The 217,187-nt window shown below is 38.3% G+C and overlaps 6 protein-coding genes across 14 annotated transcripts in view; 3 read left to right on the forward strand and 3 right to left on the reverse strand.

The window, feature by feature from the left end:
* Positions 1-41, forward strand: part of adhfe1 (alcohol dehydrogenase iron containing 1) — an 11,157-nt gene extending 11,116 nt beyond the window's left edge. Inside the window, exon 14 of the mRNA XM_030143557.1 lies at positions 1-41. This exon is cut by the window's left edge and continues 895 nt beyond it. The gene's annotated coding sequence lies outside the window, so the exon portion shown is untranslated.
* A 13,413-nt stretch (positions 42-13,454) lies between these two features.
* pnpla7b (patatin-like phospholipase domain containing 7b) lies at positions 13,455-55,547 on the reverse strand. Of its 3 annotated transcripts, none has more exons than XM_030143555.1 (35): positions 55,485-55,547; positions 50,108-50,171; positions 49,844-49,924; positions 48,030-48,117; positions 46,735-46,814; positions 45,812-45,906; positions 43,771-43,911; positions 41,874-42,033; positions 40,088-40,168; positions 39,804-39,932; positions 39,576-39,656; positions 37,865-37,985; positions 37,697-37,774; positions 37,340-37,422; positions 35,556-35,705; positions 35,305-35,382; positions 33,475-33,680; positions 33,252-33,383; positions 32,480-32,603; positions 32,184-32,373; positions 31,897-32,046; positions 30,977-31,040; positions 30,516-30,684; positions 28,815-28,997; positions 28,564-28,682; positions 24,450-24,606; positions 23,215-23,331; positions 22,911-22,980; positions 22,636-22,752; positions 19,138-19,286; positions 18,155-18,307; positions 17,947-18,063; positions 15,990-16,074; positions 14,963-15,093; positions 13,455-14,840 (listed from the first exon to the last, which is right to left on the reverse strand). In XM_030143555.1, exons 2-35 carry the CDS (start codon positions 50,147-50,149, stop codon positions 14,793-14,795), a joined length of 3,969 nt encoding a protein of 1,322 aa, XP_029999415.1. In that variant the 5' UTR covers positions 50,150-50,171; positions 55,485-55,547; the 3' UTR covers positions 13,455-14,792. The 3 variants fall into 3 exon arrangements, with proteins under 3 accessions (XP_029999415.1, XP_029999416.1, XP_029999414.1); XM_030143556.1 differs by having other exon boundaries at positions 46,735-46,811; positions 55,446-55,542; XM_030143554.1 differs by having other exon boundaries at positions 55,446-55,542.
* Positions 55,548-55,840: 293 nt separating this feature from the next.
* mrpl41 (mitochondrial ribosomal protein L41) lies at positions 55,841-57,352 on the forward strand. The gene is made up of 2 exons (XM_030143875.1): positions 55,841-55,941; positions 56,759-57,352. Exon 2 carries the CDS (start codon positions 56,795-56,797, stop codon positions 57,200-57,202), a length of 408 nt encoding a protein of 135 aa, XP_029999735.1. The 5' UTR covers positions 55,841-55,941; positions 56,759-56,794; the 3' UTR covers positions 57,203-57,352.
* A 498-nt stretch (positions 57,353-57,850) lies between these two features.
* dph7 (diphthamide biosynthesis 7) lies at positions 57,851-64,709 on the reverse strand. Of its 4 annotated transcripts, none has more exons than XM_030143872.1 (10): positions 64,669-64,709; positions 64,199-64,376; positions 62,322-62,455; positions 62,118-62,205; positions 61,275-61,366; positions 61,015-61,175; positions 60,477-60,549; positions 60,329-60,394; positions 60,041-60,213; positions 57,851-59,182 (listed from the first exon to the last, which is right to left on the reverse strand). In XM_030143872.1, the coding sequence occupies exons 2-10, from the start codon at positions 64,328-64,330 to the stop codon at positions 58,776-58,778; spliced, it is 1,326 nt and encodes a 441-aa protein (XP_029999732.1). In that variant the 5' UTR covers positions 64,331-64,376; positions 64,669-64,709; the 3' UTR covers positions 57,851-58,775. The 4 variants fall into 4 exon arrangements, with proteins under 4 accessions (XP_029999732.1, XP_029999730.1, XP_029999733.1 ...); XM_030143870.1 differs by having other exon boundaries at positions 61,015-61,178; XM_030143873.1 differs by having other exon boundaries at positions 61,015-61,172; positions 61,272-61,366.
* Positions 64,710-72,568: 7,859 nt separating this feature from the next.
* LOC115425989 (endophilin-B2-like) lies at positions 72,569-129,214 on the forward strand. Of its 4 annotated transcripts, XM_030143895.1 has the most exons (13): positions 72,569-72,703; positions 75,375-75,516; positions 76,939-76,950; positions 83,102-83,230; positions 87,474-87,607; positions 88,516-88,608; positions 88,732-88,743; positions 93,344-93,406; positions 100,073-100,096; positions 104,402-104,491; positions 104,655-104,755; positions 112,213-112,414; positions 127,845-129,214. In XM_030143895.1, the coding sequence occupies exons 1-13, from the start codon at positions 72,641-72,643 to the stop codon at positions 127,950-127,952; spliced, it is 1,173 nt and encodes a 390-aa protein (XP_029999755.1). In that variant the 5' UTR covers positions 72,569-72,640; the 3' UTR covers positions 127,953-129,214. The 4 variants fall into 4 exon arrangements, with proteins under 4 accessions (XP_029999755.1, XP_029999756.1, XP_029999757.1 ...); XM_030143896.1 differs by lacking the exon at positions 88,732-88,743; XM_030143897.1 differs by lacking the exon at positions 76,939-76,950.
* Positions 129,215-198,257: 69,043 nt separating this feature from the next.
* LOC115425486 (tumor necrosis factor ligand superfamily member 14) lies at positions 198,258-209,878 on the reverse strand. Its single transcript, XM_030143097.1, has 4 exons — positions 209,499-209,878; positions 206,932-206,959; positions 206,787-206,834; positions 198,258-199,677 (listed from the first exon to the last, which is right to left on the reverse strand). Exons 1-4 carry the CDS (start codon positions 209,874-209,876, stop codon positions 199,268-199,270), a joined length of 864 nt encoding a protein of 287 aa, XP_029998957.1. The 5' UTR covers positions 209,877-209,878; the 3' UTR covers positions 198,258-199,267.
* Positions 209,879-217,187: the final 7,309 nt, after the last annotated feature.

The raw sequence follows: 217,187 nt of genomic DNA on the forward strand, positions 1-217,187 counted from the left end.
ATGTGTTGAATCGGCATTAAACATCTTCATTATTTTCACCATTTCATTGAATCTGTTGGTTTATTTCTGTGAGTTTTCACCACAGCTTCAGTTCAGTTTGTTTTGATTGAAATACCAATAATTGGAAACTGAATAAATGCCAAACAAAGTGGAGGACGGAGACGAGATGGAGATGTTTGAGAACATTTGTCACTGAAGTGACTGAGGAGTCATGACCCTGAACTGAGTACAAAACACGGAATAAACCCAGACCTTCAACTGAGGTTTATTCACAGTTCACACTGAAATAAGTGGTTTCATGTTCATGTCTCATTCACTTAGTCCATTTAATTTACATTTAGGATCAAGTTCAAAACACACAAAATCACAGCTTCACCTCAAATAAAACCACATGAAAACAACTTCATCGTTCAATAAAATGTGGCTTCAGGTTCAGCCTGAAACATTCAAGACAAATATGAGATCATTCTAATTATCTGCATGTGTAAGAGTAAGTCAAGAAAATCAAGCATATTCTGAAAAACTCTTCAGTCTGACAATAAATAAACATAAACTGTCAGAGAGACAGTGTGGTCTTTAGAGAGTACAGTGTTATGTGTTAACAGTATTAAGTGTTCAATTCATGATTTTATTTTGTTTAAAAATGACTTATAATTTGTGCTTTAAAAATGAGATATTACCTCATGTGCCTTTTAAAAAAGAATTTCCATTTTATTTAAGTTTGTTACGTAACGGTCATAAAAGGGTCTTGACAAGAGGATTCTGGGAAGAGCACATGAAGAGATGCAGAGCAGTTACAGACTCTTTGAAGAAGAAACGGGACTTTGCATTCGGTTTATGGTGCTAACGTTGTCACGGTGTTTTTTGGATTTTTACGTTGGAGTTTGTTTGATGTTGAGTTAAAATAAATCTTCATAGAAACATCAGTATGAAACGTGGCCGATTATTAAACCAATGCAGCTACACATACAGTAACACAGTCACACATGAAGACATTAATAAATCAATATTTTCTTTGATGGCAAATTTACACACATCTTTAAAATCCAGAAATCAGTAAAAATACAAGAAAAAGATCAAATATGTAAAATAATGAGTTAAATATTCTACTGAAATGAGTGGAACTGACAGTCCTATTTACTGATAACAGTTGAAGCCATTTACTGCCAAATAAAACAAGCTGTTGGACGGCGTTGGCCTGCCATACTGTTTCAGAAAGAAAATGCCATCACTTCGTCTCCAAGTTCACTTTAAAACAAACTGAGAAGATGAGTTGCCAGGTCAGGGCCGGCCCTCCCCAATGTGGTGCCCAAGGCAGGATTTTATATGGCGCCCCCTCCTTTGGCATTTTACAGACACTTACAAAAGAAACTGAATAGCATTGTTTTTGCTATTGTCTTTCATTTATAAGATAACATGTCACCCAATTTACATGTTTAACAAATTACAAATAAATACCAAAAAATCTGAAATACAATATCAATACCCTAACCACAATAATATTACCACAAAAATATTCCTGTTGTTGCCTTCGTCCCTCCTTTTATTTTGGAAATGTGCAGCTGTTTTGAACTTCAAATGGACTTCTGTGAACTAACTCTCTTTGTACTTGATCACTTAGAGAAGATGGCTGGTCAGCAGGGTCCAGTGGTCCAGTGGTGCAGCCTTTGTTCTGAAGCTGCACCCCTGGGCTCCTCTGGGGGGGGGTTGAGGCTGCTGAAGTTGTGATATTCACTGATGCCCAAGATTTGCAGAGGCTGGACTTAAATACATCAAATGTGCATCTGAAGAGAGAAGAGGAGTGTTACAGCTATTATAGAAAAATGATGATGAAAAACCTAAAAGATACATGTTGTCTACTGTGGATGGATATACACAATGTGTTTGTTTTCTGATATGCATATTAGATTAGATACAACTTTATTGTCATTGCAGTGAAATGTCGATTAGCAGATGCAACGAAGCAGTAAACTGCAGTTTAATATGGCATGTGGGAATGCTAAGTTATGGAGTATTAATAATAATAATACAAATGTGTACTTTAATACTGATGCAAAGTTTAAAACAATTAACATGCTTCAGACAATTTGCAGCTTATTTTGTAATATCATTTATAGTAATATTAACTGAGCATGGCTTTCCATTTTAAGACTTATAACTAGTAATAAGGTTTAGACTCTAAACCTGCTCCAGACTAAACCTAGACCACACAAAACCCAGTCCAGTCTAAATTGGCTCCAGACTAAACCCAGTCCAGTCTTGACCTGGTCTAGACTAAGCCTGGTCCAAGTTTTGATGTGGTCTTGGTTTAGCAGCTGAAGTTTCAACATGTTCTGAGGCCTCTGCTCCATTGTGACGCTGAGGCTCATGGGTAATGTAGTATTTAGAGCTGCTGTTGATGTATTTTGCTCTTGAGACATTGAAGATAAGACATAAAAACGGAGGGAAGTGACTGTTTAGTTTCAGTCTTCTTTCAGACTGTCTTTAACACTAAATCATAATGAGATACTGAACCAAATGCATTGTGGGTCGCTGGTGTCGACATCCATCTACTGACTGTTGTTTGCATTGTTTTGATTGTGTGTTCTGACATCGCCATCCTTTGTTTTTTTCAGTTTAACTCTGTCGTTTTTGACTGAAGTAAATTCATATGTTCATATAATTGTTGGTTTATCAGACGACGACTCAGTGAAAATAGGCAGTATCTGGGAAAATACACTTTGCCACTTCTACTTTCAAGACTTGACAGTAGTTTTATTTTAATGTGTGTTTTAGGGGTCATACCAGGGTGGATTTGTATATGTTTTTACTGAATAAGGTATTATGTACATCAATAAAAGATGTAGGATGTTCACCATGAACTGTGAACTGTAACATACTGAACAACAAGTGTTTGAATTTGGGCCCAGGATTTTTTGTTTTGGGTCTCTTTTTTCTAAATCAGTCCTAAAGCACTTCCTCTCCAGCTGTAAACTAAGGCCTCCATTGCACTGCTGACACTTCCAAGGAGTGCTTCTCTTGCACCCAGTGCCCTGTTACCATCCCATGCTGGCCTTGTGCCTCTTCTCCATCTCTACAGTGCTTGTATTCTTGCAGACTTGCCATCCAAGTGGACAAACAAACATGCATAACTGTCAATGACCCTTCATCTGCAGACATCCTAAAAATGAAAGATCAGATTAGATTCATCCCAAAGAATTCTTGACAACAGCAGAAGAATAGAAAATATAATGCAAATCAATCATCAATATAACACTGGTGTCTAGAATCACAATATAAGCAATACTACCTCAGTAAAAAATAAATAAATAAATAGATAAATAAATAAATAAACAAACAAATAAATAAATAAATGCATACATACATACATACATACATAAGAATAAGAATAACAAGGGTAAAATTCCACATAATATTGTTTGAAATCAGCAGGACAATATTCATTTGAAACAGCCACTAAGAAGATCATGTTTAGTAGTAGTGTAGTAATAGTAGTAGTAGTAGCGGTAGTATGTATATAGTAGTAGTAGTGACGTAGCAAAATAAAGAGTGAAACAGTGACAGTTAATATTTGATTTAGGTGAATTTCCTCCGTCCTTGAATCTGTTGGGTAGTGTTTTCTTCAACACTAGTCCTTCTTAGTGTTTCAATTCGAAAAACAAATAAACTGGTTTTCTTAACTCATTTACCTTTAAGATGAAATGATCTGTGCGTGAGGAAGATGGTGGATGTGGAGGAGGAGGAGGAGGAGGAGGAGGAGGAGGAGGAGGAGGAGGAGGAGGAGGAGGAGGAGGAGGAGGAGGAGGAGGAGGGTTATTCTCCTTCCTGTAAAACATCAGATAGAAGTATTTCTGTCGTTTTCTCTCTTTATTTAATTTGGCCTTCCTGGCCTCACTTTCACTGCTGTCCACTCTTCAAGGTCGTTTCATTAAAAACGTATCCAGAGAAATCAGCTTTGTCCTCCTTTTTAAAATGCTCCAGACCATTGTTATTAACTAACGGAGCTGCACCACCTCAACTTAATTTGTCTGGATGATTTTTCTTGAGACCTCTTGTCAATTTGCCAACACTTCTTTTACTTTACTGGTAGAGATAGCCTCCTCCACTACACTGTCCTGGTTTGAGAATTTTGGACTCTCCCCCTTTGTCTGAACACTGGTGCTCCTGAACATGAGGGGAGCCTGCGGAGGCTGGACCTGCTGGACGAACACCTGCTCCTACTGTGGATGTCCACTCGTATTTTGAGACAAAAATTCTCACGCTCATAAAGCGAATTTCTGGTTCTGTGGTGCACTCGTACTGTGAGGTTCCCCTGTATCCAATGTGCCTGAATGCAATATGGATGGGGTTTTTTGTGATAAATTATTATAATACAAAAGGAAATGTATTGCATTTTGCATTCATGCAATAAAATGTGTTAGATTATTACTGAGGATTTAGTATATTTTCCATTTTTACAGAATAAGGTGTTTATTCATAATTCATTCTTACAGTTTACCTATAGTACTGTGAATTTCTGCAAATTAATACAAGGATGTGAAATTAACATTATTACATATATTACACACACACACACACACACACACACACACACACACACACACACACACACACACACACACACTGCACACACTGTTTATTTATCAACATTGTTCATTCCACGACATGGAGTCACAGCAGGAAGAGGTGAGACTGAGATCAGATTGTATTTTGACTATAGTTACATTCAATTTGCAGCTAATTCCTGCTTGTAAATAAAAAATAATAAGTTTCTTAAAAAATAATAATAATAAAGAGAAATATTATCAACATTTTAAAAATATCAAACTCTCAAAGTTTGTCATTATACTAGGCTGTAGTATACATTTGAACTTCATGTTGTAATTACATTAAAGGGAAACGTATTGCATTTTACATGGCTGATAATTATTGAAGATTTAGTGTATTTTTTTGTTATTACATGATGACATGTTTATTCATAATCTTACTAAGTTCACTTGTGTGATTGTGAATTTCTGCAGATTAATATGAGGATGTAAAATGAACATTATTACATATACACATGCCTTATAGTACTTGATAATCTTTGATGTTTGATTAAATCAATGATTGTATAATCATTCATTGGTAAAAGAAGGAGAACATTCAATAATACAAGAGGATGTTATGAATATTATCTGTACAACCGTTTAATTTTCTGACATGTAAGAATTTATGAAGGTAACATGTAACAACAAAGATAATAAAGACAACTGAATGAGTTACAACACAATTGAATAACATTTTCATAGTTTGATTATTCATCTACTACTAAACATGTTTTTATCTGAAATAAGATGGAATTACATTTGTAACTGATGCATGTACATTTGTGTTTCTCAGTCTGTCCTGATTGGAGTCCAGCAGGTTGAGCCAAACCAGGACATGGCACCAGGACCAGAGACTGTGGAGGCCATTCAGGAGGAGGTGAAGCAAGTTCAGTCCGATAAGACTCCCTTCACCAAATGGTCCAGATGGAGGCTCAGCTGAAGCTCCTGAGTGATGAGAACACTCAGCTTAAGGTACCATATATGATCATTTTAATTTGGAGTGATATGTTAAATAATATGTGCACATTAATGTTCAGATTTAGTCTTTATTACATAAAATACTGCATTCATTTTTGTCTTTCTTTACGTGAACTGGCTGAAACATCTGATAAAGAAAAAAACTAAGATCAAAATACAAGAGGAAAAGATCGAGAAGGAAGATGAAAAGACACGTAGGAAGGAAGTGAAAGTAAAGGATGGAATGAAGAGATGAAGGAGACAAAAGAGTAGGAGAAGAATGAAGAGAAAGAATGTGAGGAAAAAGAAAAGGAGAGGAAATAAGAGGAGAAGAAAGAAAAGCGTCCTTCTCCTTCTTTCCTCATATGAGGTGTATGTGGAAAGAAAGTTTTAGGTTTAGGATTAGGAGTCTGAGAAAGTGAGACTCTGCCTCTGAGTAACAGACAGTGACTGGGATGGATCTGGAACAAAGAACAGAAGAAAACACACCTGGCACCAACGCTGGGATCAGGGGTGATTATGTTTCTTCTTCGATGCAATGAAGAGGACATGATCATCACTTGTGTAGAAATGTTCAGTGACAGATCCAAAGGCTCTGACACACACATGGAATAGACGCTCTTGCACTCAAGTTTGTTCTCTGTCAGTGTTTTACTTCCTGTTTACAGTGGGAGACACCCACAGCTGTCTCCTAGGATTTGACATTTTCATTGATTTTCTCCATAGAAAAGGAATCGAATCTTCATCTTCTCAAATTCCCCCATGGTCTTTCTGCACTGGTTGAACACCTCTGTGATGCAGTCTGCAGACACTGAAGCTCTGAGGCCGTCGATGAGCAGGAACAGCTCCAGGATGCTGATTTCTACTCTCATTAGATTTGCTGTTTCATATCCACGGGTTTCTCTGCGCAGGTCTTCACACGACTGCATTACTTTTTCCAACTTTCTTTTCAGAAATAAAGCCGTTTGTCTGAATTCGTTGACTGTTATGTCCACCTTCTTCACACATTGTGTCTCTTCTGATAGCAGACTCATGATGATAGAACCAGCACTGGCAAAAAAGCAAAGTGCCATTGCAGCTCCAACTTCAGGATAAGGTCCGAACAGTGACATGACAGTCATGAACAACGTCCACAGTCCAATAATGGGTCCTCTGACTCGGAGAAGCTCATATTCTTTGTGTATCATTTTTATTTTATCTGAGGTCCTCTGAAGTTCATGCACATTCATTTGCAGTGTGAGGTAGTTGTCATCAAATAATCTGTTGAATAAAGCTGCATTTAGATTAACCTTGTTCTTTAGTTCAGAATAATTCTGGAAAAATACCTCATTTCTTCCTCTGTATGGGGTTAAAAAGTCCATTTTCTTCACGTGTCTCCAGTATGATCGTGTTCAGTGGTTTGTCTCTGCAGAAACTCCAGAACAGGTTTTTCAGGGTGTTCCCAGAAGCACAGCAGATCCAGCTGCTCTCAGATTAGTACTGGAAGACTTACCTGCATTAATGTGACTGTGATTGGCTGTCTCAGATCTGGATCACCTCATGGGGTGACTTCTGAGTTTAGAGGCAGGACAGAACAAGAGAGAGAAGAAAATAAACAGCAGAACACCAGGCACTAACACTGGATTTAAGCAGTGTTTCAGTGACTATTAGTTTTGCAGAATCACCACTGACATATTCAGAGATTTTTGACAATAAATTTGAGACTGAGTTCAGGACGTGACATCTTCTAAAACAGGCGTGTCAAACTCATTTTCTTTCAGGTTCCACATTCAGCCCAATTTGATCTCAAGTGGTCTGGACCAGAAAAATAATAGCACAATAGCCTATAAATCAGTGGTTCCCAACCTTTTTTTGGCTCGTGACCCCATTTTAACATCACAAAGTTGTGGCAACCCCAGACATTCAAAACAGAGATATTTACTTTTGCTAAAATTAATTTGTTTTTGATCATGTAATAGTTTGCTATACTGTGTTGCAAATAAATATTAATTTTAGACGACATTTAGTCTATATAATGTATATTATTATGGACAGAGGCAGTAAAGCCAGGTGTAGATTACTGCACAAAGGGAGAATTTTATTTTCCTTGGTCAGGATATGTACAGTCAGTCCAGCTTGGATTTACAAGGCTGACAATTAATACTGAACAAACAAGAACTCAAACTATGAATTATGAAAGAGCTGCAGCATCTGAAACCGACCACAATGAACATTTGACAGATAAACAGAACCACAGTGCTTCAGTTTCAGACTCACAGTTTGTCATGTCTTTTATGGATTGTGATTGTCTCTGTCAACTCACCATATATTTTTTTTTATTAGTAAGTTATTTATTTTTATCAATTACTAGAAATTTCAGACAACCCCATTTGAATTCCAGGCGACCCCACATGGGATCCTGACCCCTAGTTTGAAATATACTGCTAGAAATAATGACAGCTCCAAATTTTTTACCTCCGCCAAAGAGGTTATGTTTTTGCCAGCGTTAGTTTGTCTGTCTGTCTGTCTGTCCGTGTACTAGATAAGTCAAAAAGTTATGGACAGATTTGGATGAAAATTTCAGGAAATGTTGATACTGGCACAAGGAACAAATGATTAAATTTTGGTGGTGATCAAGGGATGTGTGTGACTGATCTGCCTTGGTGGAGGTCTGTGCTCTCTGAGTGCTTTTCTAGTTCTCTTTGGTTTAGTGCAAAAAATCTCCATTAAATAATGAAAATATTTACATTTGCAAATTATCCAAACAAAAAAGATGTGAATAGCCTGAGAAAAATCACATTTCATAAGAAAAAAAAGTGCAATTTTAACAATATTATGCCTCAACTTATTTATACACATGTATTACAGATCAGATCTACAAAAACTTTTAGCATTATATTGTTTAAATTGCACTTCATTTTCTTTACACATGTCAGGTTGATATTTGAACAGGTTATTCACGTTTTATTGTTAAAGGATAGTTTGTTAATGTAAGTATTCTCACAAATAAATCTTATGAACTAAAACAAAGAGACAAATTTGGAGTTGTCATTATTTATAGGCATAATTTAATATTATCCGTTTCACATTAAACTGAATAAATTTGGAGTCATCATTTATAGATTACTATGCTATTATTTTACTTTAGTTCACATTTGGTCTGTATTTGGCCCCTGAACTAAAACAAGTTCGACACCCTTGAGTTTTAACAGCTTTAGTGAAATTTTTGTACTTTGCAAATTCATCCCACATGTTTGACACCCCTGTTCTAAAGTGTTCCATCTGTAAAAGAGCAGCAGAACTATCGAAATAGAGAAGACATGGAGCTATGTGTGCACTGTGGAGGAATGGGTAAAGCTAAAATTATTCTGTTGTTCCTCATTATTTAGACATTCTTTCAGGCCTTTATTTGTTAAAATTAATATTCCAAACTCTCACAAGTTGGAGAATGTCTTGCACCACAACACACTGAGGACTAACAAAACCTCCAAACAAATCAATGCTATGTATCTACAACTTTATGACTCACTTAATAAAGTTTAAGGCTCATTTTTTACACACATCTATATTATGATATCATCAAGTTTCTTCTTCAAACCTCAAATGGATTCCAGACATGTCAAAACAATGAACAGTGGACTAGAAATGTAAAATGTAAGATAAGATAAGATAAGATAACATAAGATAAGCCTTTATTTGTCCCACAAGGGGAAATTCCAGGTTACAGCAGCGAAGCACAAAAAGCACACAAGAGCAGAAGAAGTGCAAAATCAAAAATAAAGACAAATTGAAAAGTTACATATACTATTTACAGTTGTGCGTATGTTGATCATGCTACAGGTTGAACAGGGGTAGAGTTTATTGCACAGTTATTTGGAGCAGTTTCTGTTGTGGAGTCTGACCTCTGCAGGAAGGACAGAGCTGTGATACCTCTCCTTCACACACTTGGAGTGTCTCATCCTGTCACTGATGGAGCTCCTTAGTGCAGTGAGTGTGTGTTGGAGGGGGTGGGAGTGTTTGTCCATCATGGAGGACAGCTTGCCTGTCCACCTCCTCTCCCCCACCTCCTCCACCTGTTCCAGAGGACTTCCCAGGACAGAGCTGACCTTCTTTATCAGTTTGTCCAGCCTCTTCCTGTCAGCTGCTGTGGTGTTGCTCCCCCAGCAGACCACACAGTAGAAGATGGCAGAGGTCACAACAGAGTCATAGAAGGTAAGGCAGATAATCAGGTAAAAATAAAGAAATCCCCCCAAAAATATGCAAATGTCCCATACAGATCAATACAGTTCTGACGAAGAAGGAAACAAATCCACAAAACTGCCTGTTGTGTTTTCTGGTGTCTCTCTGTTTCTGTAGAGTTTTACTTTCTCATTGATTTTCTCCATAGAAACTGAGTCGAATCTTCATCCTCTCAAACTCATCCGTGGTCTTTCTGTACTGATCGCAGACCTCTGCGATGCATTGTTCATTTACTGTAACTCTGAGGCTGTCGATGAGGAGGAACAGCTCCAGGATGCTGATTTCCACTCTCATCAGATTGGCTGTGTCAGGACCACTGGATTTCCTGCGCAGGTCTTCACAGGACTGCATTACTGTTTCCAACTTCCTCCTCAGAAATAAAGCTGCTTCCTTTAAATCTTTCACTATTATGTCCGCTTTCTTCACAGATACTGCTGCTTTTGTTAGCAGACCCAGGATGGAAGAAACAGCACCAGCTGCGAATAAAAATGCAATTGCTAATCCAACTACTGCAAAGGGTCCAAATAATAAAACTAAAACCAACAGCAATACTAACACACCAATAATCAGACCTCCAGCTAAGATAAGGGTCGATTGTACCTTTAACTGTTTTACTTCATCTGAAACGCTCTGAAGTTTTTGTGCATTCTCCTGCATCTTTTGTTGTTTGTCTTCAAGTGATTTGATGAATGAAGCTGCATTTACCTTAAACCTGTTCTCTAAATCAGAAACATCAGACAGAAGTGCCATCTTATGAAGCAGTTTTTCAATCGTTTTTCTGACAGGATGGAAGTAGAAATGAAAAGTGTAACTCATTCAACTCAGATCAGCCGTGTTTTGATTCATGTGCTTTCTTTTTTCGCCTGTTTGATTTGGTTGTCTTGGATCTGGATCAGCTGATGAAGTGAGGTCTGAGGTGGGTCTCATGGGTGGAAACTGTTACCTGGAACAGAACAGAGACAGAGCAGAGAGGGTAAGAGCGTATATGATGTTATTAGGACAATAGCCTATTAGGACTGTGTTCAAAAGACTGTTCCACAGAGATCACCAAGAAACAAACACAGTGTTTTTCTTTGTTACCCCAGTTCCCATGGTCATATACAGTATGTGTGTGTATCTATGAATGCATAGTTTTTCTTCCTTTTGTTATATATACACAACACTACATGCAACATGAAGTGTAAGAGTGACTCAGTTCAGTTATGTAGTGTATATGTTCAAGACTTTCAGGCCTGTTTATCCACCACTGTTATGTTCACTCCTGTTGAAAAGCAGACTGTTAACCGACAGGTTAGAGACACTAGTGTTACTCTGATAAAGAACATTCCTGTTGACCAACAGCAGTAAGCAGTAGTTTAATCTGATGTCATGTTTCTAGCAGCTTTAACTTTTCAGAGCTTTTTGATTTTTACATGTTATAGATGCTCAGGGTGATGTACAAGCACTTCTTGTACCCACTAGTGGCATGACAGGGTACAGGACATGCACGGTGCACACAGGAAAAGTCTTGCAAAATTGTAGTTTTAAAAACATTGGTACAAACACTGATATTGCAAGCTAAAATGTTGTTTACATATTGGCGAGGGGCCAAAATGTAGAGAAAAATATCCATTTTGTGTGAAGGGCTAGGTAAGGAAAAATCTACTCAAAGGAGTTCCACCAGGATCTACACTTGAGCCTTGTCAGTTTATATATACACAGCTCTGGAGAAAGGAGGAAACCAGTCCAAGGGTGCGTTCAAATATCTACTTTTACTTGGCCTTGATGGAAAACATCATGAAGCTACAGAAAGATGGAAAGGACATTTCAAAAGGTTTTGAGTGACGAGAGACTCGGACTGCATTTACACAAGACAGATGTTAGTTTACAGAAATATTTATGGATATTTCACCCAGTGTTGAATGTGGATGTTTGATACGTACTGTGAACAAAGAAACCCAGCAAGAAATAATGATTCATTTCTATGTTTGCAATAGACACAAAAAAAGGAAAAGGCCAACAGTCACCCACACTCGATCTCCAGTTCCATCATTTTTATTCCATCATCACTTCTTTTTGTGAAGTCAACCACAATTGAATTGTGGGATAGTAGTCTCTCCTTTGCTTATCTTGGCCGTCACTTTAAATACTTCTGGGTCATTTCAGTCGATTCAGAACCTTCCTAAACAAAAAGGTCAACTCTGACACACCTCAAATATCCAAATTACCAACCCTGAACTACTGTCAGTACTTTGTAGAATAAACAATAAATATAAAATTAGTACTAAAAGCAGTTACTTACTCTGTGATTGCGATCGTCTTGTGTTCTTCGGACTTTGCCCTTTGACACTCCCTTTTGTTTTATTGCCATTTCCTAGACTCTGACGTCATGCAAGTCTTCATCTTAGAACATCACACCCAAGAAATTATGTAATGAGGTAGTAATAATAGTCTGTGGAGGAAAATAAAAGGGCTAGTCTCAAAAAATGGCTGAATGTGATGATTATTTGGATGAATTAAATTACTCCGATTTGACTTAGCATTGTAGGGATAGGGTTAAAATTGAGCCATATTTTAATTGATTTAGCTCCGGTTATGTTTTTGCCACGTTAAATACTTGAATTAAATGATGTTCTATTAAAAATCAAGTGTTAACATGTGCATCTTCATAAAGCCCCTCTTAGGGTTTGGGTTCCATAAAAAGAATGTCCATATATTCTTTTGTAACCTTTTACGATCCAGAGAAAGGAAGAGTCAGCAGAGGAGAAAATAGATGAGAAAACCATGGGCAGAAGATATAATAAGCTACACTGAATTTACATAACAGAACATTCTACACATACACATTATATTCTCCTTTATCAGGATGTTATGTACTTTCACTTCATAATATTTTAATATTTTAGTTTTATTTTCCCCTTGAATGCTCCGTTTATTTATGTAAAGCACAGTGAATAGTCTTTTTCCCTAAAATGTGCTGTAAAAATAAACTTAACTTGCATTAATACATAAATAAATGGCCATATTGTAAAGATTAAAACATTTAATGCTCAAAGACCCAAACAGCTTCCAGTCATCAAATGCATCTGCTGATGGAAAATGTTTGATAAATTCTGAATCCCTAATCCTATCAATATGTGTAAATAATTGGTGTAAAATGCAGTTTGTCCTCTTTTCATGGTCATCAGTTATGACCCATTTGGATGTTCAGAGGCTGCGTAGTTACCATGGAAACACCATCATCTTCTACACCACTGATTCACCAGTAAAATCCATGGAGTTAGACAGATGACTGGTCGTAGATGCTTGTTTTTATGTTCAGTTCAGTATGAAAAATTTGACTGAAAACGACAATTTTTTCATTTTTATCCATTTTGATATAATCACCTTTTAGCTTTAAAAAAATCTACAAAATTAATAAATCAAACATAAGAAAATACCTGAATTTCACTAAAAAATGCAATGTAAATTTTTATAAATGGTGATAAATCATTTTGGAAAGATTCAATGTAAAAAAAAAGAAAAATTTTACTTTGAAGCTGCCGCAAAAATAGTTCTAGGTGTGTAAGCATTGTGTTGCAGGTGCTGTGAGTTAAACTGGTAAAAAAAAAAAAAAAAAACCTTTAGCAACAAGATAATAAAATGGTTGCAGTGTGTTGGCCTAAAAGCCTCCATGCGTCATATGATGTATAAACTGACATAATAACACACTGACAGTCACACTGTTTATTTTACTGCAGCATCAACAGTTTCAGATTCCACAAAACACTGAATTACACGGACGTGTCTAGAAATAATCTGCTTTTACATCATCACAGGTTGAAGAAAAAAAACAATAACAACAAAAAAAAAACAGTACATAATCGCTGTTACGTAAGGTCAATGAAAACTGTAATTAAACAACCGAACAAAGCAGCATCTATAGAAACTGTTTTAACACAGCGGTACATACTCTGTCAAATCACAAACGACGACACTTATAACACACTGTATAAAAGCACTAAACTCTTACCGTTCTAGTAAAAACACAGTGAATCAGTCACCACAGGGGCTCTGTAACCACGGTAACACAGACATAAATGGCACATATAAAAGGTATAATCTCACAGTAATTGCCGGGGTTTTTTTTCTCCTACTCGAGCTCATTGAAATACTACAAACAGGTTTCCCACATTCCAACACAAAAACACAGCGAGGCTTTAGTTTTAGGCACAGGTCATGTCTTCTGTTAGGCTGTTGACGGTATTTGTTCCTACAATGATGTGAAGATTATAAAGCTGCCACTTCAAACAGAAAAAGACGACGGAAAAGTAAAGTTCTGTGATGTCAAGGACAAGTGAAGAGCTCGATCACATCCAGTCACACCCGTTGTTTTGTCTCATTAAGGCTTTAATGGCTAAAGCACTGGATGAAGTGGGACATAATCTTCATTCTGTAGGTTGTCTCATCAGGTTTTCTCACCAAAAGGAGAAATACAGTATTTGCGCTGGTCTATTTACCAATCGATTAGTGATACACTAGTGATCTTCTGTGTGAAATAGCTTATTATCCTTAGTCTTCATAGTAAGAGGTGTGCAAATATCCCTGCTCCTTCATGCACAGAAATGAGGATAACACTGTGCATACAGCGTCTATGTTTAGTGTTTTAAAAGTGTGATGCTACAAAAAGGTTAAATATAAACTTTATCAAACTACAAAGTGGCTCTGCATGTCCAATTAGTGGTTCATTTGTGCGTGATGTGCATATGAAAAAGAAAAAAAAAGTTCAAGGCTTATATTTTGGAAAATCCTGCACATTTTCAAGAACTAAAACAAAATGAGTGCTCATCATACAAACATGTGATTTTACCCTTTTTAACCCTTTTATGCCCTTCCAAAACCCTGAATTCCTTTCATTCAGGGTTTCAGACAAAAATTATGATGCTACTGGAATTCTACAGACTGATTTAATTACTTTGAAGTTTCCAGGCCTAAACCGACCATTTTGCTCACTTGGTTGACACATCTGCATTTCGCAAGGAGGCACTAGAACGCTAAATGCACTGGGCATCACAGCCGGGAATTCCTGTTCCTGTGTCGGATTTGGATTTCTTCATCCTGTAAATAAAACAAGAAGTCAGAAGTTCCATGAAGGTTTGACTTGATTTTGTGCTAAGTGATGAAATGTCATTCTAAAGGGAGTAAATGATGCTGTCGTTTTTGTTTTTTTTTAAACCTACAGTCTCTGCAGTGTCTGCTGTTTCCTCTCCCTCTGTGTGTTCACTTCCTGGCGTGAACGCCTCAAAGTCAGACAGAGCGCTCTCCACCGCCTCCTCGTCGTAGTCCGTCTGGTATTCATCAGACAGCTCCTCTGAAGGAACACCAAGGACAGACACTAGGGCTGACACGTGTCTATTCCAGGAACATTTATACAACTATTAACCCATAAAGACCCACACATCCATCACCAACCAAAACCATCTACTGATCTAAACTGTTGAATACCTGTTGATCCACTAATTCTATCAATACATGTCAGTAATTGGTGTAAAATACAGTTTGTCATCTTTTCATGGTCATCAGATATGACCCATTTGGACGTTCAGAGATTCTGTAGTTACCGTGGAAACAGCGTCATCTTCTACAACACTGATTCACCAGTAAAACTCCTGGAGTTGGATCAATGACAGTGGATAGAAATGCTTGTTTTATGTTCAGTTAATGATAGATTTTACTTAAAAAGTCATTTTTTCTGCAGTTTTCTGTTTTTGATATAATGTCCCCAACTTTAATCTGATCTTTTATGAACATCTTCATGATCAGTGAATGAAATATAGGAAAATACCCAATTTATACTGATAAAATACAAAGTACAGGAGATAATATTATAGTAGATGGAGATAAATCACTTAAGAAAGGTTAGACAGAGAAAATTAATTTGGGAAGCAGCACTGGGCCTTTATGGGTTAAGCAGAGTTTCCCCTAGTTTGATGAGTTCTTTAATTATCATATTGACAACATATTGTCTAATACATAAGGTACAAATTGCTGCTCTGATTGAGTCTTAATATGTATTTGGTATTTATTTATTTATTTATTTATTCATTCATTCTTCATTTTTGTTGCATTGATAATTTCTTTCCTGCTACTTGTTATTATATTATACTTGCATGGAGCATCTGTGACACACAATAATTTCCCCCTGGCATTAATAAAGTATTCTGATTTTGATTGATTGATCAGTGTGTGAGGTTGCTGAGAACCTACCATCGACCACAGCGTTCTTGACAGGTTCGATTCTTGATACAATCTCCGCCAGGTCAGTGAAGGAGGCGTTCGGGCATGTGAGCACCTGGATTAAACAAACTGTGTTATAGCAACGGCTGTGGATCACCTTCAGTTTCAGTTTAATCTCCACTAACACAAGGTGTATGTATGAGAAACAGTATCTATTATGAAATAATTTGCCTTTGAAGGATTAATGTTAGATCAGTGAAACGTATATTTAATTCAAGTGTTGGATAACTTTGGAACCCTGGAGATGACTTTAAACAAAGGCAGGGGAAGTGGATTTTGGATTTATGCTGCGGCTGATTTGTGTTTGACTTGTCGTCTATATGCTACCAAATAAAACCCTTCCTCAAGTTTAAGACATAAAACATAACCCTTGTGGACCCGTACCCTCTAGGGAGCCAAAAATGTACAATATAAAATCATCATATATCAAAATTCTTCTGCTTTCATCCACATAAATCTCTTAAACCACTTCAGCTCTGCCCAAAACTACCAAATGTTCAATAATTTTCAGGATTTTAACCCTTTAAATTCTAGTTTGAATACTTGATGTCACTTGTTTTTATTAGACAAACAACACAAGAATGAGGTATTTTTCCATATTTTCCATATAATACATGGTGGAAGGATGTGACATGGTGTTATATCAGAGTGTTGGACATGTCAGAGATTAGCAATAACACTGATTTGATTGAATTAGTAGTTTTTGTGCAGTGCAGGACCTTCATAGAAAAAAAATCCCTTACTGACTTACAGTGAAATCACACTTTTTAATCTCACATAAAAAGTACTAACATAATCAAACCAGTTTTATAGCAGTTTTCTTTGCACATATTTGGCTCGAGGGTCCTAGAAGATACAAAAAGTGTCAGTATTGTATAATTGACCTGTAAGAGTAACTGACATTAGATTCAAAAATATTTAAAAAAAAAAAAAAAATTCTTGCAGAAATTCATGTCACAAGCTGTAACACAGCCATAATGATCACCAAATCAAAAAACAAAAATGGACAAAAGTAGTGTGTAGGGTTCCTAATGGTCGATGATGATACTTGAAGTGTGCTTAAACCTTTTATCCTATATTATAAAAGGGAAGTGGACTCACACAAAATCCGTACAGAGCTGACTGCTGCAGTTTGTCATACTTATGTATTTTTGGTCAAGGAACAGACTAGCAAAAACAGCAAGCTGATAGGACCAATATTTTGGGAGATATGAGTAATTTTGGAATACAATGGCCTTACAATAGCCTTGCCCAGATTTATAGAATCACACATTTGAAGTGGGTTACCTAGCAACAGATGAACAATAGGACCACGTTGCCATAGTGTCAGATTTCATGTGCAGAAACAGACATGCCAGCTGAGAGGTTATTCAACTGAAAACGGAATTTACCAAGAAAGTAAAGAAAGTAAAGGAATAAACTGGATCAGAGGTAAGTTTAGTATCTACCACATCTAGAACCTGTGGTTCCCCACGGGACAACGCTCTAATCATATTATAAGACAATAATCTGCTCTGAATATTAATAAATTTAATACGGTTCTCCAAAAAAAGTTAAACAAAAATCATTAAATTAACATCTCCCCCCTCAATGAAAAACATTTAGATTCTCCTTATTTTGCAGATATCTGTCATTTCCACAGTTTATGCACATGTTACTAGATATTTCCTGCTTTCTTAAGGATCCACTTTCAGCCTTTTTGCACCAACTGCTTCAGGTTTTCACACAAACTTAAGATTTTATGGTGAGAATAGAGGAACTTTCTCCCTTCTGAGGATGAAAGTAAAAAAAAACCTTCTAAAGACACCATCAAAGATCAAGTCGAATGAACTTGAATGAGAAGTACTGGGTGTATTTGAGTGGAGTGGAAGTATAATGGAACCTGCCACCTCCCTGCTCTGGAGTACAGTTTGACATTTACACTCACATGACCAGTTTTGGTCTTGTGGAACTCCTCCTGATGTCTGTCTTTCATCATGCTGTCCACCACGCCACTGCGCTGCCACACGTCGAACAGCGTCTTTCCGTGTTGGTATCCCACCTCCTACAGCCACAGTGAACAAGAGGTGAATGAAAAGTGTGAGAACTCAAATCTGGTAGAAGGAAGAGAAGTGAGGACTGAAGGAAAGACTCACAGCGATCTCGTCGAACTTGCCGAACTCTAGCGTCCCGTAGTGGTCGATGGGCGGACGGATGTACTCGCAGTATTCGCTGTCTTTTACCAGCTCCAGCTGACGGACACAGCAGACGTACGCAAGTCTGGTTTGGATCTCTGCCATGTTCAGGACCTGGAAATCCAGTACAGATGAACAAAAAAAATCAGACTAGGCTCTACTGTTCACTCTTCCATTATCCTTTAACTCAAATACACTATATGGACAAAAGTATATGGACATGTTGAATTCAGGTGTTTCTTTTCTAACAGGGGTCTGGGATACAAAACAATAATGACTAATGTCAGAATATAGTTTTATACTAGGATAAAGATCATTACATTGGTTAGTTTGGTTTAAATTGTTATCTTTGCTTCCAAAATGCCCCAGCGATGGTTTTTATTTAATTTCTTTCAACATTATTATCATTTTTTTTATCCATGACTATGATTTTAAATGTTCTACCTCGAAATTTCTAAAATATTTTTCATGCTCTGACTGTAAATAATGATTTTCTACCACAACTAACCATCTACTTTCTTCACATCTCACTGAGGAAGAAAAATCTCCCATTAAACTTTAAGGAAATATCGATGTTTATAAACTATATGGACATAAATATTGGGACATATCATGTCTATAGATATAAGATGTCCTGTTCATGAGGATTTGAGATAGAAGTATCAATATTTTCTTTAAGTTGTATAGAAATTTAGAGGTAGAAAATTTTAAATCATAGTCATGGATAAAAAAACAAAACCAAATCAATGCTGAGAGAAATTAAGTGAAATCCATCTCTGAGGCATTTTGGAAGCAAAAATAAGAATTTAAACAAAACTGACCAAAAAAAAAGACCCCTGTTAGAAAAGAAACGCCTGAATTCAACGTGTTCACATACTTTTGTCCATATAGTGGATGTTCCACAGCTTTACGTAGGTTTAAGATGAATCCAAAGCTTGGCAGACCTTGACTCTCTCAGCCAGCGGGTTAAATCTCTTCCACAAAAGCCACCAGCCATTCAGAGAGTCGCCGTAGTTGGTCAGGTCGGTTTCGTCCCGGCTTCCAACATCAATGGCGATCACAACCTTCGCCCCCATGGAGCGAGCAACATCAGCTGCAAAAAAACACATTCAGATCACATGTCTGGTCAAAATACCATGAGGTCGTGTCTCCTGTTTGTAAAGATGCTTCACTAAGACTACGTTCAGACAGCAGGTCTTAATGCACAATTCAGATTTTTTGGTGGAATCCGATTTTTTTGTCTGCTCATTCATATTACACACTAAATGCAACTTCTACCAGTTCTGAGTATGAACTGAAGGCGACCCTGAAGTGACCCACATGTGCAAAAGCGGTTCTGACGTAATACGTGACCAGGCAGGCACACACTGTGTTTATGGAACAAAATGTGTTTTTCCCAACACTCCTCCTCCTGGGACGCAGAACTGCAGAATTTCAGTGATGTTAAGGTTGGACAAATGCGACCTGGCTGTTCAGACTGAGGTCACACTGTAATATATCAGATACATAACAGATTTATGACCACATATGAAAGTGGCCTGGGTCAGATTAGAAAAAATTGGATTTGTGCTGTTCAAAGTGTCTTTAACAGATTGGATACAGGTCACATATGGGCAAAAACACTCTGATTTGAGCCACATTTGTCTGCAGTCTGAACATAGCCTAAAGGACTTTGGATTAAGGACAAATGTTGGCTGAAAGCACTGAATAGTAACAAAATTAAGTCATTAAACCCACATTTGTTGATAACTCACTGCATTTGTACTTGAATGCAATACATAATACATTCCCTGACATTATGAAACAAAGTACTACACACTTCTATATATGAATGTAAATTTCTATTATTGCTTCATTTTGCATAATGGTCCAATCAAGTGGTAACATGTGGACACATTTCATGTTCAACAGTCTCTGTCATATAAGCAGAATAACTTATATACATGTATTATACATATTTGAGTAGGTATTTATAAGCACTTTAACATTATGTATAACTAAATTTGGGGAGATAAAAGTTTTAGGTAAAACATGTCAATTTACTGCTCGATAACACGTGGACTTGAAACGGACATATTTTTTAAGCTTTACGCAAACATTCAAAACATGTGGTTCTCGACAGAAATTGATATCAAGTAGGACAAAACCTTTTAGATATTATCTTCAACTATGCTGACAATAAATTTTGGACTAAAATATTGAAGAGTCTCTCTTTTATTGACATGAGAATGTGATCAGATGTGGACAGGCTGCCATAGTAACACGTGGACGACTCTTTACCATTGTATGCATCACCCAAAATGTACCAAAAGACCATAACTTTCTGAAAGTTTCATTAAAATATCTGAATTACCAGTAACTTGAAAATTAAAAATGGGTATTTTTGTGGTAACACGTGGACAGGGCCTTTTAAGCAAATCACAAATGTTCAAACTCATAAATATCAATAATATTCACAAAATAATGAGAATCTAATACTTGAAACATAACAATCATCTATATAATCAACAGACTGAACACATTTTCAGATTTTTTAGATATAATTTTTTGCGTCATATTCGAGCTATGGCTATGGTGTAAAAAGTACAATCAATAAAATTGGTTGGAACTTTTTTTCTACAAGTGGTATTTTAAAAAGGATAACAGTTCCATAAAATAGAGATCTTTAGCTAAAAAATGAGTCCACTTGATAAATGATGTGTGTAAATTTACTTTTTCATGCTGATATTCACTTTCGCTTGATCAGCCCCAGAAGCTTTTTTGGGAAGCTCTGTCAAAAGAAAACTGCAACCGTTAACTCTGCGAAAAATAAAACTGTGATGGTGTTTTTTTCAGATTGGCATTTGACAAGTCCCGGAATTTAGCTGTACGATAGATAAGAGAAATAGCTGATCTTGTTGCTCATTTTATTTGGTTATTTACGCATTACAAGATAATGCTCATAAAAAGTGCACCTCTTATGTTTTGTATGAACCACTGTAATATTTACTATCTACAGGTGTGCCATAGAGTGTGCTAACAAGCAGCATCTCTCTGTGGTATCAGAGCAGCGATGCCTCTGATGAAAAGGCACAAAGAAGAGTGGTGAGGACAGCTGAAAAGATTATTGGGGTCACACTACCACCCCTTGGAGACCTGGCAGAACAATACTGCCTGTCCAATGCACTGAGGATCACCAAGGACCCCACTCATTCCTGTCATCAACTGTTCTCTCTTTTGCCATTAAATGCAAAACAGTGAGATTCCAGAACAGTTTGTACCCAACTGTTGTCAGACTGTTAAACACACATAAATGTCACAGATAAACAGCGCGATATACTGAGGGGATCTCAACCACACTGCAATATTGACTCTTCCTGTCAACTTGAGCCATATTCAGTGCAATACTTTTTTAACATTGAACTAGTATAGTTTTGTTCATTTTTTTTTCAATCACAGATTTGCATTACTTATTTATGGATTTGTATATATTTTTATACTGACTATTGCATTCTATCTATAAGTTTATTTTATTCTGTCAACCTATCTGTGTGTTTTTTGAGACCAATGGATTGTCATTTAATGTTTACATGACATGAATGATGGAAATGTTTAAATGACAAATAAAGAATTTGAATTTAATAATTTATTACAAAATGTAGGTAACTTTTTTTCCCCATTCTTTGTTTTTTCAGAAAAGCATGTCATTCAAAACTTCCCTTTCGGGTACAAATTCAGTATCCACGCATCAAATTTGAACTAAGATGCTAATCCAAGATTTTTAGTCAAATATAGAACAAATAAAAAAAAAGAAAGAAAAGTGGGCGAGAGGAGAGGGCTTACTCCACAACTTCATCAACAAGATAAAACACACTAAGGTGTGTATGTTTACATTAACCTAAACAGAAATGTATATCATGTAAATGATTTCACATAACCGATATATTCAATTCACATCAATAACAGGTTTTACATAATTTGTCCATTTTGACCAAATAGTGAAAAAAGATTCCCTTTGATTCTAAACACAAAAGGTCATTTTCTCCAGAATGTAAATGTCCTGCACGATATCGATCCATTCAGGCTTCAGGCTTGAACCATTTTTAGTGACAGTCTTTTAACTTGCTGCCAAAAGCATTAACAACAGTTTTTTTTTTTATCTTTCAGAGTCTAGATATCACATGAAATATCTCCTAAGTACAGGGCTTCACATTTACAAGGAATTTTTTTTTTAGTAAAAATGTTATTTAAATGTTCACATAGCTGCTCCCAGAATGGTTTGATCACTGGACAACTCCAGAAGATATGATAGTGATTGGCGTTATTTGTCCCACAGAAAAATGTAGGTAACTTTAGTACATATTTCCTTGGAGCTGGTATAAGTTATTGGAATATGGGGGGGTTACACTTTGCTGAATTATTATGTAATCTATTTTCCACATGAAATACTTGTCGTTGCTCACCAGGCAGGTTGTTGATGTATCCTCCATCCATGAGTAAGTGTCCATCTTTGGGATCACAGAGCGGTGGCAGGTAACCTGATAAAGACATACTGGCCCGGACATAGCGCCACAGGGACCCTGAGGAAAAACACAAACACAGAAAGGCAAAGAATAACACCAATATACACATATATTTTTCTTTTATTGTTGTCTTTCTTATTTTTGAAAGCTGAGTTTTAGAAAAGTCTCTCTAATGTCGATCTATGTTCAAATACAGACAAAGATGGAAAACACACCATCGGTGTGAACCCTCATGGCTGAAGCTGTGATATCAGTCGTGATGTTGAAGTACGGCAGCCACAGATCCTAAACCAGAAGAGGTGATGAAGGTAGGGAAAGAAGAAAGCATTAATACCAACAAGAACCTCACAGCCAGTCTGGTTTTATTGAATTAACCCATGTGCAACCAGTTACACCTTCTAAAAAGATAATTAGTCGAAGCTGCTTATCACAGAAAAGTGAATAGATTCTGTGGTTACTTCACTGATGCATGAACTGCATGTCAAATTCTGGACATTCTGGAGAAGATCCCTCACTTACCTCGATCTGTTTGTCCTTGAAAACAGAACTAATGCCAGAGTTAAAGGAAGCTCCAGAAAACATGGATGTAACAGGGTAGGTCAGGTCCAAGACCTTCTTAAATAAAGATGTCATATCCTAAAGAGAGAAGAAAATTAGAAAAACAAAACTGATAGGCACGTTGATGTACAAGGTATAGAACTGACTTTGCACAAACTCTTCCTCCATTTTCTTCTGAACTCAGTCTGAACTTTACCTACACTCTAATACAGAACTACTTGAATCTTAGGGGGCACATAAAGTGGACTTACTGTAATCTGAAATAAACTGGAAGCATGGTAAAGTGGTTGTAGATGTCATTCATATTTATACTGGTAATTTACACTGAATATTTGTTGAATACTTTACATTTTTATGATATATTTTATTTTTCCTCAGTAGTAATGAATTGATTTTATTTTAGTGTTAATTATTGTCTGTCTGCAGTCTTTGTAATTCTGCTGTTGCCTGTCTTAGCCAGAATAATACCTAGTTACCCCTTTAAGCGCCAAAGTCACAATACTGCGACAAACAACATAACTGAATGAAACAGACCATAGATTCAGATAGAGTTGCCAAAGCTTGTTACCACCTCCCACCAATAAATGGTGGACATGTGCCCCTTCAATCCTAACACCATTTCATGGCATGTTTTTATTTAAAGTAAAGAAAAAAAATCTAGTATAAAAGCATGATTCTGAGCTGGTTTGGTAAGTAAGTAAAGTTTATTAAGTTTTAGTTTGGATAGATACGGACAGATATGGCTACTCTGCTGCTTGGTGAAAAAGATATTAAAACTGACTGCGTTTTACTTTCTACTAATGTTTAAGTTCATTTACCTGAAGGATAAGATGACAAAAAAACAAAAACACAAAGAAAACTTCCATGTAAATATGTTTAAAGATCAATTTTACTAAGTTACACAATCCAATATGGCCGCCCCCCTGTGACATCACAATATGCAAATTAGATGAGTAAATTTACTCCCATCATAAACTTTGGCTCTTACTCAATATTTTTCTCATTTACAGTATACCTTTATCTCTAAACACTTCCAAGCTGCAGCTGTTTTGAAATCTTGATATAAAAATGGAATATTATTTTTTAAAAAGTCCAGCGCCTAAAGGGTTAAATATGTAAATGTCTCCTACTACCTCTAGTACTATTACATCTGCAACTACTTCACTTTCATAATCTTCAGTAAAATGTCAACAGACCATGGCCCACTCGCGAGCCCGGACCCTCATCCGGCTGTTGCTCTTCTCCTCAGCATACAACGCCCCCATGAAGGAGCCGATGGAGGTCCCGCCCACCATGTCGACGGGGATCCCCGCCTCGTTCAGAGCGCGCAGGATGCCGACCTGAGAGCAGCCCCTAAAAAGAGCCATCCATCCACTTACATTAGACTTACTAGTTTGTCTACAAATATTATGTCACATCCTTCACACATACAGTGTTTGACGTACACACAGCAAAATGACAGGTCGCTCCAGTGAAGACAGTTACTGGATGAATAAAAATGTACTTTCAGTGAAGAACACCGAACAGAACCAGAGGACCACACAAGCCAAACAAACCCAACTCGACTACAGGAGGCTAGAGCTCAGTCTACATGACTATCCATAAGAAACAGACATGTGCAGAAGCTTTGTGTTATCACAGGGATGGGAACTGATCAATGCCAATGCAGCTGATTAACTCAGAGGCTTATGGTTCTCATGGACTGACAGTTTGAGGCTGATTCTCATCTGGAATCAGTAGTTCATTCCCATCCCTACCCACATCTGGACCAGGTGTCTCAGGTCAGAGCTGGGGGGGGGGGTGTTGGAGTCAGTCCATACCTTGTCAGGGCTCCAGGACAAGCCAGAGCAGTGAAGAAAAAGGACAAACCAGTCAAAACAGATGTGATTAGCATGGGCCTGTACATGGAACATAGTGTGCACACTTCTTAAATCATGTGGTTTATGTAAAGCTGATATCTGAATGTTCTGTCAAATACAGCACAGAAAAGACAGAATAATTAAGTGGTTCATGTGGTAAAACAGTGCAAATAATCACTGTGACAGACGCTCAACTCTTTCTGAGCCTTTTATTAACCCATAAAGACCCAGTGCTACTTTTGTGGCAGTTCCAAAATATTTTTTTTCTCTATATTTAACTTTTCTTAAGTGATTTATCACCATTTATCCTATCAACATTATCCTATGTATTTAATATTTTTTCAGTGAAAATCAGGTGTTTTCCTCCATTTAATTTACTGATTGTGTGGATGGTCATAAAATCTCACATTAAAGTTGAGGAGTATTACATCAAAAACAGAGAAAACTGAAGAAAAAATGACTTTTTCGGCAAAAAAAAAAAAAATCAATAACTGAACATAAATAAAGTGTCTCCATCCACTGTCATTGATCCAACTCCATGGGTTTTACCAGTGAATCAATTTTGTAGTAGATGATAGTGTTTCTACGGTAACTACAGAGCCTCTGAACATCCAAATGGGTCATATCTGATGAACATGAAAAGATGAAAAACTAAATTTTACACCAGTTATTTCAAAGTATTGATAGCTTAAGTGGTTCAGAGGTTATTAAACATTTTAGATCAGTAGATGGTCTTGGTCGTCAGTGGCTGTTTGGGTCTTTATGGGTTAAATGAACATTAATATCATTGACTCTCCAATGTAATATGTTTATTGTGCAATAGCTGTTTTATTTGATAAAAACTATCATTAGTGTACTATATACAGTACAGGCCAAAAGTTTGGACACACCTTCTCATTCTTCGCATTTTCTTTATTTTCATGACTATTTACATTGTAGAGCCTCACTGAAGGCATCAAAACTATGAATGAACACATGTGGAATTATGTACTTAACAAAAAAGTGTGAAATAACTGAAAACATCTCTTATATTCTAGTTTCTTCAAAGTAGCCACCCTTTGCTCTGATGACTGCCTTGCACACCCTTGGCATTCTCTTGATGAGCTTCCAGAGGTAGTCACCTGAAATGGTTTTCACTTCATAGCTGTGCCTTGTCAGGGTTACTTAGTGGAATTTCTTGCCTTATTGATGGGGTTGGGACCATCAGTTGTGTTGTGCAGAAGTCAGGTTGATGCACAGCTGACAGCCCTATTGGACAACTGTTAGAATACATATTATGGCGAGAACCAATCAGCTAAGTAAAGACAAACGAGTGGCCATCATTACTTTAAGAAATGAAGGTCAGTCAGTCTAGAAAATTTCAAAAACTTTGAATGTGTCCCCAAGTGCAGTCACAAAAACCATCAAGCGCTCCAACGAAACTGGCTCACATGAGGACCGCCCCAGGAAGGGAAGACCAAGAGTCACCTCTGATGCTGAAGATAAGTTCATCTGAGTCACCAGCCTCAGAAATCGCAAATTAACAGCAGCTCAGATTAGAGACCAGATGAATACCACACAGAGCTCTAGCAGCAGACACATCTCTACAACAACTGTTAAGAGGAGACTGCGTGAATCAGGTCTTCATGGTCAAATAGCTGCTAGGAAACCACTGCTCAGGAGAGGCAACAAACACAAGAGATTTATTTGGGCCAAGAAACCCAAGGAATGGACATTAGACCAGTGGAAATCTGTGCTTTGGTCTGATGAGTCCAAATTTGAGATCTTTGGATCCAACCGCCGTGTCTTTGTGCGACGCAGAAAAGGTGAACGGATGGATGCTACATGCCTGGTTCCCACCGTGAAGCATGGAGGGGGAGGTGTGATGGTGTGGGGGTGCTTTGCTGGTGACGCTGTTGGGGATTTATTCAAGATTGAAGGCAACCTGAATCAGCATGGCTACCACAGCATCCTGAAGTGACATGCCATTCCATCTGGTTTGCGTTTAGTTGGACCATCATTTATGTTTCAACAGGACAATGACCCCAAACACACCTCCAGGCTGTGTGAGGGATATTTGACCAAGAAGGAGAGTGATGGAGTGCTGCGCCAGATGACCTGGCCTCCACAGTCACCGGACCTGAACCCAATCGAGATGGTTTGGGGTGAGCTGGACCGCAGAGTGAAGGCAAAAGGGCCAACAAGTGCTAAGCATCTCTGGGAACTTCTTCAAGACTGTTAGGAAACCATTTCAGGTGACTACCTCTTGAAGCTCATCAAGAGAATGCCAAGAGTGTGCAAAACAGTCATCAGAGCTAAGGGTGGCTACTTTGAAGAAACTGGAATATGAGATGTTTTCAGTTATTTCACACTTTTTTGTTAAGTACATAATTCCACATGTGTTCATTCATAGTTTTGATGCCTTCAGTGAGAATCTACAATGTAAATAGTCATGAAAATAAAGAAAATGCAAAGAATGAGAAGGTGTGTCCAAACTTTTGGCCTGTACTGTATGTTGTACATATCTTCTATTTCTGTTTAGCTCTGCTATTTTATTCTTCTTTGTAATCTTCTACTTTTCTAAAACTGTTTTGCTCGTCTTGCCTCTATCTTTTACCATTTTTAATAGAGATTTTTCTTTTTTATGGTTAACAAAGACCTAGAACTATTTTAGCGAGTTAATTTTTCCCTCTACATTTAACCTGATTTATCACCATTCGTTATAATATTATCATCTGTATTTGCATAAAAAAAAAAAATCTGGTGTTTTCCGATATTTAATTTACTGATCATGGAAATGTTTATAAAATCAGAGTAAATTCAGGGGTTACTATGTCAAAGGAAATAAAACTGAAATAAGTGGCTTTTTCAACAAATTATATCATAAACAAGTTTCTACATGGGTTTTACTGCTGAATCGATGTTGTAGAAGATGATGGTGTTTCCATGTTCACTACGGAGCCTCTGAACAACCAAATGGGTCATATCTGATGACCATGAAAAGATGACAAACTGTATTTTTCCTGAGTTATTTACATGGATTGAGCGGATTAATGGTTCAGGACTTATCAAATGTTTTAGAACAGTGGATGGTTTGTTTGTCTGTGATAGTTCAGGCCTTTGAGGGTTAATACTATTCATGTTTTGGTTGTTGTAATTGTTTATTGATGCTATAATTACTGTAAAGTTCCACAGTGACTAAGAATAGATTATCTTGTTTTAACTTATTTTATTAAAATGAAAAAAAAAAAAACTCTAATTTCACATTGCATTGTTACAGTGTATATATAGCACTATATTTGTCTTGTGTGAATACTTTGAGAACACAATAGACACCGGCTACAGTTCCAAGCACAGTCATTAGCCTCCATAGCTTTATCTTAACTGTCTGGATAGGTGGTTAATATTTGCTCCTTAAAACAAAGTCTTACGGTGATGCCAGATGCGATGTGTTGGTCAGAGTTATCAGTACCTGGCACCTCCTCCACCCAGAATGAGGGCGATGCTGTTTCCTGTCAGGATCCTGGCCAAGCGGGAGAAGTCGGAGTGACGGTCAGGACACTTCTCAAAAACACGCTGGTACAACTCTCTCTGAAAAACACACATAAAAAACACTGAAAAAAAAATCCCATGGTCAAGTGAAGATCACTAGGAATGCAAGATATAATTATGTAAAATATAGCTTTATGTGTATGTTGATGATCCGTGTGGTCCTGTAGGTACCAGTTTGGGTAAACTCCTCCTGGAGAACACCCTGCGTGGACAGGACAGGTGATGGTGTCTGGAGATCCAGCTCCGCATGTTGAGCCACTCGGCTGTCCCTTTGGGCGGAGGCCCGTCCTCTTTGTGCAGCAGCACCAGCTGCTTCTGAGCTCGGACGGCGCTGCCCTCCAACATCCGCTCCAACTACAGAAAGAGAAGAAAAAGAAGAAGCTGAAGTTCCCATAAACATGTGTAACCTCCAAATTTACTGCAGCCAGAGGAGATGCACCATAAGATATAGTAAAACTGTCTTTTTCTTTTTAATTTATGAATATATTAGGGCTATCAAAATTAACGCGTTAACGTGGATTAATCCATCATCATGATTAATCTGATTAAACATTTTAACACAATTAACCCATCTGCAGTGCAGAATGACTCTGAACGTCTCTGCCAATGCATTTTGGGGAAGTTTGTCCAAGTAGAGTTACCGTCGTGCATGCTGTCCAGTAGTGACAGGCAGCAGAACCAACATATAAAGATGGAGGACACTAAACAGCACACTGGCCCTCTGGATGGAAATATGAGAACAAAAAAAAAACCCCAAGATGGAACAGTTGTTTCAAGTTGATTTGTTGAAACTGTTGGTGTTTAACAAATACGCTAAGTGCATATACCATATATTCCTTTCTTTCTTGAGTTTGTTTGCTCATGCAAAATGAAACGTAACTAAAATAGATTAAAAAAAATTAATTATATTTAATTGTGATTAATCAAAATGAATCCACAGCAATCCTGTGATTAATCTGATTAAAAATTTCAATCATTTGACAGCACTAATTTATTTATTTATTAATTTTAATTTTAATTTTTTCCCCCCAAATATTTTTTATTTTCAATTCACTGGATGCACAGGACATACACTGAATTAAGACAAGGCTTCTCTCTCACCTTGTTATTAAATGCCATGCACTTAAAAAAAAGAAGTAGAATAGAACAAGAAGAAACAAATGGTATGAAGAATAAACTATAATAGAATATAAAGTGTATACATCAATTTGTTTCCAATGGCAGCGATCGTGCAATATAGTAACACACATACAACAGAGATATGCAGACCCATTAAATGACTCTTGACATATGGTCATCAAGTGTTGTTTTAAGTCTCTAAGTCAAATGTCTCTGAAATAGTCACAATAATTAACAGAAAGTGAGATTGGACAGCCTCTAGGTGGTGCACAAGACACAAAAATAATGTTGGAAATTGGAGGTAATTCTTCATATATTTATTATACATAAAAAATAAATAACCAGCTGTATTTATATAGAATATAAAACACAAAAAAATACACTTAATTTTTTTCCCATGTATTTTGTTCTTGTTTTATATTTTATTTAAATCCAGCTGGCTGTGAATTTCCTGATAACCCTGGTGATGACCAGTAGTCAAAACACGTTGGTCTAAATTTAGAATTATATGAAGTTCTTCTACTCGACAAGTGCTGCTGGACTAGTTCTTGACTTACAGACATGTATAATTCTTTTCAGTTTAATACTATGCATTGTTCAACTTGATGCAATCCTGATCTATTATGTTCTATTGCTGATGGACTGATGCCTTCATGCACCTATTAATGTGCTGTGTTACCTAATTTAGTTGGTATTTGAGCAGAACAGACCTGGAACTTGTGTTGCTAATCCTGTAGGTACTTGGACACTGACCTCGCCCACAGTGGGCTCCTGCTCGCCTAGTCCCACAATAACGATGCAGTCGGCCTGACGGATACAACGCTGTGTCCACGGCGTGAGGCCGGAGTCAGACTGGTAGAGGACGATGCGGTGGATGTCCTCCTGCTGTCCGAGCCAACTGGACAGACGATACTCATGGACACTTAACAAGAGAGGCATGAATGAAAAAACGTCATTGAATCAATCTTAGAGTATTCGGAAATCGAAATTAAGATTTACTGTCACAGACTGATATTATTTAACATTTATGAACAGTTCAGAATCAGAATCCTGTGTATTGCCATGTAAGTACACAGGGTTCACATGAGTAGGAATTTGCTTCAGTCTTCGGTGCATACATAGAACACGGAGTAGGTACGAAGCATGCAGCAAAAATTAAAATAAAATAGAATAGAATAAAATAAATAAACAAACAAGTAAGTTCAATCATCCACCTGTCCAATGCAGCAGAGCCAAGTCGCTGTTTGATGATGTCACTGGTGAGGAGAAGGGTGGGACCTGCAGAAAACCAACATAGGTTTTAATGTAGTTACTGTATCAGCCTAGATTCCTCCAGAAATCAATTTGTTGACAACGTGCGGCATGTCTTGATCTTTGTACATGATCTTGTGTGTTAATCTGCAGAAACTGTACATGTTGGATCTTCACAACTACAAATTTCCCTTGTATAAAGTAACAATTTGTAAAATGTTAAGTTTAAAACCAAAAATAAGTGGGTTAATCTTTGTGACATCTGAACATTTTTTGCAGTCTGGTGATTTCAGTAAAACAATGACTTTATGTAAAAAAGACATCAGTGAAGTCATTTTTTGCATTTATCATTTTATACTCTCCTTGTATTTTTATATGATGTCTGGGTTTATGTATGTCTCATTGCCTCCCTTACTGTAACTTGGTTAATTGTGCTGCTGTTTATCTTAAGAAGGACAGTCTTGTAAAAGATATTTTTAATCTGAGTGAGTCTTTGCTGGTCAAAGAAATGATAAACAAAAATAAAATTAAATAAAAAAGATATCACTGTAATGTGTAGGACAGAATTCTACTGAAGTTGCCTGTCAATCAATTAACCCCAAACACCTTTAGGAGGCATTTTCTTGTTCAGGTTGACACTAACATCATTTTCTGGTAAAATGCCCAGAGTTCATTTTTACACATAAATCTCATGAAACTGCCCCTTAAACATATTTTATGCCAACAACCAGCTACCACAACATCAAAGTTATTTGCTAAACCTTTTACAAAAACAGTATAACATCATATTCTCATAGCATGAAAACACCACGTTTGTGCAAATCAATACAGAACGCATTTGGTTAATTCTGATTAATTTTGTTCAGAACAACTGTGTATATACCGATGCCACTGAGAGCATGTTGCAGCTCCAGAGTGAATGCAGTCAGAGGAACGTCCTCGGACACGGGCAGGATGGCCACAGTGGACAGGTTGGACGCTGGATTCCCGGCATCCCATTTACTGGTTGGGGTGTGGAGAGCCAGACTTCGTGCTGCAGTGAGAAGAAAAGTTTCTATTAAAGGACGATTACTCATGAATATTTACTGATTACATTTTAAAAACAATAAGTACTGTAAACTAACTGTAAAGTGGTTCTGTTTCATCCAAACACAAACAGAGGAGGATTACCTGCCAGAGGACCGTTGACCTGCTGCATGTTTCCCAGGATCTTCTGCCCCAGCAGATGAATCAGCCGGGTGACGACCTGAGGATACCTCCTCTTGATAGAGTTCAGAGCTCCTTCTGGAAGCTTGGCCAGCTCTGAGTCTCTGACGGCGTGAACCGTGGTGGCTCGGTTCATGTGGGTCAGGGCCTCAACCTGAAAAATCAGCCAAATAGCAACAAAACACATGTATCTGAACCATGACTACATATCAAAAATGAGTTTCTCCCAGACAAAAATTCTGTCGTTGCCATCTACTCACCACACCAATTAGATCTCCACGACCATACTCTCCAGCCAGCTCCTTCTTCCCATCATCCTTTGCAATGACAGAGCGCAGACGGCCGCTGAGGACGATGAAGGTGCTATCCGACTTGTCTCCTTGTCTAAGAAAGCAGAAAATGTCAAAATCCAAATCTAAATCCAATGCCTATTATTTTCTTACTTTGACCCACCTCTCTTCATCTTGGACTTCATCTTGGACATCCCCCAGTAAACTGCCCCCATCCCCCCCACCCACACACACACCCACACACACACCCACACACACACACACACACACACACACACACACACACACACACACTGATCTCAGGGACTGTTTCAGCCACTACACTGAACTGTCACCTTAAATTGCATCTTGTCACTTTAAACTCTATAATTCATCTGACACTTTACTGATGCCACTATTGTTTCATTGAGTCTCTCCAACCCCTGCTGTTTACAGTCATATTGTATGTTTTTGGGTATAGCTATTTTCTATTTTATCTGTTTTTTCTATTTTCTACTATGTCTCTTATTGCTTCATGGGCCTTACAGGTTTTATCATTTCAGTTTTCAGTATGTGCTGTACATATGACAAATAAAGTTGACTCTGTTACATTGCTGTAATTCCACTGGTCACTCCCAGAATTATAGGCATAAAGTAGCCGAGCAACACGCTGTTACTATTTCCAAGTGTTGTTAAATATGTAGTTTAGTGATGCAGTGATTTGTTAGACCATCAGTGCCTACAGTGAATACATGACAGACACCTGTAGACAGCTCGTCCCGCCTCCACTGCCATCCAGTCCAACGCAAAGTCAATTTGTCTGACGAAAGGAGATACTCTCTTTACCACAGTGTGGGCTACGTTCAACACCACCCTGGGTTCTTCACGCATAATCCTGCAAAGTTAAAACCACAGTTGGATTTCTTTGAATGATGAGAAGAGATGATCAGAACCAAACTGTAAACTCCAAGGAAGTGGCTCCTTACTCGTAGAAATGGGCCTTGGATATGGACAGGAAGGTGCAGTCTCGGTGAGCTCGTACGCTGAAGATAAGGGGCTCTCCGGTGAGAACGGCCAGATGACCCACCATCTCTCCCGGATGGGTGACAAACAGAAGGGACTCCTCCTCACGGTCAATCATTCGCTGGTAGACGTGGAGCAATCCAGAGACAACGAAGGCCACGCTCACATCCTGTATGTGAAAAACTGAGGTTTAGAGAAAGGCTGGGTCTGTGGTTTGTTTCAGTCTCAGCGTTCGAATTGGCATCAGTTCCAGCAATAATAAACTCTAATAATCCCACTGAACGCTACCAGAGAGTCAAAATTAACACCTAGAACAGGGGTGTCAATCTCATTTTAGTTTAGGGGCCACATACAGACCACTCAAGTGGGCATAATGACCTAGAAATAATAATCTAGAGTTTTGGCTTTGTTTTTTTTTTTGTTCAGTGTTTTTATTACACAGAAAAGCATAATACAGTCATCATTTTTTATACCTAAACCTATGAACACTCCCACCCTGTTGCACCATAAAAAAAGATGATAATTAACAATAATAATAAAAAAAAAATAAAAAATTAGAAACTCAAATATTAGTCAGACTAGTATTAATAAGACTACTCTGGAATGAATGAGGGATCTACCTCTTTTATGTGATTCAGAACAGGATGCCAGGCACTGAAAAACTTATTGGCACATCCTCTTATAGAATATCACATTTTTTCCAATGTTAAATGATGTAAAAGATCCAGAAACCAAGATTTAAACGTTGGAGGTTGTTTATCTTTCCAAGTTTGGGCTTTGTTTTAGCGTGAAATTTAAAATTACATTATGAAATTGTGAATAACCTCAACAACCATGTACAAACTGAAATATCTTTAATGAAAAATAAGTGCAGTTTCAACAATATTATGTTGTAACTTATTATTAACACAGTTTACTGAGCAAAGTGGATCTAAAATGCAGAAAGGCATTTTGCATTTAGTAACAGGCATTATAATGTTAAAAATACACTTATTTTTCTTAAGAAATTTCATGCTGTTCATATTTAATCAGGTAGTTCACATTTTTTGTGAACGGATAGTTTTTAAATGTAAACATTTTCATGTATTCATGTTTACTTTTCACATAAAACCAAAGAGAAAATTTGGAGTTGTCATTATTTATAGGTTATTATGTTATCATTTTTACTCTGATATCACATACGTGACCCCTGAACACCCTTGACTGTTAATATTGTCAGTGTAATTTTTGCATTTGCATTTTTGCAAATTCATTCCACAGGCTGGATTGGACTCTTTTGCGGGCCTTTTTTTCCGACGGGCCAGATGTTTGACACCCCCTGACCTAGAACATTTGGCAGCTAAAGAAAAAAAACATTGACAGAGCGGGAGGTGATGAAAATAAAGCCAAAACAATGAAAGTCTACTGTACATGTGGTTAAAATCATTTTCATCTTCACTGGAATCAAGTTTTCTCTGTTTTTTGCTGCATGACCACCTGCCCATGCGCCAATGTCTCTCCAGGTATTTGTACTAATACTTAAAGGTTAACTGTATATACTGTATATGTGAACTAAAGCCATGTAATGTGTGGGTGTAGCCTTCATTTTAAAATGTTTCTAATTTCATAAATGCTGGCACTTTGCTTCTTACCCAGGGACAACAGTTGAAAAATGGCTTTTTGCTAATACTGGCACATTTACAGAAATGTTCATTAATGTGTACTATCCCTGCTAAATAAACAAACAAATAAATAAATAAATCCTTTGTTGAAAGATAAAACCCTTCAATTATGAATCTATTGGACAGACTGACCTGGTCGCCCTGGTTTGCAACAACAGAACCAGCTTTGACTTGACGGAGATTCACCCTCCCCTCCAGTAAGCTGAGGTCCTGAAGACAGAAACAAAACCACACAAACAAACCACTGTTTATGAAGATACCAACTACTGCTGAATTATTTAAAGACTTTCATAGACTTAAATGATTGTTTTCCCTTCCTGCTCCAATTTCACCTCCTGAACATTATGTTACAGTTCAGAGAGGTAGCTGTTGTTCTCCGTTACCTCTATTTGGATGACCTGCAGTAGATCCTTTTTGGCAGCCTGGAAAATGGCACTGATTTTATTATGGTGGACATTCCCACTTCCAGCATCACTGTAGTGGTAAACAGCAGAGGGAGCGTGCTGCATTGTCACACTCTTCTTAAGAATAGACTGAGGAGATAAAGGGACAGAGAAACATAATGATGAAATGCATAAAATCTCAACCTGAGTATAATTCAATATAATATATGGGTGCTTCTATGAAACTGGGTACATTTTGGTATCTGGGTAGTTTTTTAGACCACCAAAAAATATAAATTTAAACATATTTCTCCCCAGAATGTACCTAATGATGACCTCAGATAAATGCAAATTATTTTCTTGATCTGAGCCATCCCAACTTTATACATTTTTCATCAAATATTGGGGCCAAAAATAGGACCAAAATTAGGACATGAAAAGCTACCTATGTGTCAGTATATTTTATCTAGAAAACATGGCCTTAAATGGTTTTATATAGTGTGATAAATAAAGATGCTGTGTTAAATTTGATGATCCAAGTAGTTTTTCTAATCCAGACATGCAGGTTTTTCATGAATCTCAGTCTCATTCCAGGTTTTCTATGTTAGCCATCATGTCGTGTCCACTTGCGTTATATGCAGAACCTGCCAGGTAAACACATATAAATGATTTTGCAAAAGCGGTCATTTTTGTGAAACACTCTGCTTTGCATAATTACTTCAATTCCCAAAATGTACCTGTGAGAAAATAAAGAGATATTTTTAAAAAATAGTAGCGTGTAATTTTCGTGTACTTTTTACTGTGTTAGAGGCAGATTTTCGTAGTAAATATAATGTAAAATAATATAAAAATGTGTTTTATCTGAAAAATAGTTTCTCTTTTATCTCAGTAAATATTTCTTTTTAAAGGTGCGGGGGACTTTCGTGACCAATTTTTCATCAAATGTGTAAAACCTCAGTCATATCCTCAGTATCATGAATCTGTAAGTCTTTCTGTGATTACTCACCTGAATCTCTTACATTACGGTGCACAATTTCGCAGTGCCATCCACCATAAACAAACCATTTGTTTACAAACCGAGCCGGGAGGTAACTCGGGCATCTTCGGAATTTTGTTGTGACGTGCATTGTGGGAAGTGAAGGCTCGCGCAGCCACCTGACAGCGGCAGCTGGAACAGACACAACGCAGAAACGGCAGGAGCTCCCGTCCCTCTATGCACATTTCTCTAGCCGTTTCCGCATTACAGCCATTTCGGCATCGTGTTTGTTTCATCTATATAATACCATATGTTTGCGCTGCCGCTGCCGCTGCCGCTGCCACTGTCAGGTGGCTGCATGAACCTCCCTTTCCCACAATGCATGTCACAACAAAATTCCGAAGATGCCTGAGGTACCTCCTGGCTCAGTTTGTAAACAAATGGTTTGTTTATGGTGGATGGCACTAAGAAATTGTTCATCGTAATGCAAGAGATTCAGGTGAGTAATCACAGAAAGACTTACAGATTCATGATACTTAGGCTATGACTGAGGTTTGACAGATTTGATGAAAAATTGGTCATGAAAGTCTCCTGCAGCTTTAAAATAGATGCAAAGTGCTTCCAAACTTGCTTCATAACATTAGTTTACATCTGGTTTGAATTTTTAGCCCCTCTGTCCTGTTTTTTAGGTACCAGTTTTATAGAAGCACCCAAATATTAAATACATGGTAGAGGATAAACACCTGCTGCTAGACATGTATAATCCTCAACTATCACAGAATAAACACAAACATTTCTACATACACACCTTCACAGGACTCAGAGGAACCGTTTCCTCTTTGGCAAGTCGAGCCCGTTCATAAACTGCGTTGAGGCTTTTAGAAATATCACCTGTAAGACAGAAAAGGGTCATAATCATCATACTGATCATTAGCTTTATGTATGGATCAGCAAGATGACCAAACATACTGCACAGATGGATAAGTATGTACTTTTTTATGTAACTGTATCTACAAGATTTTAGATTTTTTTGTGAAGAAAAATGACTGAAAATTCTTGATGTGACTACATATGAAATCAACTCTTTTTTTTTTTTTTTTTTTTTTATAAAGCTACACATTTACAGAAAGGATTACGGTTTCAGTGTTACTGCATGTAAACACACCTGTGACAGCCATTGGGTTGGAGAGAGAACGTGATTTCTTGTATCTTGCTGCAGATGAATCAAACTGACCATACTTCTCTGTTTCAGTGAATACAGAAAACATGAGTCAAACATTTCTACACACACATTACAGCAGACTGGTGAATGAAACTGTCAGCCACTTCTGACCTCCATCAGCTTTTTCAGAGCCCAGATCATCAGTGTGAGAAGGCAGCCTGCGGATTCCTCTGTGTGGGTGAGTTTCACCCAGGACGTGAGCCACCGACACCAAGGAGATGGCCTGACTCTCCTACAACGCACACACAAAATTAAAGATGATAAAATGATATGATTGACTTACGAAAACCGTCAAACACCACCATAGAGATACAGATGAACTTTAATCCACTTCTGAACCATTTCTCTTACCAATGCATTGAAATTCAGTGAAAATTCAGTTTCTCAGCTTTTCGTGGTCATCAGATTCAGTTCAACTCAACTTTATTTATAGAGCGCATTTCATGTACATTGCAGACTTAATGTGCTTCACAACAGGTATATAAAATAAAACCTTTTTTTTTTTTTTTTAAATTTAGTTGTGTATGAAAACAAGCAACAGTCAAATAAACAGTAGAAGAAGGGAATGGATTAATGTCCTGAGCATCCCCCGTCCTTAGACCCTCCTTCTCGGCAAGGAAAATGGATAGGATAATGAACAAGGATAATGCATAATGAACGTACAGAGGGTCTGTAGTGAACGTGGTAACACCGTTATTTTCTGCAACACTGATTCAACAATAAAACCCATACAGTCTGACAAATGATACTGGTTGCTGATTCTTGTTTATACTTTAAGTTCATGATATATTTTGCTGAAAAAGTCACTTTTGTTAAATTTTTTTTCCTCTCAGTTTTCTCATATCAGTACATGATTAAATTAAATTTTTTTTCACAGACAAAATGTGAAATTCAGAGGATAATATCTTAATAAATGGTGACAAATCACTTAGGATAGGTTAAATGTAGAGAAAAAATAATGTGAAAGTTGCCACAAAGTAGTCACCCAGTGTAGCTTCTCGTCTTCTAGTTCGTCAGGATGAGATGAAGTAGATGATCTGGATTTTCTAAGATGCCCTCCCCCTAACTCAGTGATTCCAGCCTCTCTCCAAAAACAGAATCAGCTTTTTTTCACCAGTTTGTGCAGCTGAATTGCGTCCTTTCATCTGATATTGCCTCTCCATTAGACAACAGCATAGAAAAATGCACCGGCTACAACTGACCAGGAAATCATGTGCAGCATCAAAGGACCTGAGCTGATTCTGTCCATTTTTGATAGAATGCATGTGTGTCTCTGTGTGTATCTTGTGTTCAAATGCACGCGTCAAGATATTTCTATGTTGGCACCACCTCCCCATGTAATCTTATGTCTCTCTGCCAAGTCATAGAAAAAAAGGATAAGACTTTGGAACGGCGTGATGTGACAGGCCTGTCACAATTATTACACAATCGCTGCATCATAATTATTTGAAATATTTGTGAATGTTTGACAGATTGCCACTGTCTCCACACTTTTCATCATTAATTCAGCATCATTAAGAAAAGAAAAGAAAAAAAAAATCATTTAAAGGTGGGGTAGAAGATGTTTTCCTGGAGCATTTTTTTACTATATTGCTTAAAATCCCCTTCGCACCCCAATTGTAACCAATTAATTAAATTGTCTAACACAAAAATAATACATTTTAGTCACCTGTGGAATGGACAGGACTGAAAAAAACACTATCCAATCATTTTAGCCAGCCCATCGAAATGACTGAATGTTGATATGTTTATCAAACTCAACTGTCATTTGACCCCGAAACAGTACTAATAAATTAGACAAGTAAGAGTTTAAAAACTGTACCGGGTTGAAAAGCTCAGTGGTGAGGCCGAGGTAGTTGTGTAAGGCAAGAAAGGTCACTCTCTGGAGACGCACCATTATGATCTGCAGAGGACGGAGAAACAGTTGAACAGTTATAGAAGCAGGGTTAATGCAGATTTGTGTTTCTGAACTGTCTACTTGTTATCTGTCCACTCAGGTGCAGAATTACGCTCAGTGATGCAGATACTTATTTGTCTCAGGACATTTTACCTGGATTACGCGGACCAGAGTTTCTGGATATTTCTCAAAGACTGACTGGAAAGCTGCAGCTGGAAGACGAACGATGGTGGACGGAGCAGCAGCACGGGCAGATACTGTCTTATAAGGCGCCGGGTAGCCCTGAGATAAACATAAAACATTACGATTATGATGATAAAACCTTCTAAAAAAAACAAAGTTAAAATCTACAAAAATCAATAAAAAAGCTCAGTGTACTTTATGTGATAAGTATGATTCAAGGAAGAACTAGAACTTTGTGGAATTTGCAGACATACAGTGATGATGTCCAGGATACTGAGCAAACTGTGGACACTGTCCCCCGGTAAAACCTCCTTCACTACAGCATCTGTACCGTCCTGCAACAAAAAAGCAAGAAATGCTGAAATAAAAGCAGTGCAATGACCAAAGCATAAGATTTTATATTTTGTATTTATATTTATTTATTTAGTAACAGGACAGTGTGTATTGGCATTGGTTGCAAAGTATAAGATGCATGCACCAGATTTAGCAGAGAGGCTAATTTCCATCTGTCGTCCTGGACAAACGACCAACATAATAAAACATCACGTAGATTACAAAGTACTAATACACTGGAAGAAAACTGTTAAACATGACAGATATAGAAAAGTTTGTTCAGGCGGAACGGTTACAACCAAATACATAAAGAGAACAACATGAAAACTCTTAAATTAAATTGTAACTCTGGTGTTCTTCCTGTACAATCACTTCCATCAACGTATCGTCATGCAGTCACTTCCAAAAATGTCCAATAACCCTGTATAATGTGTATTATGTGCAATAAATTGTGCAATAATCTTCTGTTCCGGCAATGACAATGTAATATTTATTCAATATTGATCCGAACATAAATGCACAATTTTTATATCAACATGAGTTGATAGATATACACACCGTTTCTTACTGTTAATAGTGTCTATTCATATTTTATGTCTATTTTTATTTTTATTCTACTTTTAGTTCTATTCTTATTTAACTTTTTTGTAAAATTTTATATTCTACTTTCTTATCTTATTTTTAGTTTTTGTAATTTAAATTCACTCTATTCTTAGAGTCTGACGTATTGTTTGTTTTTATTATTAATATTGGTGCACTGACTAGAGTAGCACTCCTAAATTCATAGTACACACAATGACAAAAAAGGCTGTTCTATTCTATTCTATTCTCTTGGTGAGAGCCTTTCTTAGGGATTAAATCGTGGTTCCCAACCTGTTTTGGTTCGTGACCACATTTTAACATCACAAATTTCTGGTGACCCCAGACATTGACAACAGAGACTTTTTTTTTTTTTTGCTAAAATTAATTTGTTTTTAATCATGTAATAGTTTGCTGTACTATGTTGCAACTAAATGTTAATTTTAGACAACATTTAGTCTATATAATATATATAATGCCCCTTTTTAGTGTCTGCTTCTCAGTTTCTCTTGGAGATATCTTAGTGGGGCCAGGCAGGTGAAAAAATCATTTCATTCTCTGTTCGGTCCGGTTTTCTGACAGCGACTATGTTTGGGCAGGTTGAAGCGTAGTAACGCACACATGATTGGGTCAATCAAGATATGCCTCCTCAGATATTATATCCTGCATTTTATTTGAACTTGATTTTTATATGGAAAATGTGTAATGTTTTAATTATAATGAAATATATATTGAATCATTAAAAATATTTTCTATTAGTAATTTTTTTTTTATCAGTTACTACAAATTTCAGGTGACCCCACTGAATTCCCCGTGTTTGAAAAACACTGGGTTAAGTAGTGGGTTAACTTGTACCTGCTCAAAGTGAGTGGAGTACACAGAAACTGTGCTGGAACTAAATGTGTTTCTACACACTTTCAGGCATTTTTCAACAACCCTACACTGCACAGCACTATCACTATAACTGCTTTATATTCTGTTTTTTCTCCATCAGTTAAAGTCTATTGGTTCTAAATTGAGAATAAAGTTAAGTCATGTAAAAGAGGAGTTCTAGAAGTTTTGAGCTGTATCATACAAAACACCAAAGGTAATAGTATAAAGTGTGAATATTCCGCATGGTTGCCTTACACTCTCATGGATGCAGAGCTCCAGACGGCCGTCCTGCACCACGTAAATACTATCATCGGTGTCTCCCGGTCTGAAGAGAGCCTCCCCCTGGTGCAGCTGGATGAACACCATGTGACGGCACAGCTCCAGGAACAGAGGCTTCTCGAAGTGGCCAAGTACCCTGTAAGGAACCCATTATTTAGTAACTGCGTATATTAACCTTCATTGGCCTCAACAGCTGCTGGCAGACAAAAGTGTTTACTGATCTAAAGTATTGAACCACTAATCTTATCGAAATAATTCAGGTAAGATCCAGTTTCTCAGCTTTTGACCCATTTGTAAACACCATCATCTTCTGTAACACTGAGCCTGTTTACATGACCATAAAAGTCCAATATCTCGGAGTAATTAGATAATTATAATAATGTGATCTAACGCATTTACACGCACTTAGGGAATGCGATAATCGAAAAACCCTGGTTTAGACGCTCCAGTCCATTATCGGATTTCTTTCGGAGTACGTACATACATAGTGATGGTAGACTTAAACTTCCTGTTATTGTCTTCCACTCATGTTTGACTACATAACTCCCGTTCTCCACTATTTTTAATTGTGTTTACACATGCGCAGATGTAAAAGAATGAAATAAACAGATGAACCTGTATACGTGCAGGAAGACATCGGAGGATTGGGAAGAAATCTAGGTGCGTTAATCCAGTTTCTCATAATCAGATGACTGCTGTTATCAGATAAAGACTATCAGATTATCCTGTTTGCATGATCACTTGAATAATCTGATAACTCCAGAAATCAGATAATGATCAGAGTATTGGTGTGCATGTAAACGGGCTCATGGGTTCACTGATAAAACCTATGTAGTTTGATAAATGACAGTGGTTGTAGACACTTGTTTTTATGCTCAGTTAGTGGTAAACGTCAACAAATTCACACCTGCTGCACCAGTTTTTCTCAGTTTTTAGGTGCTGTGTTGAACGTACACTTCAATTGGACTAATCGCTGTATGCTTACAAGACTCAAAGTTCCTCTTGTGCTGATAAAGAAACTAAAAAAAACTTGAGTTTCTAAGAACTACAGTTGCCTTTTGTTCCTGTGGGTGGTCACCAAAAACAGGGGTGCTTCCTCCAAAAGTTCATAAAGTTCTGAAAAAGTTCCTCTGGTCTGAAAACATATAAAACATTGATAACATCTTTATTGCTTGTGTGGAGGAAGACATTTTTGGTAATAGTAATAATACAAATACTGATACTAAACAGAAAAACAAATTGTAGGCATATTCAACAATCATTTCACTGTTGAATCTATTGCCCGGTTGCTGTTCTATGAGTACTGACAGGTGAATGTGTATGTGGCTGTCATATGCTGCTATGAATGTTTTGCATTTGTTTGTTTCTTCCCTAATTGTTGGGACGTTCAATAAGGCAGGGTAACTGTGAACTGAATTGCCCTTCACGGATTAATAAAGTAGTCTGAATCTGAATCAGCTGATGTTATCCTTCAACAGCTCACTGTGACTGCAGCATCATTACAGGTTTTTGTATGTTTAGGGACTGATAACAGTTCAACATGGGAATGTTTGTCTTTGTTAAATTCACTAACTTCATTAACTAGAAAAACAAACAGCTCAACCAAAGTCCAAATGAAACCCTGTATGCAAACTTTGGTCACTGATGTTTTTTTTTTTTTTTTTTTTGTGTACGCATCATTTATATAAATAATCAAATCTTACAAATATGAACCTGCTGATGAACAGATCAAATTTTGTTTACCACACTGTACAGGTAAAGGAGTTTAATGAATCTGATGTTAAAAACACACTGAAAAAAAGTGAAAGATTTAAGACTGGAATACAGAAATCCCACAGATTTACACATTTTCATGCTATATCTATATACTTACCTGACATTTTTCAGCATGTACAGAACCTCAGAGGGTAGATGGGAGTTCTGCACATCAAACTCTGTCAGATCAGCCTCCAGCAGACAGGGAGGGGGCTCCTTAGGCTGCAGGGTCGGGGGCTCCCTTCGAATGCGTAGAATCCTTAAACACACATGTATAATTCTTTTGATATATTTTCAATACGGAGAACAAGTCCTGCCTCTTCCATTGTGCCTCATGGGATGTAACTTTGGAAAAATATGAATGGCGCTCAATGGCAAGAGACAAACAATATTTTGATCCTGTTTGAATTGTGTTTGCATTTACAAATATGATGTTTGTCAAATTAAAGGGGTCATATTTTGCTAAACCCACTTTTATTAGTCTTTGGTTCATTTATTTGTGTATTTGGACCCTAACAGTTCATAAAGTTTAAATTTGAAACCCCCTGGTCCTGCAAAGCTAACATTATATTCATTGTGGCAAAATTCGAGTGGATTTCTACAACACATTTCAATTCCTGCTTAATTTCTTATGTTTTATAACTAGTTACGTCACAACACTTGCACATCTGAGGTCAAGACTTCCGACTAACATTTCTCCGAGTACGCCATAATTGTTTGTCAGCAGCAGCGGTTGTAGTCCATACTGAAAATATGTCCAAACTTCGAGCCAATTACCTAAAATGTTCAGTTGTTGTATTAACGAACACAAGTGGCTGAACAGGACAGAGCGCACAGTCAACAACCTGGAGGGGGTGGGACGTGAAGTGGCTCATGTGCATTTAAAGGGCCAGCGCTCAAACCGACCTTTCTTGTGTCATTAGTCAGAAATACAGTTGAAGATGGACCTGTGGAGTTGAATTAATGAAGAATTCAGACCCGAGCATAGTATTTACAGTTTATGTAGACCACAAGGAAATGTTTTAAAATGCATAATTCCATTTAAAAAAGCAAAATATCCCTCCTTTATAAGATAATTTTCAAAGTCAAGAAAGTCACAGTTTGTTGTAAAGATGGTAAAAAAACATCTTATTATGTGTTAAACAGCTCAATGAACTGAATCTGCGTCACCAACACAGAAGCGGCTGCTGCCTTGGCACGTTTTACCTCAAGCTTCAAGAATGAAGTGAAAAAGAGTTAAAAGAGGGAAAAAAATCACCACACGTCTGGTCATGATCAGTCCACTAAGACATTTTTACCGACTCTGAACAGATCAGGGACAGAGACTGTTATGATGATGTCACCTCCACAAATTTCAGGTGTAAAGTCTTTATATATGGAATAAAATATTTTCACCTGGTTTCATGAAATGATTGTGAGAATGTAATATGTGAATATGTAACCACTCCACCTGGTCAAAGGTGATTACTGCTGATAGGACTACAAATAGGACTGTGTCTAAAACTTCCATCAGTGTATTTATATATTTTCACAGTTGGGTACTTCAACGGCTTTACAAAACCTCCAACTTTCTGGACTTGTAAAATGATCTTTTAAATTGACAAACATCATAAGTGTAAATGATGCATAATTCACATGTGACACAACAGGAAAGGGCATGTCTTTGGTTCTCTATTGATATCAAAATGAGATTGTTAGCCTTATAGCTAAATTGTAATATCTGCGTAACTTTACTCAACTAACACTACTGAATCATTTTTTCATCACTGGCTGTGACCTGAAAAAAATATGACTGGCAATTGTGCTATGAGGGTAACGATATAGTGGATGAATAGCATGGTAGTGTATTGTATTTATTCATGTTTTGCTTGAAGATTTTTAGTTTTACTTTTTAAAGATTATTCCATATGACACTAACTTAAAGCTGTTTTTAACATAAATCACATTGTTGCAACATATAGTCAGGTCGGGCTTTGCTCTTTTTCCGTCTCTCTACAACATCCGATCAAATATCTATCCTTATCTGTTTTGACAAAGCAATATTAACTTTGTACTGTTATTGTACCTTGAGTTCAGATTATCACTCAACTGTTCTCAAAGTGTAGAGTAAACCTCCACACCTTATCTGTTAACGCGAAACATTCAAAGAAAGGACCCACTTGCGAGCTATAGATAGGACTTTGGTCCTCTTCCTCACTCTCTGACGGGATGCTGAGTTTGAGTTGGAAGGTGGAACCGAGGACAATGTCTGAACCTGCAACACAAACAATGAAGAAAAACAGTAGGATGTGACATGTTTACATGGAAGGGGTGGTCAACAACAGGAACCACACACGGCTTCAGACAGAGCCTTGTGGAAACCGAGTCATGAATGGCCCTGATGACTTTAGACAGAACGACTATCTGATGTCGGAGAGGACTATGAATGTAAACGTATGGGAAAAAAATACAAAAAGGGCTGTTTCAACACATTTAAGCTTCACATTTCCATTGAAGAAAAACAAATCCCACTGGGTTTCTTTCAAACAAAAAACAAACAAAAGAACAAAGACTATCTACGTACTTCATGTATTACTTTATATGCTACTCTTTAACTTTATCTTTTTACTATCCAATAAACACACCTCATATGTATGTGTGTGTGTGTACATTTGTATGCGCATGTCCACTTGTCCTTGAAGGTTATAAGTTTTTATCAAGTATGTTCACTGTAATCTTTGCCCGTTTTTTCTATTTTGCACTTTATCTTTTATTTTATGTGTATATAGTACTTTGTAGCCATGTGCTTCAATAAGTGCTTTACTTATTTACTTTTCCACTGGTTTGCATTATTTCCTCTTCACTAAACTAAACAACATGAGCTAGTATGATTCTGATGTAGTATTTATTTTTATTCTTCTCCTTTAGATTCTAAAGGACAAATGTTAGAAAAAAAATCACATAAACCCAATGCAGTGGAGGATAGTTCACATAATTAGGAATAAATCTCTATAATTTTGTAGTGATGTGATTTTCAAGGGAGACAGGCTGTGTGTCATAATAGATCACATGTATATTGTAGAACAGAGGAGGATAGACTGACCTTTCTCATGATCTTTCGGCCGTAGAACATCACCTTGTCTCTCTTCCTGAATCGATAATGAGGAACTCCAGCCTCTTCTTCTGAAACAGACGCATAAAATCAACCATATGGCCATTTCTATGAACATCATTTTTGTGTTTTAAAAATACTGAAAACTCCCACTAATTCATGACAAGAATATTTCTCTGTTTACTAGGGGTGCAATGGTACAGGTAGCCCACATTACGGTCCATACCATGTCTTTTGGGGCACAGTTTTGGTTCAGTTTCTGTACATGTTTTGTGCTTAAAGAGAACAATTTTTTTTCTACCACAATTATATTTTTATTTTACTTGTCAGCAAAAAGTTAATTTCACAGCAGGAGCAAATTGTGTCATGGTATTGTATATGTGTAAGAGTCCTGCACTGGGTCGAGTACCCATGGGTACTTAAAAGTGAGTTACTGTGTAGACCAGGGGTGGCCAACCCCGGTCCTGGAGAGCCACTATCCTGCATGTTTCAGATTTTTCCCTCTTCTAGCACACCTGATGGTCATTATCAGGCTTCTGCAGAGCTTGATGGTAGGATTACAATTTCAATCAGGTGTTTTGGAAGAGGGATACATCTAAAACATGCAGGATAGTAGCTCTCCAGGACCAGGGTTGGCCATCCCTGGTGTAGACAATGTGTATATTCACGGGTCGGGTTGCGGGTGAAATGTACATATAGGTGGGTGCGGTTTGGACCAACAATAAATGCGGGTAGTGGGTCAGGTGGTGTGGGTATGGACAGGTGTGGGTTTGGAAAAGTGGACCCGTGCAGGACACAGATGTGTGTTGAGTCTAAAGCTGCTTCTCTGTCCGCTGTCTGTCACAGAGGGGTGGGGAGAGAGGGAGATAGAGAGAGAGAGAGAGAGACAGAGAGAGAGAGAGAGATACACATATACCGCATGTGTAGTTACTGCACAGATGAGACGTGACAGTGGAGCGACTTAAACCTTCGTGAGTTATAAAGCCAGATCCACCCAATCACTGTTGTAGAGGCACAATAGTGATTGGACATTACCTTATGGGGGCGGGCTTTCGCCTGCCTGAACAGACACATACACTCAGTGGCCTGTAAAGCAGTATATCAAGCGCCAATGCAAAGTCAATTGTAAAACCGAAAAACCGCGATCCATAAGGGCGGACCGAACAGTACACGGTTTTCACAGGTAACATTGCATCCCTAATGTTTACACAGTACACATTAAAGAACTCCTCAATGTAAAATGTACTCTACAGGTGAACATGGTGTACAGTGTGCAGGGCACTGACTTGATGACTTGTATCTTCTGTAAAGTAGGAAAACAATGGCACCGACGATGGAAACTACCGTCACAGCCCCAATCAGCACAGCGGTCCACTGCAAGAACAGACAAACCATTCAGAACATTTCATCAGCTGCAATGAAAATAGACCCATGTCATTTTCTCTCATCACTGACCTATTTATTTCATAACCAGTATGTACTTAAAAAACAGACTGTGACATCAGCTGACAGAGAAGTGTGCATCAAGATACTGCTCCCTTGTTTTGCAGATCAGCGGTCAGTTAAATTATGGGCTATAATGTTTGAAATGGGAAGCGGATTACAATATGCAATGTCTAATAGAGCTTTTACTCGTTAGTATAAACCTCAGTACTCAACAGGGATTACTGTCAAAGGATAGAACTTCACAAACGAGGTGAGAATGTTTTTAAGTAAGGATCAAAATCACAATCATCTAAGCATATAGAATCCTTTTGTAGACACCAATATTTTGATTTATAACTGTAATTGCAACTATGTTTAACTATGATCTGTCTCTTTTATGGAACAATCTCATTTATTATTTATTCATTTATTTCTGACTGAGTCTAAACAGAGGGAATGGTCATCACTGTTGGAAGGAAAGGGTGGAAACAGGACAACCACCTCTTTTTATGTTAGCTGGGAAACAGATGTGTAGATGAAACAGCACGTTTTTTTCTTGTGTTTATCCCTTGTGAAGTATTTAATAAAAATAAAAGACTGGACTCTAAAATGGACACCAGTGTTTGGATTTTGAGTGTTTGTCACTGAGTGGCGCCCCATAAGGATAGAACGATTAAAAAGATCAAAGCTCAATTGTGCTAATGCAGTGAATCCCAACCTTTTTTTAAGCTTGTGACCCCATTTTAACATTACACATTTCTGGTGACCCCAGACATTCAAAACAAAGACTTTTGGTTTTTTGCTCAAATTAATTTGTTTTTGATCATGTAATAGTTTATTATACTATGTTGCAAATAAATGTTAATTTTTGACGACATTTAGTCTATATAATGTATATTATTATGGACGGAGGCAGAAAAGCCAGGTGTAGATTACTGGACAAAGTGAGAATTTTATTTTCCTTGGTCAGGATATGTACAGTCAGTCCAGCTTGGATTTACAAGGCTGACAATTAATACTGAACAAACAATAACTCAAACTATGAATTATGAAAGAGCTGCAGCATCTGAAACCGACCACAATGAACATTTGACAGATAAACAGTACCACAGTGCTTCAGTTTCAGCTTCAGAGTTTGTCATGTCTTTTATGGATTGTGATCGTCTCTGTCAACTCACCATATATTATTTTTTCAGTAAGGTTTTTTTTTTTTTTTTATCAATTACTAGAAATTTCAGGTGACCCCATTTGAATTCCAGGCGACCCCACGTGGGGTCCCGACCCCAAGGTTGAAAAACACTGTGCTAATGGGTCTTTTTGTGCATAATCATACTTCTATTTTACAATGTTGTGCAAATATATATTGACTCATTTTACATTGAAGTTCAGCAAATAGTAAGATGAAGTGAATTAATAAATGTATTCCAATAAAAAAAACAAACGAAAAGTTAATGTGTACAAGTCAGCTACTAAAATCTCACACCAGCTGTCCCTGAGTGGCTTTAAAATTATTTCAACAGTTACAATACCAACCAAAGGCACCCACATATTAATGGTACATGCTGTGTATCCATGCAGTTAAATATGTACGAGTGTAAGTGAAGTGATGAAGTGTTTTAGCCCTAAATGTTAGTGTTCAAAGCTCCAGATTAAACTATAAGGGTGTGGTCGGTACCATATTGAGTTCTGTCTGTTCCTCTACCAACTCTTGCATCCTAGCCGTCAGCTCACCCCCAAGGGGAACTGGGAAAAGGCTCTGAAAACACCAAGAACAGAAACAATAATGAAGAATAAAAGCTTAATGGCGCACTGAGCAAGATACCAGCAATCTCAACAGAACAAAGATTAGGACAATGGCTGTCGTCTGAATTAAGACATTTGGTATGTGGTGTTCCATGAGCCTAAAAACAGGCTAATATCAAGGACAGGAATAATATACCGGGTATATGCTGCAGCTTTCCTCTTCATCACTGTCTTCCATGCCTGATAAGCAGGATCACACACTGGTGAAATAAAACAGAATCACAGATCACAGGTCACAGATGATGTAAAAGGCTATTTTCAGATTGTGGGTATAAATCGAATGAAAACTGATCTTTTCTCTCATATCGTTAGCCTTGTAGCATCATTGCATGTCATGTTTTTTTTTTTTATTTCAAATCATAGCAAATGAAGCAAAATGACACAACATTGTTAGGAGAGTAAAGTTATGCAGATATCACAATCTGGCCAAAAACATGACCTAGGCAATTATGCTATGAGGCTAACGACTCAGATCTGTTTTGCTGATGACTGTGTGAGCAGCACAAATCACATGGAACCTGGTATTTTTTATTCTGGTCTGGTCCATCTCGATATCTGATCCTAAATCAGATTTTGTCTTTTGGAAGGCAACTTTGGTCAAAGCATCCAGACTACACCAAAACCAGATCTGACTTTTATATCACTCTAGGTTGAGATTCATCATAACTCTGCACTTGACGCGTCACTCAAAAACAGTCCTGTAGTTATAATGAGTTCAACTTTGCAGAAAACTAGCACAAAGTTAAGACAAAAGTATCATTAGAACAGAGGCAGCAACCATTAACAATGACATATTTTGACTTTAAAGTAAGGCTATGGCTCAGCTATTTTATTTTAATTCCCACCTTAGTGTTAACAGGACTTAATACATCATGAATCACTGGGAGCCTTCCTGGGCAGAACAATTAAGAGAATGTATTACCAGAAGTTTTTTGAAATAGGGTTAGGATTAGGGGTTAGAATTAGGGTTAGTCTGCAGCTTGCCTCAGAGAGAGGGACAAGTATAGGTTCAGTTTTAGTTCTTGTTTCATTCATGTTTTCCATATGGGACAGAGTTAGGGAAGGGGACACTACCACAGTTTTGCAACATATGTCTGCTTTCGTTCACTTTACAGAAGAAACAAACAAAACAATGCACTTTATCACAATCATTGTTCCATTTTATTACCGTTTTTACTGTTTTTTTTTTTTTCAGTCTTTCTGGTTAAACATGGAGGATAGTATTGACATAACAAGGACTGCGATATGATTCATTAATTGTAAACGAACGTGTTAAAAGACCCAAAATACTCAATCATCTTAAATACTTAAAATGCGATATTGCATTTCTCCCACCTGTGGGATCAAACCAGACTTAGAAAAGGATGGGTGGGAAAAGTATTCCACTCTAATCTTGATTTTAAAATATGTGGAACTGCCATATTGATTCATAAAAAAATTAAGTTCATGGCAAAAACCGTCATCTCAGATCCACAAGGGAGGTTATTAATGGTTTCTGGCCTACTCTATCATAAGTCTGTGGTTTTGGTTAATATCTATGCCCAAAAATGGGATGATGATACGTTTATGGGGAAAGTAATCTCACTAATTCCAGATCTGAACTCACAACAATTGATTTTTGGTGGAGATTTAAACTGTGTCATAAATCCAACACTAGATTGTGCCAGTCTGAAATCTATGAACCTTTCCAAAAAGGCTAAGCTAATATCAGATTTCATGGAAGTGTTGTTCCTTGAGATTATAGCATATTCTGCTGAGATAAATAAATTGAAAAGAATTAAACAAGAGGACCTCTTTAAATCAATATCCATGGTGGATGATCACCACTCCATCTCTCCCTCCCCTGAACTTTATAAAAGAACACTGGACCTACAAACACAGTATAACTTATGATCAACTGAAAAGACAGAATGTCCTCTGTTAAAATCACAAGGTTATGTTTATGAGCGTAGCGGCAAAGCTGGCCGTTTGTTAGCCCACCAACTCAAATGCCGCTCAGTCTCTCAACTGATTCCTCAAATACTGAAAGAGAGTGGTGAACTAACTATTGACCCAGAAGAAATTAATGAAACATTAAATTTGTTTTATTCAAATCTATATATGCAAGTGACACCACAGACATGGAACATTTCCTTGATAATCTCCAGGCTCCCTTTATAAATAAATTACACAGAACTGAGACTGAGCTTCCACTAAAACGTATAGAAATATGATATGATAAAGGCAATGCAGAATGGTAAGGCGCCTGGCCCCGATGGGTACTCTATAGAGTTCTATAAAAAGTTCTCTAATAAACTATCTATTATTTTGCTCGATATGTTTAATGATTCTTTGCTCCATGAGTCACTCCCATTGAGACTGACTGAAGCATCACTTTTACATCCCCTGTGCAAAAAGCAGCAGTGACCCTCCATCACCCCCATATCACATCACGTATATGTGCAATCATGATGTAAATATGCAAATATTTTTAAACTTTATACTTAAATTTTTATACTTTAAGAACATTTATTTCTACTTGCCTTTTCTTTTGCACTGGTGTGATGCATATTGCTGCTGTAAACTGTTAAATTTCCCCATGATGGGATCAATAAAGTCTTATCTTATCTTACCCACCTGCTTAAACCAGGTAAAGATAACAGAATGAGGCTCATATCGACCCGTCTACCTCCTAAACAGTGATGTGAAGGTATTAGCCAAAGTCCCTGCTTTGGGCCTAGAAACCACAATGCAAGATGTGATCTCTGCTGACCAGACTGGTTTTATTTTGGGATGTCACTCATTTACGAACATTTGCACACTTCTTAATGTTATTCACTCTCCTGGGTCCAGTGCAGCACCTGAGATGGTTGTTTCACTGGACGCAGAAAAGGCTTTTGACAGGGTCAAGTGGGGATATTAATTTGCATGTTTAAAGACATTTGGTCACGGCCCTATCTTCATCTCAGATAAAACTCCTATATACCTCACCTAAAGTCTCTGGGGGGCATAGAGTATCTCTATACACAGATGATCTACTAATGTCTGTATCAGACCCTGTTTCAAGTGCTCCTCATATTATCCGTGCTTTGCATAGATTTGGCACTTTTTCTGGATACAAACTGAACTTTAGTAAAAGCAAATGTTACCCCATAAACTAGCTGGCTCTTCAAATACAAGACAATGCCCTGCCCTTCCAAATGTCTAGAAACCTGGACATTAATATTACAAAGGATATGCATGGGCTTTATGAGGCATATTATGTTTACTATTCGAGTAAGTCAAATTAGACTTGACAAAATGGAAGACACTTCACCTGTCCATAGCAGGGAAAGTGAATTGTATCAAAATGAATGTACATCCCAAATTTCTCTATTTGTTTCAGTGTATCCCACTCCATCTCCCTAAATATTTCATTAAATCAATTAATAAAGTTCTTATTTCATTTATATGGGTCAAGAAGAAATCTAGAGTATGGCTACAACTATTACAGAAGCTTAAAATGCAAGGTGGTTTAGCTCTTCCAAACTTTTGTCATTATTATTGGGCCTAAAACATCCAAAAATCCTGTACTGGCTCCACTCTCCTGATACAGATTGGTGCCTCTCTGAAACTGCATCTTACATTTCAACATCTCTGAGAGCCCTGGTTACCTCCAACCTCCCCCTCTCTATTTCATAATATACTAATAATCCTATTGTTATAAATACCCTTACAATATGGTTTCTAGAATTTTGGGTTCACAAATCTTCTTCATCTAAGCCCTATACACAATAACCCCCCCCCCAGCTAGAATAGACTCTGAATTTATTCTTTGGCAAAGACAAGGCATTTTTAAGTTTAAAGATATATAAATAAACAATGTTTTTGCAAGCTTTGATGACTTACTCACAAATCCAGCCTTCCTCACAAATCCAGCCTTCCTCGGTCCAGCTTATTTTGATATTTTCAAGTCTGCCACTTGCCACAATATCATGACGCCATATTTCCATATATATCATCAGTCTCTGGCCTGGATGATCTTATAGAGAATCCCTTTAACTCTAAGACTCATTTCAAGAATTAACAACTGTATAGCATCCTTTCTAAACACAATCATTGAAAAGATAAGGGCAAACTGGGTGGATGAATTGGGGGAAGACTTGGAGGAAATATGAGACAACGCTCTAGAAATAGTGAATGATAGTACTTCCTGTGCCAAACCAAGCATTATACAATTCAAGATCTTACATCGCATTCATTTCTCCAAAGCAAGACTGGCTAAAACATACCCCAACACAGATGCAAGCTGTGACAGGTGTGGAAACACTCTTGCTGACTTAACCCACATGTTTTGGTCATGCCCAGCCCTGACATCGTATTGGTCTGCGACCTTTAGAACACTGTCAGAGGCACTGAATATTGTTCTCCAACCCAGTGCAGCATTGGCTGTATTTGGTACCACAGATAGAAGACCATTAGGAAAAGACATATAAGGTAAGGCTTTGAATGCACAACACTTATTCATCGGGGTCTATTTTCACAATATGACATTAAGGAGATAATCTGGTACCTGGGACAGACTGTGAATAGTACATACTGAAACCTCATTTCTGTCAACATGTTACAAACAATGTCAACAACCAAACCAAATGTTAAAAACTCAGATATGGGCAACAAATCTTAACTGAGCAATGAGAATGTAGCTAAAGAAATCTTAAATAAAAGGCCTGACTATGACAAAAAAGCCCCTATAAATTAATTTTTAATCATGACTTCTTTAATGGTCTTGTCTCCTGATGAAACCTTCATTCATACTTCTGATACTAAGTAAATTTAGGGTCTGCCTCTACCCAACTGACTCAAGCCAAAGGGTTTCAGAGATCTGGGTTAAAGATCACCGACACAGCTAAACTAAAAGAGGTCAGTAGCTCGGTATAATGTAAGCCGACACTCTCTGCTGCTCCTCTAGTATCTCCCACATACAAATGGTTGTAAACAGTGAAAGTATATTGTTATAAGCGACATTATTATACTTCATAGTTTGGGTCACATTCTCAGTTCTGCTGCAGTTATTTTTTTTTTTGTCTAAGTTTGACTTTTTTTTGTCTTTTTATTTTGCAGCTGCTATTAAACAACAAAACTCGTGTCGGAGCAAATAAGAAAGCTATAAATCACAATAACCTGGTAACGTGACGAGTTTGACAACGAAACAGAACACAATATTGTTAACATGTGGTCAGATCTAAAGGCAGTAGGTGTTAGCAAGAAAGCAATCAACTTCTAACTGTAAACATTTGTCAACTAACAACAGTTAGCCTACTTATAGCTAAAACAGCAGTTAAATTTTATCGCTTAAGTAAGTTTAATAAATGCATAACGGTAGCGCTATTAGTGTCCGCTTTATGTGGCTGCATTCCGACGCAAACAGACCAATGCAAGCGAAGAAGCTATATATATTTAGCTTGTTTATAGTCAAATACAGATAGAAACGAAAAATTAATATGTTAACTAACCTCTTTCGACTTAACCAGCCCAACCGTTGCACCACATACCTTTATTTGTGTGAAAGTTTTTGTGTATACATGGCTCGTAGTAGCGTAAAGGCAGTAATAAACATATCACTGTCAATGCAGTCTTGTCAAAATAAATTTTTTGCTGACAAATATACGTGTTGCAAAGCTATTTATTGGCTCATGATGCACTTTTAATGCTAAAAAACATATAAAAATATTGAATTATTGGTCAAAATAAACGGCAGAAAGAAGAAGATGCCTTTTAACACATACAAAAAAGACTCGTTGTTGCTGTTGTGACGTTTGAACTTTTATTTTGAAGACTAACCCGTTACATTTCCGGTAAAACTGACGTACTTGATGCATTGCACTCAGTCACAGCTCGCAGGGAGTATGACGGCTTCTGATTGGTGGGCAGTTGTGTCCTTTAGCCAATCACTGAGCGTCTCATTTGACGGCCATTCGCATTGTCTATCGGACCAACAGTGTGCTCAAGGTGAGAGAGATTGAGTTTTGTAACTGCTAAAAATGTGGAAATTACAATATTTTTAAAAGAATGATAGTAGCTATTGCTAAATTCACAATAATTTTAAATTTACAGAGCCATAAAGGAAGTATTTCAACGCTGTCTAGTATTCTCTGTTTTTGTAGTCACCTTGCTAGCTACTTGATGAAGCTAACTTCATACAGTAGGAAACGCTTTTTAGCACCTTGAAAATATAGACATTCAACTCACGATTATCGGTTTAGAATTATAATTATAAAACACGTGGACAGTACTGAGTGGCAAGTGGACAAACACGATTCTTAGGGAAGTTACTGATTGCAATTTCAGACTTGACCAGAGATGTGGATTAATGTACTCGTTATGGAAGTATTCATAGCCTTCACTGACCTAAAAGTATTGATAATACCACATCTAAAATACTGAATTACAAGTGAAAGTCTTATATTCGAAACCTATAAATATAAGAGTCATCAACGTACATCACGTTCGTTTCCTACATATCACCAAAAGTTATTTTTTTCCATTTATTTCTTGAGGGTTTGGTAATAACGACGTATGATTTTTTTTTTCTCAAGCTATAAAGGACACGTTAATTCTGCAGTGTTTTACAAACACTCTAAAACCACCAAAATTAGGAGACATGTGATTAGTGATGGGGAATGTAATCTGAAAAATGTTGAAATCTGTTAGACAGATACCATGGAGTAAAACGTTGTGGAGTAGAAGTGCAAAATTGCATTAAAATAGAAATGTTATCTTTGCCCACATTCATAATAAATATTAAAATATCTTTTTCCTTTTGCAGGTTTTCTGTCCTGAAAGGAGAAAACTCTGTTGCACCATGGGTGTGTTGTCCACACTGATGAGGGGTCTGGTAAGGGGAGCGGACCGAATGTCAGAATTCACCAGCAAACGTGGATCAAGAACTCATAATAAAGGCAGAGGTGCAAGGCCCACTGGATTAAGGCTCTCCAGCGGAAAGTTCCTGTCCGTGTCAGCCATGATTCCCGAGTTTGTGGTCCCCAACTTGGAGGGATTTAACCTCAAGCCCTATGTATCGTATCGTGCCCCTAGAGGAACAGAGCCCCCACTCACAGCACAGAGTTTATTTGCTGAGGTTGTAGCTCCTCAGATCAAGAAAGACTTTGAAGAGGGCACTTTCAGCAAAGAACAGCTGGAGAAATATGGATTTGAACCAACGCAGGAGGGCAAACTATTCAAACTGTACCCCAAGAACTTTGTGCGTTAAAGACTTCATTAAGGAAAGTCACAGACTGATAAGACTTAGAGCCGCACACCAATATTTAAGCAACTCTTCTGTGTTGTCAAGAATTTGTGCTTGAATTTCCTATAACACAATCATTTGAATAAATAAGACTGAACATGTCTTTCTGTAAAAGTTGTATATTCATCATTGTACATGGTAGGAACATTACCCATCATATTTATCAGAAATCACTTACCTAATGTGACTTCTTTCACATGCCCTGCTGATAGTAACTAAAACGTGACATAACCCGAGTTGACTTAATTTTTCACATCTCCATATGTATCACAAAGATAAACACAACAGAACTTACTAATGGAACTTTATTGGTCAGATGGTTTAATGCATGTATTCAGAAATACAAATGTTTGTACACTACTGGGATAAGGTTTACTAATAATACATGAAGGCTCACAACCTCTGATGTCTAGTGAGCAGCATAGGTATAAAGAGAGGTTCATTTCAGTTTATGGCAGCAGCTTTCCACATGCCACAGGTCAGCAACATAAGACCTACCAGGCGGGCCCAATCACAATCTAAACACAAAACCCTTATTTTACCTGCCAAGTGATTGAGTGCAAGAGGCAGCAAGGAATTGAAATTGGTGGAAATAAGGCAGCACTTTGTGACTTATCAAATGACATTATGTTAGTGGTACCAAAACACTTTAGTACAACTTTGTGTTTGAGATTTTCAAGGTCTTTTTTTTTTTTTTTTTTTTTTACTTTCTTCACCCATCTGTCTGTTGTGAACATCTGGAAGGGTGTTGCCTTGCAGAATAGAGAAGTAACAGTCAGTAATTAACTCGTGTTGAAGCAGCTCACAAAAAATGTAATATTGGTCCTGCAAGTCAGGTAAGTAATGCCAAAAGGAACTTGGTCGCATTCTTGAAATTATGTTTAGAATGTTTTAGGGCTTCCTCTAGCAAAACTGTATTTGATTTGACAACCATAGACATGTATATGTAGAAACCAAAGTAGCTTCTGGGTTGCACATTAATGTTGCTACCACTACCAGACTGAATACAAATAAACAGGTAAGCTGAGGTGTTTCGTCTTTGTATCCAACAGTTTATCTATATGGGGAAACAAAAAATCTGAAAGGGCCAAAAAGTTGAGCCCTCATGCACTTGATTTGATGGACAGCCCCAAACACTCAAGGACTTGAACAGGAATGCACCTCAAAGTTAGTGAGTGTTGAGATTGTGATTGAGCCAATATCACTGAAAGCTGAGAAAATCTGGGAACACAGGGTCCCCTACACCGCGTAAGTGTATTTACATACAGTATTAACTTTTTCAGATGTTTAACTCCATATAAATCTGCATGTCTTTGTGAATGATTTCTTTGACAGTGCATAGAGAAAGCTATAATAAAGGAAAAGCAGGTAAGTGGGTACTACAGGATGTGCAAGCATTGTAAACATTCAAATACCAGTTTGTAAAAATCTGTGTACTTTTATGAAAATAAAGGGTTTTACAGTTTGCATATTCTGTGATAAGTTACTCCAAATGTGTGGCTAATCTGACAGAGGGTAGGTCTGTTGGATCACATCATCACTGGTCTGGTTCTTGTTGAGCTGCATTTGGAGTCCAGTCCCAGCGCCATGCATGAAGCATGTGGTCATAGAAGGAGCAGCTGGCGAGCAGACATGACAGTGAGGGGGAGTCGCTGTCAAGACTGAGGGTGGGGCCTGCAGCAACACTGGCTGCGGGTGCTGTAATGCCCTCTGGGATGTATCGTCCTGCATCATCCTCAAGAGAGGTGTCAAAGCTGGCGGTGGGAGATTCGTACTGAATCCTGACGTGTCCTCCCCCCTCTGCGAGGCTTTCCTTTGGTTCTGCAGTGAGGGGGGAGCAGGGGGCAGGCTCCTCCAGGGACAGACGGGACCAATCGGCTCCGTACGCCAGGGAATTATGGAGGATGTAAGAGGCTACAATGGGACAGGCTCCTCCACTGCCCTCTGTGGCGATAACACAAACACAACATGGCTTCAATGAAACCTGTGACTACTGATGTACAAAACATAAAGGCCCATTCGTGCTCGCTTTACCTACGTAAATAGGTATGTCCATTTCAAATGGTCAAATGGTGGTCACTGCCTTCATACTTAGATGTGTCTATTGCATTGGAATGAGCGTTTGTCAATCTATTCACCGGAGGGCACCGCTCTAAATTAACATACTGGCTGAATACCAGAAAGATGAGTAACATTTTTTGAGAAGAAGAAGACGATCACTAATAAACATGGCAGCAACAGAGGAGGTATTACTAATGTGGATACTAATGCTGATCTTGAGAAGGGTAGTTGTTACAAATATGTGGGTAGTTTTTCACTAACTCACACAAAGTTCCGCCATTGCAGGACATTATTCTCTTCAAATCTCAAAACTGCCTCCACACTTCCTACTGCTCTGTATTCTGTTAGGGTACGCATGCACAAGCTCCCATGGAACTAACAAAATTATGCATGCGATGAACGCAGAGGATGGAGAGAACACTTTGCCCGTATACGTATGTGTCTTTAACGTGGAGCTTTAATGGGCCTTAATGCTGTGGTAACAGTGTAATCCAGTACTACAGAAGTCTGATACAGTTATTTAGATTTTTTAGACTGTGGACTTCTGCTAAATAAGAGACAAATCTACATTTGACTGAACAAATTACTGTGAAATTGTGAAATTCTGTCTCATATTACTGTTTTGGATTGATTTTGTACCAGTACTCCTGTCTGCAAGCTCATACACGCCTTTCACGTTAATTTTTCAAAAAGTAATTAAAAAATGTCCTTGACCCCTTCCATTAACCCCATCATACTAACCTAAGGCTTGCTGGCAGTGAAGGATGTGGAAATCGTTGTGCATGCAAGCCGCCAGCAGCAGGTGCTGATGGGAGGGATGCCACTTGAGCCTCCACACCCCACCACCCATGGGAGTCTCACTGAGAGGCTGCCTCATGTTCCTGCCATCCCACAGCAAGACCTGCTCATCATAGCTGTGGAAGTACAAGCCCGAATCTCAGAAGAAAAAGACCCAAAACAGGAAACAACAACAAACACATACACAAAAAGTGCCATATTTCTAACAAGTAAGTTAATCTGAATTTTTACCTGCCTGTGGCCAGGATGTGTTCCCGATGTGGGCTGCTGTGAATACTACAGACGCCCATCGAGTGCCTTTAAGAGAACAGACTTGATACTGTCACTAACCTGTGCTCACAATGGAGCCTCAATGACTTCTGACTACTTCAATATGTACCTTTTACTAGTGAAAGTGGGACAAGATGGACCAACTCTGAGATCCCAGCCTTTAAGTTTGCAGTCATCCCCGCCTTAGAAACAAGCAAACACACAGAGAGCTTTAAATTCATCCACAAATGTCCATTAGAGTCAACACACTGGCTTTCTAATCATTATATTTTGTAAGTCACTGCACAAAGTGCATTTTGACAAGGGTTAATAATTCATGGATGACATGTTTGACAGACAAAGGAATGGGAAAATTCTAAGCAGGAAACAACTCCAACCAGCCAAGCCAAAACATACTACTTGTTTTTATTGTATAGATGTGGTTGGGTATGACAAGTCTGACACAGACCAGAAAACCAAACCTTGCACTTTATATATATAAAAGGACTTTAAAACTGTCTCTTCTTTGTTTTGCTGCTTTCATCTGTATGTCATGACAGACAGGGATCCAGAAAGCTCTAAAGTTAGTAACTCACACCATCATGTTGACAGACAGCAGGTCAGTCTGCCTACACTGTGCCTGACATTTCAATATGAACGAGTGTTACCAGAGTAAAGCAGCTGTGTGTCCCAGTAGGAGAAGGCCGAGATCCACGCCTCAAAGTCATGAGCCTTCCATTGTGACAAAACTGTCAGAGCTCCTTCGGCCAGTGACAACACACTGACGCAGCCTGCAGAGTCACTGCACACCAGTCGCACATCGCTACTGCTGACACAAACCCACACACAGGGAGAATCAAACATTTCCATTTAGCCACACAGGCTGAGTACAGTAAAAGTTACCTGCTGGTGTGTTAGATCATACCCATCCATTCTACCAGTGGACCAATCTAATGATAGAGCCAGACGATCCACTCCCACCTCCACACTGCTCAGGCTCTGCAGACTGCAGCCGCCTTCCTACTAGATACACATATTTGTGAGTGCAGTACAGCCACATCAAGACTAGTGGCCACATAAACAAACATTAGAGTAAACACACTTAAACTTCACTTTGAAGTTTACTCTGATGTAACTCCATTACCACTTTTTTAGGTTATTGCCACTTCTTTAAGTGATTTTTAAAAGTTCATGATAATAACAATAGATTGGAGCAAGAAAAAAATTAATCGGCAAATAAGAAACCCCTCTCCCTTTTTTAATTCAGTTTGAAATGACCATAAAATACTTGTTACTTGTTCTTTTATTCCTGTTTGTGAGAGCTTTGTTTTGTGCTGTTTAACACCTTTAGTACTACAGTAAGACCAAACTTGATGGATCGTAAGAACACATGTGTAAACTTAAGTACATGTTGGCCTGTTTGTACAGTTTTGTGAAAAATTATTCTTTATTCTATATTTTATACATATATCTATCCTACAATATCTAAGAGCAAAGGTTAAGCTGGAGTCAATTTCCTTGTTTGTGTGCACTAACTTGGCCAATAAATCTGATTCTGATTCTAAACCTATATGATATTTTCTGCCTGTTGTATCTTCATGCTGATATTATATCCAGTGTCTTACATTTTCTAGTTTTCATCATACTAAGAGGGAGAAAAGAAGCAGGAATTCATCTGGATTAAACAGCACAAGTTTAATGAGCTTTCAACATTACTTTCAGTTTGCACGTCTTCTAAATGTTCTAATTCCCCCATTACTGCAATCCTCACCTGACCATCTGAGAGTGTGTACAGCTGCAGCTCCCCAGTGGCAGCTGCCAATCCCAGCACCGCCTGCTCTGACAGAGGCACATGACACCTATGAACAGGCAAAACAACAAACAAGGAAGACATTGATGTGATATTTACAGGGTAATATATTAATTTGACAAATATAGCAACGCTGCTTCCAGTTGATTTTTTTTTTATTTGTACCATTTCAAATCTAGAATAGCAGCTGTGTCCATGCGCTGGAGCTCAGTCAGAGGTGGGCTCATTGGTCCCTCTCGCCGAAATTCAAAGAGGTACAAACGACCGGTTCTGCTCGGAGTAGCATCCTCTTCCCCTGTCTACAGCATGAAAAACACATGACACATGTCAGACGGACTCCTACAAGGAATATGGACTCTAGCTCTTAAATGAAGGCCTCACTGGGTCTCCAGTAGGGATGTAATGATTACCGGTATAATGATAAACTGCGGTAAAATTCCCCACAGTTATTATTACAGTTCCCAATACTAATGATCTTTAAAACCGTGTCTAATTACAGCACTTTGAAAAGCCCACAGTGATACTGCTCATTTCCTGGAGAAGCAGCAGCACTCCAGGCACTTGCACAGTTTGCAATGTTTGGCCTCTGAAAACATGGCAGAAGGCACCCACACGGACAGAGCTCCAGAGGATTTTCCCCACAATGAAAGGACAAAGTCAGAAGTCTGGACATATTTTGGATTTTTAAAGGATGCTGAGGGTAAACTAATTGAAGATAGTCTATCTGCAGAAAATTCAGAAGAAAAGTCTCCGCAAACGGGGGCAGCACTTAAAATTTGATGAGCCATCTCCGTGACCACCACCCACAACTATACAGCGAGAGTATTTGTATGCTTGATGTTTACATGTTAATATTTTAATATTATTATACTAACTGAAAGTACATTGTGCATGTTATATTTGGTTTTTTTCCAAAATAAAACTTGGTTAAATTATTTCAGTGTGTGCATAAGTAGTTTTTGAACATTTTGAGCACATTTCAACAATATTGCAATAATAATGATAACCATGATAATTTTGGCCACAATTATAGTGATATGAAATTTTCATATCGTTACATCTCTAGTCTCCAGTTAACATTCTCCTTACTCTCTGTCCAGCAAAACATTACACAACCCAAGGTTTAATGAAAAAATAACGTGACTGAACACAGGTTAATTTAGAAAGAAGCAGCTCAGAAGATTATCTATGAATACATTAAAAGATCAGTTTTTGACACAGTAATACATGTGTGGACTATTAGATGTGCATAACACGTATTTGAGCTGGGTTAGGTACCAGTGGTGAAAGAAAGGGTAAAATTAACTATTTCAAGTACTAATACTACACTGTAAAAATATTCTGCAGAATTCATAACCTTACATAAATAAACATAAACAAAAAGAATTTAGAGTATGAAAAGAAAAATATTTCATTGTGCAGTTTAAGTTCCCTTTTTTTTTTTTTAATCTTAGTGTCATATATGATGTTTAAGTGAACGTCCATCACATAACATTCAAAAGGGAACTATGTAACAGAAAAACAGGCATGTTTTCAGCTTTGTGACACTAGATTTTCCAGTAAATCCAACATTTTAGAGTTTATTTAGCTTAAGAAAGAGGCAAATTTTCTCAGATCATGAAGGGACAATTCATTCTTCAGCTTATCAATATTCAAAAATCAACACACTGGAGAGATGTTGTTTTTCCTGCACAAGAGGATGGAAATGTGTAATCTTCAAGAATGTCAAGGAAATGCAGTGGGGTAAAAAGTACATTGAGTGCTGTGATGTTGTGAGTTAAATATGCTGCATAAAATACGATGCAAAATAAAACTTGGAGTACAAATATGGCATGGGTATGGCATGTATACTTATGGAATGTGCTTAGTCACCACTGGTAAATGCGTACATCTATTGGAATAAGTCATTGATTAATGAAAAAAAATCAGTGGCTTTTCTGAATTGAATGTAGAGCTTCTCAGCTGGCCGTAACAACTACGGATGAACAAGAGCAGCGAATGGCAAGGTTACTGGGCAGTTGGTTGATCATTTGTGCTCTCACCCCTTTCTGTAGCTGATATGTTCCGCAGACCAGGATGTTGTGGTGTGGTGAAACAGGACACCACTCCACAGTGTCTGCACTCAGCTCAGTGTCAAACACCTGTAGACTGCGGGTCCTCGACTTCCAAGCCATGATAACCTGCTCCGCATACCGCCACCGTGCTACTATGATGTAACAGCTGCAAAACAAGATACTCCACACTTCTAACTAGTGCAAACAAAAGTAAATTCGTACAGATTTGTCAAATGGTACCATGCTAGGTCTCATATTATGCTATCTTAGCAGAGTAAATAAACAACCTCTAACAGCTAACTAGCAAGCCAAGTTAAACAGTTTCAAGTTGAGCAAACTGTCGATGGTTAGGCACTAAAGATATTTAACAGAAATGTAAGTAATGAGTTGAATTTAAAGAATAGTTTAACCTTTGTTTGATACTGAATCTCGAGTATCAAATTATCAACAAAACTCACATGTGAGCTAGCTCCGACACGACGGTCTTTGCGTGATGACGTCAACGTTTAACGTATGGGTGCCTTCACGGACTGCTGTAAATTGCAGTTTTTGTAACGAGTATAGAGGAGTGCTTGCGTTTGTTATTATTTGCCAGCATATGAAAGGGGAATTTTATTGCCTTGTACAGCACATCATTCATTCATTTATTCATAATCTGAACCCGCTTTATCCTCACTAGGGTCACGGGGGTCGCTTGGAGCCTATCCCAGCTACCTACGGGCGAAGGCGGGGTACACCCTGAACATTTCGCCAGTTCATCGCAGGGCACAGCACATCATAATGTACTTTATTGTTGTATTGTTTTGGTTTTCTTTTTCTTTTTTTTCTCCTTATTTTAAAATGTGTTTGTCTGACTGTCTTTTCATTCATTCATTCATTCATTTTTCTGCAAGAAAGGAAATACAATATATAATGCATTTTAGATACAAAATCTTGAGTTGTTTTTCTTTATTTAACCCATCGAATCCGTCCCACATACATACAAACTGCCATTAAACATGAACCAATAAGAAACAAACAAACAAAAAAATTAAAGCTGCAGGCAGCAATGGTTGGTACCTTGCACTCTGGTCCAGTTCCCGTCCATGTTTAGTTTTCACAGTTTTATATATATATTCATTATTTAGCATTTTGTGTGTGTGTGTAAATATCTTAACTATCTTCCTTTATTAATTCTCAATTTTCTCGTCCTAGTTTGTTACCAGTCCTGGCACAAAAAGTGTTATTTGAAACACAAGGTGAACATCACTGAACCTCTGCCAGAGGTAAGTGTTTTAGTAGAAATTATTCTCAGTGAAATGCTTTCCAACAGTGGCGATTTCTCATAGACTGCAAGGGAAGCCCGGCTTCCCCTAAAATTATGAAAATTAAGTGGTTAAATATGTTCGGTTGTGTTGACATTTTATTGACAACAAATGCGTTAGAACACGTTCATCTTAAAGATGAGTTCGTCCAGAATCAGCTTTATCACAAACCAGCGGATGCGATGTTGTTCACTTCTCCTCCATTTCCGTGTCTCTGTTTTCTCATACGACCTCTGCTCAGTGCATTTGTCCGTAGACTGTGGGCGTCTATGGGCTTCAATGGGACTGAATGGAACAGTTTTTTTCATTGCCTCAAAACTGGACGGTAATTGGATAAATGCCACGATGTTTTCCCGCCTCCGGACGCCGGGCATCTCTGGGGGTGAATGGAGCTGTGGGCGGTGTTTGGAACACGTTAGCTGTCATGAAAGATGATGAGATAACTGCTACTGTGCGAAGTGACTTCTCCATTCTTCAGCTGGCCCAGTCATTTTTTAACAAACATGGACAGGATCCCACCAAATATGACTACATTCGCCAGACACTCCAAGAAAGTGGAAGACTTCTGCTTAAGCTTTACAGTGTATTCTCAATTCATACTCTTGAGGATGCTGTGAGACAGTAAATTTTGATGTGGTTATCAAAGTGGTAAAGACCGTGTCTGGGTATGATGAAGAAAAGCACTGCTACCGTACTCCAAGCCTCGCTCTAAAGTTGGGTCACTCACTGCAGAAAGTCAGTAAGTAACATTTTACAATGCAGAGCACTGAAAGCACAAGACAGTAAGCTGATGAAGTCAACCCAGAGTTTCAAAACCCTCTATGCTACAAAGTGGTCTGAACTCATTTCCCACACGACTTTAACTACGCTGAGTGAGCAGTACTTTAACCAGCCTTCCACTCGTCCTCTCATGGAAGATGTTCAGCATTTTCATAGACATCTGGAGAAGACTACAGAACAAGCATTGAAGGACTTGGAAGACCACAATCACCCAAATCATTTAGTGAACTTTGTAAAACCACCATGGCAAATGTAATACTTTTTAATAGGAGAAGAGGGGGAGAAATTTCAAAGCTGATGCTGAATGGCTTTCTGGAGAGAGACGCAAGTGCCCTGCACAAGGATGCCGCTTTTGGACTGACACAATTTGAACTTCACCTTTGTCAACACTTCAGTCGTGTTGAATTAAGGGGTGAAAGAGGCCAGAAAGTTGCAGTGTTACTTTCCCCAGACATGGTGAAGACCATAACATGCCTAATACAGAAAAGAAAAGATTGTGGTGTTCTGGCAGAAAACCTGTTTCTGTTTGCTTGACCTCATTGTCTGACTCCCTACAAAGGACAGGACTGTTTGAGGCTGTATGCAAGTGAATGAAGGGCTAAAAACCCTGAACTCTTAACTCTTTCCCCGCCAGAGCATTTTCCAGTGAGTTGGTAGCCAGCGCCAGCCGTTTTGGTCATTTTCACTAATCTTTGGAGGCTCACTGAAAATGTTGTGTTAGGAGTATGTGAACACTGAATACATCAAAAGAAAGAACAGAACTTCAACTTTTAAACACAAAAAACTATTTTATTCTATCTTTATTCGTTCGTGAGATATAAACATTTGAATATTGGTCATTTTCAGGAAAAAAATGAATTTTGAGCAAAAAGCTGAGAAAATTGCATTTTTTTCAAAGATATTGATTTTCAAGAGAAAACTGATTTCCTATTTACATTTTTGACTCTTTCTTATTTACCAACAGTAACGCTGTCTTCAAAATCACAAAATAAAATAATAATAACAGCAATAATAGTAACAAACAGCTCTAAGATATCCCATCATTCCACAAAATGTTAGGGGAATCCACACCAAACTTTAGACCGAACATCTTCTAAAGCACCAGGTTCCTTCTAAACTTTGCACATTTACATACATCAGTTATAAGTCTAACACATAGTAGTTTAGCTTTTGGATATAAACACCTCAATATTCCTCATTTTCAAGAAAAAAAAGAAACAAATGCACTAAATACTGTAGATTTCTGGCCTTTGGCTGCACCAGGTCCTCCTGTTGGACCAGCTGCTGTGTTTGATCTGTAAATAATTCTATGGACATCTAGTTATTTATCTCTGTATGAATATATGTATTTATTTATTTCATACAAAAGCCAAATCCAAAAGTGTCTTCCATGTGTCCTGCTGACATTCTACAGCTGAATATGTTCTGTGTCCTCAGTCTGAATCTGAACTCACTCTAACAGATGCAGACTAGCTGTCCTTTGTCTTGTCCCATGTCTGTATGTCTGTCTTCTCCTTGAATGTCCACTAGAAATGTCTCTTTTCTCTTCCTCCTGTCTGTCAGTGTCTCCGTGTCGCTCTGTGCCCCCGCCCCCCCCCGCCCCCCCACCCGTACCTCCGTGTCGGACCTGAGCCGCTCCTTGTTTCCCGTGTTCCGTGTCCGTCTCCCTCACCTTCTATTTCTCCGTTCCTGTCTCTAAATGGTTCTTCTGTAGCTCCATCATATATTGAATTGTCAGACTCTGTCTCCATAATCATCTTTAAGGCTTTTGAAACTGCGCGCGGTTCCTGCACAGTCTGCACTTCCTCATTCAGTGACTGCCGCTGGATGCGTTGCCATGGGATACGGAGACTCCAGTGCAAAAACGTTAAACCCGGCCCGTCATTTTTCCGAAAAAGTTGCTTAATTGTTTGTTTTTGGACTAAGGAAAGTAATTCACATGATCCACAACACCTCCAACTACAGTATAACAGTGAAAACACGGATTGACGGAAAATCTCGTCATTGGCGGGGAAGCGTTGGGAAGCAATTGACGGAATATCTCGTCAATGGCGGGGAAAGAGTTAAAGTCAACACAATTATACAAACATGTCACAACTTTGTCACAGATCTTGAACCTCAAGAATCACAAGTTGGAGCAAGTTGCTGACTTTCTCGGCCATGATATTTGCATTCATCAGGAATATTACAGACTTCCAGAGGATACTACCCAAATGGCTAAAATATCCAAACTGCTGCTTGCCATGGAGAGAGGGTCTCAGAAGCCTTCGAGGTAAAAACACTTGAGGAGACATGGGTGTCCATGTTAAATTCACAATGGCTACATTCAGAAAGCAGGTCTTAATGCATAATTTGGATTTTTTGGTGAAATCCAATTTTTTGTGTGCTCGCTCCTTACACACATTTAATTCAACTTCTATCAGTCTTGAGTATGAACTGAATGCGACCCTGAAGTGACCCACATGCGCAAAAGAGGCCCTGACATAATTAGGAATGAGGCCATACGTCATATCTAGGGATGTCCGATAATATCGGCCCACCTATATTATCGGCCTGGTATTGGCATAAAAATGTAATATCAGTGAATATCGTTATCAGTTTTTTTGCCTATCATTAAAACCAATAAAATAATGCCTTGATTTCACCGGCATTTACCGACACGTAAATGAAGCATTATTTGTAGATGAAAGAAATGTGCAGTTTTCAAAACTGTACAGTAGAGTTGCCACACTGTAATAGACTCATGGAGGGAGGGAGAGAAAATAAATAAATATGGCATTTTTTCCACAACTTAAGTTGAAGTATGTATTCTTTGCACAGTGTTTACATTTTGAAAGACTTGTTGCATTTGAGAATGCATCCAATGGGGCATCACAATAAAATTAGGCATGATGTGTTAATTCCATGACAGGAGATATGTGATGTTGCCTAAAATTAGTTTAATATCCCACATATATCGGCAGCAGTATCGGTAGATATCGGAATCAGAAATTAAGCGTTGGACAATATCGGCATATCAGTTTTTGGCAAAAAAGCCAATATCGGACATCCCTAGTCATATCACATGAAATACCTGGAAGGCTGCGCCATTTTGAACTTACAAGCTATCGGTTGCTATGGGCAACAGCGTAGTACCAACATGCAGGAAAGAGCTGTATAAATCAAGATTTAAGATTTTATTTTTTGCTTCCATATCCTCCAGAGGAACTGTTACTGGGCATCTGTCTATCAGGCTGGATACCGTGTTCCAGGCAGTAAAGCTCTCAGCATGCATTGCTAATCTGTACACCTGCCTGGTCCACATGCAGATACACTCAACCTGGAGAAAAACATTGTCGTATTTAAGTTTTGTGGAGGAACATATACAGTAAGTATTCATACAAAAACATGAAAGATCTCAGCGTAACTGCAAACAGTGTTACTGTGTCCCATTAGGTTCATACTGTCTACTAGAACTTATAATTACTATACTACTATACTTATACTTATTCTGACAAAGGCTACAGGTTGTAGCCGAAACATGTCAAGGTAAAAGAATTAACTTTTTTTCCATCTGTCTGACAAAAAAGAAAACAGAAAAAGAAATCTTTACAAGTCTTACTGTGATTGCTATCTGGCATAAAAGCATATAGAGTATAAATTAGCAAAATATCTCTCCTCTGTCAGAGATATAAAACATAGATTTTGACCAAATACAGCCTCAGTGACTGTGTTTAAATACAGAGAAACAACCAGGAAAGACAACAGAGGAAAATCTCTGAGGCGATAGGTGTGGTAATGACAGACATGCACTTCCTCTTGAAGTGTGACAAATAGTACTGGAGTTAAATACTTTAAGAAACTTGATACTTTCGTCAAAAACCTCACAGATTGATGATGAGGAAAACAAATGCAACCGCACAATGTCACTGAATCGGCACTGTAAAATCACTGAATGTAGCACATACTATTTGTATAGCCTGTTCAGACCCCGAGTAGCTAATCGGGAAATTAGGGAGGATTCCTGATGGGCCGGCTCATGTCAGTGTCAAGTTTGGGCCGGTTGGATGGGAAAAATAATTTTGACACTTATCTGTCACTTATCTAATCTTCTTCTTGAATTCATTTCTCCATTCATCTGACAGCACAGTCCCTACATCGCAGTAGATTAAATGGTTTCTACCATCTGAGGGAATTCTTCCTTCCCAAATGATTCAGTTGGTTGGGCCCACAAGTTGTCTTTTCTGGAGTGGTAAAATTAAATATAGCAACAGAATAGCGCAAAGCATCAGTGGGTGGTGATGGAGGGCAGAAAGAGGCCAGGTGGAGCTCAAAAGGCCAAGTTAAAGAAAAGAAAGGTGCTGGAAGAAGATTCGGCCAAATGTGTGAAATGAACAGACCTGTTTTCCAGGGGATGGACCCCAGTTGCAGCCAGTAAAGAGAGATATGGAAATTATTTTATATTGTGAGTGTATAAGGGTATTACGCAACATTTGCAATGTCAGCTTAGGGTAGTTTATTTTGTAGAGCCCAATATACAACAGTAATCACAAATGTCCAGTTTCAAGCTGAAAATAATCAACATAATTTCGAAGTGTAATATATTTAATGAGTGTAAACCTAACAATAGAGCACCCCTCTGTTGGAAAGAAAAATGCAATTTTAATTTTAAATGATTTTAATTTAAATTTATTGCTCCTGTACAAAGGTAAATATGTTTTCACCTTTATCATATTTTTTACCTTATAAATCTTTATCTGATTTAAATTTGAAGTAACATATTGTTAAGTGAAGTGTTTTCTGTTAACTTACCTACATATACCTGAACTTATACCCAATAAAAAGGCATTGTAAGAGCTAGTTGCTGTTTCATTTATTCAAATTCCTCCTTCATGGAAAAAGTGGGCCGGTTTCAGCTTGAAACTCCCGGGCTAAAAAAGGGGCCCATTCCGGCCCTGAGCCTCTTATACATGTGAAATACATACTTGCATAATGTGTGTTTACAGTTTACAGGGAGGAATCCTCTGTTTTATCCACAATAATGCAATTTTTTCAACTCATTCAATTATATCATTTTTTAAGATTTTCCATAAGCTATAGCGCTAACTTAGCTAAGCTAAATCATCATCACCTTAGGCAGGAAGAAATTTTAAAAGTGTGTTTAAAAAAAAATTACTGTGGTTTTAAACAATTGTGAAAGCTTAAGAAAAAAAAATCTTAAATCAAAAGTCATCTAGAAAGTTTTAACTATAATTCACCAAAATTTCTGAATGTAGGGAGGAGGTGGGAGGAAAGAAAACATACTGTCACATATTATTGGCTTAGGGCCACTAAAAGACTTCTCCTATTGGCTGAATGCAAAATTGTCGACAGAATTTTCAGAAACAATGCTTTTATTAAAAAAAAAAAAAAAAAAAATAGCGTTTGATTTTTTAAAAACGTACCTGGAAAAATATTCTTAAGCTCCTGTACTTTTGTTTTGTTAGTGACACAACACGCAAAGATCTCTATGGTATGCAGAGCCAAAACCATGATAATAATTAAAATAATTTGAGATAACTGACAGTATACAGCAGATATAACAGAGCCCTGGCAACATTATAACTAAATGGAATGGGGTCGGTAAATATATCCTATTTTTGACAAGTTGAAATATAAATTAAGAGGTAATAGAAACATATGAAGACATGACATTGAGAAAGATATTCAAATTCTATTATTTTGTATCTTACAGTTTCACATTCTGATTTTATTAAACACAGGATTGAATCACACCTCCCATTTGACAGTGGGGTAACAGTAACGACCATAAAGACTGATACCTGTAATTGTCATTAGTAATCACAGTTTTTCGTTGGAAAACAAAGGTGAAAACACGTCATTTCGCCAGCAAACACTAAATTACAGTAGGTAAGTGTGTCAATTGACAGTTGTCACCACAAACAAAAATAGAATCCGGCCTGACAACATTTTTCAGAGCTCATGCAAACGTGACAGTGACGCTGCAAATATCTGATGAAAGTGTAAAACCACAGAAGAAAGATGGAATGAGCTAAAACACAAAACAATGACAAGGAATTGTTTTTTTCTTTTTCATACTTTGTATTTTGTTGATAATACTTACATTTTTAACTTAAGTTGTTATACTTTTACAGGAGTACTTTCACAGTGCGGTATTGGTGAGAAAAAAACGTAAATACTTCTTGCTCCATGCATATTTTATTCACAATAAAACACCTTTATTCAAAGTGCTGAGGCCTCGTTCGACGTGGTCACGTGACTGGTTCGTGCCGTAACGTCTACCAGCCCGGTGTCGAGTAGTCTGTTGCTCCGAGTGTAACATCACTAGCTAGCAGATACACACAACATGGATTTCAATGTAAAGAAATTAGCCTCCGGGGCTGGGGTGTTCTTCACACGAGCTGTCCAGGTAACTGATACTCATTTCGAGCGCTGAGCTTCGGCTGATACTCTCTTTAATTTTGACAGCCAGCTGGTAGCTACCTACTAACGTTACCGACTAACGTTACCGTACTGCCTCTGACTTTGCTGTACTTTCCAATGGCAAGCTAACACCAAGCTGGATGAAAACCCCAAAATAGAAAAGCAAGACAGATATTAAGCTAATGCTACGTTACGGTGATAATTTCGGCCTACATTATAATAAAAATGGGCTAGTCTATTTGCTGTGGTTAGCAGTGTTGTTAGCCGCTAATGTAATGTAATCTTTATTGCAAGTTAGCCGACCGCACGCTAGTTTGAATAAATCCTACGTTCAGATAACAGCTTTAACTTGCTGATAGCCAAAATGCATTTGCTGGCTATGACTGGAATAAGTTGCGGTTGATGCAGCCCCAGTGTTTGCTGTATCCTCTACTATCCAGGAGATGGATCTCATTGAAGAGCGTAGAGAAGCAGCTGTGTACTGCACTTTAATTTATGCTAGTGTATTAACCTTAACCATACGCAAAGTGTTCAACCTAACCAGCTAGTCCTCATCTTTAAATTCTTCTCTTGTGGACAAAAGAAGTAGACTCTCACAGAACACATGCATTAAATTATAAATCTTGCTTTTTTCCGCCTTGCCTAAGTTTGTTTTGCTAATGTGCTCATTGTCGCTACCAGTGGCAGGTGGTGGAAAGTGACAGTAAAGCTGTAGTGTAAGAGATAACAGCAGCACCATCTCCAGTAGGCTACAGAATAGCGTATATAACATGTACCCTTGAGGCTTGTGTCTTGAATTAAATAGTATTCTACCAATGTATGATCTAAACCAAATATTCCTACCTTCCATGTGTTCTAGCTTTTGAATGAATAGTTTTCCCATTGCATATCCGTAATACAAAAAGACATTAGCTTTACCCACAAGGACTCAGTGTGACTTCTGTGGCAGTTATCAAATGAATTTTTCTTTCTATTTAATCCATTCTTAGTGATTTATCACCATTTATAATAATATTATCCTCTGAATTTTGCATTTTTTCCAGTGGCAATTATCTATTTTTCTATGTTTAGCTAATTGACTGATCTTGTAGATGTTCATAAAAGCTCAGAGTCAAAGGTTATTGTATCAAAACAGAAAAAAAAACTGAAGAAATAGTGACTTTTTCAGTAAAATCTATCATTAACTGAACATAAACTCAGTGTCCATCCACTGTCATTAATCAAACTCTATGGGTTTTACTGGTGAATCCACATTGTAGAAGACGACTGTGTTTCTACATTCACGAGGGAGCCTCTGAACGTCCAAATGGGCCATATCTGATGACTATGAAAAGATGACAAACTGTGTTTTACATCAGTTATTTACATGTATTGCTAGAATTAGTGGATCAACAGTTTAGATCCGTAGATGCTTTTGATCGACGGTAGATATTTGGGTCTTCATGGGTTAGACTAGCCCTAATATAGTCAAGTCTTGTTTTGCAATAAGACACATGTAGACACTGATATGATATAGACATATTTTAATAATTCATATATGGTGGCAGAATAAATGAATAGTGTTTAAAGTAGTATTTCAAAGTTATTGAACTGATGTATGTTGCGACACAGAAAGATTTAACCATGTTCCCCTCTATGTCATCAGAAAAGGAAAAATCAATGATGCTCAGTTTAACAAATGAGTAGTTTTTGAGGTTCAGTGGGCATCCTCCACTAGGTCCTCTACACTGTTTTATTTTGTAGTATTGTGGCCTGCACAATTTTGTTTTGTGCGATAGGCACACCTTACTTGTCCAGAGAGTAGAATCAGCAGGAGAGATTTCTACCTAATAGAGGTCAAGAGCCAGACTGTCTCTAAACCAGAGTGGCTCAATGTGCAGAAGACCAGGATTTATGTTTTATCCAACTGGTTTCAAACAATGTGCTTGGGTTTACAAGAGAAAGGATTTACATGTTGGGTTTGTAAATGCACATCTGCTCTATATTCCCACTTTCAGTAAATGTTCAGTGTAGGGCTGCATGATTAATCGATTTTAAATCGAAATTGGATTATTTAATTAGGACGATGTTTAAAAAAAGGTAATCGTCAAATCGAATTTCATCTCTCTCATGTCTCAGGGCTGCGCACGTCCGGGCTACAGTAGGCTCCTCCTCCTAAATGTGAGAGCGGTCTCCACAGTCTTTGGTCTCCACATACCAGTACAAAAATACTGGTACTATGGAGAGTGGGAAGTTCATGGCTTGAAGTCACAAGAGCAAGTTGGTTGTGTAGAATTGGTATGGCTTTGAAGTTTCTGATGAAGTCCTAACCATTCCTCACTGCAAACTCTGCCTGAAGGCGGTACCAGTCAAACACAGCAGCACAACCAACTTATTTCAGCATCTCAAACATCATCACATGCCAGAGTGGGAGCAGTGCATTGCATTGCGGGCTGCACATGAAAATGATATGCCGGTGAAAACCACACTTTCACACTGGACCTTCAAAGTGCACACAGTCACACTACTTCTAATAACTTGTTTCAGTAGGCTGTCATTGGAAGCAGCTGTTTTGTTATAGTGTATCTGTGAGGGTTTCAATTCTGACTCTTTCTCGGTAAGAAAAGTTTAGAAGGGAATAGAGTTTAATGTTTCCCATTCTGTGTGTTCTGTTGCAGTTCACAGAGGAGAAGCTGGGTCAAGCTGAAAAGACTGAGTTGGATGCTCACTTTGAAAACCTGATGAGCCGTGCAGACTGCACCAAAAACTGGACTGAGAAAATATACAGACAGACTGAAGTCCTGCTGCAGCCCAACCCAAGTATGACATTAGTAACACACAAGTAACCTAGGGAGTGTGTAATCTTTAGGAAGAACTACTGCCAGCTCTAATTTCACTATTAGTTAAACAGTAACCACATCTTTTATAGTTTAAATATTTAAAATTTTGTATTTGCTATTAGAGAAAATCATGAAAATTCGTATTACATTGTAAAGCCAGTGTCAAAAAATACAATGATGCATTACACTGTTGCTTGTCAGGTGACTATTACAGGACCTTTAAATCAAAACCTAAGTAACTGTGGTACTACAGTCATGGTTCCCCTTCATCATAGAACCCAGAGCTATGTATAAGAACTCGGGAAACTATGTACTAGGAACTAAACCTGCAGTAAAAGTTATAGTTTTTCATTTATGGCTCCATAGTTGAAGTGCTTCTGCTCCTGTGGCTGAGCTTACTGACTGTAACTGAGTGGTCAAACACAAGACTTAAGCCTGCTAACATTTGGCCTGCAATGTAAATCTATGTCAAATGTATGTTAAAATTGCATGTGGAACTTCAAATCAGCTTAAATGAAACCAAAAATAAAATGCCTCAGGTGAAGATTTGGAGGCTTGTTAGTGTCAACAATATTCACTATGATAAAATCTATATGGCATTTTCCATCAGTGTACAGTTACACAGCATTCATTAGTCATATATGGAGTAATAATACTTCATGTGCATGTGTTAATCCGCTTACTACAATTTGTGTTGTATTATTAGGCTAACCATATTCAATACATACACTAGTATTAATGTTTTAGAATGGTTTCCTTCCATTCAGACAACCAGGATTCAGTCTGTGTCATGAAATCTATAAAAACACTTTTTATACCTGACAGTTGTTTGAGATGGGTTATAAACTGTAGCTACTTTAAGTTTTCTACTAAAGTTAAGTCCTAGACATGTGGTAATTCAGCTGTCTGTGGGTTAAATATGATTTCAGTTGTCCTCCTGCTGATTTACACTCCCATATCAGAGGTTGAGTCACCTGATGAACTGTAACCTCACTAAAAAAAAGTTTCTTCTGAGGATTTTCATTAAATTGTGTAGTGATGATGGGTTCAAAGAATGATGATTCAGGTACTTCCATTCATTTTGTAATACAAAATGAATTAAAACTAATTAAAAGAGGAATTTGTCCCAGGTAGGCAGAGAATGTAGCCAGCTTACAAGTGCATATGCAGATGATAAGAAACTCATTTGTAGTAAAGTAAAGGATAGTAAAGGACTGAAACATGCCAAGCCACCTATGTGTAGAAATAATAACTGTCACATTGAGTACAGTAAGTTGCCTATAACATAAAACTTAACTATTAACAATGATTATTTTTAGTTAGTCTTATAGAGCTGATATAAAATGCCGCATTGGAGAATAGGGAGCTCTAACTTGTGACTTTTTGATTCTCCATGCTACAGTTGATCACACTGGTGAGTATTCTGCCTCCCTACTTCAGTCGCTGCTGTGGAATCCTTTCATGCCTGTGAATTATAAGTAAAGAGAAGTATCTGATGGACCAATCAAAACAGCACACTATACTGTTGTATTAAGACTTAAGTTGGTTGTAAATAAATATGTTAGACATTTTTTAAAAGCAACAAATTTCAAGCATCAGTTTGACCTCAATGCTGACCTGCAACATTACATAACTGAGGGTAAATGCTATTTTGGCACAGCTGATTGTGACTCAGCACATGGATGAATGGTTAGCCTGTGCCAAATGACTATCCCGCTGGGTGTTTGTCTGTGACAGCTGAAGTCCTGCCTTTTTACGTCACCCGTGTAGGAGCCTGAACATGAGATCTAGTTGACACTGCTCTGTCCTTCCTCCTCCCAAGGTGACCAGCTCAGGGCAAACTTCAAGTTTAGAGTTGCACTGTGATTAGCACCATCACTCATTTAAAATTCAACGCACAGAAATGAAGATGTCTTTTGGAGAAATTAATGTCCCCTTTAGGCACTTCTAAATGTGACCTCCAGATTAAGTTGTGTAGTTTATTTGCATACAGTGAGTGCAGTTGACACTTGAGAATTAAATTATATCTGGGTGCTTCTATGAAACTGGTACCTATAAAGAGGACATGGGGGCTAAAAATTTAAACCAGTTGTAGACTAATGATATGAAGCAAGGTTGGGTCTATTTTAAAAAATAAATACTTACTTAGATAATAGAGAAACTATTTTTCAGATAAAATCCATTTTTATATTATTTTTACATTATATTTAATATAAAAATCTGCATGTATCAAGGTTAAAAGGACATGAAAATTACGCACTACTATATTTTTGAATATCTTTTTATTCTCTCACAGGTACATTTTGGGAATCAAACTAATTTTTATTTATTTATTTATTTTATTTATTAGGATCCCCATTAGCTGATGCAGGACATCAGCTACTCTTCCTGGGGTCCTCCCAATTATGCAAGACAGAGTATTTAACAAAAATGACCACTGTTGCAAAATCATTCGCGATTTATATGCGTTTAACTGGGCAGGTTCTGCATGTAACGCAAGTGGACATGATGGGTCACATACAAAACCTGGAATGAGACTAAGATTCATGAAAAACCTACATGTCTGGATTAGAAAAACCACAAGAATCATCAAATTTAACACAGTGTCTTTATTTATAGCATTATATAAGACCATTTACAGCCATGTTTTCTAGATCAAATGCACCGACACCTAGGTAGTTTTCCCTGTCCCAGTTCTGGTCCTGTTTTTGGCCCCAATATTTTATTAAAAAATCATTAATTTTGGGATGGCTCAGAGGAAGAGTATAATTTTTTTTGCGTTTATCTGAGGTTATCATTAGGTACATCCTGGGAGTAAAAATGTCTAAATTTCTCTTTTAGTATTTGGTCTAAAAAAGCTGGCAAAGTGCCAGAAACCAAAATGTACCCAGTTTCATACAAGCACCCATCTATTATTTGCCATCTACATATGACACAAAGCCATAGAAGTGCACCCAGAAGAGGGGGCAGGATTTCAGCTCTCCATACTTCAGAGAAATCACCTCCCCATCACTTTTACCATTCACACTGGTTCTGCTCATATCCATAGTTTTCTCCATCTTCTTGGACTATTTCTGCTTATTTTTCCCTCGACATAGATAGTAGATGCTGTGATAGTGTGTAGTGATGTCTGTGTGTGCATAGTATTTAATACTCATAGTAGGTTTTCTGAATAAAGGTTTCAGGATGGAGTCTTTATTGATGCATAAAGATTTCCACGAGTACAATATATTGTTCTTGAAATGTAACTGTTAACTCAATAATTCCTTAGAATGTATTCTAAATCTATGAGTGTCCTCTGTTCATTAATGGAAAAATATTGAATATGAGGTTGATATGGCCATATGGAGGAGATGCCCTACCTGTAAACCTTTATTTCTAACTTTGTTAGTCTGTGTATTGTCTTTTTCAGACATAACTTCATGGAAACGAAACTTAATCTGTGATATTTATGGGCCAGATCAAGCGGTGACACGGGGACACATTTCATGTTCAGTAAGCTCTGTGTTGAAAACTACATAACTTATCTCCATGTTTAATACATGTATGAATAAGTTTCAGTAAGTACTTTCACATGACACATGTTACAAGTTACAGAAATAACATTTTGGGGTAAAAATACTTAAATTACTGCTGTGTGACACTGGGATTCAAAATGAACTTTTTTTTTTTTTTTTTCACTTTACGCAAATGTACTAAACACGCTGTTCCCATAAGAAACTGATCCTAAATGAAACGTAGGGCTTTATCTGTGATGTTAAACTACAATTGTGATCAATATTGGATAAAATTGTTTAAATGATAATTTTTTTATGAACACAAATATGTTGTGACATGGGGACAGCAGTTTGTCACTCTTAGTAGTCTTTGCTGGAACTAAAACACTACAAATATGCAAATAAATTTTTATTTAATATACATATTACAGCTGAAGTGTAATATGCAGCAAATAGCAGAACATATTTGACAAATAATTGGATGGTACATAACCTTTCTATAATCTTGTACTGTTGAATAATTAGTTCCTACAGAGTCACAGACTTAAAATATCACTTCTACAGACAAGAAAAAATATTATCAAAGTTAATTGTGCATTTACTTATATGAGTCCTTCTTAGATTTCATTTTGTATTGGTTATATCTTTATATCTGTTTTTCTACAAGTGAAACTGAAATTTTGTAAATAGTTCCATAAAATAGAGTTGTTGAGCTAAAAAATGAGCCTATTTGAGAAATGATGGACTTTAATTTTTGACACTGATGTTCACTTTCACTTGATCTGGCCCATATCTTAATTTAAGGAGAATGGCTTCCCCTCATTGTTTTTCTCATTATCTCTGTAGTGCTTGTGGAAAATATCTTGACTTCATAAATAGCTTTGTAAGTCTATAGATGTAGCTTTTCCATGATGGTCATTTATCTGACATAGCCAACATTAGACTTGGGTGGTGTGTTGCTAATAAGCTGTAGAAATGTGTGTAATATATTGGCTGTGTGACTGACTTACTTTTTGTTTCTATTTATTTTTTATTTCATTTTTTTAATACTTTATTTTTATACAAATTTTACAGTATACAGAACAAACAAATAAACAAAAAATGACCACTACAGTTAGAGCATCTAGGTTCAACCTTTAGACAAGTAAAATACAAACAGGTTCCGGACACATTAGGCAAAAAAGTCAAAATAAACATATGTGAGTCTAAGATTATACAAGTTCAAGGATTTCTTTGATTAACATAAACATCCCATTTTTTCTAGTTTTTTTTTTTACATTTGTCAGCAGTCAGTCTTAATAAGAAGGTCAGCCTTTCCATGCCATAAATTTCGTTCCCAACATGTGTCCAGTCCAAAACTGTTGGAGGATCTTTGCACATCCATTTTTGGGTTATGGCTATTTTTGCCCCTGCTAATAATATTAACAAACTAGAAAACTCCTCGGAGAGCGCAGACGTCCGCCAAGGCAGATCAGTACTCCCCCCCCCCCCCCCCCCCCCGCCGATCACCACCAAAATTAATCATTTGTTCCTTGTGCCAGTATCAACATTTCCTGAAATTTTCATCCAAATCCATCCATAACTTTTTGAGTTATCTTGCACACACAGACAGACAGACAGACCAACGCTGGCAAAAACATAACCTCAGCGGAGGTAAAGGTATCGGCCAGATTTCCTCATCTCGTGTGGTAGGTTACCCAAGTAATTCACAATAAAATCAAATGGTAAGTCCATTCCTATTATATTGTTGATTTCCTTTATTACCAACAACCAGTAGGGTGCAATCTTAACACAGTCCCAAAAAATGTGAAATTGCCCTGCCTTCACAGAGCCACAATTCCTCCAAGCTTTACTCATATTCTTACATTGTTTACTTTTGACATAAGCTGTAACAAAAACACATACAATGTTTTTCCATATAAATTCCCTCCATTGGCCTAAAGAAGAAGCTTCTTTTTCCCATATTACTTTAATATATGTTGCGGAAAGGTTCTTACATTTTTGTAGACATAGGTAAACTCTTAATAGTTGTTTTTTGGTAGAATTTCCTTTACATGAATCAATAAGAATTTTAACCAGACCAATGTCCTTCCCCTCCTCACATGTTTGTCAAAATAGTGTCTCATCTGAAGGTATCTAAACAAATCATGTTTTCCCAAATTGTATGTTTCTGACAGGTGTTGGTAACTTTCCAGAATATTTCTGTTTGAAATATTCCAATAACCAGTTATACCCTTTTGTGACCATTGTTTTAATCCAAAATTTGTTTTTGCTGGTAAAAAATCTGTATCAAAGGCTGGCCACCATAACAATCTGGCATTCCTCTCAGTATTTTTGTTTTTCAGTATTTTATATCATATGTCTAGTGGCACTGTTATCCATGTAGGAAGTTTTTGTTTTTATTAAAGATAAAAGTAGAAAGAAATAGCTATGGAATAAATTAACTCAAATTCAATTTGCAGAATATTAAAAACTATGTTATCTGATAACTTTTTTTTTTTTTTTTTTTAACTTTCTCTAACAGTTTATTGGCTTAGTTAATTTCCAGAGGCTCCACTATTATAACCAGCAATTATCTAAATGATGTTTGGTTGTGCACAAGTTGTGTACTGTTTTTATTTGGACAGATCTGTCTTTGCAAATTCATGGCCAGATTTCAACACACAAGAATGAGACAATGAAACTGCTGATGGTAATCCTCATCACTTGACAAACACATTAAATAGTAAAGACCATGTCCTGAATTAGTAGCAGTTGAAATATATTAGTAAAGAAGGGAATCAGGTGGGAAAATGAAGACACCACTCGAGGCTAATGAACATCAGTGTTGCAGTTGGTGAGTTCTCTGTGAGCCATTGGATTAGATGATCTCATTCATTCCAGTAATGTCTTTTCTTTCTGAAGCTGATATTGTTTTTACTAAGTGGTCTATACCTGTAACCTGATGAGTTTACAGGAAATGGACAAAATAGCAGACACCTTACAATACATCTTTGTTGAGAAGTACATTTCAATTCCTTTGTCCCCTATGTTTTGTAAGGAATGTTATTTTGTCTCACTGTGTTTTTCCACATTTAAGTTACAGATGCTGCAGCTGAATAAAGAAGTGTCTCATAATCTGACTGAATAAATACTATACCCAAAAACAATTTTCTTTTCCTAATGTACTCTGTACTGCCTCATGCAGTGCCTTGTAACCGTGCCTATGGCTGGATATGTGTTGAAATGGAGTGTTTTATGCAGCTGCTCTATTTTTTTGTTTGTTTGCCATAGAACGTAAATTACAACCTTTTAAATTATGTATTTCAGACTGCACACAGTTTGCAGACATGGGAAATATTCATTTTTCCAACTACTGTTGTTGCTTTATAATCCTGAAAATTTTAAAAATATGTTCTTCATCATATTCAATATTGTGTATTTGGAGATAAAGACTTATTTTGCAAAACTACTCCAAATTATAGAGATGAGAAGTGATTTAGAATGCCCAGTAATTTAAGTCACTAATGTACCTCTGTGCAGCTTTTACTACATTTGACCACTAGAGGGCTGAAACAACACACAAACACAGCTGACCGAGACATAGATCAAGTATCCCCAGCCCATAATGTTGTCACTGCTGCCTAATTTTACACTTGGTAGACTGAACCACATTTCACTTCTATTATTCTTCTTATATATCTGTTTTTGTTTCCTGTTACTGCATATTTATCCAGATTGGATGTAGTTCTATCTTTACACCAGAATGAGCAAACACCATACACATAAGTTTACTGAAAAAAGGTTCAATGCTGAATGTGTTGAGCAATGACATGGGCTATGAAAGCAAAAAAAAAAAAAAAAGAAAAAAGCTGCAAATGGTTAAAGTAGTACTATATTACATTTGAGAATGCAGATTCCCATTAGTTTTAGTAAATTCACCATACAGACTTCTTATACTACTATGGTGCTTTATTATTATTTTTGGGTATAGTTTCTATTTAATCAGAGTGAGGACTTAAAAAGAACTGACGGCCTCAAGTGCATCTTGATTGCCACAAATGAAACTTTCCTTGACTTTCTCTGCAGGTGCCAGGATTGAGGAGTTTCTCTATGAGAAGTTGGACAGGAAGGCACCGTCCAGAATTACCAATGCAGAGCTGCTGGGTCAGTATATGCAGGATGCAGCGGTGGAGTTTGGGGCTGGGGGTCCTTATGGTGAGTACACAAACACCTGAAAATGAAAACCAGTGATAAATTCATTCTTAAAAAAAAAGTATTCTCTGTGTATCCATGAGCTGGTGGAGGTTAATATGTTTGATTCTGTAAAAAGCAATGGCTATTAAAACCTAGTTTTCTTTCTATCCTAATCTTTTTCTGCTGGTCATAACATACCTGATTGTTCTCATCTCAGCACTTGATTTTCCTGATGGATGCAAATTCCATCAAATACAGCTATTTTAAAAAAACATATTCATTATGTCTTTTCTGTGCATGAACTGGGCTTATATGCCATTTTTGGGAAGTCTTCCATAACCTGCTTTCTCCTGCACTCTTTAACGTGTACATGGACAATCTATCTAAACAACTGAATGGTCGCAAAACTGGTTGTGTGTTCGGTAACAGTATAATCAATCACCTCATGTATGCTGATGATTTGACAATTTTTCCCCTAGCAGTGCTGGGTTTCAGCAGCTGGTGAATATATTTTCTGATTATGGTCTAACATACAGTATGATGTGCAATACAATGCTACAAAGAGTACAGTTTTGATATGCAGAACAAAAGGGGACAAGGACCTGAACTTTCTTAATTTTTACCTGTCAGGGCAGGTGCTGAGTGTGAGCACCAAAATAAAGTATTTAGGTCACTTTATTATGGATCAAATGTCAGATGATGATGACATGTAAAGGCAATGTTGAATGTTATTTGCCCTGGCCCATATGTTGGTAAGAAAATTCTGAATGTGTTCAGAAACTGTTAAGAAAAATCTCTTCAGAGCATATTGTACTCCTCTTTATACTGCCCCCTAGTGGGCCAGGTTTAAAAAGGCAAGCTTACAAAAGCTCAAAGTTGCACATAATGGACTCCATGAGAATACTGTATAAAAAACCTCGATGGACTAGTGCAAGTGAGTTATTTTGTAATGCAGGAGTGAACACTTTTCAGGCTCTTATAAGAAACTTAATGTACAAATTTATCTGTCAATTGAAGGATTCTCAGAATTCCATCATTATGCTGTTGACAAATCCCAGTCATGGTTCGGTGTGATACCAGTCATCCTTATGGCGACACTGGTACAGTTGTCTTTCATAATATTGGTGATGCTTTGTCTGCCTGAATGTGTGTTTTTTCTTTTTACCCTGTGTTTTTTAAATTTATTTATTTATTTATTCGGCCCGAGCCGAGTAAAGCCGGCGCAGGGCCTATTGAGTCTGCAGTGGGCGCATGGGGACGAAATCGCCAGTGACGCGGTCGCCTTTCGCCACTGTCGCCACTCTCACACATATTCACATTCACAGCACTGAGACCTTTCCGACGATGTATATGACATGTGCACAAATCGCATATTTACACCTGCTCAGAATGAATGGGAGTCAATGGGACACGCCCACTCGGGGTCAGTCACGTGTGTGTAAGTGCACGACAGGTGACATCTGACCCCACAGACATGTGGGGGACCTCGAGAACTTGCTCAGATTATTATTATTTTTATTTTTATTTTTTTTTGTCTTATTTTTCTTTCTCCTGCGCTTTGAGCTCAATTTTGACCCTCTGAACATTTACGAAAACTCACCAAATTTTGCCTAAAATTCAGAAGTGTGAGAAATTGAATTTACATATAGGTTTCGTAGATGTCGGTAAAGAAATGTTGCGGCAGCGCCCCCTTGAAAAGTGGAAATGCATTGCGCCAATGGGAGCGCGTCCAACATAAAGTTTGTCATAGAGCCACGAAAATCGGTAGACAGATTCATCATGAGGAGACAAACAAAAAATATTATTATGGCCACGCCCCTAAACCAACCCTTAGTCGGCCATATTGGATTGAAATTACCAAAATGCGAGTCAGCATTTTCGCTGACATCGTATTTTAACTATCTCCTACTAAGCCGTTTGGCCGAATGAGCTCAAAATCGGTGTACAGTATCTAGAGAAGGGGGGCATCAAAAGTTAGCCGAATTTTTTGGATAGGTGTCACCGTTTTTGTGTGACAATGTCGCAAACTTTGCAAAGTTTCTCCGTGAATTTACCATTACAAAAATTGCTTCAGCTAAGACATACGAACACCGATTTGGCTGAAATTTGACTCAGACGTCTATCTCCCAGGCCTACATCCATTCATTAAAAGAAATTTAAATTTGGCACTATAGCGCCCCCTACAAATGTACATTTACAAAAATGACATCAGTTCGGACATACAAACACCGATTTGGCTCAAATTTGTCTCAGACATCTGTCTCAAAGGCCTACACCTATTTATCAAAAGAAACTGAAATTTTGCACTACAGCGCCCCCTACAAAAAATTTTAATATTTTTTATTAAAATTGCTTCAGTTCGGACATACAAACACCAATTTGGCTCAAATTTGACTCAGACGTCTATATCCCAGGCCTACACCCATTTATCAGAAAAATTTTAAATTCGGCGCCATAGCGCCCCCTACAATGTTACCTTTACGAAAATTACTTCACGTTAGACATGCGAACACCAATTTGGCTCAAATTTGAATCAGTTGTCAATCTCCCAGGCCTACACCCATTTATCAAAAGAAATTGCCACTTCGCTCAGTAGCGCCCCCTACAAATTTACCTTCACGAAAATTGCATCAGTTGAGACATACGAACACCAATTTGGCTCAAATTTGACTCAGTGGTACATCTCACAGGCCTACACCCATTCAATGGAACAAATTGAATTTTTGCTCATAGCGCCCCCTACAGATTTATATATACAAAATTTTGTTCAGTTCGGACATACGAACACTGATTTGTCTCAAATCAATTGTCAATGTCCCAGGCCTAAACCCATTCATTAGAAGACACAAAATTTGGGGCTACAGTGCCACCTGCTGAACGATGAGCATACTTCCACTGGACGTGCCCTTGGCGAGGGCCTTTAGATGCCGCTTGCGGCTTTAATTTTCATTTGTTGCTTGTTTGTTTTCAAATGGACTCCTTAGTCTGGCAATAAAGATGATGATGATGTTGATGATGATGAAACTAGGCGATGGTAGTGCTTTTGTTAGAGGTCTCAAAAATGATTTAAAATAAAAATGCACATGTGGTGTAGCAGTGCAGCCTCCTCACCAGTCATGGCTTTAGAATGGCAACACTAGATCACTTCTCACCCAGTTGTCCGATCTCCTTCATGTTTGGTATTTAGGTGCAATTAGAGAAGCTCCTGGATGAGTTTTGTGGGCGTCAACCTTGACCTTCATTGTCAAGGTCAAATTAGGGTTGCTGCGTCAAAGTTGGACAGATACTCCAGTTGGATAATTGATTGGCAATGAAAATGTTTCCCAACTTTTTATGTAAATAAAACAAGAGAGCTGTGTTACTCATCAGGTATCAGATTTCCAGAGCCTTCTCTCCCATCCTGTTTCTCACCACAGATGGGGGAAGGTCATGTGTGTGACAGGCCTTAGGGATTGGTAATGCTCGGAAAGGCTCCTTGTGTTCTCATTGCTGTGTAGCTGCCTCAGGATTCAGCACTCACGCCATCAAACTTCAGATTTATGTTTTTATGTGCTCCACATGGACAAGATTTGGGCCTTCTGCAGTGGGTGTATTCATTGATTCCATTGTTTGGTCGGGTTGGTTTCCATTAAATCTCTTGGTCAGTTCTTGAGAGATTTCTGCCTCTAATTTGAACAACTAAAAATGTGTTTTATCCAAATTTTCTCCTATTTCCCATATCAGCATTTGATGAATTTGGCACACAGACATTTGATTTAGACATGGCTTCCAAATTTTTCAGACTTTAGAGGATGTAGGTGCGGCCTGGATTTTATAGCAATAAGAAAAACCTCTCAACATTCTACAAAAGAGTGAAAGGAGGGAAAAGTACACTTTTTAAGGAAGTAGCTAAAAATACTGCAAATGCCTTGAGCTGTGAGCATTTAACTATATATTTTATTAAATTAGGAAGTAAATATATTGTAACATCTTGCATCATCAGAACAACTTAGGCTGGGCAATATGGACAGATGTCAAGAGTCTGGTTTGGACCAGCTCTATATGTAAAGAGTCATGAGATAACTTTTGATATGATTTGGCACAATATAAATAAAATTTGATTTGATTTGTCATGATGGTAAAAATGTTTATCAGTCCATATTGATAAATGTCAAATAATTATTTATTTGTAGCTTAAAGGCCCATTTTTGGCCCTGAAAGTTAACCGGTATAATGTTTGTGAACAGGGACAGGTTTGACTGCTAACCTGATGTGTTTCTTGCAGGGTGCACTTTGATCAAGGTTGGGGAATGTGAGAGAAGGTTAGGAGCAGCAGAGAGGGAGTTCCTCCAGACATCAGCCATCAGTTTTCTAACTCCACTCAGAAACTTTCTGGAAGGAGACTGGAGAACCATTTCAGTGAGTCTGAAACAGTAGAATAAGTAGGACCATTCACTTTTGACATCAGTAAACACTAGTCACAGCAGTGAGTTGTGACTGTCTGTGCATTACAATGGTGTATCACAAAATCACAAATCTCACTCTTAAAGCAACATTTGGGTGCTTCAGTTTCTTCCACACAGATACAAACAGGAAAAAACATGAAAGCAACACAAATCAACTTGGAGGAAAGTGAAGGTGGAACAGAATGGAGTCAGAAGATCCTGAGCAAATAAAGAAAATAATGAAGTGTGGATTAGGTACTAAAAATCTTACTTGAATATATTTATGAATTTTTGTCTTATAGAACCAGGCTGTGGTTCAGGGGCTACCTATTTCGACCGGCTGGAGTTAGTGGTCAGAGGAGAGAGAATAGAACGACATAGAAAAAGAACAACAAATAACACAACACTGGGCTAGAACCACACATCATGAATAAACAGAACCAGAACCAGAGATACTTGGAGAAAGGAAAAGTAAAAAAGCGTACAGAGAGGGAAAAGCACAAACTATGAGTAAGGGAAGACATGAAGATTGTGACCTACAGTTTATTTTAAGACATTTAAACTAATGTTCTCATCATGCATTCCATTCACTGCAGTGGCCCAGATCCAGGAGAGATCTCACCAGACGGTCTGGGTAGTGCTGGTCAATCGAATATTAGTTTTCTCAATGGGATTTCTGTCTTTGTTCACAAATAAATATGAAATTGAATTTAATATATTCGTTGACAGCCCTGCAAAGCATGTTAAAAGCTAGTAATGAGTTATTTTCTTGTAAATGGTGGAGTAAACCTCCAGAGGTTAGCATGGGTTCTTTCCTCATGTGTTACATGTCAGTGACAGGCTCAGCTAATTGCTTCTTCTGTCACTGTGTTCACTGTTTAGAAAGAGCGCCGTCTTCTGGAAAATCTTCGCTTGGATCTGGACGCCTGTAAAACACGTCTGAAGAAGGCCAAAGTGGCCGAGGCCAAGGCTGCAGTGAGTGTTCTTGTTTTCCTCCTCTGGTCGGGAACCACCCACCCCCATAAACACTCTAATATAATCAAAGTCATCATGGTGCTCACGTTAACCTAACTGTGTGTGTATTCATGATTTTTGCAGTGCGAGGGGGAAGTAAGTATTAAAAATGTTTTTAATGACTTGCAGTTGTTTTTTTTTTCTGTCACATCTGCTTTGAATTAATTTCCTGTAACTTACACTTGTTTGTGGCAGGAGGTTCCAAAATACTATTAAAAGAAAACGTACTTGAAATGAAACTGACCTAAACCATGTCAAATATTAAACTGTGTGATGGGAAATTAACGCCAAGCACTGAGCAAATTCCATAACCATGAGCAGCTGTTCATTCTACCAGCCACTTTTTGCAGGTGACAGCATTTTATTATGGTTATGTTCGTTAACCCTTGGTTTCCGTTTTAAAAAGGATTAAAGTTAGTCATGCTTTTTCACGCTCCCTGAATACCTGAAAACCTACCTGCCTAAGAGCTGCTATTTCTTTAAATGTGGCAGCTGTGGTAAACAAACTGTGGTTCATGCTACTAATATGTAAACAAAACCTTCCTGCATAAATGAGTAACAAAAAGGCCCACATGAAACCAGCATCGATCATTCAAAACTGGTTTTATTGCACATCTAAAAGAAATGTTTATCCACACAGCAGCTTTCAGTTTATAAACGGGACTATTACAGTGTATTTCAAGACTTGTGGATAGTTTTTTTTTTTGTTTTGTTTTTTTGCATTAAGAAGTTTCAGCATACAAATTAATGCTTATGTTTTTAATTAATACATACATATATACATACATACATACATACATACATGCATACCATATTTTCCGGACTATAGAGCACATTTGAATATAAGCCGCACCTGAATATAAGCCACAGCCACCAAATTTTAAAAGGCAAAAATTTTTTGTACATATAGGCCGCACCTGACTATAAGCCGCAGGTGTCCACGTTGTAACATTAGATATTTACGCAGAAAGATGGTAAACAGAAAGATTATTTAAATATTTATTTCCATACCTTAACTGCTTTTTTCCAAACAGTGCCTGTAACACGGCAGTAAAACGGCAGTAACACAGCTGGTTAAAAAACCCAGAAAAGTCATTGATTGCTATCTTCATCTTCCTTCTGCTCATTGAAACCACTGAAGTCGTCTTCTTCAGTGTCAGAGTTGGACAGCCTCAGAAAGGCTCCGTCACACACCTTCTCTTCTGTTGTCGTTCTCAATGGCACTTAGGTGCAGCAGCTCTATTTCCTTGTTAGACAGCTAGATCGATTGCTTTTAACTTAAAAGCTGCATCATATGCATTTCTTCGTGTGTTTTCCATGATGAGAGTTTGTGCATGACACGCAAGATGATTGTTAAAAGTTAAGCTTAAAACTTCTCCTGTTCGTATCACCTCTTCCACCTGCCTGTCTCACTTTTGCGCCTCCTACTAGAGCGCCCCCTGGAGGCCGTTAGCCCGTAAAAATCTATACTTGAGCTGCATCGTTGTATTAGCCGCAGGGTTCAGAGTGTGAGAAAAAAGTAACAGCTTATAGTCCGGAAAGTACGATACATACATACATGCATACAGAATTCTTCACAGAACGTTTTTTTTTGCAAATACAATGCATATCTAGTTGTAGTTGGCTGGTAGAATAATATAAATGTGTGCTTGATGCATTTTGATTGAAATGTAGCCTATAACTTATCTTAATTTACTGGTATATTTGTACACATCAATTAGGACTTTCTAATCTAGCCGCCCAAATCTGATGATCCAGGTTTTGGGCCATATCTAGATAGTACATGTTAAGAGACAGCCCCAAAACATCCAGCTTCAATTTTATGCTGCCATGTGGACGATGATCATTTCCATTTAGGTCTGCCTAATCCACCTTTCTGATTCATGTAAACACTATATCTCAGGAACGGCTTAATGGAATTTCTTCAAATGTGGCACAAATGTTTACTTGGACTCAGGGATGAAGTTATGATTTGAGTCATGATTTCATAGGTTCAGCAGTTCAAGGTCAACATCACTGTGGTGTAATAATAAACAGTCATTACACTGGTCTTCAAGCAAAACTGCTCCAGAATAAAAGTAGTGATTCTTAAAGAAATCTTCCTCACTAATAATGTTAAATTAGTTCAAAAGTGCTACATAGCTATAGTTTTCAAGATAAGGTATTGGGCTAAAATGTTAAATTCTGTGAATTAATGACAAAATGGGTTTTACTCAAATGTAATGTTTCTCTCTGAGCAACCACTTCTACTTCAAAACACTGCCTGAACATTAGAATAAAGTCACTTTTCAGATTCACTCTAGTGTGAGTTTTATAAACCTATGCCTCGCCAAAAAAAAAAGTCACCAACAAAAAAAAGGTCACACACACTAATATATCACTGAACCACCTTTAGCATTGATTACAGCACACATTCGCTGTGGCATTGTTTTGATAATCTTCTGCAATGTCACAAGATTTATTTCCATCCAGTGTTGCATGAATTTTTCACCAAGATCTTGTATTGATGATCAGAGAGTTTAACTACTGTGAAAAGCCTTCTCCAGCACATCCCAAAGATTCTCAGTGGGGTTCAGGTCTGGACACTGTGGTGGTTCATTCATGTGTAAAAATGATGTCTCATGCTCCCTGAATCACTCTCTCAATTTGAGCCCGATGAATCCTGGCATTGCCATCTTGGAATATGTCCGTGCCATCAGGGAAGGAAAAATCCATTGAAGGAATAACCTGGTCATTAAGTTTATCTAGATAATTAGCTCACCTCATTCTTAAGGCACATAATGTTACTGAACCTAGACCTGACCAACTGCAGCAACCCCAGATCATAGCACTACCCCCACAGGCTTGTAGAGTAGCCACTAGATATGATGGGTAATCACTGCCCCCACAGGTTTGTACAGTAGGCACTAGGCATGATGGGTGCATCACTTCATTTGCCTCTCTTTTTATCCTGATGTGCCCATCACTCTGGAACAGGGTCAATCTGGACTCAGACCACATGACCTTCTTCCATTGCTCCAGAGTCTGATCTTTATGCTCCCTAGCAAATTAAAGCCTTTTTTTGTGGTTAGCCTCACTGACTAGTGGTTTTCTTGAGGCTATGCAGCTGTTCAGTCCATTCCCTTGAGTTCCCTTCATATTGTGCATGTGGAAATACTCTTACCTTTCACTATTAAACAGGGCCCTGAGATCTACTGTTGTTTTTCTTAGATTTAATTTCACCAAACATGATCGCCATCAGTCAGGGTTTTTTTCCGACCACATTTCTTGCTTCCTTTTTGATAATGAGTTGTCAATTCTTAACCCAATTTTATCAGTTTCTGCATTCTCCTTAGATGTTTTCTCTGCTTAATGCCAATAATTTGACCCTTGTCAAACAGACTAACATCTTTTCCACGACCACGGGATGTGTCTTTGACATGGTTGTTTAAGAAATGAAAAGCTACTCATTGCATCAGTTGGGGTTAAATAACTTGTTGCTAGCTGAAAGCATGTAATTATCAGTAATTATCCAATTGGAGGCTCCTTCCTATTTGCTTTGTTAAATCCAGGTGCCGACTTCTTTCTTGGCCAGGCAGTGTATAATAAATGCTCATAATGCCATCATGTTTATAATAATAATAATAATAATAATAATAATAATAATGGATCAGATTTCTATAGCGCTTTTTAAGGCACCCAAAGTGCTTTACATTAGTGATCCTTTATTCATTCGCTCTCACATTCTCACTCTGGTGGTGGTAAACTACATACACTGCTCTGGGGCAGGCTTACGGAAGTGTGCCTGCCAATTCACTTCCCACCACCACTGAACATTCACATGCATTTATACACCAGTGTGATTGACACTATTATTATTAGTAACAATCTGGAGAACATGTTTTGTCACTAGGTAACTGTGTAGTATCACCCCAAACATACCTGCTGAGTCACCGACTGGTTTACAAGAGTATAGTAGAAATTATTATATTCATTGAGAGTTTTCAGTTTGCAATGTTATTCTAGTAAATGTTGATGTTTGAATTATAATCCAAGTTACAAGTTCTAATCCATGTCTACAACTGAAAGTCCTAATTGATATGGTTTTTGCCCTGATCTCTTCATTATTTTAGAAAGATTGTGCTTTGAAAAATCCTTCTGTTCCTCCTGCTTTCTGAAAATGTTTGGTTTCAGTCCAGAACAGAATAAAGTCTGATTCTAATCAGGAGTTTTATTCTCTAGAAAGTAATGAGAAATTACCACTGATGGTAACTGATTACATCAGACTTTGAAGTTTTTGCATGGTGGCATGTGCATGTTGAGCTACTGTTCACTTGACTCATTATTGTTATTGTTGACACTACTGTGTGTAATGGATTAGTCAGGTTAGAGTACAGAGTACAGTACAGGTAGAGTCATTGGTTTCTGTGGTCCAGTGGAGGATGTTTATATAATGTTACAGCATGGTGTTGCATCACATCCCTGCACCTTTCTTTTGACAGGTCAATAATTCAATCGTGCTCTGGCAGGTATTACATGCCAAATGCCTCTCTTATCATGCAAATAACAGGGAAAGTGTCAGTATATGACGTGACCTTAATCAAAAACTCATTGAAAAGTAAATCTGAAGGACTCTTTGTCTGTTCTATAGTAATCAGTATCATTAATTGTTTAATTTCTGCTTGGAAGCATGAATCATCTTGTGTTTTTTCTCCAGATGGCTCCAGACTTTCAGGAGACCAGACCTCGTAATTATGTACTTTCTGCCAGTGCTTCTGCGGTAAGAAAACCAGACATCCAAAATAATTCCTTAAATGTTTGTAAGTCTGTGTCTTTCAATTTACAAAATATGTAAATTTGAACATGGCGTTTTTCTTTTTGGCAATGTTTTCAGAAGCTTTCATTAAATCTCTAGATGCAGGCACTGTAGACAATGCTCCTTTTCTGGCAAGTCCCTATTTAGTTCATTAATGTTTACTCAGGAGGTGTGCCCATCCGGTAAGGTCGGTGAATGACCTGCATACCAGACTGATGTGTCATATCTAAAAAGATGTTATGATATTGTTTTCTGGCATATCAACAACCACAACAGCCCACGAGGATGTTGCTTATTAACAATCTGAGGCATTTTGTGTCTTTGCTTTAGGATTAGGCCCCAGTAATGCTTAACATTCTCATTTGTTTTGTTGTTTTTGACAGCTTTTGTTGAATTATGGATGATGAAGTACTGTGAGGCATACCTTTTGATGAGAGCTGTTCTGTTGTAACACTTGGGTGCAGCATGTAAACCAAATGAAAAATACAAACTCAGACTTCTTTACTGTATTTTGCTGAGTACCCTGACTATTGTTTAAGCAGTGGTATTTTGTGCTCATTATTTCATGGCCCAAAAACAAAATGTGTGGGATTTCTTCAGGTCACTTAAAGGTCCTGTACAGACTCTGCGTGATCTTAAAAAGTCTCCTTTTTAGATATATGCCCGATTGTAGTCTGCAGTTTAAAATGAGATTATCAGCACCAAAATAGGTTATTTCCAAATGCTATTTCCAGCTTCCCTGGTCGGGTCAGACAATACTGGATGGCAGAATTACGTCACTATGACAACACCACACCAACCGGCACAGTTTAGTAGTGAGAAGTAAGCTGAACGAGTGAGGAGTAAGATCTGTCCTTTTTCCTAAAGGAAGGGATTTATTGGATTTATTTTATTGTAATGGTGGACACTGGAACTAGAGCTGGACTGGCAGAAAGAAATAGAAAACTAAAAGGGAGAGTGATAAAGCACAGACTAAAACACCAGTAAACCTCTGCATTGAACGGATGGAGAGAACTAAGGGAGTTAAGAGGAATGAAAACAGACCTGGAGTTGGCCCTCTTCCTTCTACACAGGTATCGAATGCTTCTGTTCTTTATACATATGCATTGGAACATAGTATTTGACTCTAGTGTCTGTTGGTAGCTCATTCAAACACTTCATAAACACTTCTGTGTTAGTCACTCTGTGACATGGCTAATCTGTTTTATTTGGAGCATTGGTTCAGTCCCAAACTAAGGGCTTTGTAAGGTGAGACTGAAATGGTTCTGTGTGGAGTTGAATGTTCATACTGGGGCCTGGATACTAAACTGTCCTTCAGGAACAAGACAGTTCTAAAAGTAGAATACTGTGAATGCAGAAGGCTGAAGCAGCTAGAGCTGAACCGCTAATGCAATGAATGATGAAGATGTTGAATGACTGAAGTCATTTCTGAAAATGACTGAATACTTTGTGGAAAAGCTAGTGCAAATATATATTATTGGGAGATGTCTTTAACACCGGTCTGTGTGTAACACTAAGGAGCTCCGGAGTAAAAGAGACATAGAAGCAGGACTTGGACTTCCAGTTTGGTTTCACTTTTGTTTTCACGTCAGTTACTAAACTACACTACAAACGGACTTTATGAAGTTTGTTTGTTGTCTCGTTTCAAACGTCACTTTGCACCTGAAAGTTACTGTCTGGAAAAAACAAATGCAGAGTTGTGAAGAGGATCCACTCTTCGGTCATTAGCTTCAAACGCAGGCCTTGCTCGTAGTTATGCCCTTACAACAGTAGGCGCTAGTGCTCATGGGAAGTGGAGTCTTTGTCCCTTAAAAACACCACCATTCCAGCTGAAGGGGTCGCTGCAATCCACTTTAAACAAATTCTTTGTAAAGGACCTTTAACTTACTCAAACCTATTTTGTAAGAGCACATTTCAAAGTCCACAGAACAATAATATTAGCTGGCAACTGTGGAAAAAAGCAAACAATGAGCACATTTGTCTCATGCTTTTCTCACTTATATATGGTAATGCATTTTTTACAACCAGCATATTTTTTAAATATATATTGTAATAACAGCTGAAAAAAATGATACAAAAAAGCAGTATTTAGTCAAAAATATAAATTTTGACAAACCTCATGATCCCAGCATACCTAATCACCAGAGAAACTTAAAGTGTGCTTTGTAAAATTGTTAGCAATTTTGTTTTATTACTGCAAAGTAATGTATTAAATGGCGCATCGTGTTAAAAGGTAATAAAACAAAAGCCCATTAAAATAGTCAGTAATAAAAGGTTTGGTGTTGGTTTCTGTGAGATTATATGGGGGAGCAAATAAACAAAACAAAGTCAGGCATTTATCTGAAGGTGAGATAAACATTTATGTAATGGGATGCATCTAAGGCTGAGGAGAAAAAAAAATTCCCAAAAATCTTTCAAACTTGTCTTGCAACATGATTACTTTCACTGCTTGTCATTTCTATAATATTAAATCAAAATCAATATCAAAGACCTTTAAAGTAGGGATGCACCAATACTGATATCAGTATTGGGTATCGGTCTGATACTGAGCGTGTGTACTAACACTCGCGCTCGTAAAATTGTTCCGATACAAACACACTGATACCACTTGAGGGCAGCGTGATGTTCATTTCATAGTGCAGCAGGTACGCAGTCGAGGAGTAATGTCAGCAGTGTGGAGATTTTTCAAAATAAATGTTGGTGACAAAAGTGACAGTGGCTGCAAGTTATGTTAAAGACACAGACGGATATGGACGGAGCGTATTGTCTGTCCTCTGCATATGTTCCATATGTAATTCTGTCTGTTTTCAGGGAGCCTATGAATGCATACCCAGACCCATATAAAGATCATATTATCTTATATATGACGCTCTGTGCAAACCCAGATGGAGAAGCAGGACCACCGGGAACCGTGGAGGTAGTGGATCTTTTCAAAGAGTGGCTGTGTGAGGTAGTGAAAAACTACTGACATATTTATGACAACTACCCTCATCAATATCAACATTAGTATTACCTCCTCTGTCGTCTCCATGTTTGTCATTACTGATTTTCTTTTTCTTCTCAAAACACGTTACTATTCTTCATGGTATTTGTCCAGTATGGTTAATTAAGAGCGGCGCCCTCTGGTAGATTTATTGAGAAATGCTCATTCCAATGCATTAAATGCCAGTAGCAGCACTTTGTTACAGTCAGACTAATGACAATGACAATAAAGCACATTTTCAAAAGTAACCAAGAACTGTAATGGTATTATTAAGTACTCATATCGGTACTCGGTTTTGGCAAGTAATCAAATGTAAGTACTTGTACTTGGTCTGGAAAGAAGTGGTATCGATGCATCCCTACTTTAAAGCTGTGAGGACATTATGAGTAAACTGTGAGTTTAGATGTCTCAGCCAATAGTGTGTAGGTGGTGGCAATAAAATAAAACATCCCACAGAAAGTGACTCACACGGTGGCTTTGTATAATTAATATCAAGTTGTAATACATAGCTTTCACTGAAAGGTAGGTTTCCTCGTGATTTACTCCACCTTAACCACCAGGAATTCCTCATCAAACAAAAGGTGTTCTTTACACCTCCTACTAACCTGTAAGAAAATATGCACACTTTGTTATTACGACACACAGGGATATCCAAACTTTGTTTGAACTATTCATAATGGATAACTGATCGCCTCCTGGCCGCCAACAGAGCTAACAACAATATTGTACTGTATCCATGGACACATTTTGTAAAGATTATTAGAGTTACTTTTGAATGAGTTTTGGTTTGAAGAAGAAAACTTGATACTAAAGGTGTGTGTGAACAATGAGTTTTATACTTCATTCAGTGACTGATAAAGTCTGTGGATACATAATGTTGATTCATTGGTGTTTTTTTACAGCTGTTTGTGTTGTTTGTTGTGAGTATTGATACTGTAACCTCTATAACACACACGTTATTGTGTCTCCTTACCCCCTCACCAGGGGTGTCAAACATGTGGCCCATGGGCTCGAGCTGACCTGCCAAAAGGTCCAGTGTGGTCTGTGAGATGATTTTATGAAATGCAAAAATTCCACTGAAGATAATAATTAGTTAATAATTAGATAATAATTAGTGTTTGTTTGTTTTTTTCTAAGAAATTTCAGGTTGTTCATGGTTGCTCATGTACACATTTTTTAAAGGAGATTATTGAAGTTTAAGCCAGAGAAAAGTTGGAATTGTCATTAGTTATTGGTTATTGTGTTTTACTGGTCTGACCCATGTGACCTAAGACTGCGCGAGTTGTATTGATTATTAATTAGAGCACATATTTTGAGACCAAACAAGTCAGATGTCTGATTTGTGGAAGAATTGTGCCTTGATGTTTTGTTTTTAGTATAATGATGTTGAGTGATAACATTAGTCTTATTGTTTAGTAGAGGTGTAACAGTTCTACAAATCAACAGTTGAGCTGATACCTTAATTTTTGATGAGTTCAGTTTATACCTGCCTTTGTTGTTGTTGTTTTCTCCTGTGTGAGTGTTAAGAAGTGAAATAAGAGTTTTGTTTTGTTTTTTCAATTAAATGAAAATGGTTTAGAATAAGAAAAAAAATCTGTCATTGGCGTAACAAAATTTAATTTGGATTTCTAACCTCTGGAAAATTAAAAATAAGAAAAAAAAAACCCAAAGCCTAAATTTGAGCAATTACAAGCAAAGAAAAGTCATTTATTTGAACATTATTGCAATCAAGAAAAAAGCAGACCAGCAGCAGGAAATACAGATTTACAGTCTATTGTGTCATTGAAATTGAAAACAGATTAGTCATCCCTGTGCTGGAACTTCCCAGGCTTAAGAATAATATCAAACACACCTGTGTGGCATGTGTAAAATGAGCTTGTCATTTGTGATGATGTTGGTTGCTAGAGTCATAAATTACAGTTGACTGCTCACGACACAGCAGTGACAGGATGTGTTTATTCTCTGCAGGAGACAGTTGGTATGAGCACATTGGTACCATGGTATATACCTGGTGTGTCAATCTCATTTAAGTTCAGGGGCCACATATAGCCCAATGTGATCTCAAGTGGGCCAGACTAGTAAAATAATAGGCATAATCCTACTATAATGGACATTCTGTGTCTGGCGCGTTTGTCCGATCGATGTTGCAGCACAGGAGGGCGTTTGTACGGGTTTTCCTCAGCCTTCACAGGCCCGATTGCCTCCAAACTTGCCAAATGAATAGAAACATTACCTGACTATCTACTAAGCACACTTTTATATCCGTATTCAAATGTTGTGAGGTATGCTGGGTGATTTTAACACGGTCCCAGCTCACCTTGGACCGGGTCCCTGCTAACCTCGGAACGGCTCCCAGCTCACCTTGGACCAGGTCCGAGCTCACCACAGATCGGCTCCCAGCACACCACGGACCGGCTCCCAGTTCACCTTGGACCGAGTCCGAGCTCACCACAGACCGCATTCCAGCTCACCTCGGACCGCGTTCCAGCTCACCTCGGACCGCGTTCCAGCTCACCTCGGACCGCGTTCCAGCTCACCTCAGACCAAGTCCGACCTCACCACAGAGCTTCACACACCCGATTGCCACCCAACTCGCCAAATGAATATAAGCATGACCTGACTATCTACTAGGCACAATTTCATGTCCGTAGTAATCTATAAATAATAATCCAAATTTTTGTCTTTGTTTTAGTGTGAAAGTTAAATTACTACATGAAAATGTGAATAGCCTGAACAACCATGTGCACCCTGAAATACCTTTTAAGAAAGTAGTGCAATTTCAACAATATTATGTCTTGCAGCTTATTATTAACACAATTTGCAGATCACAGTTGATCTACAAATGCAGAAAACACTTGTAACACACATTATATTGTTAAAAATTACACTTATTTTTCTTGAAAAATTTCAGGTCTCATATTTGGTCAGGTTATTCACATTTTATTGTGACAGGATAGTTGGTAAATGTAAATAGTTTCACAGTGTAGTTTGACTTTTTCACATTAGATGAAGGAGAAAATTTGGAGTTGTCATTATTTATGGGTTATTATGTTATTATTTTACTTGATATCACATTGTGCTGTATGTGGCCCCTGAACACCCTTGACTATTAGGATTTTCAGTGAAAGTTTTGCACTTCTAAAATTTAGCCCGTGGGTTATTATTATTGTTTTTATTTAGTCAGTAGATATATAATAAGCGTTGTAATGTACAGCAAGACAGTCACCTTTTTTGGGGTTTATTTCACACTAATATCTCTACTGTTCATTATCCCTTACATAAAACAGCGCAAACTAACTTTATTAATAACAGTGTAAAAGTACTCCACACCTCCTAGATGCTAATATAGTGGCAGGATATAATATTCAGCACTTGACACAAGTATCATCACTCAATAAAATAAAGTTTGGAACAAAGTCACATATTCAGATGTATAAGATGAAAACAATCTGTCAAACAATCCATAACTAAGGATTGTTGTTTTGCCCATGGAGCTTCCATGCATTGGTTTTCCATGGCCATTTCAGAATTCAGTCTTGAATTTAATTTGGTGTAAAGGAACATCTTCTTGGGTGACTTTCTATGATGTTTTTGTAACTTGTATTTTGCTTTCTCTTCTGCTTTTCATACTGTCCTACGTCTCTCAGCTCTGGACTGAGGAAGTTGAAAAGGTGAGTGAGGAAATGCTACCATTGAATTTTGTTCCACTGTTTGATCTTGGTTTCATAGGATCTAAATACTAGATGGCTCATCCCCTCTTCCCTACATAATGTTACAACATCAGGCAAAAGTTCAACATGTTCCGAGGTCTGGAGATGAAACTTCAGTACTTCTGGAATCGATAGATGTTACTGAGTTTTGAAAAATGCTTGGTATCATTCTGTGTTCTTTGAAACCAAATTTCATTCAACTTAACAAATTTATTAGATCACTACCCAGTGTAAGGTTTATTCCATAACTGCCCTAAATTAACAGAATTGGTATTTACCAAAATCATTTTTTATATTTCTGTATTGGTTAATACACCAGAATGTAGAAGCTTTTTAACCAAAATTAGATTTTAAATGCTTTTTTAAATACATTTTTAATGTTATCCATGAAGTTTCAAATTTACTGTTGTTAAAAAACAATTGAAAAAATAGTAAAACTTATTATTATTTCTTGATTAAGATGTCATATTATTAGTTATTATATTAAAGCACTACATGATGCTGGATGGTCTGTGAGACAAATAGGGAAAGGTTGTCTAATAAATTTGTTAAGCACTGTATTTTTATTATGTTAACAAGAAACTTCAATTTGTGGTAAATTGGTTTACTATTTGGTATAAGACTTTATGTTGAATACATCAAGTTTCTGAAAAATACATGAGCTGCATTGTGGAACACTACGTGTTCTAAATCAAGAGAATGAATATAAGTACACTGTTGCCCAAAGTCGGAATAATTTTGCTTTCCGACACATTCCTCTTTTCATTTGTATTCATACACATCAGTAATCACCTTTGACCTGGTGGAATGATTACATACAGAGTCCCAGTTTCACTTTATCCAACAAGAATAAATCAGATGTTTATAATCATTTAATGAGAAAAAGTAAAAATATTTCATTCCAACTTAATGGGCACCGGTGTTTTTCTGCTGAAATGAGATGAATGTCTGACCCTCAGGATGGATGATCAGAGTGTGACACAGAAAACATGATGTAACTAGAAGCACTCGGAGAGCACAGACCTCCGCCAAGGCTGGTCAGTGGCCCCCCCCGTGGGCCCCCCCACGCCAAGGAGGTTATGTTTTTGCCAGGGTTTGTTTGTCTGTCTGTTTGTTTGTTTGTCTGTCCGTTAGTGTGCAACATAACTCAAAAAGTTATGGACAGATTTTGATGAAATTTTCTGGTCTGCCCCCCCCCCCCCCCCCCCCCCCCCCATGGGCCCCCCCCCCCAATCACCACCAAAATTTAATCATTTCTTCCTTATCCCATTTCCAACAAACCCTGAAAATTTCATCAAAATCTGTCCATAACTTTTTGAGTTATGTTGCACACTAACGGACAGACAAACAAACAAACAAACAGACAAACAAACCCTGGCAAAAACATAACCTCCTTGGCGGAGGTAATAAATGAAGCTTTACATCCTCTGCCCTCCCACTGCCTTCGGTGTCCCTGACCTGTCGCTGTCTTATCCTTAGCACAATAAATGATTCTGGTTTGAGTTTGGGTTCACATACACACATATTCTTCTTTGAAAGTATCCGGTCATGATAAGATGTGGAAAAAATGCAGAGTTGTGCAGTTATTCAGAGCAGATCATAGCTGAAGTAGGTTATTTCTAAGACCATGGTTGTGATACACTGACTTGATCAGATGAAACCGTATACTAATGTTAAATGTTGTAATATTTGATAAAACTGGTATTGAGCAGGTATTGAAGCCAAAGTATTGGCACGAGTATTGAAAACTGCTACATTACACATCGTCCAGTCATCCTTCTGTGCATATTTATATATTCCTGAGTTCACGTGCTAAGCGAATTATGGTAAATACTAGTTACAAACTCGAAAATAATCTTTGAACTTTTCAACATCGCTGAGAACCAGTCATTGATTGCAAATGATAAACAAGGCTTTTATTAATGTTCTGCTGCTGTTAGCTGATGATTTTTGACATTTTTACTGTGGTGGATTAAAAAAAAGAAGGCGGGGCCGCAGGAGAATGGTGGGGTCCAGGGTGGGAGTCCCGGTGGGGGTTCAAGGGGGCGAAGCAAAGAAAAATTAACATTATAAATGTTTAAAATCACATTAAACTGTTGTTTTGGTTTTTTTTTATTATCATACACTAATAAAATGAATACAATTTAACCTCACTAATGTGACCACTTTTGGAACCAAAAGAAAAGAATATAGACAGTAGAGGCATATGTGTATGTTTGACAACTTTGGTGATTCACTCAGTAACTGGCTGTATTTCACAGCAGCTCAAAGATATTTAATATTCAGTCCATGCAGTTCTATAGATCCCACTGTATAATAATACCGTCTGTGGCTGCCCATTTGTTTTTCATGCAGACCCAAACGCTGCTTGAATAGACAGTTGTCTCTTCATGATTAGACTTTAGTTTAGATTTAACTACCTTTACCATATAGACTCTTGTCATAAATGGTGCGTTTGCAGTAGACCCCCCCCCCCCAATACAAGAGATAGAAGAGCCTTGGGGTGCCTAAAGTTGCCCCTCAAGGCACATATGATGTGGACGGATAGCTCCGTGAGTAACGCTATGGTCAACGATGCAAGCTACCAGGGTTTGAAGAGTGCTTATATTATTTTCAGCGGGGGGGTAGGGGGTTAGGTAAAACTGCCATTTTTTTTAAAGTATACACAAATTGCAAAAAAATAAAATACAAATATTTTAGTAGATAAATTAACACATCCAAAACTGTTTTACCCAAGTAGCAAATCGTGATAAATTGTGTGTCAGCCATTTTTCATTTTGCTACAACAACAAAAGCACTTGAACACAATGCACTCATAATTTTGAATTCACAAGTGGAAAGGTTTGTCTTCCCAATAGCACGTGAAAGCAGCATAAAATAATATCCACATAACTCTCCTTATTCATTATGCCAGCAGTTTTACAAAGTGCATTAGTCCCTCTTGCAATAAAACAATCTTTAGTCTTATATTCTGATTTTGGAAGTTTCTTTCTGCTTGATGAAGCACCTTTCAGGTTTTGATGATGCAGCACTGCCTTTACTGTAGATGGAGATATTTATGTACCAGATACGTCCATCATCTTTACCAGTTCAAAGTTCGGTCATTTTGAGCGACTCGCATCAAAGTGGGTTTATTTCTGGAGAAGGAGTCAGTTAACATTTTCTTTCTGAACAACTCGATGGCTGTGTGGTCTTTGGGTGTTTATATTTGTATATTGTTATTTGTACAGATGAACATAACACCGTCAATCATTCTGAGACAACAAGAAAACTTACACTGTCTTGTAAGATTTTTTCTCCAAAGCACCTGTCACATACCCAGATGTGCAGAGATTTATTCAGCACCTTATTCAGTACTTGTAGAAGTAAATTTATTTATTTTTTAATCACAGCCAATGTTTCCCTCTGTGACAACCACTTATAACACTGAGCCAATGCTTTCTACAGTCATGCTATACGATGGCTGGTGGAAAAAAAAAGCTGGTTCTGTTTTTGGAGAGAAGTTGGACTCACTGGGGACTGTGGTGGGCATATTGGAAAATCCAGATCAGGGGTGTCAAACATAAAGCCCGAGGGCTAAAACCAGCCCTCCAAAGGGTTCAATCGAGTCCACAAGCTGAATTTGCAAAAATTACACAGAAGACATTGACAGTCAAGGGTGTCACTCATTCTTACAAGTTGTTTTTATCATAAGGTTAAATGCTATATTTTTCCTTTCCAGATTCCTGTTAATAAATATTTTGTACCTTTGTAGATCCACTGCAGTCTGTAAATAATACACGTGTAAATGATAAGCTGAGGCATAATGTTAATATTGCACTTATTTTTCTCAAGACATTTCAGGTTCATGGAAGTTTTTTAGAAAGGTTAATCTCATTTTTTGTGAAAGTGTAATTTGTAAATGTAAATGTTTTCATGTTGTAATTTAACTTTTATGCACTAAAGCAACAAGCAAGAATTGAAGTTGTTATTATTTATAAATTATAATGTTATTATTTTTACTATTCCGGCCCATTTGAGATCAGCTTAGGCTGTATGTGGCCCCTGAACTAAAATGAGTTTTACATTCCTAATCTAGATCATTCTCTTGATCCCATTCTAATAAACCAGAAGAGTGGGTCGACTAACTTCATTCAGACGACATGTTTATTTAGCCAAGTTCCAACCTAAATACACTGATAAGAGCCTCTGTTAGATGTTCTGCAAGGCCGTTGTAGCATGTCGGCAAATGGACGTTAATTTCTTATTGTTTTCTTTTCATTTCAGGCTGAACATGAACTCAGAGTTGCGCAAACTGAATTTGATCGCCAGGCTGAAGTTACACGGCTGCTTCTTGAAGGAATCAGCAGTACCCATGTATGCTTTACTGTTTTAGCTCTATTGTAGAGAAACATGTAAAAAAAAAAAAAAAAAAAAAAAGAGCAGGTTGAATTTAACAGCTCTGTATTACAGTATGACCTTCTCTCTTCTCTGGATTTGATTGTCAAGCAGAGAGTGATTGTCATGTTGTTGTCTGCAGGTAAATCACTTGCGTTGTCTGAATGAGTTCGTGGAGGCCCAGGCAGCTTACTATAAGCAGTGTCATCTCCACATGCAGGATTTACAGAAGGAGCTCGGAAGGTAAATGCTAGGCCTGTCACGGCCTGTAATACAAATACAACAAAATGTGATCGATGGAACTGTTTGACTTGTTTTTGTAGAAAAGCAGGAGTTTCCAGATTTTTTTCATCTTAAGACACAAGAGAACTTTGTTATCTTTCTAGGCTCTCAGTTAGCCCGTTTACATAGATAGATGGATGCTTTATTGATCCTTTGCAGGAAATTGTTTGGTTACAACAGCAGTAAAAAAAAAACCAAAAAAACACTGACCCATCCCAACAGACAACCAACATTAGAGACACAAAGTAAGAAGTAATTAAAAGAATAAAAGATGTATGAAATATATAGTATGTACAGTAAAAGTAAGGTTAAAAAATCATAACCATAAAAATTCATTAACTGAGAGTAATTAGATATTAATGAATGAATGAATGAATGAATGTTTTTTTTATTATTGTGCCTTGCATAAGAACATGCCCAGCCCTTACATGGGCTTATAAGACACCAAAAAAACAAACCAAAGATCAAATACCAGACAATAGGCACAATAGATATTAACAAGACAATATACTGACCTATTTAAACAAACACATCTGCTGCTTTTTCCAGGCTTTACAAACAAATAGTGCTAATTTATATACATTTGAGCAAAACAACCATTTCATCTCGTCATCATCAGTGCTCCAGAACATATCAGGATTTCGGATAAACATGTCATCAAACAGAGAGGCTCTCAGTTCATCATATAGAGGACAATACAAAAGAAAATGTGATTCATTTTTCACTTCCCCCAAATCACACAGTCCACAAAGTCTGTTTTCTTCTGGGATTTGGGTAAGTCTCCCAGTTTCTAAGGCCAAGGGAAGGATTCCTTTACGCAGCTGAGCAATTAGGGACCTTTGGTTCCTGGTCAAGTTTGCGCTGACGTAAAACTCTGTTTTATATGTTTTTTAATTGAATTTTTGTCTGCAGCTTCGGTTTAGTCAGGATCCTATTCACCCATTTTTCATCAAAAGCAGACATTAGGTTAGCTCTGATCTTGTTAATGCTACAAGAAAGGTTGTTGTGGAATATATATTGAAGTTGTGCTTCCACAAAGACAGCTCTGACCTCTGCCATTCAAGGGGACCTTGTCCTACTCCAGCCAAATACTTTTTTGGTTATTCGATTATCTGGCATATTAATAATTCGATTCCATAATCTAACCATTTCACATTTTCTTTGAATTGCACCAAGAACCCATGTCACCCTGCGCTGCCAAAACTGGAAAAAACTTATGAACCCCAAGAAAGCAGCGAATGGCTCTGTTTTCAACAGCGTCTAAAGCTGGACATTGGATAGATAATTGTAATGATAGGATCTGATGTGTTTACATGCACTTCAGAAATGCAATAATTGAAAAACCCTGGTTTAGATCAGTCAATTATCAGATTTCTTTCAGAGTACATATGTAAGTAGTGACCGTAGACTCAAACGTCATGTTACTGAGCCTGTTTACATGACCATAAAAGTCAGATAACTGGGAGTAATCAGATAATTGTAATAATCAGATCTGACGCATTTACATGCACGTCAGAAATGCGATAATTGAAAACACTGGTTTAGATGCTTCAGTCCATTATTGAATTTCTTTCAGAGTATGTACGTACATAGTGATGGTAGACTTACTTCCTGTTGTCTTCCATTCACATTTGACTACATAACTTCTGTTTTCTACAAGTGTAATTGCATTTACACATGCGCAGACGTAAAAGAACAAAATAAATGAGATTAACCTGTATACATGCAGTAAGACATCAGAGTGTTACGGAGAAATCCAAGTGTATTAATTAAATTTCTCATAATCAGATTACTGCTAAGTGGTAAAGCATATCAAATTATGCTGTTTACTTCATCACTTGAATAATTTCATAACTCCAGAAATCGGATAATAATCAGTTATTCGTGTTTGTAAACAGGCGCAATAATACATATATGAATTGTGGTCAATATTTATAAGCATTTATAAACTGTGAATCCAAGTTGATAAGTTTCTCACCACCACATATTATATTCTTAGATCAATAAACCCCTTTCTGTTTCTCACCAGTTTCTCAACTTTCCACCTCCTGACTCTTTCCAGAGGTTTGATTAGAAAGATGAATTGACATATCCTAGCATTGTCACACATTTACTCCATTTAACAACGTAATAAAAAAACATCCACAATTCATTTCAGGGCAGTGTTGAAGTAATATTCCAGACCGTGTCTTTCCTGGGTGCAGTGTCTTTGTCCAGTTTTAAGAAGACAGGTCTTTGGTTGGTTTTGTAGAGGTGTTTTAGGGCCATTGGACTTCACCAGTTTATTTTGTTTATGCAAGTTGGACAGTTTCACAAAAATAAAGCCTAAAAAGGTATCCATTCAAAGTTTAATAGTAAAAAGTATCAGATTGGTATTGGCAAACTAATGACAAAAAAAAAACCGGATCAGGAGCAAAAAAAATCCAGATTGGGACATCGCTAATCCATTATAGACCTATTTCCAGCTAAACTAACAAGTTACTGAAGAAAACAGGTAAATGTAACCAGTGAGCTGGGGTGTTTAATACATTTTCTTTTTTACATTTTTAAAAAAAAATTTTTTTATTGATTTGATGGTTTTGCATTTTTGCATTTACATCATTTTATATTAATGTGGTTAGTGGGTTTCATTTTGTGTGTGTGTGTGTGTTCATCATAAATGTTGGATTGTTAGGATGTGTGCCTAGTAGGGGTGAGAAGATTATCCGATACATATTGATACGCCGACACGTGCGTGCACGATCCAAGTGCACCGGTAGAGAAGCTGCAAGTGAATGAAAAGTTTGGAATGATATTGCGATGCATCGGTTACTGAATATTTGTATCGATAAAATTTGATCCGTTCAATAGAATATTTTTTCACTTGCATTTAAAAGTGTTACTCTTTGTTTGAGTAGGTTTTTATTTTCTCTAGACCCCTGTTAACATGCGCTGTGGATTTGTGGATGTGTACACTGCACACAACAGTCTGAACTCCGCGGATGCACTATGGCACGAGCACCTCCGATGAATACTGTAATGTCTGTATCTGAATCTTACAAGACTTAGAGGGGAGGTGACGACATGTGGTTTCTTAACGTGTACTTTTTACTATATCAACTGCATTGAATACTGCCATACATACCGGAGATACGTCCTTAAACAGTGACATACATATCTAACAGGACATCCCAGAATACCTTGGGCAACTGTCTCTTAAAGTGACAGAACCTTTTTCTGGATTACCTACATTTCCTGGATTTTTTTTTCTCATTTTGTCTCTCATAGTTGAAGTGTACCTCTGATAAAAATTACAGACCTCTCTCATCTTTCTAAGTAGGAGAACTTGCAAAATCAGTGGCTGACTAAATACTTTTTTGTCCCACTGTGTTTATCAGTGATCTGTAGAGGACAGCCTATTAGGTTTTTTCGTTTTGTCTGTTTAAACCAGGCTAACTGGTTTCTTCTCTCAGTCGTAAAACAGGTGACTTTTGGTTATAGCTTAAAGATCAGTTTCATGTTTGATTGTTTTATAGATGAGAAGCATTACTGTGGGTTCAAAGATATAAGTTGGTCAAAACTTTGCCCACATCTGACCACATCTAGCTGCATGCTGTGCAGGAGTCGGGTAGTACTATGAAACCTGATTACATCAGTGCTAGGCATGGTTGTGTATGACCACACTCAGCTGAGACATGGTAGGAGTCTACAGAAAGGGGTCAGACACTGGCCTTATGAGGCAGACAAACCATGATCACTGCCCCAGATGCTGTTTCTAAGAATTAATCAGGTCCTAGAGGTGCATAGAGAGTTGCATGATTCTGAATAACCATGTGGCAACTTTGACTTCAAATGATGATAGGGTTCCTCTCATCAGTAAAAACCATTACTAATCATTTTTGTCCTGTGCTTTTTTCCAGTGAAGGCGTGTAAGTATGACCACATGACCTACTAATTTTTGGCTGATGCTGTGAATCTTTCTCGCTTCTTTCTAATGTTCCCCAGTACAGACAGAGGACAAATTAGAGGGAAAACCCAACATATAGTGTCTTAATACGCTGTTGAGCCTCCATCAAAGCAGCTTCAATCATTCATTTTGATGCTAATGGACTAAAATAGGGGTGTCAAACATATGGCCCATTGGCCAAAACTGGCCCATTTGATGAATTTGTGAAATGCAAAAATCACACTGAAGATATTAACAATCAAGAATGTTAAATTCATATTGACCAATTTGATCTCAAATAGGTGAGACAAATAAAATATTATGATAATAACCTATAAATAATGACAACTCCAATTTTTCCATCTTATTGTGTAATAAAGTAAAATACAGGAACATTTTTACATTTATTAGCTATCATTTCATGCAAAAAAAGTGAATAACATAGGCAAATATCAACAACCTGAAATGTCTTAAGAGAAGTCAGTATAATTTTTCAAATATTATGCCTGTTACGAAATGTTTTATACCTTTGTAGATACACTGTATTCGATCATTTGTAATGCATATGTGTAAGTGAGACGCTGAGGCATAATATTGTTAAAATTGCACATGATTTACTTAGTAAATTTCTGGTTGTTCTTGGTTGTTCATGTTATTCACGTTTATTAAAGGATGATTTGTGGTTGTAAACAATTTCATGATGCAATTTGACTTTTTTCACACTAAAGAAGTTTGCAGTTGACATTATTCATATTTTTACGTCATTTATTACTTATATTATGTTAGAATGTTACTGGTCTGGCCCATTTGAGATCATTTTGGGCTGGAAGAGACCACTTCTATCAGGCTTTTTCTTTTAACATGTCACCTTTCTGTATGTATTGAAAATTAATTGATAAATGTCACAGATCTTACTTCAGGTAGTGTTTTTCCTCTTTCTACATGGACATGCATGTTTGTTTTGTGTCCACATAGAGTCAGCTTTGCAATGTGCAAAGAGGTGTGGTGATTAATTAATTTGCCGTGAATCATTCAAATGCCCACAGATGGAAAGCACTTGTATGTGCAGAGCAACATGCAGGATGTCGTACTTTATTACTTTTAATTCATCATTCTTATGTAAATGGCCAAATCATTTATTAATGATAATGACACAGGAGTTTGTGTTAGGGACCGATATTGGCATAAAAATGTAATATCGGTGAATATCGGTATCGGTTTTTTTGCCTATCATTAAAACCGATAAAATAATGCCTAGATCTCACTGGCATTTACCGACGCGTAAATGAACCATTGTTTGTCGCTGAAAGAAATGTGCAGTTTTCAAAACTGTACAGTAGAGTTGCCACACTGTAATAGACTCATGGAGGGAGGGAGAGAAAAGAAATAAATATGGCATTTTTACCACAACTTAACTCTTTCTCCGCCAATGACGAGATTTTCCATCACTCCGTGTTTTCACTGTTATACTGTAGTTGAAGCTGTTGCGGATCGTGTGAATTACTTTCCTTAGTCCAGAAACAAACAATTAAGCAGCTTTTTCGGAAAAATGACAGACCGGGTTTAATGTTTTCGCGCTGGAGTCTCCGTATCCCATGGCAACGCATCCAGCGGCAGTCACTGAATGAGGAAATGCAGACTGTGCAGGAACCGCACGCAGTTTCAAAAGCCTTAAAGATGATTATGGAGACAGAGCCTGACAAGTCAGTATATGATGGAGTTACAGAAGAACCATTTAGAGACGGGAACGGAGAAATGGAAGGTGAGGGAGACGGACACGGAACACAGGAAACACGGAGCGGCTCAGGTCCGACTCAGGTGCGCGGCGGCACGGAGCGACATGGGTATAATGACAGGAGGAAGAGAAAAGAGACATTTCTAGTGGACATTCAAGGAGAAGACAGACACACAGACATGGGACAAGACAAAGGACAGTGTTCATCTGTTAGTGAGTTCAGATTCAGACTGAGGACACAGAACAGATTCAGCTGTAGAATGTCAGCAGGGGCACAGGTAAGACACTGTTGGATTTGGCTTTAGTAGGAAATAAATAAATACATAAATTCATACATAGATAAATAACTAGATGTCCATATAATTATTTCCAGATCAAACACAGCAGGTGGTCCAACAGGAGGACCTGGTGCAGCCAAGCAAAGGCCAGAAATCTACAGTATTTAGTGCATTTGTTTCTTTTTTTCTTGAAAATGAGGAATATTTAAGTGTTTATGTCAAAAAACTAAACTACTATGTGGAAGACTTATAACTGATGTATGTAAATGTGATAAGTTTAGAAGGAACCTGGTGCTTTAGAAGATGTTTGGTCTAAAGTTTGGTGTAGATTCCTCTAATATTTTGTGGAATGATGGGATATCTTAGAGCTGTTTGTTATTATTATTGTTATTATTATTTAATTTTGTGATTTGGAATACAGTGTTACTGTTGGTAAATGAGAAAGAGTCAAAAATGTAAATAGGAAATCAATTTTATCTTGAAAATCAACATGTGATGTTACCTAAAATTAGTTTAATATCCCACATATATCGGCAGCGATGTCGGAATCGGAAATTAAGCGTTGGACAATATCGGCATATCGGTTTTTGGCAAAAAAGCCAATATCGGACATCCCTAGTTTGTGTTGTAGTTAATTTATACATTTAATTAAAGTTCAGAGGTCAAGCCCTATGCTCCTTTCAGGGTGATAATAATCATTTGTAATCAATAGACGTAATAGAAGTAATATTTGGAAATCATGAACATTAAAAAAAAAAGAAAAAAAAAGAAAGAAAAAAAAATATCTTGGTGTTAAATTTTCTAGTTTGACTATCAAAGTAAGTAATAATCAAAGTATAATCCAATAATCTTTCAAGAACATTTGTGGGAAGTTTTTACATTGAACTGAAGGGATCATAAGTCATATTCTGGTAAATAAATAGATGATTTTTTTTCCTCATTTCCATATTATATGCTAGAACATATGAGATGCTATGGGTGGGATATTACTCAAGCCTCCTAAAATCCATTGCTTTATTGCTGTTTTCTTTTCTTTTTAATCATTGTTTTTTTCAACAGTAATAATGAGCAAATGTAAAAATGCTCAGATCTGAAAATTGATGGATCCTTTGTAAGTAAAAAACAACAGTAGTCAAATGTTTTATGTACAAAAACACAAAATACAGCCTTTGGTGTTGTTTGATGTTGTATTAATCTGTATTATTATTGCAGTAAATTAGATATAGATTTATTGCAGATCTTTCCTTTAGTATTACTAAACTGAAGTATGTTTTTATTCAGTATTTTGTGGAAAGTTACTGAACTCGACATTATACAATAAGAAAATACTGCCTCAGTTTTGGGCATCTTTGTGTTCCGGGCATTCTTTCCAGATTTTCACTTTTCTGCTGGTGCTTTTTGTCTTTATTTTTCCCTTCAGTTTTTGTTTTGGTCGATCATATTCCTCTCTGATCATCACGTCTTGCCTCCCTTCCCACAGACTTCCAAATGCTTTCACACTGAACTCTGCCCACTCCATGGTAACCACCGCCTCTGCTCCAGAAGAAGCTACCAGTCCTGTGGAAACTGACACGCTGAAGATTGAGGAAGTACAGGCACCAGCTACGGGAACCCGCAAGGCCAAAGTCCTGTACGACTACGATGCTGCTGACTCCAGTGAGCTCTCCCTGCTCGCTGATGAGGTGAGCTTTCTATATGGGCAGGTGTTTGAAACAATATGCAAAGTCAAGTGAAACTCTGAATTACAGCCCAACATGAGGTGTGCACAGTTCTGTTTCTGTCCAACAATGTTTTTACTACACTAAAATCATATAGAAAAGAACTCAATATTATTGGCACCTAGATTAATTTTGATGACTATTTGTTTCCCATCACGTGAATCCTGACAACTGAAGAGACTGACTGTAATGTCACACAAAATACAAAATAATACGTTCATTTAGATAAGAAATGAAAATACATAAACAAACTGTGATACACTGGGATCTCTCAGTTGAGGGAGCACCATTGCATTTTTCATGTAAAGTAAACCCAAATTCAAAAGTTGACCTTCTTGTTGTACCTTAGACTGCACGGCTATGTTAGTAGCATGGTAATATGCTACTAATATAGCTGGCAAATAGTGAGGCACTTAGGGTGGCTACCCCAGAATCCATGCCAGTGCCTCAATATGTGTTCGCTGTCTCTTAGCTCATGCACAGTCTGATGAATCGATGTATCTTCTGCTCGATAAATAATGCCTGTGAAGTGATGATGTATTTTTGACGGTAGAATCACACTGATGAATTCATATTTGTGATGGAGAAAGCGTAATCATAAAGTTGCATTTCGTGTTTTTTAATTCTTGATGTCAAAACTTTTTCATTCTTATTCTGACAGATAAAATACACACAATACATATTATGTACGACTGAAGTCATTCAAGAGTTTACAAATTTATTTTTTGCACAACTATAGAATAATATGCATGCATTTCTGTCTTATGCACATGAATCTTTTTGACAGTTTCCTTACCCCGTAGAGTTAACCTTTTTAACCTTTAAAATTTCCCAGTGAACATACTGGATGGAAGGTGAAATATCCTGGCATAAACATAAACCCTGCACAGTTTACTAACCAATTTTATTATTTGATCATTTAGCTCTGAGGAGCAATATAAATGGGGACACATGAGACGGTCATTCACAGACATCTGTGACATACTGGACTGACACACCTCTTTACTGACTTTACTGTTACTGATTAAACACTACAGGTAATAACACTAATGTTAAATTACATTAGTATTGTAGTATTGTAGTCAAGACTGCACCATCTGAGACCAAGACATTTCTGAGACCAGAGGGTTCCAAGACCAAGACTTTTAAGGGTCGAGACCAAGTCAAGACAAAGACCAAGGCAGGTCGAGACCGAGACAAGACCAAGACCTTACAAACAATGAAAAATTATTAGAAGAGTGAACAAATATAACAATTCTGTATTTTAAGATTGATTTACAGTAACAGTAATTATGACTGTCTCTTCACTTTTTTCAAAGCAGCACAATGCAGGACATCTTTTTTTTTTTTCTTATCTTAACTTGTCTTGTCCAGCATCCTAACAGCAGAATGGTAGTGTGGCTGCCTCTTGGTGTTGAACAAATTTGCTTTGCCAAGGGTAACTTCATAAAGTATATGAAGCTCCCCTTGATATTCTACTGTCTTTATGATCAGTTTTGTTGAACCACATTTCAATGCCAGACCTGACATCGCGGGGGGGAGGAGGGCAAGAAAGAAGAAGTTGGTGATGACCCTCACAAGAAAGTATCAACAATACAAACAGTAACAACCATGGTGATAATTATGATGGTAACAATAACTACAACCAGAACTGAGTAAACTGGGCAGAAGAGAGAGAAAGAGAAAAAAAAAAAAACTATAATAAAAATAAAATAAATACATAAGACCTATTAAATGATGAATATATGAAACGAAAGCATGAACAGAATGTCATACACCACATCCGCCCAAATAATACCAGTAACAAATAATACCAGTAACAAATCCACTCAACATCAGTTGTTCACATTAGTCTGCAGTGACAGAGTGAACAAGGCAAAGAGAATGAGGTGAAGAACACAGACATGCAACTGCCCCCCCCCCCCCCCCCCCCAAGGACCAGGGCCCAACAAAGAGGGCCCCAAGGCCCGGCCAACCAGCAGACACCACAGAGAGCGGGGATCCAGCAGCACACACCCCCCCCCCCCCCCTCAAGAGGCAACAGTGTGCCCACCCTGAAGATGGTGAAGGGAGGCCCCAGCCAGAGGCCCCACAGCAGCCGAGCACAGGCCCCAGGGGGGGCCGCCACACCCCCACTTGGGGCCAGCCACCGGTCCCCAAGCCCCACGAGCACAGGAGCCACCCATCCCCCCGGGCAGGGGTCCCACTCAGCACACCAGGCGGCTGGGCCGGCCCAGACAACCACCCACTGTGGGCCAGTGGGCACCACAATGCCATGGCCAAACGCCCCAGGGGCCCAGAGGCCCACCCCCACATTCCTGCCCCCCGTCCCACCAAGCCCAACCCCCAAACCCCACACGCCCTCCAGTCCCCCACTCACCCACACAAGCATATGCACACACACCCACTGACACCCAGACACACACACCAACCATCCCACATGTTCGGCCATTCACACACACCCACACGCATAAGCACCTCCACCCATGCCCATACACCCACCTACCCACATGCACACACCTACATGTACACACACACCCACCCATGTACCCACAGCCAATGCAGGAAATCTCAATTCTTGGTTTATTTTGTGTCAAAAATCCAGCAACCATCAACCGAACAGCAGTTGTTTCATCCACAGAATTACTGCATTAAAATAATGGGAACATACCAAGCCTAAATAAAATGCAATGACAAAACACTTGAACGTCTTCACCATCCAAAACAAACCCATGAGTATATATATGTGAGTGTGTGTGTGTGTATATATGTATATATATATATATATATATATATATATATATATATATATATATATATATATATACATACATGCCATATTTTTTGTCACAGTTTTTGGTTCAGTTTGGTTTTGCATTTCGTTTGACAGATGTATTCTTTGTGTTTTTTTATTTTATCATTACTCACCGCTAGTGATGACCCGATCTGGATTTTTTTTGCTTCTGATCCAGTTGTTTTAGGATTTGCTTTACCGATACTGATCTGATCCAATAGTATTTACTATGAAATTTTGATTTAAATTTGGAGTCATTATTTATAGGTTATTATGCTATTATATTTTACTTGAGATCACAATTTGGCTGAATGTGGAACCTGAACTAAAACAAGTATGACACATTTGACTCTTAATAACTTCAGTATAATTTTTGCACTTTCCAAATTCATACTGTGGGATAAATTAGAACCTTTGGTGGGCCAGTTTTGGCCCACAGGCCACATGTTTGCCACCCCTGCTATAGCGCGTCTATGGACAGGTCCATCCAGGGATTGATTATATGGGGGAGATGTGTTCCGTTCCGTTCCGTGCTGTGCGTCGCTGGGGAAACCCTGGGAAACAAATCAAGCAACCAATAACTGGTTGCTTTGAAATAGATCCGTTTCCACTCTAATCATCAGTGGCATGAGCAAATAACTTAACAGCGGTGGTCCCGACCAGTCTTGTCTTAAAATCCTGAGTCCACACAGTTCAAGACTGAGAGGAGACCAAGACGAGACCAAGACATTAAAAAGCAGTCTTGAGACCAAGACCGATCTCGAGTACTACAACACTAAATCACATCACACCTATGTAGAAGTGGACAGACAATAGATGCAAACCAGATCTATGTTCTTGCTCATTTTCTAGGGTGGATCCGACTGGAAAAATAGAACCATGAAAACCTTCTTTTTTATTTATTCAATTAATTCTTGTGATGAAATTATTTCCTGACTGCAAAACATTATATGATGTAATCAGTGCCAGCTGCACTGCACTATTTAGATTCTGGATTTACTAGTATTATTAAATGTTGAATTTACGATCAGCTGCCACAATGCTGATGAAAATGACACTCAAAAACACAACGAAGGCATTACTGCCAGTAGAAATGGTTGATGTGTTGTATTGGATACAAATGAAGACCCTTCTTTAAATATAGAGTCAGACTTTGGAAGAATCAGTACTTTGTTACTAACAGTGTTTAGTGCTAAGTTCAAACCATAAAACCCACAAAGTTAATGTACAATCACAAATGATCACCGCTTAACCGAAGATGAAACAATCAATCAATCAACTCAAACAGACGATTCTTTAGATGAATTCTCAGTTGTCCAAAAGCAGATTTCCTTTCTCCCTGTTTTTTTTTTTTTTTTGCGTCTGTAGACATCGCTGACAAAGACAAAAGCATCTGGGAAAGACTCTGTGTCTGTGAATTGGCTTATTCAAATCAAATCAAATTTTATTTATATAGCATTAAATGATAACAAACGTTATCTCATGACACTTTTCATTTAGAGCTGGTCAAAAACAGACTCTCTTATTACTTATACTGCAAGTCTGGTTTCAAACTGCTTTAAATGTGTTTAAAAGTGTAATGAGATAACGTTTGTTATGATTTGGTGCTATATAAATAAAATTTCGGACAGACTTATGAATTGATAGATTTATTTATTGATTGATTGATTTTCTGCACTGGGGTGTTTTTTCCCTGCTCCATTTGTAGTCTGGAATACAAAGTGCTTTAACAAGCATGACTGCTGACCTCTAGTAGAAGTGATAGACTTCCTAGAAAAGACACTAGATATTTTTGCTCTCTTAGTCTCACTTCCTGTTAGATAGCTCCAGTATAATTAGAGAAACTGACAGAGGTGAAGGGTCCAAAAGCTGATCAGTGTCATATGTTCATATCTATAAATAAACATTCACAGACTTTCAAGAAACCTAAACTCATTTTGGACACAGTGCTCTGCAAAAGTCTTCAGCCACCTTTATCTTTGTTGTTTTGAAGGGTTGAAAATAGCATAAATATTTATTTCTCGTTCTGTTTTCTTCAGTTGTAGCAAGAAAATACAGAAAATATGTGCACAGCCTTAAAAGAGACACAAAAACCTGAACTAAATGCAATTTTAAAGGTTAATGTCACTATTTAGTGTGACCTCTGACCCCATGACAAGAAGCAGCACAAACAGTTAGAAACATCTGACATGTATTGAATGAAACCTGGTATAAAACATCAGAGAATGAATGCAGTAAATCTCATATTGTCTAATAGTCCATGGGCCCAGAGGTGTTACTGTGCACACCCCCCCCCCCCCCAGGATATCATTTTGTTTGGTTAATCATAATGATTACAAATCACAATGTTAACGCTTGATAGCGTGGGATAGACTCACATTACAGATGCTTTTTCAAAATGGCTGATGCAAAATCGGACAAATCAATTTTCCTCATAACTCAGCTCCCTGAGTACATGCGGACATGAATTAGGTATCAATTCCCATGTTTCTGAGGTTAAGACATTCACTGTTTAACATGTTATGCCAGACATTATAAACTCCCAAGTACCTCCTTACATATTTCAAAGATCAAAGAATCTAGAGAGTAGAACTATACAACAGTAGCTAATATTGAACAAACAATGTAAGATTCAAAGTGACAGCGTTTCTCGTTCTGTTTTTATTAGTCATCATTTGTGTCACTTTCATATAATTCCTGGGATGGATCAAGATCTCCCTCAGGTTTATCAGACTTTCTATCTGTTGAATCTATCAGATTTTGATATTCGACAAGAAGATCAGGGAAGCAGCTACCTTCAAACCAAAGAAGTTCAATCTGTCCATCTTCGTCCTCCCAGCCATGACCATCTGTTGCCTTTGGTATCTGTATCCTCAGAGTATCAGCACATATCCAAATAGCCATGTGATAGTTGGATCTTTGTAACCTTGTTCTTGAGCGTATTTTCAGTAGAGCACCACTCTGGTCTCTGTTTCTTTTTGATTTGAATAGAGTGCACCGATTTGTTGAACACTGGTTTGTGTATTTGATCATCAGATGTTCAGCTGTAGGCATGTCCCTCAGAGATAAGGGTGATCCTTCTTCTCTGGTATTTAGCAGCAAAATCATTTTGACTCCACACATATAGGAAGAGTCTGACCAACTGGATCTTGTTGGCATCATTTGTGAGGAATGCTTTCCAATCTGAGGGACACTTTGTTTTTTCACCCTGTACAATGAGTTTCTCGCCAGAACCATGTCCTCTTTTCTCCATGGATTTCAACAAATCTGGTTCATACATTTCAGTACTAAAGACTATAGAACTTCTCCTTGGCTTCCTTGTTGATCTTTTCAGCAGACATTGCATTCTGTTCTATCTCTGCTGGAGGTGCAGCGCCAGAAGACAAACAGTATAATTTGCTTGGATCATGCATGTCAAATGGGTTCATGACGCTCCTTATGGCATCAACTGTGCATTTGACCATCGCCTCACTTTTCTTCATTTTAGCAGGTCCTTGTGTTTCCTGGCACCACTAGAGTCTGACAGCAAGGTTTAACTTTATCACAGGCCAAAGCAACCTCAGATGAAACAGGCATGTGGTCAGGAAACACAGTATCCCCAATTTCTAGGTTATAAACAGGTAAGCCATATGATAAAACAAGATCCAGTGCGTGACCCGGTTCCTGAGTGGGGCCACTCACAGACTGTTTAAGGTTAAAAGAGTCCACAAGATCTAAAAAGTCTTTGATCAGCTTATCAGTACAACCTATATAAATATTAAAGTCCCCACTCCCCAACAATTAAAACTCTCTCATATTTAGGCATAAAGTCAGCCAGGAAATCAGAAAAGTCACATGTAAAGTTCTTATTGTATTGTATTATTCAAATATTATTCATTTTCAACAGAATTATGAAGATTTTTACATGGATGCAGCCATTTTGACAGAAAAGAGTCATAATTATTTAGCAGCCATCCTGCTTTTTTGTTCAGAAAGGATGAAATACTGGATTTAAGTGCTCAGTGGGGTCTTCAGTGAATGTCTTAACCTCAAAAATATGGGAATTGATACCTAATTCATGTCTGTATGTACTCAGGGAGCTGAGATAGGAAGAAAATTGATTCTCCGATTTCGCATCAGCCATTTTGAAAAAGCAGCTGAAATGTGAGTCCATTCCACGATATCAAGTGTTAACATCTTGATTTGTAATCATTATGATTCACCGAACAAAATAATACCACTCCTGGGGGGGTACACAGTAACCCCTCTGGGCCCATGGACTATTAATAAAAAGGGCTTTTCCCCTGAAACTTTATTTTTTCTTGCTGTACATTCTTCACATATATCAGAGTGGATCTAAATATAGAAACTGAGAAATGCCTGTGTGTGGACATTGGAACTTTACAAAACCAACAAACAAAATATTCCCCTAGGACATTTGTACACTATTGTATATTTTCAGTCCTGCATTGTTTGCCTTCAGTTTGGACATTTTGAGCCTTTATTTCATAGCGTACAGTAAAAAAAGATGAACAGCAACAGCAGTTTGATTCCAGGCCAACTCGTCTTGCACTGGATGTCACAATCATCATTGGACATTTTTAACCAATGTGCTTTATTTCCTCTGCCAAGGAATGGCGGGAGTTATGCTTTCATTGGGGTTTGTCGGTTTCTGTCTGTCTGTTAGCAAGATAACTCAAAAACTTACGGACAGATTTGGATGAAATTTTCAGGAAATGTTGATGCTGGCACAAGGAACAAAGGAACAAATTAAATGATAAAAATGTATTATAATGACTCATGTTTATTCACATGGACCAGCTGCGATTAATCAAAACCCATTCTAGTAACTTTAAACAGATATAGTAAAGGCAAACATTTGCCTGTATTCACTTAAATCAAACAAAGAGCATCAGTTCTCTGTTTTTTTTCTTCTGTCTACCAAGAATGTTTGACATGTTTGAAGTTTGTGACTCCCCCAGTGAAATGATGGTATGAATGTGCATCAATCAATCTTTATATAGCACTTTTCATACAGTGAGGACGTAGCACAAAATGCTTTACATAGAAGTTTAAAAATCTTGAATATTTTTTTTTGTTCAAATTAAAAATAACTTAAATTTTTGCTTGAACAATACCAATAAACTCAACAAGACTGCTCCCTGACACCATATTTTTCCAAATAAAAATAGGAAATGTGCAATTATCTTACAACTATGACAAGAAAGTTACTTTTTTTAGAACAACAAACAAATTTTGGTAACAAAGATGAACTTTTTAACTATATCAGTGGCTGCAGTGAGCCTGTTTACATTCCACATCTCAGAACATTAAAGTGCAAACTGTACAATTTGTGCAAAATCAGAAACATTGCACATTTTTCTTTTCCAGTCCAATCCTTGTCCATTCTCCAAACATAAACTCCTTGTCTTGTCTAATGACAGATCACCATGGCAGTAGATTTGTTTGGTGTACGTCCCTAAAATGAGTCCAGGGTGCTCCAACGCTAAAACATTAGCTCCACCTGCTACTTGTTCTAACCTGAAGAAGAAAAAAAACACCCAGGAGTGACCCCATCCCTCCCCTAGCAAGCCTTCACTCCTCCCCTAGGGGGCTAGACCCACAGTTTGAGAAACACTGCATTAGGTGGAGTTTTGTGGGAAAAATTGGTTCTCTGACCATTATTCAACCACTATCAGGTCGATGTAGCTCAAATTGAGTTCATGTTGATTGTCTAATGATTATCATGGATAGATTTATATATAGCAGAAGATTGAGGGGGTTTTGGGGATTCACCCTTGCTCTCGGCCCCCGACAGCATAAGCCTCGTTATTTGGACTCACTCTGGTCTCATCTGTTTTATTTAGAAGTTGGTCTTTGTTGGAATTTTCAGTTTTACAGAGTCATGCTTATTTAGCCAATATACTGACAACCAAATCGTGATCTACTGGTTTCACAACAGCAGTTCGGTTTGTGTTCTTAACATTTTTTTAAAGGACACTTTGTAGATATAAACATTTTTATTATGTAATTTTACTTTTTTCAGTCTAAAACACAGAGAAAGGTTTGGAGTTGACATTTTTTATAGGTTGTTTTGTTATCATTTGACTGGTTCGGCCCGTTTGAGATCATATTAGACTGAATATGTGAGATCATATTAGACTGAAATGAGTTTGACACCCCTGTTCTACAGCCTGAAAACAGGGATGAACAGGAATGTCTTCACTGTATACAGTCGCAGAAAAAATCATTAGACCATCAAAAGTCATCAAAATCAGTGGTTATGCAATCAAGTACTAACTCCTGTGTGTATCATGTGACTAAAACAGACAGAAAAGAAAACATGGAATGTCCAAAAGCACTGTTTTTGGCAGTACGATGCCAAATTAAAGCTGTTGATGTAAGAACTGAAGTGATTTTGGTTATTATCAAGAAAACATGGAAAATGGATAGATATCAGCTCTGAAATTAAACTCTTATGAGCTATTTTTGTTGTTTTCATTATATTTGTCCAAACAAATGTACCTTTAGTTGTACCGGGCATTAAAATGAACAAGAAATTGGAGAAAACAAGAGTGGTCTAATAATTTATTCAGCAACTGTATATTAAATGTGTGGCCAGATATGAATATGAAGCACAAGATGAGTGGTTGATGGGAACAGACATGCCCAACTGCAGGGCCAGTACCAGCGATGGTAAAGCGGGTGTAGTATTACATTATTTTCTATTGATCACTGAAAGAATGTCATTAATTTTGTTTCACTTTGAACTGTGTAACAAGAAAAATTTGATGGGCGGGTCATGAGAAAGTTATTGTAGCAGTTTTCCCTATGTAACTTCAGGTTGGGAACTCATAGGGGTGTGCGGGAGAAGTTGTTCAGTGCTTCTCATGTTTTCACACAAGATAGTGATCAGTAGGAAAGTGCATCTGCAGAGCTTGTTGTTCATTGCCTGAGAACTAGCATATTTTGGGACTTGTTTTATTTTTGTTGGAGTATACAGGACTGTTGGCATTTTCCATTAATTTTCCAAACCGTTAAATGCTCTGGAGGGTCATGAGGATGCTGGGGGTGGGGTATATCATGCACATATCGACAGTTCACCTCAGGGTTGATGTTTACAGATTCATTCTCACATTCACACCTACAGGCAATTTAGTTTAACCAATTAACATATGGTGGTGCATGTCTTTAGATGGTGACAGGAGAACCCACACATGCTGCTGACATTTGGAAATGTGAAATCAAAAAATCGTATAGCTGTCATTTAAAGAAAGAAAAAAACAGAGGTAAAAACAAAATAGTAGTTATTCAATATGTCCTCCTGAGACATAGGGAAGTAAATGTTTTAGTGTTTTTACATTAAATAATTATCTTGATTGTAAACTGCATATTGCAACAGTTCTTCTGGATACATTTTTTAATGGAATGTCCTTTGCAGGTTTTGTTTGTTTAAGTTAAGTTGTGAAATGCTTGCCTTCTACAGAGGACAAAAATGCATTGCTGGGCTTGATGATGATACCTGACTGTTTGCATGTGCATCAGTATCCTGGATACTGTTGGCTTTTTTTTATGTAAACCTTGGAGAAACCCTACTCTAGCTGAATGATAATTACTCGTTACATGTCAAGAGTCAATCATCTTTATTCTGTCAGTATATAGTTCACATTGGACGTGCACCACACACCGAAATTTGCCCTCTGCTTTTAACCCATCACTAGATGATGCAGGACATACATGGGCACACCACACACTGCATACTAGAAGCAGTGGCCTTACTATGTCAGGTGCTCGGGAAGCAAATGCCTTGCTCAAGGGCACATAAGCCAATAACTCTCCATCAGTCCAGAGAATTGAAGCAATCACAAGCCGACTCCCCAGTCCTCTAAGCCATGGCTGCCCGCATATACACACCTTGTCCCAGTTAAGGCGAAGACACATCAACCCGATTTTCGGCGGTCGGACGTCGTCGGGCAGTCTGGTGAGGTCGGTGACATGAGTCTGTTTGGCGCGTTCTGAGCGATCGGCCATTGTTAATGCCATCACCAGTTTTTTCAGCCAATTCAACATGTGTAATCAGCCACTACCTGTTGTTTAGTTGGACCAGTGTGATTGGTAGAGGGATGCCCTTGACTAGTGAATCAGTGAATGAGAAGTTTCCATGTGAATACAGCTATGCCAAGATACTTCACACTATTATTATCTTCTATAGTAAGCCATGAACTGCTCATATTGTATCTGAATGAGTGCCAGTCAGTGCTGCCTTTGGATTTCATTCATTCCATGAGGTGAACACTATTAGCATTGTTAGCATAGTGTGAATTCTCCTTAATGTTCACCTGCGACATCTTTCTTCTTCCACAAGAAGCCTGAGAGCTGACAACGCCAGTATCTTCCTATTACAACAACCCCTCTTGACTACTCAACACTCTCTGCTGACAACGACTGACAACAGTGAGCTCTGTGATTTGGTCTAAAGAGATGTTCCGTCATTTTCCGGTTTTACGTTTCACGCAAGCTCAGAATGTGCACTCAAGTTGGTAGTTGATTTGTTGTGTTCTTCACACTTTTTTGACTGTGTCTATGAGACCGGAGCCAACTGATCAGTTGGGCTACCTTTTCTGGCAACGATCAGCAGTCGGTTTGGTATGTCTCTGCCCTTATATGCAGCTGTGGATGACTGTGTAGTTGCAAAATGACATAATGACAAACATGGCAGCAGTAACAAAAGCATGTCACTACCATAGTGACACAGACAGAGTTTTGTCCATCAGTAATAAAAAAAAAAAAAAAGTATGAGTAAAAGTATACTTTTCAGATGAAATGAAAGACACATTGGAAAGATGACTGTTTCAAATCCCAAAGTGCAATAGGTCAGGTCACAGCAGGCAACACAACAGAAACATGACTATGTGGATAAAAAACAATCACTGAACTGTATCATGACAACCTTCTGAAGTCAGTCATGGCTGCAGAGCTTCATCCTCTTCCTCATCCTACAGAGTAACAGCTGGAGGACATGATTTCATCTGCCATGAACACCACTAAGAGAAATCTACAATGCATTTTTAGTATTTCTCAGAGTTAAGTCTGCTATAAACCAAAGTGGCCTCATTTTTTACAGTCACATAATAGGTGCCTGTACAAAGATAACATTGTAATGAGTAATCGGGATATTAGTATTTATCATGTAAACAGGAATATGAGTATCCAGATGTTTTTGTATGTTATGTAAATTGCATATTCTGAATACAATCAAAACCTTGATATGCCTCATAAAAGGGATACTGTGTTTATATACACCTTAAAGTATCCAAGCACAAGAAACTGACCTGATTGTATTCCTCAAAATGAACGTAATATACAGTGTACGTGAGTTAATTTTTTCAGTTTTTTGTTCCTGCATAGATTGTCCTAATCAATATAATTCACATCAACCAGTGATTCTGAAGAAGTTCAGTTCGTATGTCTTCATTACAACACACAGACACCTTTGGCTCCGAACTCTTTCCTTAAACACACTAATGATACTTTTTGAGATAATTTTTGAATATTGTAATATAGAAATACTGCATACAGCTCCATTTAATGATTTCAGTTTGATACGCATTTTTGATACATATTTTTGGTACTCTGTTTTCTATGGAAAATCTCCTTCTTGTCGTCTTTGTTTTTGGAAGGTGTTCAGTCTACATCTCTGCCCCACAAATAAATCAAAAGATCAAGTTTCTGATGAGTCACTTCTCTGGAGTATTTTTGGTTTTATTTAGCTTGGATCCTAAAACTCGACCCCCTGAAAGGAAGTGTGAGTGGGTAGAGACTTATGGAGGAGGAAATGCAACTGCAGGAATCTGCCCAGACATCACCCCGGTGACTCACATCCTTAACCATAGTGACGACCAGAAGGGAGTAATTACACACAAGATGAGAACGTGAACATTGTTCAAGTTGGTTTTCCCTTATAAACCTTTACTTATTTAGGCTTTTATATCATTGTGGGATTTTTCTGTGAACGACAATCCATCAGCCAGACTGATTGGCATCATCTAATACAGGGGGGCTCACACTTTGTTGGCTTGTGAGCTACTTTTAAAATGACCAAGACTTCACTAGATTTACCTTCACTATATATTGATAAATATATCAGCTGATTGCTCAGTAGGTAAAACTACATCTAATATTTAGTGTGTCCCCCCTTGGCAAAAATCTAAGGTAACTCTAAGGAAACTCTCTAGAATGAGCTTCTGAGAGTGTGGAATGACATGGGGTTGAAATTCTCAGAAAATACATCGACACAATGCCAGAAAGATATGCTGCTGTGATTGTTGCCACTAAATATTAGAGTAAAATGTAAAAAAAAAAGGACTGGACTGATACATTTGTAGGTGAAATATTCTCAGTACCTTTGCCTTTACCTTTTGTAATGGCAAAAAAATTGAAATTCAGGCTCTGGGAACAAATAAACCACTTGTTTCTTAAGATTTGACAAGTGTTCTAATATTTTTGCACACCACTGTATATATTTTTAAGTGTTGGTTGAAAACAATAGATTACTGACTACAGCACCATCATGTTGTTGAATCAGATTTTGTGTAATTTCCACCTACAGATGAGGAACACCACAATTGCCTCATCATGGTTTATCAAGAAATATCTATTAAAACTGTCCACATCAAACAAAATATACTCAGTGACTTTAAATGCACTAACTTGAAACAGTGGAGGTTTTGTGCAAATATAAATATCTAGCAGACTTCGTTCATTGTTTTCGATAGGTTGTCTTCCACACTTATTAACAACAAAATAATGTGTACTTAATTTATATGAAATCCAGTAATGCTTTCAAAACCGGCATGAAGTCAACTGGAATCACCAGTAAAACCACAAATCACCTTAATTTTCTGTACAGTTTGTTTGGAATCGAACAAACAAGGTCAAAACTGTCACAGTTAATTCTGAACTGTGGATCAACAAACTTAGCAAAGTTAATGATATCACATAATAACTTTATACCTTCATAAGCCTCATAATCCAACTCACCCGTGTAGAAGAAACACTGTTATTTCAGCATCGAACTCCATTCTTTTCACTTAGAGTCTGTGTCCAGTGGAGAAAACAACAGCTGTCTGTTTTCATCACTCCTATTCTTTGACTCTAAGGGCCTGATTTACTAAAGGTTTGCGCGTGTAAAAACGTGCACAAACTTGACTGCGCACACAAAAACATCTTGAAGCTTATCTACTAACAGGGAGCACCGAGGTTTCCGCCTCTCAAGTGGGCAAAATAGCTGGCACAACCCATTTAGCGTGTTTGTCCTGATGAATATGCAATATGGGCGTTTCTGCCAGAACGCGCAAAATTATTGGGAGGAGTAAATGCAAATATTTATTTAGCGTGTGTGATGTGATTTACCAAACCTGAACCTGATTGCAGTGGCTGATTTTGCATCTATATTTAGCGCGTCTGAAAGGCAGGTTTTAACTTCACACAAAACTGGCTGCAGTACTTGTGGCGAGGAGGAGGCATAGGCACAACGCAGAGAACCAATCTGTTCTGATCACATCAACATTTTTGGAATGACGGAAGAAAAAAAAAAAATTGAGACGTATGGCCTCCCACTTTTTGGGCCTGTCTCCCACGCCCGGTTCCACCAGTGGCACATCACCATTCGGCCAGGACCGACTCCTGAGAGACCTCTCTCTCTCTCTCTCTCTCTCTCCCTCCCTCCCTCTGTCTCTCCCTCTCTCTCTCATGCAGAGAGACATAAAGAGAGAATGTATTTCTTTCACTAATAATACACTTCACCACTGATAAACAACAACAGAGAAATGCCCATTCACCCCTCTGTGTGGAAAAACAGCAACTTCATATTTATGAGTGCTGGGATATCCCAGAGCAGTTTTTACAGCGTACTGTCTCCATGACAACAACCAGTAGCGCACACAAAATCCTCATTTAATTTGGGTGGTCTCCAAGACTTTGCACCTGTTGTCATTTGCGCAGGCAATCTTAGTTGATCACCCCTGACACGCAAATCAATAGCACGCGCATATTTTAGCGCGAGCAAGCACATTTGCGCCCGTTATTTGTGATCTTACTAAATCAGGCCCTAAGAGTTGTTTCTTAGTGGTTCTCATTCCATCTGGCCAGTTTCTGACGCTTTGGTCTAAGGCCCTGTGGTGTTTGTTTTCATCACCATGACAGACCGGCTGAGTGACTCACTACTCTCTCTAGTGGTCACATAAATCCCCGGCCTGTCACTGGAAATAAATTAACTTCATATCTCTACAAAGATACAAAGTTAATTTACCCTATTTGAAATGACCCTGTTCAAATAAAATAATGACAGATCATGTGCAGCTCCTCTTACACCAACAACAGCTTTTACCTCATTTAATTTGTTACAAGCTAGATATGGATGTTTAAAGTCAGTCTTGATGTTTTATTAAAGGATGGTCATAGTCTGGTGCACACAGCTTATTAACGAAATACTGCTTTCAGATCAGTGCATTCCTACATGGACACTTTATCACACTTCTAACAGAGAATATGAGAATTCATTGTAAGCATACGTCTGTGTTTTGGATACGTGTTCTGACGGCCGTGTCCTGTGCGTTGCAGCTCATCACAGTTTACACGATGCCAGGCATGGACTCCGACTGGCTGATCGGAGAGAGAGGAAACCAGAAAGGAAAAGTGCCTGTGACGTACCTGGAGCTCCTCAGCTAAAGGACATGCATGGACACGCATAGAAACGTGCATGTGTGTGAGTGGGCAAACTTAAAGCCATGAGGATACTTCCTTCACTTCAGCTGATTTCACACTCCTTCACTAACCCTTAACTCTCATTAGCCACCCCCCACAGTTAAGCTTTAGCACCATACTCTGAAGTATATTCATTATGGCTTTGAACGCAGCGATAATGGAGACATTATTACAACCAGTTCAGGAAAATTCACACTTAGGACATTCCTTTTGGTTTGTTTGATGATTGTTAACATGTTGCTTTTCCTATTTATTTTCTATTTATTGTTGTACATGTCAAAGCTTCCTTCATCCGAGGATGACAAACTGTGACTTCCACTTTACTGACGTTTGTTTTTTTTAGTTTTGTCAAGCTTTCTTTTGTTCATGAATTGAGTGCTGATGAGTGCAGACTCATTTTCTTTTTGCGTCGCACAGACGTGCATTTTAACAACACAAATCTGACCATACTCAAGTTTAACGTTTTGTTTTGACTGATTACGCAATAATAATACTAGTAATGCTGAAGTGATCATGATAAGTGTAATGTTTAACTTGAAAGTAGGCTGACACAGCAAGTGTACACGCAATCATTTATTCACATCTGACGAAAACACGGCCTCTCATAGAAGAAGTGAAAGCAAATATTGCCTAAAAGACAGCAATTCACTGGTCACAACATTATCAGGTTAAATTGAGTCACATTATCCAAACACGAATGAGGACAATTAAATTTGTTGCATCTTTGGTTATCCAGAAGTATAACTAGGAAAGACATTAACTGCTTCTTAGTTTTACAGCAGGCTGTTTTGTACATTTACACACTGCACACACACACACACACACACACACACACACACAGTATCACCATCCTGCTTTGCTTGTATGTTGTATCTGTTTTTTAAAATTAACACAAGCATTGAACAAGACAGTAAAGGAATAGTAACTCTGAAATCACAGTCATTATTGATTTGTGGGAAGCAGATTTGCCTTAACTCCTAATTGAACTGAATGTAATTGTACAGTGTGATAGAATATTCCACTGGTTTTAACTGAACAGATGTTTTTGACAGCAGACATGTTGACTGGTTAAAGAAAAAATACACATGTAAATATATTAACCCTGAAAAACCTTTGGTGACTAAATGCATCTACTGATCTAAAAATCTAATCCTATCAATACATGCAAATAATTGGTGTGAAATACAGTTTGTCATCTTTCATGGTCATCAGGTATGACCCATTTTGGATGTTCAAAGGCTCCATAGTGAACATGGAGACACCGTTATCTTCAACAACATTGATTCACCAGTAAAACCCATGGAGTTAACAAACAATGGTTGTAGATGCTTGTGTTTATGTGTAGTTAATAATATATTTTGCCCAAAAATCGTCCCGTTTTCTTCATTTTTCTGTTTTGATTTACTAACCTTTGAATTCACTCTGAGCTTTTATGAACAAGTACACGATCAGCTACTTCAATTTAGGATAAGTCAAAAATTAAACGAGTAAAATAATAAATGGTGCTGAAAAATTCATTTGGAAATTGCCACAAAAATAGTTGTAGGTCTTTAAGGGTTAAAAACTACAGCAACTTTCAGCTTTTTATAGACACTTGTGTTTGCATCATTCAGTTAATGATATATTTGAAGATATGCTGAAAAAGTCCCTTTTTCTTCAGTTTTCTGTGTTTTGATATAATAACATTTGAATGTACTCTGAGCTTTTATAAAAAATCTGGTTTAAATATATTAGGAAAATACCTGATTTCACTGAAAAATGCAGACTGTAAAATAAATGCTGATAAGTTAGATGTGGAGGAGCAACTCATTTGAAAACCACCACAGTAATCATTCTAGGTCATCCGAACAGGTTTTTACACTCTAGAGATGTGGAAAAGTTGGCAAATTGATACACAGTTAAAGCAATAAGTGCAATGGAAACAAATTTTGCTGATTATTTTGTGGGGACCATGAAGTGTCAGATGCTAGACCTGCAGAAACAAATTTTAGATAAATGCTTTTGACAGTTTGTAGAGGATCCAGACCAGCAGTTTGGTTCAGGAAGTAACAACAAGCAGCAAACCTCAAACCTTCAGTTCAATTTTGTGATACATTTTGAAAGTGAACCCACTCCATGGAGGTGCATTACCTCCAAATTCTTTAATGTTTTCAGGAAAGTCTGTGTTTAGTTCACCGGCCGATCAGTCCTGTCGTCTTCATTAGCAATTTCTTCAAACATCTTCTCTGACAAAACTACTGGTCAGATTAATTTAAAAGTTTATATGTAGCTTCCTTGAGACAATGTCTACAAAGTTTGTGCACAGTTCTGAGAAATTAAGATTTTTGAATTTTTGAAATATTCCAAATTTGCCTTTACTTATTAATGGGCCATATTTTGATGGTTTATAACATGGAAATGGTTACCGATATCAATATAGTTCCTATTGATCACTGATAGGAAGTTATATATGAACTTTTATTTGGGTCCATGAGTGACTTCAAAGGGTCAAAGGTCACCAGTGTGTAGACTTCAACAATCTACTTCTCTGGAACTACTGGTGGGATTCTTTTTTTTTTTTTTTTTTTTTCATTATATATCTTCCTTGGGACAGTGTCTACAAAGTTTGCTCACAGAGAAATTAAGATTTTTGCATTTTTGAAATATAAAAAAATTGCCTTTACTTATAATGGTCCATATTTTGATTGTTTATAAGATGGAAATGGTTACAAATACCAATCTAGTTTCTATTGATCACTGATAGAAGTCATATATGGACTTTGATTGAATTATTTGAGTTCTCCTCCAGTGAAAGTACCATCCACTTCCACTGGGAGATTAATCTCCTGCATCCAGACCACAGGACTCTAACATAGAGACAGAACCTGACAACCTCACAAATTCAACTTGGTATTGATTCTTGATAGAAAACGTTGATATACAGAGACATTAGTCCTATTTTTTTCCTGTTGCCATAAATCCCAATGTCTGCTGTTAAAAACATTTGCTCAGTCCTGTCATTCATTTACGATTAGACTTTTCCATTCAAGGTTTTATTGTGCTTCTCACGCCTGAAGATGTCCTTGAAACAAATCAAACACCTCCACATCAAAAGTAAACACTGACACGCCCATGTTACCTGCCTTAAAACGATGAGAAGGAACTGATACAGTTGCAAAACCCGGAGAATGTGCTCTTTCTCAACACGTCCGCAGACTCAATGTGCACCAAATACAGCATGCAAAACTGTTAACTCCTCCTTATCACGCGTGTGTTTGTGTGACTTTGCGTTGTCCTGTCGTGTTCTTTGAATTTAACGTTGCTGTTTTTGTCTGTTATGAAGCATTCAAGTGTCTTCAGTCCTATCGCTGCATGTGCTAGGACTTTTTATGTGTGTTACTAGACGTACCCAGGTCTATTTGTGTCCAGTCTGGGGAAAAAAAACCACAAATGTATGTGCATGCATTCAGACTCACTTCATTGGAAAATGCACACATATTTTTGGAACCAACTCAAGAACGGAGGCTAAATAAAGACTCTAATCACAAGTTTAACCAAATTGATGTCTAAGCATATAATCTGTCACGTATGCAGATGAATGTAACCTACTTCCTGGAATCTGCACTCTGTTCTTGTGATCTGTGGGTTTTTGTTCTTTTCAGAGAAAGTTTTTTTTGTACTCATGTGATTTCGATTCTGTTGTACCTCATCTTGTATTATTTATTATTTATATGTATTGCCTGTTCCTTAACCATGCTGAATGAATGAACTGTATGGAATTTAATAAAGACTAAGATTTATTTGACATTCATTGACTTTTGCCAGATCACAAAAAGGCCTTTGATGAGCTTCTTCTATGCTTATCTCTGTTCCAGAATTGCATGGATCATTAAGAATCGAGGATGTTTAGGAGATGCGAGTCATGATTCCCGCATGTTTTGAATTCCACCTAACACCCACCTTTGCATCAAAGTCAAAGATTTACTGCTATGTTTGTATGTATGTTAGAGGATTGGAGGAATAGGCACTGAGGGCAAGCACAGTCTGTACAAGAACTACCAACCAAAATCAAGAAAAGCTTTTGAGGAAAGATTAGTAGCAGCCAAACCCACACAAAAAAGCAAAACGCTCAAACATTAGTAACAACAACAGTCAATGGAAAAACATAAGTGCAATATTTAGTTCATGCACCCATTAATGCCACAAAACAAGACTGTTAAGGACTGTTGTGAGTGCTTTCATTCTTGTTTTCTTGATAATTTTCACTTCATACATGCTGTAAATTTTGGTGAGATTAAGCATTTATTTTAACTTGTCATTTCCAGCTCAATTCCTGCATTAACTCTAACATACACTATTTTTTATATATATATTACCCTCATGCTATTCAATGCAAAAAATTTACCCAAATGAAACCCATTCAAATCAGTGTATACATTAAAAGCATATTTTCTGCTTTCAGTAATATGAGTGAGTATTTCACACTCCACAAAAAATAAGAATGCATGAAATTCAGTGTTTACCGTTGCTGCTAATCATTGTCATATAACAGGCTGTAACAGTTCAACACAAAAAATTACTTTGCATGTAGTATACTGAAAATGATTAATTCATTTTTCTTAAAGGATTGAATCTTAAAAAATGTATTCAATAATTATGTCACACATAGATGAGAAATTGGCTCAATGAAAGCAGAATATGATATTAATATAGTATAGCGGTACGAGTATGAGTAACATTGGACCCAGCCTTAAAGCAGTGACTTTCATCACAATTTTTTCTTCAAATGCGGAAAACCCTATGACATCGTAATTATCACTAATCCATGAGTCTTTCCGTGCTTATGAACCTGAATCACTTCCCTCACGGTGAACAACTTTGAAGATGACTCCATCATAAACACAGTTCACTTTTTTTACATAACAAACCAAAACATCACTCCACTTTTATGGAAATTTTGTTTCAAAGTTCACTGTGGGAAGTTAAAGTGGTTTCTCACCGATTAGACGAGAAAATGACATAAAATTCTCCAGTCCACTAGGGTTGTTTTAAAGAATGAGTCTAGTCGGTGGATGGAGGCAAAGGCCACATTTGGGTTCAGCACTCACCAAGAGACAGAGAAAATGCTGCTGCATGGAATTCCCATTCCCATAATGCACTTCACCACAAGATTTCCAAAAAGGCCCGAGTGACATTTCGGTTTGTTATGTAAACAAGCGGACTGTGTTTATGATGGGGTCATGTTTGAAGTTGTGAAGTGATTCAGGTACGCAAGCACAGAAAGACTAATGGATTAGTGATAATTAGGATATTTGAAGAAAATCTGAAGAAAAATTTGTGATGAAAGTCACACGCCGCTTTAAGGGTTAATATAGTCAAGAACTACAGGGTGGGGAAGCAAAATTTACAATGAACATTTAGTTGTTTTTTCTCAGCAGGCACTACGTCAATTGTTTTGAAACCAAACATATATTGATGTCATAATCATACCTAACACTATTATCCATACCTTTTCAGAAACTTTTGCCCATATGAGTAATCAGGAAAGCAAACGTCAAAGAGTGTGTGATTTGCTGAACGCACTCGTCACACAAAAGGAGATTTCAAAAATAGTTGGAGTGTCCATAAAGACTGTTTATAATGGAAAGAAGAGAATGACTATGAGCAGAACTATTACGAGAAAGTCTGGAAGTGGAGGAAGCAACAAAAAACGTACCAAAGCTTTTATTAAAGCTCTCAAATCCAAAATCCTAAAGGATCCAACCAAATCCATGAGAAAAATGGCAATTGAACTTGAGGTAGACAACAAGACCGTTAGAAATGCAGTAAAATATGATTTGAAGTTAAAATCTTACACAAGAACACCAAAACACTTGTTGACAACAGCAACAAATCCAACTTTAGCAATTTTTGGGAATCATGTTTATGGCCGCCTTCTAGCCCAGATCTAAACCCTCTGGATTCTGCTATTTGGGGCGTTTTAGAACATGTTACCAATAGAACATCACACAGCAATGTCGACTTTCTTAAAGATACTATTAAAGAAGAATGGGAGAAGTTGTCATCTGAATATTTGAGGAACACTTGCGCAAGTTTCAGGAAGCGTGTGAAGGCAGTTATTGAGAAAGAAGGAGGACACATAGAATAAAAACATTTTCTATTATGTCAATTTTCTTGTGGCAAATAAATTCTCATGACTTTCAATAAACTAATTGGTCATACACTGTCTTTCAATCCCTGCCTCAAAATATTGTAAATTTTGCTTCCCCACCCTGTAATAATAATGAATTAACATAAGAGTGGAATATTTTGTTCATACATGACATGAAAAAGAGAAGTGTAATGAAAAGTGTAGTAAAATTATATAATGGATGAATAAAAACCAGAACATTTCTTGTATACTCTCTTGCTTCTGTAAACTACTGACTTTTGGGTTTTCCAACCTCAATCACTGTTGGCAGCTAAAAATAAAAACAGGAAGTAAACTCAGGACACAGCAACATACGATTTCTCCCCTAAACATAAAAAAAGAGGAATCACAAGCATTTGTCACTTTCAAAGGAACTAAAGTACAGTGAGCTGCAAAACAAAATCAGGAAAACGTTACTATAGCAGGTGTAATATAGACAAACATCACGCATTAGACGTGAATAGAGTAGAACTTTGTATTTATTTCTTTATTTGACAGACAGTTCTCCACAATATAAGAAACTGTACATGAGCCAGAGTTTGCCAATAGCCCTTATTTCCATCTGTCATGCAGATGTTAAAAATCAGTCTAAAAACTAGAAAAGCACTCGGAGAGCGCAGACCTCCAGCAAGGCAGATCAGTCAGTCACCCCCCCAATCACCACCAAAATTTTATGATTTGTTCCTTGTGCCAGTATCAGCATTTCCTGAAAATTTCATGAAAATCCGTCTATAACTTTTAGTTATCTTACTAACAGACAAACCCTGATGAGAACATAACCTTCCCTGTTACACTAGGCAGAGGTAAAAAGAAAGAATGAAGAACAGAAAAACAATGTCACAAATAATCAGACATGTTAATAAAATGAGAAAATAATACATTAAACTTTAGTACAATGTAACAAATGTCAGAGAATGTTAAATGACAGGTTTGATTTTTACAGAAAATATTCCAACTTTTCTGAAAAGGCTTTTTATATACACTATATGGACAAAAGAAATTGGGACACGTTGAATTCAGGTGTTTCTTTTCTAACAGGGGTCTGGGATACAAAACAATAATGACAAATGTCATAATATAGTTTTATATTGGGATAAATATTGATGTTTATAAACTATATGGAAAAAATATTGGGACACATCATGGCTACAGCTTGTCAGATGTCCTGTTCATGCTGATATGAGATGTAAACATTAAAGCAACACCATGGAACTTTTAGTACCTGGTGCTATTTTCTTGGCTGAGGTTCCAAAACGGGTGAAGAGATCCTAAAATGTGATGTGTAAACACTGCAGACAAGTGATTGGTTAGAGTTGTCATTGCGTCATCAATGCATGGCCCGTCATTTTTAACAAACCAGATTTGGAAGTTGACAGTTTATATACTGGTAGGCTAAATACGTCCATAATGACGACACCGTGGTAGGTTGAGGAGGTTCACACATTTCTGTCCTTGGTGGCCGATGAAAAGATTCAGTGTGAGCTTGATGGGGCAATACACAACAAATGAGTTTATCAGCAACGCTCAGAGCAGATGACAGCACACGCCATGGAAGTTACATGCAGCGTTGCTATGACGACCAGGAACTCTAAAATGGGTACTATCCTGTAATGAAAACGGCCTCCAGGAATAGTACCTGGTACCCGAGTTGAGCTGGTATCACGTAGTGGAAACACGGCTTTGTGCTCGCAGGGTCCCCCTAAATTAAAAAAAACTGTGTTGTCTGTAACAACTGTCGTATATCTGTATATTGGTAATACTCACACATTTGTTGACAAGCCATTGATGCTGGCAGACTTCCTGAGGCAAGACAATGTGCATTCAACCATGTCTTTAGGTCAGCTAAAGTAGCTTCCCAGCATTTTACACAAACATTATTCTTTTATTTTTAAAATGATCAGAAATGAAAAAACGTTTAGCACATTAGCTACTGACTTGAAAAAACTGCAGAGGGCTACTGCTTGAATAACTTGATGTGTGGGCATAAACAGGAGGCTATGATTTCAATAACACGACCTGAAACATAGTAAGCTTAAATGCAGAAGATTTTATAGAAGAATTTATCTTTACTAGTCCAACAGTTCCAGGTCTCCATGGGTGGGGCATCCCTCCTCCTCTTCCAGTGAAAGCTGGGCCAGTATTCACCCTAGTCCTGCCTCTTATTTGATCACTCTCATGCTTTCTTTTCTTTGTCTCTTGGGACAACACCCTTACCCCCTTTGCGTTTCTTGCTGCTTCAGCCATGACCGTTAGCCTATTTGTAGCTTTCCTTCACTCATAACTTCATTTACCTGCCCCGTCTTCTGGAGGTGGAGGGGGGATGGGACGCATGCCGTAAAGCAGTCACATTTTGTAGTTCTTTTTGTGTCAGGGTTCCAACCTGAAACCAGAAGTTGCATCATGCCAGTGCAGGCAAACAGACACTCTGGAGCAGGGGTGTCAAACTCAGTTTAGTTCAGGGGCCACATACAACCTAATATGATCTAAAGCGGGCCGGAGCAGTAAAATCATATAAATAAGAACTTATAAATAATGTCAACTCCAAAGTATTCTCTGTTTTTGAGTAAAAAAAAAAAAAAAAGTCAGATTCCATAATGAAAATGTTTACATCTATGAACTGTACTCAAACATAACATGAACAAATATGAAAAACCTGAAAATTCTAAAGAAAATATAAGTGCAATTTCAACAATATTCTGCCTCAGCTTATCATTTACACATGTACATTATAACTTACAGATCATAGTGGATCTATAAATGCACCAAACATTTAATAACAAGTAGAATAGTACTAAAATTCCACATACTTCTCTTAAGACATTTCAGGTTGTTCATATTTGTTCTGGTTGTTCACATTTTTTGTAAAAGGGCTAGTCTAAATGTAAAAAATTTTTTGTGTATTTGATTTTTTTTTTTTACACTAAAACAAAGAGGGAAATTTGTGTTTTTTCATTATTTACAGGTTGTTATGATAGTATTTTACTGGTCTGACCCACTTTAGCATTTTACCTAAAATGAATTTTACATCCTTGATTATTAATATATTCAGTATAATTTTTGCATTTCACACAGTCATCCCACAGGCTGGATTGGACCCTTTGGCCCTCAAGCCGCATGTTTGACACATGTGCTCTGGAGCGATGACAATAGTGTAATTGAACCTATTGTGAGTTATTGACCTTGAAAATATAATTTGAAGGCTGAAAAATTCTGTAGTGTTGCTTTAATATTTCCTTAAAGTTTAATGGGAGATTTTTCTACCTCAGAGAGATGTGAAGAAAGTAGATGGTTAGCTGTGGAAGAAAATAATTTACAGTCAGAACACAAAATATTTTTGAAATTTCAAGGTAGAACATTTAAAATCATAGTCATGGATGAAAAAAAAACTGACAAAAAAAAGGAAAACTAAATCAATGTTAAGAGAAATTAGGTAAAAACCATCTCTGAGGCATTTTGGGAAGAAAGATAACAATTTAAACCAAACTAACCAATGCAATGATATTTATCCCAGTATAAAACTATATCATTGCATTTGTCATTATTGTTTTGTATCCCAGACCCCTGTTCGAAAAGAAACACCTGAATTCAATGTGACCCAATACTTTTGTCCAGATAGTTCTGCTTTTTTATGCATCTTCAGTGAATTTAACCAGATTTATCCCCAGGGTCAAGTTTCTGTCAGTCAACTCATTTTAGTTCAGGGGTGACATACAACCCAGTATGATCTAAACCAGTCCAGACCAGTAAATAAACATAAAAACTATGAATAATGACTCCAGATTTTTTTTAGTTTGTTTTAGTGCAAAGAAGTAAAAGTGCAATTTTAATACCATTATGGCTCAGCTTCCCATTTACACCCATATCAAACTGTCCATTCATATCTAAGATTCTGGAGAAAATTGTAGCCAATCAGTTCTGTGACTTCTTTCAAGCCAACAGTCTATTGGAGAATTTTCAGTCAGGTTTTAGGGAACATCACAGACACTGGTCAAAGTTACCAGTGACCCTCTGACTGCTTCAGATAAGGGTCTGGTTTCTACACTGGTCATGTTAGACCTTAGTGTGGCATTTGACACTGTCGACCATCACATTCTCCTGCATCGATTGGAACAATCAATCAATATTAAAGGATTGGCATTAATGTGGTTTAAATCCTATGTAACAGATTGTCTTCAATTTATTAATATTAATAATGAATCTTCTCAGTGCACTACAGTTAGTTATGGAGTACCTCAAGGCTTTGTTCTTGGACCAGTACTGTTTATCTTATACATGCTTCCTTTAGGTAACTTAATAAGAAAACACTCCATCAACTTTCATTCTTATGTTGATGATACCCAATTATACTTATCCATTAAATCTGATGAAGCCAGTCAGCTAACTAAACTACAGGAGTGCATTAAAGATGTTTTAGATTGGATGATCCACAACTTTCTCCTATTAAACTCAGACAAAACTGAAGTGGCTTGGCCCAAAAAACGTTAGGGATGCAGTGTCTAGCGAAGTGGTCACCATGGATGGTGTTACCACGGAGACCAAAACCACCGTGAGGAATTGAGGCATTATTTCGGATCAGGATTTATCATTTAACTCACACATTAAACAGATTTCTAGAAGTGCCTTTTTTCATCTGTGTAATATTACTAAAATTAGGCAGATTTTAACACAATGATGCAGAAAAATTAGTCCATGCTTTTATGTTTATGTTTATGTTTACGCATTTGGCAGACGCTTTTTTCCAAAGCGATTTACAGGGGAAAACCAATTAAATTGCTTTTATTACATCCAGACTAGATTATTGTAACTCACTTCTCTCAGGATGTCCCAAAAAGTTTTTAAAGATCCTTCAGCTAATCCAGAATGCTGCTGCTCATGTACTGACCAGAACCAGTATCTGAGACCATATTTGTCCTGTGTTGGCTTCTCTTCATTGGCTCCCTGTAAAAGCTCAGATAGACTTTAAAATACTCCTCCTCACTTACAAAGCCCTTCATGGCCAGGGAACTACTGATCTGAAAGAGCTTTTAGTTCCATACAATCCATCTAGAGCACTACTCTGTCTACATGCAGGCTTACTGGTGGTTCCTAGAATCTCCAGATGTTAACGGGAGCTAGAGCCTTCAGCTATCAAGCTCCACTATTGTGGAACCACCTCCCTGCCTCGGTCCAGGAGGCAGACACCATCTCTATGTTTAAGAGTAGGAAGAAAACTGTCCTTTTTGATGAATCCTATGGTTAGGGCAGCTCAGGCTGCTCTTAGTTCTGCTGCTATAGGCTTAGACTGATGGGAGAACAGGAGAGCTCTTCTCTGCTCCTCCTCTTCTCGACCTCCTCTCTCCTCCTCTCCTCTATTATTACCCCAGCAAATACATGTTACTGACTTGCCCTCTTCCCTGGAGTCCCTGTGCTTTATCACCTCACAGGTTTTCCTTGGATCATCTGGACCTGCTGCTGTGGTCATTCTTCTCTCCTGCCTCCATCATTATTATTCATTTATCCATATAGTTGTGATAGTGTTTATCATATAGTTCCATAGATGGTAGTGGTTTCTATTATTTGTACTAACAGTTACAGTAGTAGTATATCCACAGTTAATACTTGTATTTGTAGTAGTAGTATGAACAGTTATGGACATGTGTTCTAGATATTGGTAGTTATACTAACATCAGCTCTTCTAGTTTTTAACAGTTATAGTTCAGTTTGCTGTACATCCATGTGTCCCCCTACCCACCCAATCTCTCTCTCTCTCTCTTACTTTTCCCCTTCCTTTAACCCTCTCTCTTTAACCCTAACTGGTCAAGGCAGATGACCATCCTCCGGGAGTTGGGGTTTGCTCCAGGTTAAAAGGAAGTTTTTTCTTGACACTGTCACCAAGTGTTTGCTCCTGGAAGATACTGTTGGGTGTTGGCTTGAGAGTCTCTATATAAAGTGTCATAAGATAACTTTTGTTATGATTTTGTCACATCTCCTCCCAGACAGTAGTGTCTTTTTGTGTTGTCCTGTCATTTCCTGTTTTATTTTGGCATCCTCCCTCCTGTGTCTTGTCTGGTGTCTTTACTTCCTGTTCCCTCCTTTCCCACTCGTGTGATTACCGTCCCCTGCCCTAATGTGTTTCACCTGTGTCTCGTTGTCTCCCTCTCCCAGTGTGTATATACCGTGTGCTTTCTCCTTTAGTTTGCCAGTTCATATTCTTCTGTTGTGAGATACAGTACCTATCAGTGTTTATTCCTGCCTGCCTGTTTTTCCGAGCCTTGCCATCCCCTGCTGGTACCTCTGCCTCCCCTTGATCGACCCAAGCCTGCTACAGTACTCTGTTTTTTGCCTGTCCCTCATATGTGCCCCAGCCAGATTCCCTGCATTTCTGTGTATGATGCAGCCTGCCTCCTAACTGAACTCTGCCTGTCCCTAGTCGGTGCCTCTGCTGGGAAACCCAGTTTGAACGTGTCCATCTGGTATTCTACCACTTGTCTGCCCCTCGTCTGCATCGGTGGATTTCTAACACAGATATTGGTTCTCCTGACGACCACCATCAACTCATCTTTTTCTGTGTACATTATTAAATCATTTTTTGTGAACTTTAATTCTGCATCCCGGTCTTGCATTTCTCACTCCTGTGTTCAGTCGTGACAGATTTGGTGTTAAATAAATTTTGATTGATTATTGTAAGTTGTGTATTACAACTTACAGATCACAGTGGATCTACAAAAGCACAAAACCTGTAGTGATAGGCAGAATATTGCTGAAATTGCACTTATTTTGTGTAAGAAAATTCAGGTTGTTTATGAGCTTAAATGTAGAGAAGCCTGTTGCAAAATGTCTGCTTTAAGTGTGACTGGGGGTAATAATCTTTGAAGTCTTAGAGTCATGGTTTGGCTTGACATTTTGAGGTAAATACCCTGACAGAATTGCCAGTCACTTCAAAAGGAACATTTCTCAAAGCAAAATTACAAAGAATTGCAAATACCCTCAATACCTCATGTGACAGAGAAAGAAAAAATAGCTAATATGATGAATATGGACATAGACTTTTCATTAAAAGTGCCATATGTAGGATTGTGGCCAAAATTGGTACTGCAGTCACATTCAAAATACTGTGGAGTGTGGTATCCTCTCCTCCTCCCCCCAGACTAGGGCTTGCTAGATCCAGCATGAGTGTCTACTACTAGCGTTTCCACTAATCCTTGCCACCACACCATAAATTTCATACAAAAAAATCATCACCAGACTTATTCTACATAAGTATAATATATAATAGGCCAAGACAAACGTCCTGCACACTCTAATGAAAGTTTGTGAAGATTCAGAAGATAGAGAAAAGGTAAATGAGCCTTAAGTTTCACTTTTATTTCCGCGAAGTAGAAGCGGCACAGATCACTACCGTACGACCCCCCCCAGACGCCGGACTACCGACCCCCCCACACCCACCCACCTTTCAGATTACACACCGCTACATGAAGAGGTCACTTCCACAGAGAACACTTAACTACAAGAAGCTACCATGGCAAACGACAAGTCCTTTACCGGTACCCAGTCTCTTCACCAGTACCGGACCAGCAGTCTCTTCACCAGAGCCAGGAGAAGAGACTGCAGCCCAGCCCCAGGAGAAGACACCGACGGTCTGGGACCAGGTGAAGAGACCGCAGCCCCAGCTCTCAGTGGTTCTTATTGGGTGGTCGGACTAAGGCAGAGCCGGCGTCGGTCTTCAAATTCTTCTCCTCTTTCAGCTGTCTCCATGTTTCAAAAGCATCTCCTATACATATCCTTGTTTTGTTTCTCACTTTGTCATGACGTATTTGGGAATAATAAGAGGCCTTTTAGGTTTATTAATGTCAGAAGGAAGACAGGTAATGGGCGAAGCATCAGACCAAAACACACAATGACAACATAAACATCATTTAGGGGCTGACACTGAGCTTTTCAAATCCAAATATTCTGGCTGGACTACTACTGTCAGTGATATCAGTATTTGAAATGAACATGATTCCTTAATGTCTGGTGACAGTCAGGGCCATTTTAGAATTACTTAGAACATAATTCCTACATACTTCACCTTTAACAATTACTAACTAAAACTTTAAAACACAAGCTCTGATCTGAATCAGCTCTACAAGATTCAGATGAACCCTTTCACACACCAATTGTTAATAATCTAGTAGTATTTTGATGTATACTTCCATGCTCTATGTAATCATATACAGGCCTCCCGAACAGTGGCCAAGTTTTATGGATGGTTGAACTGAGATGCTTTCAGTTGTGTGCACAGAGTTTGACTGTATCATCATTACAGGTGATCTGAATGTACATGTGGATCATGTGTGAGACAGAAATGCTAAAGATCTCTGTGCTGTCCTTGAAACCTTTGGTTTAATTCAGCATGTGAGTGAGCCCACCCACAGCAGAGGGCACACTCTGGACCTGCTCATTACTAAGGGGGTAAATATTTGTAGTGTCCGTGTGGTCGATGCTGCTTTATCTGATCATTTCTGTGTCTTCTTTGAACTGTCAGTAATTCCCAAACCAACAGCTGGACCTGCAGTTGTTCGGAGGAGACACATTAATGACAGCACAGGCACGCTGTTTATGGAGATGATTAGGTTTGAAAACACCTCATGTTCTAATGTTGACAATCTGTTGAACTCATTCTTCTTGTGTTCTAAATGTTCTGGACACCATTGCTCCTGTTAAGGTTAAAATGGTTAGAAATAGGCGCCATGGAGAAATGATGACTCGGTCAGGGCACAGAAGAAGGAGTGCTGGAGGGTTGAATGGAAATGGAGCAAGTCTAAGCTTCAGATTCATTATGAGATTTAAAAAGAACAGTTGTGTGTGTTTAACCAGATTTTGCGTAGAACAAGGGAGAGGTATTTTTCAGAAATGACTGCAAAGTGCAGTAACAACTCTCGTGTCCTGTTTGCCACAGCTAACAGGTTGACCAACGCTCCTGCTCCATTGCCTTCAGAACCAGATTCCACATCAAAGTGCAGTGAGTTTGCAATATTCTTTAATGACGAGGTTCAGGGCATTAAACACTCCAGACACCTAGAGCTGACACATTTCACACCTGTCACTGACAAAACAGTCCAAGAGACCATCTCCAGTCTGAGTTCAGCTACATGTTGCCTTGACAAGTTGCCCACTAGATTTCTAAACTCTGTGCTGAGCAGTTTTTTACCCCAGCTCACTCACTTAGTTAATATTTCACTACAATCTGGAACATTTTCCAGGGCCTTGAAAACTGCTGTCATTAGGCCTCTCCTAAAGAAGAGTAGTCTTGATGCCACAGTACTGAACTATCAGCCCATATCAAATCTGCCGTTTTTAGGTAAAGTCCTTGAGACAGTTGTTTACTAACAGCTCTGTGATTTTCTTCTACTGAACAACTGTTTTGATGATTTCCAGTCTGGTTTCAGGTCCCATCACAGCACTGAGACTGCTCTGATCAAAGTGACCAATGACATCTGTCTGAACACTGGCACAGGTACAGGAACAGTCTGAGTCCTGCTGGATCTGAGTGCTGCATTTGACACAGTCCATCATGTGATCTTGTTCCAGAGGTTAGAGGACTGGGTAGGCATCTGTGGTCCTGCCCTGAAATGGTTCAAGTCCTACCTTGAGCACAGGAAGTATTTTGTTCAAATCGGAAACTGTGTGTCAAACCAAATGGCAGTGACCTGTGGGGTCCCCCAGGGGTCCATCCTAGGACCCCTCTTGTTCAATCTTTACATGTTGCCCCTGGGCCACTTAATACGCAGTAATAACGTATCCTACCATAACTATGCAGACGACACTCAGATTTACATCTGGCTGACAGCAGGTGAACATGGGCCTGTGGACTCACTCTGTGACTGCCTCCAACAGATCACTGTGTGAATGCAAAACAACTTTTTCCAACTAAACTCAGACAAGACTGAAGTCATTTTCTTTGGCCCACAAAAACCCAGAGAAAGTGTCAGCAGTCATCTGGATTCCCTTACTTTAAAAGCAGTGTTGGGCAGTAGCGCTAGTAAGTTACTACAATTTTCAGTAGCTTGGCGGTAATGTCACTATTTTCTGAATCAAGTAACATTTCAGTAGCTTAACTCTTTTATTGATCAAGTAGCGCTACTTTTATAGATGCTATTTTTATATGGTTTAACACAGTGGGGAAGCAGTTTGTAGACTAGGAAATTTAATTATATAATCCACAACACAAGCAGTCAAGATTGGTTGGAATGGGACACACATGCTGACCACACAGGACTCACTACAAACCAGGCGTTTCGCCCGGAGTGGGCGTGATTTACTGGAACGTCGTCGTGCACATTCTTGGAAGTGCCGTGCCCACGCATAGCAAAATCTGGGCAGTGATAGAGCTTTTCCCCACTTCCTGTTCTCCAACATCCTTCCACGTCGTTGCTGACGGTACCAAAGAGTGGACAGCGGATAGGGTATGGAGCGGACCAGGTGCGTCATGTGGGGCTGAGTTTTCATGGTGGAGTTGGAGATGAGACTCGCACCGTGCACCTGTCGGATGACGGTGTTCACGTCAATGTAGAGGGAAGTGGTGTTCTGCAGAACATCCGATGGTTGTTGACTGAGGTGTGTGGGCGTTGATCACCACAAAGGCTCTTTTCAGTGCTGCCAAACCCACAGTAAAGAGCATTACAGCTGGATTCCCTCTTAAAAACAACTTAGAGTTTTACAAAATGAACCCAACCAGACTGCTCATTGAGACAGTATTTTTTCCAAATAAAAATAGGAAATGCACAATGATCTTACAACTATGACAACAAAGTTATTTAGAACAACAAACAAATTTTGGTTCCACAGATGAACATGTGACCAGTATCAGTGGGTCAGTGAGCCCGTTTCCATTGCACATCTTAGAACATTAAAGTCCAAACTGTCCAAAACACAAACATGCCTGTCCATGTGTCTTTTCCAGTCCAGTCCTTGTCCATTGTCCAAACCTAAAGTCTTTGTCTAGTCTAGTGACAGATCACCATGGCAGTAGACTGGTTTGGTGTACATCCCTAAAATGAGTCCAGGGTGCTCCAACACTAAAACAATAGTTCCACCTGAAGAACAACAACAAACAAAAAACCACCCAGGAGGGAACTCATGACCCCCTGGAAAGACTTCACACCCCCAGTTTGACAAACACTGCACTAAAGGAACCAGTTTGTCTGTGGTGTAGGGGTCCCTGGCGAAGTGGGTATACTCTCAATTTTTGCTTTCTTTCTTTCTTTTTTTTTTTTTTTTAAGAAGTCCAAAAAAACACCCTGTTTTAGAAACAGTGACATGTCAGACTACACTATTTAGTTTACCCACAATCTGTCTGTAGCATTTGTTCACTATTAGAAAAGGATCCTGACTTAATCAGGAGCAGTTTGTAGGTTTTACTGATCACACACGCAGCTGCATGAATGGAAATGGATTCAACATGAGGCAAACATAGGATTAAAGTTATTTTTGAACATTTGTTTAAATAAAATTCTTAAATCTGACGTTGACAATGTATCCTTGTTCATATTTCACCTTAAATAAATTACTGTCTTCCACACATCAAAACCAATCAGATAAACTCAAAAGCACACTGTCCACAATGTCCATGATGTGTGTGATGCAGGACAGGACAGAAATGTTTTTTGTTTTTGTTTTTTTTTCGTTGTTGTGTAACTCCATATTCCATCTATGCTTTAAATACATTTTTTCATGAGAAATCCATAATATTTTTGTGAAAATATACATTTTAGTCGTGTCCCTGGGTTCTCACTCAGCCCTGTTACCCTAACACATTCTCCCCTCTGAAAAATTTGGAACATTCCACAAGTCCCATGTTCAACAGGAAGTTACATCAGCTGGATTTTCTGAAGACCATGGGAAGATCAAAACTAAGTTCTTTCTTTTTTTTTTCTGTATATTTGATGATATTGTAACTGTGACTGAGAAGGTTAATCTCAACGCTCTGTCCTGTTACCAAATTATTTCTTAGATGTTATTTGTTTATCTTAAAAATATTTTTTTGCAAATCACAAGAATGTGCTCAGTGTCATCATGCTATTACCATGAATGCCATGTGGCTGTATTTCATGAATTTGCTAATTCTGTGCTAAAAACTCATTCCTGTTACTTTCAGTCCTGTTACTCAAATAAAGAGTAACAGGACTGAGTAACAGTAACAGGAGTGAGTAGCGTCCTCTGGTTTATTGATTTATTAGTGAATGTTACTCAATATAATACTATTCACTTGATTTTAAAGTTTTACAGTTGAAATTACTGAAGTTGTTGACCTTTAAGATCAGTCTTACAATAGTAATACTGTAGTTACAGTGAACCAATCCACCACTAAGTGCTGCAGAAAAGCAGCGTCGCTATTGTGCTCAACGCAATGCTGACCCAGAGAGGAGAGAGATATTTAGAGAAGGACCGAGATAAATATGGGAAGGACCTGGAGTCAGGCACTAAGAAATGTTCGTCAGAAGTGGGCCTTATATGTGCAATTATGACATAACTAATTATAGATGTAACAAAATAAGCAGGAATTCAAACAGGTTGTAGAAATCCACTGGATTTTTGCCCAAATGAATATAAAGATAGCTTTGCAGCACCTGAAGGGTTTGAATTCAAACTGTATGAACTATTAGGGTCCAAATACACAAATAAATGAACCAAAGATTAATAAAAGTGGGTTTAGACAAATATGAGCCCTTTCAGTCAAATGGGCACTACTACTACAGCTGAACCTGGCTGTGTGCACTGCTGGGTTCTGTGTCCATGAAGACATCCTTTGGTAACTGTTTGAGGACATTGTGTGTATCATCCCACCCTGAGGCCAGTCACAGGTCATCACAGAGAGACTGAGAAAGAAGTCTGGGCCAACAAACATAAGTTTATTGCAATTCTAGCTAAAACACTAGTTTTTGCAACACACAACATGCATGAACAGCCACGTACACACACGCACACATACACACTCACACACACACAAAACACACATACACACACCCACACATGGCTATGCACACACACGTGCATGTACGCGCACACACACACATACACAAAAGACACACACACACACACACACACACACACACACATACACACACACACACACACACCCTTTATGAAGTTTTTTCCAACTGAATGCAAAAAAATTTGTCCATATTTGACATTAAAGAGTTAATGCTAACAAACAAATGTGTTCTACAGTTTATTCCCTAATCCAATGAGAACTGAATCGATAAGTGGTAGGAATAATAAAATGGGAATCATTAAATTCTTATCAATTCCCGTCCCTACTGGCTGGAGGTCATTACTTGATCAGCCTCCTGAGCCTTGGCCACTCCATGGCTCAGGGAGTCATCCAATAACCGAAGGGTTGGCGGTTCAAATCCCACTCTGTCATGTGCTGTTGTGTCCTTGGGCAAGACACTTCACCCTCCTTGCCTCCAGTGCTGCGACACACTGGTGTATGAATGTGTATGAATGTTCAGTGGTGGTTGGAGGGGCCATAGGCATGAACTGGCAGCCATGCTTCTGTCAGTCTGCTCCAGGGCAGCTGTGGACACACATGTAGTTTTACACACATGTAGTTTTACCACCACAAGAGTGTGAATGTGTGAGTGAATGAATAATGGATCCACTGTACGCGCTTTGAGTATGCATTCATAGAAAAGCCCTGTATAAATCTAATCCATTATTATCATTATTATTAACATCCTCCAGTGACCTCATAACAGTGTCTGTCAATGCCAAGAGAAAGTGGTTAAGAAGAGTAAATAGGAAGTTATTTTTTGGCCTTTTCCAGTACAACCGCAGCTACAGCACATCCTGTGAGTCATACTCACTCTGAGTTAATACCTGGAGTGATCTGAGGAGGGTGTTTATAACTGTGTTTCCTGTAAAAGGAGTAAAAACAGCCAACAGATATTAGTAATGGGTATTAATTACAAACTTATGTGCAGTAATCTAACCATCGTCCTAGGACATTGTAAATACGTCACGTATCTTCCCGGAGCAATGGTCTGTAACTGAACATTACACAATATCACAGTGTATGTGGGTAAAAGGTGCTGAGTGGGGCTTATTTTTGGCAAGGCCTGCAAACTGCAATGTTATTCATGCAGGTGTCATACACCAGTGAGATGCAGTCATCATGAAATCATCATTCCTACCAGTCCACCTGTGCCCGCTTGATGCAGGGATTATATACCCAGGCCCTTTGTTTCATTCACGCTCTCTGCTCCAGTTTTACAGGCCACCAGCTTCAGTAGCACACTTACATGCTTGTATCGAGATGTTTGGCTTTTATTTTGGCTTGATTCAGTTTTCTATCGTATCAATAAATCTAAATTTATCAGTTAATTGTGGTCTTGTGTCCATCATTATGTTTGGCTCACGAGGCAGCTGTAACAATACTCTTTTGGGTTCATTTATTTGGAGATCTGACTCTGAAAGAGTCAGTGCCTCACCAGCCATGAACCTCACCGTACACCACTGTCATACACTATATGGACACCACAAATAACCATCTACTTCCTTCGCATCTCACTTAGGGGGAGAATTTCCCATTAAACTAAGGAAATTTTTATGCTTATATGGGCCATTCCACCGAATGGGTGTCATTTGCTTGTTATAACTCTTCCAAATTAAACTTAATTTTTGATCATTTTTCAACACTGAATCTAATAACACACATATTTAACTATTCAAAATGTGCATTGGTCAATCTCAGGCAACTTTATTTCATTTTTTACAAGGTTTTTAAGCAGAACATGTTTGCATTTTTCTCAGTCCTGTTATCAAAACTCATGTGACATTTAAAAAGCACACTTAAAAACTTGTCAACTAATTCCTTTGTTTTCCTCTCAACAGAGTGTTTATTTTAAAGAAATGGTTGGTTACATGTTAAAATAATTAATATTTGTGACCAAAAAATCATTATATATGCATGCAAGTTGTAATTTTCTTAAAACTGCAAAGTCATTTTTTCATTTTAAAGGAGACCCAAACCTCAAATTTATCAAAAATTTTCATGATGCAATTCATTAAATACTTGGACAAAGAATGGACCACACATAATTGAAAAAATCTGGTGGTTTATCTTCATTTAAAAAAAAAAAAAAAAAAAAAAGTTATTTAGTAACAGGAATGAACATTGGGTAACAGGAATGCATGTCCATTTGAGTGTGTGTGTGTTAGGGTGGTCCAAAAATTTTTTTTTAAGTTTCTCTGGATTAGAACCCTGCATTTGGTTCCATATCTGGCCAAATTACTTCGGTCCAAATTTTATGCAAATTAATTAATATTTAGAGGTTGCACAAGACACGTGAAGATTGCTCTATATACTATAACATAAGTAGCCAAATGAATAAGGCATATAAGAATTTTATTCTCAAAATCAAACTGCAACTTGCATAAAAATGTTACTTAGAAAGTTCAGCAACCACTGTTGGTTTATTGAAATTACAAAAAATGTTCCTGTATTCTTTAATGACTTGGAGCCAGTACTGTTTGTGATCTGCATTTTTTGTTCAGCTACAGTTGAAGTCTTGAATAAGCTTCACCCCTCTTTCAGCAACATCATTGACAACTTTTCTGGAATGCACAGTTTTAGCAGCCTTCTGAAAGTCTGCATCATCAGCCCAGTCTTCTGGAGGAATTCTGAAGAATGTTTGTGGCAGGTCCAAAGTTTCAAAGAAAAGCATGGTGCTGGTGGGGACAAATTCACTGATCTGCTTCCCTTCATAATCTACTTGATTAAGGGCATCCCAACGCTTTAGTGGAACCCCTGAACCTTCATTTTCCATCATGTTGTGAACCATCAGCTGCTTCTGCTCTTGTGTCACACTGGAGTCACAGAATGCCAGGACGACCAATTCTTCACTCCAGTACCACAGATGTGGGCGGCCTTACTTCATACATATATTGCTAGAGGAAGCACTCAAACCTTGGTTTTGATAGTACTGCTGCTTCTCTTACAGGTCAGCTCGGCTATGCTGAAAATGAACAATTAGTCAGTTTTCAGGAAACTTCCAGCAACCTGTGCAACCTCTAAAACATCTCCTTTTTCTTCCAAATGTTTTCCTAATTAATCTTTTGAATGCCAAAACCTAATGCAGGGCTTGAATTGAAGTTATCTGAAACTTTTTTTTTACCATGATTGTTGGACCACCCGAGTGTGTGTGTGTGTGTGTGTGTGTGTGTTTGTCTGCATGTTTGTTTTTGTGTGTCTTTTGTGTGTGTATGTGTGTGTGTGTGTGCGTACGTGCACGTGTGTGTGCATGGCCATGTGTGCGTGTGTGTATGTGTGTGTGTGTGTGTCTGTGTGTGTGTGTGTGTGTGTGTACATGGCTGTTCATGCATGTTGTGTGTTGCAAAAACTAGTGTTTTAGCTAGAATTGCAATAAACTTATGTTTGTTGGCCCAGACTTCTTTCTCAGTCTCTCTGTGATGACCTGTGACTGGCCTCAGGGTGGGATGATACACACAATGTCCTCAAACAGTAACCAAAGGATGTCTTCATGGACGCAGAACCCAGCAGTGCACACAGCCAGGTTCAGCTGTAGTAGTAGTGCCCATTTGACTGAAAGGGCTCATATTTGTCTAAACCCACTTTTATTAGTTTGTGGTTCATTTATTTGTGTATTTGGACCCTAATAGTTCATACAGTTTGAATTTGAACCCTCCAGGTGCTGCAAAGCTATCTTTATATTCATTTGGGCAAAAATCCAGTGGATTTCTACAACCTGTTTGAATTCCTGCGTAATTTGTTACATCTATAACTAGTTCTGTCACAACATTTGCACATATAAGGCCCACTTCTGACGAACACTTCTTAGTGCCTGACTCCAGGTCCTTCCCATATTTATCTCGGTCCTTCTCTAAATATCTCTCTCCTCTCTGGGTCAGCATTGCGTTGAGCACAATAGCGACGCTGCTTTTCTGCAGCACTTAGTGGTGGATTGGTTCACTGTAACTACAGTATTACTATTGTAAGACTGATCTTAAAGGTCAACAACTTCAGTAATTTCAACTGTAAAACTTTAAAATCAAGTGAATAGTATTATATTGAGTAACAGTCACTAATAAATCAGTAAACCAGAGGACGCTACTCACTCCTGTTACTGTTACTCAGTCCTGTTACTCTTTATTTGAGTAACAGGACTGAAAGTAACAGGAATGAGTTTTTAGCACAGAATTAGCAAATTCATGAAATACAGCCACATGGCATTCATGGTAATAGCATGATGACACTGAGCACATTCTTGTGATTTGCAAAAAAATATTTTTAAGATAAACAAATAATGGCTAAGAAATAATTTTGGTAACAGGACAGAGCGTTGAGATTAACCCTCTCAGTCACAGTTACAATATCATCAAATATACAGAAAAAAAAAAATGAAAGAACTTAGTTTTGATCTTCCCATGGCCTTCAGAAAATCCAGCTGATGTAACTTCCTGTTGAACATGGGACTTGTGGAATGTTCCAAATTTTTCAGAGGGGAGAATGTGTTAGGGTAACAGGGCTGAGTGAGAACCCAGGGACACGACTAAAATGTATATTTTCACAAAAATATTATGGATTTCTCATGGAAAAAAATGTATTTAAAGCATAGATGGAATATGGAGTCACACAACAATGCAAAAAAAAAATAAAAATTCTGAAGTATTTTAATCATTATATTTCATGGTAAAGTGTAGCATTAGAGAATGGGGACAGGTAACAAATGCTATTTTTTCAGTGTTCTAGGTAGTTTTTATTGATGTTTTCAAATAAATATTTTAAATTTGCAATTAGGTCAATGTGCAGGACACTTTGCTTAATAGTAAAATGTATTTTACAGTTGATTTTCATGCACATTTATACATATAATGTCCTGGGGACGGAAATGGCACCCATTTGGTGGAATGGCCCATATCTCAAATCAGTATGAATAGGACGTCTTAAGAGCTGTAGCTATGATGTGTCCCAATAATTTTGTTCATATAGTTTATAAACATCAACATTTATCCCAATATAAAACTATGCTGTGACATTTGTCATTATTGTTTTGTATTCCAGACCCCTGTCAGAAAAGAAACACCTGAATTCAATGTGTCCACATACCTTTGTCCATGTAGTGTACTTAACATCAGTAGACATAATCTGACCTTTTAATGACTGAATCCACATTTTATTGTAGTAAAAGACAAGGGTAATGTAATGTATTGTCCATGAGTTCAGTTTACCACAGCTGTTTCATTTCCCTTTCTGTGGACTGTCACTGGTTTCCAGTAAAGCGGTTCATGTCATATCACGTGAACCTTGACTGTAAAATAAAGCAATTTATGTATGTTTAGTCAGACTCATGATTTATTGCAAAACCTGCTTCTGAGATTTCATTCATTGACAGTAGATCTGAAAAAGTTACCAGAATCTAGTGCAATACAACCAAGCATGCTCATGACATACCACAGGGTTTTACAGTAACTTACTGGCAGCACAGGATAAACATGACAAATGATCTGAAAACAAGAAGTAACTAAAGATGATTAATGTAGTACAGTCAAATGCCCAATATTTGCCTCTGGGAGACAGTGAAGTAGAAGAATAAAGCTGTATGAAATAGAAAAACTCACTTAAATTATGAATACACCACTATTTATGACAGCTTTAAATACTTCTATCAAGTACATTGAGTGTTGTTTGTGATAAACTTAAGAAGGAAGATAATGTTTAACAAAAACACATAAAGGAGCACTTAATACTTCAGCTAAATAAATAGATTTTTTTACAGACTTATTTTAGAAAATGGCCTGTTTTTGCTGGATATTCAACCACTAACAGTTTATAAAGTATTATATGAGCACAAGTCTAAACATTTGCAACATACACATGAATGCAGCGGTAAAATGAGTCCAAAAACATCACATTTAATAGTAAAACACTGACAAGGACCATTTGACAGCACAATGAATGTTTTTACTTGCCAGGTACAAGAGATACATTTTGTTTTTAATCCTTAAATACAGTAGTAGAAAAAAGCTGTTTGGACACCCTTAAAATTCTACACAATCTCAACAATTATCATGAAATATTTGTGGGAAAAATTATTTTTGTGTTTCAAAAGATGTGGCTGCATCAGACAGGCATGTCACGGGGGTGGTTAGGACCCAAACACAACACACATAGAAGCGAGAATCAGTTCTGAATCATATTTATTTTTGAACCCTCAGTACATGGGAGCAGAGGAGGAGACATGGTTCCAGGGTAGCAGGCGGGAGGGTAAACCAGTGTGACCATGGACCAGGACAGAGGATAGGCAGACTGACTGTGAGACAGGCAGACAGACAGACGTGGTCCAGGGTCAGGCGGAGGTCTAGAACAGGAACGTGAGAAAAGAACAGAGCAGGAATGTCTAGCAGCTACTGAGGAACAATCTGGCAGAGAACTGAGAGCAGAGGAGTGAATATATACTGGCAGCAGTGTAAATTTTGTCACCAATTTTTCAATTTAGTCTTCAAGTTCCATATTAGTCTTAGTCATATTTAATCATTCACATATCATTTTTTGTTAGTCATGTTTTAGATGACTAAAAGTCTCAACATTTTAGTCTACTTTTAGTCAATCGAGAACTCAAGGTATTTCAGTCTAGTTTTACTCAAAACATTTTAGTATTTTTTTTATTTTTTATTTCAGGGATGATTTTTGTTTACCATTCCAGTTGGATTGTGTTTCACACAGCTAAAAAATATTGATTAAATGTCATAATAAAATGGAAAAACAAATGTCTTGAATGATTTGAATTGAATGACTGAATGAATCTTCAACACAACTTTGCTAGAAGTGTCTGGTTCGTTGTTGTTCGTTGACACATTTCCACTTCTTCTGACAAAATTTTATTTAGAATCACCAAACACATTTTTAAAAAACAAACAAAAGAACTGTTGTTACATTGTACAACTGTTACAGCTACAGACTCTCATATCTGAGCAGACACAAGTTAAAATATAATAAAAACTTAAAAGGACAGAACTACTGTAGACCTAAAATACACTATATGTTGGGTTTGGTTCTGTACTTGACATTACAGTAGAACAAATGCAAGTTTGTTCTGAACAGAAATAATGACACAAAACTAGAATAGACCCACAGTTAAGAAAAATCCATTCCGAGATGAAGGTCTACAAAAAAATGTGTCTTTGAATTAGGGGGTTTTAAAGTGAAAACATAAACACAGCAAACACCTATAAACAACACAGTCATGAGCAGGTATCATCAGCCCTGGTCAGCGGCTCACAGCTGGGCAGAGCCCCTCAGACCTCAGATCCAGTACCGAGTAAGGCGTCCATCAGCTCCCAGCTACATCTCTCTCTCTCTCTCTCTCTCTCTCCCCCCCCCTTCTCTCTCTCTAAAGTCACTCAGTACACACATCAAACCGCAGCTATCTTCGTCTGGACAGGTTTCCTCTTGTGTAGATGAAAACCAGGGAGTTTTTGTTCGGTTTTTATTTCATGCAAAACATTTTAATCTTGTTTTTATTCATTGACAATAAGGCGAATCAACACAGTCTTAGTCAGCCTTTTTAGACCATCGGTGCAGTCTCGTCATCGTCTCGTCTTCGTCATGGGAAAACGGGTCGTTAACAAACATATTTCATCTCATCTCATCTGATAAAAATGAACACTAACTGTCAGCCTGATGAGCTGCAGCTGTTTGCACAGGTGATCAGACTTGGCCGATAAGGTGGGTGTGGCTGACTGAGTGAGAGGGAGCAGACAGGTGGACAGGGATTGGCTGAAAGGTGTGGCATGGTGAGGGAGAGGAAAGCAGCAGAGAGTCACAGGTGAAAACAGTGATTGAAATGAGGTGACGGGGTTAGGAAGCAAATGGCAAAGAAACAAACTGTGACAAGGCAGACAAATGCAAATGAAAAGTAAACATTGACAGCTCATTTGAAAGATAATAAGCTCTAGTTTTAGAAAATGTCTTTATTTTGTGGCTGAAATACAATCAAAACTCATAATAGTCCCATTCGCTATCCAGGCAATTCTTTCACGGATTATATTCTGGTGCTCACTAATACTGTACATTAACTTAATGATTCTGTTTAGGACAGTGGCGGCTGCTCGTCTTTCAGACAGGGGAAGCTCATTGTTAGCTTACATCAAAAAAAAAAAAAAAAAAAATTGTCAAGTTATTTAAACATACATTCGGCCCTCTGTTCCTTTTTAAGAAAATGCTCAGTGACCTCATCGTACCAAGTAGGCGTCTTTTCCAGGGACTGGACCAGTGTCCTCTGAATGTCCAGCAGAGCTGGGCTGCTTAGATTGCCTTGGCCCAGTGTGTTGTGGGTGTAAGACTTCAGCCTTTTTGAACAAGAGATGCTCCTTTCACTCCGACCTAGCCGACAGTTTGATTGATTTAACTATCTACAAAACGATATTAAACTCGAACAAGAAATGAATAAATGATGTAACTGAAACAAGAAAATGCTGAAATTATGTTAAATTGAAACAAGGAAGTACAATGAGTGTGTTTTATTTACAGTGCAAGAAATGAACGAGTAATTTCTTAGTGGTTTTTCTCTCGATTTCACAGCAGAATGTGCAACGGTATTAAACTGAACTGTGTCAGTGAAGGAGTAGATCTCAAAATAGCTGTCAATCAAACGGGATTCAGCCTTTCGACTGATCCTCCAATCAGCACATGGGATTCTGGCGTCCAGTCCGGCCGAGCTCCGCCAGAGATGCCCGGTGTCTGGGGGCGGGACAACATCGTGGCATTTATCCAATTACCGTCCAGTTTTGAGGCAATGAAAAAAACTGTTCCACTCAGTCCTGTTGAAGCCCATAGACACCCGGCGTCTACGGGCAAATGCACTGAGCAGAGATCGAATGAGAAAACAGCGCAGCGGGAATGTATGAGAAGTAGGGATGGGAATTGAGAACCGGTTCTTTTTTGAGAACTGGTTCCCAGTAGCTCGATTCCTTGGAATCGTTTGCCTGCCTGCTTAACGATTCTGCTTATCGATTCTGCCTTCGTTGTGCATGTGCGATGACGTCACACGTACGCTGCATTGTTTTGGTCAGAATGTAGCCAACATGGTGTTGAGGAACAAACGGTCTAAAAAGATGACACCAGGTCCACTTATTGGAGCACTTACAAAGCTTCCATGTCTTCTAAAGGGTGATATCCCTCCAATATCCTCAAACATTTGTCCACAGCATGTGAATCATTTACAGGAATGTCACATATTTGATACTCTGCAGCGCTTGTGAATGTAGCGGCAGAGTGAACGCTGGGCCGGTTCCGGTGTGGGCAACAAACGTCGTAACTCCTCAAATAGAAGTTTCCGAAGGTAAGAAGGGAAAGGAAATGAGGTGCACAACAATGGGAGACAAGCCGAGCCGAGTTGAACTGGTTCCACGTAGTAGAAATGCGGCAATAGAGGAATTAGTAAAGCGTCTTTAGTTTCACTTTCACTGTACGCCCCCCCCCCCCCCCCCAAAACCGGCCCGGTGTGATCTGTTATTATTTGTTCAAACTGTATATGTTATATTTTCTGTGCAGAGATGGAAATATAAAAGACAGTTAATACAAACACACCCGTTTGTACTCTTTTATTCCCTCACCCAATGAGAATTGATAAGAGAATCGATAAGAGAATCGGCTCGATAAGCAATATCGATAATGGAATCGGAATCGGTAAATTCTTAACGATTCTCATCCCTAATGAGAAGTGAACAACATCGCGTCCATTGATTTGTGATAAAGCTGATTCTGAACGAACTCGTCTTTGAGATGAACGTGTTCAAACACATTTGTAGTCAATAAAATGTCAACACAACCGTACATATTTAACCATTTAATTTTCGTAATTTTAGGGGAAGCCGGGCTTCCCTTGCAGTCTATGAGAAATCGCCACTGGTTTAGGAGAATCTAAGCCTTCTAACAAGGTATAGCATGTCTGTATTGTAGAAATTAATTTATGTAGAGTAGTGGAAAAAGTTTTTGGACATCCTTAATTTAAAAAAAAAATCTCATGATTTTGGTGGAATATGTGCAGAAAAATCTTTTTTGTTTCAAACGGTGTGGCTTCATCAGACAAACAAATGCATATTGTGGCATATTTGCCACATTGCATTGTGGGTATTGGGCATGTTGTTGAATATGTGTTATTTTTATGTGCAGGGGTTCAGCAGGGTTGTGGTGTTAGTGTTAATTTTGAGTTAATGTGTGTATGGCGATGTTTATAGGCCATTTTGTGTTTGTTTTCGTATTTCTGTAGAGCTGCACGATGAGTGAAAGCCATAGGCTGAACAATGCCTTTCCTTTTCATCTATGATTGTGATTGTCTTGATCAATATAAATCCTTATGCCCTGTTAAATTACAAGCACATCCTGTGCTGGCAAATTCCATTAAGCTAACTTCCTGCCTAACTTCCATCCACACTACACTGGTGTCAGAAGTGGAATTGTTGAATGTCATCTACAATGACAGACACTGAGGAGCTCATCGCACACCTGGAAGTTGCTGAAGGGGCGCCCCCAAAAGACATATCAGCAGACACCAAGAAACAATGTGCCTAGTGCAATGCCAGATGAGGCCAGTGGTGTCAAACCGAAGGAAAGGACTCGCCAACAGAAGAGCCTGCAGTCAGCCAAGCTACAGGCCAATATGACGACAGACACCAAGTTCACCTTCAGCTGTGTCGCAACTGTGCCCTCTCAAGTTTGAGTTTGAAGCTTTAATTTATTTATTTTATATTATTTTATTATATTGACTTGCCAGCCAAGTCTCTCTCCTGACATGTAAGATGTTAAGACAGTCGTTTTAATTCAGTCTTTTGTATGTGCTCGAGTCTTTGTTTTTGGTTATTTAGTTTTTGTCTTTTTGTTATCCCTCAAACTACACACAAAGGATACAAGTCTTAATTAAATAAACACTCTACACATTAAATGAAAGAAAAAGAAATCCCACATTTAAACCATTCAAAATTCAAAATCATATATTAAACAATGCAGGCACAAAAACTCACAAATTCAAAGCACAAATTCAAACACCTAGTTTCCCCCCCAAAGTCCAAACTCAAAAAAATCCACCAACCAATCAAAATCCAAACTCAAAATTTCCACCTTAGGTTATCAGTCTTTTAAGAGAAAAAGGTAAAAAAAAAAACAAACAAACAAACAAAAAAAACAGTTCAGTTTGTTTAAACAAAAAATTCCACTTTGGGTTATCCACAATTTCTCAAAAAAAGAAAAAAAAATAATAATTCAGTTTGCCTCAGTTCCTTAGTAAAATAAATAAAAAACAAGTGCACAGTTCCAATTCAGGGCTTTTAAAAAAAAAAAAAAAAAGAGAGAAGGCAAAATAATGAGTTACTCACACTCTGTCCTCCACTATCTTGTCGCTTAGTCAGTCAGTCCGTCAGTCAGTCCAGTCAGTTTGGAATCCAGTCTGGGTTATTGCTGCTGGAGCACTGGTATGAAAGGGTGACTGGCTTCTCCTGCAGTGGAATGGACGGATGGATGTGATGAACCAATGGGAGAACGGACAGAGATGAATGTAGTTGGGAAGCGATATGAATGGTTAAGCGGACGTTGTAGCGGGGTTGAACTGCCACTTAACCAAGTTGTCCCACTATCGATGGTGGTATGCTCCTCCCCTACCAGAGAGCACCAAGTGGAGCACCATAAAGCTGTCACGGTACAATGGGGAGGAGCCACCAGAGACCTACATCATCCAATCACAGTTGGCAGCCCAAGTTAATGGCTGGTCCATGGAAGAAGGAGCAGTACATGTGGCCCTCTCCCTGGAAGGCAAAGCCCTACAGATCCTGACTGATCTGCAGCCAAAAGAGCAGCTCGACTGCACTTCAACAACACTTTGGCCACTGTATTGACACTGAGGGTGCTAGAGACAAGCTGTACAGCCGCTGACGGAGAATGGGAGAAGGGTTGGATCCCTACTTTGCTGATATACAACGCTACGCACGCCAGGGGTATCCAACTTTCAGCCCTGCAGCACAGGAAGAGCTGGCGCTCCAGACTTTCATATGTGGACTCCAACCAGGGTGCCTTCAAGAGCATATCCGACTAGCCTCCCCCAGAGCCCTGTCCACAGTGTTGAGGGAAGCAGAACGGTCAGAACTGGTCCTGGCTTCAAAAGAGCACTCCTTTGCCAGGGCATGCCAGTCTTACTCTGCAGACTGTGAGGGGAGTAGTGATGAGGGAAGCCAAGCTGTTGACTCATCCCCAAGGCGGCCCCAGCAGGCCCCCAAGCAAGCAGCGCAGCACTCATTGGAGAGATGTTATCAGTGTGGGGAGCCTGGCCACATCGCATGCTACTGCCCGGCACCGTTAACAGTTAAACTAGAGCGGGGGGGGGGGGCTTAATGGGGTGCTTGGGGCATTGCATAAGCCAAAGAGCATGCGGTTGAACTCAAAAAGGCCTGAGGGGGTACAGAAGGGGGTTTTGGGCTTGTCCTGCTATGCTACAGGGACCTGATTGTAACCACTGGCCAAGTCTATTGTGGAAAACCAGTGTGCCCCACAGAGGGCATCAAGACTTTCCTCAATGCAAGGAAGAGGGAAGGCAGCCTTTACTGCCTCATAGTCAGAAGGAGGGATGTGACAGTACCTCTAGTGGACCAGTACATCATCCAAAAGGGGTATGTCATGTGAAAGGACGTTGGTGCAGTCCAGGTCACCGTCATGGGCTTAGAAAACCGACTGGTACTTATGTAACAACGACCTCACATCTGTCTGCTCCTGCTCAGTCCGTACAGACAGATCCAATGACTCCACCCTATTTAGCAATGGGGTGGCCGTTACCTGGGAGGACACAGCAGCTGTGGGGGACCTCACCTCTGTCACACTAACAGGTAGACTGACAACCTGTGAAGCACTGATGATCCCAAGACCAGTCTGTGGGTAAAGGAGAACATCAGTAGTCCCAAGATTGACCACTGGGATGTAAACTGTGCCCCGGACAACCTGTACTAACCAGGGAGAGGCCAACAGCCCAGCTGGCAAACCGGACTCAGGGGGCTCAAACAGCGCAGTTGAGCCAGAAAACTGTTCTGAGCAGGTCCTTGATACCAGCTTCATCACTCCAACAGGTATGCGTACAGGTCACTTACCCCTGACCCTCACAGTGCCAGTGAGGCTTGTGGGGGCCTGGGCAGCAGACTGGTGACACTCCTGCAAGGTGTCATTAACTATACCAGGTGCCTGCAACACAGAAGGGGAGTCGAAAAGCAAAGGGCCAAATGCTCCAAAGAGCTTACGATAGCATCAATGAATCGCATTCATCCCAAGGATTCCAGGGACAACAGACACAGCACTAGGGGGGTCCTTAACTATGAGGATCCCACAGCAGGACATCACCTTGCCACAAAGCTCCCCATCTAGCTCTAAATAACCAATGTACGGAATGGCTAGGCCATTAGCTGCTTGCAGCTGTAGCCAGTGGCGGGATCGAAGGTGATCATAGCCCCAAGGTACAAAATGTGACAAAAAGAAGCTCTCAGTGACTGTGGACACCATAGAACCAGTGTCCACCAAACATGAGACGGTGAGCCCACCAAGCAGAACATCAATGTTTGGACATGGAGCAACTAGCCCAGCCACTGCACCATTCTGTGAACCTATGGACTCCCCAACTGAACTGTGGCTCTGCAACGCAGTGGGCTTCAGATTTCTGGCTGATGGGAAGATTGAGGACGCCTGGCAGTGCTGGAGTTCAAGCCAGTGACTGACTGAGTCCGGCCACGGGGGGGCACCCGCTCATTGTCGCAGTCTCGGGCAAAATGGCCTGGTTGGTGGCACCTTCTACACAGGAAAGGGCCACTGTGAGAAGTTTGACCTTGTGAGCGGGGAGCCTGCAGGGAGGCTACAGTCTGAGTAAGCTGGCTAAGCTGCTCCTGTTGACACTTCAAGGCATCCATCAGGTCATCCAAGTCTGGTGATGGTGAAGCAACAGGAGGGACTGGATGGACACGACCATGCACCCCACACTGTAGGCCAAGAGCTGATGGTAGAGAAGAACTACGCCCCCTAGCACCCCCTGGAAAACCCTCCCTTTCCTATCTAATAGGCTCATTACGAAGTTCCAACAAAGTAGCAGTGGGCTAGCGATGCACAACCTGCTTGAGCTCCCGACGAAAAGCACTATCAAGCACATGCTCTATGAACTGGTTGCGAAGGAGGACCTCTGCATTAGGCATCCCATCAGGTGCACGCTGCTTAACTTGCTCCATTAAAGCCATAAGGGCAAAGGAGAATTCCTGTAGTGTCTCACCCTCAAGCTGGTGCCTGGAAAAGAAAGCCTGCTGCAGGGTAACATACGATTGAGAGCAACCATAGAACTCTTTCAATATGGTGATAACTTTGCCAGGGTCTCCTCGCTCTACATGAGGGCAGAACCTGACCTCCTCCTTCATCTTTCCTTCCAGATGATCAAAGCTGAACAGAGCCTGGTCAGCAGTGAATAGGTGGCGGGCACACACACATGCCTGCACCTCCTCCGCCCACTCAGTGATCCCCATACCTGTCCTCCCACTCAGTGATCCCCATACCTGTCCTCCCACTCAGTGATCCCCATACCTGTCCTCCCATTGAATGTGGGACATCTACGATTTCGGGGTATGAACACCAGTCGCTCTGTGACAGCACTGGTGGCACCAGCAGATGAGGCCTGACTGGCTGGAGCAGAGGACACTGAAGCAGCCCCACCAGAGCCCAACAACGAAGCAGCCTGCTACTGAAGAAGCTGCTGGTTGTCCGTTTTAAGCTTTAGCACTAGCTCCCTAAGCTGCTGCAACTCCTCCTCCATAGTGACAGATGGTAAGCTAAACTAGGGGCTCAAAAAACACAAGAAAAAGAATAAGTGGGGTGAATCCATAAATGACTGCTACTGTTTTGGCTATACAACAAAAAAAACAAACTAGTTAAACACAAAAATTACAATACAATATGAAAAAACTGAAGACAGAGAAAACAGGAAAGAAATAATCAAATGCGTCTCTACCCTTTTAAACGTGGATCCTGCTGACAACGCCAAATAAAATGGCAGTGAGCGGCGAATCAAATGATTAAAGTTTGTCCGACAATGCCACCCAGGGGAATTTCACCCCTGGGAAAATTATACAAGTAAATAAAAAATAAATAAAAATAAAATAAATAAAAACAGTTAAGATAAAACTAAGATGTCATACCCACCAGGCCTTCAGCCAGCATTCAGGGAGATGAAAACAGTGAGGACAGGGCTGCGGACTTACCACGGCGGCAGGAAACCAAAAAATAGGGGGAAGGGTCCACCACCACACCTATGACATTACACATAAAAAAAACAACAAAAGGAAACTGTGAAAAATGCCACCACCAGATTGGACTGCCACTCAGATACACAGCACCTGCACCACAAAGAAAAACCAAACATTAATAAAACAGCCTGAGTGCCTCGGGTCACAGGTGGGTGACGATGAACAGTTAAAACTCACACACACACACACACACACACACATTCAACATCTCAGTGAGAACATAAACAAAGGAAATTGTAAAGTAAATTTAAACAATAAAGAAACTATACAAGACACATAAAAAAACAGTCTACGCCCTCTGCAGGTGGAGGATCAGGCCCAGGAACACAAGAGGAAGCCAGAGTTTCACAGGAGGGGGATGCGGGGCAAACCAAGGTCTGGTGGCTAAAAGCCTGGAGCAACTGGAGACAGTCGGGCCGAACCCAAATTGGCCGCAATACAGCACCAAACAGAGATGATATCCAGTATCCAAAACCCAAACCAGCAAAGCCAAAACAGCAACAGTCAATGGACGTGATGGCTGATGACAGGCCACCACTTACTGCACCACAGCGTCACGGAGGACAGGAGGAGGAGAACTGCAGTTACCCGCAGCCAACAAAAGTGGACCATGCTACTCCCCCACCAAGCCTCCAGCGGGGCAATCCGTCCCTCCAACACCAACTGTAGTCACGCTGAGGGATGAGTGCTCCGATGCCCACCGCGCTAAACAAAAGGCTCCGCCACGCCAAGCTGCAGTCACAGCCACACTGGCTCAAAGGACTGGAAGGAGAGGGTCAGGTGTGACCACTCACCTGGTTATAAAGGCACGTCCGGCACCGCCCCACAATTAAAGTATGGTGCGGCTGGTGCAGTGCCATGTAGTGGCAAGGAGGGAGACAGCCTCCAGCTACATACTGATCTAAGATGTTGAATAATTGTTGTTCCACTGATCCTATCAATACATGTAGTCGAGGTAAAATACAGTTTGTCATCTTTTCATGGTCATCAGATATGACCCATTTGGATGTTCAGAGGCTTCGTAATAAAAATGGAAACACCATCATCTTCTACAACATTGATTTGCCAGTAAAACCCGTGGAGTTGGATCAATGACAGTGGATGGACACACTTGTTTTTATGTTCAGTTGATGATATATTTGTTGTAAAAATCACTTTTTCCACATTTTTTTCTGATTTGATCCAATGACCTTTGAATTACTCTGAGCTTTTATGAACATCTACATAATGAGTGAATTAAATATAGGAAACTACCTGATTTTCATGGAAAAATGCAAAATGCAGAGGAAAATGTATTTATAATAAATGGTGATCAATTACTTTGGAAAGACAAAAAAAGAAAAAAGCTGTAACAAAAATAATTGTGGGTCTTTAAGCATCTGATAGGTTTTGTATGTTCTATTCTGAATAAAATATGGGTGTATGAGATTTACAAATGATTGCATGATGTGTTTCTTTAAAATTCATATAGCCTAGCATCCCAGCTTTTTTTTTTTTTTTTTTTTTTTTAATTTCAGGTGTAAATAACTGTCATACAAATCTCTCTCAAATCCTAATTAATACACATTATTTACAGTTGTACTTTGAAGTTACAAAAACTGGTCAATGACGCATTAAAATTGCATCACCACTATACATTACTTTGTTCTACTTGTATCCTTCCCAGAATTTTGCCCCCCCCCCAACACACACACACACACCCGTTGCATGCATGAGTTCCAGTTATACCAGACTACGTGAGGAACTAGACTTTAAAGAACTGTCTGTACAGTGCGGTGCAACGGTGAATCAAGTCATGAGACAGTGTGACTCAGCATCAGCATCACTTTCACAAAAGCATCGATGTACAGACATTAGCACTGATTCACAGAAAGAGGCGCCAGCATGGACAAAAAACAGACTGCATCTAATTGATGACAAATTCAAGAACCTGAAGTTTGACTTTGCCATGGTTTGACTGAACTACCCCAAAAGGACAGTTATTTTGTTTAATTTGGTTTACAATTATTATCTTTAATTTTAAATTCAAAATCAGTCTCTGGGTAGGCAGGGTATCAGTGAACAGGAGGGGCGATCAGGTGGAGGTATTACCTCTGCTGACCCTTTCACTTGTTTTGTGATGTTTTATACCAAGTTTTATTCAATACATGTCAGATGTTTTTAACTGTGCTGCTTCTTGTTATGGGGTCAGAGGTCACACTAAATAGTGACTTTAACCTTCAGAGCACATTTAGTTCAGTTTTCTGTGTCTTTTAAGGCTGTGCATATATTTCCTGTATTTTCTTGTTGTTTCTGGAGAGAATGAGAAATAAATGTGTTTGCTCATTTTAACTCTGCAAATGCAAGATAAATATGGTCCAGGATATGGGGGAAATAACACCCTTGAATCTGAACACTTTAAGAATCCTGGAAGGAAATTTGACATGTTGAAGATAATTCAAGTGTCATGATTGTGTGAAAGATAGGACTCATGTGCACGGCGCTGAAGGGGGAAATAGATTTTATTAACTGAACAAATTAAAACTGAGGAAACAACAAAAACCGGAGGGAAGAAGCAGTTAGAGTCCGATGATGGAGAAAGTCGGGTTATGGTGGGTGATATGGTGCAATGATCCTGCACTGCACAACAGGTGAAAGAAATGTGTCTGATAGTTGAGGGAAGAATGGACAGGGAGGAGCCAGCGGCCACGCCGGAACCAACCGTGACACCAAGAACATAAATATATTTAAATTTATCTTAGATATACAAATATCAAAAATAGAAACAAATTCACACTTAGATTAATATTCAGAAAAACAATATACATACTGAATAAACGGTAATATGAAATATGCAATTTATAAAGATGTATGATGAATTCAGATTTAAGGTTCACAGTTCAGAATAATGTAACACTAGCACGTTGACCCGTGGGGAACCATGGGTCATATTAATACAGATATCTAGGGACTGCAGTTAATAAATGTGTCCAGGGCTCTAGAGCGCGACCAATTTCACAATGGTAAAGTTAAAAAAAAATCTGAGGTTGCACTGGTGCAACCAGCCGTTGGAGGGTTAAAAAAAGTCTCTTTGACTCTGAGAGTCTCCCTGTGGTTGAACAACAGACACACATTAGGCTCATACAGAGCCCTATAAAGAGAGTTATGACACGCTTTGATGTCCCTGCTCTGGTGATCACATGGCTCACATAAGCCTGAATAGTTCCAAACAAACTAAACACTCCCATGTCATTTAATGGGAGAAACAGCAGTGAGCATGGTAAATCTCAAAATAAACCACACACAACTGTTGTGTCACTACTGTATGTATTGTTGTGTGTGTTATACTTTTGAGTAGTGGGGTTGACCACTGAAAGGACTGACTGTATTACTTTGAAAACTTAAATTTTGGGGGGACAGGTTGGTGTTAGCCTGGGTAGGCTACTCACATGAGAGGTCCTAACTTTACAAGTTCATTCATTCTGCAATTGTACTGTACTGGTAAGGAGATGGACAATTTTTCCATTTATAAGTTTTACTATTATAGGACTGAGGTACAAGCATAAAACAGTGTTTATCTGTGAACACTGTGTGTCTGCCAAGCTCTGCTCTGATAACACACACAATACATTAACCAGCGGAGAGCATAGTGGCTAACTTAGCATGTTAGCATTAGCACAGATGCTACACTCATTAAAAACTCCATCCATCCATCCGTCCATCCATCCGTCCATCCATCCGTCCATCCATCCATCCATCCATTCATTTTCTTCCACTTATCCGGGGCCGGGTTGCGGGGGCAAGAGTCTAAGCAGGGATGCCCAGACTTCCCTCTCCCCTGACTCCTCCTCCAGCTCTTCCGGGGGGGACCCCAAGGTGTTCCCAGGCCAGCCCAGCGACATAGTCTCTCCAGCGTGTCCTAGGTCTTCCCCGAAGTCTCCTCCCGGCGCGACATGCCCGGAACACCTCCCCAGGGAGGTGTCCAGGAGACATCTGAAACAGATACCCGAGCCACCTCAGCTGGCCCCTCCTGATGTGGAGGAGCAGCGGCTCTACTCTGAGCTCCTCCCTGGTGACTGAGCTCCTCACCCCATCGCTAAGTTATGTTGAGCCGCAGTCACTTAGTATACATACAACACTCACTGTTTTTTGGTTTAAAATTGATTTATTAGCACTTCAATAATACACTGTCACTAGATGGAACATGCTCATTTAGTTTACATTGTTTGTAGTGATGTTTGGAGATGTGCCGAGGCTTCGAAGCGTGTGTCGAATAATGGAGGGGGCGTTTCCGTGAAGCGCGTGTCAAGGCTTGCTTCATTTAGGGGAGGAGCCGAAAATGATGACGTCCGAAGCCTTACTGTCCGGTTGTACCACGTGACAACTTCAGGAAGTGGTTCAGAGGTGGTTCTATGTGATTCAGGTTTGACAGCAATACAAACCCCTCAGGCTCTGTTCAACATGTGAGTTTATGAGAGAGTTAGGGTCAGTGCAGAGTTTGAACAGAGTTTGGATAGTTTGGAAACTACAGTTTGGATAGAGTTTATATAGTTTGGAGTTAGTTTGAAGAGTTTAGAGGGAGAGATCATTTGAAGATTTAGGAGAGTGAGAAGAGAAGGATGAGTAAAAGGATGGAGCCAGCTAAGAAGAGGATTTCCCCTGGGTGGGAACATTTGGATTTGATAACTCCGAATAAGGTAAACTAAATCTAACATAATTTCAGACACATAAGGTTTGCTTATCTGGAGTACTGGGAGAGACAAAAAAATTACTGTACCCCAATTTATATAATCTTGTTCTTGTGTTTTTGTGCATCTTCTGTACCATATGAAAGGGTGTTTTCAAATGCCAAAGAGGTTGTGTCAAAAAAATAAAAATAAAAAAAATCACCTCAAACCAAAACTGTTGACAAACTGATATTTCTGAAATCAATCAGTCAATCAAATCAAATCTCCCCTGTCCTGTACATCATTGTCCAAGTTACACAAGCATGCTCAGTGTCCTCTTCCTAGTTCCACAAGTATTTTCACTGTCTTCTGCCTGCTTAAGCCCATGCCATTTTCCTAAAGTGGCAAAAAAAAAAAAAAAAACATTACACAACCTCCCACATATGATACTACCATTTGGGGGAAATTTACACACACAGAATACATTCAAAAATACTTTATTATACACATATGTGATAATCCGCCGGCATGCGCGGAATGCCCTGCGACACCAAAACTGCACAATATCTGAACAAAGTATTTTATTTGTGTTTGTTCGTTTGTTTAATTGTAGTTGTAAATTGTAAGATTATTTTGGGGCCAAAAACCGATCGTAAGTGCGTAAATAATTCAATATCATCGTCACGTCATGGACTAGCCCACTGTAACAGCTGGGTGCCCACCTGAGTCTGAGTCCTGCTGAAGCACTCACACAGATCTGCTTCTGTTTTATTTCCATAAACTGTTGAGTTTTAGCTGCAAAATTGTAACATATGGTAATAGTCCTCACTTTTGAGACTGAGAGATATATATTTTACATTGTAGAAAATGCACATCTTTTACAGTAGCCTAATGCAGCCTACTATACACAGAATAGGTGCAGTCTGAGTCTAGTCTAATTAGTCATATAAATTTATTGAATGAAAATAAGCAACTGCCAGCCCACAGTTTTCAAATAATTTTAACAAGGTATTTCCAAGGACTTGCTTGGAATGTGGAGTCTGGAAAATAATGATAATACTGAATGATAATAATAATGATAATACTGAATAATAATAATACTGATAATGATACTAATGATGATAATACTGAATAATAATAATACTGATAATGATACTAATGATGATAATACTGAATGATAATAATAAATATAGTAATAATAAGGATGAAGATGTAACATTAGTATTATACATTTTTTTTGGAAACTCAGTGACACTTTTCATTGGATTTTGTATTCATTCCATACACACTGGTGGCAAACTACTGTTGTAGCCACATCTGCCCACCACCAACCACTCGCTCACCCCTTACATTCCCTCATAGATAATAAAATAACTTGACATGCATGGTGTGTATGTGGGTGTATTTGTTGTATTTCTTATATATTTTATTGTTTTGTTATTTAGTTTGAAGATGCCTCGCAAACAAAGACACATTAAACAAAAAAGAAAGGAACTACTTGAAGCTGATAAAAGTAGCAGATACCTTACCAACTGGGTGAAAAAAACTACTACAGGTAAGCACAATATAAGGAATAACATGACATACTATTCATGGGCATTAGGCACACCATTCACACACATTAATTATCTTCCTAATACTTCCTAATACTAATTATCTTAGGTGTACTTAACTTTTGGGGTGGTGCACCGAAGAAAACAGTTCAACGCACCAGTGGAAAAAGTTAGTCTAGATTCCTGGTTAAAGAACTGAAACATGAATCACTACAGTAATTTTCCATTTGAAGGATCTGAACTATTTACTGAGTTATGCTGCATTTCCACTACGTGGACTCGACTTTACTCGGATACCATGCAGGTACTATTCCTGGAGACCGTTTCCATTACAGGACTCTACCAACTTTAGAGTACCTGCTTGTCATAGCGACATTGCGCTGCTTCTGTGACATCTGCTCAGAGAGTTGCTGATAAACTCACTCGTTGCGTGTTGCCCCGTCAAGCTCATGCTGAATCTTTTCATCGGCCGCCGAGGACAGAAATGTCTGAACCTCCTCAACTGAACATGGTATCATTTTGCGGGCTGTCGTCATGGATTAATCTACCGGTAATTTACTGTAAACTTCCAGATCCGTTTTTTTTTAAATGGTGGGTCATGCATTAATGATGCAATGACAACTCTCTGACCAGTGGTCTGCAGTGTTTACACGTCACATTTTAGTATCTCTTCACCCGTTTTGGAACCTCGGCTGAGCAAGTACCAGATTTCAGGTTCTTTTACACAGCAAATTTGTTGAGTAAAATAATCTGGAGTTACGTAAAAGACTGAAAGAGTTAAATTTCTGGAGTTCATTCTCTAAGTTTAACTCCAGCTTGTGTCTTTGATGGTGTCATTTTTCGGGGTACATTCACCAGGTGAGGAAGAGCATGATTGAACACCATAATGGGTGTTGATTTCTGGACAGAGAAAACCAGTGTGCTCATGGACGTCATATGAGACGTCGTATAAGTACCATTTTACTTCTGAAACAAGGCCATTTATTAGGCTGGAAGTAACTTTTTTGTCAGCTCTGTCAGTATCATAATGTATATATTACCCGGAAAGCACTTCATGCGAGAGCACTTTATAAGCACCTACAGTATATAGCATGTGTTTGAGCACACTTTTCAAAAAAACAAAACAAAAAAAATTGTGTTTTTTGAGAATTTCAGAGTTCACATAAAATGAATTCCAGGGGAGAGTTGTGTTTTAGTCAACATGAGATTAGTTTTTTTTAACTCCCAGAAGAGTTAAATTTTAACTCCCGAAAGAGTTAAAAGATCAACTCTCTGAAAAGAGTTACTTTAACCCTGCTCTAGAGTGTTTTCAATGGTCTCACATATACACTTAAATCGAGTTGATTTTAACTCGCATGGAGTTTATTCCAAAGACCAGAATTTGCTGTGTACGTAATGGAAACGCAAAAAGGCCGAGTCCAGTCGAGTCCAGTCGGTACCGTGTAGTGGAAACAAGGCATTTGATCCAGATGATGACTTTGTTATGGCCGATTTTAGTTATTTTAACTCAGAAACACTTCTCATGTCATTATTTGAATATGAAATAGTGAATAGGCTATTGCAAAGTTGTGGAAAGCTGCAGGACAGATATCTCAAAATATCAAAGAAACATGATACAAAGCCCCCACCTCCCCTCCCATTTGAAACCCAAGTGCCCCATGCCTCTTATTCTGATACTGCTCTACAACACCCACAACTTGAGGAACAGTGTTCCATTTAAAGGTTAGTTTTGCTTGTTGAGTGTGATAAACACAGAAACTAGATCTCACTTTCCAGATAGAGTCTAATACATGTATTTTGGTCTTAAAGTTCTGAAAAACACCCTCACATAGTGGAAAAAGGATATTCTAAGGCAAGTTTATTTGTATAGCGTTATTCATATGCAGGGTAACTCAAAGTGCTTTACGAAGGCATAAAAAAATCACAGGAGAAAAAAACTATAATCAAAAAAGGGAATAAAAGACATTAAAATCATTAGAAATAAAATGTGATTTTAAAATGCATTCACAGAATAAAAATTTTTACACCTTACATGTGGTTTTTTTTAGACTTAGTTTTTTTGTTGCTGAAAACAAGCTTAACTCAGACGAAACTGACGCTGACATAAAATCTTAAGTGGCCCCAACTGATTGACAGGTATGAAGTATGTTTTCATACTTTTTACCATACATCCTCTTTATCCAGTGACTAAAATTCCACATTCAGCCCACACGTAGTGTTAGACAGATACTGTAAACACCTAGAGGGTGTCTAATGTGGTTTTTTTTAGAGAATCCTTTTCCTGTACTTAGAGGACTTTGTTGTGAGAGAAACCAGCTTTTGTATGTCATATCTGTGTGGGTTTGGATGAGACTATTTTATGATGTTAATGATCAGTATCAAAACAACATAATAACATAAGTGAAAGAACAGCTTCACAATCCAAAGCCTCATTAAAATAATTGTCAATCAGTCTGCCCTAAATCTCCTGTGTATTTAACTGTCACTTCACATCATTACTCAAGTCTTGGCCCACACATAGAGGTATGCAGCATACATACCAGAAACAGGAAGAATAATATTGTAGGGGTTGAGTGAAACCTCAACAGAAGATTAAATCTGGCTGTGTTACACATAATAAACTGTTGTCTTTTATTTGCATAGTTAAACTTGCTGGTGATGCAGTTACCTTTAGTGATTTGCAATATGTTAATAGTTGCACATAGTTTTGGAGAGTAATAGTCAGTAGATACATTTCAGACCCTATACTTTTACTGGAGTAAAGAACTTTAATCAGCATGTCTACTTGCGCACATACATCTACTTCTACTTGAGTAAACAATATGTACATTTACTACTTTTATTTATGCAAAGAGCAAACACATAAAAATGGCTAACATTACATGAAGGAAGATGTGGGCTTTGATTCACACTTAAAACTAGAAGTACTCGGAAAGCGCAGACCTCCGCCAAGGCAGATCAGTGCCCCGGATTTGGATGAAAATTTCAGGAAATATTGATACTGGCACAAGGAACAAATGATAAAATTTTGGTGGTGATCGGGGGTGGGGGGGTGGGGGGTGGGGGGCTGATTAGCCTTGGCGGAGGTCTGCGTTGTCTTTTCTAGAAAAGCACTCATAGAGCGCAGACCACCGCCAAGACTGATCACACACACACCCCCCCATGGGCCCCCGACCCCTGATCACCACCTTGTGTCAACATTTCCTGAAATTTTTAGCCAAATCTGTCCATAACTTTTTGAGTTATCTTACTAACAAACAGACAGACAGACAAACAAACCAACGCCGACAATAACATAACCTCCTTGGCGGAGGTAATAAGAAAAAAGGTTTCAAGTTTACTGTTAGGTTCTGTTTAGCCAACATAACTAATATTTTTTGTGTTTCATTACATGAGATCAAGAACAGGCAGATACTATTTCTAGTATTAGTATCATGTTGCAGAGGTTCCAAGTGACTCTAAATGTGCAGATCATGCACTATTTACTTGTGTGTGCGGGTGTGCGTGTGTGTTTTCCCTCTTCTCTCTGTATATACACTGTATATTTTGTTGTTGATATATACGCTGTATGAAAAAAAACACTTAATAAAGAGATTTTTTTTTAATCATGCAGATCTGAAAACAACAAAGTTTGGGTAAAAATTCACTTTTTAACATTTCCAAATACATGTTAGAAAGATGAAATAATAAATATAAATTATACACTTTTTGAATGATTATAACCTCAACAGTTTTAGATGGTCTTTAATTTGCGTGATTTACAGTAAATGGGTTGAAAATGAAAAAGTCAAGAGTCAGAGTTTCATAGCTGGGATGGCAAATGTGTCACCCACATGCCCACTAAATCTCCATACTCACATCCTGCAGCTGGAATAGAAAAGGTCATGTGAAAGAGCTCTGTTTAGTCATCAATAGGAGTACTGTTGGTGTTGCTGATGCCACTGTTGGTCTCATTTTGTTTTGCCTTCTTCACCCTTGCAATGATGCATACTCCAATCACTGAAAAAAAAAGATGGTCCATTGACAAAGGGTGTCCACAGGCAGTAGTCAGTGCCAGTTACACAATACTGGTGATCGGGGTTGGAGTGGGCCCCTTTTTCCGTCCAGGAGGTTCATGCCCAAACCATCCCACTTTTTTCTTTGAGGAGGAACTTGAATAAATGAAACAGCTCTCACAATGCCTTTGTATTGGTTATAAGTTCAGGTATATGTAGGTAAGTTAACAGAAAATGTTTCACTTTAACAATATTTAATTCAAATTTAAATCAGATAAATAGGTTTATAAGGTAAAAAAAAATATATGATAAAGATGAAAATGTATTTACCTTTGTCCAGGAGCAATAAGTTGAACTTAAAATAATTTGAATTTAAAATTGCATGTTTCTTCCCAACAGACAGGTGCTCTATTGTTAGGTAGTGGCAGATCCCAAAAAATTAAAGAGGGACCTATATACATACATATGATATCCTTCTCTGAATTGTCATATTCCTGCTCAGCAGGACTCCTTGCGTTGTTTACAGAACATACTGTGCATTAGATCATATTTCACAACACAACATACACTTTCATTTTAATTAATCCTGAAGCTTAAATATAAACGTCAGAGCCCGAAAAGTACCAAAATAATCAGATAGTAGTTGGAATTAAATTCATTTCAGGTCATTTTAGTGCAGCTGCATGAATGAAATGAAAGGATTTTATCTTGGACCGCGTTCAGCCTTTAGAAGATCTAAATATAGTTGAATAATGGCAGGAGTAAATGATTGCTATTCTAAAGCAAAGTTACACAGCGCTTCACCACAAAGAACACAGCAGAATAAAATCAGTTTGCAAGATGAGCATGTTACATCTATAAATAAGAGTGGAAATGAACACAGTAAACTCAAAGTCAAGGCAGATTAAAATGACAAGAAAACCACAAATTGTTAGGGGGTAATTTCAGAATTATAATGTGAAGTCTGGTGTGTTTGGTATAAAAACGTTGACGATCTGCTTTGTCATGATGAGACAAAATTAACTGAGGAGCAGTCATGTTAAATGGCATGTGTTCAAATATATTAGATAACAGTGACATACAACACCTGGGAAGAAGAAAAAGTATCCAGACATTTGCTAGCAATCACTTTTAAGTATTACCAACAAGGAAATGATGCGGTTTTATTCATTGATGATATAGATTACAAAAGCATTATTAAATGTTCAAATTATTTAATGGAATACAGAATAAATAAATGAGCAAATCTGCATGGAGATGGGCAAGTTTATATATACAGCTCTTTTCACATACAGTGTGATTTACATAAATAAAAGGAACAAAAACAAATTGCTTAAACAATAACAGATAAATAAGAAATATGGTTAGAGAGGGTACAGACTGTATGAAGTCATAATAGAAGGGAGCAAAATAATTAAATATATAGTGGATGTACATAGTATTTGTCTGTTAGTAACTTATTTTGTGTATAAAAAAAAAAAAAAAAAAAAAAAATCCATTCATAAATGTGCATCCTTAACAGAAATGCATTAAAATGTCATGAGTAAGAATAATATACTAGAAAGACAAGTGTTATTGAGTATTAAAATAAGTAAATAAATAAATGAATAATTGCTGGGAGGTAGATTGGACCTTCAGGATAATTCAAAGGTCTATCAGATTTAGGATCTGTATCTGTGTCTTTAAGGTCTTATTGTAGTTATGGAGCTGAGGATATGCTTCTTTTTAGCTCCTCTATGATAAATAATCTAAGTCCAGTGCAATAATTGATGATATTAAAATGATAACAACATACAGTCCACCAGACTTACATGAATTAATCCAGTCCAACATGGGTTCATTCATAAAGCACGCTGCAATGTTAAGTCAAACTGAACTCTGTTAAAAATATATATAGTTGTAGAACTTATACAATAATATTCAATTTTTAAATAATGTGACATTGTACACAGAGCATTGCATCATGGGGCATTGGGCATTACTACTGTTAGATTTAGCAATAGTATAGTAGTAGAATTAGGTGTTTGTAATGACACACCAGAGTCTACAGAGTTCTCTTAATTCTTAAGATATCTGTCCAGAATGCAACTTCCTCTAAATAAATTTTGCTCAGTTGTTATACTTTCACACATCCAACTTCCTCAGACTTTAGCTGTTCATTCACTGAAATTCAGCAACTATAAACTACAGAGATGAAGAGTACACAGATCAGTTAAAACAACACCTTAGATATTCAACAAAAAACCTCTTTACTACCCAAATATTGTTCATTTTTAATTTAGATGCAAGAAAAATAGAGGGATACCTGATATTAGTTCAAAGTTACATAATAAATAATAATATATCTGCTGGGGAGTCATTTATCTCACTCCCACACACTAAAATTCACACAAATAAAACTATTACCCTGTTTACCCTCAGCCTGCAGCCATGGGAAACATCAAGTCAGACCAAGACACTTAGTCAGTATCACAATCCTCAAATTTGCCTCCAGGCGCTGAGTCAAACAGTGACTTCTTACAGTGTAGATTAATTGGCAACAAGCATCTGACGATTTGGAGCCATTTAATAACCACAAATGAAAGTTGAATTACAGTACAAATGGTGACTACACTGTTGTCATCCTAATATTCCTGACATTTGTACTAAGTGTAATAAGGAAATAGGCAATTTGTTTCATTGTATTTGGGCCTGGGAGAAACTTCAGAATTTTTGGAAAGAAACCCTTTAGTCAATTTATAGATTTATAGAATGTATTATCCATGTGGACCCAAAATTGTGTATTTTGCACATGTTCCCTGAGCAGTTTCAAGTAATTGGAAGAAAAAGGAAACTGTTAAATTTTTGTTCATTACAAGCCAAATGGAAAGATATTGAAGGACCCACAGTGAACCAATGGATTAAAGCAGGGCTCACCAATCAGCCCGCGGGCACCAGGTCGCCCGCAGGGACCACGCGAGTCGCCCGCAGGTCTGTTCTAAAAATAGAACTAGTTCAGGGTTCTCCAACACGTTGCTCGCGGTCTACCGGTGGTTCGCCATGGGTCACTAATATGAGAACACAAAGTTGATTCGTCATTTGGTAGAACAAGTCTAAATTTCCACCCAATCAAAATTACAAGTGTCCCCCTCCCGAGATGACACGGTCAACTAGCTGTCAATCAAACTTTAGCACTGGTTTGCTGCCTGTCATTGGAGAGGGGCGGGGCCCAGGATGAGCCAGATGCCAGGCAGGTAGTGGGTTCAGCCCCCAGCGACGTGGGCTGAATATAGGCAGGGGGTTATTTTCACCAACGATGAGGCACGGACTTCTGTTTGACAAATGTGAAAGACGAGTGTGTGTGTGTGTGTGTGTGTGTGTGTGTGTGTGTGTGTGTGTGTGTGTGTCTGATCTGTGGTGCGTTCTGGAAGTCAGTAAAAGATGCAACGTGGAGCGGAACTTCACCAAAGTTCACAGCAACTTTTCTGGAGATTCTCCAGTGGGAATCAGCCTCCGTGAAGAGAAGGTAAAAGAGCTGAAAACTAAAGTCCAAAAACAACAGTCCATGTTCACTAAACTGACCAAGGCCAGCGCTTCAGCAGAGGCATCAGTAAAGTGGGTCACATCCTGGACCAGCGCAAACATATGTACACTATCTGCGCATGCGCTCAGACAGCTGGAGTCAGACCTGAACAGGTGCCTCTGCGTTTGACTCCAGTGTGATGACTGTAGAAGTGACGGGGATGGTGGATTTATGTACACAAAGTTCTGATTTTAATTAATATGTTTTGACAGCATATGTGAATTTAGAAAAGGTCAAATCCTTCAGAAATACAGCAGCACATGCTGGTGAAGTTTTATTGTGTGACAACGTTCCTTTTCACAGTTTCAAAGTATTAAAAATGCACATACAGGTGTGTACTATTTATTTTTAGTAATTCTATAAAAATATGCAGGATTGTTCCGTTTCATAATTTTTGACATAGTATTAAAATATTTAGGAATACAGCATGCAAATGCTTGTATTTGTTTTTTTCTACTTTTGATTTTCTTAATTAAAGTAAAATAATAGTTTCATATTAACACTTTTTAAGTATTGTAAATGTTAAAACAAAGATATATAAATAAATAAAATAAATGAAGAGCACAATGTTACAAACGTATGATACAAAATATGTATATGTATGGAAAATAGCTATATAAATAAATGTTGCTAAATTAGAGTAGCCCTCCGGCAACTTCATTAGGTAAAAGTAGCCCACAGAAGAGAAAAGGTTGGTGACCCCTGTTGTAGGCACTCTCTACAATTACCCTGTACTGTTGGTGAATATATATGCACCGAATTTTGATGATCCAAATTTTACTGACAAGTTATTTGGTAAACTCCCTTTTTTAAATAGTCATCTTTTGATATTAGGTGGTGATTTAAATTGTGTCATCAATCCTGCTTTAGACCGTTCGAATCCTTGCACTGGTACCCAATCCTCTATGTCAAAATCGATTTCCAATTTCATGTCAAAAAATGGTTTTACTGATCCCTGGAGGTTCACCAATCCCCAAGCTAAGGAATTTTCTTTCTTTTCCCAAGTACATCAATCATATTCTCGTATTGATTACTTTTTTGTTGACAGTTCTCTTCTCCATAAAGTTATTTCTTCTGAATACCACCCAATAGTTATTTCAGATCACGCTCCTCTATCTCTGAATATAAAATTTCATGATCATTCTCGTTTACCTTTGCCTTGGAGATTCAATTCACTTCTATTATCTGATGACACATTTAATGCTTTTATGTCTTCCTCCATAGATGATTTTATTGCTCTAAATAAAAACGACTCCACCAGTTATTCGTTGTTATGGGAGTCACTCAAAGCATATCTACGTGGTCAAATAATTTCTTACTCTGCTCACTCTAATAAAGTACACAAGGCAAAATTACAAGAACTCGCATCTAAAATTTTAAACATAGACAGACTGAATTCAAGTAACCCAACCTCAAGCCTGTTGAAGCAACAACTCGATTTGCAATCAGAATTTGACCTATTAACAACGACAGATGAAGAACACCTTCTTATACGATCCCGAGCTAAATATTATGAACATGGTGATAAATCAAACAGATTATTGGCTCATCAGCTGAAAAGACAGGCAGCATCCAGATTGATTCACAAAATTAGAGATTCTATCGGCTTGTTAACTTCTGATCCAGAGACTATCAATAAAGTTTTTAAATCATATTATTCCTCTCTCTACGAATCAGAATCTCCACTAGTTACAACAGAAATGATGTCCTTTTTTGAAAATGTCATTGTTCCTACCGTTGACACAGAGCTTGCTAAAAAGTTAGATTCTCCTCTCACTTTGTAAGAGATTGTAATAGCTATTAAAGCTATGCAAAGTAACAAGGCCCCTGGCCCTGATGGTTTTAGCGTAGAGTTCTTTAAGAGATTCCTAGATAAATTAGCCCCTCTTCTTATTTTAGTATACAATGAATCCCTCGAACATGGTTCGCTACCACAGACTTTAACTCAGGCATCCGTAAGCCTTCTCTTAAAGAAGGGCAAAGACCCTGAATCATGCACTTCATACAGGCCTGTGTCCTTATTGAATGTGGATGTCAAAATTTTAGCCAAGGTTTTGGCAGTTCGACTTGAAAGGATTCTGCCTACCATCATATCAGAAGAACAGAATGGTTTCATCAAAGGACGGCAGCTTTTTTACAATGTTCGTACACTTCTGAATGTGATTTTTTCCAAGGATCCCTCCCCAGTTCCTGAAGTTGTCGATGCTGAAAAAGCATTTCATCGTGTCGAATGGAATTATCTTTTTGCTGCACTCCACAAATTTGGATTTGGTAAGAGATTTATATCATGGCTCAGACTTCTTTATACCTCCCCCCTGGCTAGCATTCACACTAATGATATTTACTCGAGTTACTTTACATTATTACGTGGTACTAGACAGGGTTGTCCTCTGTCCCCTTTACTATTTGCCATAGCCACTGAACCATTGTCTATTGCTCTAAAATCCCTTCCATTATTTCGTGGAGTCTCTCGGTCCAATTTGGAACTTAAATTGTCTCTCTATGCTGATGACCTACTCCTATATATATCAGATCCCTTAACCAGCATCAAGTCAATTTGATCTTTTTTAAAGAAGTTTGGTTCCTTCTCTGGCTATAAAGTCAATCTCCTCAAGAGTGAATGTTTTTCCATTAACTCTGCTGCTTTATTAATCAAACAATCAGATCTTCCTTTTAAACTTAGCACATCAGGTTTTAGATATTTAGGAATTAATGTGACTCGGTCTCTATCCTCTCTTTATGTTGCTAATTTCGCCCCATTACTGAATCATACCAAAGCTGATTTGCACAGGTGGAACTCCTTGCCTTTGTCACTAATGGGTAGAATTAACGCTGTTAAAATGAATATACTGCTTAAATTTATTTTCTTGTTTCAATGTATTCCTTTATTTTTACCCAAAACATTTTTCAAATCATTTGACCAGATTATTTCCACTTTTTTGTGGGTGGGTGGTAAGCCTCCCAGGGTGAGATTTTCGCTTCTGCAAAAATGTAAGTTCAGCGGTGGTCTCGCTTTACCTAATCTTCTGTTTTATTATTGGTCAGCGCATATTCACAAATGTATTTTTGGTGTCAGTCCCCAGGTTTATTATGGTGTAGATTAGAAGTTCAATCACTCTCTTCATCTTCCTTACTGGCCGTACTCTCCTCTTCCCTCCTGATGAATCCTTCCAAGTTCACAAGCAATCCAGTGGTGCTTTGGTTTCAGTTTAGGCACCACTTTAAATTTTTATCGACCTCCACCTTCATACCTATAACTAAAAATCATCTATTTCCCCCTTCACTTATGGACTCCACTTTTACGATTTGGCAGAACCATGGCATTAAGTGTTTCAGAGACCTCTATAAAGATGGTATCTTTTCTACATTTTCGGATCTGATGTTAGATTTCAATTTACCAGCTAACCATTTGTTTCATTATTTCCACCTACGACACTGTGCCTCCACTCTTTTTCCCTTCTCTTCCAGCCAAACAACCATGGGACGATCTTCTAACTTTGAAACCCAAAGAGAAATCTCTTATATCAAAAATTTATGCACAGTTAATTTCATTTGATGATGAGTTGATGACTAAAGCTCAAATTTCTTGGGAAGGTGAATTAGGCTTAAACCTCACAGACCAGCTATGGGATAAAGCTATCCTTAGTATATGGTCCAGCACACCGTGTGCTAGAGTTATTGTGCTTATTCAGTTCAAAGTGTTGCATAGAATCCATTTATCAAAATCTCGACTCTCTGCAATCTATCCAAATATTGTGGACCAATGTGACAAGTGTCAGGGCTCTCCCTGCAACTTAACCCATATGTTCTTTTCCTGTCCTAAGTTACCGAAATTTTGGGGTGATTACTTTATGATCATGACTGATATTCTTAGGAAAAATATCAATATGTGCCCTTTTATAGTGATATTTGGGCTCCCTGTTGACTCCTGTTTTAACCAAATAGAGTCTGATATAATAGCTTTTACATCCCTCCTTGCAAGACGACGTATCTTATTTTTGTGGAAGTCTCCTAAACCCCCGTCTATTTCATTTTGGCTTAGAGATGTTATGTTTTTTCTTAAATTAGAAAAGATTCGACCCTCACTACAAAGCTCCTCAACTAAATTCTTTAATAAATGGCAATCTTTTTTAGATTACTTTCAATCTTTACAAACACTGCCTTCAGATTGACCTCTCACACCTCCACCCTACTCTATTTTATTATTGTTTAGGTATTGTTGTTTTTTGTCATAATTTGTTCTGTCTACCAATTATTGTCACATTTGATACATCTAGGTAATGTCTAATATTTAAAAGTAAACACAGGTATCTACAAGCTATGACTTATTTATTTATTTATTTATTTATTTGTTTATTTTTATTTTCTTCTATTTCCATTAGCTCAGTTAATATTCTTGTACACCACAGATTTGATACTGCTTGTACTTATTTGATTTTCTACTGCTCAGAGACTGTTACGATGTTCTTGTTTCTGCTGTTGCCCCTTCTCGGAGGGCCTTGGGGTTGGATCGGGCATGGGGAAAAATTATATAAAAGGCAATGTATAATGAATGCACTGTAATTCTGCTCCTTTGTATGTACTGTTACATTGCTCATAAAAAGATAAAAAAAAAAAAAAAAAAAAAGTAGTGTCTCAGACCACCACCTCTATTCAGGGAAGGATTTTCCACTTTCACAAAAATGGCTTTTTTGACTCCTCCCTCAAATCACTTGTCTTCTCTGGCCAATATCCTGACATTGCTGTCCTCGAAGGAGTGTCCTTTTTCTTCCAAGTGCAGATGGACTGCAGAGTCTAGTCCTGAGGTGGAGGCTCTCCTGTGTTGAGCCATGCATTTATGAAGGGGTTGTTTGGTTTCTCCCAGTGGTATAGTGGTCCCTGGAGAATTGGGTATACTCTGAATTTTTGCCTTTTTTTAAGCAGTCCAGAAAAAACACCCTGTTTTAGAAAAAGTGATATGTCAGACTACTGTATTTAGTTTACTCAAAAATCCATCAGTAGTATTTGCTCACTATTACAAAATTATCATGACTTGTTCAGGAGCAGTTTGTAGGTGTTACTGATCACACAAGCAGCTGCATGAATGTAAATGTATTCAACATGAGGCAAACATAGGATAATGTTAGCTTTTCATAACGTTAGCCTACTCACACAGTTTAACTATTGGTGCCAAAATCTTTTTTCCTCTAAATGTGCAGTCATATGGCCAGTAGTTTAAAACAGTGACTCATTCTGAAACAACCTTAAAACTGACCTCAGAATTATGTATTCCATGAAAGTAGGTTCTCTCAATATGTGTCACTCATTTGAAATACGTTTATTCTGCCTTTCTCATTTGCATTTCCAATAATTGCGCATCTTTCAAGGAGATGTGCAGTGACCTGTCAATCAAGTGGGGTGGCACTGCTACCTGAGGTGTCCAATCAGGTTCCAGAGGTGGCCAGCACTAGTTAGCAATATTTTCTTCGGCATGACCCACCCTACTGTGCCTCTGATTGGCTCATCAGTCCTCATGCCTAAAGTTAACCAATCTAATCAGCGAAGGCAGCGAGTACCAGCCAATTAGAGGCAGAGTAGGGCGAGTCATGGCCTCACCATCCTAGGAGAAAAAATTAGCAATTTGGCTCAGATACTACTGAATGATGCGCATCAGGGGGATTTAGAAGTGGGTATATGCAATACTGACTGGAAAATAAGTAGGTATACTCCGTATACTGCTGTATACCCTGGACTACACCTGTGGTTTCTCCTATGTATAAATCCATACATTCCTCACTGCACTGAACAGCATAGACCACGTTGCTTTGCTTCTCCCTCAGTAGTTTGTCCTTGGGATGTTCCAGAGCCTGTCTCAGGGTGTTGGTGGGTTTGAAATATACCGGGATATTATGTTGGTTGAAAATCCTTTGTAGTTTTTCAGACTCCCGCTGTATATGGGATGAACATGTCTTTTCCTTTTTCTGTCTTTTCCTCTGTGGTGTTGGTGGGTTTTTGGATCCTCGGTTTGGCTTTAAGGAAGGCCCAGTTGGGGTAACCATGAGTTCTCAGTGCTTCCTTGACCTGCTGTTCCTCCTTCTTCTTCCCTTCTGCCTCAGTAGGAATTTCTTTTACTCCATGGAGGTTCACCTCTGTACTTTCAGGACTTCATGGATCTGCTGCTAACATCTTGATCCAGATACCACAGCACACCTTCAGAGGTGTGGTGGAGTGTAGACCTCGGGTCAGAGCTGTTTTTTGTGGGAAAAAAGGGGAACCTACACAATATTAGGCAGGTGGTTATAATGTTCTGCTCCCATAGATGTGATTTTTTTTCTCTAGATACTTTACCACTTTACATGGGTAAAGTAAAATGAGATGTGGAGATGCTCTGGCCCGATGTCCCGCCCACGCTCAGGTCTCATTGTAATGAGATAATCAACATTAATACCACTTTTCTTGTCATGGGTCACAATGTTATGGCTGATTGGTGTATTTGTCTCTATGTTTGGGCCCTTCGTCCACATGTAAAACATATAGACTACTAGTTTGCAGTTATAGATTTTCAAAATTCATTGTCCTTCCTGTCTACTGTTGCAATGCAGTGACAAAAATAGCACCTGATGATGTTGTTAATCAGCCTATGGAAAAGTCATGGAAAATGCCTCCAGGAAATAATCTGCAGGAAAAAACTTGCATCACATAAACACGCAACAACTTTGAGTGTCGCAAATGATAAAAGTTTGAATCATTTCACATTTGTGTGTCATTGCACGGGTGTGTATTCACCTTCTGTGTTGAGACAAGTCCAGGCATTACCTTGTGTTTGCCAGTGTTTGGATCCCATCACATGACAGTGTATTTTGATCCAGAACTTTGCCTACGTGACGAATTCATGCAGTAATGGCAAGGTGTCAGTAAAAGATAGTTTGTGTGAATACAAGACAATGCATGTGAAGGTAAAATGATCATACAGGTAAAAACAATAAGTGTAAAGGAATGTCTGCGTAGGTGAAACTATTTCTAACCTGGCTCCCACTGGGGTGTTGCTACAGATCTGATCGTAATACCTGTAACTTAATCATCAAAGGCTGAACTGATGTGCATAACATGCTCCATTTTAACCTTAAAATGAGACTGGATGAATAGGACACAATGGTTTTTGTTGTAAAAAAAAATGTAAAGTTCTTATTCATATATACCTAAACTTTTTTTTCATTTAATAATAAAAAAAGATAATAGTTTTTCTAACATTTACCATTTTTGCAACAAAAAAAAATGCAGTTTTCTTTCACACAGTCAGCACATACAGCTGAATCCTCTCATTCTTTCAACAAAATATAGTCTATTAAAAGCAGTATCTTCTATTCTAATGGACTATCCCAATCTCATACAACACTATGAGTAGTTCCACTGACTTAACTTCCCAAACTGAACACAACCCAAAACCAACATCAGTCAGATTTATCAAACTTCTGCTTTTAACATCTACACACAAAGCCTTTACTTTTAACCGATTACCCTTTAAAAACTACTGCATTTCATTATCATTAACCTTCAAAAACCTAAATGGTAACCTGTGATTATACGCATCTACTAATCTAAAATGTTTAAGAACTTTTCAACCACTAATCCTATCAATACATTAAAATAATTCAGATAAAAGCTTTCAGCAGTGTCGGATGTCTTTTTCTACCTTCTGAGGTGCTGTAGTGAACATGGAAACACTGCAGCGCTGATTCACTTGTAAAACCCATACATTTTGACAAATGACAGTAGGTGTAGACATTTGTGTTTAGATTTATTTGATGCTGTATTTTGCTGAAAGTCACTTTTTCTCTGTTTTTATATAATAACCCTTACTCTGAGCCACAAGATCATTAAATTAAATATAGGAAAATGTCTGATTTTCACTTCAAAATGCAGAGGGTTTAATATTATAATAAATGGTGATAAATCACTAATGAAAGGTTAAATGTGGAGAAAAATTCACATGGAAGTGGCCACAAAAGTAGCTCTAGGTCTTTATGGCTTCAGTCACACCACATTTTGTAACACACATCTGAGAAATGACAGTGGATGGAGACGCTTGTTTTTATGTTCAGTTAATGTGATATTTGGCTGAAATGAAATCACATGAACACTCAACAATTTAGACAAAGTGTCAGAAATGATAAAAGTGAGTCTCTTCACATCTATGTGTTATTGTGTATTCACCTTCTGTATGAAACTAAGAGACAAGTCCGATCGCTGCCTTCTAATAGCCAACTACTTATTCGTCATTGTTTGGATCCCACTAAAATCTGTCCACCACAGAGGTAAAACTAGAAAAGCACTCGGAGAGCGCAGACCTCCACCAAGGCAGATCAGTCCCCCCCGCCCCCCCAGTCACCACAAAATTTAATCATTTGTTCCTTGTGCCAGTATCAACATTTCCTGAAATTTTCATCCAAATCCGTCCATAACTTTTTGAGTTATCTTGCACACGGACAGACAGACTGACAGACAAACAAACCAACGCTGGCAAAAACATAACCTCCTTGGCGGAGGTAAATATGTGTAAAGGAAGTCTGTTTCTCTGGAGGTGAAATTATTTTTAACCTGGCTTCCACTGGATTGTTGCTACAGATCTCATTGTAATACCTGTAACTTAATCCTCAAAGGCCTAAACAGACACTGACGACCAAAACAATGTACTCTTTACTAACTTTTGAACCACTAATCCTATCAATACAGTTAAATAATTTCAGGTTAAAAGAAATCGTAAAATATGTGTAATTTTTGTAATTGTATGTTTGTGGTGCACTGTATGACTGGGTATTATGGCCAATGTAGGAAAAAATGTTAGCAAAAGTAGAGTCACTTATATTGTTATAAACAAACAAGCACTTTTTATGGCAAAGCTTCTATATTAATCATTTTTTATTCTTTATATATTACACTCCTTCCCTGGGTTTCACATCTATGTGTTATTGCACAGGGGTGTTCACCCTCTGTGTTAAACAATGAGACAAGTCCAGGCGTTACCTTCTAATGGCCAGTATTTGGATCCCATCACATGACAGTGTATTTGGATCCAGAACTTTGCCTACGTGCAGGGCCGTTTCAAGACATCTGGGGGCCCTAGGCAAGAAAGTAAAGTGAGGCCCCTAATATGCGAAGATATGGTGGTCAAATCACCGAAGAAGAAAAATAAAATCCAGATGCGATTTCCTGTTTTCTGGTGCATTTAATGAGTCATGAATTACTCTGTATTACGCAATACAGAATATCCACCAGAGTGTAGTAAAGGACACAGTGTCTTCAATTAGGCATTGTTGATTGGAATGACATGAATTGTCACTATCAGTTGGCGCTGACAGAAATTTAAGCAAAGCGCCTAAAAAAGAAAAAAAGGCATTTGGTGAGAAGGCTTACTTTTGTCCTAATTCTTGAAGTATATGATTAAAGTGCAGAGGATTTGATAGTAACTTTGCAGGAGAAGAACTTCACTTCCCATAATGCACCAAAATGTAACATCAGACCTCATCAGCAAAACTACCTGAGCACATGGTGCGAAGTGTTGTGATGTGTTGATGGGCAAGTGTGGGGAAATATAGATAATTACAGAGTTTAAAATGTAGGATTTTGATTACCAGTGGCGATTTCTCATAGACTGCAAGGGAAGCCCGGCTTCCCCTAAAATTACGAAAATTAAATGGTTAAATATGTTCGGTTGTGTTGACATTTTATTGACTACAAATGTGTTAGAACACGTTCATCTCCCAGCCGAGTTCGTTCAGAATCAGCTTTATCACAAATCAAAGGACGCGATGTTGTTCACTTCTCATTCATTCCCGTTGCGCTGTTTTCTCATACATCTCTGCTCAGTGCATTTGTCCATAGACGCCAGGCGTCTATGGGCTTGAATGGGACTGAGTGGAACAGTTTTTTTCATTGCGTCAAAACTGGACGGTAATTGGATAAATGCCATGATGTTGTCCCGCCCCCGGACGCTGGACGTCTCTGGGGGTGAATGGAGCTGTGGGCGGAGCTCGGCCAGGCTGGACGCCAGAATCCCACGTGCTGATTGGAGGATCAGTCAGAAGGCTGAATCCCGCTTGATTGACAGCTGTTTTCAGATCTCCTCCTTCACTGACACAATTCAGTTTAATACCGTCGCACATTCTGCTGTGAAATCAAGAGAGAAACCAGTACGAAATTACTCGTTCATTTCTTGCACTGTAAATAAAACACACTCATTGTACTTCCTTGTTTCAATTTAACATAATTTCAGCGTTTTCTTGTTTCAGTTCCATAATTTAATCATTTCTTGTTCGAGTTTAATATCGTTTTGTAGATAGTTAAATCAATCAAACTGTCGGCTAGGTCGGAGTGAAAGGAGCATCTGTAGTTTAAAAAGGCTGAAGTCTTACACCTGCAACACAATGGGCCAAGGCAATCTAAGCAGAGAGGACACTGGTCCAGTCCCTGGAAAAGACGCCTACTTGGTACGATAAGGTTACTGACCATTTTCTTAAAAAGGAACGGAGGGCCGAATGTATGTTTAAATAACTTGACAATTTTTTTTATTATTTATTTATTTATTTATTTTTTATGTAAGCTGACAATGAGCTTCCCCTGTCTGAAAGACGAGCAGCCGCCACTGGTGATTACATGGTTCACAGACACCGCCATTCATTTTTTGATGCTGTATTTGAATATTCTGAATATTTGACGATTTTGAAAAGTGTTGTAATTTCCCAATTATTCTAATTGTTCCTGAACGCCTCATGTATTGTTTACGTGTACTTGCCTTGAACGTGAAAGAAAAATGCAGTGAGGGCACAGAGCTGATGTGAGGGACTTTAACAAATGTTGGCTTGAAAATACAAACTTTTGCTGCAGTCCTACTCTAGTCCTCTTCTGTGCCTAAACCAGCTGACACACAAGGAACATACGTACTGATGAGACGAACAAACGCAATGGAAACGGGACATTTTTCTCCTAATGGGATGGACAGATCACCAACGGAAATTGCTAGCTAACTGAAAATGTCCATTGAACTTGATGGATTCTTTGGCCAAACTGGATGGGATTCATAGGACCAGACGATTTTGTTTGAAATAAAGTTGTGTCGGTGACCACAGCAGGGGGCAGACAACCGTCCAGAGTAAGTGAAAACACTTCAGTAGGCTTAGCTTTAGCTTTTCAGGACTAAATACTGTCAATGCTGTCGTACTTCGGTCCTCCACATCCAAATTATTTAGCTCAGAAGACATTTTGGAACGCTGTCCGACAGCAGAAAAAGGTGATCGAGAAGTTGTGTTTATTCTCTCCTTAAATTCTTCAACAGAACACAGTTGTGTTTTGTGTATATGATTAGTTCTTGAACTGAATCCTCTCCCTCTCATGCTAACATCTATCTGTGTGTTTGGTCACTGATGTGAGGGCTTCTGTTCGCACTTTCAAACATATCACACAGTTGTAGCCTATTTGGAGAAAACAATGGTTTACTTAATACTTACCGCTGTGTCGTTGGCGTTTTTCCTCTTCTTCTTTCTTTTTTGTCTTTTTGCAAACCCTGAAGGGTAGGAGCGCTTCATCATTGCTGTTCTTTTAAATGCTCGCGTCGCCGTGCTCAGTGTGGACAGACCGTTTGTTCCTCCACTGACAGAGAGTGGGGGGTGTGATGGCAAGGGCGGAGGTCACTTCTACATGACCCTCATAGTGTTTGTCATTGCATAGGGGAATCCCTCTAGTCTGGGGGGCCCCAGTCCCAAAATGGTACAGGAGAGGGTTAGCGCTGCCTCACTGTGGTGGTTGGTTTACAATGGAGGGTTTTTAATAAGTTGTACAGATAAATGACCATGCGGCCATCAGGGCCCTCTTCAGCGAGGGAGCCCTAGGCAGCTGCCTACCTTGCCTATGTCATCCCGATGGCTCTGCCTACGTGATGAATTCATGCAGTAATAGCCAGGTTTCAGTAAAAGATGGTATGTGTGGTTACAAAACAATGCGTGTGAAGGTAAAAGCATGATCACACAGGTAAAAACAATAAGTGTAAAGGAATGTCTGTGGAAGGAAACTATTTTTAATATGGCTCCCACTGGGGTGTTGGCACAGATCTGATTGTAATACCTGTAACTTAATCGTCAAAGGCTGAACTGATGTGCATAACATGCTCCATTTTAACCTTAAAATGAGACTGGATGAATAGGACAGAATGGTTTTTGTTGTAAAGAATGTAAAGATTTTCTTTGGCCTAAACAACCCCTGGTGACCAGAACCAAATCAATCAATCAATCAATCAATCAATCAAATTTTATTTATATCGCGCCAAATCATAACAAAAGTTCTCTCATGACACTTTACATATAGAGCCGGTCCAAACCAGACTCTCAGGCCAATTTACAGAAACCCAACAGAATCCTCCAGGAGCAAACACTTGGTGACAGTGGAAGGAAAAACTACCTTTTAACAGTAGAAACCTGGAGCAGACCCTGACTCATGGAGGATGGATTACTAGCTTGACCAGATGGGGTTAAAGAGAGGGTAAAGGAAGAGAAAAAGAGAGAGAGATAGAGAGAGACTGGGGGAGAGGGGGAGAAGCAGGGGGAGACACATGGATGCAATGGATGCACAGCTAACTGAAGTAGAACTGCTAAAAAGTACTTCAGCTGGTGTTAGTATAATTACCAATAACCAGAACACATGTCCATAACTGTTAATACTACTACTACAAATACAAGTACTCACAGTGGATATATTACTACTGTAACTGTTAGTACAAATAATAGAAACCTTTGCCATCTATGGAACTATATAATAAACAGTACCACAACTATATGGATAAGTGAGTGATGACGATGAAGGCAGGAGAGAAGGAGGGAGAGGAGGGGGAGTAGAGAGGCGGTCAGAGAGGAGGAGGAGGAGCAGAGAAGCGGTCAGAGAGGAGGAGGAGGAGCAGAGAGGAGGTCAGAGAGGAGGAGGAACAGAGGGGAAGTCTGAGAAGAGGAGGAGCAGAGAGGAGCTCTCCCGTTCTCCCATCAGTCTAAGCCTATAGCAGCAGAACTAAGAGCAGCCTGAGCTGCCCTAACCATAGGATTCATCAAAAAGGACAGTTTTCTTCCTACTCTTAAACATAGAGATGGTGTCTGCCTCCTGGACCGAGGCAGGGAGGTGGTTCCACAATAGTGGAGCTTGATAGCTGAAGGCTCTAGCTCCCGTTAACATCTGGAGATTCTAGGAACCACCAGTAAGCCTGCATGTAGACAGAGTAGTGCTCTAGATGGATTGTATGGAACTAAAAACTCTTTCAGATCAGTAGTTCCCTGGCCATGAAGGGCTTTGTAAGTGAGGAGGAGTATTTTAAAGTCTATCTGAGCTTTTACAGGGAGCCAATGAAGAGAAGCCAACACAGGACAAATATGGTCTCAGATACTGGTTCTGGTCAGTACATGAGCAGCAGCATTCTGGATTAGCTGAAGGATCTTTAAAGACTTTTTGGGACATCCTGAGAGAAGTGAGTTACAATAATCTAGTCTGGATGTAATAAAAGCATGGACTAATTTTTCTGCATCATTGTGTTAAAATCTGCCTAATTTTAGTAATATTACACAGATGAAAAAAGGCACTTCTAAAAATCTGTTTAATGTGTGAGTTAAATGATAAATCCTGATCCAAAATAATGCCTCGATTCCTCACAGTGGTTTTGGTCTCCATGGTAACACCATCTATGGTGACCACTTCGCTAGACACTGCATCCCTAACGTTTTTTGGGCCAAGCCACTTCAGTTTTGTCTGAGTTTAATAGGAGAAAGTTGTGGGACATCCAATCTATAATATCTTTAATGCACTCCTGTAGTTTAGTTAGCTGACTGGCTTCATCAGATTTAATGGATAAGTATAATTGTGTGTCATCGGCATAAGAATGAGAGTTGATGGAGTGTTTTCTTATTAAGTTACATAAAGGAAGCATGTATAAGATAAACAGTATTGTTCCAAGAACAAAGCCTTGAGGTACTCCATAACTAACTGTAGTGCACTGAGAGGATTCATTATTAATATTAACAAACTGAGAACAGTGAATTATAATAATCTAGTCTGTATGAAATAAAAGCATGGATTAATTTTTCTGCATCATTCTGTTTTTTAGCTATATTATGCAGATGAAAAAATTAAATACAATTAAATAATTTCATGTAAAATGTAGTTTCTCATCTGTCCATGGTCATCAGATATGGTCCATTTGGATTTTTAAAAATCCGCATTAGCATGCTAGATTTCAAAAAATATATCCAAGGCACACTGTAGGATTTGTGTAAAAATAAAATGCCTTTATTAGCTCATGGCAATCTTTAAAATACAGCCAACGTGTTGCGACCTCTGGTCTTTATCAGGGCTTTTTTCACTAGTGAGTTGTACACCTTCATACAATCACTTTAATGACTTGAAGGAGGGAGGTGTTAGGAAAAAAAAAAACATGCATACAGACATACATATACATACCCACACATAGACACATATATACACACACACAAAAATAAAAAGTAAAAAAAAATAAATAAAGATGAATAAGAAAAATAATAATAATTAAATAAAAAAAATTAAATAAAAAAAATAAATAAAATAAACACACAAAAAACAAAAAAGTATTTAAAAAATACATGTATATATATATATACACACACACACACACACACATACATACACACATATGTATTTATATACACATACATGCATACACATATATAAACATATATAATAAAATAAAACAAAATAATACAAACCCCCCCCACACACACTTCTAAAGTTAGGTCCTACTATTAGTACCACATGCTCAAATGCAATACACTTTAAAATCTTATTTAATTCATATTTTCTCATTACCAATCCCACACAACCAAATCTCCCTCATGAAATAACCCTTTAGAAAAAAGGAGAGAGGTCCACATCTCCATTGAGGCCTGGATGTTTTGTTGCTTGCAGTTCTATAATCCAGAAAGTCTTCCATTGGAGTAGTCTTTTTACGTGGTCACCTCCTCTCATGTCCTTTTCTACAACTTCCAGAATGACCACTTTCAGTGTGCTGGGGTTTCCATGTCCCACCTCCATGTAATGTGATGCCATAGCATAATCAACATTTCTTGTACGGATGGCATTTTTATGCTCCGCCAGTTGATCTTTGAGCCTTGTTTTTTGTTTGTCTGACATAGAAACAACCACATGGGCACTCCAGTCTGTAAACCATGTGTGTGGTGTTACAGTTGGCAAAAGTTCTCATTTTATAAAAGCAAGATGTTGTTACATTTTGGAATACATCAGTTTTTTTCACATTATCACAGTGGTTACACCTTCCACACTTGAAAGTTCCACAGGGTTTTTTTAACCAAGAAGTTTTTTCAGGGGGAGGGAGATAATGCCGTACCGCCTTGTCTCTCAAGGTTGATGCACGTCTGTATGAGAACTGAGGTAGCTCCATGAACAGTGGTCTGAGAGATGCATCACTCTGAAGAATATTCCAGTTGTGTTTTATGATATTTCTTACTTGGGATGCTTGTTTGCTAAATTGCCATGAACTAATAAAGGCACTTTATTTTTACACAAATCTTACTGTGTGCCTTGGATATATTTTTTGAAATCTAGCATGCTAATGCGGATTTTTTTGGCTCTAAATAACCAGACACACCCCAAGTTTCCAAAGAGCACCTGTGGATAAGCACCAAGAAGACCCAGCAGCACTTCCACTCTGTTGGATTATGGTCCATTTGGATGTTCAGAGACTCTATAGCAGGGGTCTCAAACTCAGATCCTCGAGGGCCGGTATCCTGCATGTTTTAGATGTATCCCTCTTCCAACACACCTGATTCAAATGATAAGCCTACCATCAAGCTCTGCAGAAGCCTGATAACAACCATCAGGTGTGCTGGAAGAGGGAAACATCTAAAACATGCAGGATACCGGCCCTCGAGGATCTGAGTTTGAGACCCCTGCTCTATAGTGAATGTGGAAACACCATCATCTTCTACAACATTGATTCACCAGTAAAAAAAACATGGAGTTGGATCAGTGGCAGTGGATGGAGATACTTGTTTTTATGTTCAATGATGATTTATTTTGCTTAAAAAGTCATTTTTTCATCAGTTTTTTCTGTGTTGATAAAATAACCTTTGAATTTATCCTGAGCTTTTATGATCATCTACATGATCATTGATTATAATAAAAGAAACATGTAAAATGAATAGGATAAAATAATCAGTGGTCATAAATCATTTACGTAAGGTTAAATGTAGAGAAAATTCATTTGGAAGTTGCCTCAAATAGTATTAGATCTTTAGGGGTTAAAACTACAGCAACTTTCAGTGTGAAGATTTTACACAAGGTAGGCATCCAATAGAAGCTGGTCTGGATCTGGATTTGAGATCAAGATTCTAGAGACACTTTTTTTGACATTTGAAATGAACATTCACACACCATACAACAAACTGCCACCTGCAAAAGTTCTCGGATGACTCAGCTATTGTTGGTCTCATCAGCAATGGAGACGAAAATGAGTACCGAGAACTGAACCAGAACTTTGTGGCCTGGTGCCAGCGGAACTGCCTCCAGATTAATCCTGGAACAACAAAGGAGCTGGTGGTGGACTTTCGCCGTCACAAGGCCTCCCCTCCCTCTCCGGTGAACATCCAGGGTACAGACATTGAGATAGTGGACTCTTACAAGTACCTGGGTGTTCACCTGAACCATAACCTGGACTGGGCTGCCAACACCCAGGCCCTTTTCAGGAAGGGCCAAAGCAGACTACATCTACTGCGGAGACTGAGGTCCTTCGGGGTGCAGGAAGCTCTCCTGAGGACTTTTTACAACTCCGTAGTAGCATCTGCCATCCTCTACAGTGTGGTCTGCTGGAGCAGCAGCATCACGGCAGCAGAGAGGAAAAGACTTAACAAACTGGTGAAGAAAGTCGGTTCGGTCCTAGGCTGCCGTCTCGATCCAGTCGAGGTGGTGGGGGACAGAAGAATGACAGCGAAGCTGTCATCAATCATGGACAATGTCTCCCACCCCCTACATGAGACTGTAAGAGCCCTAGAAAGCACCATCAGTGACCGGCTTCTTCACCCACGCTGCACAAAGGAGAGATACCGCAGGTCCTTCCTTCCCTCTGCTGTCAGACTTCACAATCAGTCCTGCTCCCAGTAGATCACCACATATGTGGAGTAATAACAACCCTCCCTCTATCCCATCTATGCTGTATATACTCAAATCTGTATTTATATATATATATATATATATATATATATATATATATATGTATACATATATATTTATATTCTAACCATTGCACTACATCATACCAAACCATATTTGCACTATCCTTTTTAAACACTTTTTTATTCAAATTTATATGACTGCTCTTACGTGTATGTGCATGTTGTGTGTATGTTTCATGCTGCTGATAACACTGTGAATTTCCCCATTGTGGGATCAATAAAGGAATATCTTATCTCTTATCTTAACATCGTTACTGTTCTGAAAATGTCACACATTTGCTCCATAGCAATATCAGCACGATCAGTTTCTTGCTGATAAATAAAACAATCCTGAAGTGAGATGATACTTTAATTTCTGAATCTGTCATACTTGACAGCCACTTGTGACCACCAATTTTTCAGATTTGGGTTTCATAGTCATTGGTCATTCCTTTTTCTTATCAGACCAGTTCAGTCTGATGGCAACATTTCAGCAATTTAAAACACCCGAGGTAGTATCATTATGGGAAGAAAAACATGATTGTTGGTGAAGAATAAAGTATGTGGAAGAAGGTGCACAATTAATTGCTGTGATATGTCAATGAGTAGGTGTGTGTGTGAAATAGTACACTTATGCTCATGAGATGATGATTAAATGAGTGTGATAGGGTTAGGGGTCAAACTGATTTAGAAAAACCTTCCATTTCCAATAGCTTACATAAAACAAAACAAAAAAAGTATCAGCAGAAAATGCTCTCTGATGCTGCACATTTTGGAATTTTAGCCAAAAAATTATTAATCTCTGAAAGTGCGACTGTCCTGACTTGTAAAATTATCTTCTAAACTGACAAGTACTTAGCACCGTGCAAACATCTTATTCCACCTTTCGTTCTGTTTGTTTTTGCAGGGTTGAAATGACCATATGTATTTCACTTACCTATTAACAATGGAATAAAGATATAGAAACTACTGCCTAAAATTTCCAATTGCACATTCACATTGGAGTCATTAAACAGACACAAAAGTGGACAGACACACAGACAGACAGGGAACTGCTTGGTGTTTTAAAGTGCTCTTTATTACATTTTCTTTCACAAAACTCATGCCCAGCACAATGTATCAGGGCCAAAAAAAAAGAAGAAAAAAAAAAAAAAAAAAAAATCAATTCTATCCATCCATCCATCCAGGGAAGGAGTGTAATGTTTAATGATTAAAAAAATAGTAATTATATTCCATGATTATTGTAGAACATTTGCAATAAAAAAAACAACTTGTATTTGTATGACAATATAGGAGACTCGACCTTTGCTAACATTTTTTCCTACATTGGCCCTAATACCCAAACATACAAATATAAAAAATACACAAATTTTATAATTAAAAAAAGTACTGCGTATTGCATAGCACCAACTCAGAATGCACAATGCTCAGCAAGCAAAAATTAAATTATTAAATATGAAAGAGGAACATTATTTAATGGCTTCCCTTTGCATATTAAAAAGCACCAGGCAGTGTTTTAGAGATAACTATATACATTTGTATAAAAGGATTAGCTTACATTGAGCCTCACAAAAAATGTCCATGTACTTTACACACTGCTTGTACTATCCACTACATTTCAAAATATTAGATTCATTGGTAATTTTCACAACTGCTGTAATACAAAATAAATATCAGTTGCTGGTTTCTTCTATAGAGGGTGGCAAAATGGCGAAACATGCCACAACACTGCTGCCTTTGGAAAATTAAACTATGAAACTCAGAATAAAACAGCTACATGTCTAAATTAAAGTCAGGTGACATTTTATACACACTGAATAAACTGTGTTCTGGAATATAGAGAAAACATATAACCAATGCTGCTACACTTTACATGTTTATTGTAAAGACCTTAATAGTGAGTTAGCGGAAGCTGAGTGTTGGCAATAATACTCTTCTCCCAACTTTGGTAAAGCCACATGTGAAGTACATGGTTTAAATGATGTATAGTACAAACAAATATGAGATCAATTTTAAAACATCAACTGGAGACATTACACAACCAACTTTTTAATAATTAATAATTTAACAGAATGTTGGCAAAAAAAAAAAAAAAAAAAAGAAAAGAAAATTAACCCCAGACAGTGATATTAGTTACTGTCAATGTATTTTACCTGATAACTTTTAGCTTACCAGTACTAAATTAACTGGTTGTAAGCTAAAGGCTAATATTACACATTCATTAACAGTAAAAAAGTACAAAAATAAAAATAACAGAATATTAACTAAAAAGTGACTCTGGACACCTGCATTAGTTATTGTATATGTATTTTGCCTTGTTACCCCTTAGCATACCCCTAATAAGCTATCTTAACAGCTAACATCACACAAACATTTTCAACAGTAATTAACTGAAACTAATGGAATATTATCAAAGTGACAGGAAAATTGCTGTGCATGTATTCTGCCTGTTAGCTGTCAGATTACATGTACTAGACTAATAATAGCTAACATAACACAATCATTTTTAAGTTTTATGTAAAAATGTAACAAAATGCAAGCTCAAAAGTAATAGCACCCTGCCCTTAGTTACTGTGTATGTATTTCATCTCTTATCAATTACCTTACAACTGGTACTAAGCTAGGTGCTAACATTAAACAATATTTTTAACAGGAATTAGCTTAAGTAAAACTTAACAGCATGTTAGCAAAAAAAAAAAAGCAGCTCTGGACATTGATAACTGCTACTGTGTATTTTGCCTGTTAGCCATTAGTGTGCTACTAGTAGTAAGCTAATGGCTAAGTTACGCAATAATTTTAAAAAGTAATCATGTAAGAATTTTCACAGAATGTTAGCTGAAAGGTATTAGTTAGTGTGTGTATGCCTGTTAATCATTAGCTTGGTGGTAGCGAGCTAATAGCTACCAGTGAGCTCAGTAGGTCACAAACGGATGCTTATGCAAAGGCTAAGTATGTAGCATGAGCGTTATATTGGCATTGTGAAGGTAATTTACAGCTACATTATAAACCAAGGCGGTGTGTATTTCTTTGTAATAACATAACAGATTAGTTAACCTTTTCCCATTTCAGATTTCATTCAAGCTAAACACTGACAGTGGGTGTAACTGCACCACAGATAAAAAAAAAAAAAAAGAGAGAGATAAGAAATATGCTTCCATAATATGAGCAATAAAAAAACCCAGGAATTTAAATGAGCTAGTTTTGAGTTTTGTAAATTAATATTAGATTTCAAAATCCCCGTATGTCGACTCAGATGATGATCAGTCTTTATTTAAGTTCTGCCCAAATGGTGAAGCTTGTTTATACAGATCTAAGGGCATAGTTGTGTCCTACTTCCTGTGTCTCTTTTTTAGCTGTCATCTGCTTTGAGTTCCACCGACTGCAGACACCAGGTGCATTCTGTCCTATTGCCTTTACCTCTTATGACAAACAGCTCACAGACATCCTTCTGTTGCAACCACTCATGCACATCATGTTGAACAGCATGTAAGCTCAAAGTGTAGGATTTCTGAAGATTAAAAACTAAAACATAAACCAAAACTCAAAGGCATGACTGTTGCTTTTGCAGTGCCAAAGGTTGCCGTGTGCTGGTATTCCTTATCTGAGAGAGCATAATTGGCTTAAAGACAAAAGTGACATCAGTGGGAGACGATGCGCTGGGTGTGGGCTGGGTTTAGCTTGCCAGTATCTGTGTAACTCACTACTGTTTAAAATTTGCTTATCACTTCTACGACATTGCAAAGTGTTTGACAAGGGAAAATAATGACACGTTTGTTGCGTTCCTGGTTATGCAATTTAGAGACTTTCCCGCACATTACCATGAGTGTGCAGTTAATGACTAACAAAGCCTGCAGCATTCAGTCAAATGATGTTGCATACCGTTAAAAGTGCTGTTGGACTCAAATTTGCTAAAATGTGCCATTTTCCACTCCACGATTGTTTTACACTTCAATCTGTGACATTATTTACTCAATTTGCTTTCACTCCTCTGTGAGGTAATTTATGCCCTAATGTACTCAATTACTTCGGTTGAGCTGAAATGATTAATCAACTTGAATCGATTATTCGCTTACAATTTTCCTGAATGACAGCTTTGTTTCCTTAATTCCGCTGTTGTTAAATATTGGTTCCACTCTTGAGTTTCACACGGACATTTATTGTGATGCACATGACACCAGGATCGCCACAAACATGGAATGCAGAAAATGTCTGTATGTTCACTCTTCATCATTGTAGCCATCACCTACTCCTTTAAACTTCTAAGTTTTCACACAATTAAAAATATCTAGCTTTTTTGTTTTTAAAGCTCTGTTAGTTACATCTTAGGTTGTTGGTAAATTAGTAAGTTGGATACAAATTTGTTGAAGTCTGCAGTGCACATATTGTTTGTAGATGTCGTTTGACTTATTCAATTTTCAATTTTATTTGTAGAGCCCTATATCACAAGGTTGCCTCACAGGGCTTTACAGAATTAAGCCCTGTGAGGGCTTAATTCTGTATTAATGTTTACATATTTATATACTGTATACTTTAATATTGTTGTTTTTTCTATATAAATATTTTTACCCCACCCCCCTGAAAGTGAGGCAAGTGGTATTGTTTTTGGTTCTGTTTGTTTGTTACCAAATTGGGTTCATAGATTGCCAGTGACCCAGAATAGATCTGATTTCATTTTGGGAACAGTAAATGAAAGTTCAAATTTTGTATGAATTTTTAAAATCCTTTTTCCCCCATTTACTTATAATATATATATATATACTTATAAAATCACATTTTTTTCTATTTTTCTTGCCTATTCAAACAATTGTTCAATCAAAGACATTAATCAACAGAAAAATCAATAACAAAAATAAGCAACAGCTACAGCTCTATACTTCAGCTTCCCCATGCTGTCAGCATTACACTCATCCACGCTGCTCTTTCTTTCAACATTACTTCCATCATGTGTATTCTCATCTCCTTTCTTCTAAAATGTTGTCCTATAGGGTTTTACAGGCTTTACCACTAACATTAAAAGATGGGGGAAAAATCATTTATACGTTGATCAATTCACAGAAATGACCATTTCCAGTAACAGCTTCCAAATGTTTCTTTCAAGTGTGACTGCTTATTGGATGTGAGGAATTTCCTGGATAAAGTTTGGTGGACATGGCCATGTTAACAGCAACCTGAATGCTAGGAATCCAACAACAATAACACAACAAAGCAAAATCATGAATGCCAACATCAATGCTCGACCCCCCCCCACCCCCCCATACTTTCATTTTCAACCCCAAGAAATACAACTTTTTCCTAGGCTAAGACTCATTACTATGTACATTGATGGTAAAATAAATCAGCTAGCCCCTTATAATGTCACTGATTTCTGTAAATTGGGGTTAGAGTCTTTGAAATTAACCATTAGTCCAAGATGATGTGTTTCCCTTTTTTGTTTTATCAGCTACTAAAAACACAACATATATGAGCAGCAGGAATAATTGAATAAAATCTTTCACACCAAACTACAAATCATGACAAATGATGAAAACTGCAGATGTTACAGATATTTTAACTGTTGTTGGGAAAACATGTGCAGAGTGATGAATAATAATTTAATCTCCATCAAGATACTGGTATGTTTCTGTGAGCTGTTTGAAATGAGATGTTAAAAATAGTGCAGCTTTTAACATTAAAGAGATAAAGCAAACCTATGGTAGAGCAACTGAACTATTAGCTTCTTACAGTGCAGTCATCTTCAGTGGATTTAAACTTTTCATGAGGCCTAGCAGTGACAGGGAACCGCAAAACTACACTGGTAGCTTTTCTTAGATTTACATAAAGTGAAACGTGCATTCCTTACTGTCCGAACAGACTACGACTGCAGATGAACACTAAAGAAGACTTCTTGTTCATTCAGCCGTTGCGTGATATGCTTAGGGTGAGAAACTTCCACCCGTAGGATGGTGCCAGCTTCCAGGGAAAATACGCCGGATGTAAACAAAGATTTTATACAACCTTTTGTGCAACACATGGTATCATAAGTTTCCAGGAGAGACTTAAAGTCGGGATATTGAACTTTAAACCGAAACACCGTCAGGTGCAGCTGATTTCCATCACACGTGCCATTGATGTTCTCCATGGTGATCTGCAGGGCAATGCTGTAGTATCCTTTTCTGAGCACTGTAAGGTTCCCGCCAGAGTAATTGAATCCTTGGCAGTGGGCATTACCCAACGTTGTCTCCCATTTGAGATATCTTCCGTTACTGGTACCGTCTGCAGGTGCTAAGCATTAAAAGAGAGACACAGACAAAGTTATGACAGACTCTGCTTTTAAGAAGGTAGTTTATAGAAAGTTAAGAGTGGTACAACATCACAAACTACAATAAAAGAATCTAACAAGTAAACTGACAATAGTAAAAGAGACCACTTATTTGGCTACAACGATCTGATGGGCAGCAGGTCAAAGGTTACATACACACTATATGGACAAAAGTATGTGGACATGTTGAATTCAGGTGTTCCTTTTCTAATGGGTCTGGGATACAAAACAATAATGACTAATGTCATATTATAGTTTTATACTGGGATAAATATCATTGCATTGGTTAGTTTTGTTTCATATCAATATTACAGTATTGATATATAGGCTATATCTCAAATCATCATGAACAGGACATCTTACAACTGTAGACATGATGTGTCCAAATACTTTTGTCCATATAGTTTAGAAACATCAATATTTTACTTAACGTTTAGGTTAGGTTAGGTTAGGTTAGGTTAGGTTAGATTAGGTTAGGTTTAGGTTAGGTTAGTTGTGGTAGAAAATTATTATTTACAGTCAGAGCACGAAAAATATTTTACAAATTTAGAGGTAGAGCACTTAAAATCATAGTCATGAATTAAACAAAAATAAAATCAATGTTGAGAGAAATTAATGGTATGACACATTTTAGAAGAAAATAAAAATTTAAACAAGACCAACCAATGCAATGCAATGATATTTATCCCAATATAAAACTATATTATGACTTTGTCATTATTGTTTTGTATCCCACACCCCTGTTAGAAAAGAAGCACTTGAATTCATTGTGTCCCAATATTTTTGTCCATATAGTGTATATCAGATTCTTATCAAAGTTAGGTTGATGTACAGTATTAACCACAGAAGCTGCCCCAGTGGTTCAGAATAATGCACCATTTCAATAGCAACACCTCTCTTTACTAACATTCTATCTGTAAGTAGACCTCTAACCTCTTATTTCAAAGACGCTCGGGTGCGTATCATCCTAACAGAGCACTTCGCTCTCAGAATGCAGGTCTACTGGTAGTTCCCAGGGTCTCTAAAAGTACAACAGGAGCTAGAGCCTTTAGTTACCAAGCTCCTGTCTTATGTAATCAGCTTCCAGCTAATATTAAAGAGGCCGACACAGTCTCTACATTTAAGATCAGACTGAAAACGCTCCTCTTTGGAAAGGCTTATGGTCAGACTAGTTAAAAACAGACTGAACCCCACAGTTCAGTCTAAGCTGCCCTAGCAGCAATAATACTGTGGAAAGTACAGTGCACTGAGTCCTATCATCTGTTTCACTATTAATGAGCTACAATATTTAGTTTACTTAGTCTGTTCACCGCTATTCACCCTGTGTCCCTTTTCCCCACTCCCTCTGGGGGAGTGGCTACTGTTTCAGTCAATGTGGTTTCAATTCAACAATTTCTGTAAAGCCCTGTGAGGTGACTTTGTTGTGATATTGGGCTCTGTAAATAAAATTGAATTGAACTGAACTGCCAGCTTTTCATTCTGTTTTGTAGCTGCCTATAATGTGCAGTAATATCTTAAAATATGAATGGTATGAACAAGCCCGGATTAACCATATGGGCAACTGGGCAATTGCCCAGGGGCCCGCAACCTCTGAAGGGCCCTGGGTAGCTCGGGCATAATGAAAATATCTGGTTATCTTTTGCTTATAAATGAAACTGTCCGCTGCCCGGAGCCATTGCACTGCACAGAAACCCTGCTCCTGCTGTCTGTGACCATGAGCTGAGACCCTCTCCTCATTGGTCAGTCCAAAAAGCTAATCAGCGGTGACGCAAATCAACGTGCGTGCACTGAGCGGGATGTGAGACGTCAAGAACTACATGACATACGTATGCGAATCAAAACATTGCAAACATGGAGAAGCAGCTAAGTGGGAGCGCCAAACGAAAATTAAAAGTCCAGAAAAATGCCAGTATAAGATGTGCCAAATAAAATCAGGAATGTGAAATTTAAACATGCACTTCCCCGTCATTTAGAATACAAATTTTGTATTGGTCAGATAAGTATTTCTTTGAGAGAAATTGACGGTTTTCCAGATGTTTATAGTATTTAGTATACGTAGTATTTAGTATTAAAATGTTTAACCCTTGCCTTGACATGCCTTGAATTGTGATGTGTTTTCTGTTTAAAAGTTAAACTGGGACCAAAATGTTTATTTTAGCAGATTATATTGCATTATATTTCTTTTTCCCTTGTGGTGGCTCCATGAAAATGTTGAGATATGTTTATTGTTGAGAGAAAGCAGATTTCAAGATGTTTATATTGCACTTACTTTAACTCTCTTGTTGAATTCTGAGGTGACAAGGGGATTTCTGTTTAAAATTCACATCTGATTCTATCAGATTATGTTTGTGTTTAGTCTGTGGGCTTTTTCTGATGATTCAATACATTTGTGTTGGCAAAAAGTGTTCTTAAATAAATACTGGACACTTTGGAAATGGTTTCTTATTTATTTTTTGTGAAAATGGAAGACACTTCCCTCTCTTTCTAATGTAGTGGATCAATTTTAGATTATACTGATGCTAATGTGTTTTGTTTTCATATCATCATATGCAAGTGAGTGGTCTTGACAAGAGGCTATCGTGGTGCACTTGTAGTTCTACGAGCATTTACACATTTGTACATCAAAATTCATTTGATGATAGTTAGATATTGAAGTATGGGGTATATTTACATATATTCCAGGAATTTATTCTGTATTTTGCCAGATTATAGGGATCCTGGGGTTGTGATGATGGGGCCCTTGAATATTGTTGCCCAGGGTACAATGAAGTGTTAATCTGGCCCTGGGTATGAGGGATGAGGATTTACTACAGCTGCACTTCTGGTGTTTATCAAAACAGTGATGCAAGTTCTGTTGTTTATAGAAGCTGTCACTGCCAATAAGGAGAGAAAACACAGGCTATCCAGACAGGATTTACAGCTGATAGTAAATCATCACTATATACCATGATATCTGGAGATCTAACAAACTGACAATCTCAATCTATTTCTGCTACACTCTAAAATGGTTTAGCCTCATCTAGGGCTGCATGATTTGGGCCAAAAATAAAGTCCTGAGTTTTTCCTCTAAAAATTTTCAATTTCAATTTGGGTTGGTGGTGGCGTTTTAGTCAGCATGTCATTTTCGTATGCAACGTACTGCTCTCACTCTGGCGTGTGATGAAGCTTGAGGTGCTGAAATAAGTTGGCTGTGCTGCTGTCTGACAGATACCGCCTTCAGGCAGATGTTGCAGCAAGCAATGGTGTGGCCTTCATCAGAAACTTTGAAGCAATACCAATTCCACATAACCGACTTGTTCTTGCTATTTTTAGCCACAAACTTCTCACTTCTCTGGCATTTTTGTACAGATGTGTGGAGACCAAAGACTGTGGAGACCACTGTCACAGTTAGGAGGAGGAGCCTACGAGAGCCAAGAGGCGCGCGGCCTAGAGACACGAGAGAGATGAAATTCAATTTGACGATTACCCTTTTTTAAACATCGTCCTAATTAATAATCCAATTTTGATTTAAAATCGTGCAGCCCTAGTCTTATCATGAATCTTTGGTCTAAACCGGACTTTAAAGGGTCAGTGTTACAGATTAGCCCATACTGAGTCTCTGTGGAATTTGTTTCAAGGTTTGTTTAACTGGTTGTTTGTTTATGTTTGGTAACCTCATTTCTAAACTAACAATATCTAGTGTCGGAAGGAAGGACCATCAGGATGTTTGCAGAAAAACCAACCTTAGATTTGGACATAGATAATAGTGTATCATGGATGTAACCAGTGCAGATAATCATAAGATTTTAAATGAAGTTATCGAACATGGAGAAAAAACATATAATAAATATTAGGGATGCACCGATACCACTTTCTTCCAGACCGAGTACAAGTACTTACATTTGAGTATTTGCTGATACTGAGTACCGATACGAGTACTTAATAATCCCATTCCAGTTCTTAGTTCCTTTTGTAAATGTGCTTTATTGTCGTTGTCATTAGTCTGACTGGAACAAGGTGCTGCTACTGACATTTAATGTGTTAGAATGAGCGTTTCTCAATTAATCCACCAGGGGGCACCGTTCTTAATTAACCATACTGGACAAATACCGCGAAGAAGGGTAAAGTTTTTTGAGAAGAAGAAAGTCAGTAATAACAAACATGGAGACGACAGAGGCAACACTAATGTGATACTAATATTGCAGCGTTTTCACTGGTAAGGTTTAAAAGCGAAGCTTCAGCAGGAAGAGAAAAGATAAATGAGCGATAAGTTTGGTTTTCACTTCCACTGGTGGCGGTCTGCACTGGTCCGTACCGCCGGCCCAGCCCTGGGTAGCTGTCATAAATATGTCAGTAGTTTTTCTCTAACTCACACAGTGGCTCTTTGAACAGATCCTCTACCTCCACAGTTCCCACTGGTATTCTCCATCTGGGTACGCATCAGCAAGCACCTGGAAAACGGATTGAATGTACGCAGAGGACGGACAGAACGCTCCGTCCATATCTGTCTGTATTTAACGTTACTTGCAGTCAGCGTTACTTTTATCACCATCATTTATTTTGAAAAATCTCCACACTCCTCACACTCCACACACATTATTCCTCCTCCTCGTACCTGCTGCACTGAACTGTGAATGTCACATGGCTGTAAGTGGTATCGGTGCATTTGTATCGGATTACTTTTACGAGTACGAATATGAGTACACACACAGAGTATCAGAGCCGATGCCCGATAATGGTATCGGATCGGTGCATCCCTAATAAATATTGTCACTGTTACAGGACCAATGAAAATCAGTTTAGCAGCTCTGTTTAGCAGCAGATTCTTAATGTATGGTTGTATCATACGTGAAGCTTGTGTTGAGTCAGGACTTTGTTGATGCAATGCTCACCCTCCCTCAGTACAATACTCATAACTCAGGTACCTTGTTTTTAATTTTACCTTGTATATATCCTTTATATGTTGTATATTTCTTCTATACATGGTATAGAGTTGGGCTTTTGTAAATTTTCAGTATTTTCTTTGTTTGTGTATTGCCACTTGTGTGGATAACATTGTACCCACCATACAAGTCAGGAAGTTTCCTGACCAGAAGCCCTGGATAAATAGACAGGTACATCATATGCTATGTGCTTGCTCTGCTACATTTACTTCTGGCTATGAGACTGAGTACAAAGCTGCAAAGTACAGACTGAGAAAGGCCATTACAGCTGCCAAGAGACAGTACAGGTAGAAGCTGGATAGTTTCTATTCCACTGCTGAATCCAGGCGCATGTGGCAGGGCTTGGACCGCATCACGGACTACAGGAGCAGCTCCAGTACCATCAGTGCCACAGACAGCCTGCCTGACGACCTCAACACATTCTACACCCACTTCAAGACCTCCACCCCCCACACAGAGAGGAGGCTAACAGACACCAGGACCACCAAGGACAGGAGGTGGAGAGGGTGAGCAGCTTCAAATATCTGGGGGTCCACATCAGTGAGGACTTCACCTGGACACTAAACACCTCACAGCTGTTGAAGAAAACTCAGCAGCAGCTGTACTTCCTGAGGAGGCTGAGGGGGTTTGGCATGTTGCCAAAAATCCTCAACAACTTCTACAGCTGCGTTGTTGAGTCCATCTTGAATGGCTGCATCACTGTGTTACAGCAGTACCACCATCATAGACCACAAACGCCTGCAAAGAGTGGTGAAGACTGCGTCCAAGATCACCAGGACTCCCCTGCCCTCTCTGTTGAGCATCTACCGATGCAGAGTCCACAGGAGGGCTGCCTCCGTCATCAAAGACCCCACCCATCCCCAACACAGAGTGTTCACTTTCCTCCCCTCAGGCTGGAGATTCAGCAGTCTGAAGTGCAGAACATCCAGACTCAGGAGCTCTTTCTTTCCCTCTGCCATCAGGCTCCTTAGCTGATAGGAGTCCACAACAGCCATATTGACTGTTTACAGTGTTTACACTTCAACTGTGATACTGTTTATGCACCTTATATACATATATTTACACCATACTGATTCTCTCTGACACTTTTGCGCTGTATATATCATACTGGTTATCATATATCATACTGCTATCTCTGACTGCTCATACTGTTTATCTCTGACAATTTTGCACATTAACATCTCACTTATCCCAGGCAGTTTTGCACATGCTGTATACTATTTACCTCTGACAATTTGCACAATTACCAGAAGCTGCACATTATGTAAATATATATTTTTCTCTTAGTAAGAGTACTTTATAATATTTTTATGCTCTTCGTCTCCTGCATGCCATTTTTTAAATGCCACTTTGCTTTGGTTGTGTAACTTCCTGGTTAAATTATTCTAACTTTTTTATGCTTAAAATTTTATACTTATCTTAAACTCTTGTGGCATTCAGTGTGGACAGCAAAGATACAGGGAAACCTGTTTCTTTACTGTACACATGACAATAAATGCTTTGAATCTTGAATATTGTAAGTGTTTTTCAGCATATATTTTCAGTATAATTTCTGTGTGATAGTTTTAATAAATAGTCTAATCTTTTTGCACTTTAATGTAACATACTGAACTCTGCATTTATATTGGGTTTGTTACAACATTAGTGTTGCTGTAGCCCTAGAATCACTTGGTATTCTTCTTTCTCTCTATCTTTTCTAATTCAGCTTGCAACGGCTTTCTTAAACCCTGCAGTCATAGTGAGTCACAGTAAAATGAATCACTTCTACTAGCAGTCCCCTCTTGGGAATTCCTCCTGGAAACCTCCCATTTCAACTATTTCTTCACTACAACAAAGAAACAAGACGCAGCGCATTCTAATCAAAGTTCCGAAACTAAATCCAGACCACAGGTCTACATGAAAATATGAGGTTCTTTTAAACACCTGGCAGATGAATTACTGACAGTTTGACATTCCTGAATATGTTTGTGATGTGCATGAGTTAACCTTTAAGATAAGCACAAGAAAGTCCCAGGTGACCCTCATATCTGTCACACTCAAATAACAATGACTAAAGAGATCTGCCGCCTCCTGTGTAATAATATACACACACCTTCATAACCAGTGAAGTCAATAATAACAGTAAAAACATCATCTTAACAGTTTCTTACCTGTTAGAAACGCGCTTGGATGCACTGGTTGCTGTTGTGTCTCACTCACTGTTGAACACATCAAGTAGTAATGAATTTTAAAAAGATCAACTTATGTTTTTTTCTTGTTTGGAAATCAGTGCAGATAATTTAAGAAGATATTTACCGAGTAAAGCCTTTCCAGGTGGCATTACCTGTAGAAAAAAAAAAGAATTTTAGAAACATGGTTTTAACAAAAATATTATATAAGCACACCATACTGCATGATGTATGCCTACTTTAAAGGGGTCATATTTTGCTAAACCCACTTTTATTAGTCTTTGGTTCATTTATTTGTGTATTTGGACCCTAATAGTTCATGAAGTTTGAATTTGAACCCTCCAGGTGCTGCAAAGCTATCTAGATATTAATTTTGGCAAAAATCGAGTGGATTTCTACAACCCCTTTTAATTCCTGCTTAATTTGTTACGTCTATAGCTAGTTACGTCACGACATTTACACATATAAGGTCAAGACTTCCAACGAACATTTCTCCAAGTAGGACATCATTGTTCATCAGCAGCAGCGGTTGAAGTCCACACTGAAAATATGTCCAAACTTTGAGCAAATTTCCTAAAATTTTCAGTTGTTGGTTGAACGGGACAGGGCAGTACAGCCAACAACGTGGAGGGGGTGGGGCCTGAAGTGGCTCATGTGCATTTAAAGGGCCAGCGCTCACAACAACATTTCTGGTGTCATTACTTAGAAATAGGGTTGAAGATGGACCTGTGGAGTTGAATTTATGAAGAATTCAGACCCAGGCATAGCATTTATAGTTTATGGAGATGACAGGGAAATGTTTGAAAATGCATAATTCCATTAAAAAAAGCTAAATATCACTCCTTTAAGGGTCTATTTTAACTATGTTTTGCATTTTAATTCTGAAAAGTAAGAATCATTGTAGGGCGGCACTACATTGGCCAAAATTAAAATCCAGATTTTTTCCTCTAAAAACTCAAGTTTTGATTTCAATTTCTGGGTAGAACTACAAAGACAATGGAAGTCAGCAAGTCATTTTTGTGTGCAACCCACAAATGCAATGCACTGCTCCCATTCTGGCATGCGAAGATGTTTCAGGTGCTGAAATAAGTTGATTGTGCTGCTGTCTTTGAGGCCATACCAATTCCATACAAGTGACTTGCTCTTGCCATTTTTAGCCATGAACATCTCACTCTCCTTAGCAAACGCCATTTTTGTACTGGTATGTGGAGACCAAAGACTGTGAAGACCACTCTCAGAGTTAGGAGGAGGAGCCTATAGTAGCCTGGAGGCACACGGCCGACACAAGAGAGATGAAATTCGATTTGACGATTGCCCTTTTTTAAACACTGTCCTAATTAAATAATCCAATTTCAATTTAACATCGATTAATCATGCAGCGCTAAATCACTGTGTAGTACAATGATCTGCCAGTGTAATTATTATACACTGTTGCCCCCAAAAAGTTGAAATAATGTTATTTTCAGACGTATTCCTCTTTTTAGTCCTGTTTATCTACATAAGTAATCTCCTTTGACCAGGACCAGTGATTACATACCGAGTCCCAGTTACACTTTTCCATTGAGAATAAATTACATTGTCACAATCATTTCATGAGAAAAGGTAAAAATAATTCCATTCAAACTTTATGGATGACAATGTATATAAAATTACTGCTGAATTTATGTATATACTGCTTTTAACTGCTGTAGATGTTTAAGGGTAAGCTCATGTAAACTACTTTATATAGCATTTCAGCATTGTGACAATGCATTTTCAGGTTTTTTTTTTTTTTTTTTTTTAAAGGAGGAAAAGGTGGAAAGTAAACCCATGAAGTCAAACATTAGGAGATACATCAGTGAAGAGGAAGGGGTGAAAACTGTCATTTGAAAAGTAACTGTAGCATTCAGACGTGTGTAGTGGAGTAAAAAGGTCAATATTTGTCTCTGGAATGTATTGGAGTAGAAATATAAAGTCAAAAACACTCTCCAGGAACGTAGATCCTCTTTGTACTTGTACTTATACCACAGGTTAGGACTACTTTTCCCTTTACAAATATAATTTCTTAACGTAAAATACAGATAGGAGGGTAGTATCACGCCTGCAGACTAAAAATGTTCTGTAATTTCTCCCGTCGAAGAAGAAGTCTGCCGTTGTCAAGCAACGAAGAAGACGGCGTCGTTCCGCCACTGTCACCGCTGTATACAAAAAACAAAACAAACAAACAAACAAACAAACAAACAAAAAAACGCAGGTAAAACTCGCTCTGAAAATGTTGTGTTGTTAAAAGTTGAGCGAAACTTTTATTATGGCACTGTGCACGATTTCTCAGCATTTTTTGAGTTTGTCTTGTCAAGAAATCATAACATACAAGGGTTAGACACCTGTGGTGCCCTCACGTGCGCTGAAAATAATGTTTATGACGTATCCCAATTTTTGGATTTGGATAACTTAGTTATTGTATCTGGAAATAGAGTCCATCGTGACCTGGAATCTTGTATTTCAATTCATAAAATCTTATTAAGCACTGACAGTGTGTGATAGTTTTCTTTAATATCACCATATTTAACAATGTATCCACTAATGTATTCATGAAAACAGGTGTCGGTGCATGATTAAATAAACTGAAAATCCAAAAAAAAAACAAACAAAAAAACCCCCAAAAACACGTGTCTGTAAAGTTGTGCAGAAGTGGAATTAGTTCTTTAGTTTTACCTGGTTGTCCGGGAACTGAATCCGTCCTCCAAGCAGAACCGCAATCAGCAGTAAAGCCATGACTGACATCCCAAAGAACAATCCAAAGGCGTGGATCTGGGACATTCGGTGGATTCTGTGTGCGATCTGCCGGAGGATCGGAGTGGAGGGCTCCTGTCCCTGTAGTCCAGCCTCCTGATCGCAGAAGTTGCAGCTGTGTTCGTGCATGGTGGTGCGCAATTCCCATCCGATCAGACGCCGACTCTTATTTATCCTCATGAGGTCGCCCACGTTGTCAACCCGTGCACTGGCAGCGAGTCTCGATTTCAGAGTTTCACTCAGTGTCGCCACACTAACACGAGCTTCCTCTTTCTCACTTTTCCCTAACATGCGTTTCATCCTCATTATGATCCACACACACATGCCTCCTGGCGTTTGTTGTCTGTCAGTTGGGGGAGGGAACCTGAACGCGACCCAAAGAAATTGACTCATAAAACTTTCTATCCTAACCTTTTCACACCTTTAGGACTCTCGGGATTGACTGAGATTGTGCAGTGAAGGCAGGGCAGTGCCTCTGCAGTCAAACATTAACATGCACTGGCAGGTAGTTTTCCATGAAAGGCAGTTGCTTTTCCGGCAGTCACAAGACATATCAGCCAATATGAATTTAACCTCTCCTGCCTCCTCTTGTTTTCTTTAAACTTTTACGTGAAAACTGTCTAGACATTAATCAAGTTTCTGTCTAGACCAGGGGTGGCAAACATGCGGCCCGCGGCCCAAAACCGGTCCGCCAAAGGTTCCAATCCGGCCCGTGGAATGAATTTGCAAAGTGCAAAAATTACAGATTACAGATTTCTTTATTGTCATTTGACAGCACAGTGTACATACAGCACAGAGTACATCAAACGAGATTTCGATCGATGATTAGGACATCAGGCCGCTGCAACTGGTGCGCTACCATAGAACCCTGTTCTTCGAAATTTGCAGTGAAGAGCAAGATAATGCAAAGCGCAAATAGAAGACATCATACAGTTTTCACACAGTACACGTGGACACATGCTGGAATTTTTTCATGGATTTGAAAGGAATTTGGGGGACAGCGTGAATGTTAAAGGCAGACAGCAGACGTGATCAGACAGCAGATGTGACACTGAAAGTATTAACAATCAGGGTGCAATTTGATGGGGGGGGGGGTCAACCTGGTCAATCCCCCTCTCGTTTTTACATCCCTACTTCTGCTGAAAAAATGTCATCCTGGGGTGGGCAACCCCGTCAACGATTATGCCTGTTGATTACTTGTTTTTTCATGATTAAAAAAAAAAAAAAATCCCTCCCTCTGTTTTTTGACAAATCGCACCCTGCTAGTAAAATCATTGCATAATCTAGAAATTATTGATGGCCTGCCCGAGGAGATAAGGTTAGCAGAATTAGTGACATCTTTCAAATCACTTTTTAATGTAAAACACATTTTTATAGATGATAAACAGGAGGAAAACTCCAAGACACTCTCTTTAAGTATTAAAATGCCTTTATTCTCATGGCATAGTCATGTGTAGACCTTTAAAAAACACATGATCATGCATAAAGGCATTTTAATACTTAAAGAGAGTGTCTTGGAGTTTTTTCCTGTTTGTCATCTACTTTATGAACCCCTTTTTATCAAAGAGCACCTCAAGCAAACTCTTTTTTTGGGTCCTAGTAGCATTTCTCCCATGATTTTTAAAACATTTTTATAGACTTGCCTTTATGTGATGTTGTCTCTTTTTAATATTTGTTAAAAAATATTTTTTAGGATTTGAATATTTAATTGTACGCTTTTTTTTGATACTCATTTATATTGACATTACATGAAGTTGTCTTATTCCATTCCTTCATTTTTATATTGACTTGACAGCATCATGTTATGTCTCTGTAATCTCTGCCCTCTCTACTTGAATATATTTAAATTTATTCAGTGTCATGTTTTTCTTGTTTGCTGTTCTTATCTCTTTTACTGTGTTGTGTTGTTTTTGTATGTTTTAGTGTCTTTGCTTGCGTTTTGTTTTACTTCAGTTTCAGCTTAATTCTGTCCTCATGTTTGGCCCTCTGCTCAATTCAATTTTATTTGTAGAGCCCTATATCAAGATTGTGTCACAGGGCTTTACAGAATTAGTGAGATATGAAAACAAACAATGGTCAAATAAATAGCAGATGAGGGAAATGGATTAATGTCCCAGGCTTCCCCCGTCCTTAGACCCTCCTTCTCAGCAAGGAAAAACTCCAAAAACCCAGTGGGAAAAGAGAAACCTCTCGGAGAGCCACAGTGAAGGAGATATCCACTCCCATGGACAGACAGGCTATATAGATGCACCAGGACTGATGGACGTCCATTTGCAGATGTAGTTCCAGTCTGTAAAGATGGAGTAGGGTGGGAGCACATTGGGAGGTCCATCTCAGATCCCGTCATCACTGGGCCCCAAGCGGCTACAACTGAAACAGTAGCCACTCCCCCAGAGGGAAGTGGGGAAAAGGGACACCGGATTATTATTTTCTGTTGTTATTTTGACTCCTGGGTATCCTGCTGTTGTGCCCTTCTGCTTTGAGTGTCAAAGCACTTTGTAAACTCAGTTTTTAAAGGTGCTGTATAAATAAAAGTTATTATTAGTAACTAAAAATTTTCTTCTTGATTTAATGTGGAAAAAAACAACCAAAAACACTACACCATGAAAATATTTATGTTTACAAACTATCCTATAACAATAAAATGTGAATAACCTGAACAAATATGAACAACCTGAAATTTTTAAAGAAAATTGTGTCCAATTTTAACAATATTCTGCCTGTTACTAAATGTTTTGTGCATTTGTAGATCCACTGTGATCTGTAAGCTGTGTTAAAAATAAGCTGCGATGTAATATTGTAGAAACTGTTCTTATTTTAGTTCCAAACTCCAAAATTTTAACATTCTGCCTGTTACCACATTTGTGTAATATTGTGTGTAATCCCAAGAGCTAGACTCCGTGTCCGGGGATCGGGTTGTCGGGCTTCCTGCCTTCGACTGTCACCCAGTCCACACTGCAAGATCCTGGATACAAGCGGTCGAAATGAGTTTCCTCCGTCGGGTGGCTGGGCGCACCCTTAGGGATAGGGTGAGGAGCTCAGTCACCAGGGAGGAGCTTGGAGTAGAGCCGCTGCTCCTCCGCGTCGAGAGGGGCCAGCTGAGGTGGCTCGGGCATCTGTTTCGGATGCCTCCTGGACGCCTCCCTGGGGAGGTGTTCCGGGCATGTCCCACCGGGAGGAGACCTCGGGGAAGACCCAGGACACGTTGGAGAGACTATGTCTCTCGGCTGGCCTGGGAACGCCTCGGGATCCCCCCGGAAGAGCTGGAGGAGGTGTCTGGGGAGAGGGAAGTCTGGGCATCCCTGCTTAGACTGTTACCCCCGCGACCCGGCCCCGGATAAGCGGAAGAGAATGGATGGATGGATTGCGTGTAATGCACATGTATAAATGGTAAGTTGAGGCATTTTGTTAAAATTGCACTCATTTTTCTGACAAAATTTCCATTTTTTCAGGTTATTCACGTTATTCACAAAGTTTGTAAATCAAAATATTTTCATAATTTAATGCTTTTTATTGCACTTAAACAAAGAGGAAAAGTTGTCATTATTTATTGGTTATTACGTTATTATTCTACTGGTCTGATCTAATAGAGAACAAAGTGGCCTGAAAGTCGCCTGAACAAAAATGAGTTTGACACCCCTGCTCTAGACTGTCGACTCACCCCTCAGAATGTTCCAGGCTTATTATAAGAGGATGTTTTCACTGGAAATTTAACCTCAGTGTTGCTGCATTCAGTTCACCAATTACAGCTGCATCAATCATGTTTATTTATTAGCAGCTTGAAATACCTTTATCCTGCCTGACACATCAACATTTGGCTGATATTTCGAAAGACCAATATTCTGCAGTACTACAGAAAAAAAAACAAAAAAAAACACAGAACACGAAATATGCTGCATGGGACAATATGTTTGCTCCTCAAGTGTTGCAAAACTCCTCACTCAGCAAAATAGCAAACTATAACACGTCTCTTGCAAAAGCAAAAAATTCTGGCCAGAGCAGTAGAGAAAACAGAGTGGCGACACTTCCATAGACTCCCATTGTAAAAAATGGCAAACGAAATATGGACCTACTCCCAGGTTATGGAGGCGCTAATAGTTCCAAACACTGAGTATGGTGGCATTGAAACATATTCATTTCTATTGCAGCTGATCTAGCAACTCCAGTGGTAAGTTAACGAGATATCATCATCTTCCAAATTATCGAGAGTATTTCCTGTATTAGTGGACATTTATGTTGTAAATTCTGTTTTCTTTGGTATGTGTTAGTGTTTGTATAAATTTATATCTTATACAATGGTTATGTTGGATTTTCGGCTGTAGCCCAAAAGTTAGCTAGCTTGACTTGTCCAGCTGTTGAGATTTAACCACTATAACCACAAATTATGGAGTTTCTAAGGTAAGGTAATGTTAGTACAAATGTTGTTATCAGCAGGTTTTATTTTAGTTGCTTTGCCGAACTTGGTGGTGTTTGCTTAAGTTTGTCAGATGAGGTCATGTGCTAACTAGTGTCATTTACTGCGGGTATGGATCCACTTTGCCAGTTATTTTATTCTATTTGTAATTTATGAACGTTTCATAATGGCATGTGATGCCTGTAAGTAGTTTTATTTGTCCTGGGGAAAAACCAGGGGAACCCTTGACTGGTTTGTTGTCCACCAGGCAACGCCAGAGGCAGATATGGTATGAAAAAAAATAAGAATGAGTTTGTAACCCTCTGGTAAGGTTAATATGGGAAAGTGCAATGAATGTCAGCATTTTATAGCCAAAAATATTTATTTTTTTAATGTAATAATCAAGTACAATTGATAGATGAATACATAAAACAGATAAATAATACATAAAAACAAAACATAGATGAAGAATAGATGAAGAATACACATTCTACTGTATACAGCCATATATACAACCTTATATATACGAACCTTTCCCTCCAAAATTTTTAACTTTTCAAATAATAAATGCAGTACTTTCAGTGTTTAACCCCACGACTCAACAACAGTTGAAAATATACTTGTCTGTCCCATAGAAGAACATGACAGCGCGCGGTTTGTTTTGGAACTATTGAGGCGTACAGTAAATGAACCATGTGATCAAAGTAGAGGTGAAATCAAAGCATAACTCTCTTTCTCTATGGCTCTGATTCTGACTAAACTCAGTCTCTGGTAGAAATGTATTTCTGCGTCATTACAGTACACACAGATCATCTTCTGAATGAAAACAGGAAGTACCAACCACACACTGAAAGTGCAAAAGAGAAAACCACTTGTAACACTTACTATTTGAGTGCAGAACAGAAACATTTGCAGCAAAGTGTAATCATACATGTAGAAAACATGCACACAGTTGTCTGTATGAGTTGGAACATAACACATCGTCAGTGCAAATACAGGGAAAACAACTAAGATGCAATAGAAGACAACCACACATCTGTACAGAAACAATTTGGCTGAATCTCAGCTTTATTGTGGATCTGTCTGTAAGACTTCATTCATATCATTTCTATAGAGACAAATGTTTTATAGCTGTTCATCTGTTAAATGTGTTATTACGTTTTTTACCAAATGCCTGAAGGGCTGAAAATGACTCTGTTCAGCTATGCATATATCAACTGAAAGTGTTCTACTTGCACTTTTCTCTTCTACTGTTTTATTATCTGTGCCAGGAGGTATTGTGATCACTTTGCTTTGTGTGTTTGTTTATTAGCAAGATAACTCAAAAAGTTACAGACGGATTTTCATGAAATTTTCAGGAAACGTTGATACTGGCACAAATAACAAAAGATTAAATTTTGGTGGTGATCGGGGGGGTGGGGGCATCTGTCTTGGCAGAGGTCTGCGCTCTACGAGTGCTTTTCTTGTTAATTATGTTTTAATTGTGTGTTTTTAACTTGTCTCTTTTCTGTTTTTGTAAAGCACCGTGAATTGCCCTGTGTATGAATTGTGGTATACAAATAAATTTGCCTTGCTTTGCCTTAAAGTGTATGCTTATGACATTATTATGCTTTGTGTATTTCTTATAAGCAAGAGAGGCACAAATTCAGTAAAAAATCACCACAGATGCACCACACTGGACCTTTTTATTACGTGAATTACAGGCAGGGGCAGAACTTAAGGGGGGCAGCCATTGCTGGCTGGAAGTGACATAACCTCACTGATTCCAGGTGATCGAGTGCGAGTAAACAAGCAGCAGTCAGTGAGTGAGATAGAGTGGAAAGCACTTGTTCGCGCTTGTTGTTTGTACAGCTGTAAGCTTTGCGCTCTGCCATTGTCCTAGAGATGTGACCCAGCACTAGCCGATAATGTGCCATCTTTGACCGGCGTTGGCTGCACATGGTCAGTGAACAGTCCAGCACAGCCCAGGAAATCAGACAATACAACGTGTCTGCTTAACTACCAGTTTTGGAACAGCCCGTGAAAGAGGAAACATGTTGCTGACCATGCCTGACTGACGGAGCAGCGACTACGTTACTCACATGTACTTGATAACTGGCTATGACATAAGTTACTGGATGGAACTGCTAGTATTATCTGTGCTCTTTTGAAATAGCAAGCAATGAAAATTCAATATAGGTATACTTACATACTGTTCCTACCTTTAGCAAAAGCTCTAGAAAACAAGTATCAATGCCATATTCTCAACCACAAATCAATGCCAGTGTAACAAGGATCAAGTGTAACTGATCCTTGATTAATGTTTCATAGAGTGTGTAGGTTTGACACTGTTCACGTATGGAGGAAAACCTCCTATCTTACTTGAGACATGAAAACATTTCCATGATGATTTAAATAAATTTGATAGAAATGGAAACTTAAAATACATCTAAGATTTGGTAAATTTGACCTGTAACTGCTTCAGTGTACCAAAATTTGTAGAATCTGCACATTATTTTGGAGGATTTTTTATTAATTTATTTATTGCTGGCTTTAGTTGTATGTAGCGTTTTGCTTAAAGTAGCCCATAGCAGGGTCTAAGATAGCAAGAAGTCCACTAAGTCATCCCTCCTCTCCAGCTGTGGTCCAAACAATTATAAATGCAGGATTATGCTTTTTTTTCCAATTAAAGCATTGAGAAATTTAACTGAATGACATAAATGTTCTGTTTTAAAGTAATATGTTTCAGTTTAACAGAACTAAATCTTACAACAAGTTATCTGGTTTTGAACATTTTCCCTCCTGTAGTTGGCGCAACAGACGGACGGACGGACGGATAGACAGGTAGGTAGGTAGGTAGATAGGTAGATGGACAGACAGAAAGACAGACAGACAGACAGACATAGATAGATAGGTAGATACACTGAACAAAAATATAAATGCCACACTTTTGTTTTTGCTCCCATTTTTCATGAGCTGAACTCAAAGATCTAAAACTTTTTCTTTGTACACACAAGGTTTATTTCTCTCAAATATTGTTCATAAATCTGTCTAAATCTGTGTTAGTGAACACTTCTTCTTTGCTGAGATAATCCATCCACCTCACAGGTGTGGCATATCAAGATGCTGATTTGACAGCATGATTTTTGCACAGGTGTGCCTTAGGCTGGCCACAATAAAAGGCCACTCCAAAATGTGCAGTTTTATCACACAGCACAATACCACAGATGTCACAAGTT

Source organism: Sphaeramia orbicularis, chromosome 9 (genome assembly GCF_902148855.1).
Source record: "Sphaeramia orbicularis chromosome 9, fSphaOr1.1, whole genome shotgun sequence".
Lineage (NCBI taxonomy): Eukaryota > Metazoa > Chordata > Actinopteri > Kurtiformes > Apogonidae > Sphaeramia > Sphaeramia orbicularis.

What these genes read in the sequence shown, in the direction of transcription:
- LOC115425486 (XM_030143097.1), bottom strand. Translation starts at nt 209,876, where the DNA reads ATGAAACGCATGTTAGGGAAAAGTGAGAAAGAGGAAGCTCGTGTTAGT. An exon ending in TTCAGTTCCCGGACAACCAG is followed by an intron (nt 206,960 to 209,498) that starts GTAAAACTAAAG and finishes TTTTTTCTACAG; the next exon opens with GTAATGCCACCTGGAAAGGC. An exon ending in TCCAAGCGCGTTTCTAACAG is followed by an intron (nt 199,678 to 206,786) that starts GTAAGAAACTGT and finishes TTTAATGCTTAG; the next exon opens with CACCTGCAGACGGTACCAGT.
- mrpl41 (XM_030143875.1), top strand. Translation starts at nt 56,795, where the DNA reads ATGGGTGTGTTGTCCACACTGATGAGGGGTCTGGTAAGGGGAGCGGAC.
- LOC115425989 (XM_030143895.1), top strand. Translation starts at nt 72,641, where the DNA reads ATGGATTTCAATGTAAAGAAATTAGCCTCCGGGGCTGGGGTGTTCTTC. An exon ending in TTTCTGCCAGTGCTTCTGCG is followed by an intron (nt 93,407 to 100,072) that starts GTAAGAAAACCA and finishes TACGTCTCTCAG; the next exon opens with CTCTGGACTGAGGAAGTTGA. An exon ending in GGACTGAGGAAGTTGAAAAG is followed by an intron (nt 100,097 to 104,401) that starts GTGAGTGAGGAA and finishes TTTTCATTTCAG; the next exon opens with GCTGAACATGAACTCAGAGT.
- dph7 (XM_030143870.1), bottom strand. Translation starts at nt 64,330, where the DNA reads ATGGCTTGGAAGTCGAGGACCCGCAGTCTACAGGTGTTTGACACTGAG. An exon ending in CATATCAGCTACAGAAAGGG is followed by an intron (nt 62,456 to 64,198) that starts GTGAGAGCACAA and finishes TTCATGCTGTAG; the next exon opens with ACAGGGGAAGAGGATGCTAC. An exon ending in CCCACTTTCACTAGTAAAAG is followed by an intron (nt 60,395 to 60,476) that starts GTACATATTGAA and finishes GTTCTCTTAAAG; the next exon opens with GCACTCGATGGGCGTCTGTA.
- pnpla7b (XM_030143555.1), bottom strand. Translation starts at nt 50,149, where the DNA reads ATGGAAGACAGTGATGAAGAGGAAAGCTGCAGCATATACCCG. An exon ending in TTCCTCTGAGTCCTGTGAAG is followed by an intron (nt 35,706 to 37,339) that starts GTGTGTATGTAG and finishes TTATCTCCTCAG; the next exon opens with TCTATTCTTAAGAAGAGTGT. An exon ending in CTGGGTGGAGGAGGTGCCAG is followed by an intron (nt 24,607 to 28,563) that starts GTACTGATAACT and finishes GGCTCTTTTTAG; the next exon opens with GGGCTGCTCTCAGGTCGGCA.